Source organism: Kogia breviceps, chromosome 1, assembly GCF_026419965.1.
Source record: "Kogia breviceps isolate mKogBre1 chromosome 1, mKogBre1 haplotype 1, whole genome shotgun sequence".
In the NCBI taxonomy this organism is placed as follows: domain Eukaryota; kingdom Metazoa; phylum Chordata; class Mammalia; order Artiodactyla; family Physeteridae; genus Kogia; species Kogia breviceps.
The window spans coordinates 109,110,588-109,398,945 of record NC_081310.1 but is presented as its reverse complement, the minus strand read 5'-3'; the positions used below and the strand labels follow the sequence as shown (position 1 = coordinate 109,398,945).

At 35.2% G+C, this 288,358-nt stretch overlaps 2 protein-coding genes and 1 long non-coding RNA gene across 8 annotated transcripts; 1 reads left to right on the top strand and 2 right to left on the bottom strand.

Annotated features, from left to right (window-relative positions):
- Nucleotides 1-127,310: 127,310 nt before the first annotated feature.
- On the bottom strand, nt 127,311-161,705 carry LOC131750702 (pancreatic alpha-amylase). Of its 2 annotated transcripts, XM_067040980.1 has the most exons (12): nt 161,369-161,705; nt 161,071-161,156; nt 135,908-136,121; nt 135,398-135,544; nt 134,348-134,545; nt 133,734-133,964; nt 133,108-133,241; nt 132,200-132,322; nt 132,025-132,124; nt 130,243-130,361; nt 130,011-130,136; nt 127,311-128,368 (listed from the first exon to the last, which is right to left on the bottom strand). In XM_067040980.1, exons 3-12 carry the CDS (start codon nt 136,073-136,075, stop codon nt 128,179-128,181), a joined length of 1,536 nt encoding a protein of 511 aa, XP_066897081.1. In that variant the 5' UTR covers nt 136,076-136,121; nt 161,071-161,156; nt 161,369-161,705; the 3' UTR covers nt 127,311-128,178. The 2 variants fall into 2 exon arrangements, with proteins under 2 accessions (XP_066897081.1, XP_058909545.1); XM_059053562.2 differs by lacking the exons at nt 161,071-161,156; nt 161,369-161,705 and adding an exon at nt 141,371-141,645 and having other exon boundaries at nt 128,105-128,368.
- A 17-nt stretch (nt 161,706-161,722) lies between these two features.
- On the bottom strand, nt 161,723-211,117 carry RNPC3 (RNA binding region (RNP1, RRM) containing 3). Of its 5 annotated transcripts, none has more exons than XR_010841890.1 (16): nt 210,561-211,072; nt 209,337-209,384; nt 205,052-205,170; nt 204,099-204,182; nt 203,569-203,680; nt 202,407-202,475; nt 199,428-199,570; nt 196,273-196,398; nt 193,434-193,585; nt 191,210-191,371; nt 190,073-190,167; nt 189,923-189,981; nt 187,787-187,919; nt 187,009-187,080; nt 184,362-184,440; nt 161,723-161,808 (listed from the first exon to the last, which is right to left on the bottom strand). XR_010841890.1 is itself a non-coding variant. In XM_059053435.2 (15 exons), the coding sequence occupies exons 1-14, from the start codon at nt 210,750-210,752 to the stop codon at nt 187,021-187,023; spliced, it is 1,551 nt and encodes a 516-aa protein (XP_058909418.1). In that variant the 5' UTR covers nt 210,753-211,073; the 3' UTR covers nt 182,058-184,440; nt 187,009-187,020. The 5 variants fall into 5 exon arrangements, 3 of the variants coding, with proteins under 3 accessions (XP_058909418.1, XP_066897058.1, XP_066897055.1); XR_010841891.1 differs by lacking the exon at nt 161,723-161,808 and adding an exon at nt 172,957-173,468; XM_059053435.2 differs by lacking the exon at nt 161,723-161,808 and having other exon boundaries at nt 182,058-184,440; nt 193,434-193,582; nt 210,561-211,073.
- Nucleotides 210,892-236,757, top strand: LOC131750799 (uncharacterized). The gene is made up of 4 exons (XR_010841893.1): nt 210,892-211,222; nt 224,060-224,163; nt 225,524-226,849; nt 236,631-236,757. It is a non-coding gene; the product is annotated as an uncharacterized lncRNA (long non-coding RNA).
- Nucleotides 236,758-288,358: the final 51,601 nt, after the last annotated feature.

Here is a 288,358-nt window from a genome sequence, read left to right as displayed (position 1 = left end):
AAATTAAGGCTCTAGATGTTAAATTCTTCCAGAAAGGATTTAGGCTAGGTGCACACCTCCTTAACCAAATGTGGTTGAGCTAATTAGAAATTGACTTGAAGGTAGGTTAGGGTCTATTTCTGGTTGGTTTTTACTCTTAGAGAATAGACTTGTAGGGGTCTCAACTAAATGTCTGGGAAGCTTATCAGTCCTCTATTCCTTAGTGGACTCTAAACTCTAAATTTTGACCCTCTACTCCACACCCCAGACTGAAACACTAAGAAAAGCTCTGTTCAGTTTCTTAGTCCCTTGGCTTAAGAATTCCCAACTTCCTTAGTAGGAAGTTGGAGCCAAATGTCACAAACATCTCACTGTGCTCCCCTTCCTTCTAGAATCTTCAGTCTTCCAGTCCGCAGTGCCTTAGTAGTTCTTCAATATGTTCACACTGAATATTTATTTTTTGTTTTGTTATGTTTTATGTTGTATCTAGATTTTCTCTAGATGTTCTAATTGTGCTCAGCAGGAGGATTGAGCTAATGAAAGCTAAACTGCTATGGCCAAAAGCAGATGTCCCCTTTGTTCTGAAACTACATGATGACTTTCATATTTCATCCATTATGCTGGACACTCAGTGGCCATTTCAATATGGAAACTCATAGCATGCCATTCTGAAATTTTCCTTGAATAATTTTTATAATAAAATCCTCTTTATTTTCTATGTTTTATCTTTGAGTCTTCTATAACACAGATGTTGACATCTTCAGCAGATCTTATAGTTTCCCTATCATTTCTGTAGTTTCAATCTCCCTCTCATTCCAGAGACCATCTCTTGAACTTTTTTCAGTTACTAAATATTCAGTATTTTGCTGTGATTTATAAAGTGGAGAATGTAGAGATATAACTTCTTTCTTCTTATCTATTTTCTTGGAATGTCTTTAACTTTTTTTTGAATGCTCTTTTGCATTGTTTTATTTCCACATTTTTTATTAATTTCCAAGAGGTTTTTTATTATGCATTTTTCATAGTTTTGGGGTTTTTTTTTTTTGGTCCATGAATGTAATAGATTCTCTTGTCTCTATAAAATATTGCTAATAGGTGTGCTTTTTCAGTTTTCTTCTCCCTGAATTTTGGGGTGTGTGTGTGTGTGTGTGTGTGTGTTTTGATCTTCCATATAAGAAGATTTATTCAGAGATTTCATAATACTTGGAGGAGTGAGAGAATTAAAAGCTGATTGGTAGTTTTGAGCTTGCATTTGTAATGTCAATTTAGACCTTCAATAAAGTATAAAATAAACATGTAAGTCATTATCTAAACTTTTGAGATTAAGGAGGCACTGTTTATAATATACCAATATTTCAAACATGAATAAGACTGTGCCAGACAAACCAAAATGTGTGTTTATCCATTTAATTAGAGAACTCCATATCTATATCTTCTTTGAGACTGGTAAGATTCCTCAGACAATAATCTTTAAAACTCTGCCTGCACTCAATGATAAGGTAAGAAAAACCAGCTGAGTGCCCTCTATATTCACATTCAGTAAGCAAAAAAATAATAATAACTGATTTCCCTGTTTTTGATATGGTACCCACAACCTCAAGTCTTTATCACACCGCAACCCCTTCAGTTTATATACTACCTGTTGAACTTTAATTAGTAAAGTGTCAGATTTCTGTTAGGGTGTGTAAAGTGAGAGAAGGTAAGGATCTGACTTCTCCAATAGCATTCATCGTAGTCCTCATATCTTAGCCCATATCTCAATTCATTCCCAGTGCCACCGTATTGGTTATCTTGGTCTCTGAGGCTTTTGATTATTCTTCAGTGTAAATCAAAATGATTTCACTTTTCCTTATTGCCATCATAGGAGGTGGCTTTATGTGGATGCTAGATCAATTAACACTCTTCCATCTATACTTCCTAGATTTCAAACTGTTGTTCCTGTTTTCTTTGTCCCTATACTTCTATCATCATTAATCTATGTTTTTTTAAAAACAGTGCCTTTACTGTAGTTTTGGTGGAGTTTCAAGAGAGAGGAAAGTTTGATGTGCTCTCAATCTATGACCATAATTTGGAAATGTTCTTTCCATTTTCGCTGCTGACCCTTCTTCTCAGGATCTGGATATGGACTTGAGAGAAATGGAACAAAAAGCAGCCTGACTAAGAGATAGAATAGAGTTCTTTATTAAAATATTCACAATCCTCTGACCTTGAAGCACTTCCTTGGACCCAATTGCCCTCCTTTTAGAATGAGTCCTTTCTCAAGTACTAATCTGACTTCTTGTTCAAGTAGCCATTTTGTGGGTATACTCCACACATCCACCAGACTTGTAAGAGACTAGGATAAACACAGATTAGTTAGAGAAAAGAATGCTGTTTCTTTTAATGGTGTGCAGTTATACCCATAACCAGGTGATTTTCCCACAGAAAATCATTAATTCAGCAAATATTTACTTGAAGTTTTCTGTGTGGAAAGCATTGCATTGGTTTTCATAATTCCCAGTGTTTCTTCATATATTAGCAAGTGAACAAATTACCATAAAGCTAAGAATTAATTGGAGACAACTGCATCTAAGCATTAGAGCGAGAGAGACCTCAGGGACTTTGTAGTCTTCATTTTGCAGGTGAGAGAATGGAAACACTGAATGGTTTAATGATTCAGAGAGCTGCACCCTTATTGGGGATTAATGAAGTGTCCTGAGGGATTTCTCATCTAGTGAACCCAAATTGAGAGTCAATGGAGTAATTTGGGGAATTTCTACATTAAACTAGAAAATCAATTTCCTATGGTACATTAGTTAGCATCTTGAGTAAAATATAATCCTTATGTTCAAGTGAGTTATCAAATCAATTTTGAACCCACTCCAAATGCCTTGGTCTCCAAGCTGCTGCAGTCCGTACTGTAATAGTATAACTTCTGTATTAGCCAGAATGCAAATGACCATTTGAAAATTACTCATCCTTAGTGAAAATGGCGAAATGTTGAAAGTTACGCTGTACATTACACAGGCAGAGAATTTTATTGCAATTTTGTCTGATTGAAGATTTAGGTACGACTATTTCTTCTTTTCTCTTGCAATCTCTAAGTCAATAAGCTTCACACTAAATAGTAATCATATATCATTTTAAGATCACCTTCTGGTACATGGTACATGGTGCTTTGCTGGATGACCATGGGGTCAAAGGTAAGTCACCATTCAGAGAGGTGCTCAGCTTCACGAAGAATAGCTTCTTCATTAATATCCAGACAAATGCATATCATCAGGTGGGAGTGTTGTGCAGAATACACTGGCATTGAGTAGTGAATTTGAATTAGATAATTCCTAGCTCACTTGCAACTTTAAGTTATACGTTTCTCAGAGAATGCTAAAAGAATTTAAGGATGTACTCCTCATTGATGCTTCATTAAAATGTCTTTACAGATATATCATATTGCTCTAGCAGCTACATCTTTTGTTTTATGCCATCATAATAAATTTATCTTATACTATATAACCAACTATGTACTATATATCTATACAGCATAAGTATATTCAATAGCAATGTGACTTTAAAGTATGTTTTAACACACACATACATTCTATACATTGTATCCACACAGGGAAAAACAAGTTCTGATGATGTTGGGTCAATAAATAAATGTGACAATGTTTAGGGGAATAGAAGTGTCCCAGAGAATATTTTCTTCACTCTAGGCTACATTGACATAGAATGAAAAGGCCTCTATTTCTTTGTAAAACAGATCACTGGCTTTAAATAAAGACCATTCGACAGTAAGAAGTCAGTCCCTTGAGTGCACTCCACAAAGTCAAGCCCTTATGGCTGAGGGCTTGGTAGATTCCAAGTCAGCAGGATACAGGAGCTTAGTGACCTTTAATTCCACACACAGAAAGAATTTTCACCTGGTTCCCTATCTCCATCATTTTCAGCAATGAATTATTGAGTACTCTTCTTTGTGTCTCAGCTGCAACCAGAACCATTATCTGCCCCTAGAATACAGTTTTTAGGCTGATTGGAAAGATAGTAAGAAATACTCCAGATGTTTCCATTGTGATAGCTAAGAACCAGTTGGCAAGTGCCCTTTTAAACTGCTTTTTGCTGCACTGAAACTTTTGAGATTCTTTCTCTTATAAAACATCTGCAGAAAGAAAGTATCATATTTCAGTCTGTGAAGCACAAAACAATCAATCAATAAATGTTAGTGAATTAACTAATTGTCTTGCACAAATTGTCAAGCTAGGGTCTCAGCAGGATAGAGTGCCATTTAGGTGACATGGGCAAAAGAAAATAGAATTAATATCATAAAGCAATAAGTGCATCAAGTGGTGGTAGTTGCTCAGTGAAAGAAAATAGAAAAGAAGCAGTTTGAAAGATTGAACAGTGTGAAGTATCTGAGTTGTACTTTCCATAAAAGAGGAATATCACTAATGAAGGAGGCAAAGGTGAGAAAATATAAGGGCTTTTTGATGGTCAGAGAAGGGAGGAAAGGTAAGGTGAAAGGTCATGATGGAGAGGACCATAGTCTCCATGCGTGGAAACAATACAAGATAAGAGCAAAAAGGAACTGTGAAATTGGATTGACATACCTTGGCCACACAAAAGAAGCTGGACATCTTTAGGTAGATAATGTGACACTATTAAAAGATTTTCAAAGAAAATTCAAGATGTGATCAGAGCTTTGTTTTAGGAAGATCTTTTTTTTTTTTTTTTTTTTTTTTTTTTTTTTTTTTGTGGTACGCGGGCCTCTCACTGTTGTGGCCTCTCCCATTGCGGAGCGCAGGCTCCGGATGCGCAGGCTCAGCGGCCATGGCTCACGGGCCCAGCCACTCCGTGGCATGTGGGATCTTCCCAGACCGAGGCACGAACCCGTGTCCCCTGCATCGGCAGGAGGACTCTCAACCACTGCGCCACCAGGGAAGCCCAGGAAGGTCATTTTATTAGTGGTATGCAGAGAGGAGTTGACAGGGGAAAGAATAGAAATGCATCTTAGAAGACCTTGCAGCATTCCAGCTCTCTGGAAACTAAGACCTAAACCAGAGATAGTGTAAATGGGAATGGGGATGAGATGAGATATGTGTGAAGACACCCAAAGTTGTTGGTTAATGACATTGTGAGAAATCAGTGAAAATTGAAAATGACATTTTAAATCTGGCTAATTTAGAGAAAATAGAATTCAAAAAGAAACTGTTATGAAAAGCAATGTAAAGTAGTTATTACAGTTGCAAGCTCTAGAGTGTAAATGGTTTGAGTTTGAATTGCAGCTTCACTACTGATCAACTTTGTGATCTCAGTGAACTTGCATGACATCTGCCTCAATTGCCCCACCTGTAAAAGAGAGTTAATCAAGCACCTACCACAAAGGGATGGCATAAACACAAAATGAGACTACATATGCAAATAATATTGCTTTGCACATAATAAATATTAGACACTATTATTAGCAATGTTATAATATTTCAAACACATAGGATTAATTTTATGAATGTTGACTTTGGAATAACTTATTAATATCAAATAGGCAATTAGAATTGTGGCAAAGGAGCTCTGGAGGGAAGCAGACAAAAGATGTAGAATCAAGTTATTTAAGCCTATAAAAATTTGAAACTCTCAGAGTTAACTAGTGAAAAATTATAGGAGTCTCACTTTCTAGTCTCTGAGACCAAACTTGGACCCATTAGGTGAGTCCCTGGTGCCTTGCAATACCATATATATTGGGGTTTCACCAGGCCACAGTTGATTTGACATCTAACCCAAGCTTCATCAATCATAGTTTTAAAATAAAAATTCAAAATTTGTTTGAAATTGGAGAAATCTTTTAAAATTATAGTCAGCTGTATAGAAGTTCAACAACTAATGATAGACAAATGTATTAATTGTCAAAAGAGGAAGAATATTGTAATTTGAGAGCTATAAATCTGTAAGTCTGACGTTCATCCTCAGGAAATTTTATAAAAGATAATTAAATAGAGGATTTTTAAGCCTATAAAAAAAGTGATCATTAGGAGCCTGCATGGGTTTACTAAGAAAACAAATAACAGAAACATAATTTGAGATTTTTTTAACATCTTTATTGGAGTATAATTGCTTTACAATGATGTGTTAGTTTCTGCTTTATAACGAAGTGAATCAGCTATACATATACATATATCCCCATTTCTCCTCCCTCTTGCATCTCCCTCCCACCACCCCTAGACCACCCCTCTAGGTGGTCACAAAACACTGAGCTGATCTCTCTGTGCTATGCAGCTGCTTCCCATTAGCTATCTATTTTACATTTGGTAGAGTATATATGTCAATGCCACTCTCTCACTTCGTCCCAGCTTACTCTTCCTGTCCTCAAGTCCAATCTCTATGTCTATGTCTTTATTCCTGTCCTGCCCCTAGGTTATTCAGAATCTTTTTTTTATTCCATATATGTGTGTTAGCATATGGTATTTGTTTTTCTCTTTCTGACTTACTTCACTCTGTATGACAGATTCTAGGTCCATCCACCTCACTACAAATAACTCAATTTTGTTTCTTTTTTAATGAAGTTGTCCAGGGAGTTTGCAAAGATTTCATAAGTTTGAAGATTTGAAAGGATTCACTTGAATCCACAAGATATGTATTCATGTAAGGCTTTAATATAAAGGCAGAGGTTACAGTGCAGCAAGAAAAAGAGAGTGCAGATAAGCACTGGAGATTTAAGAGACATCCCATGTGCAAGCTCCAAACGGTTCTTATTAGCAAACATCTCAAGAGTGAACCTTCAAGATCGTGCAATGAATCTTGACCTCAGGAGATCTCAATTTATCAGAAGATAAATTCTCATTAGAACCTTTTACGCCTCTCTGGTCACACAGTCAAGTGAGGTTGGCTAACTGGTTGTACCAAGTGAAAACAATCAGTAAACAAACTGGTCCTAGAAGTTACCAAAGTAGTTTCGGACTTTAAATCCTACTGCCCCATTTCAATTAAGAATTAAAGCCAGACATCCAAGCATCTCCAAAGATAAGGCCAGAGTTTTCCATTCAGCAACAAATCAACTCTATCCTACACAGAGATCAAAGGAGTTCATATATGTGAACTACCAAATTTCAATGAGAAATTTGATCTTGCATTATATGAACTGTTATAAGCAAATTAGAGAAAAGTAGATGACTCTGTGATTAGGTTGATTTGTAGTTGGAAAAGGAACTTACCCAAATAATGTAATGTAATGGTAGTTTTAATTTATATTTTCTTTAATGTGAGGTACATGGATCATATTTTTTATATGTTTAAGTCACATTTGTGTCTCTCCTCTGTGAATTCTCTATATCTTTTGCAGGGTTGGATGAACTGTAAGAGGCAAGTGAATAAAGGGGATAAGCTGATCCATGCAGTGAGAAAAGCACAAATGAAGGCAATGTTTGTATAATGCAAAAAAATCACACATAGGTCTATATGTTTATAGCATTAAGTGGGTAAAAGAAGTAGTGGTGGGAAGTGAGGCTGGAGAGGATGATGGGCATCTTATCATGGAGTGTCTTTTGTTCCAAGTTATTAACTTGGACCTTAGATTTATTATAGATCTTTAATTATAAGAAACACCAGACATCTTTTTAAAGTAGTATTCAGGATTTTAATTTTACAGGATTAATGTAGGAACCATGGGCATAGGGCAAATAGTGATCTATCTGAAAGCAATCTGAAAATCAATTCAATGGGCCATAATACCAGTGTTTGAGGTTTTCTGTTTGTTTGCTTTTTATTAAATACAAAAATAGAAGAGAAAAGAACAGGGGCTGAGAAAAGAGGGGAAGAGACTGCAGGAGAGGAAAGCAGAAGAGAAGAGAGAAAACTGAAAAAGAGAGAATATCAAAATGCATTGCAGATTACAACTTTGATTTTCTAAGTATGTTTATACATAGAGTGAGTAGGTATTTGGACTGGTGTTCCAGGAGGTGATGTAAAAATGTAAAACATAATTTTTGCTCTAAGCCATGGTCAGAAAGTTTGAAAATCACTGCCTCAGGCTAGGTGGTACCATTGAAGGATTTTAATCAGATGAATGGCACGATCAGATTGAATTTTATATTCATCTGTTTAAAAGCCTACAGGGCAGAGAGCTTCCTTTTCAACGGACTGTATGCAGGCAAGATCTGGAAGCCTCACTTGAATATATCTAAAGCAAAATCCTTTTATTTGACATGCAAATGAATGTGCATATTTTTTAAATAGAAAAATAAGTTTTCATGAGGATATATATATTTTTCAACATTTCATCCATTAATTTACTTAAATATGTATCTAGTACCTACATTAATTCAGGCACTTTTGGAGGTGCTGAAAACATAGTAGTAAATGAAACAAAGTCCCTGCCTTTGTTGGGCTTAGAGTCTAGTTGGAAGTGCCACACAGTAGTAAACTGTCTGTGGAAGATTTTATTTTCCAGAGATGGGAGCAACAATTCCTTCCATTTCATATTCTCTTCCAACAATGTCACTTTGATATTTCTCCCATCAATTAATGACATCTATGTCCATTCTCCTTGAAAACAGGCAGGCTTTTTTAATTTGGGGGATCAATTAAGTGTGCTGGAAAATTCTTTCTTGAGGTTTTTTAGCACACTGGAAATGATCAGACTGCCCTGAGGCATCCATGCTGTGAGGAAGCCCAGACCAGCCATTCTGAGAGTTCATGTAAAGAGACCATGAGACAACATGGAAAAAAGAGAGGTACCTGACCAATCCCAAGATGCATCCCCACCCTTCCAGCTGCATCCACTCAGCTGCTGCAATTGCATGAGAGACCCACAGCCAGAATGACCCAACAGAGCCCTTTCTGAAATACTGATGCTTCAACACCATGAGTATTAATACATTCAAAATCCTTATCTTGAGCCACTAAGTTTTGGGGTGATTTGGGGTTTGGGGTTAGGCAGTTTTGGCGTTAGGCAGCAATCGATAAAGGGAACACTGACAAAGAAATAAATATACAGTTAGTCAAATGGGATTAATTGCTAAGAAAATAAATAAATGTATAAGTGTAGAGCTTAGGAGGATAGGAAGTAAATGGGAGAAAAGTAGCATGTAAGCTGGTCAGAGAAGACCTTACCCATAAAGTGATGTTCAAGCCATGAGAAGAAAGCAGAGGAACAGCTCTGCAGAAACGTGGGGAAGGATCATTGCAGAGACAGAAAACAGCAGGTATCAAGACTGAAGTCCAGAATGCTTGGTGGCAAGGAACCCTAGAGCAGAGTGACTGAGAAAGTGGGGAGATGAGGTCATAGATAAGGGAGAGGATGGGGAAGGGAGAAAAGAAGCCTAAATAATGGAGGGTGCTGTAGGTTGTTTATTTTCACTCTGGTGAGATGGGAAGGTTTAGAATGGTTTTGAAAAGAGGTGTGATTTTTCTTAAAGGGTTTTTCTTGCTTCTGTGTGGAGATTAAAAGGAGTGTAGGAGCACATACAAATGAAAAACAAGAGGCTTAATTCTCTCTGTTGAAAATAGAGTCCCCCATCCCTTTTCTTAGAGAAACTGTAATTGTAAATTCTTTCACTGTCTCCCTGAAATGTATGTAAATCTTTTTAAAATCTAAATAAGTCTCCTGCCCACTTTACAACCTAAGAATATCTTTCTCAAGGGCCTGGGAGCCATCTCTTTGAAATGTAATCATCATTGAGAATGATAGCACCCCTATCTCCCAGTTTCTGCAGTAGGGCAGGAACCTAACTTCCATAGGTTCCTTACTTCAAGTTGTTTTTTTAATCCCCTTTGGATAAAGCCAATTTGCTAACACAAATGGTCACACCAAGTACCCAGTGAATTTAGGATGAACTATGTGTGACAAATGATGCTGTCAAGTCCTCTTACTTGAAAACTAGTTGTTATTTTGGAAACAAGTATGTGATGGGGTGTGTCTTCTTGGCTATATAAAAGGGAGAGATTTCTTCTGTCTTTGCAATCTCCTAGTGGATTGCATGTGAGGTACATCAAACTCTGATTTAATGCTTATTCAATAATAAAATTATTTCCTTTCTCTTCTACCTCTGTGAAGAGATTTGTGGGCAGGTAGGATATTTTGTTAAGTATGTCTCCCAAACAAGGGCAAGGATAGAAACAAAGAAAATAGTTAAGAAATCAGTGTGGTGCTCCAGGAGATAAGTAATGGAGGCTGGCAGCATGTGCAGCAGTGGACTGAAACATGAGCTTCATGATGGCAGGGGCTTGGTATTTTTTGCAACTAACAATTGTCATATGTGGCCAAAGTTATTCTTTCTCTTATTCTTTCATTCATTCAACTCAGATGTATCTAGTTCTTTGTTATCTACCAGATATGAACATAGACCCTAACAGAAATTAAAATAAATAATACTGATACTATTTATCACATTTGCAAGTCTTTTAATTTTTTTCTGTTAATTCAAATCGCATGGTTTTTAATTCTTCTAGGCTCTCAATTAGTGTACATGATGCAGAGCTGATTTATTCAATTTTATATGGATTTTTTTAGTGTTTTCTTTTATAGGTTATCAAATCAAAGAATAAACTTCACCATTATGAATAGCATACTCAATACTAAAATATGTGAAACCATATATATGTGACAATAAAAATGACAATATTAAAATAATGAAACAATCCAAAAATTGGTTTATTAAAGTTTGTGTCCCCACTATTTATATAGTAATTTTGGTAACACTTCTTTTTGATGTAGAGAGAGAGATGAAAGAGAAAAGAGAAAAAAGTAAAACATCTGGCATGATTTTTCCCAAGGTAGGAAAAAACAGGAATACTTGGTGATTTCCAATTTTGGTCTCACACTTTCTGTTTAATCTCTCTGATATGAGTCAGAGGGAGGATATCTGTACTGAAGTTTTAAAGGGGTGAGGGGAATCTGTGCACATTATTTGGAATTCAGAAGCATCCAAGTTTTATCTAAAAATAAAATCCCATTAAAATGAATACTAATAAGAATATTAAGCGAGCCTCATTGAAACCAATTGCTATCCAAGAAATACTTGAGAATTTTTAGCATAATGATCATTCCGGACAGTTTCTGTGAGCACACTTTTGATTGGTGACAATCCAGTATTACTGAACTTCTTCAAAGAAGGCAATTTAATATTCTCAGAACAGGGAAATCAAAATCAAAGTTCTTTCACTGACTTCTGCACCAGCACTGGGACCAGCTTTTGGCAGGTTGAATTGTGCCAGACATAAGGGAGTGATTTTTATCTTCCTAACTAGTTTTATTTATTTTATTAGCATGGAACATATTAAGAAATAGGAATTCTAAAGAAAAGCGAAAGTAAACATCTACATAGCTAAACCCAAACCTGAAATAATTCAAAAATGCCATTTTGACCTAGGAAATTCGCCCACTGAGGAAATTAGTTTGAGTTCCTAAATTATGTAGAAGGGCTGTCTACACTAGCTGAATCCACTGAATGATTGTTCAACTTCTTCACACGTGTTGATAGAGCTAAAATAATTCCTTCAGTTAAGCACAATGCTAAAATAATTCCTTCAGTTAAGCGCAATCAGGATACCTAGGTCCTTGATTTCTAAACCTGTAAACTTAGGCAAGTGAGCTAACGTTAAACTGAGTCTCTTCTCCTCTTCAAACTGGAAATAATAATGTTTTCCCCTGTGTAACACTATTAGTATGAGTCAAATGAGAAGATGCAATCATAAGAACCTTGAAAACAGTAAACTATTTCTAAAAGTAAAGCATATTATTACTTCCATTACTGAAAATATTGATTTTAAAGTATCAAATAAAATTATAAATGTACAAAGATAATTTTTTTTACTTTTTTTATTTGGCCTTTAGGGATGTCGTGATAATCTATAAAATCATTTAAAATGTTGCAATAACCAAAGTAACAACACTTATTCCTTTTAGAAAAAATAACTTGGTGGACCAAGGTCAGTGTTTATAGGAACAAAGCATGAATTATTAACAACACACAGCTAATGCCTGAATCCTAGTTTATGATAAATTCATGTGGAAAATTTTATAACATATTATAAACAGCACTTTAGTGATCATTAATGTATTATCATCTTGTCATGCCCTTGCTTAAAGGGATTAACAAAGTAAATTCTCTTCCTGAAGAGGAGTACATTGAAGAAGGTAGAAGCCATATTCACACTCCTCACCTCATTCATTTGTTCAACAAAATATTTATTGAGTTCCTCTTTATGGCTAGGCATGAGGTAGCCGTGATAGAATGCTCCATGTCTGCATGTCTGAAAAGAATGAGAAACTGGGAAAATGTTGAAGACACATTTATATGTATTCATTCATTCATTCCTTCAGTAAAAATTAATTGAATCCAAGACTATTCTAGTCAAAAGAGACACAGCGATAAGTAAGATAAGCATTATACTTGCCATCTCAGAATTTACAAAGTGATCATTAAACAAAGGTTTACAATAAAGAAAGCTGATTGTTATGATTGGGAAATGCAGGATGACATGGGAACATAAACCTAAACTTAGAGTCAGTGAAGTCAAAGGCAATCACTGATCTGTAAATTGACATCTGAAGGGTGATTAGGTAAAGTGAGAGGTTAGTGTCCCAGGAAGAGAACACTTCTTGTGCAAATTATGGAGATAAGATGGAAGGTCTCTCCCTACTCCTCCCACCTGAGACTAAGAAAGTTTCTTCATTAAACATCACCATAGCACCTTGCACTTCTATAACACTCTTCATATTTGTAATTATTTATTTTAATGCCTATGTTATCAATCATTTTGTAATCTCCACAAGGAAAAGGAAACTGCCTCATTCATCACTGTATCCCACCTCTTAGTAAACGGATGGTTATTTAAAAGGAGATTAATAAATAAAGACTAAATAAAATTAAGTTAATGAAATAAATTTAGTGAAGCTAGATGTGAGAATGTTAAAAGTAGCTTGGAGAGAAATGAGATTGGAAGTATGGCCAAAGGCCAGATCTTCATTCTAATTTATGAGAAAACTATTGAATGATTTTATGGAGAGCACTAAGCTGATTACACTTGTGGGTTTTGCAAGATCGCTCTGGCTAGAGAATAAAGAAAAGTTTGAAGCAAATCTCACCAGCAGAAAAAGACACCAATTAGGAAACTTGTAATAATCCTAGTGATTGATAATCATGGCCTGGTCTAAGCTGTAGTGGTAAATATGAAGAGTAGTGAAAAGACTCTGGAAATATTTATAAAGGTTTTAAAAAAAAGACAAGAGAGGTGAATATCCCTACTTCAATTCTGCCTTTGTCAGTCTCTTTATACAATAAAAATAAACTGGATGTCTAATACAAAGTCAACAATGAAGATATAGAGAAACTCACAGACTAATAACAAACCATTATAATACCATACTATAAAAGTTATAACAGAATAACTACCCAAAACAAACAAACAAACAAATAAAAACAGAAGCATAAGGAAACTAACATTTGTTCAACAAATACTGATTGATATTCATTGGGTACCAAGTACCATGTCTGGACCTGCCTTCAAGAAATTTACAGTATCATGGGAAACTCAGATTGGAACAGTAGTTAAATGGTTAAAAACACCTAGCATTTACTGAGTTCTTACTAAAAATCACTCACAAGGTTAAATACATTTCTTGCTTTATCTTGTTTATCCCACCTGACAAACCTATGATGATAATGATTTTTCTCAGTATCATCTCCTTTGCTGATTTATCTTCTTCACTACTGTTTAAGGTTAAAATGTGCTAGGACTCAGTATTTGGTCCTCTTCTCTTCTCCATCTATGCTAATACCCAAGGTGACCTTATTCTTTTTAGTGATTTTAAATACTTCTATATGCTGTGACTCCCACATGCATATATTCAATCAGACCTCGCACCCAAATTCCAAACTTCTGTATCAGCTACCTAGTGGATGTCTTCTCACATGGCCACAATAAGTGACAATACTCTCCCAAAGGTGCTTCATTAACAATTTTTCCCATTTCAGTGGATGGTACTGTCCCCTTAAAGTGGTTTTGGGTCATCTTTGACTCCTCTGTTACTCTCATAATTCATATCCAATCTTGTCAGGGAATTCTGCTGGTTAAATCTTCAAAAGATATCCAGAATCTTACTGTTTCTCACCTCCTGCATGGCCACAACCTTGGTCTGAGCCACCATTATTTCTTACGTTAAAAACAACTAATAGCTTCCTAATTGGAATCTTAACCTCCATCTGTCATTGTTTCCTCCCTTATATTCCATTCACACCAGAAAAACCAGAGATAAGTTTTTTTTTTATATTTTGGTATTTGTATATATTGCAAAATGATCACCATATAAGTCTAGTTAATTTTTGTCACCACATAGTTATATAATTTTTTTCTAGTGTTGAGAACTTTTAAGATTACTCTCTCAGCAACTTTCCAGTATGCAATACAGTATTATTAACTATAGTTGCTGTACAGTATATTACATCCCCATGACTTCTTTATTTTATAACTAGAAGTTTGTACCTTTTGACTCCCTTCACCCATTTCATCTGCTCCTCACCTCTGGAAAACACCAATCTCTTCACTATATCTATGAGTTTGGGTTTTTCTTATTTTTTTGGAAGTTTTCTGTTTGTTTGTTTTTAGATTTCACATGGCATTTGTCTTTCTCCATCTGACATTTCAATTAGCATAATGCCTTCAAGTTCCATCCATGTTGTCACAAATAGAAAAATTTCATTTTTAAGGCTGAATAATATTCAATATACCATATATATATATATACACCATATTTTCTTCATTCATCTGTGGATAGACAATTAGGTTGTTTCCATACCTTGGTTACTGTAAATAATGCAATGAACATGAGAGTTTATATATGTTTTTGAGTTAGTGTTTTGTTTTCTTCAGATAAATACCCAGAGGTGGAATTATTGCATCATAGGGTAATTCTAATTTTAATTTTTGAGGAAGCTCCATTCTGTTTTCCATAATGACTGCACCAATTTAGATTCCCACTAACAGTGCAAAAGGGCTTCCTTTTCTCGTAACACTTGTTATTTCTTGTCTTTTTGATAATAGCCATTCTAATTTTCTAATGTGAGATGATATCTCATTGTGGTTTTGATTTGCATTTCCCTGGTGATTAGTGATGTTGAGCATATTTTCATGTATCTTTGGGCCTTCTGTATGTCTGCTTTGGAAAAACATCTATTCAGATCCTCTGCACATCTTTCAATTCGATTGTTTGTTTTGTTTTTTTTGCTATTGAGTTATATGTGTTCTCTATATATTTTGGATATTAACCCCTTATCAGATACATGATTGGAAAGTATTTTCTCTCATTCAGTAGGTTGCCTTTTCATTTTGTTGATGATTTCCTCTGATGTGCAGAAATATCTCTTGAAAATAAAAGTCAGATCATGTCACTTGTTTGCTCAAAATCCTACCGTAGCTTTACTTTCTTCAGAATGAAAACCAGAGTCCTCTGAATAGCTTATGTACTAGATCAAATAATGCCCTCCAAAAGTATATGTCTATTTAGAACCACAGAATATGACCTTATTTGGAAAATAACCTTGCAGATGAAATCAAGTTAAGGTAAAGTCATAGTGGATTAAAGTGGACTCTAATCCAATGATTTGTATCATAAGAAGAAGGAAATTTGGGCATCAAAACATACAAGGAGAACACCATGTCACTATGGAGGCAGAGACTGGAGTGATGTAGTAATAAGCCAAGGAATGTCAAGGATAAGGACTGCTAGCAACCACCAGAAGCTAAGAAGAGGCAGAGAAGCATTCTTCCTTACATTCTTGACAGAGAGCATGATGCTGTTGACACCTTGATTTTGCAATTCTAGCCTTCAGAACTGTGAGAGATTAAATTTTGTGTTGTTTTAAGCCACCCTGTCAGAGGTAATTTGTGACACATCCCTGGGAACTAATACAGCTTAGAAGGCCCTGCATGATCTGCACTCACCATCCTCCAACCTTATCTCTCACTGCTTTTCCTCTTGCATACTCTATTCTATTCACCAACCCTCCCTATATAACAGGCATGATAGCACCATAGGCTAATTGCACTGCCTGATACATCTTCCTGGAATGCTTCTCTATTAAGTGTCTGCACAGCTAACTCCCTTATCTCTGTGAAGCCATTGACTAACCAGAAGGGTTTTGATGAAGCTTATATTGTTCACCTTATTTTATTTAGTTTTAAAATTTATTTTATTGAAGCATAGCTGATTTACAATGTAACATTAATTTCTGCTGCACAACAAAGTGATTCAGTTATACATGTAAATACTTTTTCATATTCTTTTCCATTATGATTTATCACTGGATATTGAATATAGTTCCCTGTGCTATATGGTAGGATGTTGTTGTTTATTCATTCTAGATATAATGGTTTGAACCTGTTAATCCCAATCTCCCAATCCATTCCTCCCCCACCCCCAATTTGGCAACCACAAGTCTGTTCTCTATGTTTGTGAGTCTGTTTCTGTTTCTTGGATGTTTGTTTGTGTCATATTTTAGGTTCCACATATAAGTGATATCATTTGTATTTGTATGACTTACTTCACTTAGTATGATCATCTCTAGGTCCATCCATGTTGCTGCAAATGGCATTATTTCATTCTTTTTTATGGCTGAGTAGTATTTCATTGCATATATGTACCACATCTTCTTTATCCATTCATCTGTCAATGGACATTTAGGTTGTTTCCATATGTTGGCTATTGTAAATAGTGCCTCTATAAACATAGGGGTGCATGTATCTTTTTGAATTGTAGTTTCTATGGATATATGCCCAGGAGTGAGATTGCTGGATCATATGGCAATTCTATTTTTAGTTTTCTGAGGAATCTCCATACTGTTTTCCATAGCGGCTGCACCAATTTATTTTCCCACCAAGAGTGTAGGAAGGTTCCCATTTCTCTACACCCTCTCAAGCATTTGTTATTTGTAGACATTTTAATGATGGCCATTCCGACTGGTTGATCAACTAATTTTATATTTATTTATTTATTTATTTATTTTAAATTATTTATGGCTGTGTTGGGTCTTCGTTTCTGTGCGAGGGCTTTCTCCAGTTGTGGCAAGCGGGGGCCACCCTTCATCGCTGTGCATGAGTCTCTCACTATCGTGACCTCTCGTTGTGGAGCATGGTCTGCGTGGCACGCATGCTCAGTAGTTGTGGCTCGCGGGCTCCAGACACGCAGTCTCAGCAATTGTGGCTCACTGGCCCAGCCGTTTCGCGGCATGTGGGATCTTCCCAGGGCTCAAACCCGTGTCCCCTGCATTGGCAGGCAGATTCTCAACCACTGTGCCACCAGGGAAGCCCGATCAACTAATTTTTAATTGTAGTTATTCCCAAGTCAGAGAAGTCACAGAATGTATCAAATTTCACTGATACCTTTGGCTTACCATAATAGTCAGGAAATATAGACTGGAACGTCTTCCAAGAGATTAACATAAAAATATTAAGCCTTGTTTTTAAGGAATATCAGGACCTCTCTCTTGCTGACACCACAGAGTATACATACACATACAAAATATTCAGAGTTCAAGTACTAAAGCAATAATGTGTTTCCTTCAGATGAATAATTCATAGACATGAAGATCTCAGGTGGAGCAGGACAAAGCTAAAAGACTGTTGGAATTGTGGGACTTTGATGGGTTGCTTTACTTCTCTGGATATATGTTCCTTGTATTGAGCATAAAGAAGTAGGACCAGATGATCTGTAAAAAGTGTCCCACTCCTAACAATTTATTATCAACACTTTACCTGCTTAAATTTTTTTTTTTTTTGCATTTAGTACTTTCTCCTGTAGCTCACACTTTGTATTATAATAGTTAAATACCCATGCCATACATCCTTTCCAACTGCCTTAGCAGTTTAATTTCCTAATGAGTAGACATTGTTCTAAATGCTATCTTCACAGAACAACAATATGAAAACCACAAGCCCTTTACTTAAAAAAAGTCTTCCCCATTTTTGACAAGATTATGGAAGTTTATTGGCAAGCTTTTTGTTTTATCATCTCCAATCTAATTATAAAACCACCAAGAAAGAAACAGTGAAACATGGAGCAGTGAAGAATACAATATTCCACTGGAAAAATAAGGTATAGCTGTTCTGATAGAAGAGATAAGAGATTGAAGAAATGTTCAAATACTGAACTAAGAAACCACTAAAATATATCAAATACATATATTTGTTTAAGTGAGAAAACTAGAGAAAGCATATACAGCAGTCCCCCTTATCCATGATTTCACTTTCCTTGGTTTCAGTTACCTGCAGACACCGACAGTTAGAAAATATTAAATGAAAAATTCCATAAATAAACAGTGCATAAGCTTTAAATTGCACCATCTTTCTCCATCCAGACTGGGATGTGACTCATCCCTTTGTCCAGTGTTTCCCGCCCATTAGTCACTTAGCAGCCACCTCAGTTATCAGATCAACTGTCAAGTTACCACAGTGCTTGTGTCCAAGTAACTCTTATTTTACTTAATAATGGCTCCAAAGCACAAGTAGTGATGCTGGTGATTCGCATATGCCAAAGAGGAGCCATAAAGTTCTTCCTTTAAGGGTGAAGATGAAAGTTCTTAACTTAGTAGGGAAAGAAAATTATGTTATGTTTGTTAAGATCTACAATAAGAATGAATCTTCTATTTGTGAAATTTTGAAAAAGTAAAAAGAAATTTGCACTAGTTTTGCTGTGGTACCTTCAACTGCAAAATTTATGGTCACGGTGCTTAGTTAAGGTGGAAAAGGCATTAAATTTGTACAACAAGATATTTTGAGAGAGAGAGAGTGAGATCACATACATAACTTTTATTACAGTATATTGTTATAATTTTTCTATTTTATTGTTACTGTTAATCTCTTACAGTGCTTAATTTATAAATTAAACTTTGTCATAGGTATGTATGCTTAGAAAAAAAATGCAAACATGTATACATAGGGTTCCATACTATCTGCAATTTCAGGTATTCACTGTGGAAATATGCCCCATGGATAAGTATCCCCCATGGATAAGGAAGTATCCCCCATGGATAAAGGCACTACTGTAACATTAAAATTTACAAGTGGGAGTTGGAGTAACAGTCTTCAAACAATTTTTGGAAAACCTGGAATAGCATCAGGAATCACTACAGAGAAGCAATTTAAAATAAAAACTTATAGTTTGCTAACTCAGATCCACTTTATCCTTCAATTAATTACATGTTCTTCAAAACGATAAAATAATGATCTCAGAGTGCCCAAATAATTGAGTGCTGTCGAATTACATGGAATAAGAAGATTACATTTTTTTATTCTTTTACCTCTTCTGAAATTGGTGTAATGCTTATAAAAAGATATTCACTTGACAGTTCTAAACATGTAAGCCATCCATTAACCCAGAAAGCAAGCATGGAATGCAAAGGAGATTCCAACATTTTCACATTAGCTGTGCGTATGCTAAACGCTGCTCCTATTGGACCACTTGTAAAGTAAGAGGATCATTCAGTTCACAGACCATTCAGCCCTTTCTCTGTTGCTGGTGTATTCAGGGAGGAAGCTAATTAACCATAGATTTGTCAAATTATATCAGCTCAGAGAGAATCTCCAGAGATATGTTCCTTAGCATAATGGTGAATTTGCTTCAGGTGTGATGTTGGCTGAGGAATATTAACTTGCTTCACCCAAATTAATAAAATAATTTGACTATTTATCAATCTAATATTCCTATTCTACCTTAAATGACATACCTCTATTTCCATGATACATGACTTCATTATTTCTATAATATATGCATGACCTAAACATATTGTATGGGAAAAAGAGGAACTCTAGCCTGAAAGCTGTTGTTCAAATAACTGGCTTCTCTTTTTTTAAATACATTTTTAAAGGTTTTACACTTAACATCCATGAGCTACCATTGAGATCTGCAAAATGCAAGACATATTTGACAATTATATCAAATAATAAACCTCATTTTAAAAATAATAGTTAATGTGAAAAAAATACACAATTTAGAAAAGCTCAGCACCAAATGCATTACACATTAGTATTTCCCAGGTACAAGCAATGTTCCCAGATTCTAAAATGTGTCCTTGAAATATAATCCACACTGCTATTATAGTAAGCCACAGACTGTGGAGAATTTTATAAAACTTGGGGATGGAGGTTCACAGATAAGGAAAAGTCTCCATGATATCAGCCTCCATTTGTCATTTTAATCCATGCCAGTTTTCCAAAATTTATGACCCAAAGAATTTAAAATCAGGAAAAAAATTCCCATTGATGTATAATGGCATTAAGAAAATTTATACAAAATTTGGAAATCACAAGAGAGTACAGCATGCCCTTTCAATGTCATACTAGGGGATTCTTTAATTATTTAAAAAAGCTTATCTGTGTTGATGAGTTATTTTTAGACTCTTTATTTAGAACTTAGACATGCAGAAGTTACAGGTTAACTTGTGGACATATGTCTAATGGAAAAAATAATCCCAAGGATTATGCTTTACTGCCATATAGGAAATAAACTGTTTAACCTTGTAATCTTATTTTAACATTATTCTTCTTCAAAATGACTATAGATAGCTTCTCAATATGATTTTGTCCTACGTTTTGATCTTAGTTGTTACATCATGAATTAATACATTAAATAAGACTGTTGACATGTTCTTTTTTTAAGAATCATATTTTAACTACTTGAAAATTATATTTTGACAATAAAATAAAACTTTCAGAATAGAGAGACTTGAGTTCTACCTTTTCCAAATCACCTTCCTAGTTGCATGATCCTGGACAAGCTACTTAATTGTTGAATCTCACTTTCCTTGTCATCTTAAAGAGTAAAATAAAAACCAAAATAATGCATGAAACACAAGTTCTAATGGAATAGCAAGTAGAAAATAAGCTAGAGCAAATTATCAATATTTTGACATTCAGATTTTAAACCTTAAATCAGAGCTTCCAAACTTCTAAGAGTTGTATGTCATTTTCACAGTTTGTCACATTTATATTCCTTCTATAGATTTCTTTACAATTATTAATTTTAAGTATAATAATTATTTTCAGAAAATTAAACTTTATATTACCACAATAAATGGAAAGCTAATCTCAAAAAATCAAAATTAACAAGCAGACAGAAGATCAATAAGGCACAGAAGACTTAAACAGCACTGTAGAACAATTGGACCTAACACACATACAGAACACTCTACCCAATAATAACAGAATGCATATTTCTCTCAAGTGCACATAGAACATTCTCCAAAATAGAACATATGTTAAGCCACAAAACAAGTTTTAATAAATGTTAAAAGATTGAAATTGTACAAAGTATCTTTTCCAATCACAATAGAATTAAAATAGAAATCAACAACAGAAGAAAAAGTGGAAAATCCACACATGTGAAAGTTAAACAACACACTCTTAACAAAGAGATAAAAGAAGAAATCACAAACAAAATTAAAAATACCTTAAGACAGTTGAAAATGAAAACACAGCAGACCAAAACTTATGGGATGCAGAGAAAGCAGTGCTAAAAGGAAAATGTATAGCTGTTAATGCTTACATTATAAAGGAAGAACAATCAAAAATCAAAAACTTAACCCTACAATTTAAAGAAAAAGATAAAGAAAAACAAACTAAGCTGAAAACTAACTGAAAGAAGGAAATGATAAAGATTAGAGCAGAGGTAAACAGAACAGAGAATGGGAAAACAATAGATAGAATCAATAAAGCCAAGAGTTGATTCTTTGAAATGATCAACAAAATAGACAAATCTTTTGCCAGATTAAGGGAAAAAAAGAGAAAACTCAAATAACTAATATCAGAAATGAGCAAGAGTACTTTACTATTGATTTTAAAGAAATAAAAAGGAGTATATGAGAGTATTTATGAACAATTGTATGCCAATAAATTGCACAACCTAGATGAAATGGATATATTCCTAGAAACACAACCTACCAAGACTGAATCATGAAGAAAAAGAAAATCTGAGCAAAGCTATAAAGAAATTGAATGAGTAATCAAAACCTTCCAACAAAAGGAAGCCCAAGACCAGATGGCTTCCTTTTGAATTTATCACTGATGAATAGATAAATTGGGCTACATCAAAATTTAAATATTCTGTGCATAAAAGTACATAATCAGGCATAACCAGGAGGAGCTTCAAGATGGTGGAAGAGTAAGACATGGAGATCACCTTCTTCCTCAGAAATACATCAGAAATACCTCTATATGTGGAACAACTCCTACAGAACACCTACTGAACGCTGGCAGAAGACCTCAGACCTCCCAAAAGGCAAGAAACTCCCCACATACCTGGGTAGGGCAAAAGAAAAAAGAAAAAAACAGAGAAGAAAGAGTAGGGATGAGACCTGCACCAGTGGGAGGGAGCTGTGAAGGAGGAAAGGTTTCCACACACTAGGAGGCCCCTTCATGAGCAGAGACTGCAGGCGGTGGGGGGCGGGGGGGAGCTTCGGAGCTGCAGAGGAGAGCACAGCAACAGGTACGTGGAAGGCAAAGCAGAGAGATTCCTGCACAGAGGATCAGCACCGACCAGCACTCACCAGCCTGAGAGGCTTGTCTGCTCACCAGACAGGGCAGGAGGGAACTGAGAGCTGAGGCTCAGGCTTCTGTCAGATCTCAGGGAGAGGACTGGGGTTGGCGGTGTGAACACAGCCTGAAGGGGGCTGGTGTGCCACAGCTAGCAGGGAGGGAGTCCGGGAAAAAGTCTGGAGCTGCCAAAGAGGCCAGAGACTTTTTCTTCCCTCTTTGCTCCCTGGGCCATGAGGAGAGGGGATTAAGCGCACCACTTAAAGGAGCTCCAGAGATGGGCGTGAGCCACGGCTATCAGCGAGGACCGCAGAGACATGGGACGCTAAGGCTGCTTTTGCCACCACCAAGAAGCCTGTGTGCAAAGCACAGTTCATTATCCACACCTCCCCTCCCGGGAGCCTGTGCAGCCCACCACTGCCAGGGTCCTGTGATCCAGGGACAACTTCCCTGGTTGAACTCATGGCATGCCTCAGGCTGGTGCAACGTCACACCAGCCTCTGCCACCACAGGCTAGCCCTGCACTCTGAACCACTCCCCCTCACTGGCCAGAGTGAGCCAGAGACACTGAATCAGCTGCTCCTTTAACCCCGGCCTGTCTGAGTGAAGAACAGATGCCCTCAGGTGACCTACATGCAGAGGAGGGGCAAGATAAAAAGCTGAACCCCGGGAGCTGTGCCAACAAAGAGAAAGGGAAATTTCTCCCAGCAACCTCAGGAGAAGCAGATTAAATCTCCACAATCAACCTGATGTACCCTGCATCTGTGGAATACCTGAATAGAAAAAGAATCATCCCAAATTGAGGAGGTGGACTTTGGGAGCAATGATATATATATATTTTTTCCCCTTTTTCCTCTTTTTGTGAGTGTGTATGTGTATGCTTCTGTGTGTGATTTTGTCTGTACAGCTTTGCTTTTACCATTTGTTCTAGGGTTCTGTCTGTCCACTTTTTTGTTTTTGTTCTTTTATTACTTAAAAATTTTAATTCTTAATAATTATTTTTTATTTTAATAACTTTATTTTCTCTTTATTTTATTTTATCTTCTTCTTTCTTTCTTTCTTTTTTTCTCCCTTTTATTCTGAGCAGTGTGGAGGACAGGCTCTTCGTACTCCAGCCAGGGGTCAAGGCTGTGTCACTGAGGTGGGAGAGCCAAGTTCAGGACAATGGTCCACAAGAGACCTCCCAGCTCCATGTAATATCAAATGGCGAAAAGCTCCCAGAGACCTCCACCTCAATGCCAAGACCTAGCTCCGCTCAACGACCAACAAGCTATAGTGCAGGACACCCTATGCCAAACAACTAGCAAAACAGGAACACAACCCCACCCATTAGCAGAGAGGCGGCCTAAAATAATAATAAGGGCACAGACACCCCAAAACACAGCACCAGACGTGGAACTGCCCATCAGAAAGACAAGATCCAGTCTCATCCACCAGAACACAGGCAGTAGTCCCCTCCAACAGGAAGCTCACACAACCCACTGAAGCATTCTTAGTCACTGGGGACAGACACCAAAAACAACAGAAACTAGGAACCTGCAGCCTGCGAAAAGAAGACCCCAAACACAGAAAGGTAAGCAAAATGAGAACACAGAGAAACACACAACAGATGAAGGAGAAAGGCAAACACCTACCACACCTAACAAATGAAGAGGAAATAGACAGTCTACCTGAAAAAGAATTCAGAATAATAATAGTAAAGATGATTCAAAATCTTGAAAATAAAATGGAGAAAATATAAGAAACGTTTAACAAAGACCTAGAAGAACTAAAGAGCAAACAAACATTGATAAACAACACAATAAATGAAATTTAAAATTCTCTAGAATGGATCAATAGCAGAATAACTAGGAAGAAGAATGGGTAAGTGATATGGAAGATAAAGGAGTGGAAATAACTACTGCAGAGCAGAATAAAGAAAAAAGAATGAAAATAATTGAGGACAGCCTCAGAGACCTCTGGGACAACATTAAATGCACCAACATACAAATTATAGGGGTCCCAGAAGAAGAGAAAAAACAAAGGGACTGAGAAAATATTTGAAGAGATTATAGTTGAAGACTTCCTTAATATGAGAAAGGAAATAGTAAATCAAGTCCAGGAAGCACAGAGAGTTTCATACAGGATAAATCCAAGGAGAAACACGCCAAGGCACATATTAATCTAACTATCAAAAATTAAATACAAGAAAACATATTAAAATCAGCAAGGGAAAAACAACCAATAACACATAAGGGGATCCCCATAAGGTTAACAGCTGATCTTTCAGCAGAAACTCTGCAAGCCAGAAGGGAGTGGCAGGACATATTTAAAGTGATGAAGGAGAAAAAACTAAAACCAAGATTACTCTACCCAGCAAGGATTTCATTCAGATTTGATGGAGAAATTAAAATCTTTACAGACAAGCAAAAGCTGAAATAGCCCAGCACCACCAAACCACCTTTACAACAAATGCTAAAGGAACTTCTCTAGGCAGAAAACACAAGAGAAGGAAAAGACCTACAAGAATAAACCCCAAACAATTGAGAAAATGGTAATAGGAACATACATATCAATAATTACCTTAAATGTAAATGGATTAAAGGCTTCAACCAAAAGTCATAGACTGGCTGAATGGATGCAAAAACAAGACCCATATATATGTTGTCTACGAGAGACCCACTTCAAAGCTAGGGACACATACAGACTGAAAGTGAGTGGATGGAAAAAGACATTCCGTGCAAATGGAAATCAAAAGAAAGCTAGAGTAGCAATTCTCATATCAGACAAAATAGACTTTAAAACAAAGACTATTACAAAAGACAAAGAAGAACACTATATAATGATCAAGGGATAAATCCAATATGAAGATATAACAATTGTAAATATTTATGCACCCAACATAGGAGCACCTCAATACATAAGGCAAATACTAACAGCCATAAAAGGGGAAATTAACAGTAACACAGTCATAGTAGGGGACTTTAACATCCCACTTTCACCAATGCACAGATCATCCAAAATAAAAATAAATAAAGAAACACAAGCTTTAAATGATACATTAAACAAGGTGGACTTAATTGATATTTATTGGACATTCCATCCAAAAACAACAGAATACATATTTTTCTCAAGTGCTCATGGAACATTCTCCAGGATAGATCATATCTTGGGTCACAAATCAAGCCTTGGTAAATTTAAGAAAATTCAAATCATATCAAGTATCATTTCCAACAATAATGCTATGAGAGTAGATATCAATTACAGGAAAAAATCTGTAAAAAATACAAACACATGGAGGCTAAACAATACACTAATTAATAACCAAGAGATCACTGAAGAAATCAAAGAGGAAATCAAAAAATACCTAGAAACAAATGACAATGAAAATACAATGACCCAATACCTATGAGATGCAGCAGAATCAGTTCTAAGAAGGAAGTTTACAGCAATACAATCTTACCTTAAGAAACAAGAAACATCTAAAATAAACAATCTAACATTACATATAAAGTAATTAGAGAAAAAGGGAAAAAAAAAAAACCCAAAAGTTAGCAGAAGGAAAGAAATCATAAAGATCAGATCAGAAATAAATGAAAAAGAAATGAAGGAAACAATAGCAAAGATCAATAAAATTAAAAGCTGATTCTCTGAGAAGATAAACAAAATTGATAAACAATTAGCCAGACTTATCAAGAAAAAAAGGGAGAAGACTCAAATCAATAGAATTAGAAATGAAAAAGGAGAAGTAACAACTGACACTGCAGAAATACAGAGGATCATGAGAGATTACTACAAGCAACTATATGCCAAAAATGGACAACCTGGAAGAAATGGACAAATTCTTAGAAATGCACAACCTTCCAAGACTGAACCAGGAAGAAATAGAAAATATGAACTGACCAATCACAAGCACTGAAATTGAAACTGTGATTCAAAATCTTCCAACAAAAAAAAGCCGAGGACCAGACGGCTCCACAGGCGAATTCTATCAAACATTTAGAGGAGAGTTAACACCTATCCTTCTCAGACTCTTCCAAAATAGAGCAAAGGGAAGAACATTCCAAACTGATTCTGTGAGGTCACCATCACTTTTATACCGAAACCAGAAAAAGATGTCACAAAGAAAGAAAACTACAGGCCAATATCATTGATGAACATAGATGCAAAAAACCTCAACAAAATACTAGCCAACAGAATCCAACAGCACATTAAAAGGATCATACACCATGATCAGGTGGGTTTTATCCCAGGAATGCAAGGTTTCTTCAATACACGAAAATGAATCAATGTGATAAACCATATTAACAAATTGAAGGACAAAAACCATATGATCATCTCAATAGATGCAGAGAAAGCTTTTGACAAAATTCAACACCCATTTATGATAAAAACCCTCCAGAATGTAGGCATAAAGGGAACTTTCCTCAACATAATAAAGACTATATATGACAAACCCACAGCAAACATCATATTCAATGGTGAAAAATTGAAACTATTTCCACTAAGATCAGGAACAAGACAAGGTTGCCCACTCTCACCACTCTTATTCAACCTAGTTTTGGAAGTTTTAGCCACAGCAATGAGATAAGAATAAGAAACAAAAGGAATCCAAGTCGGAAAAGAAGAAGTAAAGCTGTCACTGTTTGCAGATGACATGATACTATACATAGAGAATCCTAAAGATGCTACCAGAAAACTACTAGAGCTAATCAATGAATTTGGTAAGGTAGCAGGATACAAAATTAATGCACAGAAATGTCTTGCATTCCTATACACTAATGATGAAAAATCTGAAAGTGAAATTAAGAATATACCCTCATTTACCATTGCAACAAAAAGAATAAAATATCTAGGAATAAACCTACCTAAGGAGATGAAAGACCTGTATGCAGAAAACTATAAGACACTGATGAAAGAAATTAAAGATGATACAAATAGGTGGAGAAATATATCATGTTCTTGGATTGGAAGAATCAACATTGTGAAAATGAGTCTACTGTCTACAGCAATTTACAGATTCAATGCAATCCCTATCAAACTACCACTGGCATTGTTCACAGAACTACAACAAAAAATTTCACAATTTGTATGGAAACACAAAAGACCTCGAATAGTCAAAGCAATCTTGAGAACAAAAAATGGAGCTGGAGGAATCAGGCTCCCTGACTTCAGACTATACTACAAAGCTACAGTAATCAAGACAGTATGGTAGTGGCCCTAAAACAGACATATAGATCAATGGACTGGGACAGAAAGACCAGAGATAAACCCACACATATATGGTCACCTTATCTTTGATAAAGGAGGCAAGAGTATACAGTGGAGAAAAGACAGCCTCTTCAATAATTAGTGCTGGGAAAACTGGACAGCTACATGTAAAAGTATGAAATTAGAACACTCCCTAACACCATACACAAAAATAAACTCAAAATGGATTAAAGACCTAAATGTAAGGCCAGACACCATCAAAGTCTTAGAGGAAAACACAGGCAGAAAACTCTATGACATAAATCACAGCAAGATCCTTTTTGAGCCACCTCCTAGAGAAATGGAAATAAAAAGAAAAACAAATGGGACCTAATGAAACTTAAAAGCTTTTGCACAGCAAAGGAAACCATAAACAAGATGAAAAGACAACCCTCAGAATGGGAGAAAGTATTTGCAAATGAAGCAACTGCAAAGGATTAATATCCAAAGCATACAAGCAACTCATGCAGCTCAATATCAAAAAAACAAACAACCCAATCCAAAAATGGGAGGAAAGCCTAAACAGATATTTCTCCAAAGAAGATATACAGATTGCCAATAAACACATGAAAGAATGATATACATCATTAATCATTAGAGAAATGCAAATCAAAACTACAATGTGGTATCATCTCACACTGGTCAGAATGGCCATCATCAAAACAATCTACAAACAATAAATGCTGGAGAGGGTGTGGAGAAAAGAGAACCCTCTTACACTGTTGGTGGGAATGTAAATTAATACAGCCACTATGGAGAACAGTATGGAGGTTCCTTAAAAAACTAAAAATCGAACTACCATATGACCCAGCAATCCCACTACTGGTCATATACCCTGAGAAAACCATAATTCTAAAAGAGTCATGTACCAAAATGTTCATTGCAGCTCTATTTACAATAGCCAGGACATGGAAGCAACCTAAGTGTCCATCAAGGGATGAATGGATAAAGAAGATGTGGCACATATATACAATGGAATATTACTCAGCCTTCAAAAGAAATGAAACTGAGTTATTTGTAATGAGGTGGATAGACCTGGAGTCTGTCATACAGAGTGAAGTAAGTCAGAAGGAGGAAAACAAATTCCCTATGCTAACATATATATATATAGAATATTTAAAAAGAAAAAGAAAAGAAATGGTCAGAAGAACCTAGGCTGACGATGGGAATAAAGATGCAGACATACTAGAGAATGGACTTGAGGATACAGGTAGGGGAATGTGTAAGCTGGGACAAAGTGAGAGAGTGGCATGTACATATATACACTACCAAACATAAAATAGATAGCTAGTGGGAAGCAGCCGCATAGCCCAGGGAGATCAGCTTGGTGGTTTGTGACCACCTAGAAGGGTGGGATAGGGAAGGTAAGAGGGAGGAAGATGTACGAGGGAAAAGATATGGGGACATATGTATATGTGTAACTGATTTACTTTGCTATAAAGCAGAAACTAATACACCATTGTAAAGCATTTATACTCCAATAAAGATGTTAAAAAAAAAAAACACATAGTCAATAGGGTGAAAAGCCAATCCAGAGAATGGGAAAAAAGATTTGCATCTCATGTATCTGATAAGGGATTAATATTGAGAATATATGAACCATAAATATATATATATATATATATATATATATGATATCTTTAAACTCAAGAACAAAAAAGAAACAACACAATTCAAAAATGAGCAAAGGTCTTGAATAGACATTTCTCCAAAGATAAACCAACGGTCAGCAAGCATACAAAAAGATGCTCAACATCACTAATCATTAGGGAAATGCAAATCATAACCACAATGAGATACCATTTCACATCCACTAGGATGGCCATTATCAAAACCCTGAAAATAATAAATGTTGGCAAAATTTGGATTTGGAGACATTGGAGCCCTTATACACTGTGGATTGGAATGTAAAATGATACAACTGCCATGGAAAACAATATGACAATTTCTCAAAAAATTAAAAATAGAATTACCATGTGACTTAACAATTTCAGTCTGGTTATATAACCTAGAGAATTGAAAGCAGGTACTTGAAGAGATATTTTTACACTCATGTTCATAGCAGCATTACTAACAACAGAAATAAGGTAGAAGAAGCAAATGTCCATGGACAAATGAATAAATAAACAAAATGTAGTTATAGATATACAATAGGAAGGAAACTCTGATACATGCAACAGCGTGGATGAATCTTGAGGATATTATAATAAGCCGAGTATAATAAGCCAGTGACAAATAGACAAATACTGTATTATTCCACTTATACGAGATGTACAGAGAAGTCAGTTTATAGAGATAGAAGGTAGAATGGTGGTTGCCAGGTGCTGGAGGGAGAGAGGAAAGCAGTTATTTTATAATTAGTACAGAGTTTTAGTTTTGCAAGATGAGAAGAGTTCTATGGATGGATGATGATGTGAGTACAATAATGTGAATGTACTTAAGGCCACTGAACTATACACTTAAAAATGGCTAAGGTGGTAATTTTGATGTTATTTGTGTTTTATCAACATTTTTAAAAATAAATGCTAAAAAAGGCAAAATTATAAAAATAGATAAAATAAAATATAAACTAAATAAATATATCCTAAAATATCATTTTCGATCTGGCTTTTGAGGAACATGGTTCTAGCGAGAACTCTAACAACTGTAAACATGGCTTCTGAAAAAATCCTACACAAGTTAAGTTTACAGATTTGCCCTGGTGATTCCTTCAGTTACACATCTTTTTTGAAGTATTTCTGTTTGTTTAGTGTGGCTTGAATTTTTCCTGTAAGTATGACCAAAATGTTCTCTACTCCACCTCCACCTCCTCCCCAGCACTTCCTGGCACAGAAGTTCAGGGACATAATATCCATGCTCTGTTTTTATGATGACCCCATAATTCTAACAAGAAACTCAGTGCATTTGGTCTGCAGTCCCAATCTTCCCAATCTCCTGCTCTTCTCTGTGAATTTCATCAGGTAAGAAAACTTTTTCTAGGGTGCTATGGACTGAATTGCATCCACCCACAATTCATATTTTGAAGTCTGAACACCAAATGTGACTGTGTTTGGAAATAGGGCCTATAAAGAGGTGAAAAATGTTAGATGACGTCAGGACATAAGGGTGGTATCCTAATCCAACAGGGTTGGTACCCTTATAAAAGAGCAAAAGACACCAAATCACTCTCTTTCTCTGTATACAAAGAAGTCATGCGAGCACACAGAAAGATGGTGGCTGCATACAAGCCAGGAACAGAGATCTCACCAGAAACCAAACCCTGCCAGACCTTGCTCTAGGAATTCCAGCCTCTAGAATGGTGAGAAAATAAATTTCTGTTGTTTAATCCTCCTAATCTATGATATTTTGTTATGACAGCCATAGCAGTCTAGTATACAATTTTTCTTAATCTGAAATCTTACCTCTCAGAGGAGAATGTTCCTCTTTTCCTCACATATACCACAGAGGAAAATCAGACTCAAAGATTTCTGAGTTGGAACTTCAGAAGAATGGTGCTAAGAATGGTGCTGTAAATGATCCCTAAGCCTGTGTTCATAGACCTCTTGTGAGAAACAAAGATCCTCTATTGTGTATTTCTACCTAAAGCTTGTGTGCTACACCCGAGCATCTTCCTAGGTTGTGTCTGATGCAATGTCAAAGACTCTTTTATAAAGTAATTACATATTTTTTTGAGGTTCTGATATTTTCCTCAGAAATACTGTTCTGCTCATTTAGCATACTCTATTATACACTGTGTTCCTTGATCTAACAAAGGTTCTTAAAATTTTATAAGTAAATCTATTTCCTAGATACAAGACATTTAAATCTGGTGATAGAGATAACCATTAAACAAATTAATAAATAACCATGTAATAAAATAATGTCACTTAGTGGAAAGAAACCTATAAAGAAAAATAGAGTAAGGGATAGAGAGAGAGAAGGTATGAGTGCTATTGATATTTTATAAAGGATAGAGGAGGGACAGTAGAGCAGACACTTAAGTTAGAGAAGGTATCATGGGCATATCTGGACAAGAGCATGACAGGCAGTCTTGAAATTCAGAGTAAATAAGCCTCATATATATATATATATAAACCTCCATACTGTTCCACATAGTGGCTGTATCAACTTTCATTCCCACCAACAGTGCAAGAGGGTTCTCTTTTCTCCACACCCTCTCCAGCATTTATTGTTTGTAGATTTTTTGATGATGGCCATTCTGACTGGTGTGAGGTGATACCTCATTGTAGTTTTGACTTGCATCTCTCTAATCATTAGTGATCTTGGGCATCGTTTCATGTGTTTGTTGGCATCCTGTATAACTTCTTTGGAGAAATGTCTATTTAGGGCTTCCCCCCATTTTTGGATTGGGTTGTTTGTTTTTTTGATATTGAACTGCATGTGTTGCTTGTAAATTTTGGAGATTAATCCTTTGTCAGCCGATTTTTTGCAAATATTTTCTCCCATTCTGAGGGTTGTCTTTTGGTCTTATTTATGGTTTCCTTTGCTGTGCAAAAGTTTTTAAGTTTCATTAGGTCCCATTTGTTTTTTTGTTTTTATTTCCATTTCTCTAGGAGGTGGGTCAAAAAGGATCTTGCTGTGAGTTATGTCATGGAGTGTTCTGCCTATGTCTTCCTCTAAGAGTTTTATAGTGTCTGGCTTTACATTTAGGTCTTTAATCTATTTTGACTTTATTTTTGTGTATGGTGTCAGGAAGTGTTCTAATTTCATTCTTTTACATGTAGCTGTCCAGTTTTCCCAGCACCATTTATTGAGGAGGCTGTATTTTCTCCATTGTATATTCTTGCCTCCTTTATCAAAGATAAGATGACCATATGTGTGTGGGTTTATCTCTGGGCTTTCTATCCTGTTCCATTGATCTATATTTCTGCCTATGTGCCAGTACCATACTATCTTGATTACTGTAGCTTTGTAGTATAGACTGAAGTCTGGGAGCCTGATTTCTCCATCTCCATTTTTTCTTTCTCAAGTTTTTGACTTTTGGCTGTTTGGGGTCTTCTGTGTTTCCATACAAATTGTGAAATTTTTTGTTCTACTTCTGTGAAAAATGCCATTGGTAGTTTGAGAGGGATTGCATTGAATCTGTAGATTGCTTTGGGTAGTAGAGTCATTTTCACAATGTTGATTCCTCCAATCCAAGGACATGGTATATTTCTCCATCTGTTTGTATCATTTTTAATTTCTTTCATCTGTGTCTTATAGTTTTCTGCATACAGGTCTTTTGTCTCCTTAGGTAGGTTTATTCCTAGATAGTTTATTCTTTTTGTTGCAGTGGTAAATGAGAGTATATTCTTAATTTCACCTTCAGAGTTTTCATCATTAGTGTATAGGAATGCAAGAGATTTCTGTGCATTAATTTTGTATCCTGCTATGTTACCAAATTCACTAATTAGCTCTAGTAGTTTTCTGGCAGCATCTTTAAGATTCACTATGTATAATATCATGTCATCTGTAAACAGTGATAATTTTACTTCTTCTCTTCCGATTTGGATTCTTTTTATTTCTTTTTCTTCTCTGATTGCTGTGGCTATAACTTCCAAAACTATGTTGAATAATAGTGGTGAGAGTAGGCAGCCTTGTCTTGTTCCTGATCTTAGAGGAAATGGTTTCAGTTTTTCACCATTGAGAATGATGTTGACTGTGGGTTTGTCATATATAGACTTTATTGTGTTGAGGTAGCTTCCCTGTATGCCCACATTCTGGAGAGTTTTTTATCATAAATGGATTTTGAATTTTTTTGAAAGCTTTTTCTGCATCAATTGAGTTGATCATATGTTTTTTATCCAACAATTTGTTAATATGATGTATCACATTGACTGATTTCCATATATTGAAGAATGCTTGCACTCCTGGGATAAACCCCACTTGATCATGGGGTATGATCCTTTTAATGTCCTGTTGAATTCTGTTGGCTAGTATTTTGTTGAGAATTTTTACATCTATGTTCATCAGTGATATTAGCCTGTAGTTTTCTTTCTTTGTGACATCTTTGTCTGGTTTTAGTATCAGGGTGATGGTGGCCTTATTGAATGAGTTTGGAAGTGTTCCCCCTTCTGCTATATTTTGGAAGAGTTTGAGAAGGGTAAGTGTTAGCTCTTCTCTAAATATTTGAGAGAATTTGCCTGTGAAGCCATCTGGTCCTGGGCTTTTGTTTGTTGGAAGATTTTAATCAATTTCAATTTCAGTGCTTGTGATTGGTCTGTTCATATTTTCTATTTCTTCCTGGTTCAGTCTCAGAAGGTTGTGATTTTCTAAGAATTTGTCCATTTCTTCCACATTGTCCATCTTATTGGCATATAGTTGTTTTTAGTAATCTCTCATGATCCTCTGTATATCTGCAGTGTCAGTTGTTACTTATCCTTTTTCATTTCTAATTCTGTTAATTTGAGTCTTCTCCCTTTTTTCTTGATGAATCTGGCTAACGGTTTATCAATTTTGTTTATCTTCTCAAAGAACCAGCATTTAGTTTTATTGATCTTTGCTTTCTCTCCCTTCATTTGTTTTTCATTTATTTCAGATCTGATCTTTATGATTTCTTTCCTTCTGTTAACCTTGGAATTTTGTTTTGTTTTGTTTTGTTTTTTCTTCTTTGTCTAATTGCTTTAGGTATAAGGTTAGGTTGTTTATTTGAGATTTTCTTTTTTCTTGAGGTAGGATTGTATTGCTATATACCTCACTCTTAAACTGCTTTTGCTGCATCAAATACATTTTGGGTCATTGTGTTTTCATTGTAATTTGTTTTTAGGTATTTTTTGATTTCCTCTTTGATTTCTTCAGTGATCTCTTGGTTATTTAGTAGTGTATGTTTAGCTTCCATGTGTCCGTATTTTTAGAGTTTTTTTTCCTGTAATTGATATCTAGTGTAATAATATTGTGGTCAGAAAAGATACTTGATACGATTTCAATTTTTTAAAATTTACCAAGGCTTGATTTGTGACCCACGATATGATCTATCCTGGTGAATGTTCCATGAGCACTTGAGAAGAAAGTGTATTCTGTTGTTTTTGGATGGAATGTCCTATAAATATCAAATAAGCCCATCTTGTGTAATGTATCATTTAAAGCTTGTGTTTCCTTATTTATTTTCATTGTGGATGATCTGTCCATTGGTGAAAGTGGGATGTTAAAGTCCTCAACTATTATTGTGTAAATGCCAGTTTCACCTTTTAAATCTGTTAGCATTTGCCTTATGTATTGAGATGCTCCTATGTTGGGAGCATATATATTTACAATTGTTATATCTTCTTGGATTGATCCCTTGATCATTATGTTGTGTCCTTCTTTGTCTTTGTAATAGTCTTTATTTTAAAGTCTATTTTGTCTGATATGAGAATTGTTACTCCAGCTTTCTTTTGATTTCTATTTGCATGGAATATCTTTTTCCATCCCCTCACTTTCTGTCTGTATGTGTCCCTAGGTCTGAAGTGGGTTTCTTGTAGACAGCATATATACTGGTCTTGTTTTTTCATCCATTCAGCCAGTCTTTGTCATTTGGTTGGAACATTTAATCCATTTACTTTTAAGGTAATTTTTGATATCTATGTTCCTATAACTATTTTCCATTGTTTTGGGTTTATTTTTTGTAGATCTTTTCCTTTTCGTGTGTTTCCTGCCTAAAGAAGTTCCTTTAGCATTTGTTGTAAAGCTGGTTTAGTGGTGCTGAATTTTCTTAACTTTTGATTGTCTGTAAAGATTTTAATTTCTCCATCAAATCTGAATGAAATCCTTGCTGAGTAGAGTAATCTTGGTTGTACGTTTTTCCCTTTCATCACTTTAAATATGTCCTGCCACTCCCTTCTGGCTTGCAGTTTTTGCTAAAGATCCACTGTTAACCTTATGGGGATTCCCTTGTATGTTATTTGTTGCTTTTCCCTTGCTGCTTTTAACATTTTTTCTTTATATTTAATATTTGATAGTTTGATTAATATGCATCTTGGCATGTTTCTCCTTGGATGTATCCTATATGGGACTCTGTGCTTCCTGGACTTGATTGACTATTTTCTTTCCCATATCAAGGAAGTTTTCAACTATAATCTTTCCAAATATTTTCTCAGACTCTTTCTTTTTCTCTTCTTTTTCTGAGACCCCTATAATTTGTATGTTGGTGCATCTAATGTTATCCCAGAGGTCTCTGAGACTGTCCTCAATTCTTTTCATTCTTCTTTCTTTATTCTGCTCTGCAGTAGTTATTGCCAGTATTGTATCTTCCAGGTCCCATATTTGCTCTTCTGCCTTGGTTATTCTGCTATTGATTCCTTCTAGAGAATTTTTAATTTATTTATTGTGTTTTCATCATTGTTTGTTTGCTCTTTAGTTCTTCTAGCTTCTTGTTAAATGCTTCTTGTATTTTCTCCATTCTATTTCCAAGATTTTGGATTCATTTTACTTTCATTACTCTGAATTCTATTTTATGTAGACTGCCTATTTCCTCTTCTCTGTTTGGTCTGGTGGGTTTTTACCTTGCTCCTTCATCTGCTGCATATTTCTCTGTGTTCTTATTTTATTTAACTTACTGTGTTTGGTGTCTCCTTTTTGCAGGCTGCAGGTTCGTAGTTCCCGTTGCTTTTGGTGTCTGCCCTCAGTGGGTGAGGTTGGTTCAGTGGCTTGTGTAGGCTTCCTGGTGGGGGGGACTGATGCCTGTGTTCTGGTGGGTGGGGCTGGATCTTGTCTTTCTGGTGGGCAGGGCCGCATCTGGTGTTGTGTTTTGGGGTATCTGTTAACATATTATGATTATATGCAGCCTCTCTGCTAATGGGTGGGGTTGTGTTCCTGTCTTACTAGTTGTTTGGAATGGGGCATCCAGCACTGGAGCCTGCTGGCTGTTGGGTGGAGAGATCTTAGCATTGAGATGGAGATCTCTGAGACAGTGCTTGCCAACTGATATTACATGGGGCCAGGAGGTCTCTGGTGGTCCAATGTCTTGAAATCAGCTGTCCCACCTGAGAGGCATAGGCCTGACACCAGGCCTGAGCACTAAGACCCTGTCAGTCACACAGCTCATAAGAAAAGGGAGAAAAAAAGAAAGAAAGAAAAATAAAAATGAAAAATATAATAAATTGAAAATTATTAACATAAAAATATTTTTTTTAAAAAAATAGAGCAACCAAAAAAATAAACAAACCCACCAATGATAACAAGCACTAAAGACTAAACTAAGATAAACATAAATATCAGAAACAAATCAGTCACAGACAGCAAACTCCAAGTCTACACTTGCTCCCAAAGTCCACCACCTCAATTTTGGGATGATTCTTTGTCTGTTCAGTGTTCCACAGTTGGAGTGTTCATCAAGTTAACTGTGGGCATTTAATCTGCTGCTCCTGAGGCTGCATGGAAAAATTTCCCTTTCTCTTCTTTGTTCACACAGCTCCTGTGGTTCAGCTTTTGTTTTGGCCCCAGCTATGCATGTAGGTTGCCCTCAGGCATCTGTTCCCTACCCAGAAAGGAGGGGGTTAAAGCAGTGGCTGATTGTGGGGCTCTGGCTCACTCAGGCCAGGAGGAGAGAGGGGTACGGTAGTCATAATTGGAATGTGGAGCAAGCCTGCAGTGGCAGAGGCTGGCTTGATGTTGCAATAATCTGAGGCGCTCCACGTTTTTCCCAGGGAAGTTGTCCTTGGATCATGAGACCCTGGCAGTGGCAGGCTGCACAGGCTCCCGGTGGGGATTGGGGGTGTGGGCAAGTGTCAATAGTGACCTGCGCTTTCACACAGGATTCTTGGTGTCAGAGGTAGCAGCCTTAGCATTTCATGCCCATCTCTGGGGTCTAAGCTGATAGCCGTGGCTCAAGCCAGCCTCTGAAGCTCGTTTAGGCTGTGCTCTGACATCTGTTGGCAGACAGGGAAGGAATCCCCTTCTCCTCATGTACCCCAAAACAATGGTCTCTTGCCTCTTTGGAAGATCCAGACTTTTTCCCAGACTCCCTCCCAGCCAGCTGTGGTGCACTATCCCACTCAGGCTGTCTTTATGCAGCCAAACCCAGTCCTCTCCCTGGGATTTGAACTTTGAATCCCGAGCCTCAGCTCCCAGTCCCCACATGCCTCAGTGGGTGAGCAGCCAAGCATCTCAGGCTGGTGAGTGCTGGTCGGCACCGATCCTGTCTGCGGGAATCTCTCTGTTTTGCTCTCTGCACCCCTATTGCTGCACTCTCCTCCATGGCTCTGAAGCTTCTCCCCTGCCCACCTCCCTTCTCCACCAGTGAAGGGACTTTCTAGTGTATGGAAACTTTTCCTCCTTCACAGCTCCCTTCCAGAGGTGCAGGTCCCGTCCCTATTCTTTTGTCTCTGTTTTTTTCTTTTTTCTTTTGCCCTATCCAGGTACATGGGGATTTTCTTGCCTATTTGGAAGTCTGAGGTCTTCTGCCAGCTTTCAGTAGGTATTCTGTAGGAGTTGTTCCACTTGTAGATATATTTTTAATGTATTTGTGGAGAGGAAGGTAATCTCTACATCTTACTCCTCCCCCATCTTGAAGGTTCCCCCAGAATTTTTTTCTTAATGTATTAAGGATCTCATGTGTTTTTCAGTGCGTTATAAATAAAGAAAGAGCTTCCCTGGTGGCGCAGTGTTTGAGAGTCTGCCTGCCAATGCAGGGAACACAGGTTCATGCTCCAGTCTGGGAAGATCCCACAAGCCGCAGAGCGGCTGGGTCCGGAGCCTGCGCTCCACTACAGGAGAGGCCACAACAGTGAGAGGCCCGCATACTGCAAAAAAATAAATAAATAAATAAAAGAATAAAGAAAAACTTTTCATCTGGAAAGGACCCCAGAAGGAGCAAATCCCTTCAGAAGAAAAAATGTATGAAACTGGTTAAAATCATTAAAAACAAATTTAAGAATGCTGGAAAATGACTAAAGGCAGACAGCAACTCGAGAAGTGTTTACTTGGAAAAAGATTCCTACTCCATTGGATTAAAAAAAATTAGTCCAGTGGCATTCTTGAATGGAGGTATTCCCACCTCATCAGTTTGGTTGGTGAAATCCCACAGTTTTACCTGATGCCAGTGGGGGACATATCAGGGTGGCTAGAAGAGCAAGTTGAAATTCAGAGGGAATTTCTCTTGGAAGCAAGAGAACCAAAGAAGAACTGAGATACTAAACTCTTCAAGTATTCTTGGCTGGCAGCTGAACTAAGAGTGGGCAAGAGATCCCAAAGAGCTCAGTGAAAACTGAAAGCCTGGAGAGACTGTGAACTTGCTGCACCTTTGCATATAATCCTCAATTACATAGAACTGGGGTGGTAGAGGTGAAAAACTTACTGGCTGGAGGTGTCCAAGCATAACCTCTGTTGGAATCACTGACTAATCTCTAAACTGTGCAGACACACTAAGACCACAAGGGAATCAAGCTTAAAAAAAAAAAAGAAAATTGAGAGGAGGCGTCAGTACTTGCATGCCATGATGAAGACATATTTCACAATGTGAGTGCAGATAACAAACAAACAAACAAAACGGTCTTCAGGAAAACAACAGAGAGTCCAGAATGGCTATAATGTATTATCTATCATGCATAATTATCAACCATGCTCTTTATGAACTACACAAAGAAATAGAAAATTGTGAGCAATAATCAGGGTTTAAAAATAGCCAATAGAAATTGACTTCAAGTGAGTTCAGATGTGAGATTTAGAGACTTTGAAGCAAGAATTCCTTTATTCAAAGAATTAAAGGAAAACATATCCAAATAATCAAATTACTAAATTATTTATTTCAAATAATTTAAGGGAAATATGCTGAGAATAATCAAAGTGATCAAATCAATAAATAGTCTCAATGGAGACCTGGAAAGTGTAAAAAAGAAATTAATGTGGGCTTCCCTGGGGGCACAGTGGTTAGGAGTCTGCCTGCCAATGCAGGGGACGTAGGTTTGAGCCCTGGTCTGGGAAGATCCCACATGCCATGGAGAAATTAAGCCCGTGCATCACAACTACTGAGCCTGCGCTCTAGAGCCTGCATGCCGCAACTGCTAAAGCCCGCGCGCCTAGAGCCCGTGATCTGCAATAGGAGAGGCCACTGCAATGAAAGACCTGCACACCGCAACAAAGAGTAGCCCCCGCTTGCCTCAACTAGAGAAAAACCCACACTTAGCAACAGGGACCCAATGCAGCCAAAAATAAATAAATAGACAAATAAATAAATAAAATAAACTAATGAAAATTCAAGGACAGAAATATTTAACAGTGAAAATTAAAATTTCTCTGTTCAACAGCAGACTTGAGATGTCAGAAGAATTAGTGAACTTGAAGATAAAGGTCTTCAAATACAAAGAAAGGAGAGAAAAAAATGTTTAAAAAATAAATGAATAGATATTTGGAGGTAGGTAGGACAATAGCAAGTATTACAAAATGTGTGTAACTGGCGTTCCAGAAAAGAGAAATATAAAGGATCAGAAAAGTATTTGAAGTAATAGTGGCCCCAAACTCAAAATTTGACCAGGAATATTAACTTACAGATCCAACAGCCTCAATGAACCTCCAATTAGTATATATGAAGAGAGAACCACATGTAGATACATCAGAGTCAAACAGCTGAAAACCAAAAACAGAGATGAGTCTTGAAAGTGTCTATCACATACCACAATGATACAATTAATGGCTGACTTCTCATCTGTTACAATGGAGGCAAAAGGACACTGAAATAACACATCCAAAATCTGAGGGAGAAAAACCTACCAATTAAGAATTTAATATATAGTGAAATTATCTTTTATAAATGAATGTTAAATAAAAGTATTTCTAATTAATAAAACTTGAAATAGCTCAATGCTAACACAAGTGCACTGTAAAAAATATTAACAGAAGTCCATCAGATTGAAAGAAAATGCTATCAACATGTAATTAAAATCAAAGGAAGGAATGAGAGCACTAGAAATATCATAAGGCAACACTACAAATATTATAAGGTAAATAAATATACAAATAAAATATTTTGTGTATAATACTCTTCTATAAATTTCTTTATAGGCATTTATTACTGAAGTCAAAAATTATAACACCCTATTACTGAGTTTATAACATAAAGTTGTAATGTATATGACAAAAATAGCACAAAGGAGTGGTATGTGGTACAAAATTTTTATATTTTATCAAAAGCAAGTTAGTACACATTTGAAGTGATATTGACAAACACTAAAATAATATTGCAAAGAAATTGAATGTGCTGCCCATTATGTGATTGTATACATTTGTCAAAACTCAATTAGCTGTACACTTTAAAGAAGTAGATTTTTTTATGTATATTATCTCAATGAAGCTGACTTTAAGAAAAGTAAAACAAGCTTTCCCTGATTTTTCTACAAACCAGGATGTCTTATTTGAATAAAAACAATCATAGGAACAACTCAAAATTGTCTAAAGTTGGGAAAATTTATAAATCTTTTAATGTTAAACATTTTCAGAATAGAAAAAAGAAAAGGTTTTCTTTCCATACTGAACTGCATACCGAAAAACAGGAAGTTGAAGAAAGAAAGAGCATTTAAAAAAAATAATGGGTGAAATTTGAGAATCCAATCTAGGCCAATAAAATATAGCTCTAATTTATCAAATATCAGAATGTCCTGAAACTTTTCTTTTTTACTGAAAACACAATTTATGTGAAATATGATGGCAAAAGATTGTCAAAATGCATCAAGGAGAGTGACAATGTTAACGCTTTGACCTCTACAATGGCACTTAACATTTTAATCTGAAACTACAGCTTTCACATATAAATCTGAATTTAGCAACAGTTCAAATTAAATAAATTAGTAAATGCAATGCTTTCTAAATCAGCATTTCCCCAAAGCAGCACCCATGACTTTGTTACAAGAAATCACCAAATGGTAAAATGTCAAGCTCTTTCCATGAGTGCATCTTTCCTCAACCCAGTAGGTATTCATAGCACAGATTTTTTTTTTAGAGATACTTTATTGTTTTCCTACTTTTCATCAGGGTTGGGTTGCCATGGCAATAAAGTAGGCTATCTTGCTGGATTTCACCTTTGCTGTCTTGCTTCATGTGGTTCTCTCTCCTCAGAGCAAACATGGAGGATGCTGCACACATACAGATGTCTGATTTCGTGTTTCCTTCTTGAGTGTGCTTGGCAGCTACTCTCCTGAGACAGCTGAAGCATCACTTCACAGACTGGCATTCATCCTCCTCTCTAATGGCCACCATCATATGTCTCACTTGTTTTGTGATCTCTATTTTAAAAAAGACACAGCTCCTCTTGAAAGATTTCTTTTTCCCATTGAAAACAGAGGACTTTTAACATTTCAGTTAACTTGGTTGTCAGATCAGTATGCCCTGTTTAATACATGCCCTGTTTAAAAGGTACCCTTCATTAAGATGTAAAAGAAAAAAAAATCAAAAGAGCATATAGGCTTATCACAAACACAGGTTACTGTTACTTACCGTATAAACACATTAACTTTCAGTCTCTTTCTATTTATATGTAGCAATTACCAATTCTTTCAACTGTCTAAATGTAAAAGGTGATTCCTGACAAAGGATGCATTAGTTTTTGAAGTAGACTTGCCTCATTGACAAAAAAATTTTTTTTTCCTTATTTCCTACCTATTTCTGATTTCCCAAGTTCAATTCTACAATATTTATTTGCATCTAATAGCCAGTGGCATCCAGTAGTATTTCTTCATCAGGTTATTTTGTCTTGGAATTCTAGTTAAATGAAATTTGTTAGTCCTATTACTTATAGTTCCAAATATGATTTTTATATATCATTTATAATAGAGATTCCTATACATTTAAGCAAAACTTGGCAGTATTTTTAAAGATCTCATAAAGCTATTTTCTTATTCTATTTAATTATATGACTATAGTCAGCATTGTCTAGATAATGATATCTACCACATCATTATTATGGCTCTCACACTTGAAATGTTTTACTGTCCTAAAATTGATGTTTTATCTTATTTTGGTAGCCATTTTCCCCCCATCCAGGTGCACAGAATATTTTTTCCATATTTTTAGATAATCAGTATTGTATATGTGGGACTTCAAGAATTTTTCCTGCTTGCCATGATTTCCTTTTCCTCCTTTGTCTATTTCCTTTGCAGAATCCCTCTAGTCACTTACATTTCCAAAGTGCCTCTCCATTATGGTACCCATTTCCAACTCCAGGAAAAGTCTATGACCCAAGTTGGTCAAAGATATCATCCACCAGGTCCCAGTGATTGCTTCATAGATGAGCATATTATCCCTTCAGAGCTAGGATATTCTTAGAGGAAAGATCTCTTTCTGCATGGGGAATGTAGATATGAAGTAGCTAGTAGCCGTCTTGCTCACAATATGAAATGCTTCTCTACAGAATAATGCCCAATAGAGATAAGCTGAGCCATAGGAGAAAGAGACAAAGACAGCTTCATGCATACCTTAAACCAGCTTCATACATAAGTATTTCATTTATATGTCCTATTATAAGCCATTTTTTTTTAAGTTTGGCTCAAACATCAGTTCTGCAGAGACCTTACTTGCCCACGGTAACAAAGTAATATCTTCTTTAAGAACCCATCAGTTACTCCTTCACTGCACACTTTCATAATAAGCATAACAATCTGAATTATCTTGTTTATTTATTTCATTGTTTATAGTGTCTTTCTCCCATAAGAATATAAGCTCCACTATGGCAAAATCTTTGTCTTGTTAACTACAATAGCTCTAGAGCCTAGCACCATGCTTGGTTTTCAATAAATGTTTCTTGAATAGATGAATTAATGAATGAATGAAGCTAGTTTGAGTTTCTGTCACTAGAAACTGAAAGAACCTGACTAATGCATACTTTATCTTTCCAGATTATGAAAATAGTATAAAAGTCTAAATATTAATGATTCTATTTTCTTAACTTATAATATCTTTTCTTCACATTATCATGGCATCTGTCTTATTTTAGGCACTCAAAAGGGTTTTCAAAATAGACTACTAACAGGATTTTTTGCTTCTTAGTCTAATCCTTTGTTTCACTTTTCACACTGTCACCAAAGTGAGCTTTAGGAGAAAATGATTATGTTAAGTGCATATTCTGAGTATCAGAGGAGATCCTCTAGTGTTGAGGTGTTTTAGACAAGACCACCTCTCCCCTAGCTTCCATAAATCCATAGGAAGAAATTAAAAGGTATACAAACGTTCCATGTACTCTAAATAAAACCTTCCCTCCTACAAATTCCACATGCCCATTGGCAAGAGTGAGCAAGAGACTATGGAACTTAATGATCCTTGCAAGACTCACCCCTTTTCATCCAATTCTCACAGACTCACCTTCACCTTGTTTGAGACCACCATTTCATTTTGTAATTTATCTGCTTCAAGATAGGCATCACAAGACATCCAGAACTTGTAATTCAGCCTTTATTCTCTGGATTCTAAACAACATGATGTCTATATATGGGCAGAGGGACGACTCTCATCTCATCTTTACCCCCAATATTCTTTAAATCAATTTCCTGCTTTATTTTTCTGCTTAACATCTGTGTATATTGTACATTCTCTTTCCCTTTTATGAGGACAAATATAAAGTTCCCTTTCATCTCTTCTCAATTTCTGTAATCCTGTCACTACCCTTCTATAACAGATATAGGCACCAGTCTGAGGCTTGGCTAATCATGGTAGCTCATTCTCTTTTCCATAAGAGATGGCCATGTGTGGTATCCAGTATAATGGCCTTCCAAATATGCCCATTTCCTAATTTCTGGAAACTGTGACAATGTTATGTTATGTGGCAGAGGGGAATTAAGGTAGCAAATGGAATTGAATTTGCTAATACACTGACCCAAAGATCAGGAGATTATCCCGGAACATCCAGGTGGGTCCAATGTAATCGCAAGGGTCCTTAAACATGGAAGGAGGAAACAGAAGTGTCAGTGTGATACAATATGAGAAAAACTCCACTGGTCATTGCTGGCTTTGAAGATGAATTAAGGAGTCAGGAGCCAAGGGATACAGGCAGTCTCTGGGGAAACTGAAAAAGTCAAGGAATATATTTTCCCTTACAGCCTCCAGAAAGGAATGCAGTCCCACTGACATCTTAATTCTAGGCCAAGGAGACACAGTTCAAACTTCTGGCCCCCCAAATTGTAAGTAATACATTTGTTCTGTTTTCATTCACTATGTTTATGATAATTTATTAAAGCAGCCATAGGAAATATTCACCAGAGTTTCTTTAAGATACTTGTTATATTGATATTGGGAGAGAGGAAAAACTCTCTTCACAAAGATCCTAAAATTCAAGAAACTTGTAAGCCTGGAGACAACAGGAGCCTTCTTTCTACCACATGAAGAGAATGAAGGTAGCAGATGGAATTTAAAATTCTAAGAATCCAATCCAAACAAGGTGGCACATCTAAGACAGCAAACTCTAATGACATTATTTGTATCCTGGACTTTGCATTTATGTGAATCAGTATATATTTTTTTATTTGAACTTGTTTTTGTTAAAGTTTTGTCACCTTTAGCAGAAAGAACCCTTTACAAAACACCATCTACAGTTCTTTGACTCTGCCTTTACCTCCTGTAAAATGTCTATGCATACTTAAAGATTTAGCTCCACTCCCCTCCCTTGTTAAGTGTTCTCTGACTCCCACAAGTTGAATTTTTGCCACTTCTGTGTCTACTATAAAGCTACATTGTTAAAGTTAGTATATCGTGAAATTATTTGAGTGACAAGGTAAATTAAGATTTTCCTTATGCTTTCCATGTCCTCACCCTTACTTGAAAATGATTCTTAATTACAAGAATCCTTTCTAATGTAACTCAGATAAAAGAGAGGTATGTGCTGCTTTAATGATTTAAGGCCAGAATACTAGTTCATAAGAAATAAAGCCAATGTCACTTTAATCAGAGGAATATGAATTTTTCCTGGAAACACAATGAGATATTTGGGAAGGAATTCCATCCATGCTTGATTAGATATTTTTGATTTTTGATGAACCAGCATAAAAGTAGCTTTCATAGTAAATCAAATAACTTGTCTTCCTTGTCTCTCCACAAATCTCTTCATCAATGACACCATAGCTTAGAACCTGTGCATTCATGGGTGCACATGTGTGTGCGTGCGCATGCATGCACGTGCACACACACACACACACACACACACACACACACACACACACACATCTTCCTGGATAAGCCAGTGGACTGAAATAATCCTCCTCTCCTTTCTGGGAAAATATGAAAAGACATTGAGGTATTTTTTTACCTAAGAGTTTTCAGTATATGAGAGAGGGGAAAGTGTTAAAAAGAAATAGTGTTGGGAGGGTAGTGATAGAATAGGGAAGGTTCAGTTTCCTGGGTGGTCTTCACAACAGACCCTCCATTGTCATGAGGCCTACTTGAGGTACACATTCATACCTTTTGCATTTTGATAAAATAGGAAGCTATCGGGGATATGATACCTAGTTTCCTACCACCTCTCATATCCACACTGTGTAGATTTTAAACAATCCTCCAAATCCCCAATTTTTTTAATAAATAAATCTTCAAAACTATCAGGAACATATTAATTTCAAAAACTGGTAAATCAATATTGTTAAGTATATTCACATGATTATGCAACAGATCTCCAGAACTTTTCATCTTTCAAAACTGAAACATGATACCCACTGAACAACTCCCATTTACCCCTCCCCAAGCCCCTGGTAAACAGCATTCTACTTTATGTTTCAATAAGCTTGACTACTTTAGATATCTCATACTTAAAAGTAAAAAACACATGATCTCACTTACACGTGGACTCCAAACTAGTCCAACTTATAGCAGCAGAGAGTAGAATGGTAGTTGCCCAGGGCTACAGGAGGGGCAAGGATTGCAGACAATGCTGGTCAGGAGGTACAAAGTTTCAGTTACACAAATTGAATAAGTTCTGGAAATCTAATGTGCAAAAGTATGCTTATCATTAATGATACTGTACTGTATAATTGAAATTTGCTAAGAGGGTAAATCTTACGTTTTCCCACCACATACACACAAAGAAGGAAATAGGTAATTACCTGAGGTAATGGATTTGTTAATTACTTGCTTGTGATGATTATTTCACAGTGAATACATATATCAAATCATCAAGTTGTACACTTTACATACATGCAATTTTGGTTTTGATTGTTGATTATGCCTTAATAAAACTGAAACAAAAAAAGAGAAAGAAGTGGAAGAGAGACCAGGGCTCTCCTCTCTGTCATGTGAGGATGCATCCATGGGCAAGCCAAAAAGAGAGACCACCAGGGAGCTGAATCAACTGGCACATTAATCTCAGACTTTTATCCTCAAGAATCATGAGAACTACATGTCTGCTATTTAATAAATAAATACAATACAGTATTCTAAAAATCTGGCAGTGTTAGAAGGAGAAGCCCTCTACTCCTTGCAAAGTAAGTATCAGTAACACCACTATCACTGTAGAGTAGAGGGCTTCAGGGAGTTTCCTGACATAGCTGACTAGACCACAAGGGATGACGTGTACCTAAACTACTCATCAAGGAACAGCTGGAGAGACCCTCATTTAAATGGGTTTTACAATTGTCTCCATTCTATCCACAAAGAATATTTATAGATAAATTCTAAGCTAAGAAAAGGAAGAGTCACTAACACCCAGGGACATTGTTTTACATGTCTAACTACCCTAAAGACTATAGGCTCCTGGAGAAAAAAAAAAAAAAAAAAAAAAGGCTGTACTTATGTAATACTGCTTTTAAGTAAATTTAAAATAAAAGCTTTGAATTAGTCTGCATGGGCTGCCATAACAAAATATCACAGACTGGGTGGTTTAAACAACAAAAATTTATTCTCACAGTTCTGGAGGCTGGAAGTGAAATATCAAGGTGATAGCAGTGTTGATTTTTGGTAAGATCTTACTTCCTTAGCTTGTTGCAAGCTTCCTTCTCACTGTGTCTTTACATGGCCTCTCTTCTGTGCACCCGTACTCCTAGTGTCTTTTATTCTTCTTACAAGGACACCAGTCCTATTGAATTAGAGCCCCGTCCTTATGACCTGATTTAATTCTGATTGCAACTTTAAAGGCCTTATTTCAAAATATACTCATATTGGGGGTTAGGGCCTCAACATATGAATTTGAGGAAGAACAATTTACTCCATAACAAGCTTCAATTAAAACATAGGTTGAAAGCTTAAAAACCACTTTTAATTATGAAACTAAAAAAACTCCCATGGATGTCAGCTTTAGATTGACATTTAACAGATGTCTTTAAATGCCAAATATTTTCTTGTTCACTAATTTTGGGCTGTTATGAGTAAAGCAATGGCTAACCACCTTTGGTTAAAGCTTGAAAACAAAATTAGAAAATTAAATTTATGAAGAAGATTTTCAAAAACTGAATTGTTTCACAAGAAAGTGCAGGTGATATGAAGTACCAAGTGTGAAGAAGAAACTAGTACCATTATGTATGAAAATGCCTGAAAGAAAAGGAAAGATTTTGAAGTTTAGGAAAAGGCAAGGTTAATACCTTTTTCTGATGAACAGGCAAGGACAACTTTGCTGTCTTTTTTAATACCAATTGAGAAATTATGATAGATTCTGATTTATACATATGTTATAGTGGGTGAGAATCAAAAAAGCCTTATGGAGAGTCATAAATAGTTGTGCTCCCATTCTACAAAAATGGTAAGCCATAATCCTGTGAGTAGTTGCACTGAAAAATTTTTACATATCACTTTCTACTAATTTGGAACTAAAGTATGTCGATTTGTGTTAATCAACAGATTCATATAATATTATTAATTCAAGATAATATTGATTACATAAATTTCATATTGATATCTGTAGACTGAACTTTGGCCACTAGAATGTAAAAGCTAACAGAACAAGAATATTTGTCTGTTTTAATTTTATTTGTTATTGCTGTATCCATAGCACCTAAATCAGCATCTGACACATTAAAAGTGCTTAGTGAATATTTGTTGAGTGGAATATTTATTTAATTTATGCATGAATACTATCAGTAATAAGATTTTATTATGTTGTAAACATCATCCCAAAGGAAATTAGTAGAACATCTAACAGTGATCTAACAGTGACTTGGCATGTGTCAATGAAAGAAAAAGACATGTCAGGAGAGAGGGAAAAGACAAATGATAAAATTGAGAAAAAAATAGGAAAAATTGGTAGCATCAAATAACACAATGGAGACTTCCATGTAAAAAGTAACATGCTGTGGGAGGTAAGGTAGAGGTGTTAGGAAAGCAACCTGATGTCTTGTGGCTTGTTTTAGTTATTAGTTTCCACATAGGAATATTTTTATGATTTTTCTCTGCTTTAAAACAAATAGAAAAATAAATGATTTACATACAGCCATTTTCCTGGAGCTTAATATATAGAAGGAAAGTAGTGAGAAGTGTCGTTGAAGAAGTGAGGGGAAAGCCACATTTCTTTTATAGGATTTAACTAAAAAACCCAATCAATGTAAATTGGCATTCACTCATCCATTCATTCATTTCATTAATAATTTCTAATTTAGTGTTACAGATACATGCTGCTCTTTTATATTTTATTACCTCAGGCAATAGACATATTTATCTTAGTTGATATTATAATTACTATTAACAATCAAAGTATGCCACACTGAAGATAAATTGCAAACTCACCAAGTGTCTGGTAAACCTGTTTTCTCCATGGTTTATCTTGCACCATGCACTATGTCCCATAATGCTGTTACCCTGCTCAGCTGCATGTCTGAACTACTAGACAATGCCATGATGCAGTAGTCGTGTCTATTTTGTCCCCACTGTAGAATTTGCTCATGGAAAAGTGATTGTCACAAATTATATGCTTAATAAGTATGTGATAAAGGAATTGACTGACCATTCTGAGAGTTCTGCTTAATGGGTGTGCTGTAGTTAGATTGTGAATGGTCAAACAAATCATACCTTTTCTTGCATTATCTGTGAGTCACAGACAATCAATTATGTGGTTGAAAGCATCAAAAGAAAATGTCAGAATATTAGAATATGAAACTAGATGCTATCTTCTCTACAGATGGACAAAAACCAGAGTTGCTCTCAGGTTATTAGGACTACCATAGCAATCATGAGTAGTGTTCTGCTCTTCTTGCTGTGCATCTGCTAAGGTGAAAGTTCATTTTACTTTCCTTTGTATTCTTAAATTCACCATTTACTGAGATTATATGAGTGTGCCTTGGGTCTCTATAACTTGTAAGACCTTAACTAGCAATTAAGTTTAACAAATATGCATCAAATGTTTTATTTAGTTTATTTTATTGTTACATATTTTATTTGATGCCATTTTAAGCTGTGTGTGTCTGCTCAAGACTTACATATTTATAGTCATATAAATATAATATTTACCTTGAGATTTCTTTGCACTGTAATAAAATAGTTCTTGTACTCTTACTGGCAAGCTAAGTGTTTGAAACCCTTGTAACTAATTATAGAACAGTGCTCCTGATAGGATATGGTAAGGTATGAGAAATGCTTTTATATAAATAACATGATAGGTTTCTATTGGTGGACTTTAGATATTGAAATTTATTAAAATGCCATTAAGCATAAGACTTATGTTTGGTGATTGCCCAATGGATGAACTACTTTATTACAAAATATTTTTGGTATTCTGGTAATTTACCCATCACCCACTCCTTGGAGCAGATGCTTCCTAAATTTCACAATATAATAAACAATGTAACAGAGAAGGTCTTGAGTAATTTCTGACTATGTTATTCTTTCAGGCTGACTTTTAATTGGCAGTAGCTAACATTTATTGATTAAATTTATAGATACCAAACAATAGATCCTTAAATATAATAATACATTTCAATATAAGGATAACAGCATATAGTTTTTACTAGTTACTATGTATAGTACTAATATATGCTCATCTCATTTAATCTTCACATGTCCTAGAACGAGTTGTTATACGCTCCATTTTAGAGTCATTTTAATAAATACTTAGAGAAAAAAGTCATACATTTAGTTAGTGATAAACTTGGAATTCAAATGCATGTGAATCTAGAGGATTGCTCTTAATCATTGTTGTATGCTACCTACCTTAAAACTTTAAAATACTTTGGGGTTTATGAAAAGGGGAGCTCTGTATTAAATCCCTTTTAAAAAGTATTACACATGGGATTATTCTTTCTTGAGGATTCTTCAAGCAGTGATTACCTGCATGATTGAAACTATTTAGATGTTGTTAGTTTCTAACTAACTTTTCCCTATTGTAGTAGATTCAGTTTTATATTCTTCAGAGCATTAGCTCTGAAGAATTTTCTCAAAAAAGTCCTGAAATCTAGAAATTTGAAAAATATATTGATAATATAACATTTCTTAAATATTCACCATGCACGTTTTTAAAAATCAAAGGATCCTATAGTAAGAAAACATTTAATTTTGTTTATCTCAGCACCTCCAATTTAATCTGTTTTTGTTTAATTTATTGAAACATTTAGGTAATATTTTCTTAGAGATACAATGACAAATGTATGTTAAATTTGTTTATTTAAGGTTAAAAAGGAAGGGGAAGAAAGCCCTGGGATAGTTTCCCATGTAAAATGTAATTCTCTAAAAATACACAGCTTTATTTCCAAATGGATACACTGTATTAAAAACAATAGACCAATAGATTGATAAATTGATAGATATCCTTTAAAATCTCTCTATTGAAAACTTCAAAAAATTAAAAATAGTGATAAAAGAAAAAAAACCCATTCATATTCTACATAAGAAAAAATTTCATTTGTAAGATCTGCTTTAAGTTTTTAAAAATAAGTACAGCTATTTATTTTCAAGTTGCAATATATGTAACTTTTCTATAAAGGCTTCATTTGATGAATGATGTATGGATATAAGATAGTCATTACTCCTCTTTTAAAATCATATTTTCTCCTCCTTATCTAAAATAACATGGATGTGAGGTGATCACATGAGTTAAATTACCAAAGGCACTATATACCATAAGTGGAATAGAGTGTTATTAAGCAAACCCCAAAGGATATTTCCTTCTGCAGTCTCTTGCCAGCTCCAATGTCTCTCTCTATTGCTTCTCCTTTTCTGCCCTTTCTCAAATCAATTCATTTCTATGCAAATGTTTGCATCTCTGTATGGAGGATATGTGATAAGAAACCAGACTTTTTCTATAGACAGGCTGCTTATTGAGTAATTCATCCATCATTTACTCAAACAGAAAATCTATGACTACCATCATTTATTCATTCCCAAGGGTGTTTTCCCACCTGATGCAAGGACACTATTTTAATTTTGCTTTAGAGCTAGTGGGCACATCTCTGCTCTATCATGGTCAGCAGCCCCACTTTGCATGTAATGTTCCAGGGGCAATCTTACTTGAGAGACTTCTAAATATTCTTTTGTTACAGAATGCCACTCATCTTCCATGTTCCCTGATTTACCCAATCTTAGCCATCGTTTTGAAGATGCAGCTTCCTTGGTTGCTGCAACGCATCTTTATTCTGTTAATCTACATCAGACCAACTGTCACTTAAAAGTTCACCTTTGTCTTATAGTTTTCCTGAAATAAATGATAAATACCTTGAGCACAGATACTACTTCTAACATGTATTCTGTTCTCAACACTACAGTATTCTCAGGCTGTAATAGATATCCACTAAAGATTTGCTGAATTGGAATTATTGAGGTTATTAAGAGAGATAAATTAGAGTGGGAGGAGGGTTACTTAGTGAAAGGGAAGACCCAAAGTAAAATAATGAAGACCTGTTAAATTCATGAAGTTACATTATCTCATAAATGTATGACTTCAAAGAATGTGAGAGTTTCTGGTTGTACATTCTATTAGGAGCCTAGAAAGTTTCTAATAGGAGGATCAGATGAGTTAGTAAAATATATTGTATTTCTATCACACAATTCTATGTCCTACAAAAAATAGCCCTGTTTTTGTTTTTGTTTTGTTTTGCATCTCAGATTCTACTATAGTTAATGCTCCTTTCAAATCAGTTATTTTTAAAATGCTCACAACCAAATTCTTTATATGTCTAAGAGAGCATATCAAGCAGTTTTACTATTTGGTTAAATAGTATATTTTAAAATCGCAATTTAAAAATCTTTTCTGTGTATCCTCAAGATATGTCTATAGAGGTAAATGAATTACTTACAACTCTAGTTAAGTGAACAGGCATTATTATTTATTCCTACTACACATATTAAGCTAGGCATTGGGTATGAAAAAGTAAGCACAGAGATTTAATCCCTTCCTTCTGGAGATTTTAATTCTGTAGAGAATATATATAATAAATGACCAATCAATAAAAAAAAGAATGAAATCAAAAAGGAATATATAAAAAGAAAAAAACAAGAAAAAATAATAACCAATCAACAATATAATTACAAACTATAATAAATCCAGTGAAAGGAGAGTGAGGTGCTACGAGATTAAACAGGGGGAACCTGTTTTGGATTATAGTGTTTTTTTAAGAGACTTATTTTAGGAGGTGATATTTAAGTTAAGACAAAAGATGAAAAAGAAACATTATATGAATGAAAGAACATTCCAAATTGAAGGGGAAAAAAATCTGTTAAAGAGAACTTAAACCAGGAAAGGATGTTTAATATATAAAGCAAAGGGGAATAAGGAATAGAATAAAGCTAGAGAAATTGGCAGAGGCCAAATTGTAAGAGGATAATAGGCTAGGATAAGTACAATGGAGAGCCATTAAAGACTCTCAAGCAGGGAAGGAACAATGTTAGTTTAAGTTCTAAAAAGATAAGAAACTGCTATGTGGAAAGTATTAGAAAGGAACAAGTATGGAACAGACTTCATGTTCTTAAAAGCTTTCTCCATATAATGGGGAGGGTTCTCAGTGACAGTCATGAGCCCGTATACTTCAGATTCAGCATCCATAAATCAAATGTCACAGAAGATCCAATTAACCCCTTCCAGTTCCACCTTTGCTCTAGCACCCAATTGATACCTCCATCAATGTCATGTAATTGGGGAAACAGTGGATAAGAACTCTTGATTTGTTTCCCTTAATTTTATTCTTTCTTGATTTTCATAATATCATTGTTTACTCAATTATCATCATTCTTCTTATATTTCTATTCTTTATACTCTGAGTACCCTATGCTGACACCTTAAATATTGATGTTTTTCCACCTCAACCCACTTTTGCCATGCTCATTTTAAGTGTTTTTCTCTGAGTACGCACATCTATTTTCACAACTTTAAATCTTCTCATATTTACTCAGTGAAATACTGTCAAGTACCAGGAACTATTCTAGGCACTATGGATACAATTAGCTAAACATTCATTTAAATTTATCTCTCCATCTACCTATCTACCATCTATCTACCTATCTACCTAATCTTTTCATCTACTGATGTCTCTCAAATCTAGATCTCTGGCCCACAACTCTCTCATAAGAGGTTCTGTCTACTGGGCTTCAGACATATATCCAGCTTCTTGCTATGTTGGCCTAAACATCACACAGACACTGCTTAACTCAAGATACCCAAACAAAAATCCTCTTTTTCCTTAAACTCGTTCTTCCTCATTTTCCATCTCAGCAGTTGGTACAGCCATCCATTCAGACCGCAGGGAGAAATTTTTCTTTCCTCCCTCTCTTTCACTTTTCACCCTTCGATTGGTCACCAATAGTTTCAATCACATTTAATTTTGAAGTTAATTCAATCCTCCATCATCTATTGCTGTTCTATTGCTGTAATTTCCAGACTTGTTTTCCTGACTCCAATTTCCTTTCCTTTAAATCAGACTTCTTCATCACTGCCAGAGGGCTCCATCTAAAAGGCCCTGGCGGTCCAGTGGTTAAGACTCCAGTCTTCCACACCAGGGGTCATGGGTTTGATCCCTGGTCAGGGAACTAAGATCCCACATGACACTCAGTGTGGCCAAAAAATATTTTTTTTAATCTTAAAATAAAAGGGGGGGGACCAGATCTGATTACCCTATTCCTCCTCTTAAATCTATTATTTCATCATAATAATTCAAGTAACTTAGTATGACATAGGTTATCTGACCACCACCTCTACCTCTTCTCCACATCTAGCCTCATTTCTTCCCAACTGCCCTCAAGCATTTTACGTTCAACATTTTCTCCTGACATTGCCTGGGCTTAGGATTTTTTACTTTCCATCATCCCTTCTTTATCTGAAGAACAATTTATCATTCTTTAAGACAGTTTCTCCCCAGAAGGCTTTTTTGATACTTAGAGTGTGGATTAGACGCTTCTCCTCTGTGCACCTATTTATGTGTTCATTAACTCATTCACTTATAGCATCCTTTACTTACTCTCTGTCTGCTAGTACTTGACACCTGCCCATGTGTTATTTTTCTTGATAGGACTTATGAGCCATGAGAGGGAAGGAACCACATCTTATTTATCTTCCTCTTTCTAGCACAAATTTAGTGCCTTACACAACATATGTTTATTTAGTGAGTGAATAATTTACATCTTCTCTTTCATGCTTAAATATTTCAAATAAATATCCATACACTCTATTATAATGATAGTGTGTGTTTGAATAGCACCTTTAAATTTATGAAATGCTTTTACATTTATCATGTTTGATCCAAGTCACTCTATAAAGAGCATTAATAGGTTTTGATATTCCCATTTTAGTAACAGGGAAAGTTGAAGTTTAGAGAGTTTTATTCAAGGCCAAACAGCTAGTGATGAACTATAACTCTGAAAATAATTTTTTTCCAACAGACCACACTGCCTACTCACTGTAGTGGGAACACAGCCTCCTTGATCCCCTCTTTCTGAAACATACTAAACACATTTCTTAACCCAGGAGAGCCTAACCTGGTGAATGTAGATACCTTTGTTCAAGTGAGCCTGACCTTTTTCCCTTGAGCTCCAGACCTGTATTTCTAGCTACCTGCTTAATATCTCTCTCCTTGGATGTGCCACACCACTTTAAAAGCAACATGTCTAAATTAAAATATATCTTTCCTCTGTTCCCACAGCCTCTGACTCCCACCCAAACTAGTTTGTCCTTCAAATTTTATGATTTCTGTCAATGCTATTTTGTCTTCACGATTTGGAAATTAATGTTACAGCTTTATTTAGCTATTCATCTCTTGAAAATAAGCCTCTTTACTGATAAATTGTCATTATTTATTGAAAACCTGCCAGACTATCATTCATCCCTTCAGGGCCTTACTGAACAGAGACATTTTAGAGAATTAAATATGGCTTACTAAAAATAGTGCTCTCCCCTTTGCATAATTAGATTTAGGCATAAAAACATTTCAGTCACAACCTAAACTGATAAAAGGTGAAAATCTCTAACAATGAAGAGATTACTTTCATTATTTCAATGACTTTTTAAGTGAAAAGTATGGTACTATTATCTTTCATCTTGTTTTTATTTCAGTTAATTTTCTTTATAATGAGGAGGGCAATGATGCTGTTATATTTCTATTTATTCCTATTTTTGCTCCATGTGTGTCAGTCATTTAGCTACACTAATGGAACCAGGGCAAAAGAGATTTCCTTCTGGATTTTCCAAGTTTTGTAGTGGTGAGTCAGCTCTTCCTCTATTCTAACAGCTTTCTTATTATTTTAACATCTGCTTAAAACCGTTCAATAGATTAAAATGTAATTATTAACCTAAAATTATCTTTAAAAAAAAAGAAAGTTTGAAATAAGTTCAAAATGTAAATCAAGTAACCAACTCAGTAAAGCATACCTAAAATATATTGCTGCTTAAGTAAGGCATAAGCTATATGAATCAAATTGTTCTTAAGTGGTCTTTGAGTTAGAATTTAGAAATAAAATCTGAAAATCACATCAGTGGCTAAAATTGAAGAGAGAAAGCTGAAGATTCTAGGGCAGGATTTCTCATAACCTGGGTCAGATAGATGTGATGTAGCACACAGATCCCATTCATGGAAGAACTTGTTGCCCCAGCTGTTAGGAGGGCTGTCATCAACAGGCTTTAGACATCAGTCCCTTCAGAGATTTCCTCGGCTGCATGGAGGCCTACAGCCACCGCTTCCTGGGAAACACGTTCAATTTGACTGATCAATAAGACGGGCCCAACTCCTGACAGGACTGAAGGGCCATTCTAGCTCCTGAGTGTGATCACTCCCATATGATTCTGATTGGCTGAAGCTTTGTTGGTTCTGCATCACAGCTCAGCTTCTCCCACTGCCCTATCTTGCATCCTTACCTTCCTTTTCATAGATACTGCTTCCTAGCAAATACCCTGCATACTAAACTGTTGGCTTCCCCCATCACAACCCAGCATGGAACACAGGGCTCCAAGGAATCTGTGAGCCCTCTCAGTTTACATGTACATTTTAAAATTTTGTATGTATATGTGAATTTTCCTGATAGAGTTTTTTCCTAGGTGGCCTTTATATTGAAAAATATAAGCACCATTGTTCTAGTGTGTTGAAGATCATATGATTACCAAGAAAAGACAAAATGTGCCAGTTTTAGCCTTTAAATTAATTCTAACAAATTCTGCATGACTATTGCACACATATCACTCATTCAATATCTTTTACATTATGAATGGGCAAAAATGAAAATAAATCAATGAATGCTTAAAAGGCAAATACCATCCTGCTAGGGTAAAAAGAGAAATGATACACCTTGAAAAAACAGAAGACTATTTTTTGTGACCCAGAGACTGTTTCAGGCCATCATTTTCATTTTTATAATTTTTTAAAAGGATAGATGAAAAAACACCAAAGTAATGATGCCCCCTGAAAAAAAAAATTTAAAGGATTGTGATACACTTTTGAAATTGTGTGCATGAGCTCTTGCCTAGAGCCTGCTGAATCTTTTTTCAAATTCATAAAGAAAGTCCCTCAGGATATTTCACAGTGTGAGGATACATAGTCTCCTTTCCTGACAGGTCATTATTGAATATCATGCTGGGTTTGAGTACAGGGCTGCTGAGAGGCTTCTCTCCGTGCTTCTTCTGTAAATGTATGTGGGATTCAAGCTTTGGAATCTTAAATGTCCACGAGAGCTCAAAAGGTACCTGGTGATTGATTTGCACTACAGGACAGAGCTGACACAAGAATTGCAGTTGAGTTCAGCAGGATTGCAATCAGAGTCCTTGGCAAAAGTCACATTGTATGAGGTAGACCATCATGTGGTTAAGACCACCTGCTGCAGTTTTTATGACTCAGTTTTTTCTATGCAGTTTTTTTTTTTTTTTTTCATGTACTGGGTAAGGTTTTTGTGTTTCCCTTTTTAAATTTTGTAATTAAAAGCAATGTCTTCAAAAGGAAAAGTTTAACAGCAAAAGAACATATCTGACTAAAGAATGGAAACCAATATAGTAAAACCATAGGGAGGCATATGCTGTGTGTCTAATTAGTCTACAGCCTTCTAAGTTGAGATACATCATAAGAGAGATTGTGCTTGGAGCAAAGCTCCTTCCTTTAATAACGGCATGCTTTTCAATCATTAAAATATTAAAGTCCTAGAAAATGTTACACCACACAATCCATGATTTCACTTTACATAGTTACGAAGTCTCTGGGGAAAAAAAGTATATTTTAAAATTCACATTGTTTTAATAAAGTTAATAACTTTTTTCCTCCTACTTTGCTCATTGTAAGAAAAATTTTAAATACAAAAAATATAAAGTGAATTAAAATCACTTAAAACCTCACTACACAAAAGGGCACAACCTAGACTACTGAAAATTCACTACTAGACCCCGAGGTAACCTAAATCCACTAAAGTTGTTATAAAATGTCAAAGAAATTTTAAATTATTGAAAGCCAACAAAAATTTAGGTTAACTAAATTTTGAAACAAATTAACCACACTTTTTCAGAGTTACCTCACATTATTTTTTGTTTGTTTAATATGCAGCAAGCACAGGTAAGCAAAGATAGTTGTCTCAGAGAACTGATTTAAACTGAAACAAAAGCTAATCAAAACCAGATAACAAAAATGATTCTAAGGGTTTTGGTGTAAATATTCAAAATCAAACTCTACTGACATTTCAGTCATATTTGACGTTTATTAAAATCTTCATGGAGCTTTTTTTTTTTTTTTTTTTTGTGGTACGCGGGCCTCTCACTGTTGTTGCCTCTCCCGTTGCGTAGCACAGGCTCCGGACGCGCAGGCTCAGCGGCCACGGCTCACGGGCCCAGCTGCTCCGCGGCATCTGGGATCTTCCCGGACCGGGGCACAAACCCCTATTCCTTGCATCAGCAGGCGGATTCTCAACCACTGTGCCACCAGGGAAGCCCTTCATGGAGCTTCTCTACATTTGCCAGTAATATTTCTTGCTAAGTTTTGATCCCTAATATTGGTCTGGACAGGGAAGAATATGAGGACTCTGTACCCGAAACTCTTAAGTCTTGAAAAATTATATCCAAACCTTCTATACCTGATGGCTATGTGCTTCATTCCTAATATTGAAGGGGGTTTTGTGTGACTTTTTGTTTCATTTTGGTTTTGCTTTTTACCCTCAGGGTTGGTTTTTATTTACAGAAATGAATATTCAGAAGTTTAATCTTTAAAAAGTCAACTAATTAAATTTATAATTATAAAAACTTAGTTCATTTTTAGGCTTTTAAGCTTAAAGTTTAAGTTTACTTTCAAGCTTAGTTTATTTACCTTATTCTACTTATAGGACTAGAAAATTCTCAAACTATTTTAAAAGCCTTTCAATAATTCCTAGTCCTATTTACAAGCTTAGTTATAAACATTTTAGCATTTTAAATCAAAGTTAAATTTTTAAAAATTTATTTTCTTATACTTTTGTTTTCTGACTACAATTTCCCAACTGCTAAATGCTTTTTATAAGCTAATAAAGTAAATTTATAAACAAGAATTCTCTTAAATACTATTTTTAGAAAACTAGTCAGGTCTCAACAACAACCAAAAACCCATAAGCCTAAAATGGTTTGTTAATTAGGCATCCTAATATGAAAATACAGGGCTTTAAAATGAAATAACATAGTTGACCCACAGTGACTGTAGTTTTCCAATTTTCTTCAACACTAAAGGGACCAATAATAAATGTGCACCTAATTTTTACTAAAGAATATTAATGCTATGAGTTTTTAATCTCTTACGTGTTTCCCTATTCAATTTTAAATCTTTCTGGTGTTGAAAAATGCTTTGCCCTCCATTCCTACTATTATTCCTCAAATTTGGAAGGTTAACTCTCCAAACCTACCATATTTATATATCAACTACATTTTAACCATGTCGTTGGATTCATCTACATCTACAGCTCCCACCTGGCTTGAGCTCTTGATTGGATTTTGCATTTCTTTTATCTCTGGAGGGCTGACATGTAGACCTCGGCCTGTGGGGTCACAGGAGGCTAAGCAATCCAAGCTGGGCAGCACAGTCAGGCCTATTCCTAGGCCCACCTCAAAAAGAAGAGATGAACTTGAGGGCCCATCAGAATCTTACCAAGTAGAGGGATGTGGAGCCTAGCCCTGAGTGGCAGAAGCCGGCTCTCAGCTTTCTTCTGCCCTCAGTCAACCACTCCAGGGGCAGCTTCCTGTTCGAGTCCGACCAAGGGGGGAAAATACAGCAACTTACTTCTGGAGATAAGTAAATATAGTTGCTCCCCAAAGCAAATCATGTTTCTATTTGAATGGAAGGAAACTGCATTATTTCATATACTTCCTAAGACTATACAACTCGGGATATTAAAATATTTGGCTCAATTTGGCTCAAATATTTCTTTGTACTCTATTAGGCCCAATGTATAATGTGTTTCCTCAGAAACAAGCATTTCCCATTTCTCTGATGTTGATGCTATAGGAAGAGAGATAACAAAATATGACTGTCAGGATAGCCTTGACTAGAACAGTCCATGCTGAGTTCCTTTCTTGTTTGAATAGACTACTAATTCAACACAGGTAGCTTCTAGGAGGGAGGTGGACTCAAAGAGGATAATAACATAGTTTTTACATTAGGATTTGAGATTCTCAGAGTTTGGGGTGGCTAATTGCTGGGAACTTTTTGACCCTGCATTGTGATAAATTATCCTGAGGATGAGACACAATATTGGTGGCAGCAGCACCAGCAGAAAACATAAAACTAGGGTTGCACAGCTTTCGGAAAGCCTCCTATTAATAGCTTCTTATTATCATCATCTTCTAAAATAGCATCTCACTTGAATATTAACCAGAGAAATAGTCCTTACAAATATGCTTCCTCCCATTTTTCTTGAAATGTGTCTCTTTTGGTATATCTTTCATTATCTTTCATTCATCAATTTTTGATAGAATACAGATAAATATTTCTCTTTTACCAGAAAAAGCAAATAGTCCATGCTTAATGATAAATGGCAACTGACAATCCATCTCTGGGAAAAGGAGACGATAATATTCTATGGAGTCGGAACTAACTTGGAACGTATATATCCCTCTTAACAAAGGACCCATCACGCAGCTCTAGACAACACTTCTCATGTTGAACTACAAACTCAACATTGTCAAAGATTTGCATCTTTATGCAAAATTGCCCTATTTCAAATCATTAGTTCAAATTTTCAAAGAACTGTATTCAGGTTAAACCAAACACACCTGTAAGATTTATTAGGTCCTAAGTAGCTAGTTTGCCTTTGATTGCTAGTTTGTCTGATTCAATGTGCTACAGCCTTTCTAACACGCATTATCTTACTACCAGGAGGGTCCACTTGCCTGAGTTTGTAAAATTCTGTAGTAGTCATTTCTCTAAGTTGGGATTTCAGCTTTCATGATTTTGCTAAAACTCAAACCTTCTTCTCTCAGATAGTAAAGTAAATCATTTTAAGCTAATATAAATCATTTTATACCTCATTATCAATAATTGGAAAGTTCTTCCCTCATTCTCTGATTGGCTAATTTTAATTTCCCATCCTTTAATACCCAGATCAAATGTCACCTCCTCTGTGAAGGGTTTTTAACATCAACATTAAGCATTTTTTTCTCCTTCTCCCCACAGAGACTCTATATATCACCTCAACTATGGCATATTGCCATGAAATTAACATGCCCCAATCAGCCTACTAGTCCAAGGAGGAATAAAAACACGTGGAGCAGACCTGAACTCAACCTCAGCTTGAAGCCAAATCAGGCTGAACTCAGGCAAAATGAGCCTACTCCAACCAATCTGCCGAAAGGTGACTGAGGAAAAAGTTATTTTACATTTCTGTGTAATTTGTTAGATAGCACTATTATGGCAATAACTAACTAGTACACTTTATCATAATGGTTAAGGGATCTTTTGAGAGCATTGAGATCATTGAGAGCATCCTGAATACGTGAACACTAAAAGAAAAGTCTAATTTTCAGAGAAGAGAAGAAAAGGAAACCAAGAATACTTTCCTCTTAATAATTTTACTTGAAGTTACTCTGAGAAGAAATAACTGCTCATTTTGAGCAGATATATAAGTAATCCTTGAAGTCCATGAGGTTACTACTTATTACTCTGAAAGGAGGTTTCGCAATTTAAAAAAAATCTGACAATCATTACTCACTTTCCAGATTGAACAAACACCTTTAAAAGTATGTAATTCCATCATGCAGTACACATTTTTGAGCCCCATATTAAACACTAAATATAAAATGAAATAAAGAGATGCAGAAATATGTTGTCGGGTACAGAGGAGATCATGAGTTCAGTAAAGTAATGTCCATGAATAGACTTTGAGTAAGCTTTGGCTATATGAATTTAGAGCACAGAATGTGACTGGGTGTCTTTAGTAGTCAAGTAGTAGCTGAAGGCAAGGGTTAGACATCATCTTCCAGGAAGAAACTATAGAGGAGAGGAAGATAAAGCTGAGGATAGAACTCTGGATAACACTAATATTTAGATGTAGGGTAAAAGAAGGTGAACACATAAATGTGAGCAAGGACTGCCACAAGATAAAAGGAAATTTGGAATAATTAGTGTCATGAAAACCAAAGAAGGAGAAAATTTCAATTAGGAGTAGTCAACAGTGTCAAATATTTAAGAGAGCATGGCTATAACAAGGGCAAATTTTCACTGGATTTGGAATTAAGAATTCATAGATGATTTCAATGACTGAAATTTCAGAAGAAAGAAAGGCAACAAGCCGTATTAGAGTGGGTTGAAGACTGAATGGACTGTTTAATAGCAAAGACTTCCAGTGGAGATAGCATTTCTGTAAGTTTGACTATGAATGGAACTGGGATTAAAATGCATCCGTTTAACTCCTACTTTGCCCTCACTTGTTCATGAATATTCTATTGAGTTATCTTTAGCGTCTTGATACACACTTAAAATTTTTATTTTGTTTCTATACTATTTTTAAAGTATTTTTTATATAGACACTAGCGGTTTTTTGGAGAAATTCCTATAATTATCAGAATCACTCTATATTGCATCATATCTAAAGAACCTCATTCAAATTCCCGGGTCTACACTTAGTAAAATGCATGGTCTTAGATAAGTTACCTAAATTTTCTAAGCCTCCATTTCCTCAGATGATAAAAAAGCTAATATTTTCCACCTCATTGATTATATGTAAGGATTAGATAAAATACAAAAATCTCATAGGACTAGCACTAAGTAGAAACAATAAATGGTGACTGTCATTATCATTGTTATTATTAATATTAACATAGTGCAAAGAACATTATGCAACATTTGCTTACATTTTAGACTCATAGAGTGAATGATTTTCTTTGGTAAGAGTAGCAGTGGAAGTCACAGTCACCTAGACAAAGGTACAGCTTATTATTTTTTAACAGACAAGAAAGTAAGAAGATATAATTTAATAAGTAAAATAATTTATCTTTTAGTTTGGATAAAAACAGAGCAAGTGAACGTTTAATTTTAATTATTTAATAGCAATACAAATTGACAGAGCATTTTTCCTATTAAAATTATTTGCTTTATTAACTGAAAACTCTTTTAAAATTTTATTTTATTGTGGTAAGAACATTTAGAAAGAGATCTGGCATCTTAACAAGTTTTTTAGTGACAATACAATACTGTTAATTGTAGGGACAATGTTGTACAGTAAATATCTAGAACTTATTTATCTTGCATAAGTGAGACTTTATGCCTGTTGATTAGCAACACTCTCATTTTCTCATCCCTCAGCCTCTGGAAAGCACCACTCTACTCTCTGATTCTCTGAGTTTAACTCTGTTAGATACTTCATATAAGTAGAATCAGGCAGTATTTATCATTCTTGCACTGGTTTATTTCAGTTAGTAAAATGTCCTCAAGATTCATCTATGTTGTTGCATATTGCAGGATTTCCTTCAGTTGTAAGACCAAATAATATTCCATTGCATGTATATACCTCACTTTCCTTATCTATTCATCCATTCATGAATATATATGTTGTTTTCACACCTTGGCTATTGTGAGTAGTGCTTCAGTGAACATTGGCATGCAAAACATTGGAAAGATTCTGATTTTTTTCTTTTTGGTGGGGACAGGGGTAAACACCCAGGAGTGAGATTTTAAATCATGTGGTAGTTCTATTTTTAACGTTTTGAAGAATCACTATACCGTCGTCCATAGTGGCTGCATCATTTCACATTCCCATCAAGAGTGTGCAAGGGTTTTCATGTCTCTGCATACTCACCAAAATTTAAAAAAAAAAAAATTTTTTTTTTAAACTTTTTTTAAAAAAGTATTTGCCATCCTAACAGATGTGAGGTGATACATCATTGTGGTTTTGATTTGCATTCCCCTGATGACTAGTGCATTTAATATTTTTTCATATACCTGTTGGCCATTTGGATGTTTTCTTTGGATAAATGTCTACTCAAGTCTTAGCCCATTTTTTAATTAGGTTATTTATTTATTACTATTGAATTATAGGAGTTCCTTATATATTTTGGAAGTTAGTCCCTTATTCAATATACTGTTTGTGAATATTTTCTCCCGTTCATTGCCTTTTCACTTTGGTGATTGTTTCTTTTGCTGTGCAGAGGTTTCTAGTTTGATGTAGTTCAACTGTTTTATTTTTGCATTTGTTACCGGTGGTTTTGGTGTCATCTCCATGAAATCACTGCCAAGACCAATGTCATGAAGGTTTTTCCTGTGTTTTCTTTTAGGAATTTTACAGTTTCAGGTTTTACATTTAGGTCTTTAATCTGTTTTGAGTTGACTTTTGTGTATGATGTAAGATGAGTCAAATTTCATTCTTTTGCCTATGAATATCCAGTTTTCCCAGTACCATTTGTTGAAGAGACAATCCTTTCCCTGTTGTGCATTTTTGCCTCTCTTGTCAAAGATCAATCAACCATGTATGTATGGATTCATTTCTGGGCTGTCTGTTCTGTTTTGTTGGTCTATATGTCTGTCTTTATGCAAGTGTCATACTGTTTCAGTTATTGTAGCTTTAAGATATAGCTTGAAATCAGGAATTGTGATGTCTCCAGCTTTGTTCTTCTTTCCCAATATTTTCTTTGCTATTCAGAATCTTTGTGGTTCCATATGAATTTTAGGATTTTTTTTCTATTTGTCAAAAAATTTTTTAAAAACCTGCCATTGGGATTTTGATAGGGATTGCATTAAATCTGGACCACTGAGTATTATAGATATTTCAACAATATTGGCTTATCCATGAACACAAGACATCTTTCCTTTTTTTTTTTTTTTGTATATTCTTTACTTTCTTTCATCAGTGTTTTGTAGTTTTCAATGTTCAAGGCTTTTACTTCCTTAATTAAGTTTATCCCTAAGCATTTTATTCTTTTTGGTGGTATTGTAAATGAAATTGTTTTCTTAGTTTCCTTTTCAGATAGTTCATTTTTAATGTATGATATACTACTGATTTTTGTATGTTGATTTTGTATCCCACAACTTGACTGAATTGGTTTATTAGTTCTAACATTTTTTTGTATAGTCTTTGGGTTTTTCTATGTACAAGAGCATGTCATCTGCAAACAGGGACAATTTTACTTCTTTTTCCCAACTTAGATGAATTTTGTTTCTTTTTCTTGCTAGTTGCTCTGAGTAGGACTTCTGGTACTATGTTGAATAGAAGTGTCAAGAGTGATCAACCTGATCTTAGAGAAAAAGTTTTCCCCCATTGTTTACAATATTAGCTGTAAGCTTTTCATATATGGCATTTATTAACAGGGCATTTTTAAGGCACATTTATATAATACTTAGAACAAAGAGAAAACTTGAAATTCTCCTAAATTATCCTCTGATTATTATTCATTAACAACTTGCATACATTTTTAATCTAAAGATAGAATCAGTCCTTGTATTGATTTCTTTTTCCCCAAAGGCTAAAGATTTTTGAAAAACAGATAAGAGTCACCAGTCCCAATTTAACTAGAGATGGAAATGAAAACTGTGCTCTGCAAAAGGGCTTAGACTATAAAGTTACTGACAGGTGCAAATATGAGGGCAAGCAGTTTTCTGGCATCATTCATTTCAATTCAATACTATATTAGTTAAATATTCTTTATACAATCTTTTAAGTAACATTTTCTTGTTTTAAGCATTGATGCCTGTGTTTATTTTCTATTGCTTACAAACAATCTTAGCCACTTAAAAAATATACATTTATTATCTCACAATTTCCATGGGTCAGGAGTTAGGGCACACACAGTTCAACTGTGTCCTCTGCTCAGGCTCTTAAAAACCTGCAATCCAAGTATTAGCAGGGGCTGCAGTGTCATCAGAGGCTCAACTGTAAGTCTTAGTTTTCAACATATCTACAAATATTAAATTGTATTCTTTTTGATTAGTTATGGTTTTTAGGAATTTATGAAAATTTTCATAAATTTTAAATATTAAAATTATTATTATTGTTAGTGAGAGAGAAACTTAACAAAACCATCATGTTCAAAATCACCTAACTCTTTGAATTTGTATTTCTTTGTTTCTTTATTTCATCATCTTATTTTTTAGTCATTAAAGTTTTGTCACCACTTTATATTCTCAGTCCAATTTCCTACTCTACTTTGAAATTATTCAAGGGACAGAGTTTCCACTATTTCTTGGGAAGCTATATGGCACTGTAAAATACCTCACACTTAGGAATTTTTCTCCTTATTCTGTCTAGTTTTCCCTTTGCTCTGTCTTGTCTCATTACATCTCCACACCTTCCTACAATATCACATTGCAGGCTTTAATCTAATTTTCAATGCACTGTCATCTGCTCATCTTTTTTTTAGTTCTGCTGTTTATCAAGCAATTCTTTCCCAAAGAATCACTTTGCTTTGGAACCTATGTGCCAGGTGTATGATACTAACTTGCAATGCTGCCAGATGAATCTTGTTTAATTTTTTTTAACCTTGCTTTAAACTTATAGAACAGCACATCAAAATGCATTGAACAGCAGGAGTAAAACACATTTTTTTGCAGAGAAAAATAGAAAAGCACACATATAACCTATTTTATTTACACTTAAATATAGATCTGCTCTTCTACAGGTGGTTGTCTGCAGATGATTACCAAGAGGAAGGTATTAGAAGATAATGGAAATTAATATACTTATCACAGCAGGAAACATTTAGCCTTTTAGATATACTTTAGGAAGAATCTCTTAATGGATGTGCTTGCAAAGTGTGATTCTGAACAGCAAAGCAAAAGCTAGCATCACCAGTATTGAGACAATGTCCCACTTCATGCATCCAAATGCTAAAATCTAACAGATATAACTCTAACTCTTAAATTCACAAAATTCCTTTTATAAATTTCCAAACATAGGGAAGAGTATTCTCTGGGAGAATGAGAAAATATTTTTCTGTTTGTTTTCATCTGAAACCTATTTTATATAATATTAGCCTTTGAAAGTACCTTTATGCATACACATTTGAATAGTTTAAAGTTTTTTTAACTTAATAAATAGCTATCTGATGTAATTCCCTTTTGTTTAAAACCTGAATATTTTTAAACTTGACAATAATAACAAGAACTAAATCATTTCTTATTTGTTATAAAGGCAACAGTTTAAGTATAATGCCTGGTGCCAAAAATCAGGTAAATAGGTCAAACAGAAAAATATATATATATATAGTGTGTATGTTTTCTCCAGTGCCTGATAATAATATTCAAGGACAATATGACCAATTTAATTAGGAATATGTTATAGTAAAACAGAATCTAATAAATTTTTATCCAAGAAAATAAATGTTCTCTGTCATGATTTTGGCAAGTTTATCCAGATCTGTTTAAATATTCCCAATGACTCAGATTCCCTTACTTCACAAGACCATTTCTTATAGTGTTGGGTTGTTCTATTTTTATATCTTATAAAATTTTATTTTTATAGAGAATGAAACTGCCTCTGTAGACAATCTATTTGTAGACCCTACTTTCACCTCAGAACTATTATTTATATACCTGTTTCTTACACATTACCTTCCTACAAATGTTTAAAAATTATTTTAACAAAAGAAATGTTCAAGTTAAATTCTAGAATTTTCTCCAGTAATTTCCAATATGCTCTTCTGCACACAATCTGGTTGGCCATTACCCTGATTATGAGTAGAGCTTAAAATCATGCACAGTTGCATAGGCTAAGATTACAATACATATTCTTTTATGTTTTTGTTCTGTCAACTAAAACCTTACTTTACTTTCTGATATAAAGCTCTTAAGATATGTCTTTTGATTGTGAAATTTATATTTGACATTTTTATAACCTTTGTGCTGAATTTATTTAATTATTAGTTGTATAACTACTAGTGCCAAGCACTACCCCAGGTTTTGGAGATGTATTGCTGAGCACAGACACTCTGATGACCATACAGTCTCTAGAAACTGTCAAATATTAATTTAAAAAATCACAACAATAAATGTACAATTACAAACTGAGATAAATGCTCAAAAGAGAAAACCCAGTTTTTTTCATGTGTTTATAGTTACTTTAATATGTTTTTCTTGTTAGATTTGTTCTATACATCCACTTTGGGGATGTTTTTGAATCTGTATTATTTTATCCAACATGTTAGTTATTCCTCTTAGCTTTTTTTATTAATAAGAATAAGCATTCCCATATGTCTTTAGGCAAATCATTTACCCATATTTAGTTAAATAATCACTTTATTAGAAAAATAAAATCAGTTGGAAAATCAGTTTCCATATCTAGTTAAAGAAAGATAATCACATTGTCCCAGCCTTCAGCACAAGGCTATGATAAGGGTTAAATGAGAGCTCACAAATGAGCTCTTTGTGAACTATAAAGTGCAATACAATGTCAGGAATTATTATTATTCATCTGAGTTAATATATCAAAAGCCAAAGAGCCCCTTTTATGTAATTAAAGCTTGCATTAATCCATTAATCAACAAGCATTAGGTATATTTGCTCAACCAGTTAAAATGTACCCAAATGTGTTTGTATTTGGTCCAAATTTCTCCCGTTTGGTCATAAAGATATTGTGGCAGAGAGTCAAATGCTTGTTGAAATCAAGGTATAAAATGTATATATTTCCCTGAATATTCCATTTCATTCCTTTATCATTCATTCAGTTAGATGGTTAGTCAAAACCAGTAAACATTATTTTGGACCTCTTCTTTCACATCCTTCTCAGCAGTTTCACAACTTCAAAGAATCAATGGGAAAAATTCCTGAAAGCTTTACTTACTCCACTTTCTCTTTTCAACTTTCTTTACTTTACTAATGTTTTTAAATTTTTTATGAAAATAGATAAGCACAGTATATGTTTATCCTTTTTAGACTCTTTAAATTTTGTTTCCAATTTCAAAGATAGCTCTTCTTTTTTCTTTCATTTAATAGTGACTGCAGGTGAATTCTTCTCAACGAGCAAAGAGGTATGGTATCACACTGAGAAGATATGAGGATTAAACATAGCTTTTAAATAAACTTTCATCTATCTAGTTTTTTCTCTTGGAAAAGGTGAGTTATAAAAGGTGATTTTATCAATTTTTAATAAAAATTTATTTCTGATATATCCTGTAGCACCTATCATAATGATTACTCTCAAAAAATTAACATTCTTTGCTAATAATCATCCTTTGGACAACAACAAATATATATAAAAAAAACTAACATGTACTTTGACAAATGTCAAAGTTCTACTTGTCATTGTCTCACTCAAAACTAAACTAAAACCATAGCATTAATTACAATGTTTGTGCTCTTTTAGCTGAAGAGTATCAAACTACTATAGATGGGTAAACAAAGCAATCAAAACTTTGTAAACTAACAACCAACTTCAAATTCCATATTTTATCTAAATTGACATTTGTTGAATTTTTATTGTAGTGTGACTTGTATACACACAATCATATTTAATGTTTCAAATGTAATTTTACCACTGGTTTAAAAATTCATTCACTCATTCTCCTCCCAAATATTTATTGATTGCCTGCAATGCTCCGTGTACTATTTTAGGCACTTGGAATATAGCATTAAATAAATTAGCTAGCAAATAAAACTCCCTGCCCTGATGGAGTTTCCATTCCATCAGAGAGACACAGACAATTATAAACTAGCAAAATAAATTAGAAAAACATATATTCAAAAGTGTAGGTTGAGGAGGTGGAGAGTGTCTGAAGTGGGAAGGGGCAGGTTGTAATTTTAATTGTGACAGGATAAAGTAAGGTCACCATTGATCTCATTAAGAAAATGACATTTGAGCAAAACCTTAAAGAAAGTGAGAGAGTTAGCTATATGGATGATAAGAAGAGGAAGCTGCTAGGGCAGAGGCCCTAGGGTGGGGGCATTTTTGTCTTGAGGAGGGAGACTAGTGTGACTGGAGCCCGGGGGAGAGAGAAGCAGTGGAGGCGGGGTTAGAGACTTAAGGAGAGCAAAGTCATGGAAAGTCTTTTAGAACATTGCAAGAACTTTGGCTTTTACTCTGAAGGGTATGGGGAGTCAAAGACTAGTTATAATCAAAGGTTGTATTCATTTTCATTTCTAATTCAAAGGATTTCTCTGCTTGAAAACAGATTTAAGTGGACATTGGTAGATACAGGAGCACAATATTACAGACCATTGCAAAAATGCCAATGAGAGATGGTGATGACTTATATTAGGATAAAATCAGTGGGGGGGGGGGGGTCAGAAGTAATCACAGTCTAAGTGTTTTAAAATAATTCAAATACAATAAAAAGTAAAAATAGTAGTATGATGAACCCCATATACCCATCACCAATAAAGAAGAATTATCAATATTTTGCCATATTTGCTTTATCCCTCTTTATTATTTTCTTCCTTCAAAAGTGTTTTAAAGCAATTCCTAAATATCTTGTAATTTTCCCCCTAAGTGATTTAATAGCATTTCCCAAAGCTACAGAGTTATCATGACCAGCAAAAGTAATGATATTCCTTAGTATCCTCTAATATCATAATCAGATTTCCATAATCAAACTTCATTCAGTTGTTTTAAAATGTATTTATACAGTTGCTTTCTTGAAATCAAGATCTAAACAAAATTTTTACATGGTTTTTTGTTTTATTGTGTCTCTTAGATCTCTTTATTGTAGAACAGATGCCAGTTAACTTATTTTAAGTGAGTCTCTAGTAGACAACATATAGTTGGATCAGACTATAAAAATTTTATTCTGCTAATTTTTGCCTTTTAATTGGACAGTTTAATCCATTTAAAATTAAATTAATTAGGGATAAGAAAGAATCTCTGCCATTTGCTATTTGTTTTGGATGAGTCTTTGTTGTTGTTTTCCATTTCCTCCATTAGTGCCTTATTTGTGCTTATTTGATTCTTGATAGTGTACAATTTTTATTCTGTTTTCATTTCCTTTTCTTTCTTTAAGTTATTTTCTTATTGGTTTCCCTGGGAACTACAATTAAACTTTTAAACTTATTACAATCTATTTTGTACTAATACCATCTTATCTTCAATAGTGTACCAAATCTCTCCTCCTATACAGCTCTGTCCCTCCCCATTTATATTGCTGTTGTCACAAATTACATCTATATGCATTGTTGCCCATTAACATAGATTTTTAAATTAATGTTTTATGCATTTGTCTTTTAAATCACATAGGGAAAGAAAAGGGGAGTTAAAAAATACAATAATACCAGCTTTGTATTTGTTACATAGTTACCTGTACCAGTGTTTTTATGCTTCATATGACTTCACATGGCTGTCCAATGTCATTTTATTTCATCCTGAAGTACTTTCTTTAGCATTTCTTATAGGGCAAGTCTACCAGGGACTAACACCCTCAGCTTCAATTTTTCTGGAAATATCTTAGTTTCTTCTTCATTTTTGAAAGATAGTTTTGCCACATATAGAATTCATTTTTTTCTTTCAGCACTTTAAATATGTTATTCCACTGCCTTCTGATCTTCATGGTTTTTGCTGATTAATTGGCTATTACTCTTACTGAGGATTCCTTGTACATGAAAAGTTGCTTCTCTCTTGCTTCTTTCAGGATTCTCTCTTTGTCTTTCAACAGTTTGATTATAAAATGCCTTGTTATAGATCTCTTTGTGTTTATCCTTCTTGGAATTTGTTGAGCTTCTTGGGTATAAAGGTTCATGTCTTTTAACAAATTTGGGAGGTTTTAGGCTAGTATATTTTCAAATATTCTTTCTGACATTTGCTCTCTATTCTCTCTTTCTGGGACTCCCATTACGTTTACGTTGGTACAGTTGGTGGTGTTGCACAGGTATCTTAAATTCTGTTCATTATTTTTCTTCATTCTTTTTTTTTTTCTACTCTTCAGAGTGGATAATTTCAGTCTTCAAGTTTGCCAATTCTATTCGGCCTGCTCAAATATGCTGTTGAAAAGCTCAAGTGATTTCTTCATTTTAGTTAATATACTTTTCAGCTCTAGAAACGTTTTCTTCTTTTTTATATTTTCTATTCCTTTATTGATATTCTCCATTTGTTAAGATCTTTCTCCTGGCTTCCTTTAGCTCATTTATCATAGTTAACACTTAGTAAGTCCAATGTGTCTGCTCCATTAGGGACAGTTTCTATTAAATTCTCCTGTGAATGGATCATATTTTCCTTTTTCTTTGTATACTCCATAATTTTTGGTGGAAAACTGCACAATTTGACATATTATAATGTAGTAACTCTGGAAATTATATTATTCTTGTCCTCATGGTTTGTTTTAATTGTTATGTGTGTTATAGCTCTTTGTTTAATGACTTCTAAAGTATTATTTGTAAAGGTTATATTCTTTGTCATCTCTGCTATCATCTCAGAGATCTTTGAGATCTCTGCTCCTTTAGCTTGTGGTTAGCTTAGATAGAGCTTTGGCAGAAATTTCCTTGAACACCTGGAGTTAAAGAAACAAGAAACAAATAAACAAAAAAACTCTTCTAGCCTGCAAATTGGCTCAATGTTGGTGTACTTGTTTAATGTTTAGCCAGCCTGTTTACAATTATGTTTTAGCCTTCACTTACAGCTTTTACTGAGCCAGAGGTGAAAACTTAAGGTCTTCTCAAGGTCTTTTCTGAACATGAGTCCTGCCCATGGACATGGAAATGGCTTTCTAAATACCCTAGTATTTAAATACCCAAGGAAATTTTCACTGCCCTAATTTTCCAAAGAATATCTCTTCCTAACTTTTATATTTTGCTCCAGATGGAAACAGGTTTTCTCTTTTCCTTTCAATGTTTTTGAGAAAGGTCCTCTGTGACCTGAGGGTGTTCTACTTAGGAAAAACAAAGACAGGTGCCTTGCATCAGTCCTTTAAGTAGCCCTCAGACAGATCAAACAGAGAAACACAATTCTTTGAGAAGAAGGTCTGCTATGCTGTCTCTGGAATTACGAAGCAGGATTCAACACTGGGAAGATTAACTGCCATCTTCAAGACCCCAGTAGACCCAAGGAAGGAGGTGGTGCAAGGACAAGTAAAATGACACAAAGGTCTTCTGCCATATCTTGGCTTCCTCTTTCTTCATTAAACCTTTGTTTGGTTGATGTGGACCTTTACCTATTTTTTCAGAATTTTAACAGTGTTGATTCTGACAGTTTTTGGAGATATCTACACCCGCATTTTTACTGACATTATTTCCTTCACTTAAAATTTAATTATATGTCTCTGATTATGAGTGAAATTGAACACCTCTATATATGTCTGAGGATCTTTTTATATCGTCTATAAACTGTCTGTTCATAATTTTTGCCCATTTATCTATCAGGCTGGATATATCTTGAAGAAACAGGAGAGTGTGGCAAAAAAAAAAAAAAAATGCCAATGGTCCTCAGCCACTGTCCAATCTTCTCTTCTCTGCCATAGTACAAGAATCCCTAATTTTTATTTATTTTTGTTTTTTCCCAGTTTTTAATTTTATTCTGTGGATGTACACCTACATTCAAAATGTATTTCTAATATTAGTATAATTTTTTTACTTCTCAATTAACCATGCCTTTTTTAGAAAACAAATATATTAATATAAACAAAAAGAAGAAAATAAAATCATCTACAGCCTCACAACTTAGAGGTAAAAAGTATAAGCATGTAGGTATAAAACACTTTATACTTTTTAACATGAAATATCAAAAAAGTGGCCATACTTATACAGATTTGTAATAGAGAATGATTTTTTAAGATTGATAAGCTTAATTGAGCAAAAATGAAAAATATTCTATTTATAAAAACAACACAAACATTTCAGCAAATGATGCTGGAAAAATTAGATACCCATAAACTGAAAAAGTGAACCTTGACCCATATATCTCATCATGTGAAAAAATTAACTCAAAATATATCATAGACCCAAGTGTAAAACCTAAAACTGTACAACTTCTAGAAGAAAATGCAAGATACAATCCTTGTGACTTTGTCTTAGGCAAAGATTTATTTTTTTATTGTGGTTAAATACATATAACATAAAATTTACTATCTTAATCATTTTTAAGTATACATTAATTAGACCAATGGCTGAATTGAATAAAGTCTAAATCTCCCAGCCTCTCTTGCAGCTAAGTTTAGAGTGATGATTAAATTCTGGACAATGTGATGTTTGCAAGTAATGTGAGCAATTCTGAATTTTACCCTTTAAAGGAAGGGGTATGAATTTCTTGTTCCATTCTTTCCTCCATTCCATTGCCTGGAATGTGAATGTGATGATGATACATTTGGGACCATACAAGATAAGGGCAGTTTTCTTTTTTTTCTTTTCTTTTTGTGGTTATAAACAAGAATATCTTTATTCTTAAGAAATCCCACTGAAGTTTTTAGGGGTGAAGGCCATGATGTATGCAATTTATTCTCAAACTGTTCACAAAAAGGATACACTAGTTATTTGTGCTATTCTTATTTTTGCAGGATAAGGGCAATTTTCTATCATGAAGCAATAGCATAGTAAATGCAAGGTCCTTAGAAAACTTTATGGAGCATACCTGCCAAACCAGACTTTAATCTCTATTTTCATTTCATTATATGAAAGGAAAAGATATTTCTATCTCATTTAAGCCACTGTTATGTGGGTTTCTTTCTCATACAACATATCCTATATCCTAACTACACAAGATCCACTGAGGATGGTTCTAGCTGTCAGCAGTTATTGACATTAGAACATCAAGTAGACCTGACATCTAAAGAATCCATTAAGGACAACACGCAAAATGAATATATAATTACTCGTACCTCTAACAGCATTTTAATTATTTATTAGAATGAAAGAAAAAAATAGAAAAGAAGGAAAAATCCTGGTGATAAGGACAATCTTGTTTTTATTTAAAATACACAGATTTTCAGGAAATGTGATTTTTTTTTTTTATTGCTGGCATGGTGTAGTGGGAATTAGGATATAAGAGTAAAGAAGCAAAGTTAAAGTTAAATTGTTTGCTACTTAACAAAATAAGAGAGAAAGTGTCAGTAGTATAAAAGGTTAGAGCCAGTGAGGTTTGGAGAGAGAGTAGGGAAAAGATTAAGAAAGAATCAATAACCAAGAAGTTACTCTGGGAAGAGAGAGATGATAAAGATGTTTAGAGAAAAATTAATATATATTATATGATGTAACTTCTACCTTCCCATTTAATCTTCAGTAAAATCTAAATAGTTCACTATCATTATAGAAATCACAATTGCCATTTAATAATACAAAGACATATTGAATTCTGATTTAACACTATATAGATTGCATGAAAACACATTCTCTCTAGAGAGGTTCAATCAGATCTGTATTACATAGTATGTAATTACATACTGAATTACACAGTATGTATACATAATTATAAATTCTAGGTATACAAATGTAAACAAGATAAAAATATACATCCTCCAATATTTCACAATCTAAAAAGTCATAAAATGAAGCAAAAAGTGACAAAACAATGTAAGGAATGTTGGATACTAGGGATATGTAAAGGGTGCTAAGACAGTGCAGGTGAGAGAAAGACTAAATCTAGTCATAGGGTAGGGAAAGAGGAAGTATCAAATTATTTCAGGAGGTAATACTTTTGTGGAGGCAGGTTGGAATTCTTCATGGAGTGAAGAAAAAAAACCCTAGGTAAAAGGAATAACAACTACTTACAAATGTATAGAAGCATGAGCCAGTCAGACAGAGAAAGACAAATAACATGATATCACTTATACGGGACATCTAAAGTAAAAAAGCGTATAATTGAACTTATTTACAAACCAGAAATAGACTCTCAGACATAGAAAACAAACATGGTTACCGAAGGGGAAAGGAGGGGGAGGGATAAATTAAGAGTTTAGGATTAACATATCATCTACAGGCTACTATATATAATATAGATAAACAACAAGGACCTACTTATAGCACAGGGAACTGTATTCAGTATCTTGTAAAAATCTATGATGTAGACGAATCTGAAAAAGATGTATATACATATTTGTATATATAGACCTGAATCACTTTGCTGTACACCTGAAACTGACACAGCATTGTAAATCAACCATACTTCAATACTTTTTTTCTTTTTTAATTTTTGGCCACGTTGAGCAGCATGCAGGATCTTAGTTCCCGAACCTGGGATCGACCCTGCACATCCCCTGCAGTGGAAGTGCAGAGTCCAACCACTGGACTGCCAGGAATGTCCCCCACAAAAATTTTTAAGGGGTATGAGCCAACATTTTACCTCAGTGGCCTACAAATGGTTTAGTAGTGTGAGAGTCCAGGATTTTTAAGGGGGACTGAAAAGAGATGCATTGAGAGAGTTGTACACTTTTTCAAGACATCGTAAGGACTTTTTGAATTGTCCTTTCATGTGGAAGAATTAAAACAATAGGTTCACTTACTTATAAAACAAAGCTTTTCCTAAGCATCTATTTGTTCCAGATATTGTTTAGATAAAAACATATGGAGGGAGTAACCTGATATCTTAATGGGAGGAGAAAAATTTTTTAATATGTAAAAAATATATGACAAATACATGAAGAAACATATATTAAGAAAATAAGATACTATGTTTCTGGGGGGGCAAATGAATTAATGTTATAGAGAATATGATGTGGGCAGGGAGGAGAGAGATTTGCTTTAGCTAGAATAGTCACGAAATGCTTCTCTGAGGAGGTGATATTTGTTGAGACCTGAATAAGGAAATAGAGAGCCATGTAAACATTTGCTGGAAGAAGTTTCAAAGCAGAATGAATAGCAAAGACACAGAAATGAGAGTAAGCTTGAATGTCTGAGGGGTGGAAAGAAAGCCAGTGTCATAGACTGAATGATTGTGTGTCTGCAAAATTCATATGTTGGAATCTAATCTCCAATATAATGAGATTTGGACGTGGAGCCTTTGAGAGATGATTAGGTCACAAGGGCAGAACCTCATGAACAGGATTAGTGTTTTTGTAAAAGAGACCCCAGAGAGCTCCCTTGCCCCTTCTGCCATATGAAGACACAGTGAGAAGACAGTCATCTATGGACTAGAAAGTGGTTCTTCATCAGACTTCAAATCTGTGGCACCTTGATCTTAGACTTCCCAGCCTCCAGAACTGTGAGAAATAAATTTCTGTTGTCAAGACAGACTGAGTAGATAAGCCACCCAGTCTATTATTATGTGATAGCATCCCAAATAGGTTAAGACAACTATTGGATGAACATAGTGAATATGAAGTAAAAATGAGCTTAGAGAGTCAGGTAGGGGCCAAATTATATAGAAATGTGTAAAGTAGGTAAATTAATATGGATATGTTTGATTTCGATAGAAATCCATTGGAAGCATCTATGCATGGAATGGCATGATCTTTTAGAAAGATACTTCCGGCTTTTATGTGGAGAATAGACTGTACTTAGGCAAGAATGAAGCAAAGTATTCTAGTTAGGGAGCGATTTCAGAATCCTAGACAAAAGTAGTATGGAACTTCAATGAGAAATGGAAACAGTGAGAAATATTTGAATCTGGAGTATACTTTGGCAGAAGAGATGTGACAGACTATCCAGAAAGAATAGGTGTGAGATGTGAGGAATCATGACTCATACTCCTGTCTGAGCAAAAAGTAGATAGATAACTATGCCAATACCTGGGATGGGGAAGGTTTGGGAAGAGTGAATTTCAACAGGAGAAGTTTGAGGAAAGATGAAAATTATTTTTTGTGTTTTGGCCTTGTTAGTTTTCACATATCTATTAAAGACAGTGGAACTATTGATTAAACACTGGAGCCTAGGAGAGGTCTCATCTAGAAATATAAACTTTAGTGTCATTATCATATTCTGATATTTAAGTCATGAGACTAGAAAGATCATATTAGGAGAAAAATTAGAAAGAGAAAAGAAAGAGGCTGAGAGCTAGAGTCCTTCAGCACCTAAAGAGCTGTCAAAAAAAGGAAGAGCCATCAATGGAGACATCAAAGGAGCCACTAGGGAAGTAGAGAGAGGAAAACAAAGCAAAAAACTGTCAAATGTTATGTCACTGTGGATTTCACAGAAACATTTCAAGAATGGATCCAGTGGTCAACTGTGTCAAATGTTAATGATAAGTCAAATAAGATGATTTGCAATGAAACATTGATTTTGGCAAGATTCAGGTCATAATTGGTTTTGACAAGAGCCAATTCAGTAGAGTACTGGAGACTAAAGATTGAAGTGGTTTGAGAAAAGAATAGGATAGGTGAAGTAAGAGTACTTATAGAAAACATTTAAGGTATATTGCCATAAAAAGGAGCAGAGAAAGGGTTGGTGAATGGAAAAGTTAAAGGTTAAGGGAGGATTTTAATTTTAGGTTTTATTTTAGTCCAAGTTATACATTCACATAATTCAAACAGTTAAATAATTCAAAAGCCTTCACACAAATGTAATTGTCCCCTGCATATATCACCCCACATTTTTCAACCTTCAGAAACCTTAGAATCAACTATTTTAGTTGATTCTTTTGGCTTCTTGACTTCTGTGTCTGCACTGGCCTCCTTTGTCTACATTAGACTATTCCTATCTACTATTTTCCTTTTTTTTTTTTTTTTCCTCTTTTCTTTCCTTTTATCTCTCCTCCCAAGTCTCTTTAATCTTATTCTTATTATTTTCCTTTTTTAAAAAACTAAACTCTACCTCTTTTCCTTTTCCTTCTCATTTCCTCTTTATCCTCTTCATCTTCCTTCTTTCTATGTCTATCTCTTCCCCCACCCCCACCTCAGATACGGCCAGCCAAAGTTTTAAAATGTCATATAGGTTACACTTCATGAATAAAGATTTTTAGGCCAAGTTCTTATATTTGAGTCAAGCTAGACAAACAATTGTAGTTCTCTTTCTAAGGAGGAAAAATGGGTTTTTTGAATGTCATATTAACCTTATTTTGTTTCCTTCAGCATCAGTATTATTCAATAGAAATAAATGATACATATAGAATATATTTCTAACTAGCTTAAAGACTTCTGAGAATAGGAAGTCTCCTTTACTCAATAGGTATTTCCTTAAGATCAACTACTCTGCCTTATTCATCTATTACCCTAGCACCTAATACTGTGCCTGGTAGGTAATAGCTGCTCAAAAACTTTTATATAATTGTATTCATAATCCTCCTAGCAAGTAGAGCACAGTGTTAACACATTGACAAACTCTGGAAGTGTCAACTTAAACAATTATAACATGGCTTTTCTTTGCATTTGACAATCTTCCATGTCAAACCTTGATCTTCAAAGTAAAATTACATTTTTAAGAAAATAATACCACCATTAAACTATATGGCATATGTTGTTCTTATGCGCCATTGAATATTTGATATGACATTCACATTTACCTAGTAAAATATATGCCAGATCCTTATGCTACACTCAAAGGCTAGAAGGACTGGTTATAAAATAGTGTGATAAGTGCTACAAGAAACAAAGAAGAAAGTCACATTTTCCTGGGGGAGTCTTCATAGGTTTCAGAGAAGTGGCGACTTTTAATCTGAGTCTGAAAGTGTGAGTGGTAAGAGCCATTTCAATGAGCCCTGATACTCAACACAATCTTTATAACAAACAGTTGCAAGATAAAGTCATAAGTTGTAGTGAGACAAGTAATATATTTTTAAAATACTTCCTACTTTATTTGAGTGTACTGTGTAAAGAAATATGGACAGCAGAAAACATGCCATCTAGAGACAAGAGCAATTTAAACTGAGCCCACTAAATGTGGGAGCATTTTATTCAGAATTTTCACTTAATTTCCTTTTGTTTAAACCATTATTAAGAAATATCCTCCAACTTATCACATGTGAATTTTAAGCCTCAGTGGTATTATGTTTGACACAGACAGATCACTTCTGGGATTATATTAATTTAGGTAGTAGTACCTGTCAGTGAGCATTTGATTGCCCACAATGCAGAAGGATTTACTCATATTATTGATTTGTTGGCAAATATATTGGATGAAAATCCCCTGATATTGCTAGAAGTTGTGAAATCCAATCCAACTCTTATTGGATTTGTGAGCCATTTTCCTCTGTGTTTAGACTTGTGATATATTTCTATAAATAGAAAAACTCAGGTGTTAACTGCAAAAGAACATTTACTGTTATGCAAGTGTACCCTAGGCTTGTGTCTCTGATGCTCAGTTACAACAAGTGCTTTGATTCCTTTTCAATTTTAATTTTCTTTTGTCTTTTTCAAATCAGTCAATAGAAGAGAAAGTATAAAATGATTATAAGTATCTAAGTACAGATAACCCTTTGACCTCTTGAAGACCAAAGGGTTACATATTATGCTTGGATATTTTTAGGTAAATTATAAAATTTTCTTTCCAAATACATTTCCCTAGATTGGTGTGTAAAAACAAGGCAATTGTATTAAAATTTATTGGACATTGAATTTCAAACAATTTCACATGCCATAGTATATTTAAGCAAATTCTACCTCCAGAACCAGCCAAATCCTTATAAAATCTGTTCTGGTAAACCCCATACTATAGATTTTTTTTTAGCCCACTACTAATGTGTAGCATCTGATATTTCACCGTGATGGTAGAATCTTTATTCAAAATTAAGGGCCCAAAGTTGTCAAAACCTAAAGCTGCTAACAAATTACAATTTAGTGATCATGGCATTAGAAATAGAATTTACTTAGCCTTTGAAGTGTCCTTGGACATATAACGTCTACAGAAATGTCAATCTTTGTACTTCATGAGAGACCACTGTACTTTTTTCAGGGTGAAAAAACTACTGCAAAAAGAAAAGAAAAGAAAACATACTACAGCATAATAACAATGGATGCCTCTTAGTCTTCTAAGAGGAAAATTATATATTTGTATATTTTACATTAGATTTCTAATGGCATGTCTTAATGGCTAATGGTGGTGGTAGTAATTTTTCCCCCAGCCTAGATTTATTTTTCTATTTCACTACTTTTTTCCCTTAGGCATTAGAAGACATAAACTTGGGAATAGGAGGAGTATCTAGCCTGAAAGTGACTTCAGAGATCATTGGGAAAGTATGAAATTGAATATTTGAGGCCATGGACTTAGAAAATAAGCACACAACAAGGGAAGACAAGAAATGAGATGTAACCATAACTGTACACCTGTGTATATTTTCAGGTACATTTCTAAACACACATAGCAAAATTTCTCATATTTCAAATGGCATATATGCAATCAAATTTTCCCTGGTTGTATTTAAGGTAAAAGAAAGCACTGGTTTAGATATTTGTCCGAGTTTACCACCAGATACCTGTGTAACTTTTGACAAGTAATTAAATCTGTCTGACCCTTAGGTTACTCAGGCTTAATTCAATTTGGTGAATATGAATTGTTCTCATATTAGGTGTCAGTGCTTGTGTTCAATTCTGAGAGCCCAAAGATGAAACTTACTTCTACTTGAGTTACTGCAATTTCCAATTCCAATCTCACCTGACTCAATAACTTCTAAACTGTCCACACTGCTCCAAAGTGATCTCTTTATAATAGAAATCTCAAAGGTTTTTAAATGCTTCAATAACACCATGTGGTCCTCACAAAAAAATCTTAAATTCCCTAGAAATGTACACCTGACTCTTTATGGTGGGTCCTTCTTTGCTTCTCCATATCAATTTTTTTAATTCCTCCTCACTAAATAATCCCCCTGCTGCCCAGAAATGTTTTCTGTTTTGCTCCTTTTGTAGTATGTGCATTTCTTTCCACCTATAACTGCATCCTTTATCACTTCTGCTTATTCCTAACTTCTGTTAATCCTTTGTACTTCAGTACTTAAGTCTCTCTTCCTTCAGACAGAAGCCTCCTCTGATCCTGTTGATGTATGGTGGAATTTATCAAGCAGTATTGTAAATCTCATTATGGATCTGTTCATCAACTATAGTAGAGATCCCAGAGTACCGATTAACAGTATGAATTATTGAATCAGATCGCCTAGTTTCAAATTCAACCTATCCCAATACTGTGTAACCATAGGCAAGTTATTGAGCCTCCTCCATGTTCAATTGTTTTGTGCGTGAGATGGGAATTGATTATTAGTACCTAGCTCTTGGGAATGTTATGAGGATTAGAAAACAAACATAAAACCAAAAACACAAAAAATGAAAATCAAATCTATGCATGTAAAATGTTATACTCAGAGCCTGAAACATAATAAGCACTTAATAAATGTAATTTATTATATTAAATAAAAATTAAATAAATGTAATTTATTTTATTATTGCTAAGATTGTCTCATCGCTGTATCTCTGATACCTTACACATTACCTGACATGACACATTTATCAATTCATTAATTAAGTGAATATCTATTATGCACCACTGTGTCAACTATTATGTAATTTCAGGACATAAAAATACAAAGAGTAAGTATGATAACTGAATGAAGGAATGAATGAAAGAATGAACAAAGACAAGTTCTATTTCTATTCATAAAAAGTGTTTGGTATCTAGTAAGGGAAAAGCCATGTAAGTGAGGAATATAACAAAGAGTATGTAACAGTTCTGATTCAGTGCAGGAAGTTAAATCTTTTCAAAGTATATCAAGCAGAAAGGAAATTTAATTCAGGGAATCTGTAGCTTAGACAATTGTTGAACAAGCTAGGAATGGAAGTCAGGGTCAACCACTGGATTCCTGAATTTAAGGGCACATCACCAAAGTTGTAATCCAGGGGAATATAGGCTGCTCCTATGGTCAAACTACTTCTCTTCCACATAATACTGGTGACTCATGGTTGGGAAGCTGAGTGTGGGGCTCCTCAACTGCTTTATTCACTCCAGTCGTCTTTCACTGCCCAAATCATCTGTTAGACCCTCTTGCACAAGTCTGTGAAATGTAATAGTTTTCACTTCCCAAACTCTCCAACTACATAGTGTCCATGTACTTTGTAGGAAAATGTTTTAGTTTTAAAAGTCTCTGCTTTAACATCCATTTTTTTTTTGGTATGCGGGCCTCACTGTTGGGGCCTCTCCCTTTGCGGAGCACAGGCTCCGGACGCGCAGGCTCAGCGGCCATGGCTCACGGGCCCAGCCGCTCCGCGGCATGTGGGATCTTCCCAGACCGGGGCACGAACCCGTGTCCCCTGCATCGGCAGGCGGATTCTCAACCACTGCGCCACCAGGGAAGCCCTAACATCCATTTTTGATATTACCATTAAAAAAAAAATCCTACCGGAGAAGATGGCGGAAGAGTAAGACGCGGGGATCACCTTCCTCCTCACAGATACATCAGAAATACATCTACACGTGGAACTTCTCCAACAGAACACCCACCGGACGCTGGCAGAAGACCTCAGACCTCCCAAAAGGCAAGAAACTCCCCACGTACCTGGGTAGGGCAAAAGAAAAAAGAATAAACAGAGACAAAGAATAGGGACGGGACCTGCACCAGTGGGAGGGAGCCGTGAAGGAGGAAAGGTTCCCACACACTAGAAGCCCCTTCACGGGCGGAGACTGCGGGTGGCGGGTGGCGGAGGGGGGAAGCTTCGGAGCCGCGGAGGAGAGCGCAGCAACAGGGTATGGAGGGCAAAGCGGAGAGATTCCGCAGAGGATCGGTGCCGACCAGCACTCACCAGCCTGAGAGGCTTGTCTGCTCACGCGTCAGGGCGGGCGGGGCTGGGAGCTGAGCCTCGGTTGTCAGTCGGATCCCAGGGAAAGGTCCGGAGATGGCAGAGTGAAAACAGCCTGAAGGGGTTAGTGCACCACGGCTCACCGGGAGGGAGTCCAGTTGAAGTCTGGAGCTGCCGAAGAGGCAAGAGACCTTTTCTTCCCTCTTTGCCTCCTGGTGTGCGAGGAGAGGGGTTTACGCGCGCCGCTTAAAGGAGTTCCAGAAATAGGCGCGGAACTACTGAAGAGACAAGACTTTTTCTTGCCTCTTCGCTTCCTGGGGCGCGAGGAGAGGGGATTAAGGGCACCGTGTAAAGAAGCTCCAGAAACGGGCGCGAGCCGCGGCTGTCGGCTCGGACAACAGAGACGGGTGTGGGACGCTAGGGTTGCTACTGCCGCCACCAAGAGGCCTGTGTGCGAGCACAGGTCACTCTCCACACCGCCCCTCCCGGGAGCCTGTGCAGACCGCCACTGCCGGGGTCCTGGGATCCAGGGACAGCTTCCCCGGGAAAACACACGGTGCGCCTCGGGCCGGTGCAGCGTCACGCCGGCCTCTGACGTCGCGGGCTCGCCCCGCCTCCGTGCCCCTCCCTCCCCCTGGCCTGAGTGAGCCAGAGCCCCCGAATCAGCTGCTCCTTTAACCCCGTCCTGTCTGAGCGAAGGGCAGACGCCCTCGGACGACCTACACGCAGAGGCGGGGCCAAGTCCAAAGCTGAACCCCAGGAGCTGTGTGAACAAAGAGGAGAGGGGGAGGTCTCTGCCAGCAGCCGCAGAAGCAGCGGATTAAAGCTCCACAGTCAACTTGAAGTGCCCTGCATATGTGGAAAACCTGAATAGACAGCGAAATATCCCAAGTTGAGGAGGTGGACTTTGGGAGCAAGATATACTATTATTTTCCCCTTTTTTCTTTTTGTGAGTGTGTATGTGTGTGCTGCTGTGTGAGATTTTGTCTGTATAGCTTTGTTTTCACCATTTGTCCTAGGATTAGACCGACCAGGTATTTTTTTTTTTCTTTAATAGAAACTTTTCTTCTTAATAATTATTTTTTATTTTAATAACTATATTTTATCCTACTTTATTTTGTCATCTCCCTTTCTTTCTTCCTTTCTTCCCTCCTTTCTTTCCTACTTCCCTCCTTCCTCCCTTCCTTCCTCCCTTCCTTCCTCCCTTCCTTCCTTTCTTCCTTCCTTCCTTTCCTCCATCCTCCCTTCCTTTCTTCCATCCTCCCTTCCTTTCTTCCTTCCTTCGTTTTCTTTCCTTTCTATTTTTGCTCCCTTTTATTTTGAGCCGTGTGGATTAAAGGCTCTTGGCGGTCCAGCCAGGCATCAGGGCTGTGTCTCTGAGGTGGGAGAACTAACCTCAGGACACTGGTCCACAAGAGAACTCCCAGCTCCATGCAATATCAAATGGCGAAAATCTCCCAGAGATCTCCATCTCAACACCAAGACCCAGCTTCACTCAAGGACCAGCAACGAACCGTGCTGGACACCCTATCCCCAACAAAGAGCAAGACAGGTCTACAGCCCCATCCATTAGCAGAGAGGCTGCCTAAAATCATAATAAGGCTACCAACATCCCCAAACACACCACAAGACGTGGGCCTGCCCACCAGAAAGACAAGATCCAGCCTCATCCACCAGAACAGAGTCACTAGTCCCCCCAACCAGGAAACCTACTCAACCCACTGAACGAACCTTAGCCACTGGGGACAGCCACCAAAAACAATGGGAACTACGACCCTGCAGCCTGCAAAAAGGAGACCCCAAACACAGTAAGATAAGCAAAATGAGAAGACAGAAAAACACACAGCAGATGAAGGAGCAAGATAAAAACACACCAGATCTAACAAATGATGAGGTAATAGGCAGCCTACCTGAAAAAGAATTCAAAATAATGATAGTAAAGATGATTCAAAATCTTGGAAATAGAAGAGACAAATTGCAAGAAACAGTTAACAAGGGCCTAGAAGAAATAAAGAGGAAGCAAGCAATGATGAGCAACACAACAAATGAAATGAAAAATACTCTAGATGGGATCAATAGAAGAATAACTGAGGCAGAAGGACGGATAAGTGACCTGGAAGATAAAATAGTGGAAATAACTACTGCAGAGCAGAAGAAAGAAAAAAGAATGAAAAGAACTGAGGACAGTCTCAGAGACCTCTGGGACAACATTAAACGCACCAGCATACGAATCATAGGGGTCCCAGAAGAAGAAGAGAAAAAGAAAGGGACTGAGACAATATTTGAAGAGATTATAGTTGAAAACTTCCCTAATATAGAAAAGGAAATAGTCAATCAAGTCCAGGAAGCACAGAGAGTCCCATACAGGATAAACCCAAGGATAAACACACCAAGACACATAATAATCAAACTGTCAAAAATTAAATACAAAGAAAACATATTAAAAGCAGCAAGGGAAAAACAACAAATAACACACAAGGGAATCCCCATAAGGTTAACATCTGATCTTTCAGCAGAAACTCTACAAGCCAGAAGGGAGTGGCAGGACATATTTAAAGTGACGAAGGAAACAAACCTACAAACAAGATTACTCTACCCAGCAAGGATCTCATTCAGATTTGATGGAGAAATTAAAACCTTTACAGACAAGCAAAAGCTGAGAGAGTTCAGCACCACCAAACCAGCTCTACAACAAATCCTAAAGGAACTTCTCTAGGAAAGAAACACAAGAGAAGGAAAAGACCTACAAGAACAACCCGAAACAATTAAGTAAATGGTAATAGGAACATACATATCCATAATTACCTTAAATGTAAATGGATTAAATGCTCCCACCAAAAGACACAGACTGGCTGAATGGATACAAAAACAGGACCCATATATATGCTGTCTACAAGAGACCTACTTCAGACCTAGGGACACATACAGACTGAAAGTAAGGGGATAGAAAAAGATATTCCATGCAAATGGAAATCAGAAGAAAGCTGGAGTAGCAATTCTCATATCAGACAAAATAGACTTTAAAATAAAAACTATTACAAGAGACAAAGAAGGACACTACATAATGATCAAGGGATCGATCCATGAAGAAGATAAAACAATTGTAAATATTTATGCACCCAACATAGGAGCACCTCAATACATAAGGCAAATACTAACAGCCATAAAAGGGGAAATCGACAGTAACACAATCATAGTAGGGGACTTTAACACCCCACTGTCACCAATGGACAGATCATCCAAAATGAAAATAAATAAGGAAACACAAGCTTTAAATGATACATTACACAAGATGGACTTAATTGATATTTATAGGACATTCCATCCAAAAACAACAGAACACACATTTTTCTCAAGTGCTCATGGAACATTCTCCAGGATAGATCATATCTTGGTTCACAAATCTAGCCTTGGCAAATTTAAGAAAATTGAAATCGTATCAAGTATCTTTTCTGACAACAATGCTATGAGACTAGATATCAATTACAGGAAAAGATCTGTAAAAAATACAAACACATGAAGGCTAAACAATACACTAATTAATAACGAAGTGATCACTGAAGAAATCAAAGAGGAAAACAAAAAATACTTAGAAACAAAAGACAATGGAGACACGATGACCCAAAACCTATGGGATACGGCAAAAGCAGTTCTAAGAGGGAAGTTTATAGCAATACAATCATACCTTAAGCAACAGGAAACATCTCGAATAAACAACCTAACTTTGCACCTAAAGTAATTAGAGAAGGAAGAACAAAAAAACCCCAAATTTAGCAGAAGGAAAGAAATCATAAAGATCAGATTAGAAATAAATGAAAAAGAAATGAAGGAAACAATAGCAAAGATCAATAAAACTAAAAGCTGGTTCTTTGAGAAGATAAATAAAATTGATAAACCATTAGTCAGACTCATCAAGAATAAAAGGGAGAAGACTCAAATCAATAGAATTAGAAATGAAAAAGGAGATGTAACAACTGACACTGCAGAAATACAAAAGATTATTAGAGATTACTACAAGCAACTCTATGCCAATAAAATGGACAACCTGGAAGAAATGGACAAATTCTTAGAAATGCACAAGCTGCTGAGACTGAACCAGGAAGAAATAGAAAATATGAACAGACAAATCACAAGCACTGAAATTGAAACTGTGATTCAAAATATTCCAACAAACAAAAGCCCAGGACCAGATGGCTTCACAGGCGAATTCTATCAAACATTTAGAGAAGAGCTAACACCTATCCTTCTCAAACTCTTCCAAAAGATAGCAGAGGGAGGAACATTCCCAAACTTATTCTATGAGGGCACCATCAACCTGATACCAAAACCAGACAAAGACATCACAAAGAAAGAAAACTACAGCCAATATCACTGGTGAACATAGATGCAAAAATCCTCAACAAAATATTAGCAAACAGAATCCAACAGCACATTAAAAGGATCATACACCATGATCAAGTGGGGTTTATTCCAGGAATGCAAGGATTCTTCAATATACGCAAATCAATCAACGTGATACACCATATCAACAAACTGAAGGAGAAAAACCATATGATCATCTCAATAGATGCAGAGAAAGCTTTTGACAATATTCAACACCCATTTATGATAAAAATCCTGCAGAAAGTAGGCATAGAGGGAACTTTCCTCAACATAATAAAGGCCATATATGACAAACCCACAGCCAGCATTGTTCTCAATGGTAAAAAACTGAAACCATTTCCACTAAGATCAGGAACAAGACAAGGTTGCCCACTCTCACCACTGTTATTCAACCTAGTTTTGGAAGTTCTAGCCACAGCAATCAGAGAACAAAAAGAAATAAAAGGAATCCAAGTCGGAAAAGAAGAAGTAAAGCTTCCACTGTTTGCAGATGACATGATACTTTACGTAGAGAATCCTAAGGATGCTACCAGAAAACTACTAGAACTAATCAATGAATTTGGTATAAAGTAGCAGGATACAAAATTAATGCACAGAAATCTCTGGCATTCTTATACACTAATGATGAAAAATCTGACAGTGAAATTTAGAAAACACTCCCATTTACCATTGCAACAAAAAGAATAAAATATCTAGGAATAAACCTAGCTAAGGAGACAAAAGACTTGTATGCAGAAAACTATAAGACACTGATGAAAGAAATTAAAGATGATACAAATAGGTGGAGAGATATACCATGTTCTTGGATTGGAAGAATCAACATTGTGAAAATGACTCCACTACCCAAAGCAATCTACAGATTCAATGTGATCCCTATCAAATTACCACTGGCATTTTTTAAAAAACTAGAACAAAAAAATTCACAATTTGTATGGAAACACAAAAGACCCCGAATAGCCAAAGCAATCTTGAGAACGAAAAATGGAGCTGGAGGAATCAGGCTCCCTGACTTCAGACTATACTACAAGGCTACAGTAATCAAGACAATATGGTACTGGCACAAAAACAGAAATATATATCAATGGACTGGGACAGAAAGCCCAGAGATAAACCCACACACATATGGTCACCTTATCTTTGATAAAGGAGGGAAGGATATACAGTGGAAAAAAGACAGCTTCTTCAATAAGTGGTGCTGGTAAAACTGGACAGCTACCTGTAAAAGTATGAAATTAGAACACTCCCTAACACCACACACAAAAATAAACTCAAAATGGGTTAAAGACCTAAATGTAAGGCCAGACACTATCAAACTCTTAGAGGAAAACATAGGCAGAACACTCTATGACATAAATCACAGCAAGATCCTTTTTGACCCATCTCCTAGAGAAATGGAAATAAAAACAAAAATAAACAAATGGGATCTAATGAAACTTAAAAGCTTTTGCACAGCAAACGATACCATAAACAAGACCAAAACACAAACCTCAGAATGGGAGAAAATATTTGCAAATGAAGCAACTGACAAAGGATCAATATCCAAAATTTATAAGCAACTCAATAACAAAAAACCAAACAAGCCAATCCAAAAATGGGCAGAAGAAGTAAATAGACATTTCTCCAAAGAAGATATACAGATTGCCAATAAACACATGAAAGAATGATATACATCATTAATCATTAGAGAAATGCAAATCAAAACTACAGTGAGATATCACCTCACACTGGTCAGAATGTCCATCATCAAAAAATGTACAAACAATAAATACTGGATAGGGTGTGGAGAAAAGGGAACCCTCTTGCACTGTTGGTGGGAATGTAAACTGATACAGGCACTATGGAGAACAGTATGGAGGTTCCTTAAAAAACTAAAAATAGAACTACTATACAACCCAGCAATCCCACTACTGGGCACATACCCTGAGAAAACCATAATTCAAAAAGAGTCATGTACCAAAATGTTCATTGCAGCTCTATTTACGATAGCCAGGACATGGAAGCAACCTAAGTGTCCATCAACAGATGAATGGATAAAGAAGACGTGGCACATATATACAATGGAATATTACTCAGCCATAAAAAGAAATGAAACTGAGTTATTTGTAATGAGGTGGATAGACCTGGAGTCTGTCATACAGAGTGAAGTAAGTCAGAAGGAGAAAAACAAATACCGTATGCTAACACATATATATGGACTCTAAGAAAAAAAAAAAATGTCATGAAGCAATTAGTGGTAGGACGGGAATAAAACACAGACCTACTAGAGCATGGACTTGAGGATATGGGGAGGGGGAAGGGTAAGCTGTGACGAAGTGAGAGAGTGGCAGGGACATATATACACTAACAAATGTAAATTACATAGCTGGTGGGAAGCTGCCGCATAGCACAGGGAGATCATCTCTGTGCTTTGTGACCACCTAGAGGGATGGGATAGGGAGGGTGGGAGAGAGAGTGACGCAAGAGGGAAGAGATATGGGAACATATGTATATGTATAACTGATTCACTTTGTTGTAAAGGAAAAACTAACACACTATTGTAAAACAGTTATACTCCAATAAAGATGTTAAAAAAAATGACACACTGTAGTCTTGAACTTTGGATAAACTCACATTATGGGACATTTTATTATTAATTTATAGTTTCTACTGCTCTTCCAAAGCAACAAAATTCCTTCAGGTGTATTTAGGGACTTTAAAAGAGTTATATTTTAGAAATTAGAAGGTACCTAAGCAATCATGCAATTCAAAAATCTCATTTTACAGATAAAATCATTTAGTCCCCCTAGAGGATGTGTATGTGATTGTTTGCACAACATCCTCTCCCCCAGATTTCCTGGGAACTGTATTTCACCCATTCCATCCACATGATTTCTACTCTTCATCTTAGTTTATTTCATTTTAACCCTGGCCACAGTTGATTGTTCCAGAAGTTGGTATCTTTACAAAGATTGTTAGATTTTGATAAGTTCTAAGTTATAAAATTGTTAGCAGCTGTGCTTTCTATCCTTTAGGAAAATAATCTTCTTGGCAACAAGATAGAAGGCTAAAACTGGTAAAGAGAAGCAGATATGAGAGACCCATCAGGACTCAAGTCTTCAAGTCTCTGACCCCTGCATCCCTGAGCCTCTGCCCAATGCTTGTTTATTCCATTAAATACCCCAACATCCTCCAAATAAATTTCTTCTTTTGCTTTGGCTAAACTTAGTAAATGTCATTGCAATAGAAAGAACCCTAATTAATAGTGCTATGAAGGTTAAGCAACTCATCCAATCCTTCAAAGCCATTTCAAAAGTTGCTTTGGAATCCAGATATTCTCCCAACCCAGTAATAGGCACTAATAATAGGCACTAATAGGCAATAATATGCATTTGTTGAAATCAAATAGACTGCAATATATCATGTTTTCTAGAAATTTGTGATACATTTCATATATGACTATTATGTTGCACTGTCTTTAGTAGAACTTTGTCTCAAGTAATGAAAAAACATGCTTCTTTTGTAACTTCTAACACAGTTGGGCACTTCTTACAGTGGAAATAACATGTCTGGGGTTTGCATTAAAATACTGTAGCACAAAAAATGGGGAGGGCAGCAATGTATAAAACAAGATTAGGAAAATAATGATTGCTAAAGCTATAAGCAAATGGAATTCATTATACTATTTGCTCTTTTTTGTGCATGTTGTAAAATTTTCATTGTACAAAATTATAAGAGAAGTATATTATAATATCTTGGAAATTACAGGTTCTCACTAAATACTGGCTATCTCTCTCTGCCATACTCCAATTTGGAGGAGAAATAGGAAGAAATGAGAGTAACCAAGAAAGGTGGGGGCCATACTTTCTAACCCTGGGTACATCTGCTTTCAGAATTATGAGTGATAGAAGGAATTTTAAAGTTCAGATCTCTTAATAGCTAGTTACAAATTCTATCCACTCTTCCCGTGTCTTTTACCATTTGATTATTTAATCATTTGACAGTTTCTATGATACATTTTATTGCAATTTCACTTTTTGACTCACTTTTATAGGTATAGGAAATGAAAACAGTTTATTTGTAAAAATGGGATCATCACTTGTACTTTGATACCTTTTAAGTTTATGGGTTTTTTGTCTCAGCTTCTTTGTTGTAGCTAAATTTAAATGAAACTAGGAAAAGTCTCATACTGTATTCATTGAGGGGAATATGCATAAATGAATATACAGTATATTTTCTTTGTTCCTTAGTGTTTTGTTTTGCTTTTTAAATAATGGAAGTAAAAGCACAAATGCCAACAGTAGGTATCAATATAGGATAACAAATTATACAATTTAGGAGCCACTATTCAGATAGTGTGACTGAATAGTAGACTATATTGATTTCTACATTCTTTATTATTCTGTATACATGTTAAGTAAACAGGATTTCTTTTGTAATTAGAAAAAAAATGTATAAAATTTTAAGTGAAGATTTCTGCAGTGTATTCCAGTCTGGGTAGCAAGATTATTTTGGTTTGAATAAAAAGTCATCCAAACAGAGCTGAGATGAGAGGGAAACATTACAGAGAGGACAGAAATCCATTCCTTTCCTCAAGGAGAGAGAAGGTAAAATTCAGTGGAAATCCATAAGAATGAGCACTTAAGGGCAGCTGAAGAATTCCTCAAATGCCCATGAGTGACAGCAGATAAAGGGCCTAGCCATGCCACCTGTGAGTTTACGCGTTTCCTATCTTGTGCTACTATTGCTGTAGCCTAAAAATCATACTGAACTCATGATCAAACTTGGCCTTTCTCAAGTAGTGGGAAAACAGGAAGAAAATGGCACCAACTCAGTAAATTGGAAACAACATCCATCTTTCTAGAAACTTAGGAAACATCTTTGACAACTTAGGAAACAATCGTTGACAAACATCATTGACAACTCTCTTTTTCTTATCAAATCCTCCACCGAAGCCTATAGATTTTATTTCTTACATATCTATTTGAATCTATTGACCTCTCACTAACACCATCTACTGCTATTCTAATCTAAACTGCTATCATTCCTTGCTTGGACCACCCAAATAGATGACTAACTAGTCTTCCTGCATCAACTCCAGCCTTCCTCTATTCTGCAACTAAGATAATTTTTCAAAACAAATCCAATCTTGTCACCTTCTCAGCTTAATACTCTTCATTGTTCTCATAATATAAGTCCTTAATATATTCCACAAGGCTCTGTGTGGCCATATATTGAAGTGATAAAGAAGAAAAACAAATAACTTTATATAGAATAACCTCATCTTTACAAAACTCTCTAAAAATTACACAAATATACAGACACACATGTATAAGTATATATATGTATATATACACATATATATACATATAAAATGAGGAAATTATGTTTTATGTATCTATGTAACACAAGCATATAGAAAGATGTGTAAAGCTATTTATTACTTAGGGTGGGGACAAGGTGAGAAGGTAAATAAAAGTAAAGAGTTGATTGAAAAGGAAAGGGAGGAAATAGAGAAAAGAAGAAACAAGAAAATAACCACTTTTTATATAAGAACATTTATATATGACTCCACTTATACAAATTTATACATTTGTGTATGTGTTGAGGGAATCTTGCTAAAGAATGATCACTAAATCATTAACAGTGGTAGTTGTTTGCTGATGGAATTTCACTATTTTTTTTAAATTTTACATTATTTTCATTTTCTAAAAACAAAGTGCATGGAGTCTGAAATCAGAATATCTGGATTCTTATCCCAACTAACTGTGTGTATTAGACAAATTGCCATATCAGGATGAGTACTGAATCTAATTCTTCCAGTTTCCTCTTCAGTAAATGGAAATAGTAAATAGTATCATCTATGTAGGGTCAGTGAGACAACCGAAGGATATAATTCATATATATCTCAGTACTGCATGTTGAAAGTAATCAATAAATATTAACTATTATTATTATTTTAAGATGGAAAAGAATTTTAGTTGAAAAAAGCCCGATAGAAGTGACTGCATGTGGGGAGATGCTGGTATGTGCCAGGCAGAAGGTAGAGGTTTGTTAGTTATTCAGACTGGTCTTCATGATTGTATTAGTTTTCTGTTGCTGCATAATAAATTACCACAAACAGTGGCTTAACACAATACCTATTTATTACTGTACAGTTAGGTAGGTGAGAAGTCCAAAAGAGTGAGGTTGGACTCTCTGCTCAGCATCTCAAATCAAAGCCACAATCAAGGTTTTAGCCAAGCTTCGTGCTCACCTGGAACTTAGAATTCTCTTCCAAGCTTGTGTGGCTGTGGCAGGATGCAGTCTCTTGCAGCAAGAGCACTAAAGTCCCTGTTTCCTTGTTGGATCAACAAATGACCCCGCTACACTTCAGAGGCTTCCCACATTCTTTGCACATGGTTCCCTCCATCTTCAAAGCCAGCAAAGCCTGAGAACCTCCCTCACATCAAAATCTTTCTTCAAAAACTCAGTCTCTTTCAAGGGCTCACCTGATAGATCAGGTCTATCTCAGATAATTTTGCTTTCTTTAAGTCAACTGTCTCATGTAAGATAACCTAATCATGAGAGTAACTACCCCATCATATCCAGAAGCCCCCGTGTGAGAGAATCTTGGGGGACCATGTTAGAATTTGACCTAACACAATGATGTTTCATTATCTTAGACTCTTTTATTTATTTGAGGGTCAGACATTCTGATTTTCTATTCCAGTAATTCTTTTGGTGGGATCTATACCATTTAGTAGTGTTTGGTTTGGGTTTTATTAAGCTAATCATAGTCTCTTGAGAGTACACTTGATCACACTGACTACATCAGTGTACTAGGAGAGGTGGGTGGGAGAAAATGTGGTTACTTCTATCTAAGCTTAATTGTATGCTTATATGTTGGGTTACATTATCTTCATCATTTAAGACTACATAATATGGTACCCAAAATACCTACAATAATCTCAAGAAACAGCAATTTTCCATATTTCAATGTTCTTCCTTCTCTTCCTCACTTCCTCCACAAAGAAAGATGCAGAGGTAGAGGGGAAAGCAAAAATTTATTAATATTAACAATGACAAATATAAGCCTAGTATACAAAAGTGACAGTAAAGTGCCACTCAGGGCTTGAACATAAAATAATTTTACTCTCTGAAATTTAAATACTGTATAATCAGAGTAGTGATACACTCTGGTAAAATAAACTAAGATAGGAACATCATTTTTTCCTTCATTATTTGATACTTCTTAAACAGTTTAACATCTCAAATCTGGATCACCTTACAACTGATGGATACATTTAAAGTGAGTTCTGTCTTTCAGGAAAAAAAGAGCAGTTAATATATTGATAGAAAGTCTTAGAATAAATAGAGAAAATACTAAATAACTCCTAGCCAGCAAGACTGAAGTATTAAATAACTAAAGAAAAAAGTACCATTTAACAAGGTCAGATTTTTAATTGAAATGGAAAAAAAAATGGGGGAGGTAGACTTCAGCAATGTTCATTTAAATGTTTTCTAGGAATACTCTGGTTCAAATTCTTGATATAGCCATCATGGTAATAGGCATACCTCTATGTAAAGATGGATTTTGCAAGTACACTTAATTTTTCTCTTCATGCCTCTTCTATTCTACTCTGTCTCTTCTGTTTGTTGAATCCTACTCATCTAGGAAGCTTGTCCTAATAAAATTTCCCTTAACTCTGGCTCAACTACTTACCACCCCCTCAATTCCCACAGCAACCTATGACCACCTCTATCACTGAAATTACCACATTGTACTTATTTGTTTGTTAGCTTGTTACTCAAACTTGTCTTGCGTATCTTTCCTTCCCAAGCACATGGCACAGTATTTGGCACATAATAGGTGGCTGAAATATATAAATGGATGAATGTTGGCTTAAATGGCTTAAACCACACTTACCAAGCTGAGTACTCTGTTTCACTGTGTGTCATTGGTATCTGAGTCCATACCCAAATGGCTTCACACACACTTGCTGGGAGAGAACAGCAGCCCAGAGCATCATCTTTTGATATTAAGAGGGTCAGAATATTATTTTTATTTAAAAAGAAACTTGGATATATTATGAAGTAAACTATAAAATATGTAAAGATATTTAAGTTATATTCTTAGAATTCAAGGTTAGCTTTTTCAAGCTATATCCCCAATCTCTGCCCATAGAAGCATGTAGAGAAAAATGTTTGGAAGCCCTGCTTAAGCTTAGGCCTAGACCAAAGCTCTCTGCCTCACTTTATCTGTACCTTTCAGCTCTCACTCCCATGGGAGTGGCTATGGTTCTCAGCCAGCTATTCCCAGAAGGCAAGCATGCCCCAATTTGAGAAGTTCAGGTTGACTAAAATATCATTCAGGAAATATTATTATCTCCAGTAAGAAGACTGAATAAGAAGATTGAATGTTTGTCTGTACTGAAGTCAGAACAAATATATGATGAATTTACCAAGTAAATGCCACTTGGCAAGTCCCCTTTGTGGCCACAGCCCAAATATGCTGATTCCTCAGACTTTGACATATTTCTTGTACGTTCTATGTTACATATTGATTAGAGAAAAATGATACAGGACATCCAAAAGTTTTAGTCAGTTAGGTAAAGCCAGGTTTCAGGCATTGTCTACTAATAGCACCCAAAATTCATGTTTAATAAATATCTACTACAGGTTGCTTACTATTATGAAAAAAGCAACTATATCTATATATCCATAATGTATGAAAATTAATTCATTTATTGAACAAATATTTATTGAGAGACCTATTATGTGTTAAGTGTCTGAAACACTGAGGATGCAATAGTGAACAAAACAGTAATCCTGCTTTCATGGAGTTTATAGTCTAGTGAGGGAGACATAACACACAAGTCTATATCTGCCATGTCTGCATACTGGGAGTAAAGAGGGAGGAGTAGTCAAGGAAGGGGCTCTCTGATAAAGTGACATTAGTGTAGGAATCTCTAACTGGAGGGACTAATGCTTTTGTTTAGTCTTATTTTCTTCTTTTTTTCCTCTTCCTTCTTCTTACTTCCAAGTAACTAATAATAAGAATATTCAGAGGACTGGCTTATTGCAGACTAACTGCAGAAGGTATACCTGCAAGACTGGCATCCTTCCATGCATGCTAGCATGACCAAATCATGTGTTAAATCCGGAGACAAACACAAGTTATTTACCTATGGCAAGCAGGTTCATTCAAGGTTTGAGCTGTAACTTAAATTATTCCTTAAGAACATACAATTTGTTGAGCTTAAAAGCTGTTATGCTATTCTTTCTAAAAATGTACGTTTAAACTATTTCTATCTCTCTTGGTAACTTCAGGCAGGAAGGTTGTTTTTAGCATTATTCTTTTCTCTTTAAACTTGTGAAGGTGACTGTTTGCCTTTAGCAAACGTTTATTCTTATTAGTCTTTCCAGCCTGCTTAATGAGCATCACCTCTCACCTTTTGGCTTCTATAGCTTAGATACTTTATTCTGAAAGTACTGCATTCATGTAAAAAAGTGATACTCTGTATTTGTAACTATAGCTAGAGAAATCATATGTACAGTGAAAATAAGCCTCAATGAATATTTCTCACAGAGAATGTACGAGCGTGTGATGGTATTTTACTCAGTTCTGATTTCAACTTTGTGCATATGAGATGTGCTTTGGTAGTAAGTTCTATGACACTGCTGCCTTTTCAAAATACCAATTCAGAATCTTAAATCTTTTCTCTTTCCTAGAAATAATAGTAATTACTAACTTAATGGACAAAAGTTGATTGTCACACCCTAATAATGACTTTTATGAAATTGATTATTTTCTTAACAAGTCAATAAAGAAGAGATGAAAGTCAAAAATAGAAGTATTATGGACTGAAATATGTCTGTCTGCTTATTTTTTTCCCTTAGATTAGTATGTCTAAATGCAATCAAAGTTGGATGTTTGAGACTGGGAATTTTACACGTCTTGATAAAAAAAAAAACCTGCAAAAATTATAGCCAATAGGCAACACTAATTGTGGATGCTACTCTAAAAGTTTATCTGAGATCTAAACTCCTTTCTCTTAAGGTAATACGTAGTATTTTCAAAGCATTTTAAAAGTTCACCCCGAAGAAAGGAAAGGGTAGGTATAGCCTCATATTTGAAACAGCAGTGCCACCTTGTGACAAGCTATTTCAACATAATTCTGCTCCTTGTTTTCTTTATTCTTAACCGACTCTGTTTGCTTACACCATATAATGATATGATGAGGAAAATAATGCACTTCGAGTTTTTCAGGGCAGTTTATAAAATCACTTATTAAAGAGAAAAAAGTCAATTTTCCTTTATTTATTAATCATCAGACTAACAATCATCAACAATTTTAAGAAGTCACTATATTAAAACATTTTCCTAGGCTTTATAAAAATTCATAAAAGAAATAGTCACTGGTTCTGACTGCTGCTCTTGAGAAACACATAATCAGATAGAAAGACTGACAAAACCAGGCTCAAGAAACAAACATTTGGCAAATAAATTAAATAGCAGAGAATGGCACTTTTCAGAGTACTTCAACAGGAAGGTACTCTGGAAAAGAGAAAATTTCTATTCTCTCACAATTATTACTAGACAATAAAAGGAATAACAAGTAACCAAAAAAGCAATCAGTAAGAGTAAAAGGATAGGAGAATTGGTCATAAAACTTTTCTTCTTTAAATTAAAAGATCCTTGAAAACTGAGCATCTTCTTGTTCTCTGTGATCCTGTGAAGGCTTAACAATAACAAGTATCCATTGAATTAAATTTTTTAATTCTTTCACCAATGCTCTTAATCCTAATATATTTCAAAATTCTTGGAGTCCTTTTATTACACTGGCAATATGCAATTTATCACTAACCCGAAAGATAACTGGGTTTTATCCTCTAAATAATTCTTTTATAGCAAATAGATATTTTTCAGACATTCAAGTTGTTTTGTAATTCATGTCTAGTTATAATCTTAAAATAATCTAAGAGGATATTTCCCCCCTAAAGATGGCTAAATATAACCTCTTCTCTAAATACACTGGTATTTTAACACAGAAAATTAAAATGTGTTTTTCCCCTAGGCTAATCTAGCGAAATGTGCAGACTTTTTGTCCATATTGAAAAATGCTGATTCGTGCATAGAAGTTCAATTTATTCTCTTCCTTTGGTTTGTCAGGCCTTCCTCCACATGTCGTTACTACTTTACAAAAGTATTTGTGTTACCAAGCCCAAGCTTGCTCTGCTTACCACACGACAGGCCAATGAATCGGAGATGAGATGTTGAGGCAAGGAATACGACTTTATTCAGAAAGCCGGCAGACCAAGAGGATGGCAGACTAGTGTCTTCGAAAAACCATCTTATGGGGGTTTGGATACCAGTTTCTTTTATAGCACAGAGATAGGGAGGAGATGAGGAAGTAAAGTAAAAAGGCCATAGTTTTGCAAATATTCCCTGGGATGGCCAGCCTCAGGGTGGGGATGTGTTCATTTCATCTTTCTTGCAGCCATCCACAGGTGGACAGGGTGCAGATATTTCCCTGAACAAAGGCACTTTGGTTTAACATTCAGGCAGAGGGGGAGGGTTCCCCGAGGCAGGCCATTATGTACAGACAGTATCATTTTAGTGAACAAAAGCAACGGGAAGCAAAGGTTAAAGTAAAAGAAATGGATCCAACATGGAGTCAGATTTGGCTTTTCCCTGTTATATTTTCTTTGAATAATTTACCCTCACCATCTCTCCCTGTAATTTGTATATATATTCATATAAATATATACACATATTCACATGCTTTCCTACCAAATTCTTACTTTTAAAGTTTCCTTACTAGTCATTATTTAACATATTTACTGTTACTTAGAAAGTTGCTTTCATTTTCTGACTGAAGATGTAGCAAGTTTATAAATGACTACTTTTAATTTAAAAGGTATTTAGTATGCTGCCATGAATCTAAAATATAATTTCATTAACATATCCTAGAGGTTAAGCTGGTAGTGAATATTTACTTTTTTTAGCTGGTTAAAGTTATGTTGACATGCAGAAATAACAAGGAACAGAAGATAAGATATCTTTGGATTCTGTTTCATAACGGGATCACTTTAGGTGACAGAGCAGATGGTCAGCAATGTGTAAACAGAGCACTGATTTAACAGGATAAATTCCGGCATAGGTATAATGGATGTATTTCAGACTCAGTTTCATCATTTACTCTGCAAATTTCATTTCATCTAATTCCCTGTTTCATAATAACATTTTTCATAGAAAAATAAGTATTTAATAACTAAATGCTTATTTATGCTATAATCATTACTATGTACTGTTTTATATACTGTCATTTAGCATTATAAATATGCCCAGAATTATGAATTTTAATTTCAGTTACTTTAATCCTACATTGTAAATATTTATATAACTCAACCATAGGTAATATATATGACACCATATTCTTTTATGTTAGTAAGTAGTCATACAAAAAAATATTCAAGATTAAAGAACACCATTGTATTGTTTTTGTCCAATTTTTTCTCTTACTTTCTGTTGCTATATTTGGTATGATTTTCACCCTCAAAAAATATATTAGGATTACATATGACACATCTGATTGCTCGTTGCTAAATTTTGAAATAAAAATCTAAAATCTTTGTTAATTTTAAACTGCTAAGTAAATATTTTTCCAATTCCTTCCTTAAAACACATTAAAAATAAGGTGTCATTTTACTTTAGCCTTAATTTTTAAAATTTTATTCATTGTCCTTTCACATTTGAATTTTTATATTGACAGAAATAGATCTAGATAGTAAATAAATATATTTTCTGGTATAAATGAAAACCAATTTTAAAAAACAGACACATAAATTATGGGGAAATCCAAATTGAAATGATTATGAACAGCCCTAATTCTTCACCTTTCATATTCATTCTTACTGTCTTCTCAGTTTGTATATATATTTTTTCTGCTTCTGGATCATAATTATCTTTTATTGTCAAAAGGGAATGTGGTTCATCCACATACAAATTTCCAGGGAAAAATTTTTCTATTTTCTCACAACCTATGTAATGAGGAATTTCTTCTTTAATCTCTCCCATTTCCACTAAATCTAGCTTAGGGAAAAAACACACTTCTCTTTAATTTTCTGTGTTAAAGTATCAGTGGATTTAGAGAAGGGGCTCTATTTAGCAGTCTTTAGGGGGGAAATATCCTCAGATTATTTTTAAATTACAATTATGAATTACAAAACAACTTAATGTCTGAAAAACATCTACTTGCTATAAAAGAATTATTTATAAGATAAGACTCAGTTATCTTTCAGGTTAATGCTAAATTTCATACTGTCAGTGTAATAAAAGGACTCCAAGAATTTTGAAATATATTAAGATTAAGAGCATTGATGATGGGGCTTCCCTGGTGGCGCAGTGGTTGAGAGTCGGCCTGCCGATGCAGGGAACATGGGTTCGTGCCCCAGTCCGGGAAGATGCCACATGCCGGAGAGCAGCAAGAGCATTGATGAAAGAATTTAAAAATTTAATTCAGTGGATTATTATTATTGTTCAGCCTTCATGGGATCATAGAGAAAAAGATGCTCAGTTTTCAAGGAGCTTAAAATTTAAAGAAAAACAGTTTTTTGACTGATTTTCCTATCATTTTACTCTTACTGATTGCTTTTTTTGGTTACCGAATTAGATATTGTAGGAAATGATTAAATTACAATACTATTGACTGGGGTGAGGAAGATAAGAACTAGCCATAGTTTTCATTGCATTGAAATCATCTGAAATTCAATAGCTAACAATGAGAACTCTAACTGCCACTTAATAAAAATATCTGGTTCGGAAATAGAAAATGCAACCCTGAAAACTCAATTCTTTCTTTTTAATTAAGTTCTATCTGTAAGAAACAGTTGCTGCCACTTTTCCTTTTTGTGTGTGTGCAGAGGATTTATGTGAATATATCAAATGTTCAAAACTGTATTAGTCTCCTACATCTAGGCAGCCACTTCCTTCTACACTAACCCTAACTTGTCCAGGTAATGGAAAAAAGTAATTTTGAAAGTCGTATTTCATATAACTGGATGTAGTCATAGCACAGCAGCAAATCTCTTAAAGTTGTTATAAATCGTGCAAAACTACTTCCTTGTGACAGTTTGTTGAGCATTTAAATGGAAATCAGAGAACCTAAGCTATCTATTTCAATTCAGTCAGCAATCCTGCAAAGCTAAAAAATTTGAATGCCACAGTACTGTGAAAACACAAACTATCAAAAATTTATACAATTAAATTAAAATCTATAAAACTACTTTGTTTTCAAACATTTACTAATCTCCTTGTAAACATACATTTATTTTACAAAATCACGTACACTCTATAATGCCCATATAATGCATATTGTCTTCAAATTACTTTTATGTTCTGATTCTATTTAAGCTTTAGATTTCTAAACAGGGTTATTTGAAATTGTTAATCCTCCCCCATATGATTCTCACAGAGGAGGTTTCCAGTTGCACCACTCTACTGATACTACCAAGGTCACCAATGGCAAGGTAACCAGTTGTCTATCCAGCACTTCTGTCCCTATATGTTTCCTATGACTCTTTTCTTTATTTTAGTTCTTTTGTTTTTGTTACAGTAAGTCCTAGTTCTGAGCTCCATAGCTATCTCTTATCCTCTTTAAAACTCCTTTTTCCAATCCTTCACTGTTTCCATTCCCATCTTTTCCATTCCTTTCTCTTCCCTTCCTACCCTTCCTTTCCTTTCTTTTCACTCTATAAATATAAGTAAAACTCCACATAAGGCCTTAACTACCACTTGTATATTGAATACTCCAAAATACATATACACAGCAAAGATTTTTCTTATAAAGCCTGAATCTATATGTTCAGCTGCCCACTGAACATCACTACCTAGAAACTCATGTGTACAAACCTGAATTATCATCTTTATTCCATTTCATTCACCTCCAATTCTTTATTCCTTTTCAATTCTTTTTTTTTTTTTTTTTTTTTTTTTTAACATCTTTATTTGAGTATAACTGTTTTACAATAGTGGGTTAGTTTCTCCTTTACAACAAAGTGAATCAGTTATACATATACATATGTTCCCATAACTCTTCCCTCTTTTGTCACCCTCCCTCCCACCCTCCCTATCCCACCCCTCTAGGTGGTCACTAAGTACAGAGGTGAACTCCCTCTGCTATGCTGTAGCTTCCCACTAGCTATCTAATTTACATTTGGTAGTGTGTATATGTCCCTGCCATTCTCTCACATCGTCACAGCTTACCCTTCCCCCTCCCCATATCCTCAAGTCCATGCTCTAGTAGGTCTGTGTTTTATTCCCTCCTACCACTAATCTCTTCATGACATTTTTTTTTTTTTTTTTTTTAGATTCCATATATATGTGTTAGCATACGGTATTTGTTTTTGTCCTTCTGACTTACTTCACTCTGTATGACAGATTCCAGGTCTATCCACCTCATTACAAATAACTCAGTTTCATTTCTTTTTATGGCTGAGTAATATTCCATTGTATATATGTGCCACATCTTCCTTATCCATTCATCTGTTGATGGACACTTAGGTTGCTTCCATGTCCTGGCTATCGTAAATAGAGCTGCAATAAACATTTTGGTACATGACTCTTTTTGAATTATGGTTTTCTCAGGGTATATGCCCAGTAGTGGGATTGCTGGGTCATATGGTAGTTCTATTTGTAGTTTTTTAAGGAACCTCCATACTGTTCTCCATAGTGGCTGTATCAATTTACATTCCCACCAGCAGTGCAAGAGTGTTCCCTTTTCTCCACACCCTCTCCAGCATTTATTGTTTCTAGAGTTTTTGATGATGGCCAATCTGGCCGGTGTGAGATGATATCTCATTGTAGTTTTGATTTGCATTTCTCTAATGATTAATGATGTTGAGCATTCTTTCATGTGTTTGTTGGCTATCTGTATATCTTCTTTGGAGAAATGTCTATTTAGTTCTTCTGCCCATTTTTGGATTGGGCTGTTTGGTTTTTTGTTATTGAGCTGCATGAGTTGCTTATAAATTTTGGATATTAATCCTTTGTCAGTTGCTTCATTTGCAAATATTTTCTCCCATTCTGAGGGTTGTCTTTTGGTCTTGTTTATGGTATCCTTTGCTGTGCAAAAGCTTTTAAGTTTCATTAGATCCCATTTGTTTATTTTTGTTTTTATTTTCATTTCTCTAGGAGATGGGTCAAAAAGGATCTTGCTGTGATTGATGTCATAGAGTGTTCTGCCTATGTTTTCCTCTAAGAGTTTGATAGTGTCTGGCCTTACATTTAGGTCTTTAACCCATTTTGAGTTTATTTTTGTGTATGGTGTTAGGGAATGTTCTAATTTCATACTTCTACAGGTAGCTGTCCAGTTTTCCCAGCACCACTTATTGAAGAGGCTGTCTTTTCTCCAATGTATATTCTTGCCTCCTTTATCAAAGATAAGGTGACCATATGTGTGTGGGTTTATCTCTGGGCTTTCTATCCTGTTCCATTGATCTATATTTCTGTTTTTGTGCCAGTACCATACTGTCTTGATTACTGTGGCCTTGTAGTATAGTCTGAAGTCAGGGAGCCTGATTCCTCCAGCTCCATTTTTCGTTCTCAAGATTGCTTTGGCTATTCGGGGTCTTTTGTGTTTCCATACAAATTGTGAAATTCTTTTTTCTAGTTCTGTAAAAAATGCCAGTGGCAATTTGATAGGGATTGCATTGAATCTGTATATTGCTTTGGGTAATACAGTCATTTTCACTATGTTGATTCTTCCAATCCAAGAACATGGTATATTTCTCCACCTATTTGTATCATCTTTAATTTCTTTCATCACTGTCTTATAGTTTTCTGCATACAAGTCTTTTGTCTCCTTAGGTAGGTTTATTCCTAGATATTTTATTCTTTTTGTTGCAATGGTAAATGGGAGTGTTTTCTTAATTTCATTCTCAGATTTTTCATCATTAGTGTATAAGAATGCCAGAGATTTCTGTGCATTAACTTTGTATCCTGCTACTTTACCAAATTCATTGATTAGTTCTAGTAGTTTTCTGGTAGCATCCTTAGTATTCTCTATATATAGTATCATGTCATCTGCAAACAGTGACAGCTTTACTTCTTCTTTTCCTATTTGGATTCCTTTTATTTCTTTATTTTCTCTAATTGCTGTGGCTAGAACTTCCAAAACTATGTTGAATAAGAGTGGTGAGAGTGGGCAACCTTGTCTTGTTCCTGATCTTAGTGGAAATGGTTTCAGTTTTTCACCATTGAGAACAATGCTGGCTGTGGGTTTGTCATATATTGCCTTTATTATATTGAGGAAAGTTCCCTCTATGCCTACTTTCTGCAGGGTTTTTATCATAAACGGGTGTTGAATTTTGTCAAAAGCTTTCTCTGCATCTATTGAGATGATCATATGGTTTTTCTCCTTCAGTTTGTTGATATGGTGTATCACGTTGATTGATTTGCGTATATTGAAGAATCCTTGCATTCCTGGAATAAACCCCACTTGATCATGGTGTATGATCCTTTTAATGTGCTGTTGGATTCTGTTTGCTAGTATTTTGTTGAGGATTTTTGCATCTATGTTCATCAGTGATATTGGCCTATAGTTTTCTTTCTTTGTGACGTCTTTGTCTGGTTTTGGTATCAAGGTGATGGTGGCCTCGTAGAATGAGTTTGGGAGTGTTCCTACCTCTGCTATCTTTTGGAAGAGTTTGAGAAGGATAGGTGTTAGCTCTTCTCTAAATGTTTGATAGAATTCGCCTGTGAAGCCATCTGGTCCTGGGCTTTTGTTTGTTGGAAGATTTTTAATCACAGTTTCAATTTCAGTGCTTGTGATTGGTCTGTTCATGTTTTCTATTTCTTCCTGGTTCAGTCTTGGCAGGTTGTGCATTTCTAAGAATTTGTCCATTTCTTCCAGGTTGTCCATTTTATTGCCATAGAGTTGCTTGTAGTAATCTCTAATAATCTTTTGTATTTCTGCAGAGTCAGTTGTTACATCTCCTTTTTCATTTCTAATTCTATTGATTTGAGTCTTCTCCCTTTTTTTCTTGATGAGTCTGGCTAATGGTTTATCAATTTTATTTATCTTCTCAAAGAACCAGCTTTTACTTTTATTGATCTTTGCTATTGTTTCCTTCATTTCTTTTTCATTAATTTCTGATCTGATCTTTATGATTTCTTTCCTTCTGCTAAATTTGGGGTTTTTTTGTTCTTCCTTCTCTAATTGCTTTAGGTGCAAAGTTAAGTTGTTTATTCGAGTTGCTTCCTGTTTCTTAAGGTATGATTGTATTGCTATAAACTTCCCTCTTAGAACTGCTTTTGCTGTATCCCATAGGTTTTGGGTCGTCGTGTCTCCATTGTCATTTGTTTCTAAGTACTTTTTGATTTCCTCTTTGATTTCTTCAGTGATCACTTCGTTATTAAGTAGTGTATTGTTTAGCCTCCATGTGCTTGTATTTTTTACAGATCTTTTCCTGTAATTGATATCTAGTCTCATAGCGTTGTGGTCAGAAAAGATACTTGATACGATTTCAATTTTCTTAAATTTGCCAAGGCTAGATTTGTGACCCAAGATATGATCTATCCTGGAGAATGTTCCATGGGCACTTGAGAAAAATGTGTATTCTGTTGTTTTTGGATGGAATGTCCTATAAATATCAAGTAAATCCATCTTGTATAATGTATCATTTAAAGCTTGTGTTTCTTTATTTATTTTCATTTTGGATGATCTGTCCATTGGTGAAAGTGGGGTGTTAAAGTCCCCTACTATGATTGTGTTACTGTCGATTTCCCCTTTTATGGCTGTTAGTATTTGCCTTATGTATTGAGGTGCTCCTATGTTGGGTGCATAAATATTTACAATTGTTATATCTTCTTCATGGATCGATCCCTTGATCATTATATAGTGTCCTTCTTTGTCTCTTGTAATAGTTTTTATTTTAAAGTCTATTTTGTCTGATATGAGAATTGCTACTCCAGCTTTCTTCTGATTTCCATTTGCATGGAATATCTTTTTCCATCCCCTCACTTTCAGCCTGTACGTGTCCCTAGGTCTGAAGTGGGTCTCTTGTAGACAGCATATATATGGGTCCTGTTTTTGTATCCATTCAGCCAGTCTGCGTCTTTTGGTGGGAGCATTTAATCCATTTACATTTAAGGTAATTATTGATATGTGCGTTCCTATTACCATTTACTTAATTGTTTCAGGTTGTTCTTGTAGGTCTTTTCCTTCTCTTATGTTTCTTGCTTAGAGAAGTTCCTTTAGCATTTGTTGTAAAGCTGGTTTGGTGGTGCTGTACTCTCTCAGCTTTTGCTTGTCTGTAAAGGTTTTAATTTCTCCATCAAATCTGAATGAGATCCTTGCTGGGTAGAGTAGTCTTGGTTGTAGGTTTTTTTCCTTCATCACTTTAAATATGTCCTGCCACTCCCTTCTGGCTTGTAGAGTTTCTGCTGAAAGATCAGATGTTAGCCTTATGGGGATTCCCTTGTGTGTTATTTGTTGTTTTTCCCTTGCTGCTTTTAATATGTTTTCTTTGTATTTAATTTTTGACAGTTTGATTATTATGTGTCTCGGCGTGTTTATCCTTGGGTTTATCCTGTATGGGACTCTCTGTGCTTCCTGGACTTGGTTGACTATTTCCTTTCCTATATTAGGGAAGTTTTCAACTATAATCTCTTCAAATATTTTCTCAGTCCCTTTCTTTTTCTCTTCTTCTTCTGGGACCCCTATGATTCGAATGTTGGTGCGTTTAATGTTGTCCCAGAGATCTCTGAGACTGTCCTCAGTTCTTTTCATTCTTTTTTCTTTCTTCTGCTCTGCAGTAGTTATTTCCACCATTTTATCTTCCAGGTCACTTATCCGTCCTTCTGCCTCAGTTATTCTGCTACTGATCCCGTCTAGAGTATTTTTCATTTCATTTATTGTGTTGCTCATCGTTACTTGCTTCCTCTTTATTTCTTCTAGGTCCTTGTTAACTGATTCTTGCAATTTGTCTATTCTATTTCCAAGATTTTGCATCATCTTCACCATCATTATTCTAAATTCTCTTTCAGGTAGATTGGCTATTACCTCTTCATCTGTTAGGTCTGGTGTGCTTTTATCTTGTTCCTTCATCTGCTGTGTGTTTTTCTGTCTTCTCATTTTGCTTATCTTACTATGTTTGGGATCTCCCTTTTGCAGGCTGCAGGTTCGAATTTCTATCTATTTTTGGTGGCTGTCCCCAGTGGCTGAGGTTGGTTCAGTGGGTTGAGCAGGTTTCCTGGTTGGGGGGACCAGTTCCCCTGTTCTGGTGGATGAGGCTGGATCCCGTCTCCCTGGTGGGTAGGTCCACGTCTGGGGGCGTGTATGGGGATGTCGGTAGCCTTACTGTGATTCTAGGCCGCCTCTCTGCTAATGGATGGGGCTGTAGACCTGTCTCGCTCTTTGTTGGGGATAGGGTGTCCAGCACTGTTTGTTGCTGGTCCTTGAGTGAATCTGGGTCTTGGTGTTGAGATGGAGATCTCTGGGAGATTTTCGCCGTTTGATATTACGTGGAGCTGAGAGGTCTCTTGTGGACCAGTGTCCTGAGGTTAGTTCTCCCACCTCAGAGACACAGCCTTGACACCTGGCTGGAGTGCCAAGAGCCTTTAATCCACACGGCTGAGGTCTGAGGTCTGAGGTCTTCTGCCAGCGTTCGGTGGGTGTTCTATAGGAGAAGTTCCACGTGTAGACGTATTTCTGATGTATCTGCCGCCAGCCGCGGTGGGTCCTCAAAGTGCAGCAACAATCGACGAGAGGGGGTAGGGAACTGAACGCACCAAGGTATGGGATCAGAAGGGCACAAGCAACTGATGGTTGCAAAGCCCCTTTTCAATTCTTTATCAACCCTTCTCCAATTCTTCTCCACTCATATTCACCATATTCTCCTTTTTAGTGATGGAACCATCTATCTTCTATACTAAATCACAAATTTTAGAGGTTATTCTTAAATCATTCTTCACCACCTATATTACATTAATCAGGAAACATTCTTAATTCTACTTCCTGAATACTGTAAGGATTATTTCCTTAATTTCTATCTTTACAACACTGCCTATATTCAGTTTCTCCCCATCTTTCAGTAGCAACATCCTGACTAGTTTCCCAACCTCATCAAAATCAACTTCCTCACTAAAAACACAATGCTTTCTTTCTCTTTTCTTTTTTTACAACAGTACCTAGTTATAGATAGAGTAAATATATAGAAAACAAGTTGTCTCTCCAGAACTAACACAAATAAAGTGGTCTTCTCTTCTTTCTGCTCATATATTGCCAAACATTTAATAGTGAGCCTTTATATTACCTAATCAGATATCATGTAATTGATGACAAAAACACCAACACTAGTTTCTCTGGGAGCATGTCTGATTTCTAATGGTGGGGCCTATAAATCTTCTATATTTATCCTTCACTTTTCATACTCCTAAGCATTCCACTCCTTCACCATTTTGGTGGCACTTTTACAAACGTTCCCTAATTACTAGCTGCATGTAGTCCCTCCTGGGATTTCAACTATATTATACAACACAATATAGATGCAGCATATTAGTGACTTTAACCCATCAAATAAATCTGTTATGGACCACCTTTGAGCAAATGTCCAACCTGTTAATAAACCATGTGTTACATATATATATTAGGATTGTTTTTCTCTTTCTGTGAAAATGCCATTGAAATTTTGATAGGGATCATGTTCAACCTGTAGATCCTTAAGTATTATGGACATTTTTAACAAAATTAATTCTTCTAATCCATGTACATGGGGTATCTTTTCATTTATCTGTGTTTTCATTTCTTTCATCAGCGTCTTATGGTTTTCAGTGTACAGGTCTTTCACCTACCTGGTTAAATTTATTCCTAAGTATTTTATTGTTTTTCATGCTGTTGTAAGTGAGATTGCTTTCCTAATTTATCTTTTAGAAAGTTTACTGTTAGTGTATAAAAATGCGAGTGATTTTTGTATACTGATTTTGTATCCTACAGCTTTACTGAAATAGTTTATTAGTTCTGAAAGTTTTATTGGTAGAGTCTCTAGGAATTTTTGTATGTAAAATCATGTTCTCTATAAAGAGACAATTTTACTATTTCTTTTCTGATTTGGATGCCTTGTATTTCTTTGTTTTGCCTAACTGTTCTGGTTAGTACTTTCAGTACTGTGTTAAATAAAAGTGGCAAAAGCAGGCATTCTTATCTCATTTCTAGTCTTAGAGGAAAAGCTCTCAGCTTTTCACCACTGAGTATGTTACCTGTGTGCTTATTATATATGGCTTTTATTATGTTGGGGCACATACTTTATATATCTAATTTGTTAAGATTTTTTACCATAAAAGTATATTGAAGTTTTTCAAATGTTTTTCTACATCTACTTATATAATAATATTTTTTTATCCTTCATTCTGTTAATGTGCTGTGTCACATTTATTAATTTGGTATATTGAACCATTGTTGCATCCCAAGTATAAATCCCACTTGACCATGGTGTATGATCTTTTTTAATGTGTGTTAAATTCAGTCTGGTAGTATTTTGTTGAAGATTTTCGCATCTATGTTCATCAGGGATATTATTCTGTAATTTTACTTTCTTGTAATGTCATCATCTGATTTTGGAATCAGAATAATTCTGGCCTCATAAAATGAGCTCAGAAGTGCTCCTTCCTCTTTGATTTTTTTTGGGGGGAAGAGTTTGAGAAGGACTCATAATAATTCTTCTTTTAATGTTTAGTAGAATTCAACAGTAGAGTCATCTGGCTCTGAGCTTAGATTTTCTATTTATTTTTTACCCAGTCTTGATACGTTGTATGTTTTCCAGTCTTGATAGGTTGTATGTTCTACAAATGGATTACTTTCTTCTAGGTTATCTAATTTCTTGACATATAATTGTTCATAGTAGTCTCTTACGATCCTTTATATTTTGTGTTATCAGTTGTAATGTCCCTTTCATTTCTGCTTTTATTTGTTTTCTTAATATAGGCAATTATTACTATACTTTTCCCTGAGAATTGCTTTTGCTGCATCCTGTAAGATTTCATATGCTGAGTATCCACTGTTATTTTAAAATTTTTTTTATTGAAGTAACATTGATTTATAACATTATATGTTTCATATGTATAACATTATATTTCTATTTCTGTATACCCTACAATATGCTCACTACCAAAAATTTATTTTCAATCCATCACCATACAGTTGATCCCACTTACCTATTTCACCCTCCACCCTGACTCTCCATCTGTTTGTTTGTTGTTGTTTGGTTTGGTTTGTTCATATATTTTGTTTTTGTGTATTTGTTTGTTTATTAGTTTTTTTTAATATTCCATATATGAGTGAAGTCATACAGTATTTTTCTTTCTCTGTCTGACTTATTTTACTTAGCATAATGCCTTCAAGGTCCATCCATACTGTTGCAAATAGTAATATTTCATTTTTTCCTATTTCTGGGAAAAATGTCCTTGGGATTTTTATAGGAACTGCATTAAATCTGTAGATTGCTTTGGGTAATATGGACATTTTGACAATGTTAATTCTTTCCATTCATGAGCACAGAATATCTTTCCATGTATTTGTGTCTTTTTTCATTTCTTTCAACAATGTCTATAGTTTTCAGTCTATAAGTCTTTCACCACCTTGGTTCCTAGGTATTTTTGTTGTGATTGTAAATGGGATTGTTTCTAAATTTCTCTTTCTGATGTCTCACTGTTATTATAAATAAATGCAACAGATTTTGTATATTGATTTTATATCCTGCTACTGTATTGTATTCATTTATTATTTCTAATAGTTTTTTGGTAGAGTCTTTAGGGTTTTCTATATATTAAATAATTTCATCTGCAAATAGTGACAGTTTTACTTCTTTCTTTTCAATTTGGATGTCTTCTATTTCTTTTTCTTGCCTAATTGCTCTCACTAGGATTTCCAAAACTATGTTGAATAAGAGTGATGAGAGTGGGCATCCCTATCTTGTTTCTGATCTTAGAGGGAAAGCTTTCCACCTTTCACCATTGACTATGATGTTGGCTGTGGTTTTCTCACATATGACCTTTGTTATTTTGAAGTACATCCCTTCTATACTCACATTATCGTTTTTATCATAAATGGGTGTTGAATCTTGTCAAATCCTTTTTCTGCATCTATTAAGAAGATCATACTATTTTCATCCTTCATTTTGTTAACGTGGTGTATCACACTGATTGATTTATGAATGTTAAACCATACTTGTATCCCTCGAATTAAACCCACTTGACCATGGTGTATAATCCTTTTAATGTATTGTTGAATTTGGTTTGCCAATATTTTGTTGAGGATTTTTGCATCCATTTTCATCAGAGATATTGCTCTGTAACTTTCCTTTTTTGTGTGATGCCTTTGTCTGGTTTTGGTATCAGGGTGATATTGGCCTTTTAAAATGAGTTAGGAAGTGTTCCCTTCTCTTCAATTTTTTGCAATAGTTTGAGAAGAATAGGGATTAGATTTTCTTTGAGTGTTTGGTAGAATTCCCTTCTGAAGTTGTCTGGCCCCAGACTTTTGTTTTATGGGAGATTTTGATTACTGTTTCAATCTCTGAACTAGTGATTGGTCTATTCAGATTCTCGATTTCTTCACAACTCAGTCTTGGAAGGTTGTATGGTTCTGAGAATATGTCCATTTCTTCTGAGTCGTCCAAATTGTTGGTGTACAGTTGTTCAAAACATTCTCTTACAGTTCTTTGTATTTCTATTGTATCCATTGTTATTTCTCCTCTTTTGTTTCTGATTTTATTTATCAAAGCCTTCTCTCTTTTTTTCTTAGTGAGTCTAGCTAAGAGTTTGTTGATTTATCTTTTCAAAGAACCAGCTCTTAGATTCTTTGATCTCTTCTATTGTTTTTTTAGTCTCCATTTCATTTATTTCTGCTCTGCTCTTTATTATTTCCTTCCTTCTACTAAATTTGGGCTTCATTTGTTCTCCTTTTTCTATTTCCTTTAGAGGTAAGTTTAGATTGTTTGAGATTTTTTTCATTTCTTGAAGGAGATCTGTATTGCTATTAAACTTCCCTCTTAGTACCGCTTTTTCTGTATTCCATTGATTTTGATATGTCTTATTTTCATTTTAATTTATCTTCAGGTAATTTTTAATTTCTCCTTTGATTTCTTTGTCGACCCAATACTTGTACAGTATCATGTTGTTCAGTATCTATGTATTTATGACTTTTCCAGTCTTCTTCCTATAGTTGAGCTCTAGTTTCGTTCCATTTATATCAGAAATAATGTTTGATATGATTTCAATTTTCTTAAATTTATTGAGACTTGTTTTGTGTCCCAACATATGGTCTATCCTTGAGAAAGTTCCATATGCACTCCAGAAGAACGTGTAGTCTGCTGCATTTGGATGGAATGTTCTGTACAAATCTATCAAGCCCATCTAGTCTAATGTTTCATTTAAGGCTGTTTCCTTCTTGTGTTCTGTCTGGATGATCTGTCCATTGATGTAAATATGGTGTTAAAGTCCTCTACTATTATTGTGTTGCTGTCAATTTCTCCCTTTAGATCTGTTAATAATTGTTTTATATATTTGTGTGCTCTTGTGTTAGATGCATATATTAATTACTGTATGTACTTCTTGATGAATCATCCTCTTTATTTTTGTATATTGTCTCTTATTACCTTTTTTTTTTGACTTGAGGTATATTTTGTCTGATATGAGCATAGCTACAGTAGCTTTCTTTTGGCTGCTATTTGTTTGGAACACTGTCTTCCATCATTTCACTTTTAGCCTATGTTTGTCTTTAGAGCTGACCTGAGTCTCCCGGTGGCAGCACATAGTTGGGTCTTGTTTTTAATCCATCCAGACTCTCTGTGCTTTTGACTGGAAAATTCAGTCCATTTACATCTAAGGTGATTATTGATGGGTGAGGATTTAATACTGCCATTTTATCTTTTTTCTTCTGGTTCCTCTAGATCACCATCATTTCTTTTTCCTTGTGTTTCTGTCTGCCATTTTGGCTTGGTGATTTTCTATGATATTTTTCTCCATTTCCTCCTTTTTATGCTTTGTGTTTCTGCTATATATTTGTTTTGTGTTTATTCTGAGTTTTGTGTTAAATGTCTCATAGATAAAATAGTCCCTTTTCTTCTGATAGCATCTTATCTTCATTTATATATATGAATTCCATCCTTTTCCTATTCCCCTTTTATGTTTCTGTTTTCAAATTATCCTTTATTTTATGTTGTGAGTTTGCTAACAAACTGAGACAGCTGTAGTTATTTTTTTTTTGCTTTCTTTTTTTCTCCCTTTAAACTTTATGCTATAATAAAGTATTTAAAAACCTAATCAGATAAAGAGTTGCAACTTTCTCGTTCTATTTATCACCTTGCTCAAAGTTTTGTGTATTTTTATAATTTTGTTTCTGGAAGAACAACTCCTTTCAATATCTTTCATAAGGCAGGTCTAGTATTGATGAACTCCCTCAGCTTTTATTTGTTTGTGAAAGTCTTTTATTCTTCCTTCATATCTGAATGATGTTTATTGGATAGAATATTCTTAGGTGACAGTTATTATCTTTCAGTATTTTGAGAATGCCATTGCATTCCCTCCTGGCCTGTAGGGTTTCTGTTGAGAAATCTGATGATAGTCTAATGGAGGCTCCTCTGTAGGTTACCATTCTTTTCCCTAGCTGCCTTTAAAATTCTTCCTTTGTCATTGACTTTTGATAATTTAATATTATGAGTCTTGGAGAAGGTTTCTTTACATTAAGATAATTAGGTGTTCTCTTAGATTTATGGGCTTGTATATCCAGGTCCTTCCCAAAGTTTGGGAAGTTCTCAGCTATTATTTCTTTAAATTATCTCTCTGCTTCCTTTATCCCCTCTTATCCTTCTGAGATAACCATTTTCCTAATGTTGTCCTTCGTGAAAGGGTTGAATAGATCTTGTTGAATTTTCTCATTTTTCATATCTGTTTCTCTTTCCTCTCCTACTTGTATCATTTCTAAACTTCTATCTTTGAGCTCACTAATTCTCTCTTCCCATGTGGTCTGCTTTATTTTCAATGCTTTCTAATGAATTATTCATCTCATTTATTGAGTTATTCAGCTCCAGAATTTGTTTCGTTCTTTTTTAGAACTTCAATCTATTTGGTAAAATATTCCTCGTGTCCATTAATTTTAGTCCTGAGCTCATTAAACTGCCTTTCTGAGTTTTCTTGTACCTTGTTGAGTTTCTTCATGAAAGTTATTTTGAATTCGCTATTAGTTAGACAGCAATATTCCATGAGTTTAAGTTTGATTTCTGAAGAACTGTCATTTTTTTGTGTGTGATTGTTCATTTTACTTGACGAATTGCTCCTCTTTCGATGCATTTAAAGTTGTGACGTTAGAAATTAGAGTCCTTTCGTTTTCCAGTAGGTGGCGCTGTGACACAAGTTTTTGATTTCTTTACCGTGAGCTGTCTCTGGTTACAAATATTTGAAAGTTCACACTTTTCAGCCTCCATCTTCTGTGTAAGTGGTATGGCTCTGTGCCTTTGTTGTTGCTTCTTGCAGCCTTGCTTCTGCCAGAGCCCCTGTCGTCACTGGGATGATGGGCTCCTTCCTCCTGTCCCTAATCCCTTGAGACACAAGCTCTGCCCTGGGGTGGGAGGGGGTGAGAGTTGGGGGGGAACCAGGGTCGCACAGGCACCTCAACTGTGTCCAGTGTTGTAAGGTTTGTGGCCTCTGCCACAGCCAGTAGGGGGGTGTGGAGGTGTAGAATTTGTGGGCCCCTCAACAGCTGGAGGAATGGGGTTTCAGGCCCCACTGCCATGCCTGCCCAGTTACCTGTGGCCACAGGCACTGGAGTGGTCTGGAGGCTGGAGTCCTCTGCACCATTTCCCCTGCTGTTGCTAAGGTTTCTGAAGCTGTGGGCTCAGTTACCATGGTCAGAGGGCTGGGATGGCAGGTACCAACTCCTCTGTTCCTTTAGTTCTGCCTCTTCTATGTGTTCAGTCCACTCACGTTTAAATGTACAGATGTTTAGAATCCTCCTGCATCCTTTTGTCTTGGGTGGAGGTACCTTTGTTGAGTTGTGGGTATTTTATTGGTTGTAGATTGAAGAGGAGAGAAAAAGGTAGCTTTTCTCCCCACCATGCTTCTGATAACACTCCATTTGTGTTTGTTTCAAATTATTTATTTAGTTATTTATATTTTTTATTTATTTATCTTTTGCTGCATTGGGTCTTGGGTGCTGCATGTGGGCTTTCTCTAGCTGTGGTGAGCAGGGGCCACTCTTCGTTGTAGTGCACAGGCTTCTCATTGCGGTGGCTTCTCTTGTTGTGGAGCATGGGCTCTAGGCTCACAGGCCTCAGTAGTTGTGACATGCCAGCTCAGCAGTTGTGATTCGTGGGCTCCAGAGTGCGAGCTCAGTAGTTGTGGAGCACAGGCTTGGTTGCTCTGTGGCATGTGTGATCTTCCCGGAACAGGGATCGAACCCCATGTCCCCTGCATTGGCAGGTGGATTTATTTTTTTATTTTTTATTTTTTTGCAGTAGGAGGGCCTCTCACTGTTGTGGCCTCTCCCTGTTGCGGAGCATAGGCTCTGGACACACAGGCTCAGCGGCCATGGCTCATGGGCCTAGCCGCTCTGCAGCATGTGGGATCTTCCTGGACCGGGGCATGAACCCATGTCCCCTGCATTGGCAGGTGGATTCTCAACCACTGCGCCACCAGGGAAGCCCTGGCCGGTGGATTTTTAACCACTGTGCCACCAGGGAGTCCCCCTCAAGTTATTTTTGATAACCCTTTTGATTTCTTCTTTGATCCAGTGTTATGGTATGGAACCACAACACACCAAATAGTCAAACCAATCTTGAGAAAAGAGAACAAAGATGGAGGCACCACACTTCTTGATTTCAAACTACATTACAAAGTTATGGTAACTAAAACAGTATGGTACTGGCATTTTAAAAAGGCACATAGACCAAAGTAACTGAATAGAAAACCGGGAAATAAACCCACACATATATGGTCAAATGATTTTTGACAAGGACACCAAGAACACCCAATGGGAAAGGCATAGTCCTTTCAAGAGATGATGGTAGGAAAACTGGATGTCCACACGCAAAAGAATGAAACTGGACCCCTGCCTTACAGCACTCACAAAAATTAACTCAAAATAAATTAAAGATTTGAACGTAGAACTCAAAACCATAAAATTCCTAGAAGAAAACAGGGAAAAAGTTTCGTGACATTGGTCTTGTCAATGATTTCATGGACATGACACCAAAAGCACAGGCAAAAAAAAGCAAAAGTAAACAAATGGGACTGTATCAAGCTAAAAGGCTTCTGCATAACAAAGGAAACATTAAAAAAAGAAAAAGAAAAGGCAACCTACAGAATGGGAGAAAATATTTGCAAACTATGTATCTGGTAAGAGTTTAATATCCAAAAATATATAAAGAACACTTACAACTCAATAGCCATATATATCTCACAATTTTAAAATGGGCAAAGGACAGGAATAGACATTTTTTCAAAAAGACATACAAACGATCCATAGATACATGAGAAGGTGCTCAACACCACTTGTCATTAGAAAAATGCAAATCAAAACCATAATGAGATATCACTTAACACCTGTTAGTGTCTACTATCAAAAAGACAAGAGATAACAAATATTCACAAGGATGTGGAGAAAAGGAAACCCTGTACACTGCTGTTAAGAATGTAAATTGGTACAGCCATTATGGAAAACAATAGTTCCTCAAAAAATTAAGAATAGAACTACCATATGATCCAGCAATCTTTCTGTGTATATATCTGAAAGAAATAGAGACAGTATCTTGAATTGATACCTGCACTCTTATGTTCATTGCTGCATTACTTACTATTGCCAAGATATAAAATAACCTAAGTGTTCCTCAGTGGGAGAATGGATAAAGAAAATGTGGTATATCTATATATAATGAAATACTATTCAGCCATTAAAAAAAGAAATACTGCAATTTGTGATGACATGAATGAAACTGGAGGACATTATACTAATTGAAATAAGCCATACAAACACAGACAAAACTGTATGATCCCACTTATATGTGGAATCTTAAAAAAAAAAATGGAGCTCGTAGAAACAGATGGTAGAATGATGGTTGTCAGGGGCTGGGGGTGCTGGGGGAAACGAGAAGGTATAACACTTTCAGTTATAAGATGAATAAATTCTAGGGCTGTAATGTATTGCATAGTGGCTATAGTTAATAATACTGTACTGTATACTTGAAATTTGCTGAGAGTCTTTTTTTTTCTTAAGAGAGTAAGTCTTAATCATTTTACCACACTCACAAAAGAAAATAGTTAATATTAGGTAACAGATATGTTAATTAACTTAATTGTGGTAATTATTCCATTGTTTAAGGATCAACACAATTCTACTCTGTTCCATGTACCCAACACTTTGTTACTACTGCTGGCTCAGTTTGAGAGTGGTGATTTAATTCAAGATGCAGTGGGGTCCAAAGCCTTAGTTCACATGAACCTGTATAGGCCCTCAAAATGTGGGCCAGATGTCATCTAGGGATTGCCTGCCCCTTGAGAGCTAGAAAGACTTGATAATATTCCTATCCCCACTTACTTTGGAAACCCAAAGCCGTCAAGATTTCTGTTGATGGATGGTAGGGAGGGAATGAGTTTATGTCCCCATGGTCATCTCACAATGTTTTACTGGCTTCTTTAACTCTTTTCCCTCTTCAGTTCCTAATTTTATGTCCTTTCCTAGAAAAAAAAAAATCCCCTTCTTTCTAGTACAGACCTAGAAAACCACATTTATACTCTTGGGGTCTTGTCTCAGAATCTCACTCTGTCAGTGGTTTTTCAAGACATCTTCTTAAAGAGGAAGATTTTATTTATGAGATAATTCAGATGCCAGATACTAAAATATTTTCACCTTCTAATAACTGTCTTATTACTCAACTTCTATGATTTGGGAATTTATTTCTTAGCTGTAAAGTGGCTCCATGGAAGGCAGGCCTGTTCAAGTACCTTAAATATCATCTTTTTCAGTATCCTGAGAAATGTAGAGGAAAATGTCTTTCCCAAGATCACACTGCTATTTAGTATCAGAGCCATACTGCAGCTAAGAGCCTCTGAATTCTCATTCTAGTGTCCTTCTTATCACTCCACATTGCACTGATATTCCAAATAAATGCAATCACCATATAGGTAATCTATTGAAAGAATTTTCTCATTTAATCAAATGAGAAACGTTCAAATTACTTAATGCAAAGATTTTAAATTTATATTTTCCTTTGAATATTGAAATAGATAGTAACCACTCCTGGACCAGATATTCTTTGTGACTTTACATTAGAAAAGCAATTACGTATTCTTACAATTTATTGCTCTTTCAAATATACCATATAGTTCAAAATGCCATGTAGTAATACAATTATTAATCACTGCTGAGAAGTCAATTTTTATTTATTTACATTTTTAACTCAGACTATAGGCAAATTTAATTTTATAAAATTTAAAAATTAGAGATGTTTAAGTAGAGAGAATTGAAGTAATTAAATGAAATTGACTTGTATCTACTCAATTTATACAAATGCCTTATTTATTTATTTTTTCTAGTCAATATAAGGTTTTATTGGGATCATAAGTAAAACTTGTTGCACATTCATTGTGGCAGGCACTATGCCCTATATATTATGCTGTTTCTGTAACTTCTCTATGAGTTAGCTGTTATTTACAATTATTAGCTAGGAACATGAAGGTGCACATGGAAATGTTAAGTAAATTGCCCACAGACACACAACAAAGTAGTAGAAATTGAATTCAGATGCAAATCTATCTCACACTAACACCCACATTTTTACAGATGTGAAAATTGATTCTTTATTCACAATTATCAATATTATTTTACTATCTATATCTATTTGTATGTAGGTTATTTTTCAAAGGTTGCATGCTAGTATCTAATGAAGAACTATATTTTTTCAATTATTCATTCATCAGTTAATTCATTTAAACCCTATTTTATGTCAGACAGCACGTTTGGTGCTAAAGGTTTAATGTATGCTTAGATGTAAATAAGTATTTGAATAATTATGAAGATTTTTCCTCCTAACATTCTATTAGTTTTTCTCAAATTACATATTTATTAAAATAGATAAAATACTATTAATGCAATAATAAATTTTGAAAGTATTTTTCTAAGCTGTTTGAGATATTTTCCCCCTTGGAATCCTTGCCAGTTCCTCATTTAAATTTTTTCCTCCAAAATCTCTGGAATAATGAGAATGCAGCTTTGCCTGACCTGTAAATGGACTCACTTCCCCAATTATATTGAACATATTTTCTTAGCTTTTTTGACTGTCCATAACATAATGGTTCATACTCATACAGTATTCATCTTTAAGTAACAAAATCTAGGACAGGATTTTGATAAGAAGGCTATCAAAAGCCTTTTGGAAGGCTTAGGAAGGATATCAAAAAGGATAAGAAGGCTTTTGATAGGAAGGCTCACCCTAATTGGAAATATGTCAGCATTTTTCTAGGTTACATGTAATGATGGACTTGATTGCATAAGAGTAGGGACATACCTGACCTAGCAGCATGTAAAGCATTCGCATAACACAGATGATTTAACTCTATGAATATACAATACTCCCAACAAAAATCTTTTTTCTTCTCAAACTAAACCTGCCATTTTAAAAGTTTAAAATATGTATTAAAATCCAGATTTGACTTTAATAATCTAACAAGGATGAACTAAATGATATAAACCTGTTCTAAAATCTAATATGACTTCAATCTAATTTGGTGGAAGATAGAAGATCAAGAGCAACAGACACCTTCTTGGACATACTTTAATTTGTACCTAAACTAGGAGATTTCAGAGAAATCCTTGGTTTTGGGAATGGTCTAGGACCTATACAAGGGAATCCATATTGGCCTGTACACCTACTTCTATTTCAAAGACAAAATCCTTACAAGGATAATTCTAACATACCTTGAAACATTAGTGTCACCACTTTTTGGTATGTATGGAAAAAGAAGAGTTGTCTCACCTCTATCCCTGGGTGGCCCACTATATACTCATCCTCAGTGCCTCTAACTCTGTGGTAAGCCACTACTCATGTTCTTGTTGTCATCTTCCAGAATTCTTTCAAAGAATGCTGCTCCTTCCTCTTAAGTGGCAAGAAAGGGGACTGGCTATACTAGCATTTTGCTGCCCTGAACCTTTATCCTCCTGTGTATATGTCAGTCATTACTGAAGGTTGGGAGAGATTAGAGTCAAACATAGCCTGGACACAGGTCATTGCCAAATATTAAGCCCATCTTCAAGTCTACCCTTCTCTAGGAGTGCCTATTTCTTCATGGTGCAGATTCTGTAACACTCATTATCCAACTCTGCCTGCCATGTTGGTCAAGCTGTACAATATATGTGTTCCCATATCTCCAATGTGAAGTGGGACACAGATTCCCCAGGATTTTCCAAAATCTGTTTAACACTGTGGGGAGACTACATCAGGACTGCCTAGGTTTTAACCTGAGATGGATCAGGAAAATTAGTTTATGCTTGTGGCTTCAGAAATAGGAAATAGGGAAAAAAAAGAAATATTCAGAAAAAACTTGTATTTATATCTTTAAAAAGAAAAACATTGAAATATCCTAATTCAAAACTCAGAACCTTGTTAGAATTTCTTTCATTTATAGAAAATTTAGAATTTTGTTTCTTTTTAAATATTATTATTACAAAAGAGTGTGGATTCCAAATGGTTTCAGTAGTTAGTGACTCTAAAAGGTTGAAACTAGCACTGGCTTTGGCATTCTAATTCGAGTGACCATCGATATTTAGTAATGAATGTGAAATGAAAAGTAAAGTTTCTTTTATTTTTTTCTAGGAGATATCTATTATGAAAGTCTGTCTCTCTCCCTCTCTATGTTATAGACATTATGTCTTGATTTCCAAATTTATAAGATTATATAGTACTATAATGCATCCCTCATATATGCACATTTTCTGTTTCCCAACTGCCCCATATGGTTTTATTAATTAAATCCAAATTTACTGTTTTTAATATTATGTCTATGTAAACATTTTTCATTCTGAGCCAAGCATTATGACATTTTATTTCCTTTGTTAGACAAGAGTTTTTATTTTTCTAAAAGTTATTTTTTTTTATTTGCTTGGCATTCTTCAAATATCTACTTATGTCTTCCCAAACTTCCAACAACTCTCTAAAATGCTTTTCAATAAAATTATTCACGAGGTCAAACCCTTCAACTTTATTTTATTTTTCTAAAAAGACCTTTCTCACAAAATCCACCAATGAACTAACCTCATATTTACTGGTTTATCCATAGCCTGCTGGAGCCCTAATCTCCTGGGATGTTTTTTGTTATTATATTGAGAATTCCCTTAGCCTCTCTTCTGTATAGGATTCTATTTCAGAAATCTTAATTTCCTCTTTCTGGGTTTAATTCCTCCTTTCTGTGAAAAAAGGTATATGGGAGTTAGATGTTTTTAGGTTTTTGCATGTGATAAATATCTATTCTCCCCCACAAATCATGGCTGATGGTATAGCTGGCTACAAAATTCTAAGTTGGAAATCATTTTCCTCAGGATTTTAAAGAATTGTTCTACTGTGCTCAAGCTTTCAGGGTTAATGTTAATAAGTGTTCTAAAATAGCTAACATTAATTTAGGAATTCCTATATACCATGTTCTATATTAGCCTATTTATTCCTCATAATAACGTTATGAAAAAGTAATATTATCCATAATGATAGTTGAGGAAATTGAGGTCCAAAGAAATTGAAAAGCTTGTCTCAGGTTACTTAGCAAATAAATTTTACAGTCAAAATCTGAATCTACACTCTATTAACTCTCTTGTACTGGCACTCGTGATAATCTAATTTTGATCCACCATATGTAAACTAGTAATTCTCTTTCTCTGGAAGTTTTTAGCATCACTTTTTCCCCTTTGATTTTCTGAAATATTACTATATCCATTGCTTTTAACATTTCCAATTTTAATCTGTATACTCATATCCTTGAGCTCATAATTGCCTCTTTCCTGTTTTCCATATAGTCTCTTCAAAAAATCTTTAGTGCTTCTCTGGTGGCACAGTGGTTGAGAGTCCGCCTACCGATGCAGGGGTTACAGGTTCATGCCCCAGTCCGGGAGGATCCCACATGTCGCAGAATGGCTGGGCCCGTGAGCCCGCTGAGACTGTGTGTCCGGAGCCTGTGCTCCACAATGGAAGAGGCCACAACAGTGAGAGGCCCGCATACAGAAAAAAAAAAAAAAAAAAAAAACTTTATAATTTGATGTTTAAATTCCTGGAATAATCCTCTATTTTTTTAACCTATTCTATTTTATTTTCTGTCTCTTGCCATTTTCCTCTATTTTCTGGAAGGTTTCCTCAATTTTACATTTCAACTTTTCTATTGAATATTTATTGCAGTTAGCACATTTTATTTTCAGGAATCCAATTCATGTGTATATTTCCATTTCTTTTTTATGTGTCCTAAAACATTCTAGAATTTTGATAGTATCAATTTCCACCTTTGTTAGGTTTATTCTTAGGTACCTTATAGTTTTGTTGTGGTGGTGCTTTTTTTTTGTTTGTTTGTTTGTGGTACGCAGGCCTCTCACTGTTGTGGCCTCTCCCGTTGCGGAGCACAGGCTCCGGATGCACAGGCTCAGTGGCCATGGCTCACGGGCCCAGCCGCTCCTCGGCATGTGTGATCTTCCCCGACCGGGGCACGAACCCGTGTCCCCTGCATCAGCAGGTGGATTCTCAACCACTGCGCCACCAGGGAAGCTCGTAAATTATGTTTTTTAAATTACTTTTTCTAGTTATGTTTGGTGGTTTTCAAGAATGCCATTGATTTTGTACTGCAGTTTTTTATTTATCTTAATTTTCTTCTTTTATAATTACTTAACATGGGCCATATATAGTTTCCTTCTTGATTATTAATCATTTTATTATTAATAAGTCTCTTAATCCAACAAAAGCTTTGTATGTGTATGCTGGGATTTGGTGGCTGTGTGAACTGGGACAGCTTCATTTTGTGTATATTGTCTCAGAACACTTTTTCATCAATCCATCTGCTCTAAGATCATTTATTTTCTTTGTAGTACCTTTGCCTGTTTCTCAACATCTTTTCAGAATGAGCAGGAAATCTATATGGCTCCTTATTAAACTTATTATGTTATAGATTTCCTTTATGGTATTAGAGAGTGTATTTTATTCCCCCAAGCTAACACGTAGAATTGGATTATCAAATCAGACAAAAGTGAATCAGAGACCCTATTCCGGCATCAAACGTTTATAATAATTTCAAGGATACAGTCAATCAAGATGTTCAGACAAAACAGAGAAAGGCCTGAGATATCAAAAGCAGCTCCTCAGGTCCCATTTTCCTGCACTGGATGTTAGTATCTGGCTCAGAACAATAAATCAGGTTTCTAAATAAGGTTCATGGGGTTACCTCAGACAACAAGAGCAGTTAAGGCATAAAACATTTCCATTTATGTCTCAGAGAATTGTATAACTTACAAGATATACACCATACTGCATAGATTTTAGGTTATATTTATTATAGGTAACCCTGAGCCAGGAATACTCTATAAAGGGCATTTCACAGATAAAGTTTCTTCCCCCAGCAAATATCAGTAGTCCCTTTTCCCAGAAGTCCAGCTGACAAGGAGCTTAGACCAGGTCACCTACCTTCTATTCTTTCTATCAGGGCATCTGACGTTAAACAGAGTGAATAGATTGCAGGTTAACTGCTTTAGTTACTTCTTTACACTCCCCAAAGGATTCTGTCCAACTATCAAGCTGATCATCAAATATGTTCCTTGCTAATACTTGAAACTCTTACTAACTTCTTCCGGAAAATATTTATTTTCGTTGTGACTTTTAGAGTTTGTGTATAGTTCCAAGGTTCACCACATCCTGGTAGCTCACTGTTCAAATAAACAAGTCTTTGATTAGATCTTTAAGGTCAGAGACCTCCATATTTGTAAGAGGTTTGGCCATGCTCAAAGTCTGTTGGTACTATTTCCTCTCTAGAAGAGTCCAAATTCCACTCTGCTGAATTTTCATCTGGTCCCTATTATTTATTATTTGGGCTGACAATCTCATAGTTTTATTAGAGATAAAGGGGATTATTCCCTAGAATTTTTGTTCTTGTTATTTTCTCTTTTCATTAAGGAGGAGGTTGGAATGGAGATAACTTTACTCTGTAATCTTCAAACATAAGAATGAAACTTTTTTTGAAGACCTTTTACTGCTATTACTAAAATGTCTGTGATTTGGAGAAATTTCCTAAAACAATATTTACTTCAAACTCATGTGTTTGATTTTTTTGTGAATCAGTTTTATAAATTCTAGAATTAATGAGGATCCTATATAAACTTTGAAAATATGCAAAAAGTTTTTGAAAAGCAAATGGTTAAATTTTGTGATAATTGCTTTTGGATTCTGAAAGTATATAATTGATACTGGTGAATATAAAATAAAGGAAAAACAGAACTAAAATTTAGACTTACTTTCAACTACTTTAAATCAGTACCTAGAGTGTCAAATTTTATCTGCAGCAATAAAGAATTTAATTAATTTAAAGAATACACTGAAATTATACTCTATGGTGCTTCTTTTTTCTATATTTTGGATTAGCCTTTTATATTTTGAATTAATAAGAGAATCAGATGCAAAATTCTCCGACGGTATAGGGAATTATTGACCAGTTTCCACTAAATGATAGGTCAAAAGAGTAAAGGCCGCACCTTACCTTTTTACCTCTCATACTTTAGCATTTTATCTTGCTTGCGATAGTTAGTTTTCAAGTGGGTGTGCCCTGTACTTCTATCAATAATGTGATGAAAATATTTAAACAATATTCTTTTGTTGCCACTTTTCCAATTAATTAGTATATGTCAATAAATATGTTGGCACTTTTTTCATAAGAACCATCTCATTTATTTCTAAGGTCTCTAAAGATTCTTTTCAATGAGTTAAAAGAGAACAAAATAGTCTCTACTGGAAGGGGAATAGCAAATCATCAGCAAAATAACACTTGTCAAAAAAATAGATATATCTCTCATCAAAAAATCTACAAACAATAAATGGTGGAGAGGGTGTGGAGAAAAGGGAACCCTCTTGCACTGTGGGTGGGAATGTAAATTGATACAGCCACTATGGAGAACAGTATGGAGGTTCCTTAAAAAACTAAAATTAGAATGAACATATGACCCAGCAATCCCATTACTGGGCATATACCCTAAGAAAACCATAATTCAAAAAGGGACATGTACCACAATGTTCACTGCAGCACTATTTACAATAGCCAGGACAAGGAAGCAATTTAAATGTCCATCGACAGATGAATGGATAAAGATGTGGCACATATATACAATGGAATATTACTCAGCCATAAAAAGAAATGAAACTGAACTATTTGCAGTGAGGTGGATGGACCTAGAGTCTGTCATATAGAGTGAAGTAAGTCAGAAAGAGAAAAACAAATACCGTATGCTAACACATATATATGGAATCTAAAAAAAAAAAAAGGTTCTGATGAACCTAGGGGCAGGACAGGAATAAAGATGCAGATGTAGAGACTGGACTTGAGGACACGTGGAGGAGGAAGGGTAAGCTGGGACGAAGTGAGAGAGTAGCCTTAACATATATACCCTACCAAATGTAAAATAGATAACTAGTGGGAAGCAGCTGCATAGCACAGGGAGATCAGCTCGGTGCTTTGTGACCACCTAGAGGGGCAGGATAGGGAGGGTGGGAGGGAGACACAAGAGGGAGGGGATTGGGGATATATGTATACATGTAGCTGATTCACTTTGTTGTTCAGCGGAGACTGGAACAGCATTGTGGGGCAATTATACTCCAATAAAGATGTTTTTTTAAAAAGATATATCTCAGTCAAATTAAATTACAGAGAGTATTGACATTGATAGAATAAAAATTCCTAAGATAGAACTGGGCCGAATTCCTAAAGTAACACCCAATTCTTACAAAATCTACCACTAGGAAACAGAGGTTTCATTTTATATCTCATTGTACCTGCACCAAGGAATCTTCTTTAGCAAAGTCCCAACATCCCTCTTCAATTTCAATATGACATTTTATTCTGAAGTTAATAGATAATAATACGTACAACCATAGAATATCAGCTAAATCAAGACACTAAATATAGAGAAGGTAATACTGTAGCTTCTGTTCTATTAGGACATGAGAACAGGACCCAAATCTGACCAGGTATAAGATCTTTAGACTCATTCAGTACAGTACTGCATGGCAGAGCATAGAGCAAGCCTCTCAGAGACAGTGTTGTATCAGAACAACCTTCCTGACTTAGTTTTCCTCCCTCACAGAATCAATTTGGTTAAAAGAGGAAACCAAAGCCATACAACGTCATTACGTGAAAGCCATTGGAAAGAGAATGAAAAAAAGAATATAGAGAATGTAGGAGAAGATGCCTGTGAGCTCCAGATAATTAATTATTATAGACTGCATAATTTGTTTCTTTTAGTTTTTAACTCATTAAACATGAAAGGGCCTTTATATTATGAAAAGCACCCAAGTGTTATGACTTTGTATGGGAATCATCATTAAATCCACTACCCCTAACTAACTGTTAGAAACACCCTATGTAAGAAATACAGACATATATTAGAGATACATAGCTGGGCAAATGGTGTTAATGGCAACAAACATGTTTTTCAACATGCTTTTCTGAGTTCTTAGAAATCCCTTTGACAAAAAGGTTAATGAGAATCTTCTAAAACATAACAAAATGTTGATTGTAATGATATTATAATTATTTAAGTATACGTGGTTTTTTATGCCTTTCTGAGTTTTTCAAGTTGGTTACTTATTAGAGCTTTAACCAAAAATTAATGAATTATGAGAAGTTATAGATTACATATATATAAGAACAGAAACACCTTTTATTTCTCTGTGTGTATTTAATTCAAACTTTATAATTTAGATTCAGCATGAATCACAATAAATGGATCTTCAGCAGAGTTACTAATAGAAAAATTAGCATTGCCATCGCTGGAAACATAGATTTTAATTCCTGTACAATCGTTACCAATTTTATCTCCAGAAATGACATCACAATATGTACCAGCAGGAAGACCAGTTTGCAAAGTTGAAGATAATGCCCTGTAAAATAAAATTTAAGATTTCACTACAATTAAAAGCAAGAATACAGACTATCTCTAATACAAAGAGTTTAACTTTGTGCTGTAGAACTCTAAGCAGTCAAGGTCTCAATGAAAATAAAATCCAAATACAAAGGCCTCCCCAGTGGCTGTAAGTAGTTTTCTTAGGGCCAACAATATTCGTATAGAAAAGAAGACTTCGGCGTAACCTAGTCAAGAGTAAATATTATTTTAAAAAAATAATAGGGCTTCCCTGGTGGCGCAGTGGTTAAGAGTCCTTCTGCCAGTGCAGGGGACACGCGTTCGTACCCCGGTCCGGGAATATCCCACATGCCGCGGAGTGGCTAGGCCCGTGAGCCCCAGCTACTGAGGTTGCGCGTCTGGAGCCTGTGCTCCGTAACGGGAGAGGCCGCGACAGTGAGAGGCCCGCGCACCGCGATGAAGAGTGGCCCCCCGCTCGCTGCAACTGGAGAAAACCCACGCACAGAAACGAAGACCCAACGCAGCCAAAAATAAATAAATAAAATTTTAAAGTAAGATATGTTTAAAATAATAATAATAATAATAAGGTTGAAGAGTATCAGTGAAGATTTGGTTGAATTGGCTCTCTTAGACAAAATTGATTCCTGTGGTAAACAAACACATTTTAAATTTGTCTTCATCTGAACTTAAGAAAATACTGATTACTGTCAATAATTTAAATATGATTATTTCTTTAAAAACCTCTTTTTTTCAAGAGGGTCAAATAAATTTGGGCTGGAGATAAAAATAATCTCGCATTTATATGAAGAAGTATATGGTTTTAAAATACAAAGCTGTCCCATAAATTTATTTTGATCCTCCCATCTACAAAAGATAGAAATTAAAGGACTGGCAATGGAGTCTTAGGGAAGAAAGAGATACACTTGATTTATTTTTTGTCAGTAAAATATAATTTGGGCTAGAGTGAGCGAAGCATGAGTGGAAGTTAGCCTAGGACAAAGGCATTTCAACTGCTTGCAAAGAGGTCTTCTCAGCTATAGTTCTCTGTGTGATGGAATCAGTATAATTGAGACAGAGAATGTAAGTGTCACAAATGAAAAGCCAGTAATAAGATGTTTCAGAACTAAAACTAAAAAATCTCCTGAGGTCAATCAATGACCATAACATACATATTCTATATATATATGCTTTAAAAAGTATTATTTGTCACAGAAAGACAAGACTGTGAAAAACGAAGACCAAAGAACTAGATACCAGGGTAGGTGAAAAAAAAAGAGACAGAAAAAAAGATATTTCCGTCCTGAGGCAGTATTTTTCCATTATTTATTTTAAAAGTTCTAGAAGACAGTCTTCTAGGGATTTCACAACCTTTATATTATGTGAATTTTATGTGAGGTATATATGTTAGCATATATATGTGCATCATATCTGCCCATGATATGCACAAGTGTACAAAAAATAACTCTACTTAGAAGAGAAAGCTCTTATAAAGAGAGAAGATCAAAAGAATAAGAGTCATCATCATTTTTCTGCTGATCACTAAGTTTTCTTAATCTGCTGACTAAAGGATTTTTCAGATATTAAAGAAGTAAATGAACAGGAAAAGAATAAACCAAGAACATGTTGGTACAAAATATTATTTCTAATTGATGCCTACTTACCAGTCATCATTGTTGAAGACAATGAATCCTCTGTTTCCTCTTCCAAAAGCTACTTGGTTGCTACCATTATCCCACCAGTTTGTAAAAGGTTGGCCATCAACTACATTACGGAACACAACCATGTTCCTAAACACAAAATAGCATAGGAAATGCTGATGAATATGTCAACAGTTTAAAACAAAATGTTAAGAAACTGTATTATTAGAGGATATCTCTAAATAAGTATTCCTACCTTATTTGACGCCATCGATGTTCACAGACCCAGTCATTGCCACAAGTAGTATCTGGATTAATAGTAACTCCTTTAATGACTCCATTATTATTTGGTGGCCCAATCCAATCATTAACATCCTCAATTTAAAAAAAATATATTAATACATTTTAAAAGCTCACATTATTAACATTACATGTGTCCTTATTCAGTCCGCCAAACCCAATCTGTCCCTTATGTGTCTCTGTAGTGTCTTCATTGAGAATCCAACTTGTTCTGTATTTTTACTGAATTTATATTCCCCCTAACTTCCCATTCTCTAGTGCCATATTTCAAACAAGGTTATGATTCTTTACCCTCTCATTTTCTTTGCAAGGAATTGCAATGACTTCTTAATATCACTCTAGGTAGTGCAATGTCACTGAAATGGCAAGGCCTTTAGTGTCAGAAACAGCAGGACTAAAAGATGGGTTCTATTAATACTAGCTACAAAAACTTAGTTAATATACAAAACTTCGGTGCCTGATTTTCCTCTTCAGTAAAGTGAAGATATTACTTAATGGCTATAAAAATTAAATGAGGTATGTAAAAATGCTTTCCACATGATAATTGCTAAATAAATATTAGTTTCTTTCATTCTTCTTTGTTAAATAAATGTACTAATCAAAGCATCACAATATCCCTTAATAAATTGACCAAATTTTTAATATTGTGGTTTCTGATTGATACTTTCAAAAATAATTATAGGAAAAAAAAGATTATGTCTAGGAAGGTTATCAAGGTCTGTCTTAAATCCTGCTGTATGATGAATAGTGGACAAAACTAAGAGTTCTTAGCATGCACAGGTCCTGGAGAAGTCTTGGAAATGTTATGGGAAAAGGGGAAATGTACATACGCCATGACTCCGGCCATCAGAAATAAGACCAGTTAGTGGGAATTACAAGAAGTTGACTCAATATAAAGGGACATCTTCTAAATATTACGGCTATCTAACAATAGAATGAGTTGCTGTACAAAGTAGTGGACTTCTCAATTTGAAAATAATCTACTAGAAACTAGATAAATATCTATCTGGTTTGCAGTGAAGAGAATTTTCTATTTCAGGTATGAAGTTGCTGTATATGATGCTGCATTTGAAATCTTCAGTTTGAAAACTGTCCACTAACTTTCCAAGTATATTCTTTAATAATCTTATTTCTCAGTTTTTTAAAAAAGTTATTACTCAGACTATTGTCTTTACCATACCGCCCAAATTTTTTTCATTTTTAACATTCCCAGCAGAGTCAGCAAATGTCTCTTCTTTAACACATATACTTTCCTTCCTGTTATACCATACCTTCCCCATTGAACCTAGGTCCAATTGGATCATCTCTTTGCTTTCCAAAAAACTTCTTTTAAAAGTATTTAACAAATATTTATATTGCTCGTACTGTAGTGCATGTACTGTTTTAATTTTTTTTTGAAGTGTTAATTTGTAATCATCATATCAACTCTATGAAGTAGGTACTTATGAGAAGTACATATTTCACTCACTGTATCCTATTTTTAAGTGTGTTTTGTTTTCTTTGGTGAGGGGCTACCTTTGTCATATTTTGAAATAGCTTACATACTCTTTGTCCATAGAGATCATTAATTTTTATTTTTTTAATATCCACTGCATTGTTAAAAGAGTCCTAAATCAGGTCTACACTTAATAAATATTTGATACAAAAAATACCGAATGTAATAGCATCATGTGAAATTAAAACAAAATTAACCTCTTTTTCTTGAGGAAAAGACATTTTGGACAATACCAAAACTTACTTGTCCATTTTCAAAATGTCTTGGCCAACGGTAGCTTGACATTACTCGTGTAAATCCGTAGGGATGAGCGAGCATAAATCCAACTCCCATTTTGTACAGTCTATAACATTATAGAAGAAAATATTTTTAATATCATTAAAATGTAGGTTTAAAAATGGGGAACTTTGTTTCTTACCTAGGGTCCCAGAATGTAAGAATAGATGCTCCCCCAGCTCCATGCCCTCGCTGATTGTCATGGTTATCAACAAAGACAAGTGCTCTGTCAGAAGGCATGAAACCCCAGCCTTCTCCCCAGTTCCTATTTAAAAAGAAGAAAAAAATCTTAAAAGCACCTATATGTATTCTTTTACAATAGCTTTAGAGTAACCTACATGTGTATTTTGTTCAGAATTGCACCCTCTAATGAAATTCTCTCTCTAATTAAATGATTATTCTGTAGGGTGTTCAAAATATAAACTATATAGATATATTATCTACAAATTCATTTCATGCATGTATATATGTAGGAATTACTTGACTTAACATTCATGTTACAGGTATAAGATTTTTGTTAAAAAAGTTATTTTAGAAGTTTCACTGAATTATAATTTAGATGAACTGCAGAAGGTTCAACATTCTTATCATTCTTATCATGTACACAATGGCAAACTGTTTTTAAATAAGGCTTCAATATTATATTGTTATAATATAAATATTTTAATATTTGAAATTAATTAATTGATAAATATATGTAAATTCTACAGGACGGCCACAGTGTAGGGACTTCATAAAGTACAGAATCATTTTAACAATAACCTGGCCTGCACAAATTATGTGCAAACATTAGTCAAATCTAGTAGAGATGTATAATACCAGGATTAAAATCTCTATATGATGTTTTGGGTCTCTAAAATTACTTCCTCGTGATTGATGTTCTAAATAATGATGATCAATTGGCATTTGGGGAACTCTGACACTTGCTATTAGTAAATGAATCCTTTGATGTTGTCTAAATAAGAAGGCTTAAAGAGGAAAATTCATGTTGGGGTAATATCACAAATAAATCTGTGAAATACTTCAAAGGATCAATTGTATTTCACTTACTTTAAGTAAGACATCTTCTCTCCATTCCACTTGCGCAGAACTGTGCCTAGTTTTGCACCATATTTAAATTCCGTCACACGGCCATTTCCAAAGTACTCACTGCTTTTAATTGTCTCACCACCCAGATCAATTACCTAGTAGAAATCAAGAAGAAAATATCATTTTAAATAAGCTCTGAAAAGAATTTTAACTAACGAGTTACTATTATATAGAAAATAACTTTATACTATTTATGTTATGTGAAATGCCCCAAATGCTTTTGCTTATGTTAAGATTCTTATTTTCCTTTGTAAAAATATATGCTACAATCTTAAAAGTAACATGACAAAGTCACATAGCCTGGCTCAAGACAGCAACTATATTCTTATCTGTCTTCTATAATGGTCTCTGGGGAGATTATACATGACACAGAGACTTTTAGCAGCCTAAAACAATTCTCGGCACTTGCATAAAAAAGCTCCTGTGATAGAGTCACATGTGCTGTCTCTGAATCAAAGGAGTTTAAGGAACACTCCGCCGTATACATGAGTCAGCCTCTAACCTACAGAAATTGCACTTTTAATGAAATCTGCCATTTATTTTATGATGAATCTTTGTTTTATCTGCACATATATGTATTGATGTACCTCCTGGTAAATGAAAGGTTTACTTCCTGCAGGGAACCATCTTGTGTTTAGATTATGCAGTTTATCCAAAATTGCCTTCATGTCTCCAGGCCACATGTGCTTAGAAGCATCAATTCTGAAACCTGCTACACCAATGTCAATGAGACGGTTCAGATATTCAGCAATCATGGAGCGCACATAATCTTTCTCCAGTGCAAGATCAAGAAGACCAACCAGACGACAATCTCGGACCTACTGAGGTAAAAAATGTTGTGACTGGTACATAAAGCATCACCTTTGCCTGAGAATTCATCTAGTTTTTCATTCATTTATTCATTAATGGATATTTCTAGGGTGGCTTCTTTGCATTGGTCTCTGGGGATACTGACATTCTAGTATGGACATACCTTTGAAACATTTTCTAGTATAAAAATGGAGAATGTAGGAAATACAGTGGGTGAGCTTTTTCATTGTGAAAAATTTAATTGGGAAAAATGTTTTAAATATCGATTTGAGATTGTTTGAACAGTCAGGCTTGGAATCCTGTTCTAAGGAATCTCAGCTAATATTTAAAATGAGATCAATAAGCTACATGTGGATAATAAAAGGCATAGACAGCTCTTTTTGCTAATTACCTGAGAAGCATCACTATAGCTCTCAATTTCTCCACTTCCAGTTTTACATTTACCATCATTAAAATCCCAACCAGAGTATGGGACTGCTGGAAAATCCTCAGTTCCAGGGTTGAAGTAACTCCCACAAGTACTGTTCGTTCCTGCAGCCACACCATTTCCACACATATGATTAATTATAGCATCCACATAAATACGGACCTGAAAGGCAAATTTTCTATTTCAATGAGACTTAGAGAAAGGTAGAAATTTATAATAGTATTAATTTGAGTTTACAGCACATTAATAACACTCCAAAATATTTCTTTGTTATTTTATAACTTACCTTCCTAGAAGAGCAACAGTCAAATGTGAAAGGAAATCATTGTGAACTAAAGCCCTACATACATTCTAGCTACTTGGTCGAATATTTACATATATGACAAATTAAGAGAACCCAAAACTACCATAACTGTGAAAAAACGCAAAGACCCTTTTTTTTTTTTTTTTTTTTTGGCGGGGAGGGGCAGGAGAAAAGAATCAGATGAGGCAGGAGTGATGATTGGTTTTTGCAATTTCCATGGGTCATCCTAAGAAATAAAAAGCCAGTCTCTACTATCTATTTAGGATCAGTAGGTATTGTCTCTTGTTTTGCTCCTCATCAAAGAGAAAATAATTATTTACCATCAAAGAACCTATGGGAAGAAAGACCCAGGACTTACGGGTGGAGACACAAGTCACATAAAAGTAATAGCCAATACTATTACTGGAATTTCCGATTCCTCACTGGAAAAGTGTTTCTCAGAAATGCATGCAGCCAGGAGGGTTAAAAGTTGATATTTTGCTGTATGAGTAAGTTCGTGGCCTTAAACTTTTACTTGCATCTTCTTTAGTGCATAAATAAATATTTACAAAAGCTGAACATAAGGCAACAATTACATTTTAATTTATGGCTAAAGCATGAAGTAAAATTTTCAAATACATGAAAATCATTCTGCTTGAAAGGAACAGGAGGCAAGAGGGAGAAATCCTTTTTCTGTATAATACTTTTAAAGGGAACTTTAATTCACTTACACCAACGTTGTTACATCTAGTCACCATGTCTTTGAATTCACTCTCATTTCCTGATCTTGTACATAACTTGTAGCTAACTGGTTGGTATCTTTCCCACCAAGGTCTTGGAGGGTTATTAATTACCACATTTTCATTGGGTGGGGAAACCTACAAATAAAACAACAGTAGTAAGTATCAAATAACGGCTTACTTTGTATCACTGAATATTCTAGAAACGACTCGAGTCTAAAATTTTTGTTTCTGAATCTTTGTATTTGCCGCCACATTCCTTAAGAACCATTAGAAAATATTAACTTCACATTGGAAATGTCCTGCTAAAAAAAATATTGTATTAGAAATAAAACATGAAGTTGCCAACAATTTCAAAATTTTTTCTTCCTCAGAAAACTGTTTTACTTAGAATACTTATTTGTGAAGTAAAATGTTGTCCCAGCTTCACAGACACAGAGCATAATACCATTTATTCTAAGCACAGCGAAGTCTGCAATTTATACTGTGAACAATACCCACCTGAACCCCTCCAAATCCTTTGGGAGCTAAGTATCGCTCACATTCAAGAGCAATATCAACCCAGCGCCACTCAAACAGATGGACAATAGATGTCCGTCCAGATTCGGTATTTGGGGCATACTGAGCCCAGCAGAATCCAATGGCTGAAAGCAATAGAAAGAACTTCATTTTGCTTTCAAGCTGTCAGTGTTCTTTCCAGCAACTATTTATATTCCTGTAAGAAGCATATTTTACAATGTAAATGTTAACATGAATAAACACTTAGAGCACAAGCCATTTATTCATAATCTGAAAAGAACTGTCAATAGTAATGTTAAACAGGTGAAGAACAGCCATAAAATCTCCCAGGAATAACATCTAAATGACCTTTTAGAACAATGTTTTCCTTTTTGAGGGAATATTAACCATTTTTAAACATCTGGCATTTTATATATCTATATGTATGTAAAACGTCCGTAATCATGTATTATTTAACTAGGATTCGATCATATTTCTGAAGTCCTTCACTAAGAGAAGGAGATTAACAATTAATTAGGGCCAACTGAATTCACAGTGAAAATTTTGCCTGAACTATCTATTGCAAACATTTGTAATGTTTCAATTTCAAAAAGAAACAGAATATTCAATTCAATTCTGGTTTCACCTTCAAAGAAAATTTGTAGTTATTTCAATTTCTGGATTAAGATTTAAGAAACTATTTGGAAGATGGATGACCATGCATTGAGGCAACAGACCTTTCCCCTCCCCCCACCCCCCTCCATCAAATCCTGTGCTTAATGCATTGGCTATAGCAGTCGAGTGTGGCTTTTTTTTTTTCTCTCTCTCTCTCTCTTTTTTCTTATAACCAAATATCTCTTCTACCTGATCAAACACTACATTAATAAATTTGCATCCATTTTCCTTCTTAATGTACATGAAATCCTGCTAGAGAGAATATAGTACAGGTGGGAAGAAGTCCATTCATTCAACAAGCATTAACTAAGTGCCTGCTTTTTGCTAAGCACATGGATGACACTCAGGATACAATGATGAAGAAGATAGACAAGATTTTATTCTTGAGCGGCTTACATTCTAGTGGAAAAACAGAAAATACATGAGTTAATAATAATGATAATAAAACACTTCAAGATGGCAATAAGAACTAATATGAAATAACAGTGTAATGAAATAGAAAATGACTTCACCATCATGGTATTTTAGACGGAATAGTCTGGGAAGGTATCTTCAAGGAAGTGATTTTCAACTAGAGTTTGGAGGTTTAGAAGGAGCTAGTTATTTGAAGATCAGAAAAAGAGAAATCTAGATAGAACAAAGTGCAATAGTAAAAGCCCAAGGTAGGAAAAAGCTTAGAATACTCAAGTCTCTCTTTCACTCTCTCTCTCTCTCTCTCTCTTTCTCTCTCTCTCTCTCTCTCTCTCTCTCTCTCACACACACACACACACACACACACACACACACACACAGTCAGCACAGCTAAACAGTGTGTGATAAAAGGGAGAGTAAAGTAAAAATGTATTCCCGTAAGAAGCATATTTTACAATGTAAATGTTAACATGAATACATACTTAGAGCACAAACTGTTTATTTGTAATCTGAAAAGAACTATCAATAAAAATGTTAAACAGGTGAAAAACATCCATAAAATCTCCCAGCAATACCATCTAAGTGACCTTTTATAACAATGTTTTCCTTATTGAGGGAATATTAACCTTTTTAAACATCTGGCATTATATATATCTACAAAGTCTGTAATCATGTGTTGTTTAACTAGGATTAGATCTTTTTTTAAAGTCCTTCACTAATAGAAGGAAAATAACAATTAGGGCCAACTGATTTCACAGTCAAAATATTGTCTTAACTATCTAGTGCAAGCATTTGTAATGTTTCTATTTCAAACAGAAACGGAATATTCAATTCAGTTCTGGTTTCAGTCCCAACCAAAGTTTTTAGTTACTTAAGTTTCTGCCTTAAGAAATTAAGAAATTTCAATATGAGGACTTCCCTGCTGGCACAGTGGTTAAGAATCCACCTGCCAATGTAGAGGACACGGGTTTGAGCCCTGGTCTGGGCAGATCCCACATGCCGCGGAGCAACTAAGCCTGTGAGCCACAACTACTGTGTCTGTACTCTAGAGCCCGTGAGCTACAACTACTGAGTCCACATGCCACAACTGCTGAAGCCCATGTGCCTAGACCCCGTGCTCTACAACCAGAGAAGCCAGTGCAATGAGAAGTCCGTGCACATCAAGGAAGAGTAGCCCCCGCTCTCAACAACTAGAGAAAGCTCACGCACAGCAACAAAGACCCAATGCAGCCAAACATGAATAAATAAATAAATAAATAAATAGATAGATAGATAAATAAAGAGTAGCTCCCATTCGCCGTAACTAGAGAAAGCCCAGGTGAAGCAACGAAGACTCAATGCAGCCAAAAATGAATAAATAAATAAGTAAACAAACAAACAAATAAATAAAATTTTAAAATGAAAAAATAAAAAAAAGAAATTTCAGTATGACATTTTATTCTGAGGTGGGTAGATATTAATAAAATGTACAACCATAGAAAATTAGCTACATCAAGACATTAAGTTTAGAGAAGGTAATTCTGTGGCTTCTATTCCATTAGGACATAATCACAGGACCCAAATCTGACCAGACATAAGATCTTTAGACTTATTCAGTCCACCACTGCACCACAGAACATCTGAGCAAACCCCTCGGTGATGGTGTTGTACCAGAACATCTTTCCTGATGTCCTGGATGTTTTGGAAATTGTGGGTTTTACCATTAAAAGCAGTGTCGCTGTGAAAGACTTTGAGTTCAGATATGATACGGTAAGGTCTTAAGTGCTAATGATCACAGTACTGAGATAAGGCATATTTCAAAATATAAGCACTGATGCATTTAAGTTGTATTGCTAATCTTGTAAATACATTAGGGTAACTAAGCGAAGCAACAAGTCTATTCTCAGTAGAATGATTTATAGGTAGGTTGGGCAGGAGGTTTGCAGCAGGGTTAGGTGCCAAAGTGAGTCCGGAGTGATAATTCCAGATAATCAAAAAAGGAAACAAAGAATACATCCAATGATTGAAATAATTCTAATAGCACTCTAATTTCTAACAGTGAATGATGGAACCATTGAGAACTCTAAAGTGTTTCTGCTTTTCTGCCTGGCTACAGGGTATGCTCCATTCTATTTAAGTGTTGAGGTTCTGTGATCTTAATTTAAAGTGATATATTTGTCTGTTGTTTTTCTAAGAATAAGAGGAGATAATGGAGTGGTATCATAGAATTCAGACGGTAAATTTAATGTCCATAAAAATCCATGAGCACAGTGTATCCAGTCAGAAATGTTTTGTGGAGGGATTCTCAACATGATCAGAAGTTGTAATGATGATACAATTCAACCAATAAAAAAGGACTGAGAGAGACAAGACCTCTCTCTTTCTCAAGAAATCAGGAAACCTTGAAGAAAGAACTCATAAAGAAATAAAGGCAAAACCTGATCAAATGGTTAAGGGAAAGGAGGGAGGAGTCTGAGTCCTCTAATGCCTCTGTCTCTCAGATGGATTGTGGTCAAATTCCCACAGACTGATTGCTAAAGTCTGGAGAAGGAACAAATGCATATACTCTGAAATTCTTTGTGATACATTTGAATTAAAAGGCAATACTGATCTGAGACTTATGCAACATAGTGTTGCAGGAAAGAGATTCTTCCCAAACAGGAAAAGACTTTGTCACTAAAGAGCTCTAACAGCAGCTTTGGCGTGGAAGTGTGGCCTCAACAGCATGGTCTCTGCACAAGGAGAATCTGCATCTGCAGGGAAGGGGCTGGTGGTCTATATTAGTCAAAAGACAGTTTCACATAGTAGCTTAGCAGGCATCAAGGAAGCCACAATATAAAGGAGGAAGATGGCTGGTGCCACACGGTTCAGGAGAATACAATCATGTCTGAGATATGGCATCACATCTTCCAGACAGAGAATCTATAAGACTTTGAGGGCAAGCTTTCAATGCCACAGGAAATGGGTGGAGTCAGAGTTTGAGACATACAATGAAACATGTGAATCTTCAGACGCATCTTCACTGAGACCAGAGCGTTGATATGAAACCTAACTGAGGAAACAAAGTTATTGGCTAAAGAACCCCTTTTATTCAGCAAATCTGCACTTTCAGGAGAAATAACAAATGAATTAAGTATGAGTCCAGGATATAGTGAAACATTAAGATGACATGGAGTACATGACCCTTGAAATGAGGGGTCATGTGTGTGCTAGCAAAGTGATATGACAAGTGAGTCCAGAAAAAGAGAATTTTGGAGAGAGACTGCAGAGCAAAAAGAAGCATAGGTTTTAGTATGAATGCTTTGGATTTCAAGTGACAAAAACAATCAAGAACAATTTGTTAGCTTTGTCACTGGGAAGTTAAGGGATATAGATGGCTTTGGACTGGAATTAAAAGCTCAAAGAAACCTCAAGACATTTTCTGTCTCCATCTCTTGGCTCTGCTTTCCAGTGTCTTGGCTTCATTCTCAGGCAGGCTTTTCCCACACAGTGGCAAAACTGGTCAAATGCAGTGTCAAGCTTACTTCCCAGCAGACTGGCAAACTCAGAGAAAAAGTAAGCACCTCGTTCCCAACAGTGTAAGCCAAAGACTCAAGACTGACTCTTAATTGGTCTGGCTCGGCATATAAACCCACCCCTGAACCAAACATTGCGACAAGGGAATGGAATGTCCTGATTGTTCCAGCATAGATCACATGCCTACCCCTGCAGGTGAGAAATAAGGCTAACTGTGCCTTAACACAATGGGTGAAACATGGTCTCTGTGTGGTTTCTTACCAGGAAACTTATGTACTGTTACCTCTAAAGGAGGAGGGGATGCTTGACAGAGATGAGCAATAAATACTCATCACACGCACATGTTGGAATCTTCTGGCTCATGTGGATAATATCCTGGAAGGAATTATCACTAAAAGTTATTGCTAACTATAATAATTAATTATAAAAAGAAATGACATAATCTTAGAATTATGGTAGCGGAAAGTGTGCATGTACTTGTAAGTATGTTGCCTAATAAGTACATTGTGGATTTAGTATACCCTATTTGTCTTGAAGTGTCCATGATAAATGTTGAATTTGGCTTTTGTCTGTACTTGCCTTTGATAATTTTGGTCTGGATTATTATTCTAAATTCTGTAGTTTGTCAATGCTAAAGAAATATACATGCATGTCTTTTGCCATATGGCTTTGCAATTCTTCCTATTAAAGTATACAGAGTATATCTGCTTACTCAAATGGCATTACTTCTTACTCAAAGCCACTAATAGAGCTCTTAGGCTTGTCCATGTGTCTTGCTTTAATCAATGGAATACTTTCACACTGGGGCAAGCAAAGGCTTTAAATGTTCTTTCATGACAAGACTTGGTCCCTGTATTTCTGCTTTGCGTCATGAAAAGAACATACCTTGAGCGGCCACTGACTGAAGAAAATGGATCGGACATGACTTTAACTCACAGCCTGAAGTCAAACCCAGGTAAACAACATCATGAAGCCAAGCTGTCTCCAACAACCTGCAGACCTCGGAGCAGGAAAATCCAGCATTTGTTGTTTTAAGCTCCCAAGATTTTGAGTTTCTTGATTATGTAGCATTACTGCAGCTGAAAACTATTCAGCTTTTCACACTCCCTGTGAGTTACATTCCACTTATTTTCAACATAATATATTGTATAAAAATGCAGCTGTTAAAAATAGTAAGAACATTTTGACATATAACAGATTTCATAATATTCTTTCGAACACTGTAACTTTTAAAGGTCTCAAAAACATTTTCCACAGAAGGTACTGAATTTAAAAATCAAAATATAGCATTTACAAAATTTCTTCCTGTACTTAAGTTTAAAAGCAATATATCATGCCCCTATAGATGCTTTCAAGTGGTCCTGGACAAGGAGGGAGGAGGTGAGGGTGGGGAATCCAGCCCCCAAACATCCCACTGCAATTCCAAAGAGAGGAGCCTCATTATTAGAGTTTTATACATTGATTTTCCACAGGAGGTTTTGATTTTAAAAGGGGCAGGGGGAGGGGATTGTCCTGATAAGTTAAAAAACACGTTTGTAACCTATGTGATTACACAGTCATCCTACCTAGAAAATTACAAATTTTCTCCATACTCTTAAAAGTAATTTGTTTCTGTATACCCAAATTACATCCACATATAAATAGCTAAAAAGTAATCAATAATTATGCTAAATGATGCATCATAGAGGAAATATCCCTTTCCTCCACAACCTAAATAATCACATTATAAAAAGTAAGTGTTCTTATCACTCCTTTAGCCATGCCTTTACCAGAATATGTCCCATGTTAAACGTCGCCAATTGAAAAGATCTTAGCTCCTTGTTAAGTGTACCCTTGAGAGAGGAAATGAAACATTCTCTCATTTGCACTCATAAGAGTACATCTGTGGAATATATATGTTACTGCTAAATAGAAAACAAACATACTTCCACGCAGCTTTTCAGCTGGTGTGTAAGTAGATTATGGAAGATTCTGACACTCAGAGCATTCTTTACCCACTAGTGGAAAGTGACGTGGTAGTCAGCGACTGACATTTGGCGGTTGGAAGATTGCTCAGAATCTACCTACATATCCTCCCTGTCAGATATTCCTACCACTGCAATCACACCTCTGAGTTAAGACACTATCTCCAGGAGGTTTTTTAAAATAATCATTAAAATTTAATTCAGTTATTATAAGCTATCAATATATTAAGCCATTGACACCTACTAAGTTGTTTTTTTTTTTCATTTTTTTTTGCTGTACGTGGGCCTCTCACTGTTGTGGCCTCTCCCGTTGCGGAGCACAGGCTCCGGACGCGCAGCTTCAGCGGCCATGGCTCACGGGCCTAGCCGCTCCACGGCATGCGGGATCCTCCCGTACTGGGGCACAAACCCGTATCCCCTGCATCGGCAGGCGGACTCTCAACCACTGCGCCACCAGGGAAGCCCTCCCTACTAAGTTTTTGAGGCAGTAAGAAGGGACAAATTTTATTTTCTTTGAGGACTCATTTCCTCTTTTCTTTTGATAGCTTACTAAGAAGTTTGACTCCACAGGTCTGAGTGAGCTCAATGGAAGAACGGGGAATACCAGAGGCTGGACTCAGAAGCCATATTTTCTAACAAAGCCACTTATTGGCTGCTCCCTCCCATATTTATATTGCATTGGAGAAGTGGGGGTCTATGTCTGCTGAGCACTTTGTGGTCACCCAGTCCAGATGTGCCAGCCAAAGCATCACTTTGTGGATTAATGAAACTGTGAAGCATTATATGTGTTGTGTTTGTAACATTCCCCAGTAAACCCTCTTTTATGTTTACTGTAATGAAGTTAGTATGTCCTTCGAGAGACAAACATGTTACTGGTTGAGATGAGTTAACAAAAAGAAAAAAAGTTTTAATGGAAGAACTTGTGAGAGTAAAATTGTAAAATTGTGGGATGCTATTCTTGTGAGTTTTCCATGACCAAATGTTGCATAAGGGTAGGAAGGCTCCAAAAGAGGGATAAAAATCAAGGACAATCATAGGGCATGGATAGGAATTCCAGAGCAAATGAACTGTTATCGAGAGAGCTCTGAATATTTATTACTGTGTCACTAGCAAGGAACAGTGAAAATATATAGAAATAAACTATAATTGAGGTTCTTTATTTTTTCATATTCTTTTTCTTCTTTAAAACTCTTGACTTTAACACAACATACTTATTGTCCTTTCAAAACACCAAAAAGTATGAAGGAGATTATTTTTCTCTATTCATCTTCTTTTTCTATTTTGAGGAATAGCTACATCCAAACACTCTAGCATCTCTCTGCCACTTCACTCACTAGAGGAAGTGGGTAAAGTCTTTTTGATGAGTTTGTAAGGAAATATTGCACACATGTAGCCCGGCTCCTTCTCTTTCTCTTGTCGGTTGATAAAGGTATTCTGCTTTTTTCTTCTAGAGAGGCTCTGCCCCGTCCAGGGGAGCCCTGCTCCAGTTCAGGCTCTTGAATGTCAATGTCGATCTAATTCTTAGGTTCACTATTAAGAATGCCGCGCGCCCACTGATAAAAACTAGTCTCTTAGGGCTTCCCTGGTGGCGCAGTGGTTGTGAGCCCGCCTGCTGATGCAGGGGATGCGGGTTTGTGCCGCGGAGCGGCTGGGCCCGTGAGCCATGGCCGCTGGGCCTGCGCGTCTGGAGCCTGTGCTCCGCGAGGGGAGAGGCCGCAGCGGTGAGAGGCCCGCGTACTGCAAAAAAAAAAAAAAAAAAAAACTAGTCTCTTAACATTATTCGCTTTTAAATACAGGTAATCGTTTTGATGTGTATCTTCCTTACACTTTTGTTTGCTTTTTCAGTAAGTTTCAACCCAGGACCTGGGAAGATGGACTCTTATGTAGCGACGCCTCTAAGCCTGCACACTGAAAATGTTTCCATATAGTACCTCTAAAATTAAACCTCTATAACAGGAAACTGTATTTACACAAAATATTTTCTTTTACTCAGAAAAATTTCTGTATAGATATTAGTCCTTTTAATTTTTCTTCCCTTTGTTTTTTTCTAACAACAAAAAATGTATACCAATTTCTTCTTTAATTTGGTATCTTTAGACTATAAAGCAGAAAATGCTTCATACCAAATAATGCCTTTCCTTCTCAAATGAAAAAATTTTAAGTTTATTCTCATTGGAGGAGCGTTTTGCTGGATGTAAGTTTCTATTCTAATTTTTTAAAATGTATTAATACTCATTTTGGTAAAGGAAAACATTTCGTAGATAAACTTTCATCTTCTACAAAGCCAGCAATATTACTAAAACCATCCATTTCTGGCAGATTGAAGGGCTTTGTAAAATGTTATAGTATGCTTGAGGTGTCACTGGACTGACAGTTAAATCAAGGGATAGTTCTGTTATTTCCATCCCCAGTGATATAAAAATAGTAAGCAGGAAGTAGGTTGTAATTCAAAATCAGTGATTTCAACACATGACAATAGTAGCCTGGAGTGAGGATTGACAGATGTAGGTTTACACAAATCTGAAAAGATTCAAAGATTGGCAGACCTATGTGCAAGTGGACTACAAGTGTTGAATTCAGTTTCATTTAAACTACACAGCTCGGGGCTAGTAGGAGTGAAGCAGACCACAAAATTAATGTAACCTAAAACTTAATTAATTCTGTATTACTATCAGTTTAAGGAATGATAGTTCCTAGAATTTCCCCATGGAAACATATAAAGGTCTTGCATAGAAAGTGATCTTCTGGGCTTCCCTGGTGGTGCAGTGGTTGAGAGTCCGCCTGCCGATGCAGGGAACGCGGGTTCGTGCCCCGGTCCGGGAAGATCCCATATGCCGCGGAGCGGCTGGGCCCGTGAGCCATGGCCGCTGAGCTTGTGCGTCCGGAGCCTCTGCTCCACAACGGGAGAGGCCACAACAGTGAGAGGACCACGTACCGTAAAAAAAAAAAAAAAAAAAAAAGAAGGTGATCTCCTACATAGTCAGTGCTGGTATCGATATATCAAACCTATTAGGAAAGCCTTGACAGGAAATGTGTTTTTCTGATATTAGTCTCTTTCTACCTATCAAACCTATTTTCCCCTCATATCCCACAAATCTCCCTCTCCAGCCTCACTAATCAACTAATCTATTTAGTACCACCACACAGTCTCTTTCATTCCTCTGTGTCTCTGTTACTACTTTTCTTCTTGGAATACTCCTCTCTCTTTTCTCCTCCTTACAAATCATCATCTATATATCAAGCCCTTCCTTTTCCACAAAGCTTTCTCAACCATTCCAGAACAGGCATCATTTTCCTCCTTTGAAGTCAAACAATCTACCACCCATACTTCATTATGCACACTGTTACAATATTTTCCTCTATTTTTATTAATGTATCACATAGTTCTCCTTTGCACTCACAACTAGACTCCTACTTAAACATGGGTAACGTTTCAAAGTACCTAAAAGAGTCCTATGCACTTAATAAACATATGTTGGATTGACTGATATGCGCTTTCATTGTAAGCTACAGAATTTACTTAATCTTTACTTGCGGCCCTATAGCACATGGAAGATAGTATACAAAGCTAAGGCTGACGTTTCTGATAGAGGCATTCCTACAGATCCTATGACCTAGAACTGAATTAGAAGTACTAAACTCAAGACAGAGAGGTTTTCTGTCAACTGACTTTTACAGCTAAGCACACACAGACTGACCCTGGCAAGAGTTCAAATTAGAGTTGAATGTTACTTTCTGCTCCAGTTCCAATGCTCTGTGATTTTCTTTCTTCCTTGAGTTCGATTTTAGGAGAGTATTAGGCTGACAGACCTCAGTACTAAGAATAAGAAACACATCTTTATTGAGAACATGAAGAAATATGCGTTTAGGCAGAAATAATGATTAGTATATTATATACAATTTCTCATTTAATACATCAGACTAAAACAGTAGATATTCCTTTCATTTTACAGGTGAGGAAACTGAGCTTCAAAGAAGTGTTTCCAAAATGTCCATTCATTGAATTGATGCACATATAATCATTTTATAACAAATAAGATCTTGAAAAGTTTCCCAAAATATCAGTTGGATTTTGCAGATTTGCTATTATAGGGAAATAATACATATTTTACCTTTTATTCTAGTGTAAATGGTGCTCTTTGTACCTAAACCCTTTCAAGACACCCATTTCTACCTAAAAACAAATTATGTGAGTGGCTCTTACCCACACTTTTTTTTCCCCCAGAGTCTATGTTCAAGGACAAAAAGAGCAAACAGACTGCACATCTGCCCATCTGATATGTTCAATTGCGTGTGAAAGACCTTTAAAGGTCTTTTAATCTATCACTTTCCATTCTGTTTTTTTTTTGAAGTATTGCTTTTATTGGAGCCCTTGAATGATTTGTTTTAAAACTTTATAATTTTCTGCAACAAATTCTAGGCTACATCTGATGGATCTAGATGTTTTTCCCTTTATCTCTAGACTTATTTTTTTAAGAGGTTTGCAGTGGGAAACAAAAGAGAAGAAAAATTAAGTCAATTGAACTAGCCCTGAATAAAGACCCTGAAATTTTTTCCATACACTTCCATATTGGAAGGAAGGAAACTGCTTTGATACAGCCATAAGAACAAAATGCAAATGTTCTAAAAACTTTGGTTTAAATACATAAAGACTTTTCTATCCTTTGCGAAAACCATCTGACTTATCTCTACATACCACAGAAAGTAATCTCTTTACAGATTTGGTTTATTGAACATAAGTGTCTTTTTGGAAGCTTTTATCATATATTGGTTCAGCATCTAGGGGCACTCTATTTGGAAGCTGAATGATAATAAAAAATGATCCTGATCATCATAATATTGAGATTACTCTGCAAAGGCATGAGCTAATGTCCCAATCATTCTGTTATCCATCATACTCTATGATGGTGTTTGTTGGCTCAGTTTTGAGTTACAAATGAAAGTCTAATCACAAATAATAATTCTTCAACACAAATAGTTACTTTCCCTTCCATAAGAAGAGAAATAACTCAGTATTCATAAGCAGAATTACTTCTGTAGATAAAATGAAACATCTAAAGGAAGAAAGTGTTAACAAGTTATTACACATGAGAAAAGGATTAGAAAATACTGTGAACAAAGAAAAAATAGATTTCAAATGTATTATACCTAGACCATGTGGCATCATTTTGCCTGTTTAGGAGTACTTGGTTGACATAATAAGGGTATAGCGTACCAAAGAGTTGACAGCTCTTATGGTTTGAAAATCCTAGAAATGTGATGGGGTTTTGTCAAGGTACTTGACTTCCTCATGATTTTTTTCTAGCTTTATTGAAGAATAATTGACAAATAAAACTTTATATATTTAAAATGTACAATGTGATGATTAGATATAACATTAGCACTATGAAGTGATTGTCAAGAGCAATTTAGTTCACACATCCATCACCTCACACAGTTAACTCTTTTTTTAAAATTATTTTTTGGTAAGCACTATTAAAATCTATTCTAAACGAATTTCAAGTGTACAATCCCATATTATTAACTATAGTGACCTCACTGTACAGTAGATCCTCAGGACTTATTCACCTTATAACTGAAGGCTTGTACCCTGTGGACTACATCTCTCCATTTGCCCACCCCCCACCCACCCCAGGCCCTGACAGCTACCATTTCTACTCTCCTTCTATGAGTTCAGCTCTAACTTTTTAACGCACCACACATAAATAATACCATACAAAATTTGTCTTTCTCTGCCCGGCTTATTTCACTCAGCACAGTGCCCTTCAAGTTGACAAATAACATTATCTTTATCCATTCACTGCTGATAGACATTTAGGTTGTTCCCACGTTTTGGTTATTGTAATACTGCACTGAACATGACGGTGCATATATCAATTCGAGTAATTGATTTCATTTCTTTCGAATCTATACGCAGGAGTATAGATATACGCAGTATATGCTTGGTCGTATGGTAGTACTACATTTAATTTTTTGAGGAACTTCATACTGTTTTCCATAATAGTTGTATCAATTTACATTTCTATCAACAATATACCTGGGTTACCTTTTTCCACATCTTTGCCAACACTTGTTATCTCTTGTCTTTTTGATAATAGACATCCTAACACGTGTGAGGTGATATCTTGTGATCTTGATTTGCCAGTTCCCTGATGATGAGTGATGTTGAGCACCTTTTCACGTACTTCTGGCCAGTTGTATGTCTTCTTTGAAAAATGTTCACTCAGTCCTTAGCCCATTTTAAAATTGGGTTATTTGGGTTTTTTGCTACTGAGTTGTAAGAGTTCCTTATCTATTGTGAATATTAACTTCTTAACAGATACACTGTTTGCAAATATTTTTCTCCCATTCCATAGATTGCCTTGTTTATTTTACTGATTGTTTTCTTTGCTATGCAGACGCTTTTTAGTTTGATCTTGTTTTCCTTGTTTATTTTGGGGGTTCTTTTGTCTGTGATTTTTGGTGTCATATACATGGAATCATTGCTGAGACCAATATCCTGAAGCATTTTCCTGTTCTCTCCTAGGAGTTTTATGGTGTCAGGTTCTACATTTAAGTCTTTCATTTCAAATAAAATTTTTTCAGTGATGTAAGACAGGGGACCAGTTTCATTATTTTGTATGTGGATATCCAGATTTTCCAACACCATTTATTGAAGAGACTATCTTTTCCCCATTGATGGGTGTTGGCACCCCTGTCAAACATCTTTTGGCCACATATGTGAGGGTTTGTTTCTGGGCTCTGTCGCCTAGTTTTGGGTCAATACCATACTATTTTGATTACTGTAGTTTTGAAATTTTGTTTGAAATAAGGAAGTGGGATGCCTCCAGCTTTCTTTGTCGTTCTCAAGATGACTTTGGATATTCAAGGTCTCTGGTGATTCCATATGGTAATTTTAAGATTGAATTTTATTTCTGTGAAAAATGCTATTGGAATATTGACAGGGATTACACTGTCAATAATATCTCACTTTGGGTGGTATGGACATTTTAACAATATTAATTCTTCCAATCCAAGAACATAGGGCATCTTTCCACTGGTTTACGTCTTCTTCAATTTCTTTTCTCAATGTCTTACAGTTTTCAGCATACAGATCTTTCACTCCCTTGGTTAAATTATTCCTAAGCATTTTATTATTTTTGGTGCAGTTGTAAATGGGATTGCTTTCTTACATTCTCTGATAGCTTGTTGTTATTGTATTGATTTTTTCATGTTGATCTTGTCCTCTGTAAATTTACTGAATTTGTTGATTTTTGCTGGAGCCTTTAAGAGTTTCCATATATAAAATCATGTCATTTGCAAACAGAGACAAGTTTATTCTTCCTTTCTCATTTGTATGTCTTTTATGTCTTTGTCTTGCCTAATTGTTCTGGCTAGAAGTTCCCATACTATTTTGAATAGAAATGAGGAGAGGTGAGGTTCCTGATACTAAAGGAAAATTTTTCAGCTTTTCACCTTTCAGTATGATGTTGTCCGTGGGCTTGTCCTGTACGACTTTTATTATGTTCGGGTACATTCCTTCTACACTTCATTTGTTGAGAGAAGAATGTTGAATTTTGTCAAATACAGGCATATCTCTTTCCTTGTTTTGTTGTGCTTTGCAGATATTGCACTTTTTACAAATTGAAGGTCTGTGACAACCATGCACAGAGCAACTTTAAAGCCATCATTTTCCAACAGCATCTGCTCAATTTGTTACTTTGTCATACATTTGGCAATTCTCGCAATATTTCAAACTTTCTCATTATGATTATATTTATTACAGTGATCTGCGATCAGTGATATTAGATGCTATTACTGTAAAACTATTATGCCTCACTGAAGCCTCAGATGAGAGCCTCTTTTAGCAATAAAGTATTTTTTCAAACAGGCATGTACATTTTGAAAGATATAATGCTATTGTACACTTAACAGATTACACTATAAATATAAATTTCACATGCACTGGTGAAGCCAAAAAATTTCTGTGAATGGTTTTATTAAGATACTCGCATTATTATGGTGATCTGGAACTGAACCCACGATATCTCTGAGGTATGTCTATACTTCTTCTGCTTCTCTTGAGATCCCGGGACATTTATGACCTGAGAAATCAAGGTAATCAGGAATTGGTGAAATGTGGGAAGAATTAGACTGAGGATGAGAGGAATAACTCTATTCCAAGGCCTTATCTTTACTAAGTTTCTACTTCTCAAAAATTGACATATTTTTCTTTTCTTCGTCTCTTTCATTATGTCACTTTATTTTACAAATAATTATTGAGTTCTTAAATAATATCTGCCAGACCCTGTGCTGCGACTGAGGATTCAATAAAGACCACAATAGACACTGTCCTATAGATTTAGGGTGAGTGGTAAGAAGGAAAGTACAGAAACTCATGACAATAGTAGGGGAATTTGATCTAATCCTGGATAAATGACTTTATAGGAGTGGCCTTTGAACTAAGAATTGAATGATGAATAGCAGTTAATTAGAGAAAGAGGTGAGAAAAGATCCTTCCAAGCAGAAGAGGCAGAATTTCCCAGAGTTGAACTTGAGGAGATAAAAGGAGCTCAGTGAATCTGAGTAACTAAAAGATTAGTATGGCTATAGGGGAAAAAAAAAAAAGTTGAAGAGGAGAGTTTGGGAGATGAGGCTTCAGAGGCAGAAAGGTCTAATAGCCCTGCTAAGAATTTTGGCCTTTTATTCTGAGGTAAGTGGTAATCCATTGACAGGATTTTGGAAAGGTGGTGGTGCTGGTGGTGGTTTTCTGATTTGAGAAAACCATTCTGGATGCACAGTAGACAACGGAATGATTAGAGGAAAGGCTAAGGTAGATGCTGATGCTGAAACGAGCCCCTCCACAATCAACAGAATGTGAAATTCTATCAGTTTGATATGTTAATAGTAATAATTTCAATAGATGTCCTTGATGTTTCATTCTCCTGGACAAGCTCTTTAACCTCTATACACATATGCTCCCTGTACAAATACTGCTATCCCATCATAGAATCCCTTTCAAATTTCCTTTTTGAAGTTTGCAGCCTTAAGTCTATAATGTTCATTTTCCCTTCCCGGACGTACATACCTGATTATCATGGTTACCCTACTCTCCTGCTAATGACCAGGAAATTCTTAAAAGGGTTCTCTGTGTACAATCTTACCTAAAAGAAAGCATGTAATTCTTATGTGTTACAAAACTGCTGTGAGGTGTTCCCAGGCCGTGGCTTGTGTTTGGACTCCCTGCGTCCATCCGGCAATGCATTTGTTACAATAAAATCTGGTTTTAAATTGTGAGTCTGTGGTGTTTTCTTCGTAATAATGTTGGTAAAATAAGAGATTTTAGTCATTTAACAAAAGCATGACTAGATAGTGGCAGTGGAGAGAGAAAAGTACTCGGTCATGAAATATTTAGAAAGTAAATTAGGAATGTGATGCTGAATGCATGATGGTCTGAGTGACATATCAGAAGAGGGTTTCAACGATGAGACCAGATTTCTTGCTTGCAGAACTGAATGACTGGTGATGCCAGTCACTGAGTTATGGGACCACTTATAAAGAACAGGAGCCAGCCATACTAAAACCTGGGTTAGGAGCATTCCAAAATAAGTGGGGGTAAACACCCCCAAAAATCTCCAAGGTGAAAAATAACATGGCCCATTCAAGTAAATGAAGAAAGGCCATCATGACTGAGGGTATGGGATTGCCAAGGGAAAGGGCAAAGCTGAAGTTCGAGGGCTAGGTTCATGCCAGATAATGTGTAGTATTGTAGGTTATCATGAGGAGTTGAGATTTTAGTCTAAATGCAATAAAAATATAATAGGGTTAGGCATGTGAGTTTGTAATTTGACTTAAATACTATGAATATTACTTTGTGGTTTGTAGTTAAATCAATTGAGGAAGTAAAACAGTACAAACAGGAGAAAAGTTGTTTTGGAACATAGGCAAGACATAATGATGACCTGGATGAAGAGGTGGAAGAGGATACAAGAAAAGAAGTACAAGGAATTAAGAGATAGTTTGAAGATAAAAATTCATAGATCATGCTAAGATTTATATGAAGAAGTAGGGCAAGTTGTTAAGAGAAGGGGGAAAAAATCAAGGAAATACCTCAGGTATCTTAGTAAGTGGTGAAACAGAGCAGTGGGGAATACCAAAAGGCTTCTTGAAGAAACAAATTGAAGGTCACATTTTGGATATGTTAAGTAGGAGATGTCTGTGAAATAGTGAAGTAGAGATGTGAAGCATCTCTTGTAAATGTGAGGTTGAAGTCCAAGAAAAGATCTGCTTTCAAGATGCAGGCCTCCATGCCAAAGCATGTGTTTTAAATTCATGGAAATGATGGCAAACACTTCGAAGAGAGGATTGAAAGGAAAGAGAATTAGATCCAAATGAGTTCTTAGGTCAAAGAGAAACTAAGACAATTTTAAAAATCTGAAAAAGAGCGATTAGTGAGAGAGAAGGAAAACAAGGAGTACAATCACAGAGGCCAAAGGAAGAGAGGAGGTGAGAGTGTCTTTCCATATTGAATACTATTGTGAAGAAGAGCAGATGAGGATTAAAAGGTACATTGTGGTCTTCCCTGGTGGCGCAGTGGTTGAGAGTCCACCTGCCGATGCAGGGGACACGGGTTCGTGCCCCAGGTCGGGAGGAGCCCACATGCCGCGCAGCGGCTGGGCCCGTGAGCCATGGCCGCTGAGCCTGCGTGTCCGGAGCCTGTGCTCCACAACGGGAGAGGCCACAACAGTGAGAGGCCTGAATACCGCCAAAAAAAAAAAAAAAAAAAGGTACACTGTATGAGTAACAAATATTTTGATGTGGACAAGAGCAGATTAAATAAAGTGATGATGGAAACTGAACAGTAAGGAGATGAAAAATGACTAGTGTTGAGGATGTTGAGACTGTGTGATGAAAACTCAGCAGTTTGACTAAGTAGGGAAAAACTGAGGGTCACGGATATTTTAGTTGAAAGATTCTAATGTGAGATATGTAATCTGAGCGTACTAATCTGTCAGAAAAAGAAAGAATGTTAAATCCGAAAAGAAAGGATAATTTAAGAAATAAAGTCCTCACAAAGGTAAAAACGGAGGGAATGGACTTTGGTAAAATGAAGTGCACTTTGTTCATCTTAACAGGAGGATAGAAGAAAATGACGGGGGCAAGTATAGATAGATTTGTGGGTGAAAAGAAGAGAGAGCTTCCAAGTTATGGCTTCTATTTTCTTATTCAATCATTAAAATAAAACAACTGAGAGTTATAAGAAGACCTAGATGAAAGCGTTAATAAATTCCACATTTACAGTCAAGGTGAAGAAGAATAGCTAGAGGATCAGAAAGAAACCTCAGAGTAAATGGTGTCATGAGAGCCCTACATAAACATCCATTCGTATTAGGGGTTAAGAGAGGAAACCAAAGCCATACAATAACATGTGAAAGCCATTGGAAAGAGAATGAGAAAAAGAATATAGAGAATGTAGGAGAATATTTCCTGTGAGCTCCAGATAATTAATTATTATAGAGTGCATAATTTATTTCTTTTAGTTTTTAACTTATTAAACATGAAAGGGCCTTTATATTGTGAAAAGCACCCAAGTGTTATGACTTTGTATGGGAATCATCATTAAATCAGCTACCCCTAACTAATTGTTAGAAACAACCTATGTAAGAAATACAGACATACATTAGAGATACATAGCTGGGCAAATGGTGTTAATGGCAACAAACATGTTTTTCAACATGCTTTTCTGAGTTCTTAGAAATGCCTTTGACAAAAAGGTTAATGAGAATCTTCTAAAACGTAACAAAATGTTGATTGTAATGATATTATAATTATTTAAGTATACTTTTTTTTAATGCCTTTCTGAGTTTTTCAAGTTGGTTACTTATTAGAGCTGATCTAAATGACATTTTATAACAATGTTTTCCTTACTGAGGGAATATTAACCTTTTTAAACATCTTCCATTTTATATATATATACACATATAAAAAGTCTGTAAGCAATTATTATTTAACAGGATTAGATCGTATTTCTAAAGTCCTACACTAATAGAAGGAAAATAACAATTAGAGCCAACTGAATTCACAGTCAAAATACTGCCTTAACTACCTACTGCAAACATTTGCAATATTTCGATTTCAAAAAGAAACAATCTTCAATTCAGTTCTGGTACCACAACCAATATTTTTAGTTACTGAAGTTTCTGCATTAGGATTTAAGAAACTATTTGGAAGATGAATGACCGTGAGTTGAGGAAACAGACCTTTCCCCCTGCCCCCTCTATCAAATCCTTTGCTTAATTCATTGGCTATAGCAGTAGAGTGTGGCTTTTTAAAATATCTTATCTCTTATAACCAAATATCTCTTATACCTGATAAAACACTAGATTAATACATTCACATCCATTTTCCTTCGTAATACATGAAATACTACTAGAAAGAATATAGTACATGTGGGGGAAAAGATCCATTCATTCAACAAGCATTAACTGAGTGTCTGCCTTTTGCTAAAGCACAAGGATGATATTCAGGATACAATGATGAACAAGACAGACAAGATTTTGTTCTCAAGCAGCTTATATTTTAATGGAAAGGAAAGAAAATACATGAGTAAATAATGATAATAATAATAATAAAACATTTAAGATGGCAGTAAGAACTAGTATGAAATAACAGTGTAATAAAATAGAAAATGACTTCACCATCAGGGTATTTTAGCCTGAATAGTCAGGGAAGGTATCTCAGAGAAAGTGATTTTTAGGTAGAATTTGAAGGATTAGAAGGAGCCCGTTACTGAAGATAGAAGTAAGAGCAACCTACATAGAAGAAAGTACAATAGTAAAAGCCCAGGTAGAAAAAAGCTTAGAATACTCAGTGACACTAAAAAAATAAAATAAAATAAAGGCAGTGCATCTGAATAATGTGTGATCAAGGGGAGAGTAAAACGAGATTAGGTCAAAGAGGTAGGCCAGATCGTGTAGGACCCTTTGGAACATAATAAAAGAGAAAGCCATTGGGGCTCAAAGAAGGGGAGCTAAGAGATTCTGATTTACTTAAAAAAAATTATTCTTCCTCTTCTGTGAAGAAATTGGATTACAGGAAGACAACAGTGGAGGCAAGGAGATCAGTTAGGCTTTTTCAGTGGTCTAGGAAAGTAGTAAGTGGCTTCAAGTGCTACACTGACAGAATACATTTCAGAGGTAGAAAGGCAATAGGTTTATACATAGATTCAAGCTGAAGAATGAGGGAAAGAGAAATATTAAAGAAATAGGTATTTGGTGATACCATTTATTAAGATGAGGAAAAATGAGGAAGTACTAGCTTTTTGGAGGGGGTACCAAGAGCACTCTATGAATCCTAATGCTCTCCTTTGGTCCTTTCTAGGACCCAAAGTGGGTCCATATTCACCCACTTTATGAATATACTCTGTGTCCTGTTTTCTTATTCAGTTGAAGCTGCTATAACAAGAATACCATAGACTGGATGGCTTATAATTAAATATTTATTTCTCACATTTCTGGAGTCTGGATAACCCAAGACCAAAATATCAGAAGATCCAATGTCTGGTGAGAACCTCCTTCCATGTTCACAGATGGCCATCTTCTTCTTGGATCCTCATAAGGTGTAGAGTAAAGAAAATCTCAGTCTCTTTCCCTTCTTACAAGGACACTAATCCCATCAGGGGGGCTTTACTCTCATGACTTCACCTTAATGTATTTACTTCTCAAAGTCCCCATAGCCTAATACCATTCCATTAGGAGTTGGGGTATCAACATTTGAATTTTTGGTGGGGTGGAACACAAACATGAATTCCCTAACACCTATCCATTGCAAAACTAAAATTTCTTCATATTTTACAAGGAATTTTATTCCTCCATGACTTTCATGCACTTTATTTAACTTTCTATGGTTCCCTTCCATCACCCCTGAATATCTAGTAACTTCTCTTCCTTTCAGATACAGTTGAAAAAGCATCTGTATGAAGCTTACCTTGATATTCCCAGGAGTAGTTAATGACTCCTCTGTAAGACAGCTTTTTAACTTATATGATATTATTAAGTGATATTTGATTTATATTATAAAAACTAAGTATTTATATGGCCATCATTCTGGGACCAATCTTTTTTTTTCTGCGGTACGCGGGCCTCTCACTGTTGTGGCCTCTCCCGCTGCGGAGCACAGGCTCCGGACACGCAGGCTCAGCGGCCATGGCTCACAGGCCTAGTCACTCCGCGGCATGTGGGATCTTCCCAGACCGGGGCACGAACCCGTGTCCCCTGCATTGGCAGGCGGACTCTCAACCACTGTGCCACCAGGGAAGCCCTGGGACCAACCTTCTTAAAGGTAGACTTCATATTTAATATCCCTTGCAAAACAAATAGCATAATGACTTATGTGATCAATAAATGGTTACAATATACAGACTCTAAACTCCAGGTATTGTGCAAGACATTGGTGTAGCTTGGGTCATGTCCACATTGATTTTTTTTAAAGTAAATGAACACCATGTCAGAAACTGTGTAATACAGTCAACTCTAATCCTTGCAAAAACTTTGTATACATAAAGGAACTAAGGCTAAGAGAGACTGAATAAATTGTTCAGGCTCATATAATAAGTAACAAAGCCAAAATCTGATAATCATCCTACCACGAGTCAACATTCTCTGTACTACACCAATGTTTCTCATAGAATTCTCAGGTTGTAATGTCCAATATGGTAGCCAAAAGCAACACTTTGCTATTGAACCTTTGAAATATGATTTATCTGGACAGAAATATGATATGTATGTAAAATATACTCCAGATTTTGAAGTTAGCATGAAAAACAATGTAAAAAATTAATTAGTATATTGTTTACATGCTGAGATAATATTTTGTGATACATTAGCCTAGATAAAGTTTATTATTAACATTAAATTTCCTAGTTTCTTTTTACCTCTTTTAATATGGCTACTAATTTTTTAAAAATTACATATGTGGTTTTCATTATATTTCTATTGGACAGCACTGTTGTAGCACCTTTCTCATACTATGTCTGAGAAAGGACACGTCCATGCACAAATACCAATAACAATAATAAAATGAAGGATATGATCACTATCTTAAGAGAGAGATGAGTAAAGTGCTTTAGGATTTTAATAGGAAAATCCTTCATGACTGATGGGAATACGGGAAGGTAAAATTGACTTGAAGAATGGGTTTGATTTTAATGAAGAGATAAGGTGAAATGGCTTTTAAGTAAGAAAAAAAATAGCAATTGTAGGAATTGGGCAAGGAAAATAGCATGAAAATGTGGCGAGCATTGCCCTCTGAGGAGGCGCCATTAAGACCCTCATAAGCCTCAGGGGCCGATTGTACTCTCCTTGGTATGCATCCTAGACTTTATGGTATGAACGTAAAAAAGGAGATGGCCTTTGGCCAAATCGCTCCGGGGACCTGCTCAGTTACTGGGAGTCCCTGGTTGTTCCCTAAAGCTAGGAAAAGCAACCTTGGAGGGGAAATTGGTGCCTTTGAGGGAGAAGCCGAGAAGCCAATCAACCAGCTGATGCCGATAAGCCGTGACTAAGCACATTCCCTGCTTTAGGGGTATATATATGGCTATGCTTTGTTATTAAACTTGCCTTGCAACCATGAGTTGCTTGTGCCCTTCTGATCCCATACCTTGGTGCGTTCAGTTCCCTACCCCCTCTTGTCGATTGTTGCTACACTTTGAGGACCCGCCGCGGCTGGCGGCAAGAAATTAATATAGTTTTGTAAAACACTGAGTTAGAAGCAGGGTAGCCATAGGACTTAGGAAAGTTATATTGGGGGTCTCTCAAAGTCAGGGAGAAGAAAGCAGACTTTCTTCTGATAGCTATGAGAAGTTATAGAAGGTTTTTATTCATTTGTTTGTTTTTAAAAAGGAAAGTAACATGATTAGAGCTTTTGGAGTATAGCAGATGAATTGGCAGGCAAAGAGAACTGAGATAGAAACAATCGAAAACTTGTGCAGTAGTAAAACAGTAGTGATGAAAATCTGAACTATGATTTCAGCAGTAAAAATGAAAATTAGGAGACTGGTAAACTTTAACAGTAAGTGCCACCCAATGAATGACACTTGGCAGTATCCATATTTTTGTGGAATCTTCCTACATAGATTATGGAAGTGGTTTATAACTTTTGTCCAGAGGGATGTCAGCAAATAAGCCACAAACGCCAATAGAAGTTTGATTAGCATCTGCACATCTCTTGAAAATCTGAGACCACTGTGTTGTGATGATAACTGGGAAGACCACATGGAGAGATCTAATTGACCCTAGCCATTCTAACCATGTGAGTTGACCTACTAGCTAACTGTTAGTTGAATGATTGTTCCAGAGCTAAATCAGCAGAAGAACTACTTAGTCAACCATAGACATATGAGACATAATAAATTATTGTTATTCAGCAATGAATTGATATAGAGAGGAGAGATGCAATAGATTTGGTGTAGATAATTCTGCAGAAATGGTAGCTAATCAGATGTAGGGGAATAGAGAAAAGGAAGAATCAAAGAGGACCCTATGATTTAAAGTTTAGTGAGTGGAACAATGACAATGGCATTATCACGCATAGTGCAACCTAGAGGCAGATTGATTTAAGGAAACTGAAGAGCTAATATGGAATATACTGAGTTTGGACTATAAAAAAAATTAGATATGAAGAAAGAAGAAGAGAGACTTGGCAGCTTTCAACAAAGAAATGATAGCTTCAGAAATGGCACACAAAATATTTAACAACTAATTTAGCACAGACACCAACCAGTGGGAACAGATACCATTCATAAGCAACTAGTATGTAAAGGCCAGTTCACTCTGGTGGGATTATCAGGCCTGGAGAGCTGGACCCTTGAAAGTTGACAAGGTACCAATAGAAATGTTGAATACAATGTTATACCTCTGCAGTCTATATGATAGGGCAGGTAGTAGGGAACATATAAAGAGTTACCTTTAATGTAGGGAGAGGAGTTTAATTACCAAAGAAAGGTATTCAAAAGCAAATAGGAAGGAAAATTTGCAAGGAGGACAACAGACTATCTGAATGTACATGAATATTAGAAAGAGAATAGGAGAGAAGACTGACTAAATAGTGGATGACATAGGGCTGATGGTGATAAAGAGTTGAGAGTTAGAGAAGAGAACATTTGAACTTCACACTTGACCCAAGGTTCCAAATGTTAAAATGTAATGGTTAAGACTATGACCTTAGGAGTTAGACAATGCATAGTTTAAATCCTGACCTTACCATTTATCTGCTATGTGATCCTGGAAAGTAACCTCTCTAAATCTATCTGTAAACTAGAAAAAGTAGTATGTACCTCATAGAGTTGTTATGATGATTAAATGGATTAACACATATAAAGCTGTTATCCCAGTGCATGGATACAGTAAAAGCTCAATGTATTTGGTTGCTGTAATATTGTTATTATTTTATTGCTATTTTTACTCTGGTACTATTCAAACTGCTAGAAACTCATGTTCTCTTCCCACTTTCACTTATCATTACTTGGACATTCTGTCTTTCCCTTCCACTATTCCCAAATTCTAATAATACTTTCTACAACTCAGACTTTTTTTTTTTTTTTCTTGTGGTACGTGGGCCTCTCACTGTCGTAGCCTCTCCCGTTGTGGAGCACAGGCTCCGGAAGCTCAGGCTCAGCGGCCATGGCTCAGGGGCCCAGCCGCTCCACGGCATGTGGGATCCTCTTGGACCGGGGCATGAACCCGTGTCCCCTACATCGGCAGACGGACTCAACCACTGCGCCACCAGGGAAGCCCTCAGATGTATTTTTATCCCCAAGAGGAACAGATGGTGATAAGAAGGAACCAGCAATGTTTTCTACCTGCAATTTTTCCCCATTCTCTTCTCTTTTTTAAAAACTCTTTAGAGCTTCTGGCAGTCTACCTGTTAGTTTTGAAACAACTTCTCCTCATTGCCTCATCAGTTATCTCTGAACTGTTCTTTAAGTAACAAATAAGTGTTTTTCACAAAGCATTTAAAAATATTATTAAAATAAAGGATAACCTGCAAACACAATTTGGGGGATTTTATTAGCATCCTAGCATAGGTGGAGATATGCAAACATATAATAAGCTTCTACCAAGGATCAGCCATTGTCATATGTTTTCTCATTTAATCTTAATTTTCATCTCAGTCAATCTAAAGAGCTATAAACTTCACAGCAGAGGCATTAAAACAACTAAAGTATATTTATATCATGGGAAGTAAACAATGCAAACAAATTCTTGATATCTTTGGCATCAACAACAAAACAAAAAAATAAGAACTTGAAATAGTTGTTATGTCTACTTCCCATTATAGTTTTCCTAAAATGGTTCTCCTCAGATTAGCTGTACAGAGTTAGTGATACTAATATCAATGCTCTGTTGCCCACACCTCATTTTTTCTGGATTGCTCTAAATAGAGGAAATTTCTTTTTATTTTAAAGCTCTTATGGTTACTATAATGTGCTAAATGAGATGTCTTGGGAATGCCTAAATAATATTAAATAAGATATTTAGTAATAGTTTAACAACAAAGCAATACTTTTTAGGGAGTATTTATATTTGAAGTTTTAATAAAACATATCCAATGTTAAGAAGAAAAAAATTGTTAGCTCAGACTTACCCATAAGGTTTATTCTCAGGATAATAAGTCACATGTGAAGATTAGAGAAATGAAGGCAAAGATAATCAAGTTTGCATACCATGTTTCTGAAATGAGAGAAACATTTTGAGCCAAGCCTCAGATGCATTTCAAACACAAATAGTCTATGCTGCTGGAAACTGAAACTTGAGTTGTCAACAAACCTAAAACAGATTGTGAGACTCTGAACTATATCAAAGCACATGACAGAAACCATCTATTTCAAAAAAAAAGGGAGAGGGGAACTATATGATACACAAAAACCATTAAAATAACTTACCACATCGACTTCCCTAAAGTCAGCAGTCTCTCAAATCCACAGTTCAGTCATTTCAATTATAAAACAACAAAGTCACACAGTTCTGGTTTTGTTTTCTCTTCAGTTAGGAAAAAAATGCTGAATTTAGGACTTTATAGATTTCCTATAATACTCTTCCTTTCAGTAGGTGGTCTTACAATCCTGCTCTAATTCTCCAAATCCAATTTGTACAAAAAGTCTAATCTGAGCTCCACCACAGCACCAGATTGGTCACTATCACTCCTGTTTCCTGAGCAAATCACTGACTTCCCTCCGCCAGCTCAGTTGGCTCCCCTGCCACCTACTCTAATTACACTGTACCTTTTCAGTTGCTTGCTTTCTCTTTGTCTTCCTTTCTCATTCTCAATATCCTCTCCCAATTTCAGCCAAGTCTTTTTTTTTCCTGAACCATTTATATCAATCTATAGGAAAAAAAAAAAAAAAAACACAACAACCTTTTGCTAAAATAACTTTAAAGACACAGATTAGAATATGATTGTGTCAAATTAGTTAAATAAGTGTGACTAGAATGTAAACAAAATCTCTAAACCAAAAATTTAATTTTGAATCCAAGCTTTGCCATCTACTATGTGAAACTCAGAGAAACATTAAAATCTACAGATTGCATTTAGGTTTTCATTTAGAAAATGGGAATAATAGTACTGTTGATAAATGATAAAAATACAAAAAATAATTAACAACTAGCAATATGCATTGAGTGTTACTATGTGCCATTTCCATGTATTATCACTTTGACTCCTCACAGATATATAAATTCAGGACAGAATTACGATTATATTCAGTCCTAAGAGAAGGAAACTGAGGCACTGAGAAATTAAGTAATGCAATTTGTCCATGAACATATTTTAGTAAATGTTGAGACTGAAATTCAAAACCAAACGATCTAACTCTGTAGTGAGCCTTTAGCCACAATTCAGTCTTTTTAATCTCCCTCACTGGGTTGTTCTAAAAAAAAAAAAAAAAAAAAAAAAATTGTATATGAAGATATTCTGATATCTGGAAATTTCTGTTTAGCTAATATTAATATGTTCAGAAGATTGGAGTAGTAAGAGTTATTCTCAAATTTCCTGTTTTTCTAATTTTCATTTTAAATAAAATTCATTTTTCTGTTAGTTTTTATTCCTAATATCATACTCACCTACAGAATATATTGTTGTTTATAAATATTCAGTGCTTCTCCCTGCAGGTGAAATATATATCCCTGTCCTATTGAATTCAGGAGTGCTCACGTGATTTGCTTTGGCAATGAGATGCAAACAGAAGTAATGTTTTACTTTGGGGCTTCTATATGGTAAAACATGTGTCAATATGTTTCTGTGACAGAATGTAAAGTGACTGATACAAAGAATCCCTTGTTGATCTGAGATGAACAAGAGAAATAAACTTTGCTATTGTAAGGCACTGAGAATTTTTAGTTCTTTGTTACTACAGCATAACTTATTCTATCCTGATTGATACAACCATTAAGTTCCCTTAAGATATTTGATTCATAAAATATTCTTATATGACATTTTCTTTCTCTTGGGATGTAGGAAGTCAAGGGAAGAATAAACCATAAGATCAGAGAATGTTAACCTTGAGACTATTTGAATAAACTAGTCCAGTGGTTTCCAGACTTTAAGTAATAACTAAAATTTCAAAACATTGTATAAAAACATATTTTAATATAAAGTCATGAAATTGTAGCTTTATAAAAAATCTGCCATTAATTGTAATGTCCGTTTTTTTTTTGGTAATTTGAAAACACATATCTAAATATAATAATCTTGTTTTATTGATATAGAAAATAAGACCAAAGAATAAGACAATTACCATTTGCATTACAGAAATAACCACGCTAAAAAGTAACAAAACTAACATGACATCAGCATCATGGTAGTATTTATTGTTCCTTTTTTCTCTCCCCTTAGATTTACAACTAATTGGACATCCATAACCACACAAAAGTCCTCTGCATTTTATACCAGGATACCTAGGAGATTTCTACCCACCTGTGCATTCAAAGTAGGTAGATAGGACCTCAGATGGGGCTGCAGATCCAAGGGAGTGGATGAGTCTGCTTTACTCTCACTTGCTCCAATTGGGAGAAATGGAACCTGGAGAACACACAACTGGGTGGACCCTCACAGGAGACAGAGAATTTGTGGAGGTCCAGCCAGCCTGATGGGGGAGCCCAGCATGCCACTAGAGCAGGACTGAGACAAGTTTGGAGCCAAAGGAGAGGCAGGAACCTGCTGAGGCAGCCCCCCTCTCCAAGTGACCCTAAACAACACTGGACTTTTAGCAATGGAAGCAGCTACCTCTGTGTTAGAGGAGGAGGAAAGCAAAAGTGGTGAGTGACAAAACTGCCCAGATGCAGGTGGGTCGCAGTTGGAGGGTCCCAATTCTCTCCAGCAGACCTGTAGTTCTGAGGAGGGACCTCTATGACTAGGGGTGGTGGGGAGGAAGAGGAAAGGAAAGGGGGCAGATAAGACTATCAAAGGGCATTGAAGGAACATGTTTCCTGCCATCTGCTTCAGGACTTTGGGAGACCCCACTCTAGGATACCCCTACCAAGCCATGGCACCCCCAAAGTCTCAGTTCCTAAGCCCAAGTCTCCCCCAATTCTGATGCCAGCTCTTTTTACAACTCCCAAGCATAGCCCCAAGAGCCAGCCTCTACAGGAGAAACCTAAAACTTGAGCTACAGCGCCACCTTCTGGAAAACAAAAGAAAGTTTTCTAATTGCCAGCCTGATGAGCTGTAACAGCCAAAGCAAACAAATCCTTAACTAAGAAAAGTGCTTGCTACTTCAACTGCAAAAGCAGAGGCACATATCGTCAAACACTATGAAAAATCAAGGGTATGGTATCACAAAAAGAAAATGATAATTCTCCAGGAACTGAACTCAAAGGCACAGTATACTGAGATCTGATAAAGAATTCAAAGTAGCTGTTATGAAGAAATTCAATAAACTATAAGAAAATTCAGAAAGGCAAGTCAATGAACTCAGGAACAAAATTAATGACCATAAAGGATTCTTTACAAAAGAAACTGAATTTTTTAGGAACCAAACAGAAATTCTGAAGCTGAATAAATCAATGAATGAAATAAAGAACTCATCAGAGAGCAAAGGTAACAGAACAGATCATTTGGAAGAAAGAATAAGTGACTGGGAGGATAAGAATTTAGAAATGATTCAGTTAGAAGAGAACTAAGATTTTTTTAAAAATGAAGAAGCCCTATGAAACCTAAGGATTTGATCAGAAAAGCAAATATAAAAATAACTGGTGTACCAGATGGAAAAAAGAGGGAAAAGGGGAGTTTATTTTAAAAATAATAGCTGAGAACTTTCCAAACCTGGGGAAGGAATTAGACATAAAAGTCCATGAAGCTAATAGAACACCATGCTATCTCGATACAAAAAGTCTGTTTACAAGACACATTATAATGGAACTGTCAAAAAAATCAATGATAAAGAAAGAATCCAAAAGGCAGCCAGTGAAAAGAATGAAAGTAATCTACAAGGGAATCCCCATTAGGCTATCAGTGGATTTCTCAGAAGAAACTCTACAGGTCAGGAGAGAGTGACATGACATATTCAAAGTGTTGAATGATTGAAAATTACCAGCTAAGAATACTTTACCTAGCAAAGTTATCCTTCAGACATAAAGGAGATACAAACAAAAGGTGAAGGAGTTCACCACCACTAGACCTGACTTACAAGAAATGTTAAAAAAAACTCTTCAAGCTGATATGGAAGGATGCTAATTAGTGACACAAAAACATATATGAAAATACACAACAGTTTAGTAAAGTTTAGTAAACAACAGTTTAGTAAAGGTGAAAAATAGACAATCACAATTAGAAAACTGCAACTCTATATTAGAATTGTGTTAACCATTTAATTATAGTACAAATGTTAAAGGAAAGAAGAATTAAAAATAACTATAACTACTACAATTTAGTAATGAATTCACAGTACAACAATAGGGAAATTTTGACATCAAAAATATAAAAGAAGTAAAAGGATGGAAACTTTATAGATGAAAAAAGAGAAGTTGTTATCAGGATAAAGAGGACTATTTTGTTCCTGTGAGTTGTTTTATGTAAGCCTCATGGTAACCAAAAAGCAAAAATCTACCATAGGGACACAAAACATAAAAAGGGGGAACTGAAAAAATCACTAGTGAAAACCACCAATTTACAAAGGTAGGCAGAAACAGAAGGAAAAAGAAACAATTGATATGAAAAACAAGCAGAAGGCAAATAATAAGATGACAGTAGTTTAGTCCTTACATACCAATAATCATTGTAAATGTAAACATACTGAATTCACCAATCAAAAGGCACAGAGAGGGTTGGAAAAACCAAGACCCAACTATATGCTGCCTACAGGAGACTTATTTCAGGTCAAAGTGACATACATAGGCTCAAAGGATAGAAGAAAATGTTCCAAATAGGTGAAAAACAAAAGAAAGTGGGGTTAGCTATACTTATATCAGACAAAATAGACTTAAAGCCCAAAACAGTAACAAGAGACAAAGAAGGTTATTAGATAATGACAAAGGGGTCAATACTTCAAGAAGATATAACAATTGTAAATATACGTGCACCCAACATGAGAGCACTAAAATATATTAAGCAAATACTAAAAGATCTAAAGTGAGAAACAGACAACACTACAATAATAGGAGACTTCAATATGTTACTGTCAGCAATGGATAGGTCATCCAGACAGAAAACCAACAAGAAAACATTCGATTGCACCACACTTTAGAACAAATGGACCTAACAGACATTTATAAAACATTCTACCCAACAGCAGCAGAATACACATTCTTCTCAAGTGTACATGAACAGTCTCCAGGACAGATCATATAATAGGACATAAAACAAATCTTAGCAAATTTTAAAACACTGAAATCATACCAACTATCTTTTTTGACCATGATGGTACGAAACTAGAAATCAACAAGAGGAAAGCTGTAAAGTCTACAAATATGTGGAAACTAAACAACACATTTCTGAACAACCCGTGAGCTGAGGAAGAAATCAAAAGGGAAATTAAAAATTATCTTGAAACAAATGAAAATACAACATATCCAAATGTATGGTATGCAGCAAAAGCTGTTCTGAGAGCAAAGTGCATTGTGATAAATGCAGATATTAAGAAATTAGAAAAATCACAAATAAAAAAATCTAACTTTAATATCTCAAGGAACTAGGAAAAAAGAACAAAGTAAGCCCAAGGTTAGCATAAGGAAGGAAATAACAAAGATCAGACAGAAAATAAATGAAACAGATAGAGATCAGAAAAACAGTAGACAGGATCAGTGAAACTATGAGATGGGTCTTCAAAAAGATTTTTTTTAATGACAAATCATTAGCTGGACTAACTAAGATGGAAATAAACTCAAATAAATAAAATTAGAAAGTAAAAAGGAGATGTTAAATATAATACTACAGAAATACATAGGCTCATAAGAGACTATTTTTTTTTTTTTTTTTTTTTTTTTTTTGCCGTACGCAGGCCTATCACTACTGTGGCCTCTCCCATTGCGGAGCACGGGCTCCGGACGCGCAGGCTCAGCGGCCATGGCTCACGGGCCCAGCCGCTCCGCGGCATGCGGGATCCTCCCGGACCGGGGCACGAACCCGTGTCCCCTGCATCGGCAGGCGGACTCTCAACCACTGCGCCACCAGGGAAGCCCAAGAGACTATTAAGAACAATCATGTGCCAACAAATTAGATAACCTAGAAGGAATGGAAATATTTCTAGAAACCCACAACCTATCAACACTGAATCAGGAAGAAATAGAAAATCTGAACAGACCAATAACAAGTAAAGAGATTGAATCAGGAATCAAAGCCTTCCAACACAGAAAACCCCAGGACCAGACAGTTTCACTGGCAAACTCTACTGAACATTTTCAGAAGAATTAACACCAATCCTTCTCAAACTCTTCCAGAAAATTAAGCAGAAGGGAATACTTCCAAACTCATTCCATAAGGCCAGCATTATCCTGATATCAAAGCCAGGTAAGGACACACAATAAAAGAAAACTGTAGGCCAATATCCCTGGTGAATATAGACATAAAAATTCTCAACAAAATATTAGCAAACTGAGTTCAAGAACACATTAAAATGATTATAGATCATGATCAAGTGGGATTTATCCCTGGGATGCAAGAATGGTTCAACATATACAAATCAATAAATGTAACATATTACACTAAAGAAATGAAAGATAAATATCACAGTCATCTCAATAGATGCAGAAAAAGCATTTGACAAAATACAACATCCTTTCACGATAAAAATACTCTACAGATTGGGCATAGAAGGAACATAACTCAACATAATAAAGGTCAGACAGAAGAAGCACACAACTAGCATTATAATCAATGGAGAAAAATTGAAAGCTTTTCCTTTAAGATCAAGAACAAGGGCTTCCCTGGTGGCGCAGTGGTTGGGAGTCCGCCTGCCAATGCAGGGGACATGGGTTCGTGCCCCGGTCTGGGAAGATCCCACATGCCGCGGAGTGGCTGGGTCCGTGAGCCATGGCCGCTGAGCCTGCACGTCCAGAGCCTGTGCTCTGCAATAAATAGGAAGAGGCCACGACAGTGAGAGGCCCGCGTAACACACACACACACACACAAATTTTAAAAAAATAAAGGTTAACAGGGTAAATTTAAAAAAAAAAAAAAATCAAGAACAAGACAAAGATGTCCACTCTTTTATTTTTCTTGCGGTACGCGGGCCTCTCACTGTTGTGGCCTCTCCCGTTGCGGAGCATAGGCTCTGGACATGCAGGCTCAGCGGCCATGGCTCACAGGCCTAGTTGCTCCATGGCATGTGGGATCTTCCCGGACAGGGGCACAAACCCATGTCCCCTGCATCAGCAGGCAGACTCCCAACCACTGTGCCACCAGGGAAGGCCCGATGTCCACTCTTATCACTCTTATTCAAAGCAGTAGAAGTTCTAACTAGAGCAATTAGATAAGACAAAGAAATAAAAGACATTAAAATCTGAAAAGAAAAAGCAAAACTATAGCAATTAGCAAGTGATGTGAGCTTGTATATTGAAAATCTCAGAGACTCAGCCAAAAAAAAATTGGAACTAGTCAATTTCAGTAAAGTTGCAGGATACAAAATTAACATACAGAAATCAGCTGTATTTCTATACACTAATGATGAACCATCTAAGAAAGAAATCTATCTCATTGAAAATAGCATGAAAAACAACAAAATATTTAAGAGTAATTTTAACCAAGAAAGTGAAAGATCTGTACAACAAAAACTGTAAGAATTTGCTGAAAGAAACTGAAGAAGACACAAACAAATGGAAAAATATCCTGTGTTCATGGATCAGAAGAATTAATATTGTTAAAATATCCATACTACCCAAAGCCATCTATAGATTCAACACAATTCCCATCAAATACCAATGGCATTCTTTACAGAAATAGAAAAAAAAAAAATCCTAAAATTTGTGTGGAACCACAAAAGACCCTAAATAGCAAAAACAATACTGAGGAAAAAACAAAGCTAGAGATATCACACTTCCTGATTTTAAACTATACTATAAAGCTATAGTAATAAAAACAGTATGGGACTGGAACAAAAATAAGACACTTGGACCAATGGAACAGAACAGAAAGCCCAGAATTAACATCCCTGAATATACAGTCAACTAATATTCCAGAGGAAAGCAAAGAACACCCAGGGGGAAAGGATAGTCTCTTCAACAACTGGTGTTGGGAAAACTGGATAAACACATTCAGAACAATAAAATTATACCCCTATGTTACACCCCGTGGGAGTTCAATAAAGATTTATTGAATTTTTTAAAAGATTACAATATGCAATATTTCTATCACATCTCAGAATCCATTTGTAGTCAATTCATCTACCCAGACCTGGTCCATTGGGGCTCATTCATCAGGTAGTTGTCTTATAGTTTTGTTTTTATATTATTTTATAAAAATGTAGTCACAAAGTATGTAACTTTCTGAGTCTGGCTTCTTTTACTGAACATGATACATTTGAGATAAAGCCATACTGTTCCATGTATCAGTCATCACTATTTTGTATACAGGTACTACAATAGTTGAAGAACATTTGAGTTGTTTCCATTTTGGAGGATGATGAATAAAGCCACTGTAAATGTTTACATGCAGGTTTTTTGTTCAAATTTTTGTATTGTTACACATACCTCAAAATTTACTGGAGGATATGGGGAGGGGGAAGGGGAAGCTGTGACAAAGTTGAGAGAGTGGCATGGACATATATACACTACCAAACGTAAAATAGCTAGCTAGTGGGGGGCGGCCACATAGCACAGGAGATCAGCTCGGTGCTTTGTGACCACCTAGAGGGCTGGGATAGGGAAGGTGGGAGGCAAGAGGTAAGAGATATGGGAACATATGTATATGTATAACTGATTCACTTTGTTATAAAGCAGAAACTAACACACCATTGTAAAGCAATTATACTCCAATAAAGATGTTAAAAAAATTTACCATCTTAATTTTCTAAGCACACAGTTCAGTGGTATTAAATACAAACATAATATTGTACAACCATCACCACCATTGATCTCCATAGCTCTTTTTGTCTTGCAAAAGTGAAATTCTGTACCAGTTAAACTCCCCATTCCTTCCTCCACTCAGCCCCTGGCAATCACTGTTCTATTTTATGTCTCTATGATTTTTATTACTACAGGTACCTCATGTAAATGGAATCATATGGCACTTGCCTTTTTGTGACTGGCTTGTTTCATTTAGCATAATGTTTACCCTGCAAGGTTTATCCCTGTTGTAGTATATCACAGAATTTCCTCCCTTTTTAAGGCTGAATAATATTCCATTGTAGGTATATACCATATGATTCTTATTCATTCATCTATCAATTGACACTTGTGTTTCTTCCACCTTTTGGCTGTTGTTAATATTGATGCTATGAACATGGGTGTACAAATATCACTTTGAGATCCTAATTTCAATTCTTTTGGATATTCACCCACAAGTGGAATTGCTGGATGGTATGATAGTTATACTTAAAATTTTTTTTAGGAACTGCCATACTGTTTTCCACAACGGCTATACCATTTTAGATTCTGATCAGCAGAGCACAAGGTTCAATTTCTCCACATCCTTATTGACACTTGCTCTTTTCTGTTTTTTTGATAGTAGCCATCTTAGTGTGAGGTGGTATCTCATTCTTGTTTTGATTTGCATTTTCCTAATGATTAGTGATGTTAAGCATCATCTCACATGCATAAATTATGGGCTGTCTTCTTTGGAGAAAAGTCTATTTAATCCTTTGCCCATCTTTCAATTGGGTTGCTGTTTGTTGTTGAGTTTTAGTAGTTCTCTATGTACTTTGGATATTAATCCTTTATTAGATACATGACTTGCAAATATTTGCTCCCATTTTGTGGATGTATTTTTCCTCTATGATAGTATCTTTTGATGTACAAATTTCAAACATTTTCATGAAGTCCAATTAGCCTGTTTTTTGTTACCTGTGCCTTTGGTGTCACATCTAAGAAATCATTGCCAAATAAAACATTGTGAAGTTTTTGTCCTATATTTTCTTCTAAGGTTTCATTGTTTTAGGTCTTAAATTTAGGTCTTTGATACATTTTGAGATAATTTTTGTATATAGTGTTAGGTAAGTGTCCAAATTCATTCTTTTATGTGTGGCTATACAGTTTTTCCAGCACCATTTGTTAAAAAGAATTTTTGCCCATTGAATGGTCTTGGCAACCTTGTCAAAAACCATATGACCATATATGTAACATGTTCATTTCTGGGCTCTCTATTCTATTTCATTGGTTTATATGTCTGTTTGTATGACATTACCACACTGTTTTGATTACTGTAGATTTGTAGTAGGTTTTGAAATCAGGAAGTGTGGGTATTCCAGGTTTGTTCTTCTTTCAAAAGATTGTTTTGGCTATTTGAGGCCGCTTAAGATTCCATATGAATTTTAGGATGGGTTTTTCTATTTCTCAAAAAAAGTCATTGGGATTTTGATAGGAATTGCATTGAGTCTGTAGATCACTTTCCATAGAATTTACATTTCAACACCATTAAATCTTCCAATCCATGAACATGGGATGTGTTTCAATTTATTTATGTCTTCTTTAATTTCTTTCAGCAATGTTTTGTAGTTATCATTGTACAAGTCTCTCATCTCCTTTGTTAATTCCTAAGTATTTTATTCTTTTTCATGCTACTGTAAATTAAATTGTTTGCATAATTTCCTTTTCAGATTATTCATTATTAGTGTATAGAAATGCAACTGAGCTGGTTCACGTTGTTGTACAGCAGAAACTAACACAACATTGTAAAGTAATTATACTCCAATAAAGATGTTAAAAAAAATGCAACTGATTTTTGTATCCTGCTACCTTGCTAAATTTATTACTTCTGACAGTTTTGTGTGTGTGTGTGTGTGAAATCTTTAGGGTTTTCTAAGTAGGAGCATATCTACAACTTAATAGAAAAAACCCAAATAACCCAATTTCAAAATAGGCAAAGGACCTGAAGAGACATTTTTTTCAAAGAAGACATACAAATGGGCAACAGGTACATGAAAAGGCGTTCAATATCACTAATCACCAGAAAAATGCAAATCAAAACCACAAGGAGATCACCCACTTCACATCTGTTAGAATGGCTATCATTAAAAAGACAAGAGATAACAAATGCTAGCAAGAATGTGAAGAAGAGAGAAGGCTCATACACTGTAGGTAGAAATGTAAACTGGTAGTCACTATGAAGAACAGTATGAAAGTTCCTCAAAAAATTAAATACATCTACTATATGGTCTACTAATCCCACTTCTGGCTATGTATTCAAAGTAAACAAAACCATTATCTAGAAGAGGTATCTGTAGTCCTACGTTCATTGCAGTAGAACCAAAATGGCCATTAACAAATCAATGGATCAAAAAATGTGATATATGTATATATGTGCATAAACACACACACACATATATACACATACATAATATTGCATGGTGTGTGAATGAGCTTGGCAGTATTAAAGAAACCAGACAGAAAAAGACCAAATACTGCATGGTATGACTGTATCATTTCTATATCAAAAAAAAAAAAATGTTGAACTCCTATGCAGAAAGTAGGAAAAGTGGTTGCAGGGGCTGGATGGTGGGGGAAATAGAGAAAGGTTGGTAAAAGAAAGTACAGACTTTCAGTTATAAAATGAATAAGGACTGAGGACATAATGTATAACATGATGACTATAGTTCTTAACACTGTATTGTATAATTGAAATTTACTAAGAGAGTAGTAGGTAAATGTTCTCACCAAAACAAGATAAAACAAACAAATGTGATATGATGGATGTTAATTAAATCAATGTTGAAATTCCCTTCACAGTGTATACATATATCAAATCACCATGTTGTATATATTATCTTAGAATTTTGTCAATTATATCTCAATAAAACTGAAAAAAAATCATATTATCTGTGAACAGAGATACTTTTACTTCTTTTCAATTTGAACATTTTTTTTCTTGCCTGATTGCTATGGTTAGAACTTCCAGCACTGTGTTGAACAGAAGTGGCAAAAGTGGACATCCTTGAGTTGTTTCTGATCTTAGAGGAAATGCTTTCAGCCTTTCAGTATGGAATATGATGTTCACTGTGAGTTTTTCATGTAAGAATATTATTATATTGAGGTAGTTTCCTTCTGTTCCCACTTTGTTGAATGTTTTTATCATGAAAGGATGTTGAATTATGTCAAATGCTTTTCTGTGTCAATTAAGATGATTGTGTAGTCTTTGTCCTTCATTTAGATTTGATAGATTTTCATATGTTGAACCATCGTTGCATTCCAATATAGATCCCTCATGGTCGTGATGTATAATCCTTTTAATATGCTCCTGAATTTATTTTGCTAGTGTTTTGTTGAGTTTTGCATCAGTGTTGAACATAAGGGATATTGGCTTGTAGTCTTCTTTTCTTGCAGTGTCTTTGTCTGGATTTGATATCAGGGTAATATTGGCCCCAAGGAAACAGTCAGGAAGTTTTCCCTCCTCTTCAACTTCTGTGAAAAGTTTAAGAAAAATTGGTTTTAATTCTTCCTTAAATGTTTGCTAGAAATCAATAATGAAGCTATCGGGTACAGGACTTGTCTTTATTCTGATCACTGATTCAATCTCCCTCCTAGTTATAGGTCTATTCAGAATTTCTATTTCTTTGTAGTTTAGTCTTTAGTAGGCTTGTGTTTCTAGGAATTTGTCCATTTTATCTCTTTATACAATGTTAGTGGAGAACTGTTATAGTACTCTTATAATCCTTTTTATTTCTGTAGAATCTGTAGTTTGTCCCCAACTTCATTTCTGATTTTAGTAATTTAAGTCTTTTTCTTAGTCCCTGTAGCTATAGGTTTGTCAATTTTGTTGGTCTTTCTGAGCAATCAGCTTTTGATTTTATTGATTTTCTCTACTATTTTTTATTCTCTATTTCATTTATCTCTAATCTTTATTATGTTCTTCCTCTGCTAGCTTTGGGTTTAGTCTGCTCTTCTTTTTCAAGTTCTTTAAAAGTTGTAAAGCTAGCTTGCTGATTTGAAATCTTTGTCAATGTTAGTGACTGTAACTATAAATTCTCCTCTTAGCACCACATTTGATGCATCCCATAGTTTTGGTATGTTGTGTTTTTGTTTTTTTAAGTATTTTTTTTTCTAATTTCCCATGTAACTTCTTTGACCCACCAGTTGTTCAAGCATGTGTCATTTAATTTCAACAATAGTGTGAATTTTCCACTTTCCCTTGTTATTCATTTCTAACTTAATCCCATTGTGGTTGGAGAAGACACTTTGTATATCTCTTTTCACTGAAACTTAATTTGTGGCCTGACATATGGTCCATTCTGGAAAATGTTCCATGTGCACTTGAAATAAATATGTATGCTATTGTTGGCTAGTGTTCTGTATATGTCTGTTAGACACAGTTATTAAGTCCTCTATTTCCTTACTTCTGTTTGACTGAACTATCCATTATCATTATTAGAGTCCTGAAGTTTCCAACTATTATTGTAGAATTGTCTATTTCTCCCTTCAACTCTGTCAGTTTTTGCTTCATATATTTTGATGATCTGTCATTAGGTTTGTAAATGTTTATAACTTTTATATCATTTTGCTCTATTGAAACTTTCATTAATATGTTTTTCTTTGTCTCTTTTAACCTTTTTTGATTTAGTCTATTATTTTATCTGATATTAGTATAGCCACCCTTGCTCTCTTTTGGTTATTATTTGCACTGAATATCTTTTTCAACACTTTCACTTTCAATCTATTTGGTCTTTGGATCCAAAGTGACTCTTGCAGATAGCATACAGTTGGATCAAGTGTTTTAATCCATTTTCTCAATCTTGGTGTTTTGCCTGGAGAGTTTAATTCATTAATACTTAATTATTGAAAAGGAGGGACTTAACTTCTGTCATTTTGCTTGTTTTTTATATGCCTTATAGGTTTTTGTTTTTGTTTTTGTTTGGTCCCTCATTTCCACCTTAACTGTCTTTTATGTTTAGTTGATTTGGTAGTAAAATGTTTAAAATACTTTCTCACTTCCTTTTGTGTACATTCTGTAGCTCTTTTCCTTGTGGTTACCATAGGGTTTACATTTAACATCTTAAAGTTATAACATTCTAATTTGAATTCATACTAGCTTAACTTCAGTAACATACAAGAAGTGCCTTTACAGTTCTGTCTCCAGTTCTTTCTCCCCCAAATTATATCTTTATACATTGTGTGCCCCTCAACATAACTATTTTTAAATGCATTAGTCCCTTAAATTATGTTGAAAACAACATGTAGAATTAAACCAGTTACAATACTAGCTTATAGACTAACAATTGTCTATTCAATGTATTAGTCTGTTAAACCATGTAGATAACAAGTGTAGTAACAAACCACTGTTACAATAAAACTGCCTTTTATAATTGTTCATGTATTTCCCTTTGTTAAGATCCATATTTCTCCATATGGCTTTGAGTTATGGTCTAGTGTCCTTTCATTTGACTCTTGCAAGAGTCCCTTGAGCATTTCTCACAGACATGTCTAGTGGTAACAAACTCTACTGCTTTATTTAGGAATATCAATTTCTCCCTCACTTTTGAAAAATGGTTTTGTCAGATATAGGATTCCTGGTTGAATTTTTCTCCCTTTAGCACTTTGTATATGTCAGTCCACTCCTTCTGGTCTCCAAAGATTCTAATGAAAAATCTGCTGATAATCTTATTGAGAATCCCTTGTATGTGAAAATTCACTTCTCTGTCTGTTTTTGTAATAAGTTCTATTATGTCTTGATGTGGATCTTTGAGTCAATCTTACTTGCAATTCGTTGAACTTCTTGGATATTTATATTCACGACTTTCATCAGACATGGGAAGTTGTCAGCTATTATTTCTTCAAATGTTGTCTCTTTCCTACTGTCTTCTGGTACTCCCACAGTGTGCATGTTGGTCTGCTTGATGGTTTCCCATAGGACTCTTATGCTATGTTCATTTTTGTTCAATCTTTTGTCTGTTCCTCAAACTTGATAATTTCCATTGTCTTATTTTCATTGTCCTATGTTCACTGATTCCTTCTTCTGCATACTCAAATCTTCCTTGGAATTCCTCTAGTGTATTTCTCATTTCAGTTATTGTACTTTCCCAGCTCCAGAAATTTTTGGTTTTAGATTTCCTATCAATTGATATTTCCATTTTATTCATAAGTTGTTTTGTATTTACTTCCTCCACATCTTCTGTTAGTCCCTCGAGCATCTTTAGAACAGTTATTTTAGTCTTTGTCTAGTATAGCTGCCATCCCATCTTCTTCAGGGATAGTTTCTGTCCATTTAGTTATTTCTCTTTGAATCACCCATATTTTCCTGTTCCTTTGTATGTCTTGTAAATATTTTTGTTGAAAACTAGACATTTGAATTTAACATTACGGTAACTGAAATCCATATTCTCCCCCTTCCACATGGTTTGCTCTTTATTGTTTTTGGTTTTTTGATTATTGTATGCTGTATCTGTGCTAAGGACCAGGCTGAGGTGTAAAACCCAAGGTCTTCTCAGACTTTTGAGCCTTTCCCTGAGATTAGTGGGCAATTTCTAATTTTCCACGTATGTACAGTTGTTTTTGAATATCCTAGTCTTTAAGCATGTCTGGCTCCCCAAAGAGGAAAAGGAAAAATAAAGAGGGAGGGGGAAAGGGGGTTCCTGCCTTATTATTCCCCTGTAAGTCACTTCACTGGGGCAACGGATAGAAGGGATAGCTTACAAAAATGGGAGGAGGTACAACAACCATGGCTGCCAAACTCGTTGTATCTCTGTGATGATCAAAAGCAGCAATTAACAATTAGAGCATAGATTCCCCAATATTTAGAGTTCAGGGTCCTTTTGCCCACCCTGACTCCTCCCAGCTGCATGCAAGGTGTTCCAGGATACATGGCTGCCTGCCACATGGTTGGGGTTGGGGGATTGGTAGCTGCTACTATGGGCTGAAATTAACCTAAATTAACTACAGTTTATTGTCCAAGGCTTCCCCTGGAAGTTGCAAGCTTTTAATAGACTCCAGAGTTCCAAAATAGTGACATCAGGCAGATTCTGCTGGTGCAACTGTCTAGGTGGGGAGATGGAATCCTGGTACTTCCTACTCCACTATCTTCCCAGAAACCTCTTAGGTATAGATTTTCATGTGAACATATTTTTTGTTGTTGTTCTTCTTGGATAAATACTTAGAAGTGTGGTGGATAGGTCACATTTAGTGTATGTTAACTTTATTACAAACTTCCCTAAACTGTTTTGCAAAGCAGGTGTATCATTTTGTACTTCCACCAGCAATGTATGAGCTGTAGTTGCTCCACATTCTTGACTGCTCTTAGTACTATCAGAATTTATCTTAAGCCTAATAGGTGTGTGGTCCCATCTTATTATGGTTGTATTTTGCATTTGTCTAATGGCTAATGATGTTTAGCATCATTTCATGCGCTTTCCATCTGCAAATCTTTGGTGAAGTGTCTTCAGATTTATTGTTCATTTTTGTTTTTGTTTTGTTCTTATTGAGCTTTTAAAGTTCTTTATATATTCTGGATACATTCCTTTGTCAAATATATGTTTCCCAAAGACTTTTCCTAGTCTGTGGCTGCCTTTTCCTTCTTCATAGTGTCTTCTGAACAAACAAGATTTTTATTGGACAAAGTCCTATTTAGTTTTTTAATGGATCAAACTTTTGGTGCTGTATATAAGAACTCCTTGTGTAAGCAAAGTCACACAGATGATTTTGCTAGAAGTTTTATAGGTTTACATTTTACATTTTGGTCTATGATTTATTTTGAATAAATTTTTGTGTGAAAGAAATGTATTAAGGTTCAATTTTTTGGGGGGTGGGGGCAGATACAGGTGTCCAATTATTCTAGCATCTTATATTTAAATGACTACCTTTCTCCATTGAATTGTCTTCTCATTTTTGTCTAAAATTAATTTACTATACATGTGGGTCTATTTCTGGACTTTTCTGTTCCAGTGATCTATGTGTCTACCCTTCCGCCAAATACTATGTTACTTATTCTAGATTTATAATAAGTCTTAGAAGTATGTAATCTAAGTCACACAACTGTTTTTCAAAATTGTGCTGACTATTCTACTTGTTGCTTTTCCAAAGAAATTTGAAAGTCAGCTTAGCAATATCAACACAAATATCCTGCTAGAATTTTCAATCTGAAATGAATCTATGTATCCGAGGTGACAAAATAATTGTGTCTTATGAAACATGTACACAGTGTATCTCTCCGTTTACTTAGATCTTCTTTATTATTTTATCAAAATTCGGTAGAGGGTCTTCAGCATACAGGTCTAGTACACATTTTGGTAGATTTATACCTAATTATTTCATTCTGGAACTACTGCAAATGGTAATTGTAGAAAAAAATTTCAATGTCTAACTGCTCATTGCTAGTGTACAGAAGTATAACTGATTTCTACATATTTACTTTTAATCTTACAATCTTAACTCGACTGCAGGAGCTTTTTAATTCTCTGGGATTTTCTACATAAACAATCATATCACCTCTGTATAGGAATAGTTTATTTTCCAATCTGCATAGCTCTTCTTTCTCATTTTAAGCACTGGCTATAAGATTTTGAATAGTAGTGAGGGTGCCCTTCCTTGCCTTGTTTCCCCTTTCCTTAGGGAAAAAACATTTAGCCTTTAACCATGGAGTATCTGGATAGCTGGAGGCTGTGCAAACACTTTTCAGCTTAAGGAAGCTCTTTTCCTAGTTTACTGAGTTTTTATTAAGAATGGATATTTAATTTTGTCAAATGCTTTTCTTTCACTTATTAAGATGATCATATGCTTTTTCTTCTTTAGTCTATTGATAGGATAAATTACATTTACTGATTTCCAAAGGTTCAATAGCCTGCATTTTCTAAAATAAACTTCTCTTGGTCATGATTTAAATCCTTTTTATGTATATCTTGATTCAACTTGCTCATATTTTGTTGAGGATTTGTGCATCTATATGAGAAATAGGAATATGTTGTTTTCCTGTAACTTTTTTTTGCCACCAAGGTAATGCAGGCCCCTTAATATGAATTTGGAAGTGTTCTGTTGTATAGTATTGTTGGTTTTTTCATTTAATGTTTGGCAGAATCCACCAGTGAAGCTATTCAGCCCTCCAGGGAGATTTTTAACTACAAAGTAAATTTATTAGATATAGAATTGTTCAGGTTACCTACTTAAAAAAGCTTTGGTAGTTTAACACTTTCATTGGCCCATTTCATCAAAGTTGTCAAATTTATGGAAATAAATTTGCTAAAAATATTCCAGTATCATCTTCTTACAATTTGAGGGGGATGAGGGCTTGTTTTCCTTGGCAATATGGCTAGAACTTTTTCCACTTTATTATCAGGAACTAGTTCTGTTTCCAATGATATTTTCAACTGTTTTCTGTCTATAAGTTCATTAATTTATGATTTTTATTATTTCCTTGTTCTGCATGCTATGTGCTTAATTTAATCTTCTTTTTCTAGTTCCTTAAGGTAGAAGGTTAAACCTATTATTTTCTTCTTTTCTAATATAGCCAAATTCTCTTTAAACCCTCCTCTTAGCTGTATCCCCCCAATTCTGATGTTGTATTTTCATTTACATTCAAATATTTCCTAATTTCTCTTACAAAAAAGTCTGCTTTGATCCATATATAATTTAGAAATGTTATTTAATATCTAGGAACTTGAACATTTTTTCAGATATTTCTTTTACCAATATCTGGTTTTAATCAGCTAAAATCAGAGAATGTACACTGTATGATTTAAAGTTCTGAACTTATTAATGTTTAACGTTTTGTGATACTGAATCATTTGTCTTCTAAATGATTCACTGTTGTTTAGTTCTTGGGGTTGGGTAGGGAGAAAAATCTTCCTCTTTTTAAACAAAAGGATGGATACACAGAGTTGAAAAAGAGACATAACATCATATTGTGGTATTAAAATTTCATAAAGGATGATTAGGAAAAAAAAAAGTCTAAAAATCCTCCTGGATGGGGGGAGGGAAAAAAATGGCTAAGAAACACTAGATTAGAGGTGTTTGACTATTTTATTTTTCATTTAAGATGTATTTGTCATACAGAAAAGTGTAAAAAATATAACAGACCCCATATCCCAAGCCCCAGATTTAACAGATGTTAACATTTAGACAAAATAGTCTTCAGATATTTTTTAAAGAAAAATCCAATATATACAGAACTACCCAAACTTCAATTTCTTTCCCTTCCACCTTTTTCTTCCATAGCAAGATAGTCAATGTCTTCATAAATAATATATAATATTTTGTGTATCTTATTAAGCTCTGAAAAGGTTTATACAATAAAGAAATTAATCAGTTGCTCAGATTTTCTTCTGGAATTCTTAGATTTTCAAAGATCCTGGTATATAAGTACTATAGAAGTGGTATACTGATGCTACACCATAATTTAAAAAAATAAAATTTCCTGTGTAGTCAAATACCTTTTACTTGTTTCTGATATGTATAAATATACACATATATTTTTAAAAGAATACAATCCCATTAAATCTTTGTATATTAAATCATAGATACCTCATTTGATCTCCCAGTTTTTCCCCATGGCATTAAAGCTTACGCTTAGTAGGTAAAGGATCTCTCTTTCCTGGTACTTTTTCCGTATTCGGTGAGTCTTTGCTGTTTGTTTTAGATTCCCTATACTGGCCTTTGTGTGACTGCTGTATCTCTACTACAGTTTGCCTTCAGGAAATGCCATAGTAGAATATACAGTAGTTTAAGTTCTTGGGTTGGGAATTCTATTTCTATTTCTGCGAATCATCAGTTCTATCTTTTATGTGCCTAACACATGTAGTTAGCTCTCATCTCTACTGAACAGTCCTACTGAAGTCTCTGTTTTTCGTTTTACATGCATTAGTAAAGGAAATTAATGTAACAAAGTATCTTACTAATTTTATTAAACTTCTCCATTGCTCACAAAGGCAAGTGTTCTCTTCTTATAGGGTGGTAAAGATCAAATTACTATACCTAAGCACTCAGTACTATGCTTTTTGAATTTTAGGTACTTAATAGGTATTGATTCCTTTCCCTTACTTCCTTTCAGAAACTTAATCTCTCTTGACATTGATTTTTGAAGGAGTCTCATTTGCACAGCAAATACCTTCCAAATCATCTAAAAAAACAGCAACTTGTATGCTATTACTTTTTATTTGGTGATTTACCTAATCAGGATTATGCTGATTCTGTCCATGACTAGGGTGAAGTTACTCTGAGAGCATATGCCTCCTTAAATTTTACACCCTAGGAGCCTCCCTCCCTATACACTAATCCCTGCCCTTGTAAAAGGCATAAATGGGAAACAACCACATGGCAATAAGAGTTTTATATACTGTATATTGTAGTAAAACATTTGCTTTTGCCTGCCTAATATCTAAGTTTCTCTTTTGATTTCACAGTGTTATGCTTTTCCTTTAGAGAACAAGTCCATTCCCAACTCTCCTTTCATGTGCTTTATATGAAACTTCACTTCTCACCTCAGAGGTGACATATTTGACCCACACTTGGCCAGTGTGCCAAATCCCTCCAGCAAAAAGAAAAAGGTACTTACTGTTTAAAGTAACTGAAAAATTCAATGACAGACTAGCTATTAGGGCGTTTGCTGTGGGATCAAATTATAAGTAGTTCTCCATTTCCATGACGACTTTTAAAAAAACTCATGGGTTGGGGGCAGTTTCTGTACAAGTCCTAGAAATCTTTCTAATTTTACTTACTTGAGGCACATGCTCAGTTTATGAAGTAGTCATTGGGTTGGAATGTGCGTTATCCATAAAAAGGTTAATTCCTAGGCACCAAAGATCCTAAACTTATCAAAATAGTCTCATGCTCCCTAAATGCGGCAAGGAAGAATCTGGGCATCTCAGTGATAATCATGGTGGAAAGATGATTGAAGTTTTATCTAAGACCTCGGAATTTTTACATCACCTTCAGGACCAGGTGAGTTGAGAACCACCACAACCACCACCATGACAGCTAATGTTTATTGAAAACTTGATTATATATATAAAATATAAATACCAGATTATATATATATTATATGAAATATAAATGCCAGGTTTTATATATATATATTATATATATATATATCAATATCAGGTTTGTTTTAAGTATTTTATATTCATCTGATCATCTTTACAACAACCCTGAGGTAAGTATTTTTACTATCTCCATGGAAACTGAAAAAAAGGTACAGAACTTGCCCAATGCCATAAAGCAATTAAGCTATATACACAAGATTTGAATTTAGAACCTATACCTGTAAAACCACTTTAATATACTATTTCTCAGTAAACTAGTTAGGCTGAAATTCCTGTCACTGTGGAAGGATAGAGACTCCAGAGTTTTATTTAGGTTGATTTTTAAAAATATTCTGTTTTGGCATACCTGACAGATGTAAATGTTCTAAGGAATAATTTTTTAAGCTTTTGATTCACAACTCCTGTTGTAATTTTTGATAATTTCAAAATCCACTTAGATGATCCTTTCAATACCTGAGTTTCTTAATTTCTTCAATTCATCTCTTTCCATGACCCCACTTTCATTCAACCGCCATGTTCACATTCTAGAATGTGAACTTAGTCACTAATTACTGTACTCTGTCAATTTCAGTCCCTTATTTCAACCTCCCAAATTTCCTACCTCTAGAAATTAACTACAACACATCTTTAACCACACTGCAATCTCAATGGATCATACCATTTCTCCACTGTGCCTCAAAGTCCTTCATTTTATTAATTTGCTCGTTACCAGATTACTTTCCATGTCCCTCCTTTATCATCATTCTCTTGATTATATCAGCACCTTTCCCTTTCTCCCTTTTTGTTGTATTCACCTGGGAAAATTCAACTTTAATCATTTGACTCTGTGTCTACTCAATGATAGGACCAAGGCTAAACTTAATTGGAGAAAAACACAAAACCATGTTGACTGATCTCACTTAAATTAATAACCATGGACTTCAAGTATGCATTTTAAGTAACGTCTAGCAATTCTTCTAAGAGTCTATTCATTCTCTCACTTTCCTAAACATCTATTTTACATCTTATTTTCTTTCCACAATCCAACACATTTTTCCCCAACACTTCTTCCCTCTACTTCATGACCTTGCTTCCTATTTCACTGACAAAATGTAACAAAACTTTTATATGCTCCCACTATATGTACTAAACTGCAAATACCTAGACCTACATAATCTGTCCTTCCTTCCACTGCTATTAATGAGCTATTTACACACCCATCTTTAAAACTAACCCTTCTATTTGTACACCATATCTATGGCTCCAGCAATATTCCTCCTTCCTCCATCATGTTCTCTACTAGCTTAGTCCTATTAACACATCAATCTGTTATATCTTCAATCTTTATAAAATATAATAAAAACAAAATCCTTCTTGATACCATACCCCCTATATTAATAGTCCATTTCTCTACTTCCCTAGAGAGCAAGACTTAATAGAGTTGTCTTCAGAACTAATCTTTTTTGCATCATTAACAGCCCTGACATATTTAATCACTCCTTCCTAGTTGAGATTTTTTCTTCATTTGGCTCTACCTATTCCTAGTCATTCTTCTTTGATGTTTTCTTACCACTTGGCATCTAAACCTTAACATGTTCCAGGGTTCACATTCTCATTCTTCTAATTCCTATCTTTAAGTTTCTCATTTACCTTATTTCACAAAGCTATGAGTAAAAGGGAAGAAGCTGTGATTCACAACATCATTCCAACAAAGATGTGATTCTAAGATAAAACTGTTATTACATACTCACAGGAGAGTATCAATCAGAGTAAATTAAATAAAACATACCAAGTTTCATACTTAACAGAGAGCTGAAATTAATTTCACTAAGGGAACAGAGTAATTTTAAATGAGAAACATTTACACCACTGAGTGACATTCTGATAGATTGGGGGACACAAAACTGGAAGACTAGGTTAGGGCAACGATACAAATTCCCTAAACTGCGAAAAATCCTCCACTACTAAAAAATAAAGATAAAAACAAAATCAACAACAAAAAAATCATCAAAACTCACACAATCAAAACCACTCCTAGAATAATTACATGGAATAAGATTACTATAAAAAAAATAAGTGCATCAGTATCCAGGTAAGAATGAAAAAAGGGCAATATCTGTAATCATAAAAGAAAATTTATATTTAATATAAAACTAATAAAAAATTTATGTAATTATCAAATTACATTTTCCTTGATGTATAAAAAAAGAAAAATTAAGATCATTATTTTATTGGAAAGAAAATAATTTATTATATATGAGGAAGATGATTAAAATACATGTGATATATCTCTAATAAACTGATTTAAATGCATATAGTTTTAGTTTTTAAATACATTTTAAAAGCTATTACGCACAGTTCCATAGTCCAGGTGGTCAATTTTGTCTCCACAAAGTTGGAAAGCACTTGAGAGATATGAAAAATTCAAATGGAACCTAAAATACCATAGAAATTGATTAAAAGTAATCACGATTATAAAACAGTTCACTAGTTTTAAAATAACTAAAAGCTAAAACATTTATATTTAGAAAATTAGTGAATCATGTCAGTACAACAAAATTTTAATTGTCTAAATAAACAGTTTACACAGAAACTGATTTATAACATTAAAAAATAAAACATTTTAACTGTGCCAATAGAAAAAAGTAACAGCAATTTCAATAACTCTAACTTTTTGTACTCAGAGTGACAATGATTAACAGAATTTTTCATTGGTTGCATAGTACTATTTATAGCAGGATTTGCAAGAAATAAATGTAAAGGCTCCAATGCTTTATTTTCCTACTTATAAAAGTTTAGATGGTTAGGTTGGTGTCTCGGATCCACCTTACCATTTTAATCTAACAAGTAGAATCCAAACTGGTCAGTCCTTAGAACTACTAAGGGACCTTTTAAAATTAGATTCTTGGTCCCAATTCCAGAGATTCTGATTTATTAACTCTAGGGCAGAGTCCAGGAATCTTTATGTGTAAAAATCCTTCCTCAGTGGTTCTCAACCTTGGTTGCACATTAGAACCAATACTTTGGGAAATCTGAAAATCCTAATATGTATGCTGCAGTCCAGACCATTCAATCAAAACTCTGGGGGAGAAACCCAGGCATCAGTATATTTTTTAGTTTATTATTATTGTTTTCTTTAGTCAGTATTTTTTTTTTAAAGTTCCACAAGTCATCCCAATATGCAGCCAAAACTGAGAACCACTGTTCAGGTGGTTCTGGTTATCAACTAGTCTGGAAACCACCACTCTTACATACCTACCAGAATTTTCCTTTCGACTTACTGAGCTACCCTGAGTCAACATTATGTCTTCTCCTCTCTGTTACTCTTTTCTTATTCCTTTTGTTTTATTTTGCTTAGAAAAAGAAAGAGGAAAAAAGATACTTCTACTTGCTATCTCAATAATAAAACCTCAGATGTAAGGTCTGCTACTCTTATTTGGAATTTATATTGAAATCCAGTTATTTAAATTTTCAACAAATGTACTTTCTAATAGGAAAAAAAAAAAGCCCAATCAAATTTTACAACACATTATATATACAGAACACCTAAACCAGATACATCATGAAAAAGAAAACATATATGTTACTGAATTAGGTTTAGAAAATACATAAATAGAAACAAGAATAAAATTTGTGTTAAAGCAAATGTATACATTGTCCAAGTAAAAAGCTGACCTGATTCACTAACTTTCCCTGGAAAAACTACATAACCTAAAGGACAACACAGAAAATTCAGCAACAAATCTAAAAACCACATAAAAGATTTGTTCAATCAACACAGATAATTTTTAAAATACTTCATTTCAATACATTGTAAAAAAAATTATTGCTTAAACTGGATCAATGGGTTGGGGAGAGACAAAACACTTGCAGGAAAATCAAAAAATCACTGCCCCAAAAAGGATACGACAAGAAAGGATACACTTTGTATGACAGTATTACAGCAGTATTTACGCAGGAATGCTTCTAAAGAAGAACAGCAGAATGCATTTTAATTTTTTTCTTAGTTTTCATGTTAGATTTACAAATAAAATGATTTTTTTAAACATACACTTGAAAATGGTTTATTTTTATGTTCTTCTAACGTAGTTGTAAGACTTCTGACTATACTACTATAGACACTTCACAACAAAATTCAAATATTCAAGGTGCCTCCCCAAAGGAATAAACATTAGGCAAAATTTTCTTTATATAATTTTTCCAACTTAACCATCAGAAATTCTGGCTCACTTACTTCATGTTCTTCCAGTATACTAAGGCAGAAAGATTTAAAATAATAAAAGGGAATATATTTCTACTCATCTTTCTTAAATCAATGTGACATAAAATGCCTAATTCTACCAGTTTTTAATCATTAAATTACTTAAGTATGAATTAAAATTACTTATTTGAAAGATGAAATACTTCATTCCAAAAAAATATGTACATATTTCTGTGAGGTGTACAATTGGTAATTAGCAATGCAAATTCTCAGGTCCCACCAAGGGTAACCAACTTGTCCTGGCATGGCAGACATTTTCCCAGTGTTAGCATTAAAAAGTCCAGTATCCTGGAAAACCCCTTAATCACAGGAAAACTAGGGATGATTGACTACCCAAGGCCCAACTCCCTTGCAGACCGACTGAATGAGAAACTCTGGGTGGGGGTGAGGGGAAACCCAGTAATCTGTGTTTTATCAGGCCCTCTAGGTGATTATAATACATATTAAAATTTAAGAACTACTGCTTTACTCCATGAAGAAAAAGTAAATAAAGACTAATAAAGATACACTGCCTTTATAAAATTCATTCCCCAAATTTAATTTTTACATACAAATAGGTTTTATTCCATAGTTTTAATTGTGAAGTTTAATGGAAATTAACTGCATAGACAGAAAGAGACAGAGGGAAGATCCTTTAAAAACGTTAGAAGGTACACAAATTACTATTCTCTCAGGCTTTTATCCTTCCTTAATTTTATCTCAAGAAAGTCTTGTCCTTTTATTACGTTATCTCCACACTTACCTTTACTAATTTTTAACACTTTCTTTTTCCTTCTTTAGAATCTTGTTTTGGTCTAGCAGATCGAGCAAACTGCTAATATTTAAAAATTAAGGTTTTCTTCACAAACATAAAAGTAACCTTTTCTAAAGAATTGTCAAGAACTTCCTAATGTAGGATAGGAGTACAGTTTTTATTTATCTCTATATTTGTCTTCCTACTCAGTCATTCATCAAATATTTGTTGACTGCCTCCTAGCCGTCCATGATCTGGGGAAGAAGTAAAAATTTACCTTTTCTTTCAGTCATTGTTTACACCTAGACCTTTGCTCCTTCATTTATCCCACTGATTTCTAGTTTGAAACTGCATTAACTACTGAAAGCAGGATGGTAAATCAATGATATATTTTGTTATTAAACTTCTCAAACATAAATATGAATTATAATACAATAAAATATACGATAATAAAACTACAATGAATCATATCTTTTTTTAATGATTCCAAATGTATTTCTGGATACGATAGTATCTTAGGCTTAGCATGAGTATGTATATTTTAAACTGTATTAAGCAAAATGTTTAGACTTGGCTGGATTTTAATAACCTCATGATGCTTATTTTCCAATAAAAATTTAAATAACATTGTCATTTGACTCAACTAAATATATTTATAACTGAGTATTCTCAAGCTAGAATGCCAGCTGTTGAGATGAAGGATAATATAAAAATTGGTTTCAATTATACCCTTACTCCTAAAAACTACTGATCCATAAGTCTTAGAACAGACAGATTTGAAGGATACAACCACCATAGGTTTTCCAAAAAGAATGTATCCATTAGCTTCCTTTAATGCTTTTGCTGCTGCTTTTTCATTTGGAAGTCCAATGAAAGCTTGTCCTTTCATGCGACCTTCTTTCATCAAGCGTATATCAAACCTAGAAGTCATGGAAGAAAAAATGGTTTTGACTCAAAGAATTCTGATGAAGTCAATGGGAATGCACTGAACAATTTTAAAATTTACTATTTCAGAATAAAAATGACTATACTATCTGATTAGCACATTGCTTAGGCTTTCTAAAATTATATTTTATATTCTATTCTAAAATTGATTCTGTAAGTAGGTAATACTTATAGAATTATTTTGATGTGCTTATCTTTTTTTAGCTGTTATATGTGATTTAAAACTCATATTACTAGCAACTATAAAAGCAAACTTCATAGGTTTTTCTTTCATATCTCTTATTTTTAAAGTTTTATTCAGCCAATTTAATACTACTGATATTTACTCAAAAGTAACAAGGAATTTCAGAGTAGGAAGGGACTTCACTGATCATCTAGTCAAAAACCACCATTTTACAGATGATGTGTACAGAGACGGAGTGACTTCTTCAAGGTCACACCAATTGCTAAAGTTGAAGCCAAAAACACAAACCAGAATTTGTATTCCAAGTGTAGTCTTCTATTATTCCCTAGTGTATTCATTTTTCAACATCTTGGGGGAGGAAACTATACTCAAAACTACTTAGAAAAACAGACTAATTTATAACTAAAGTACTGCCTAGCATTTAGTCTATGAGACTAGCAAAAGCATATAAAGAGTGTTTAAAGTATCAAAAAATGCAGCTAAATTATTTTCTAACAAAGTCACATGACTAGTCCCACAGGAGACAATTATTAATTTATCATTTTGATGTGTACAGCTTTCTCAATATAGAATTTTCCCTTCAAATTCTAATGGCAGGCAATACTGGAAGTAGAAAGAATGTATATACATGATATATATATGTGTGCGCGTATATATATACACAAACAATACATATACTTATATATATCCATGTGACACATACATATATTTATATATATATACACACACACACACATTATCTATTTTTAAATGTTTTCCCCTTATAATCATAATTCAAAGGCGGCAACAAGAAAAAGGGCCAGTATTTTGCATGGCCAGAAACATAAACTTTTGGTATCCTGATAAGATATAACTGTCACTAATGAATATAAAATGGACATGGTTTTTAAGACATGGTGCTCACTGTGCATGCCTACATAAAAAGGTACATAGCCCAGAAAAGACTTTAAAAATATTAGTTTCACATGAAGATTAAAGCAAAATTAACTAGTCATTTCTCTAATTTACCTCCATTCAAAAGTCTCTCTCCTTATCTTTTCTAATTTTCTTTACTTCTAATTTATATGGCCAAGGTCTTACATACTTTAGAGTTAACCAATTATAAAATTTTAAAGAATGAAATTCTAACTCCAAACATTAGCTTTTATATCATTTACAAATCATATCCTTCTCTTTTGCACTCATAAAACTGGACGCCTTCCCAACTGAACAAAGAGAAGTTACTGCCATGGTAAGAATCTAAAAAACTCTGCCTGACTGCTATATATTTCTGGATGAGTCATTAAAATGCTAGTTTTCAAAATGTAATCTTTGGACCAGCAGCCTAGTCATCATCCATACACATTTTAGAAACATAAATTCATGGGCCCTATCTCAACCTAGACTATCAGACTGTCTAGGGATAGACCAAAGAAATGGTTTTAATAAGCTCTTACACAGGGTAAAGTTTGAGAACCACTATTTTAGAGCTAGGGATTGAAGCCTGTTTCTATAAATAGTGCTTTACTGGAACTCAGCCATTAATTTTCATTTATGCATTGTTTACAGCTGCTTTAATGCCACAAAGACAAAAGTGTGTAGTTGCAACGGACACCATAATATTTTAGTATAAAAATATTAAATTTTTACTATCTGTCAATTTAAAAAGAAGTTTGCTGACTCTTGCTCTAGATGTCTAAAAGAGCAATTTCCTCATATAATTTTAATCTCTAAAGGGGAAATGATGTTTTAAAAAGGGCTAATTTCTAACAGATTAAAAACAAAACACAATTTGAGACTATACATGCCACTTACATTATGCGTTGTGTTTCCGACGAAAAGTCAACGTATCTTCCAAAAATAAATTTAAGGTCCTAGAATTGCAACAAGGAAAAGATTAATAAGGAGGAAAGCCAGGGGAAAAACATATAAAATAATAAAACCAATTTATAAATTTCAACTTACCTTTTCTTGAACTTGTTTAGCTAAATTCTTTACATAAATTCTACAGTTTGGTTCACCAGGTTCATAACTTCTAAAAACTGAAAGTGTTTCCATTTCTTATATAAAAACAAAACAAGGATATAAAATTAAGACAGTTTCATCAATTTTTCAAAGAAAAACTATAATGGCATTCAAATATATCTGTTAAATAGACAAAATAAGCATTAAGAAAATGTTAAAACCATACAAATTAATGGCAATGTTACTAATGGGATAAAAATACCCATTAAAAATCTAAAGTGGTGATATGAAAAAAAGTTTAAAAATTTCAGGCATCTAGAATAACTAAAATTTATCAAATAAAATATTTCTGTTAAAACTCTGTAATGCTTAACTTTAAGATGAGTTACTTTATTAAAAAAACTAAAGCAAATAAAAATGCTACCAAATATTTGTGTAATTATTTTGCTTAAAGTCAATCTTCCAAACTACTAGCACCAATATATTCAAATGTAAAAATAAAGTACTCAAATATAATAATCAAGTATTTCAGGCAAACTGTGGCTTCTGAATCTCTATACGGCTACTCCTATTTAGTGACAATAACCATCTTTCCTGACAACTAGATGTTCTAGGCAAAAATATGTCAGTTGGAAGTCTCTTTCCATTATGGGAAAACTTATAATGTGTTACATGTCAATCTAAAACCCCTAAATATCCATTAAGAAGCAAAAAACTATCACATTAGGATATAAAATTCATAAACACAGGCTTTTAATCACCAAATAGCTAAAACTATTTTTTTAGACAAATAATTGCTCTGCATACATCTCAGAGACAGTACTGTGACAGTCTATAAACTGTATCCAGAATACAGAATTCCAGACTGTGGGCCACACTGATTTAACATGTCATATATGTTTCAGGAATGAAAACATTCTTCCAAATAGACTGGAAACATTATACTGAGAGATACTTTTCCTCCCTATAAAGTATGAGTACTAAAAACCAAAAGTGGTGATTAAAAACATTAACTGGAGAGATGTTTTGAAGCATGTGCTTTGAATAAAGTAAACAACATGAAGAGATCTGTTTTGCTTCTGAAGGGCCAAAGAAATGTAAAATGGAATAAATGCTGGTTTATTTCATGAAAATTACCTTCTCTAGAAATTCTGCCCTTTTCCAGCTCCCTTCTAGAAATACATTCTGATGGCATTTCATCAGAGTCTTCTTTAATCTCCTCTGCGATGTTCAAATTTGGTTTTGGGAAGATTTTTCCAAATCCTATACTGGATGCATCAACTTCAGAAGCAGGTAAGTCTAAGAGTTAACATTGACAGCCATTAAAAATCCCTCCCTTCAAAACAGTTTTTCTTTTCCATTTTTAATTTTTAAGATACATTCTAGCACTAAAACTCTGGTGTTTTTCTCAATACTCTGAAACAGGGATAAGCGAACTTTTTCTATAAAGATTCAAACAGTAAATACTTTAGGCTTTGCAGGCCATATGGTTTCTATCATGACTACTCAACTCTGCCACTGGAACATGAAAATCATAAAATAAGACACTTCCATCTGAGGGTAAAAAAAAAATCCATTATACTTCTCACCAAAACAAAAAGAGCCAATCCTAATCAAAGTCAGGAAAAAGAAGTATTTGTGCACTTACTTATTCAATTAGGAAAATTAAAAACCATTATAAATTTTAAATTTACAACATAGCAACATAATGGATTGCATTCAGAAAACATGAATCTTAACTTCAGCAAAAATTGAACTGACTTGGGGGAAAGGGTTGGGAAGGACAGCATTAAAAATATTCAGTAGAAAAATTCTAGTTATACTGCCTAAAAAAACAAACAAAACCCTAAAAAAGCTGTGAAAATGATGCAAATAACATGCCATATTTAGGATTATAAAAGTCTCCTCATAACATAGAAAAGCCATCGTACCAACAGACTTCCTGTGGCCTGAAGGCATCAGTAATAAAAAACTTTTAAAACTGTTTTTACTGTTACTTCAGCATTACTCTACATTGATGCAGAATGGGATGATTGTCCCCCCTCACAAAGGTCTAAGTCCTTGAGTAAATTAAACTTAAAAAAATAAAAATTTGAGTCAAGGGGTGACTAGCCATGAGAAAAGAAAGAAAACCGTACAAAAATACAAATATAAATACTGAAACAAACAAAAAAGGAGCTATCTGAAAAGGCAATGCATTCTCACTAACCATCAGGGAGACAGGAATTAAAACCAGTTACAGTTTATCACTCAGTACATTTGCAATACTTACTAGAACTCTATCCTATATATTCACACAAGTGCTCAAAGATATATGTACAAAAATGTATATTCCAGGGCTTCCCCGGTGGCACAGTGGTTGAGAGTCTGCCTGCCGATGCAGGGGACACAGGTTCGTGCCCCAGTCCAGGAAGATCCCACATGCCGCGGGGTGGCTGGGCCCGTGAGCCATGGCCACTGAGCCTGTGCGTCCGGAGCCTGTGCTCCACAGTGGGAGAGGCCACAACAGTGAGAGGCCCGCATACCGCCAAAAAAAAAAAAAAAAAAAAGTATATTCCAGAATTTTCTGTAATAATAAAGAAAGTGGAAACAACCTCAACTTCTATCAATAGAGTATAATTAAATAAAGATTGTTGTAACTATACTATGGAGTGCTATGCAGCCATAAAAAAGTAACCCATGATTGCTCTTTAAAAAAAGAAGTAAGGGAAAACAAAATGTTTATACACAAGTATAGGATAAGATCTGGAAGGACTATTTTCATACTGAATTATTAACAATGGTTATCTCTAAGTATTGGGATAGGGAACAGTGGGGTTTGAGGTGTTAACCCTTTTAAACTTTATATGCTCCTGTTTTGATTATATTTTCTATAAGCTGGTATTATTTCTGAAATTTAAAAATTAAAAAACAAAGAAATGCCACTGTAGTATAACATCAAATTAATGTTTAAAATAAGCAGAAAAAAATCTGTAATTTCAATACGTTATCTTCAAACTTACAAATAGTATCTTGTAAACAATCTTCCATGTCTTTTGGATTAAAAAAAATTTTTTTTACATGAAATCTACAACTCAAAAAATAATCACACTGCCTGTTTTCCTAACCAATAATACAGCTGTACTAATAAAACCAGAGCATCACATATAACAAGCAATGAAAAAACAGATCAATACAAGAAACTCATCATATTTTTAGTGTAAACATCAGCAAAATTCTAAAACACTAACAAAGACCTAATTGCCTATTTTAAATATATTCACAAATACTAAAAAACAAAAACATATAAAATTTAATTCTAATACAAAAAAAACTGAGAAGAATTTTTACATAGCATGTTAAAGAACTAGAACACGCTTACCACAATTTTGTTCTTCACAATTTTGTTCTTTTTCTAAATCTTTCTTAAATGCAGCTGACATGTCAGTAGATATATGGAATTCAATTTTTTTATTACCTACAGGTTGTGGTTGGTCAAATACATCCGACGGTAACAACACTGGATGTAAACTGCTGTTTACAAAGAATCACAGCATTACGTTGTAATTGCAAAGAAAATTTTGAGTAAAACATTATTTCATATTTACTTTAAATTTAAAAAGCTAACACTGATAAAACACACTATAGGCATTGAACAAAATAACTTACATTTAACTTCAATAAATCCTAGCAAATGTTCTCATATAGGTATTATTAAATTCCCAGTTTAGACAGATAAGGAGTTTGAGGCTAAAGGATGTTAAGAAATTACATAAAGTCACTCAGTAAATGACAGACAGGACTTTAGGACTATTGATTCTAAACTTCAGGATATTTACCAATAAGCAAAAAAGTTCATTCTATGTCTAATGTAAGCATTTGATGTGCTGCATTCTATATACTATATATAATAAACCTATGCAGGTCAATGCAGTAGCCACAAGCCACATGTGGCTAATAAGCATTTGAAATGTTGCTGTACTTATGCTCTAAGTACAAAATATACACCAGAGTTTAACAACTTTGTGTGAAAAAAGAAATATAAAACGTTTTAATAACGTTTTATATTAATTATATGTTAAAATAACATTTCAGATATAATCAGTTGGAAAAAAAAATTATTAAAATTAATTTTACCTTTTAATGTGGCTATTGGAAAATTTAATTGGTTCACATTACAGCTGACCCTTGAACAACTTAGGGGTTAAGGGCCCCAACCCTGCAGCAGTTGAAAAGCTGTATATAACCTCATCAGCCTTCCATATCCATGGTTCCTCTATATCTATGGATCCATATCTAGGGATTCAACCCACCTCAAATCATGTAGTACTGTAGTATTTGTTGAGAAAAAGTCTGCATATAAGTGGACCCACACAGTTCAAACCCATGCGTTGAAGGGTCAACTGTATTAATTTTTAATTGTTTGGTGCTGCTACAGATCAAAAGCATGGGACTGTGGTGTGAAAACATACCTAGGTGGGAAATATGCATCATATTATGTATACTTAACATGAAATAATAATTTAAAAAAACCCAAAGACCCATTCCTTTAAAAATGTAAAAAGATCATTTTAAAAAACTTCTTCCTCAATTTATAAAGTTACTTACAAGTTCAAGGGAAATCTACCTTGTAGAAAAGCTGAATAAAATTAAAATTGCAATTAATGGCAATTTTTATCTGATTAAGATATTAAAATACATAGAATTCCATGGCAAAAAGGCAAGTAAAATTTCTGCCATAATTTCAAAGAAAATTTGTTAAGCATAATGTCAGATGATCGGTGAAAAAGGGAAAAAAAGGACAATATATTTTAAACAAAATACACAGTAATAAGTACTATTTCACTGGCAATTTCTCTACTCTAACAGAAAGTTTAAGACATAGTCGGAAGTTAATTTATACCTAATAAAATTCTTTCATACCCATAGCCCTGACCATCACCCAACATCTACATAATTTTCCTGGAAAGTTTATTACAAGGTGATAAAGTCTGAAAGAAATTCTTAATTGTCTTTAATATCAATGGCATTACAATGGCTCCCTCAATGTATTCAAACACCATAACTTAAAATTTAAAGCAGATATCTCCACATCCTTTTAGCTTTCCCTTTCATCATTTCTATTCCTATGCACCAAACTTTCCTACCTCTGGAAACTCACTTTTTCATTCACACTGGATATATCTCTTCCCTGCCTAAGTTTTGCCTCTCATCCTTCAAGCCCAGCTCAAATGTCTCCTCTCTCTTAAAGTCTTTCCAGATTTCTTGACTGGCTGTGACTTCTCCTTCCTCACAACCCTTCATTCTTAGTTACATCTTCTTCTTATGTCATTTATTATAACTGCTAATGTGACAGTCAACTGTGCATACGGCTTACTTACCCATAAGACTATTAACTCACTGTTTGAAAAGATAGCATTGAGCTTTGGAAGAATGTTCCAAACCACATAATATTTAGCAGAGAACTTATCACATATTTGATAAATATTTAAAGGTGGGTCCTGTGTGCTAAGCCATGTGAACTTTTACCAGGTAGGGTACTTTGAAGTAAAAAAATGTTTGATATCAGGTAGTGGAGTTAGGAGAAATTAACAAAATTTCATATAAACACACTGGTGATGGATGCCATTATCAAAGCTGTGAATGCAGGAGGAGAAAGAGATAATGAAAGGAAAGTAAATGAATTTTGTTTTGGATAATATCTTAAGTGCCTACAAGACACTCTTGAGTATGCAAATAGGAAGCTGGAAATGAAGACTTCAGATCTCAGGAGGTTAAATCTAGAGATGGAGATTTGGAATCTATTAGCTGCAACAGGTGAACCATAAAAAAATTAATGATATTAACAAGGAGTATAAATATATGAACAGAAAATGACAATGGACAGGAGTATATGGAATCCAGTATTTTTAAAAAAAGCAAGTGAGTGAGTAAGAGAAAGTCACAAAAGAAAAAAGTAGGAAGGAAAAGAAGAGAGGAAGTAAGATGAGAAATAAAAAAAGAGAATGTAAAATTAAGGGTGGACAATTTTGAAACCTGGGGTAGTCAATAATATCAAATGCTGGTCAACCTTGAGAATTAAGGATACTTGTGAATTTGGCAAATAAGCAGCCAATGGTAAACAAGTGGACTGATGAAATAAAAGTCAGAGTGAGGAATGATTTAATCAATCAGACAAAGTACATACAGAACCCTTATCTTATAATCCAAAACAAAATTACCTGTGTGAAGCAGATGATGGTATACTCAACATATCCTTTATTTTTCTCTTTTTCCTCACATGGCGCTGCTTTATTGTTTTTGGTCTTTTGGGCTGAAGATTTGCTAGTTCCATTAGTTTGGTCATTCTACATTGGAGGAAAGAAAAGTAGAAAAGATTTCTTTTGTGTAGAAGCATAGCTATTTATAACTGCTTTTGTTAAACAAATTTGTATTGAGCTTATAAATTATAAAATGATTTGTATGGCATAAGTATAATTTCTAAGCCATCAAATAAGATATAATCAATCTGACAAAAGCTCAAGTTACAAATCTTCTTGCTCAACTTTCATCTTAGTTTGAAGGAATTGGGAATTTACTTAATTGCAATTTGTCATTTTTAAAGATATGTTTTACTAAAAAAATTATCAGTTGCCCAAATGACTGAACTTTGATGCCAAAAAGTTAAACAAAATACACTAAATATAATCTATGTAACTTTATTGCTCTTTTCTTGACTAATATTCAAAAGACCTTACAAACACAGTAAAATTATTTTGATTCATATTCTAATTATTAAAGAGAACATGGACTTAAGTACTTTTACTTAAAAATATTTTGTGCATAATTGCTGGAAAGCATCATGATATAAACAAGATACTTGAGAACAGAGTTTTCCAATACTATACTCTGAAGTAGCTTAATCAATCAAGGGGTGACAATTGATACCTTATACATAGCTTATCTCCATTATGATTATGAATAATATTTAGAATAGATCTTGTCTAAGCTTTCTTGGATCTTCCACAGGATCAGATAAAGTGCTTCCACAGAGCAAGTTCAAAAACCGCTAGTCACAGCTCTACTTCTCCAGAGTTAAGTTTGTGAAATTTGAAAGCAAAACAAGCACAGTAAAATGCAGTGAAGTTTTAAACCTTTTTTCCTTAAGCGAGGAAAAATGAAAAAATATGTTATAAATTTTTAAAGCCTCTTAACAATCACGGTTTACCAAAAATTTTATGAATAAATCCAGTTATACAAAATATATGTCTATATTCATAGATTGCTCACCCAAAGTATACTAAGGCTCTACAAAGTGCAAGGCATATGTTAAGTAAGTAATCAATAGATATTTGCTGACAAATACATAGTGGCATATTTTATAATATTTCCAGAAGATAACAGAGAAGCATGAAACCAGAGGTTAGTTCATGCAAAGGCTTTGTTCTCATGACTCAAGATGAATTAGCAGAATTCCTCACTACATCCCTAAATGGAAACCTAAATAAACAAAAACAAAAATGGTTTTAGCTAGCCTATTAAAGCATTTCTCATACTATCATTATTTTTGTAAAGAAAATAAGATTTACAGGTTAAGTAATTAGCCCATTGCAATGTTCTACATTCTTTATTTAGCAACAAGTTAGTCTATTAAGAAGTGCCAGCCTTCCTTATTGTCTCTATTCAAGACAGATACTCTATTCACTCCCATTTTAGTAGTTCCAACATAACTCCTTCCTTAGAAAGAGAAAATATATGGAGCCACCACTCAAGTGGATGTTGCCTCAGTAATAGTCAAATTGCTGCTGATTACTTGTATATGTTGATTAGATTCTCTGCTTGGATTTTGACTCCCGTCAACCACTCCTTCTGTATCTGGTTGCCTCTGTGTATATCTGCCTAAGATTCCCATCACTGGCCTACACAGGTATTTTAGGCTAGGGGTTGACAAATTACAGCCAAAGGACCAAATGTAGTCAGTGTCTGGTTTTTTTTTTTAGATAAAAAGTTTTGTTGGGGGCTTCCCTGGTGGCGCAGTGGTTGAGAGTTCGCCTGCCAATTCGTGCCCCAGTCCGGGAGGATCCCACATGCCGCGGAGCGGCTGGGCCCGTGAGCTATGGCTGCTGGGCCTGCATGTCCGGAGCCTGTGCTCCGCAACGGGAGAGGCCACAACAGTGAGAGGCCCGCGTACCACAAAAAAAATAAATAAATAAAAAAATAAAGTTTTGTTGGAAGATAGCAACATCCACTTATTTAGGTATCATCTATGGCTGCTTTCCACTACAACAGAACTCTTTGGCCCTATATAGAAAATGTTTAGCAATTCCTGTTTTAGGCTATGCTGTGGATTATATATCTGAACATTATTAACAATTTACTGCTCTTTGCCAGAATCTTTAAACAAAATATATGTAGATCATCAAGAACAACCAATAAAAGAATAATTCATTTGCAGTAATTTTTGTGAATGTTTCTCTATAAAATCCTATAGAATTGCTCTAGAAATTATTCTGAGGTGAATAAAGTCCAGGGGAATAAGCTGACAAAAACAGAAATACAACTTAATTTTGTTCTGTAAAGTCTCCACAAACACTGAATTAGTGAATAATGGATGTACCTGCAAGCATGTGCTCACATTTCATCAGTTGATCAATACGTACCTAGTTTTATGTGTGTTTCTGTTTAAGAACACCTTATTTAATATATACTGTTGATTCATTAACATTGTACTCACAGTCAGTAGTGCTATAACTCAGGCCTGAACACAGTTTATCTAACACACAGCATTTTCTCCATAAAGCACATCACAACCTTCTTGATGTTGGAAACACTAGACAGCACTTCAACACTATGCTTGGAGACCATTTTAAACAGCAAAATCAACAACAAACAGCACAAAAATGTGCAAAACATGGTACAACTAGACAGTGAAAAAGACACTTGTTTACGGTATGACAGCTGAAACAAGAAGGCAGAATGTCACCTTGTTCTACCTCATCTAGGAATGTGCATGTCAAGAGACTCACATTTTTCACCAGTCTGCACATGCCCATGTCTTCAGAAGAGCATAAAAGCATAGTATTATTGACGCTGAAGTCATAAATAAATTGTAACAAGTAGGCAAATTTGCAAATACAGAATCAAGAAATAATGAGGGTCAACTGTATACCATAATCATCAAACCAAAAACTTACTTATAATACAAAAATGTTCCCTTAAGTCTTGATATCTAGTTTCAGGTCTTAATCTATAGCACGATGGGGAGCTGGGGATGGACAAATTCTAAAGACCCCAAATTATGAAGAAGTATATGCAAAACTTAAGAAGAGCAAGAGACTCTCTCTCCCATATTCTATGTTTCTTAGAATCTAAACAAATATTATTTGACATTGCAAACCTTTGACGGTCTTCATCATCACTGCTTTCATATTCTGATTCTTTACTAGATAATTCCTCATCCTCATCTGGCAAAGGAGGTTCCTCCGGTGGCTGAGGAGATGCAGGTGGAAGAGGAGCATGTAGTGGCATATAGTCTTCATACTAATTAAAAGAACAAAGCAAAAATACTATGGTAATCTATGATGTTTAGAAAACCATTTCCATTCAGATACATGATTCTCACATCTCTCTACCTCATGATTTTCTTCTACACATTCAACATATATTGATGAAACACTTGTCTTAGCAGCCTTTAGCTGATCACAAAACTTGTTTCTTCTTCCTTGGCACTTAGCTGGACTAAATTTCCCAACCTCCTTTGCAGTTAGATTTCCCCTGAATTTTCGTCAATGAAATGTTAGCATAAAAAACTCCCACACATATAATTCTCTCTTCTTGATCTGCAGGCTGCATGGTGATGTCCTCACCAACTTGGGAATGCAAATAATGAAGATAACTTATCTTTTAAGTGACTCAGTAAAGGAGAACACCATTCTGCCTTACTTTTGGAATGAACTTGGCATGAGCAAGAAGTAACTTGTATTGTGTTAAATTACTAAGATTTGAGTTTTATTTGTTAATAACAGCTAGCATAATCTTTGCAATGTGCCAGGAATTGAGGTGTTGGGGTTATAAAGAAAAATTATGCAGCTAATAGTATACACATTAGGAAAGCAACCAATACACAATACAAAAGCAAATTTTCTATTTAAGTGTTAGTTCTCAAAATAATTTCTCATTGCTGTTATCTAAAAAAGTACTAAGGGTACATATATAATGGAATACTCAGTGATAAAAAAGAACAATGTAATGCCATTTGCAGCAACATGGATGGACCCAGAGACTGTCATACTGAGTGAAAGTAAGTCAGAGAAAGATAAATATCATGATATCACTTATAAGTGGAATCTAAAAAAATGGTAGAAATGATTTATAAAACAGAGAGTCACAGATGTAGAAAACAAATTTATGATCACCAATGGGGGGGAAGTGATAAATTGGGAGATTGGGATTGACATATACACACTACTATATATATAATAGATAACTAATAAGAACCTACTGTATAGCACAGGAAACTCAATACTCTGTAATGGCCTATATGGGAAAAGAATCTAAAGAAGAGTGGATATATGCATATGTATAACTGATTCACTTTGTTGTATACACCTGAAACTAACATTGTAAATCAACTATACTCCAATTAATAAAAAATAAATAAATAAAAATTAAAAAGTACTAAGAGTACTATAGCAAAATATTGGGTTGGCCAAAAGGTTTGTTCGTTTTTTTCCATAAGATGGCTCTATTAGTGGTTAGTTGTCTTTAACTTCATTCAAAACAATTTTGTTAGACTGCATTGTGACAGCTTGCCATATCAACGTGCATTGAAAAAAAACATCAAAACTGGTGAATTTTTGTGTGGCCATTTTAATATCGATGGAAGAAAAAAGCAACATTTTCAGCATATTATGTTTTATTATTTCAAGAAAGGTAAAAACGCAACTGAAATGCAAAAAAAGATTTGTGCAATGTACGGAGAAGGTGCTGTGACTGATCAAACGTGTCAAAAGTGGTTTGCAAAGTTTCGCTGGACAATGCTCCAGTCGGATAGACCAGTTGAAGTTGATAGCAATCAAATCGAGACATTAATTGAGATCAATGTCATAGCATGCGGGAAATAGCCGACATACCCCAAATATCCAAATCGAGCACTGAAAATCATTTGCACCAACTTGGTTATGTTAATCGCATTGATGTTTGGGTTCCACATAAGTTCAGTGAAAAAAATCCTTGATCATATCTCCGCATGCGATTCTCTACTTAAACGTAATGAAAATGTTCCATTTTTAAAACAAATTGTGATGGGCAATGAAAAGTGGATACTGTACAATAATGTGGAATGAAAGAGATCATGGGGCAAGCAAATGAACCACCACCAACCATACTAAAGGCCGGTCTTCATCCAAAGAAAGTGATGTTGTGTATATGGTGGGATTGGAAGGGAGTCCTCTATTATGAGCTCCTTCCAGAAAACCAAATGATTAATTCCAACAAGTACTGCTCCCAGTTAGACCAACTGAATCCAGCACTTGACGAAAAGCACCCGAAATTAGTCAACAGAAAATGCATAACCTTCTATCAGGATGATGCAAGACCACATGTTTCTTTGATGATCAGGCAAAAACTATTACAGCTTGGCTGGGAAGTTCTGATTCATCTGCCATATTCACCAGACATTGCACCTTCGGATTTCCATTTATTTTGGCCTTTACAAATTATTTTAATGGAAAAAATTTCAATTCCCTGGAAGACTGTAAAAGGCATCTGGAACAAACAGTTCTTTGCTCAAAAAGATAAAAAGTTTTGGGAAGATGGAATTATGAAGTTGCCTGAAATATGGCAGAAGGTAGTGGAACAAAAGGGTAAATATACTGTTCAATAAAGTTCTTGGTGAAAAAGAAAAATGTGTCTTTTATTTTACTTAAAAATTGAAGGCACTTTCTGGCCCACCCAATAATAACTAAAATTATTCAAGAGCAGACATAGCCTACCATTGAAATTATTGATAGATCTGCACAGTAAATTCTAATAAAAAATCATCAACCTTTTAAATAAAACCAGAAAAATGGAAATTTTAGACAATTCAGTATGTTAAATGTAACTATCCTATAGGATAGCACAACGTCCTAGGTCAAAGGGCTGAACAACAACACTGGCAGAAATGATGGCCTCTATTACCAAAGCATCTCTTTAATGTTCTGGTTTTCTCCCATTTTCAATTCTCCACTGGTCAATTATTATATTAACTTTACACTTGTTCTTCACTTTCAATACACATTCAATACACTGGAACAACATCTGTAAAATTTAGCCTCAATAATTTCACCTCAGGAAGAGAAATTTTGAATCTTGAAAATTCTAAGAGCTTTCTTACCATGGGAGGCCTTGCAGTAATTGGTCCAAAAGGTGTGGGCAAATTCATTTTATTCATAAGATGAAGCACCTTAATGAAAGTGGTAAAACATTTAAAATAAAATAGAAAAATGATGATTCAACTCATATCTGATATTTTATGTACTTAAAAACCTTGCAATAACACTATTCATTACTTTAGTGCAAAGGAAGGACCACCTCTTGCCTTTATAATCCCAGGACAGGGCTAAACTAGTATATCTCAGACACTGGTGTATCTCAGAAGATTAGCCTTCCTAAAATATTTGTCAATTCTACAAATACAATTATTCTCATTATTAAAAATGTCATGTTCTTACAACATAAAAATTTACTGAACTGTTTTTTCCCCTTGATTATTGTGAAATTACAAAACACAGAGAAGTACAACTAAGAAGATAGGTATCATCTATATTTTGTACTTAAAAGTACATTTTATTGTCAGTACTTTGAAGCATTTGCTGAGGGGTCCTCTATGTCCTTTCCTTTAAGAAAGGAAAAGGTGTATGCTAAAGGAACAAAGAATTACCAGAAATTATATTTCCCAAATTAGCTTATGTTTATTAGTATTATTAATACTAAACATGTATTTTTAAGCTATAGTTTGCCTTTACTTGAATGTAGTAATTTTTTATTACCTTTTGCAATGGAATGAATGTTTGTGTCCCCCCTCCAAAATTCTTATGTTGAATCCTAACCCACAATGGGATGGTATTAGGACATAAGGCCTTTGGGAAGTAATTAGGTCATAAGGGTAGAACCCCCATAAATGGGATTAGCGTCCCTTATAAAAAGCACGAGAGAGCTCTCTCACCCTCTTTCAGCTACATGAGGATACAAAGAGAAAACGGCCATCTGCAACCCAGAAGAGGGCCCTCACCAGAACCTAACTATGCTGGCACACTTATCTCTAACTTCTAGCCTCCGGACTGTGAAAAATAATTTTTTATTATTTAAAAGCCACCCAGGCTATGGTACTTAGTTATAGCAGCACAAGCTAAAACACCTTTAAAATACTGAAACATCACTGTTCCTATAGGAATTAGGCCTAATACTATTATAAAAAAAAGTTTGAGAATTAGCACGAAAAGTAACATATAAGGTTGTACAAGTACTTACTTTGAGGAACATTTTATTCTACTTACCTGTACGTAGAACTTAGGCACACTTGCCAAAGCATTTACTATGTTTGCTAGAATTGTGCTTGAAGGTGGTGGGTACATATACTTGAGGCATGAATTTAGAGGAAAGGTCAGCCTAAAAAGAATATTTAAAAATGCTTACTGTGTTTTAATAAGTTTCATTATCAATAACTCATTTTAGGTAACCTAATAACATACAAATTGCTCAAATGATTCAGTAAGAGTACTCTGTTCCTAACAGATCCAATTGATTACATTTAAAAAGAAACTTGCCTTCTGACTGCATTATAGAAGAATACAGCATTCCTTATCAGAGAACATCTTACAACTTTGAACACTTTAATGGAACCAAATTCAGTGACAAACTCTTAGAGCTCAGTATGTTTAATCAACACATTAAAAATATGTACGATATATAATAAAATGTTCTTTAAAAAATTATCTTATTTGCAATACACACACATCCCACACACACACCACCTATCCAAAACAAAACAAAAAGAACAATGAAATACAAAACAAAAAATGCTAACCCATGGTTTGGTGCAATTCCATTTTCTATGGTTAAACAATCAAGTTCTTTCTTTTCTTTATCATCTTCCACAGTATCATCAGACCTAAGAAATACAGAATCAAAGTTGATCTTACCTTTAGAAATAGAATGAAAAATTGCATACAAAAATGACATATTATCCTTTCAAACAGGGCATTATGAAAACAGTTCCTTAAGTAAAGCTTTCAACTATTTTTTAAGTAAACACCAATGAAAAAGAGCATCTATTGCAGATATTATAGAAGGCATGGCACATTTTCATTTACTCTTCACAGCAACCCTATAAAGATGGTATGATAAATCTCACTGACACCCCCGCCCCATCAAAACTGAAGTTCACATGGTATAAATCAGTGGCACACAAATTTCCTCAATGTACATCAATGAGGGTCTGTTAAAACTCAGACTGCTGGGGCCTACCCTCCTCCCCACCCCCAACACCCCAAATTTCTGATTCAGTAGGACTAGATTAAGGCCTAAGAATCTTTCTTTCAGTCAAGATCCTAGACGATACAGCCGGTACAGGGATTATACTTTGAGAACCACTGGTGTAAAGCAAATTATAAAAGTTATATAACTACAAAGAATTACAGCTGGGACCCAAATATCAGGCCACAGCTATTCATGACACCTTGCTATATCTAACACAAGGACTTTATACTAGTTACCTTCCCTCCACTTAAAGTTGAATGCTTTTCACCCTACTCTTTTCCCACTTCACATTGATTAATTCCTAATATTAAATCAATACTCAGGTTCCTAATGCACAATTAGGAATGAACAAATATATTGCTTTAATGTACTAGATTCAGTAGAGAGATATAACCATTTACTGTTTCAAATTATTTACCTGCTAGTCTGAAAACAATCCAAGAGCAATACAATGGATTAAAAAAAAACACTTTTAAAATGTACAAAAACCTATCTACATACCTTTTCTTTTTTTCAGTGCTTGCAGAAGGACATGGTGAATGAACCTGATCTTGCTCTTTTGCAAATTCAACAACTAAAGTATGACCTAAAAGCTTCAGTTGATGAAGTCTTGTCAATGCCTTCAGTTGGAAGAGTAAAAAAAAATTAATAATTATACCAAAATTATTTGTTAGAGACCATATATGAAATAATTTATACATGTTTTTTGTTAATGCTCTTAACATTTCCTTGGCTATTTCTTACCCATTTCTTATCTCAGGCTGCCAAGGCTTCATTACTTATTAAGCAACTACTTCCAATGACTTAGGAAAACTAAGATCTGGTTAAATGCAATGCTGCCTATACCCAGGCAGCTAAAAATGTTTAGAAAAACAAGTATAATGAATTGCGCTAGTCTCACTTTAAATTCACAACCACAAATCTGAGTGTGACCCTTAAGAAAACCACAGTCACATATTATATTAGTTCATACAACCACAAATCTGAGGGTGACCCTTAAGGAAACCACAGTCACATATTATATTAGTTCATTTTTTCTACCAATCTCTAAGACAACATTTTGTACTATTTCCTTCTTCCTCAACCTCACAATACTCCTGTCCCATTCTTTTAGCCTAGGATACTGCTTCCTACTTTGAGAACACTGAAGCAACAAGATGAGAATTTCAGATTCCCCACCATAACTTCCCATCTACCAGCTTCTGCATCCACATATTCTATCTTCTATCTGTTATCACATGTTAACAATCCATGCTTTTATTTAAATCCAGTTGTTTTACTTGTATACTAAATCCCAGCCTCTTTTCTGCTCTCTGGAACTGTACACGGTTTCTTCCTACCTACATTGCTAATCTTCTGTCCTCTACTGGATCATCGACATCAGCATACAATCATAGTCTGATTTCTCCCATCCTAAAAAATATTTTTTCTTCATCTGTTGATCCAACTTATCACTCTTCTCCACCTGCCCCCACCCCCCACTCTGCTTTAAATTACTCTTGCAGTAAAACTCAAGAATTATCTATGCCCTCTATCTAAAATTCCTCTCTGCCCATCCAGTCTCAAACTCACTCCAATCAGGTTCATGCCTTAATCAGTCCACTGACACTGCCCTTCATAAACAACAAATTCTGTACTGCCACACCAATGGTCAATTCTCAATCTTCATTTTACTGCATTTAACACAATCACTCCACTCCCTCCTTCATACATGTTCTTCACTTGGTGTCTAGACACTATAATTTCCTACAGGTTTCTTCCCAGCCCATTGGTTTCTACTCCTCACTGTGGCTTATGCCGTCTCAAACTCTTAATGTTGTCATACTCCAGAGGTCTATTATTGGTCCTCTCTATCTAATCCAGCACCCTAATTTTAAAAACCATCTCTATGCTGATGATTTCCCAACTTATAATTTCAGCCTAAACCTCTGTCCTTAAATCCAGGAACATACATCCAAACTACTGGAAAGCTTCTCTTAATTTTAAACATTTTAAAATTAAGACTTCAGGAATTGAATCTTCTCTCCCCATCCCCCTTCAAATGTTCTCTGTCTAGAACCTTCCGATGGTAACCCCCTTCTTTCATTTACTCATGTCAAAAATCTTGGAACCGTCCTTAACACCTCTTTCCCACATTGCATATCCAAGCCACTGAGAAATCCTGTTTGCTTCTACCTACAAAATATATCCAGAATCTGACTATTTCCTACCATCTCTACTGCTACCATCACGGTCCAAGCAACCATCATCTCTGGACCGAATTAACAGTATAACCTTTTAACAGATTTCCCTGTTTCTACTCTTCCCTGCCTTCCATCTACTCTCAACACAAAGTAATACTTTTAAATATAAGGTGAATTATGTTACTGCTTTGCTCACAATACTACAATGGCTCCCAATTTTACTCAGAGTAACATCTATGGTCCTTACAGTACCTACATGATATGGCCCTCTTACTTCTCTGACCTCAAATTCAATATCTCCCCTCATTTTTTTTTGCTTTAGCCACAAGCTAGCACATGCCAGCTATTCCTCTTACTGGAATGCACTTCCCCAAAATTCCCTTAGCTAACTTCCTTCACTTCCTTTAAAATGTTGCTCAAATATGACCAAAACTACCTTAACTGTAGCTTAATCTTCCCAACCTAGCACTCCTGATCCTATTGTTCTTTTTTTATAGCATTTATCATTTTCAAAAATATTAAACTCATTAAGTGTATTATTTATGGTCTGTCTCCCCTTTGAGAATGTGAGCTCTGATAAGGGCATCAATCTGTGTTTTATTCATTGATATATCCCAAGACCTAGAGCAGCATCTAGCACATAGCAGGCACTCAATATTTTTTGAACAAATGGAACTTTAGGCCTTAACAGGGACTATAATTTTATTCTACCATCGTTATGCATCCTTATTCGACTCCATTATACAAAGCAAGTTTCTATATGTTTCAATAATTTTCAAGTCCTTAAATCATCCTAGACCTCTTACTATCAGTGAGCCTTTGATTATTTGAAATACGGCTCAATTGCTTTAAGTTTCTTCCTCTCAAAAATGTATGTCACACATTCTTTTCAAAGTTATGGCTTTTGATTTTTACTGTTAGACAATGACTGGTTCCATGCCCTCTCCTCCAAGTTAATCTTGACTCTAAAACAAGGTGGTTTTCATTACCATATTTTACTAAAAACTTTTTATGCTATATTCCAAAAGGTCTTTTCTGAAAAAAAAATTTTCCTATACTTTAATGCATATAATGTGAAAGTCCTCTGTAATCCCATCCTTGGAGAAAGACATTTATTATTCAATTTGGTGTACAGCTCTGCTACATTTTGTTCTATGCATAAACTAACATACAGAGTATTGATACTAGTTTTCCAAAATTCCAAGGTTACATATTATATGTTTTGCAACTTTATTCATGTACTCTATCTGGGCTACATTCCTTATTAATACATATTCATTTGAGCTCATTCTCTGAGGGTTGTAGTCCAGTGTATGGATATACTACAATTTAAAGTATCCTTTCCTCTTATTGGTAAGAATTTGGGTCATTTCTATAGTTTCACAATAAAAATACTTTACTAATAGACTGTGTTCATTCTTCACCTGTGTCATCACAGGTTAAAACTCTCTTCTCCTTGCATCCATGAGAATTTATTTTCTAGTTCTACTTCCTTTTTAACTTCTCACTCCCAGTCTTCTTTGCTGGCTCTTCTCCCTTTGGGCAACCATATCCATTTACCTTGTTGAGGAAACTCCATTTTTAACCCTGCCTCAGCTCTAGGCCCATCTTTTTAATTGTTTTTAAAATATTTCCACAGAAGTAGCTCACAGACTCCAAAAAATTAATAGATAATATGTGAATTCATTACCTACCTTTGCAAACATCCTCTGAATCCTGCCCCTCATGTCAACTAATGTAATAACCCAATAACTCAGTCCAAAAATTTCCAAGTATTCCCTCTCTCTCAACCACTACATCTACAGGGATCACAGGACCAACAAACACAATCTCTACCAAATGTATATCTACTTCTTCCTTTGCCTTCTTACTGCCTTATTCAGATGCTTTCTCTTGCCTTAGCCATTATAACATTTCTCTTGTCTTCGCTTTCCATTTGGTCTTCCTAACTCTAATCTTTTTCCATATCCAATCCATTACATGAACTCTACCAGATATCTTTCACAGACCTGACCATATTACTGGTCAGCTCAAATATATCAAGTGCCTTAAGAATAACTACTAAACAAAATTCAATCCCTCCCTCCTTCCACCCAAATTTAGACTCAACCTATCTTCCACTTAGAACTTTCCATGCCCCACAGCTTTATTTAGTGTTCTCTAAACCTGGAAGGTCCACCTCCCTTTGTTTTCTTCTCAAAATCTAACTAATCATTAAAGGTCTACCTCAAAGGTCACCTCCTTTGCAAATGATCACCTAGGATTTTTTTTAATATACATATTTTCCATTTAATGCTTAAAACATCTTGTCTTGCATCAGTTACAGAGATAGTTATCAATGTTTGCATCCTTTAGAACTTATCGTTTTTAATTACATATGAGATTACAATTCAATTTTAATTCATGTTCCAGTTACTCTACCAGTCTTATGTCCAAACACTGGGCAAAATCTGCCAAATGACAAACCAAACGTAGCCTATGGGGCAAACTCAGAAAATACAAACCCTTCTGCTTTTAAAAAGCATAGTTTAACGTTATGCTCCATTTTTGAACTAAAACTGGATAACAGAAAATTGTTAATAATAGAAAAGAAAAAGTCATACCTTTATAGCTGCTTTTTCATTAGGGAAAGTAGCAAAAGCTGTATGTTTCTGAAAAACAAGGTACAAATTATTTCAAATATAACTTCTCATAAGGAAGTCTGATATTTTACCAGTTGACAGTGATTTGATACATTAATAAAATCACAGGAAATCCAGATCATTTAATTGATTACTAAATTCAGTACACTGCTTTTGAATCAGTTTAGGATCAAACTTCTTTGAGATGAAACACTTTCTCATATAAAGGGGCGCACACACACACACACACACACACACACACACACACACACACACACACACGGCATGTTTTGCATATATTTTCAAGTAGTTCGACAGTCCATAAGTTTAAAAACCCCTACTATACACACAGGACCGCCCTTAAACCATCCAAAAATATAAAATACCTTCCATGTATAACGCATCTAAGATCTAAACTTTCCTCTATATAGCCAAATGCAAAGTTTAAATTGGTCTTTCTAACTCAGTAATTCTCAACCCTGGCTGCATTATTAGAGACACCTGGGGAAACTTTAACCACTGATGTTTTGCCCCATCACAGGCCATCTGGCAGAAACTTAACATCACCACTGCTATTTTAATGGAGAGAACTCATCTAAAACATCTTCATGTATAAAGCAAAATAAAGTAATTGTGTACATCCCAGTGATGGACTTTGAACAGTCTTAAAATATTGCTCCCTGAAGGATTCCGTTGGAAATTTTTTATGAAGAACATCTTCGTCAAAAACTTAGTAGAAATCCTGTAACTAGTTTACTCAAGTTACCGACTACAGTAGTTTCTCCTCTATTTTGATGAATGTCTTAACGCTGGCTTATAAGTAAGCCAAGATTTTTAAACAGTCCTTCGTTACATACTTCTGAGAGTACTCTTGAGCCTAAGAGAAATACCTCCAAATTCAGAGGAGTTTCGAGATTCCCAGGATGGGAAAATGGAACATAACTAAGCTTCTCTTTTCATTTTTTCTTCTTTGCCTTTCTCACTTGCACTTTTCCGCAGCGTGGCGACTAACCTAGGCTCGAGCCAATTAAAACTTGACTTGGGACGCAAGATATTTTGATATGAAAGAGGAAAGACTGGGAAGCCCCCACTACACAAGCGCATCTCCCTCACTCTTTTCTGTCTTCTTCCTTCTGTCAGAACTCCCCCTCCCCAGGTCAACAGCCAAGGGCCTTCCCCGGTGGCTCGGGACCGGCGCGCCCTTACCAGTCGCCCCTTATCGGACAGGACGCGCACGGACTGCGCCCCGAAATACTTCAGTAAGTCCTCTTTCTCCTCAGCGGTCAGCTCGGCTGGCAGGTGCCTCACTAGAAGGGTTCGGTCGCCCCGCGGCGGAGAAAGCGAAGCAGAGCTCTGGCATCCTCTCGACATCGGCAGCGGCTGTTCTGGAGCCGCCATTTCTCACGGAGAACCAGCAACAGGGAAGCCACTGAAGAAACGGCAGTGATCATAAAAAGCTGAGCTAAATGAATGTTTTCCCACTTCGCGCTAAGGATTCTGGAAACAAGGAAGTATCGCGAGAGATGTCGCCTTCTCGCGAGACCTGCAGCACGGACGGGGGCCAGCTCTTCGGAGACACGTTCCTCAGACTGAAGGGCAAGGTTCCACGGTAATGGGAAAGCAAAATGATTCAAATTCCAGGTAGTTGATGACGGCATTAAAAACAAAAATTCCCCCGAGAAAGGTTTAAGGATTTAAAAAAACTGTCAACGCGTGAGCGACTTCAGCCGCGTTTACGAAAGAGGAAGTAACCCCAAGGCCAGAAGGAGTCACTGCTGCGCATGTGCTAGCTGGGAGCGGGTCTGGGCGTGGCGCCAGGGAAGTCTGGAGTTGCGCTAGCCCGGTTTCTAATCCTGGCAGATTGCAAGGTGCGTCTGATTGGCTGGCTGGCTGGGACTTGGTGTGGGAATACCGGGTCTGTGTCTACACTCGGGATGATAATGCCTAAAGATTGCACATTGTTTCTTTGGCTCAGTAGCCTTCACGTAGCCAGGCGAACTCAGTTTTAAGGATCAAAAAGTTGAGACAGACACTTGTTTTCTTGAATCATCGGACACGTAGCAGCAGCCTGATACGGGCTGGCCGTGGTTCCCTTTCATGGAATTTGCGGCCTCTAGGGAGAGATGCCCTAATATAAATCCCATCAACAACTCTAAGGTGTAGGTACTCTTCCCCATTTTACAATTGAGCACTGTGATGTACAATACAGGGAGGTGTAAGTCACACAGCTATTAAATGACCGAACTGGGATTTGACCCTGCTAGTGTGACTGGCCTTTACACTATTCTGCCCCGTTTCTGAATGGAGCGAGGCAGAGAAGTCTTCCTAATTCCATACAAAGAGGGCATTGAGGATTCTGGATAGAGGTATTATTTTAGGTGCAGCTACTACAGTCTGGAGGCCTAAGGTGCCTCTTAACTGCTCTTTTTATTTGCTACTTGATTAGATGGTAACTGTATAGCAGTAAACAAAGTTTGGCTCCCATGGAAAACGGGTTGGGGAACAAGGGAGGGACAGACATAAATAAAAACTAAGAAAATTATGGAGAACCCCTCCATAAAATGTCATGTATATAGAGCCAGACCATGAGGGCCCTGTGGGTTAGTTTGAAGTCTTGATTAACCGAAGAGCAATTGGAAACTGACAGAATTTTTAGTAGAGGTCTGTGTGTATGTGTATATGTATGTAATGATTAAATTTTAGATATGAAAATTTCTCTGGTTGCAGTGTGAAAAATGGAGTAGAAGCAGGAAGACCAGTTGGGCTACTGCAGTAGCCCAGGCAAAAGACACTGCTAGAAATAGTTACCTAACAGTAGACATGAAGAAAAGGAACAGGGATTGAGATGTATTTTGGAAGTAGAATTGATAGACTTGCAGATGAAGAAGAGTAATTAAGGATAAATTTTGAGGTTTTGGCTTGAGCCCCAACTGTCCACCATCTAGGTGGATGAGGATGCCATTTACTGAGCATGAGACGAGTTAACTAAAGTGTAGCTAGATTAGAGACTGTAGGGGAGGAGGGAACACATTAAATTTAAAGTATCTATTCGGTATCCAGTGTTTCAAGTAAGCAGTTGGATGTGTAATTATGGCATTCTGGAGAAACATCAACACTAGATACATATGTAACATCAACACATAGGATATTTATATCCAAGGTATAAGAGTGTAGGTAGAGAGAAAGGGGACCATTATTGATCCATGGGGCATGCCAGTGTTGAGAAATTGAGAGGAGGAAGACCAAGGCAATATATTTTCTCTTGGCACTTACACTCTAGTAATAAAGACAGACTAAAACATGTAGATAAGTAAGTAAATGACTTCCTTTTGGAGAGTAAATAAGTGCTTTGAGGGGAAAAAAAAAACAAAAATAGACCCAGGGTAGAGGGATAAACTGATTGGAGAGGGCATGCTACTTTAAACACTCCTTTACAGGCTTTTCCCTACATCTCTTATAGTTATTATGTATGATTAGCATATATTAGACATATATAGATATTTGTTCAATGAATGAATGCATGAATGGATTAACTTTAATATTACCACTGCCACCTATGGTCAAGAATTACTACATGGGTCATCAAGATAAGTTTAGTGGTCTTTACTATAATTGAGATATCACAGCTCAGTGAAATAGGAACATGACAGAATTTTATTTTCTCTTAATTACTTTTAGTTGTACTCAGTTAAATCCGCCTTATCCTTCCCTTGACAGTAGCTCAGGCACATTTCATAATGTCTTGGTCATTTTCAGTTACTAACAGTCCAAGTCGATTTGAAATGTCAACTTCAAACTCTTAATAAGGTCACGCTTTTTACCCTCCTCTCATATAACGCTTGACCTGAGGGATAGGAAGAAGATGTAATTTGCTTTCATCTCTGCCATGTTTAAGTGGAAGTGGGTGTGGTATGCTTTGAGTTGCATTTTTCTCATTTCCTTTTCTTGGTATAGCCCAGAGGTTCCGAAACTTTCTCAGCTCCGGGTGCCCTTATTGTCTCAGTAATTTTTTTCACATCATCCCTAGGTGCCACCTTGTTTCCTGTTACCCCTTGATTTTTAAGAGGCACTGCCACCTGGGCTGACTCAGTAAGGTTCAGCAATTATTCCATATATTCCTCTACTTTTTCCAACTCCCATGTTAGGTGCAGCCATGCGATTCATTCTGGTCAGTGGGCTGTTATGAAAGCAACATGTGTCAATTCCAGACTATGGTACAGAGAAGGGGTGTGAAAGCAGCGATCCTGGAGGCCACATATTGAGGTCAAAGAGCTGTGAGGTAAACACTGCATAGAATACCTGGTCACCACATCAATGACAACTTCCCTACAAAAGTGCTTGACCCCCTCCAAACCTTGCATAAGTAAGAAATAACTTTTATTAACTTTTATTATGTAAATACACTGATAGTTTAGGGTTAATTCTTTTTATTTTTTTAATCTTATTTTTTTACCATAGCAAAGCCTATTCTTTCACCAGTAAAAATACACTCTGATGGTTCATTTTATGTCAATTTGACTGGCCACAAGGTACCCAGATTAAACATTTTTTATGAGAGTGTTTCTGGATGAGATAAACATTTGAACTGTTGAACTTAGTAAAGTAAATTGCCCTTTCCTATGTGGGTGGGCTTCATATATCCATTGAGGGCCAGAATACTACAAAAGGTGGAGAAAGGAAAGATCACCCTTCCTTTCCTGCCTCACTGATCAGGCTGAGACATCTCATCTCATCTTCCACAATCAGACTGGGTTCTACACCATGAATTCCCCTTGGTTCTCAGGCTTTCAAACTTAGGCTGAATTATACAACCAGCTTTCTTGGATCTCCAGCTTGCATATAGCAGATCATGGGACTTTTCAGGCTCCATAATCACATGAGCCAATTCCTCATGATAAATATCCTTTTATTTATATATATATATTTATACTTTAAAAGTATATAGGGCTTCCCTGGTGGCGCAGTGGTTGAGAATCCGCCTGCCGATGCAGGGGTCACGGGTTCGTGCCCTGGTCCGGGAAGATCCCACATGCCGCGGAGCAACTAAGCCCGTGAGCCATGGCCGCTGGGCCTGCGCGTCCGGAGCCTGTGCTCCGCAACGGGAGAGGCCACAGCAGTGAGAGGCCCGCATACCACAAAAAAAAAAAAAAAAAAAAAAAAAAAAAAGTATATAAATAAATACAATATATACATGTATAAATAAATATGATATTTTAATATATAAGTATATAATATTTTATATTTTTGTTTTTATAAAATATAAATACTAAATATACTTATTTGTTCATGTATAAAAATTATATACATAAATTAAAATGTAATTGTTATTTATTTTTATTTATAAGTTTGTAGTTTATTATACATGTGTAATACTATATATAATATATTCTTCAATATGTTTTTATTATCACAGCCAAAGTGAGTCTATTATGCCCTCAGAACTCTCCAGTGGCTTTTCCTCTCACTTAGACTAAAAGCTAAAATTCTTCCTTTGATTTCTAAGAGCTTATATGATCTGGCTCCACCAATGTATTACTTTTTTGGCTTCATCTATTCTTTCCCCCTCCTTCACATTTCACTATAGACATACTAATCTAGCTGTTCTTGAACTCTTCAGACACATGACTCAGATCTTTGTAGTACTTGCTAAAACTTTGAAAAAATGCTTTTCCCACAGATATCTGCATTTTGGCTCCCTTTCTTCAGGTGCTCAAATGTTACCTTTTAACTAAATTGTTCGTTGTCAGTCAACACCATCTCTGCCTCTTCTGTTCTCTGTGTTGCAGTGGCTGAAACACAGGAAACTAGATTTTTCATTATTTTTTTGGTCTATTGCTGTGTAATAAATCACCCCAAAACTTTGTAGTTTAATACAACCACTATCAAAGACTTTTCCTTTTCTCAAGGCAGAATTTATGTCTTCATTACATTTATTTTTATACTAGAAATCATCATATATAAATTTGAGTGTGTATATAGTTTCCTTATTACTGGTAAGCTCCTTGAAGGTAGGAATTGCTGTATTCATCTCTGTATCCTCCAAGTATTAACATAGTGCCTTAGAAGTAGATTAGTAGTCACTGAATGTTAAAACATGTAAATTAATATTACTCACAAAAAACTAAAATATATCCTGCAGGCAACTAGTGATTGCATACTCATTGATTTGCATGATGACTTTAAAAAACCAGGCTAAAGAGTTCACTGAAAAATTATCACACTGGTCAAAGACAAAATGTCAGTATTATTCTGTGTTACTTATTGAGTGATGATTATGGGTGGATCTCACGGATAGTCATTTGTAGATTTACTCCCTGTGTAAAATAAACAATTTACATAGCCATGAAATCTTATGTTGGCCTGCGTATGAGGGCAAATTTTTGTCATCAGCTTTCAGAAAAATAATCCTTAATATTTGTTTAAATAACACGTAAACATGCCTTTTAACCCAGCAATTCTGTTTTCAGAATCTATGTGAGACAGCCGGTGCTGCCATAACAAATACCATAAACTGAGTGGGTTACACAATAGAAATTTATTTTCTCATAGTTCTAGAGGCTGAAAGTCCAAGATCAGAGTGTCAGCATTGTCAAGTTCTTGTGATAGCTCTCTTCCCGGCTTGCCTTGCTGCTATGTCCTCACATGGTAGAGAGAAGAGAGGGAGAGGGAGGGAGGGAGGGAGAGAGGGAGAGGGAGGGAGAGGGAGAGGGAGAGGGAAGGGGAGAGGGGGAGAGGGAGAGAGGAGGAGAGAGAGAGAGGGGGAGGGAGAGAGAGAGAGAGGGAGAGAATGTTCTGGAGTAACTCTTATAAGGGCATTAATTCCATCATGAGGGCCCCACCCACATTATCTCATGTAAACCTAATTACCTCCCAAAGGCCCCATCTACAAATACCATCACGTTGGGTGTTAGATCTTTAACATCTGAAATTTGAGGGAACATAATTTAGTCCATAGCAGAATCTACCATATAGAAATAAAAACATTTGTATGTAACCATCTGGCTCATTGATTTAACTTACTCAAATCTCATGGAGCTACCAAATATATATTTTTTCTTTTTTTTTGATTTTTAATTAATTTGATTTTTTTTTTCCTAAGACACAAATCAAGCTTTCCTTTGAGACCTAACAACTTATACCTGTCACTCTACATCTGAGTTGACTCGGTGGTAAGTAAGCCAGCTTTCTTCACGTGAACCTTATGTACATAATTCTACCAGTCCCTTTATGGATTTAATATTTCTCTTTTAGGATAAATGAGTTCAAGTCTCTGGAAGTAATGTGGAATAAAACTGTCACTTAAAAATATATTCATCAGTTTTTGCAAAACCTTTGGCTGATATAATCATCTACCTTTGTATTATGAATATGTGGGTACTGACATCTGCTTATAACATGTAAATCTACCGTAATCCCAGTTCAGTGATATAACACGGTTCTAAATAAATTTTACTTTCAATTTCTTCAAAATATAAATCACAGCAACAAGTATATGTATATTTTACAGCTTCAAACATGTTTTATTGCATCTCCCTTCCCTGACATGTTCCTTAACTTTCCTACTCATTTTGATTTTAAAAACAAACCATTATTTATCATCATTCAGTCCAATTAAAATACTAATCTCACTCCTAAGCTTATACCCTTCTCTAAGGAAATCTGTAGTGCACTCACTACAGATTTCCTCAGAGAGGACTTTGCCACTGCTCTGGAAATAGCCTGCCTCTTCACCTACCCATCACTAATCACTTACTTGCCTTATTAATTTATTGGCATATAACAGCCTAGAAATTATATATTCTTATGTGTGTTTGTGTGTGCATGCCTGTATGTGTTTATAATATAAGCTCCATGACATTAGAGTGTCTATCTTGTCTTTGTTTTATTTGCTTCAAACATAGTATCTGGTACAGACATAGTATCTGGTACATTGTAGGAGTTCGGTAAATATTTGTTGAATGAATGAATGTTGTCCAGTCCTAATATTATATTGCTTGCATATTTCACAGTTTCAGTTTTACATTCAGGGGCAATTAAAAGCACAGATTTGGGAGTGAAACAGTCTGAATTTTATAATCCTGCTCTACTCTCACACCTAGGGGAAGTTACTTAACCTCTCTTCTTCACTTTTCTGATACGTAAAATGAAGATAATGTCTTTATCATAGAATTTTTATAAATATTAAATGAATTATTCTGCACAGAGTCGGTGCTATAGAAGTGGTTATATTTGTTATTTTTATATTTAATTGGTGATTATTTGAATAATTTCTATCTTTCCCACTAAAGTTTTAGGAACCACATTAATTTTTTCCAATCATTGTATCTCCACATCCCAGCTCATAATAGGAACTCTATAAATATTTGTTGGGGGAAAAAAGAATGGTTGAAGTTTTGAGGCAATGCGTGCATGTTTGTGTGCAGTAAGTGCGTTCCCGTATTCTGTAGTTACAAGTCATTGTCACTAGATGGCAAGTTTGTCCTAGGCAAGGCAAATGTTTGCATTAAACCATCAAACTGAAGAATGAGGGTGCAAGGTAGGGGGAAATGTCACATATGTGTTTCTTAGGTTGGTGAGATGATAGGAAGATGAAAGTTTAAGCATAAAATAAAAATTGCCTGTTTTTATTCTGCTTCATTTCTACCCTTCTGATTGGCTCACCTTTTGCATAGTAATGAATTTTAGCATTTCTGTCATTCCACTGACCTCTTATTATATTCATAATTTCTGTTAAAAACAGTATTTTAAAAGGTTTCTTATACTATTCATTATTAACAAGAGTTTCCTAATTTTTTCAACCTCAAACCCTTTACCTACTGTTTTCAAAATTTTATGATTTTGGCCGGGACATAAGTTTCTCTATATCTTATATCCTCTATTCCTCATTCTTGAACAAGTCTTTCATTTATTTTTTTTTTTTCTGATTCTTGGTCACTCAACATTCATGGGAAGCACGTGTCTTTTTTAAGTATATAAATTTATTATTTTTCTCCTAGTTTTATTGAGATATAATTGACATACAGTTCTGTATAAGTTTAAGGTATACGACATAGTGAATTGAATTACATACGTCATGAAATCATTACCACAATAAGTTTAGTGACCATCCATCATCTCATATAGATACAAAATAAAAGAAAAAAACACCTTTTTTTCTTGTGATAAAAACTCTTAGAATTTACTCTCTTAGCAACTTTCATATATAACATACATCAGTGTTAATTATATTCATCATGTTGAACATTACATCCCTAGTACACTTATTTATCTTATAACTGGAAGTTTGTATCTTTTGACCGCCTTCATTCAGTTCCCCCTTCCTCAACCCCCTGCTGCTGGTAACCAAAAATCTGATCATTTTTCTATGAGTTTGTTCTTTTGTTGAAGTATAACTGACATCCGACAGCATGTTAGTTCCTGGTGCACAGCATAGTGATTCGATATTTCTATACATTATGAAATGATCACCATAATAAGTCTAGTTGCCATCTGTCACCATACAAAGATGTTATAGTATTATGACTATATTCCCCACAATATTACCTTTCATCCCTGTGACTCATTTATTTTGTAACTGGAATTTTATACCTCTTAATTTTCCTCACCTACTTCATTCATCTCACCACCCCTCTCCTCTCTGGCACCCACCTATTTGTTCTCTGTATCTATGACTCTGTTTGTTTTGTTATGTTTTTTCATTTCTTTTGCCTTTTAGAATCCACAATAAGTAAAATTATACAGTGTTTGTCTTTCTCTGTCTGGCTTATTTCACTTAGCATAATGCCCTCTAGGTACATCCATGTGTTGCAAATGGCAATATTTCATTCTTTTGTGGCTCAGTAATATTCCTGTGTGTGTGTGTGTGTGTATCACAGCTTCTTTATTCCTTCATCTGTTGATGGGCCTTAGGTTGCTTCCATATATTGGCTATTGTGAATAAATTATGCAGTAAACATAGGGTTGCATATATCTTTTTGCATTAGTGTTTTCTTTTTCTTTGGGTAAATACCGAGAAGTAGAATTGCTGGATCGTATAATGGTTCTATTTTTAATTTTTTGAGGAAGCTTCATACTGTTTTCCATAGTGCCTGCACCACTTTGCATTCCCACCATCAATTTCAAGGATTCCTTTTTCTCCACATTCTGGCCAACACTTGTTATTTATTGTATTTTTGGATAATAGCCATTTTGACACGTGTGAGGTGATATGGTATCTCATTGTGGTTTTGATTTGCATTTCCCTGATGATTAGTGATGTTGAACATTTTTTCATATGTCTTTTGGTCATCTGCATGTCTTATCAGGTCCTCTGCCCATTTTTAAATTGGGTTGTTTGTTTTTTTTGATGTTAAGTTTTTTTATGTCTTATATATTAACCTCTTATCAGATATATTGTTTGCAAATATCTTCTCCCATTCAGTAGGTTACCTTTTCATTTTGTTGATAGTTTCCTTCGCTGTGCAAAAGCTTTTTAGTTTGAGGTAGTTCCATTGTTTATTTTTGCTTGTGTTGCCCTTGCCTGAGAAGACATATCCAAAAAATATTGATAAAACATGTCAAAGAACATACTGCCTATGTTTTCTTCTAAGAGTTTTATGATTTCGGGTCTTACGTTTAAGTCTTTAATCTATTTTGAGATTCTTTTTATATGTGGTGCAAGAAAGTAGTCCAGTTTGTTTCTTTTTCATGTAGCTGTCCAGTTTTCCCAATACCATTTTTGATCTCTTCCAGTTAGTAGTGTACCACCTTGGGGAAAGAACAAGTTAGGTTCAATGCTATTATGCTTGTCTAACTTTACCTTTGTTTAGCAAAATTATCAATAAGGACCTGGTAGAAAAGAAAGTGTTGAAAGCCTACAAATTAGACAGTCAACTTCTGAACAATCAATTCTGGGGGAATTGTGGAAATTAATTTTATAAATATCAATTAATTAAATTGATTAAATGTATGCATATTCTTTGGTAAATTAAATTTACCAAAATAAATGAAAAATTGGACGTGTAAAAATGAATAATAGTACTTTGAGACAGTAGAAAAAGTTTTCATTGTAGTAATAGACAGTATAATTATTTTCTTATTTTTTGAAAAAATTAACTACTGAAAAAAGTCGACTTTTGTAAAAAATTATAAATAATAATTATAAATAATTTATTTCTTTATAATATTTTCCCTTTGTGCCTTTATGTGACATATTATTGGCCAAAAGACAGAAAATTTGTTAATTTTCTTTCAACTGCTAAAGGAAAGATTTTTTCCTTCCTTCTCTCTTTCTTTCTACTTAGTAAGAAAGGTAATTATTGCTTAATTCTCTACTTGATTAGAATGACTTAAAATGAAAGGAATATAAATTATTTAATTGTTAACATTTTTTTTCAAGTTAACCCTGAGCTTGGTACAATTAGCAATGTTGGTAGAGATTCAGATATACTGATAGTCTTTCTCGGGTTAAATGGTTCAAAGTGGAAAAAAACAGTCAGTGATGGTGATTTCCTATACCTTGGGAAGACTTAACAGTATAAATTCCAAGTCTTGCATTGACTTAGACCTCCTCTCTATTCCCTCTACCCCATTCCCAACTTCTCTTGCAAACCAGCCTCATAAAAGTGCTTTACATTCAACTTAAGAGAGGATTTATAAGTTGACCTATTTTAGTGAGAAGGCATCCTCCAAGTAAATTTTCCAAATATATTACTGTCTCATAAATATCTTAGATTTAGTCAATCTAAGAACTTACATTTTTAAAAACAACTATAACTTAGTTCAGATTAATATATTGCTATTTTCCAAAAGTAGTATATATTTATTGTTGGAACTCTATACTGATTAGCAAATGAAAGAAAGAAAAAGTGTAACCCCACCAACTATTAATAATTTCTATTAGCATTTTTGTATAATTCCCTCTACTCCTTTATCTACCTATATTATACACATGTATTTATAAAAATTGAATATTATGATTCATATGAGTTTGTAATTTTTAGTAATGTGTTGTAGACTTATTTTTGTGTGATTATACATTGTTCTTCAAATCATGTTTTATAGGATCCCAATGCATTGATTTTACCAATTTCTTTATTATTTGCCTTTATTGTATCTTAAAATACAGCATTAGATGTAATACAGTATTAGAAAGAATATATGTGACATAAATGTTTTACAGCCTAATAATAAAATGAACACCCATGAACCTACCGCCTCACTCCCAAACTAAAACATTGTCTGACAATGATCATTCTACATTGTTAAGTTTCCCAGTGTGGAATAATAACATGTGAGGAAGTTACAGGTGAACTATCCAGGTTGGACTCCAGAACTCTTGGTCCTGCGCCATGTGCTTGAGGTCGATTTTTTCCTTCTTCCCTTTATCTAGTGTCTTGGTTTTATCTATCCCTTGTGAGTAACTGTTTGAGTAAGGATAGGCAGACACATGGATATCACATCTTCCCCAAATAGTTTTCAGAGAAACATTGTCTTAATCCAAGTTTACCAAAGATCCATTTTCATGAAGGAAACAATAAACATTAATACAGCACCCCTTTGTAAACTTTTCATTCCAGAATAAAACCTTTGCTTTACATTTTTATAATCAAAAGTCCAGGTAATTTTTCTCCACTTCTAGAAAAAAGGAAAGGCTAACTTAAAGATTTCTTCTGCTTCTATCCTATCAAGTTTTAAAAAGATTTATCTATTTTTATCAATAGATACTTCTAGATAGTTTAATCTAGATTGTTTATTACAGTATATTAAGTCAGAGAAAATATATATTTTTTAAGATCAAAACCAGTATCTTATTCTCTTCTGGGTAATTTTATGGTATACCTAACTAATAGAAGTCTGGCATTTAGTCAACATTTGCTAAATGAATGATTGTGGTCAGTAGAATTATTCAATAATACCTCAACTAAATCAAATTGGCAACCTATTCTATGTAAAATAAAGCTTAGCCACCCCTCAAAAAATATTTGCAAAAGTCTCTTAACACTCTATGGGGAACTTGCATTTCTCAGCTATGAGGTTTCAGTTGAGTTACCCCTCTCTGTTTCAGGGCTAAACTCATTGGCTTGAAGCAATCCTGATCTAGTGACTGAGCTTATTTCAGGGGTGAGCAGAAGTACTGGTCCAATTAATGTACACTTCAAGACTTTTGCTGTGAATGCCAGAGCAGATCCTCTCTTCAACACTGGTTATGATTATGAGTGGCTTGGAAATAGCGAAGCATTTTTGTTAATTGGAGGGGCATGGCATAAAATCAGGGCCTCCAAAGGGAGTAGAGCCTGAGAATTGATCCTGGTGCATTTCTGTTTCTGACCTGAAGATAGATCTAACACTATATGTTTTTTCTGTATGTTAGCCAGTATCCCCTCCTTTTTTGCGACATCCAACTTTATTGCATTTCCTGTCACAATCAAAGAATTCTAACTGATTGATTTAGTTTATTTATAGGTGATTTATTTAGTTCTTATTTCAGATACATATCTTTAGTTTATGAACAATTGGAAAAATCTCCATTTTGTGGTTTTCAGGCAAATAGTAGAGAAACCAAAATTTGAAGGGGAAAGATGGGCAGGCCTACTGTCATTAGTCAGCCATTCAGTCAGTGCATGTTTGTTAAACCTTTTAGACTAAAAGATTCATGAGGGTAATGGACTATATCATCCTTTTAATGTCTTTGTCCCCAATTCCTATGGTAATTTCTTGCACATTGTAACTGTTCAATTAACATCTAATGAATAAATGAATAAAATAATTAAGGGCATTATAATTAGTAGGAAAAATGTCTGGATTATTGTTGCCAGAAATATTTGATAATTAAAGAAAAGCAGATTTATGTTTAAGATAGTAAGCTACAGATAGGCATAAATGGGTAAGGAAAAACTTTTATTATTAGTTTTGTGATCATGAGGAATTACTTCACTTCTCTGAACCTCATCTGTAAAATAATTGTAATATCAAGCTCAAAAATTTCTGTGAACATTTAATTAATTAATGTATAGAAAGTGCCTGTAAGAGCTCAATGAATGCTAGCTGTTTATGGTCGCTGTACTTCACTTTAATAAAGCCAATTTACAAAATTGAGTATGTTTAACAAAATTTTAAAAAAACACTACGAAAATTTGTCCTGAGAATTTAATAAAAGTTTTAATTGATTATATATTTATCTTACAAATTAATTCTGTGAAAATATAGAAAAATGATATAAAAATTATAACTAAATATTAAATCAATGTTATCATTGTTATCATTATGGACCATGGAATCAATGAGCATTCCCAGTGCTGTAGGAATTAGTGTGGTACGTATTAATAATAAATATTTATTAATGTCCAAACATATATCATAGTGCCTATCACATTATATGGACTAAATCACATGATATGGACTAAATACCTATTTTTATGTATTTATGTCTTTTATATATTTATTTTTTTAATTATTGTAAGATAGCTAGCTAGGTAGGTCAGTATTTGTAGGAAATTGGGTTTGGGGTGATTTTTTTACTTGTCTGGTAGGTTGAATTATTTGCTTCAATTCTTTCCCCCCTCCCTGTAATCATTTGCCTTGCAACCTTTCAATTTCTACCAGCACACACAAAAAAGGAGTACACTTCCTTCCCTACCCCTCGATGTTGAGCTCACTCATGCGACTTGCTTTCGACAATGGAATTTTAGAAGGTAGAACACCATGTGTTTATGCTGTTTGTCTAGATCTTTGCCATCACCATGAGAAGAATATACGCTGGCTAGCTACTGGCTCCAAAAGGAGAATGGAGAATACGTAAAGCCAGAACCACCCCAGCAAACCCAAAGATGTGAGTAAAATTCCTCTGAGAGTTTTCTGGGAAGTTTTAATACATCAAAAGATAACTGATAGAATTTAATTCCCTTGTTTTCCACAGGGCTTTTTAAAACATCTCTTCCAGGAAATTTTCTCAATACTCTTCCCTTTTCTCTAGGCTCCTCATGTTTGTGTATTATCCTCTCCATATCTTTATCACTGAACTTACCACATTATGCTATAATTCTGTTGATATAATATTTCACCAGACTGATTTTCTATAAAGCAGGAGATGTATCTTCAATTTTTTTTGAAAAACGTCTGTGCCTCATATATAATAGCAGTCAAGTAAGGATTTAATAAACAAATTAGCTTATAGAAATAAGTCTAATACACAAAGTGAAATTACATTCACTTTGGAATGGTACAAAAATAACATCTTATGGTAGATTGACTGAGTGGTCCCAATTTTTGCCTCCTTATAATGTTAATATATATCCACACCCTTGCCATGTCTCAAGGTGGGCAGAATGTATTTCATCAGCCCTTAATTTTCGGCATGACCATTTGACTAGCAATGCCAATGTTAGCATACATGTCACAGTGAGGCCTAAAAAAATAATGCAGCAGTTGAGTTTGCCCTCTTGTGCTTCTGTTATTGTCATGTGAAGAACATGTCCCAGGTAGCCCACTAGTCCCACTGATCCAAGAAAGACATATGGAGCAGACTTGGACCTAACTTATAGCTTGGAGCCAAATTCAGTTTAAGTCAGCCAACTTCCAGCCAGCACACAGATGTGTGAGCAAGAATAAATGATTGTTATTTTGTAGATCAGGGTTGTGGGATGGTTTGTTACAAACCCAGTTGTGGCAATGGTTGGTACTTATTTAAGAAGAGATTTTTTTCATGTGAATAGTTAATGAATAAACCTCACAGTTTATTTTATATCCACAGAGAAATTTTCTAGTGCTTACAAATTTCCAAAATCAATCAAAATGAATCTAGTACGCCTCATGACATAAAGCAAATTCTTATTGACAGAGTTATATTATATCACCATAATAGCAGATGAGTATTTATAACTTTAATTTCAAGATATGAATCATACTGTTTTTTCCTCTAGATACATATATATGTATACATGCACAAATACACACATGCATATATATATATATATTTATTGTATCTTTTGACCACTGTGAAAAGGATAATTAGGCTAAAGCAAAGCTCCTAATTATATATAAATAATATAAATACATATCAATAATAGAAATAACATATATATAATTATATACATGTATATAATTAAGCTAATGTTTAGATGTGTGGTCAACACTGCTGTTTATTTATGCCCTATTATCCATTTTCCTTCTTCTTCTTATAATACCATAAGGTCATCTAGACTAAAGATTCCCATTCTCCCTTCAAGCAAGGTATGTTTGTGTACTGGACAGTGGCATGTAAACAGACATAATCTCTGCCTCCTGTAAGTAATACCCTTAAAGAAAAGGGAAATATCTTTCCTTCCCTCTTTCCTCTTTACTTTTGTATAAGTGGTACTGAGTCATCTAGGAACCTATATGTGGACAAACCACAAGACAGAAGGAAGCTGACCCTGTGATTAATTTGTATAGCACAACTGCCATACCATCGTGGGCCTTTAACTTGTGTGAGAATAAATTTATGTCTTGTTTGTGACATTGGTAATACTGTATTTGACATGTGTATCATAAATATGCATATCCTGTTCATCTGAGTTATTCCAATTAGATGGCCTACATTTTTACATATTTTTTTAAATTACAAAATATATGTGTGTTAATGCGCTTGTGCATTGAGTAAGAAATCAGAAATTTTACCATCTGCACTCTCCTGTCTAGGAATGATCATCTTAAGAGTTTGGTGCTGTTATTGCCCTTGCCTGACTGGGCCAGTTGTCATGTCTGCATTCCTTCCTGTGTAAGGTATGAGATGTCAAATGCATCTCTCCAGAGCCAGTGATCCCAAGTCCCTGGGCTTAGAGACTGCCAAAGAGAAGAGGGGAGAGGAGGGAAGTAGAGGAGAGGAGAGGGGGAGTGAGAGGAGGGGAGAAACAGGACAGGCTACTTACTGCCTCCTTGCGTTTTGAATAAGCCTGATGTAAGACTAACATTTGTGGCTCTTCCAGTAGGTGTAGGGGTTGGGAAGCACAGGTGGAGATCAAAGACAGTCAGGGTGGTGTGCCTTGCAGACAATTTATTTATCTGGAATAGCAGAAGTGATTGAGGTGAGTATGGGCATCTGACAGCTTTCTCCCTGGTAGTGATTTATTACACTCAACTCTATTTCTGACAGGTATGTATCCTTCTAGCTCAATTTTAAAAGTTGCATTAAACTTGACTACAATTAAGAATGGGCAAGGTGACTAATTTTATGTGTCAATTTGGCTGGGCTATGGTGCCCAAATATGTGGTCAAATTTTATTTTAGATGTTTCTGTGAGGGTGTTTTTAGATGAGATTAATATTTAAATTGGTGAACTTTGAGTAAAACAGATTACCCTTCATAATATGGATGGACCTCATCCAGTCAGCTGAAGACTTGAATAGAACAAAAGACAGACCTCCCCCAAGTAAGAGGGAATTCTGCCTTCGACTTGAACTGCAGCATTGACTCTTCCCTGAGTCTCCAGCCTCCTGGCCCACCCTGCAGATTTTGGACTTGTTAACCTCCATAATTAGGTAAGCTGATTTCTTAAAACAAATCTCATCATATATTTAGGGAAAACCCTGGCCAATACAAAGGCATAACCAAAATAGCTACTAAATATGAATTATGTTCATATTCATTGTCTAGGAGAAACTTCAGCTCCACATGAAAGTAAAATGATGGTGATGATAATTGCAATATAGCTATACAAATTATATTATCATTCACTTTATTTAAAACCTCACAGTGTTATATTGTCCTTAACATATTACCAGCTATCTATCTTGGCCACTATATTTTATTTATTAATTTATCAAACAAAACTATTGTGTATAGCAAACTAGTTCAACCATAAATCAAATAATTTACCATGACAAGTAAACAGGAATATTTACCCAGTAAGCTTTACCTTAGGTTTGGTCTGTAACTAGTGGAAAATGCTCCCTTGTACTAATGAATAGATTCAGTGAAGCTAGCGAAAGCACCTACCAAAAATACCTTAAAAACATTCCTTTTACAGAACCCCCAAAAGTAAGTGTTCAAAATGTTAATTCAGGGTTCTAAAGGAACAAGCACATACCTTGTGTTAACTAGTGTATATGAAGTGGGAATTCAAAATACTGAGGCTTAATTGTATAAAGATATCTGGGACCTAGCAATAATTTTTGGGTAAGGTGTTTATATAAGGCACCACTCAAGTAAGTAAATATATTTCTCTCAGTTTTTGTTTTTTTTTTTTTTCTCTCAGTTTTTTTATTCAATAAAATACCTTTCTAAATTTCCTTTTTTTGTGGGGGAAGGGATGCTTTTATAATACACCAAGGAAAACAAGGAAATTATTATTTTTGTTATTATTTTCAAACGTGGGGTCAAAAATGAATATTCTCCAAGCTTCAGGTGGAAGCCCACTCAAGCTGGGACACACCAAAAAAATATTTTCCTAGATTTGGGTTCTCCATATTGGTACCTATCCTTACCTTTTGTGTCACAGGAAAGATCACTAAGATGAATGCCTTTCCCATGCTTTAGAGCCCATCCAGTCCCATTTCTTCAAAAATATTGTTTTACAAATTAATCAGTTCTTTTTTCATAGCTTCATCTTACCACTCTTCACTGTTTCCTTCTCTTCTGAAAATAAATGTATATACTTAATTTCTCCTATCTTGAAACACTCCCCCTTAGTTCTGTGTACCTTGATCACAATCACTCCTTTATTTCACAGCCAGACTTCCTGCAGGGGTTGTTACAGGCTTGCTCTCTCCACCTCTTTATTCAGTTATTCAGAAATATTTCTAAGCCAAAGCTTAGAGCTTGAGCTTTGCACATGTTATCAAATTCTTAACTGTTTGAGGAAATATATGCAGATATCCCTATTCTCAATTTATAGATGAGGAAACTGATATTAAAAGAGGCCAAAGGATTTACTGAAGGTAACCTATATCCAAAACACGTCCACCATGATATAGGTATTGTCATCCTTCCCTAAAATTGTTAACTGGTGTTCACTGATGGAGTGTTTACTCTGTTAATATGTTTAAGGCACTGGTCAAGCTCTTTACCCACTTTTTCTTGTTTATTGCTTATGACATCTCTGGGAAGTGGATGCTCCCATTCATTCCTCAACCTCCATTCATCTTCCAAATTCAAATGAAATGGATTTTTTACTTAATAAATTTTTTTTACTTCCTGTTTTTATTTTTTAATTTTTATTGAAGTATAGTTGATTTACAATGTTGTATTAGTTTCAGGTATACAGCAAAGTGAATCAGTTATACATATACATATACAACCAATCTTTTTTAGATTCTTTTCCCATATAGGCCATTACAAAGTATTGAGTAGAGTTCCCTGTGCTATACAGGAGGTCCTTATTAGTTATCTATTTTATATATAGTAGTGTGTATATGTCAATCCCAATCTCGCAATTTGTCCTTCCTCTCCCTTACGCCCTGGTAACCATAAGATTGTTTTTTACATCTGTAGCTCTATTTCTCTTTTGTAGATAAGTTCATTTGTACCCGTTTTTTAGATTCCACATAAAAGCAATAGCATATGATATTTATCGTTCTCTGACTTACTTCACTCAGTGTGACAATCTCTAGGTCCATCCTTGTTGCTGCAAATGGCATTATTTCATTCTTTTTATGGCTAATGTTCCATTGTATATATGTACCACATCTTCTTTATGCATTTCTCTGTTGATAAATGAAATGGTTTTTAAATTGTAAAAAATCTATGGAATGCCAGATCAAGTAAACACTTCTTTTTCCTTTTTATTTATTTCTCTGTGGTATTTTAGTATTTCTGAGCACTCTTTGTAGAGGAAGATACCTTCATTAATGTTAAAGTGAAAAAAAAACAACCCTTGGCTTACACATATTTTTAATAGGAAAATTAGAAAATGTTAATAAAGAGAAAAAAATCAATAGTAATTATATTATTCAAAGATGATTACCATTATCATTTCACTGTATATACTTATAGATTTTTTTTCTGATATACACACATACATTAACATACACAAACAATTTTCTGACCCCTCCATCCTTATCAATTTCCTTGAATCACTCTTTCCTGGTCCTCTGCCTATTTCCTCAAACATTACTTGTCAATCTCCTTTAGTGATAGCCTCTTTCTCTCTGAATCCCTTAAGTGTTTCTGTTTCCCAGGGATCTAACTATGCTCTTCTCACTGTCCATACTCTTACTGTAATATATTATCAGACACCTGGTTTCTACTTCTAGCTTCCTATTGCAGTTTCATCACCATAGTTTCAGCCTCCACTAACAATTTACTCTCTACTTTTCAAGGCTCCACCCTTCACCCAGTCTCCAAGTCAATGCCATTTGCTTTGACTTTTAGTACAGCAGTACTTATTTCTATATCAATTATTTACTACCTAACAAATCATCCGAAAATTTGGTGGGTTAAAACATCAAACACTTGTGTGGATCAGCAGTTGAGCTAGGCTTAGCTGTGATTCTTCTGTGTCTGTAGTCATCTGAATGCTCAACTGGGTACAGATGATCTAAGATAGTATATTAGTTTTCTATTGCTACCATAATAAATTACTACAGACTTAGAGGCTTAAAACACACAAATTTATTATTGCACAATTCCGTAGGTCAGGAGTCTAAATTTACTTAGCTGGTTTCTCTGCTCTGGATTTCATAAGGAACAAAATCAATGTGTTGGGTAGCTGAGTTCTTATGAGAAGGCTCTAGGGAGAATCCACTTCCAAGCTCATTCAGGCTGTTGGCAGAGTCTAATTCCTTATGGTTGCAGGGCAGAGGTCCTCATTTCCTGTCAGCTGGGGATTGACATTAGCTATTAGGTAGAGGAATTTTTTCTTCGACATATCAGAACCAGCATCAGTGTTTTGAATACTTCTCATGCTTTGAATCTCTTGGACTTCCCCTTCTGTCAGTCTCTCTGACTCATTTTTCTGCTTTTAAATGAAACTTCAACTAGTCATATAAAAGGAAACATGTTAACTCTGGAACGCAAAATACAATTGAATTTTGTATTCACAGGGACACAATTGAAACTTGTAGTTTTCCTGTTGATATTCCCATTCCATTTTTTCATAAGAAGGGAAATATATTAAGATGTTCTGCTACATTTTCTTTCATTTATTCTGTCAAATTCTTTTGGTTTCAAGGTACAGAAACCAACTTAAACTAGGTCAAGTAAAAAGTTGTTTATTATAAAGCCACAGATGTCTCAGGATTCCAAAGAAGGAAAATAATTAATGTTGGGCTTCATGGAATTTGGATTTGGGATGTCAGGAACTGAGACCACTCTGTTATTTTCAGAAGCCCTACGAACTCTAAAATCTGCTTTCTACCTTTCTATCTGCTGCTGTGCTACTCGGTTTCTCTTTATCTCTTACCACCTTCTTACTCTTATTGTTCAATGCCCTTTAGAACCACCAGCGACAACTCTAAATTATGACTGCTCAGCATCTATTCTCATTAGTAATTGATTATGATCTCTCTGTCTCCATTCATTTCTTGAAATATTTAGCGTTGGGCTGACAGTGTGCCTTGACTGGCTTTGGGATAGATGATTATCCATGATTGGACATGAGGAGGTGAGTGAAAAGGTCGTAAGGTCTGCCTTTCAAGGGTCTTTGATTACAGTAGATTCTAGAAAATGAGTGTCTAGGAAAGTAAGTGACAGACATGTCTACTGTACTTGTCAAAAATTTGGAAAGTTAAGAAGAGTTTTAAGGAATATTTAATTAATATTTCATTACTATTCCTAAATATTCATGAAGAAGATTACACTATATTTCTTTCCAGTCTCTGTATATGCATGTATATAGTTGTGATCTTAGGTATGTGTATAGACTTTTTATTTTGTTTTTTTGTTTTGTTATTCTGGATATAGCATAAAGATTTCCTTACATCATTAAAAACATTAAAACATAAATTATAAATAGCTACATTTTATTAAATTATTTGGGTATGTGATTCACTTAGCTATTCCTCTGATATTGCAAATGTAGTATGTTTCCAACATTATAAATATTTTGATGAAATTCTTTGTTCATAATTTTTTTTCTACATTTTAGATTTTAATCTTTTTTTTTCTTTTCCTTTTTTTGGTAGATTTTTGGTATGTAGTAAGGAAGCTGGGTATGAAAACTTTTAATGCTTTTGAATTTTGCCAAGTTATTTTCAAGTTTCTGAAAGGATTATATCATTTTACAACACTGCTTCTGTTAATCCTTTATGCTCATGATCTAGTGATGCACTAAAGAAATATAATAGTCCTGAGAATATGAGTCTTGTTAAAATTTAATTCCAAAATTTAAATCCAACAAACTTCTAGGTTTGTACTTTATCCAACTAAAAAACATACGTTCTATGAAATAGTGGCAGAGTCATGAAAAGTACTAGCTATCTTTTTTGTGTGAAATATCTGTTATAATTACATTTGTTTGCATCAGTTATCTTTACATCATTGCCTCAACATAGCTTGAGCATAATGTGATGAATTGTTTCAGGTTGGTCACTCTGTAGATAATGTTCATGTGCTTTTTATAGCAGAAAACTATTTATGACCTTTCTCAATCTTTATACTAATACTAAATTGTATTATCTAGCCTAAAATAATGACCTCATCAGTGATTGGCATCATATTCTCTGTGTCCTCATACTGGATGGCCATTCTGATGTCTCATAATCTTAAACACTATGACTGATGATCTTTCTAGAGGAAACTCCTCAGAAAATAAAGGGACAGCATAAAGATTGAGGGCTGGCTCTGAAGTCAGGCAGTCATGGTTTCATACCACATATCTGTTTCTGTTACATATTAGCCTGGATGATCTAAGGTAAATTATGCACCTTGTCTAATTCTTTTTCCTCATCCGTAAAATAGGAATAATGCTAGAACTCATCTCATGTCGTTGTTTCAAGGAGTAAATGAATTAATGCATGTGTGTTACTTGGCCTATAGTAAGCACTCAAAATGTTAGTTAATATTATCTATTTAATAAGCTAATAAATGTTAGCCATTAACTATTTCTATCCTATTTGCTCTTTATTATTTTCACTTTATGTAAACCTTGATTCTCTGAAGTAAACAAAAACAATCCAGTTCCTACTTTAGCTTTTTCTCCATATTTACTTTTAAATCTTTTTGGATTATTAGTTTTAATGATAAAATTTCCCCTACATAAATCCATAATGTAAATTGGAAGTCCATCCAATATTATTTAAATGGATTTTTTAAAAGATCACATCATTTGTTATAATAAAACTTAAACTTAGTAAAATTAATATTGAGTCACTCCACCCATATTGCTTATTCAGCAGCATATTTGTGTCCACACATGACAAGTGGCCAAAAGTTGCAATCTTCTAGTTATAAGATAAATAAGTACTAGGAATGTAATGTACAATATGATTAATATAATTAACACAACTGTATATTATATATAAAACTTGTTAAGAGAGTAAATCCTGAGTTCTTATCACAAGGAAAACTTTTTTTCTTTTATTTTATATTTCTGAGATGATGGATATTCACTAAACTTCATGGGAATCATTTCATGATGTATGGAAGTCAAATCATCATGCTGTACACCTTAAACTTACACAGTGCTGAATGTCAATTATATCTCAGTAAAACTGGAAGAAAATCATTTAAAAAAATACACATGATGTTATAGTACAGAACTGAGTAAAAACAAAGCCACCACGTACATTTTTACTGAGTTGAAATCAACTAATTGTCGAAGAACAGAGGAAAAAAATCAACTAATTGTCTTTATGAATGAATGATGACAAAGAGAAAAGCCTCCCATGACATTTGGGAGTTGGCCTGACACTATCAACCAGGTTTTAGTGTTCCTATTAACTGCCCTGACATTCCTATCTAAATGATGGTGTTCTCTTTTTGCACATAGAATAATTTCATAGAATGCCAACATCAGAGAAGGCCACTCTGTGACCGTGATAGAGCAAGACAAAAACAAGCCCACTTAATAATCATGTCTGAATACAAACAAAACATCAATAATTGTGCAAGTGGGCTTCCCTGGTGGCGCAGTGGTTGCGAGTCCTCCTGCCGATGCAGGGGACCACGGGTTCGTGCCCCGGTCCGGGAGGATCCCACGTGCCGCGAAGCGGCTGGGCCCGTGAGCCATGGCCGCTGAGCCTGTGCGTCCCGAGCCTGTGCTCCGCAACGGGAGAGACCACAACAGTGAGAGGCCTGCGTACGGCAAAAATAAATAAATAAATAAATAAAAAATAATTGTGCAAGCCACAGATAGCAAACACTTCCCTCTTCTAGCTAATATGAGTGACTGTTTCTTCTTTACCAATTATAGCTTTAGCCTCACTCTAGTGTACCTTTCTTATAAATAAGATTTATTGAGATACCCAATTGTAAAATTGTCCCATTTTCTGACAGAACCAAATTCAGGGCATCACCCCTTGTACCCTCCCCCAACTCATCCAACCATAGCCCAGGTCTTATAACTGTTTTCTAACATCCCCTTACTGAAAATGTCCACAGTTCTCCATAGTATACATTCTCTCTCATAGCACCAAGCAGTAAACCTAACTTGTTCAACTATAGGTATGTTTCTTGTGGTCTTTGTCTAGAGGGTATGACAGAACATAAAAGTTGACAACGTACCCAGATTATCTTTACTTTTACCCAACATTAATTGTTATCCATTTTGTTGAATAGTAAGGCCACTTTTAAAGTGTCATAGTTGGTTCTTTAACATTAAAGTTTGAAAAATTTGGTACAGTTTTAATAGCTTCAAAAAATTCAGTTCTGCCAATTGGTGGTTGCCAGAGGCAAGGGGTGAGAGTGGGAGAAATGGGAAGGTGGTCAAAAGGTACAAACCTTCAGCTGTAAAACATAAGTCTTGGGGATATAATGTAGAGCGTGGTCACTACAGATAAAAATACTATATTGTATATTTGAAAGTTACTAAGAGAGTAGATCTTTAAAGTTCTCATCACACACACAAAAACAACTTTGTAAGGTGATAGATGTTAAATTAGTCTTATCGTGGTGACCATTTTACAACATATACATATATCGCATCATTATCTGGTACACCTGAAAATGTTATATATCACATGTCTCAATACAAATTTTTTTTAAAATTCCATTCTGTTTCTTCATTTAGTGATTACCATGTATGTTCTCTTATATTTAATGATATCCCTCAAATGCTGTGCTTACCAAACAAATACTCTTGGATAGCATTCAGTTTGTTTAAAGTAAGTTCATTTAAGAGCTATTTAGAGCCACATTCTGAATTAGAATACACCATTTAGTAGCATGCTGAGACAGTGGTTTTGATTGCAGAGTACAGTGTGAAAACTTTATAATCCTGTATTTTTAGTAGAATAAAATAAGATATAGTTAGTTACACAAATTTTTATATTGAACTACTGCCTAGAAGAATTGTTTAATCACTAGTTCCAAGGACAATAATATTTAACAAGATAAACATTTAAGTAAATGGAGATTTTTAATACTCTGCTATCAATTGCAAATTCAATTTAATAGGGAAAACTTTCTCATGAATTCTTTTTTCACTATCTCATCTAACCCACTTAAAATAGTTTGGGCATTTTTTCCCCCTAATTCTTATAAAATGTCAGGGAGTGGAAAAAGAAATAATATTTCTATTTGTGCTCCTTACAAATGCAATGTTTTATCTATCAAAGATTATGTTTAACTCCTACTTTGTCATAAAATGTGTATGTTATAGCAATATGAGATAATCTTTTTTTGTATTTATAGTAATTAACCATCTAGATGGACAATAATATGTTCAATGGAATTGCAGAAATTTCAAACAAAGCTAAATTTGGATTTAGGTCAACTAGATCTTTTAAATTAACCACTATAGATCAGCAGTACTAGACCCTATTCAGGGGAGGCATAAGCAAATAGGATAAATACTCTTTTCTTCAAGAGTCTTTTAGTATGACTTAGTTATTCTGAGTTAAAGGACAAGAATTTGTATGTGGGAAAAGAATAGAAAATAATAATAATAGACATTTATTGAGGAGTTACCATGAATCTCTGATATGTAAAATACTCAGAAGAGTATTATTCTGGAGATAAAATCACTAAAAAAAATTGTACTTAAAAATGTAATTAGAGACCATATTCCTGGAGAATATTTTTCCCCTTTGTTAAGAACAGAGATGACTTAGTTTGTTAAGGAAGATTGTTAAAGATTTCAATTTGAGATTCAAGTATTAATCAGAATGTTCTTTTTGTTCTTTAATCTCTAGCCTCTATTATCTGTAAGTTGTTTAGCTATTTTAAAAAATTGTATTGACTTTTGGTTCTTTCTCTGTGGTTTATTCAGAGAATAAATAGTATTAAAGTAGAACTTTAAAAATTGGAGCAAAAAAATTAAAGGTACAGATTTTAAAAGGTTAAATGTCAAGATCTTAATGGTCTCTACCCCCAAAAGTATAATTAATTACTTTTACACTGGAGATACAAGGGTCCAGATGAGATCTAATTCTAAACTTTGCCCAAGTCTTTTCAGCAGCTTTTATAGAAAAGAGCAAAGCGTTGATGATGAAATGATCACAGCTTTTGAAATTTGTAAAATATTCCTGAGCCTCTACTTTGAGTCTTAACTTGCCATACAGATCTGGACAGAACTGGGTGCATTCTTGTAGTACATTATAGTTCTTCAAAATATAGGATAATTAACTTTGGTGTGGGATGTAGGTTGGTTTTTACAGACTAGTTATTAGACTCTATTTCTGTTGGTAAGCCTGTGCCTGGAGGATTTCTATCTCTATTCTAAATTATGAAGTTTAGGGGAAGTTAAAAATGTTCCTGTTGGGTAAGTAAAGAAAGGAAGGATGAGAAAGCTATGGATAGTGAAGTTAGTGACAGTGAGAGTGTGACAGATGTTTATGTGATCAGATGAGCAATGTATAAATTAAGTTATCACATTTCATCCAATTGAAGATGCATTTTTTTTCAAATACTAGCATGTCTAAAATTAGAACACATCTTACAATGGCTAAGTGTCAGTTGTGGTATACTAGTTAATGCCTGCACATGTGCAAACTAGGCATAGCTATTTATATTTTATTCACCTAACTGAATTATGTGTTTTTGGAAATACATCTATTGTTACTACATTTTAAACTATGCAACCGAAGCAGGAGAGATTACCAAGTCTGTTGAAATAGATAAAACAAATTGTAAAGACAGGCTAGAATGACCAAATTCATGCATCAAACAAGATATAAAGAATTGAAACATCAATTTATTTAAAAACTTCCTGTTTTTTTTTATCAGAAGCTGCTTAATTTCCAGCAAAATGTTATTCAACTGAGAAAAAACTAAAACTATGAGCTTTCAAATAGAAAAGCACCAGCATCACAACTTTCAGAATGGATATCAGAAATTTGAAAGACAAATCTTGGAGACAACAAAACAGAAGTCTTTTAAGAAATGCTGCATCACCAACAAAATTTGATGAAACAGAATAATATTGTGTTGAAAGTCATGGAAAACAATGACTCCAAATTAAAAACAAAATATAGTAGAGTTAGATTTTATGAAGAAATTTTTAGGAATAAACAAGCCAATTTCCTTAACTAACATTTTCCTCATGTGATATGTTAAAAATCTATACCTAAATAGATACGTTTTCAATAAAAATTAGAAGTGAAAGAGCATTTGTCTACATATAATTAGTGTTAGTGCAAGTTCATGTGCCCGAAGCACAGTGAGGCCAAACAAATTGGAACGTCAGGAGTTTGGAGTAGAGAAAGGTTTATTGCAGGGCCATGCAAGGAGATGGGTGGCTCATATCCTAAAAAGCCCTGAGCTCCCCAAAGGGTTTTGGCAAAGCATTTTTAAAAGCTAGGTTGCGGGGTTGGGGTGGGGGAGGGGGTGTCACAGGGTACTTGATCTGCTCGTGCATGTCCTGTCTGGCTGATGGTGAGGGAACAGGGTGGTGTCACAAGGTTAACATTATCAGTCCTTAGGCTCCAGGAGGCTCATGGTCATCAAGTAGTTAACATCTGCCATTCGGTCAGGGGTTTTCACATCTGTAAAACAATTCAGAAAATGTGCATCAAAAACTGTTACCCAGATACTTCAGAGAGGAGCTAAAGCAGAGGATACAGGGGAAGGCCTCATAGGGTCCTGCTTGGTTACATTAGGAGCATTTGCTAATATTGTATCATAAAAGATAGTGGGACATCTTCTGATATCATAATTTATTATAACTTCCATGATCTAATAGTATAGTATTTTAAAGCACTTTTTAAAAATGTCTTAAGCCCAAATTTAAGGATATGTAATATTTAAATGTTAAAATGCCCATATATTGGTTGATCCCTTTTGCCTATCTGGTATTACAGAAGTATTAGGCTATCCCTTGTTGAATCTTCCTCACCTGTTTGTCTAATAACAGAGGAAAAGGAAGAGTGACTACATTATCATAATCATGGCTTACAGTGATTGAATACCACCAGTTATTGAGCTGAGTGTTCTTTGTGAGCTACCTCATATAATCCTGATAAAGATCTGAATAAGACATAATTCTATACAACATTCTAGTATGCAAATGAGGAAACTGAAGCTGAGAGAAATTATGGTCAATGTCACATACTTAGTATGCAGTGGAGTCTGTATTTAAATTCAGGCAATCTGGCTCCAGAGTCTGTTCTCTTCACCTCTGTTCTATGCAGGGAGATTATATTGCATAGTGATTAAAGCATAGACACAGAAGACTGATTGGTTGGGTTAAAATTCCATTCTGTCACTAACCAGTTGTGTGACTTTAGAAAAATGACTTGACCGCTCTGTCTCAGTTGTCTCTTCTACAAAATGGTTATGAAAATAGTAATAATAGTATCTTCCTCATTAGGGTGTTTTAAGGATAAATAAATTAATATATGTAAAGCATTTAGAACAATGTCTGATATATGACTTGCATTATCTAAATGTTAACTAATATTATACAATCTCCTTTATATTATGATTGGCCAGAAGGGGGATTATCTGCCCTGAAAGAAACAACCTGATGATCTCAGAAAAATCTATCAGTCATTTTTTTATATTTATCTGCTGTCCACATTTATTGTCAGCAGAATACCAAGTGAGATGGCTCTTTTCCAATTGTTCTATTTAATTGAAAATTAGGATTAAATGTCAGCATTTTCTTTAATGAGTTTTCCTATAGCCACATTAACCCTAAATTGGTGCTCAGTGGACCTTTGTATTTTCTCATTGATGTTAGCAAATACAAATTTAAAGTCATTGTTATATTCTCCTCTTTTGGAACTAGATATGAGTACTCTAAAGTTTGCTTCATATTGTTAAATGCTTTTTTTTCCCAAATGTGAGAATGCCAAGAAAGTTTAAAAGGACACCTGAAAAATCACAAGAACATGTCATATAGGTATAGAGATTATTATTGAAATGTACTTAATGTTGTGTTCTTTTTCCAAGAATTGTGTTGTCATAAATCCTTCTTGATAGAACCAAGTATTTGTTTTGGCCCTGAAAGTTGCCCATGCCCTGAAAGTTGCCCATGCTTTAAGAGTACTAGGGAGTCATATTATAACATAGAGGGTAGATTACACAGTGACACAGATCTGGATTTTAATCCTTGTTCTGTTAATTACTAGTTTTATGACTTTGAGGAAATTGTTTAACTTTTATGAGTTTCTGTTTCTTAGTAAGCATTGAATACATATATATTTTATAGGTCAGTTGTGAGGATTAAAAGAGTAAATTAATATAAAATATCTAATACAGAGACTCAAAAACAATTGTTTACTATTCTCCCGTTCCCTTACACCCATTCTCTGCCCCAGGCTTTTTCAAAAAGTAGGGCCACTGCTAGGATGTATGGGACACCAAGAAAATATTTCTGATATGTCTCACTGTAGAAATAAGTAAATTGACTTTAAAAACTACAAAATTCATGGGCCCTTAGGACGCATAGTGATATATTAATGAAGATTTAGAATAGCAGCTAGAGAAGAGGCACATACATATTTATTTATTGCCAATCAGTGCAAATAAAGATTCTTCATAGTATTCAGACACTATCCCCTCCTGTTTAAGTTTAGGAACCATTTCTTTTCGTTCTTTATTGTCAAAGGTGTGATTCCTGTCTAAAGTCATAGCTCCCACCACAAGAATAAGAGAGCAATGCTTATTTTTCACAAGGCCATGGCTCTTTAAAACACTTTTTTGTTGGAACAATACTGGTCTTTTTGCCTCTGCATTTCCAATACTATTTATTTAATGCTGGTGTTAAAAAAAAAACCCAAAATTCAACTGAGTAAAGATCTAATTGGCTTTATTCAGCAATTCAAGTATCAGGCAGCATCCCATCTAGAAAACAGAGAGGAGCTCTGAAGAGCTGTACAAAATGAAAGTCTTTATAGGCATAAGTGGTAGGAAAAGGAAGCTCTAGCAAAGAGTGGATTGTTTCAGGCAAGGTCACCAGCAGTATGTGCAGTTAGGTCCCCATTTCATTTCTAATCCTTTTTATTTGGGCCTTCCCTCTTTTCACGTGATCAATTTTATACATTTTATTGACTTAATTTTTTTGAAAAATGATTTTTTCTGTATTTGTCCTCTATTTTGTTGTTCCATAGTTTTTGTTTTTATCTTTATTACTTCTTTCCTTCTGCTGTATCTAATTTGCCTTTTTATTTTTCTAAATTATTATGATTATTGATTTCTCATTTTTACTATATGCATTTAAGGCTGTAACTATTCTTCTATATATGACCTTGACTATAGCATCCAAGTTTTAATATAGTAATTTTAATCAGTTCAAAAATATTTTCTGATTATAATTAGTATTTCTACCTTGGCCCATGAAGCAATGTGAAGTTTTTCTTGATTTGCAAACGTATAATGATTTTTTAGTTATTTGTGGGTTATTTATTTATTCAGCTTAATTTCACTGTGATCAGATAGTGTGGTATGTATGTTATTAATATTTCAGAACTTTTAAGACTAGCTTTAAGGCTCATTATATGGTTGTATTTCATCAATGTGTGATAAAATCTCTCACTATGATGATAAATTTGATATTTTATGTAGTTCTATTAAAAGTACTTTTATATATAATTGGACCTATAAAAGTTTACAAGTGTTGTGTAATCTTTATAAATTAAAACATCATTTATTGACCTTCTTTAGCTCTAGGGAGATATCTATATCTGTATCTATATTCTTAAATGCAATTTTTGGTTTATAATTACTATAGTTATGTGAGCATTACTTTGTTTAGCATTTGTCTGATTTTTTTCCAAATTGGTTTTCAACCTTTCAGCATCTCCTGCTGATTTTCATCATATTTAGTATAATTAACAAACTAAATATTTTGACTCTGTGCTTTACCATTTTTTCTTTAATGGGCAAAAGAAAATGAAAGGTATCTCTAAAGGGAAAAATAGAATTTCTGTGATAATTAAATGTATTTTAATTATTTTAATTTTAGTATTTTAAAATTATTTTAATTTTATTTTGTTGAATTTTTAGTATTTAATTTTAGTATTTTCAAAACTATTACATAATAGATATATATGAAGTATGTATGTGAAGATATATGAAATAGATATATGTGAAGATATATATTATTAGTAAATTAGTCATTCATAATTCAAAGTATGCAAATTTAACTTAGCTAAAAAATAAAAGGTTATGCTCATTGAAGGCCCTGTTGTACCTACCCCACCAAAGACTATCCAATGAAATTATTGTATCCGATGAAATTATTGAAGGAATTTCCGTAGTATTAAACACATAACAGTTTGTGAGAACAATTCAATATCAAAAAAATTTAACTGTGCTAGCTGTTGGAAGATTTTTAGTAATCTACCATCTTAGAAATGACTTATAAAAACACTACACACAGCATATGCAATTTTTTTTCTGGCCCTGGATAAAGAGTTTGAGAATTTCCATCCCGTGATTCCTTTTCCACACCACATGAAATAGAAGAAAAACTGAGGTTTGAGACCATTATCACAGTGATAGGAAAGATATGCTTAATTTGTCTATAGTCCATATAACTGCTTTCCCACATTCATTCCTGACCTCCACGCCACACATCTATGTCCTTAACTTTGTTCTACAGAGAAAGAAAACCAGTGTCAACTCTGGGATATTTTAAAGGTTATCATTATACATCTTCCCCCAATATCTGGAAGTGTACGTATGGATACAAGAAGGAAATGTTGTATTTCCAGGAGCACAATAACTGACACTGAATGCAGCCAATATCAACAAGTAGGGGATGGATAAAGATTTACAGATATTTTTTATGATGGCATTCTTCTGGCCTTTTTTGAAATTGTATTGTTCAGTTGATAGTTTGATCCTATAATATTCCTAAGCAGATTGTATGGTTGTTAATATTGTAAAATAGCATATTTAAATAAATATCCTGGGACTTCCCTGGTGGTCCAGTGGTAAAGAATCCACGTTCCAATGCAGGGGATGCAGGTTTGATCCCTGGTCGGGGAACTAAGATCCCACATGCTGCGGGGCAACTGAGCCTGCATGCCACAATTACTGAGCTGGCGCGCCTCAACAAGAGAGCCCATGTGCCGCAAACTACAGAGCCCACGTGCTCTGGAACCTGCATGCCACAACTAGAGAGAAGCCAGCAGGCCACAACAAAGAACCGCACTGCAATGAAAGATCCCACATGCCTCAACTAAGACCCAATGCAGCCAAAAAAATAAATAAAATAAAGAAATATTAAATAAATAATTAAATAAATATCCTGAGAATTTTAGAAGGCCCCTTAAAATGAGGGGGACCCTTTACAAACGTGATTTTAAGACTAATTTTCCTGACCCTTAGTTTTGAATAGTATTGTTATTTTTTTTAATGGGAAAACCATTTATTTTATAAATCAGGTGCTGGAGTTTAACCTTCGATTTCAATACCCTCGTAACCTTGAATACATTACTTAAATTTGATGAACATCATTTCTCTTTCCCACATAATGTGGCTAATAATACATACATGTGTTCTCTATACCTGTTTGCTTTTGAAGTAATATCTTCAAGTCTTTACTGTTTTTTTATTTGTCTTTGTTGACAGAAGGTGAAGATAAGGCTAGTGCATCGTGCTTTTTTTTTTTAAACATCTTTGAGTATAACTGTTTTACAATAGTGTGTTCATTTCTCCTTTACAACAAAGTGAATCAGTTATACATATACATATGTTCCCATATCTCTTCCCTCTTGCGTCACCCTCCCTCCCATCCTCCCTATCCCACCCCTCTAGGTGGTCCCAAAGCACAGAGGTGAACTCCCTGTGCTATGCGGCAGCTTCCAACCAGCTATCTAACTTACATTTGGTAGTGTGTATATGTCCCTGCCACTCTCTCACATCGTCACAGCTTACCCTTCCTCCTCTCCATATCCTCAAGTCCATGCTCTAGTAGGTCTGTGTTTTATTCCCGTCCTACCACTAATCTCTTCATAACATTTTTTTTTCTTAGATTCCATATATATGTGTTAGCATACGGTATTTGTTTTTCTCCTTCTGACTTACTTCACTCTGTGTGACAGACTCCAGGTCAATCCACCTCATTACAAATAACTCAGTTTCATTTCTTTTTATGGCTGAGTAATATTCCATTGTATATATGTGCCACATCTTCTTTATTCATTCATCTGTTGATGGACACTTAGGTTGCTTCCATGTCCTGACTATTGTAAATAGATCTGCAATAAACATTTTGGTACATGACTCTTTTTGAATTATGGTTTTCTCAGGGTATATGCCTAGTAGTGGGATTGCAGGGTCATATGGTAGTTCTATTTGTAGTTTTTTAAGGAACCTCCATACTGTTCTCCATAGTGGCTGTATCAATTTACATTCCCACCAGCAGTGCAAGAGTGTTCCCTTTTCTCCACACCCTCTCCAGCATTTATTGTTTCTAGAATTTTTGATGATGGCCAATCTGACTGGTGTGAGATGATATCTCATTGTAGTTTTGATTTGCATTTCCCTAATGATTAATGATGTTGAGCATTCTTTCATGTGTTTGTTGGCAATCTGTATATCTTCTTTGGAGAAATGTCTATTTAGTTCTTCTGCCCATTTTTGGATTGGGTTGTTTGTTTTTTTGTTATTGAACTGCATGAGTTGTTTATAAATTTTGGATATTAATCCTTTGTCAGTTGCTTCATTTGCAACTATTTTCTCCCATTCTGAGGGTTGTCTTTTGGTCTTGTTTATGGTATCCTTTGCTGTGCAAAAGTTTTTAAGTTTCATTAGGTCCCATTTGTTCATTTTTGTTTTTATTTCCATTTCTCTAGGAGTTGGGTCAAAAAGGACCTTGCTGTGATTGATGTCATAGAGTGTTCTGCCTATGTTTTCCTCTAAGAGTTTGATAGTGTCTGGCCTTACATTTAGGTCTTTAACCCATTTTGAGTTTATTTTTGTGTGTGGTGTTAGGGAGTGTTCTAATTTCATACTTTTACATGTACCTGTCCAGTTTTCCCAGCACCACTTATTGAAGAAGCTGTCTTTTCTCCATTGTATATCCTTCCCTCCTTTATCAAAGATAAGGTGACCATATGTGTGTGGGTTTATCTCTGGGCTTTCTATCCTGTTCCATTGATCTATATTTCTATTTTTGTGCCAGTACCATGCTGTCTTGATTACTGTAGCTTTGTAGTATAGTCTGAAGTCAGGGAGCCTGATTCCTCCAGCTCCATTTTTCGTTCTCAAGATTGCTTTGGCTATTCGGGGTCTTTTGTGTTACCATACAAATTGTGAATTTTTTTGTTCTAGTTTTTTTAAAAATGCCAGTAGTAATTTGATAGGGATCACATTGAATCTGTAGATTGCTTTGGGTAGTAGAGTCATTTTCACAATGTTGATTCTTCCAATCCAAGAACATGGTATATCTCTCCACCTATTTGTATCATCTTTAATTTCTTTCATCAGTGTCTTATAGTTTTCTGCATACAAGTCTTTTGTCTCCTTAGGTAGGTTTATTCCTAGATATTTTATTCTTTTTGTTGCAATGGTAAATGGGAGTGTTTTCTTAATTTCACTGTCAGATTTTTCATCATTCGTGTATAAGAATGCCAGAGATTTCTGTGCATTAATTTTGTATCCTGCTACTTTACCAAATTCATTGATTAGCTCTAGTAGTTTTCTGGTAGTATCCTTAGGATTCTCTATGTATAGTATCATGTCATCTGCAAACAGTGGAAGCTTTACTTCTTTTCCGACTTGGATTCCTTTTATTTCTTTTTTTTCTCTGATTGCTGTGGCTAGAACTTCCAAAACTAGGTTGAATAAGAGTGGTGAGAGTGGGCAACCTTGTCTTGTTCCTGATCTTAGTGGAAATGGTTTCAGTTTTTCACCACTGAGAACAATGCTGGCTGTGGGTTTGTCATATATGGCCTTTATTATGTTGAGGAAAGTTCCCTCTATGCCTACTTTCTGCAGGATTTTTATCATAAATGGGTGTTGAATTTTGTCAAAAGCTTTCTCTGCATCTATTGAGATGATCATATAGTTTTTCTCCTTCAGTTTGTTGATATGGTGTATCACGTTGATTGATTTGCGTATATTGAAGAATCCTTGCATTCCTGGAATAAACCCCACTTGATCATGGTGTATGATCCTTTTAATGTGCTGTTGGATTCTGTTTGCTAATATTTTGTTGAGGATTTTTGCATCTATGTTCATCAGTGATATTGGCCTATAGTTTTCTTTCTTTGTGACGTCTTTGTCTGGTTTTGGTATCAGGGTGATGGTGGCCTCATAGAATGAGTTTGGGAGTGTTCCTCCCTCTGCTATATTTTGGAAGAGTTTGAGAAGGATAGGTGTTAGCTCTTCTTTAAATGTTTGATAGAATTCGCCTGTGAAGCCATCTGGTCCTGGGCTTTTGTTTGTTGGAAGATTTTTAATCACAGTTTCAATTTCAGTGCTTGTGATTGGTCTATTTATATTTTCTGTTTCTTCCTGGTTCAGTCTTGGCAGGTTGTGCATTTCTAAGAATTTGTCCATTTCTTCCAGGTTGTCCATTTTATTGGCATAGAGTTGCTTGTAGTAATCTCTAATAATCTTTTGTACTTCTGCAGTGTCAGTTGTTACATCTCCTTTTTCATTTCTAATTCTATTGATTTGAGTCTTCTCCCTTTTATTCTTGATGAGTCTGGCTAATGGTTTATCAATTTTATTTATCTTCTCAAAGAACCAGCTTTTACTTTTATTGATCTTTGCTATCGTTTCCGTCATTTCTTTTTCATTTATTTCTGATCTGATCTTTATTTCTTTCCTTCTGCTAAATTTGGGATGTTTTTGTTCTTCCTTCTCTAATTGCTTTAGGTGTAAAGTTAGGTTGTTTATTCGAGTTGCTTCCTGTTGCTTAAGGTATGATTGTATTGCTATAAACTTCCCTCTTAGAACTGCTTTTGCTGTATCCCATAGGTTTTGGGTCATCGTGTCTCCATTGTCATTTGTTTCTAAGTATTTTTTGATTTCCTCTTTGATTTCTTCAGTGATCACTTCGTTATTAAGTAGTGTATTGTTTAGCCTCCATGTGTTTGTATTTTTTACAGATCTTTTCCTGTAATTGATATCTAGTCTCATAGCATTGTGGTCAGAAAAGATACTTGATACAATTTCAATTTTCTTAAATTTGCCAAGGCTAGATTTGTGACCCAAGATATGATCTATCCTGGAGAATGTTCCATGAGCACTTGAGAAAAATGTGTATTATGTTGTTTTTGGATGGAATGTCCTATAAATATCAATTAAGTCCATCTTGTATAATGTATCATTTAAAGCTTGTGTTTCCTTATTTATTTTCATTTTGGATGATCTGTCCATTGGTGACAGTGGGGTGTTAAAGTCCCCTACTATGATTGTGTTACTGTCGATTTCCCCTTTTATGGCTGTTAGTATTTGCCTTATGTATTGAGGTGCGCCTATGTTGGGTGCATAAATATTTACAATTGTTATATCTTCTTCATGGATCGATCCCTTGATCATTATGTAGTGTACTTCTTTGTCTCTTGTAATAGTTTTTATTTTAAAGTCTATTTTGTCTGATATGAGAATTGCTACTCCAGCTTTCTTCTGATTTCCATTTGCATGGAATATCTTTTTCCATCCCCTCACTTTCAGTCTGTAAGGGTCCCTAGGTCTGAAGTGGGTCTCTTGTAGACAGCATATATATGGGTCCTGTTTTTGTATCCATTCAGCCAGTCTGTGTCTTTTGGTGGGAGCATTTAATCCACTTACATTTAAGGTAATTATTGATATATGTGTTCCTATTACCATTTACTTAATTGTTTCGGGTTGTTCTTGTAGGTCTTTTCCTTCTCTTGTGTTTCTTGGTTAGAGAAGTTCCTGTAGCATCTGTTGTAAGGCTGGTTTGGTGGTGCTCAACTCTCTCAGCTTTTGCTTGTCTGTAAAGGTTTTAATTTCTCCATCAAATCTGAATGAGATCCTTGCTGGGTAGAGTAATCTTGGTTGTAGGTGTTTTTCCTTCATCACTTTAAATATGTCCTGCCACTCCCTTCTGGCTTGTAGAGTTTCTGCTGAAAGATCAGATGTTAACCTTATGGTGATTCCCTTGTGTGTTACTTGTTGTTTTTCCCTTGCTGCTTTTAATATGTTTTCTTTGTATTTAATTTTTGACAGTTTGATTATTATGTGTCTTGGTGTGTTTATCCTTGGGTTTATCCTGTATGGGACTCTCTGTGCTTCCTGGACTTGATTGACTATTTCCTTTTCTATATTAGGGAAGTTTTCAACTATAATCTCTTCAAGTATTGTCTCAGTCCCTTTCTTTTTCTCTTCTTCTTCTGGGACCCCTATGATTCGAATGTTGGTGCATTTAATGTTGTCCCAGAGGTCTCTGAGACTGTCCTCAGTTCTTTTCATTCTTTTTTCTTTCTTCTGCTCTGCAGTAGTTATTTCCACTATTTTATCTTCCAGGTCACTTATCCTTCCTTCTGCCTCAGTTATTCTGCTCTTGATCCCATCTAGAGTATTTTTCATTTCATTTATTGTGTTGCTCATTGTTACTTGCTTTTTCTTTATTTCTTCTAGGTCCTTGTTAACTGTTTCTTGCAATTTGTCTCTTCTATTTCCAAGATTTTGAATCATCTTTACTATCATTATTCTGAATTCTTTTTCAGGTAGACTGGCTATTACCTCTTCATTTGTTAGGTCTGTTGTGTTTTTATCTTGCTCCTTCATCTGCTGTGTGTTTTTCTGTCTTCTCATTTTGCTTATCTTACTGTGTTTGGGGTCTCCTTTTTGCAGGCTGCAGGTTCATAGTTCCCTCTGTTTTTGGTGGCTGTCTACTTCTTTCCACTTCTTTGTATCATCTTCAATTTCCTTCATCAGTGTTTTATAGTTTTCATAGTATAGGTTTTTTACCTTCTTAGATAAGTTTATTCCTAGGTGTTTTATTATTTTTAATGCAATTTTAAACAGGATTTTTTTTACTTTCTCTTTCTGATAGTTCATTATTAGTGTGTAGAAAAGCAACAGATTTCTGTATATTAAACTTGTATCCTGCAACTTTGCTGAATTCATTTACTGGTTCTAAAAGTTTTTGGGTGGAGACTTTAGGGTTTTCTATATAAAGTATCATATCATCTGCCAATAGTGACAGTTTTACTTTTTCACTTCCAATTTGAATACCTTTTATTTCTTTTTCTTGTAGGATTGCTGTAGCTAGGACTTCCAATACTGTGTTAAATAGAAGTGGGAAGAGTGGGCATTCTTGTCTTGTTCCTGAAGTTAGAGGAAAGGCTTTTCACCAATGAGTATGTTAGTGTGGGTTTGTCATACATGGCCTTTATTATGTGGAGATATGCTCCCTCTGTACCCACTTTCATGAGAGTTTTTATCATGAATGGGTGTTGAATTCTGACAAATGTTTTTTCAGTGTCAAGATGATCATGTGATTTTTATTACTCCCTTTTAAATTTAATTTTTATTTTATATTGCAGTATAGTTGATGTACAATGTTATGTTTGTTTTAGGTGTACAGAAAACATATACATATATCCATTATTTTTCAGATTCTTTTCCCATATAGGTTATTACAGAATATTGAGTTCCCTGTGCTATACAGTAGGTCCTTGCTGATCATCTGTTTTATATATAGTAGTATGTAAATATTAATCCCAATCTTCTAATTTATCCCTCCATATCCCTCCTCCACACATTTCCCCTTTGGTAACCATAAGTTTGTTTTCAGGGTCTATGAATCTGTTTCTGTTTTGTAAATAAGTTCATTTGTACATTTTTTAAAGATTCCACATGTAAGTGATATCATATGATATTTGTCTTTCTCTGTCTGACTTACTTCACTTCATATGATAAACTCTAAGTCCATCTGTGTTGTTGCAAATGACATTATTTCATTATTTTTTATGGCTAAGTAATATTCCATTGTATATATGTACCACATCTTTTTTATCCATTTCTCTGTTGATGGACATTTAGGTTGCTTCCATGTCGTGGTTATTGTAAATGAAATGAACATTGGGAGTGCATGTATCTTTTCAAATTATGGTTTTCTCCAGATATATGCCCAGGAGTGGATTTCTGGCTCATATGGTAGTTCCATTTTCAGGGGGGGGTCAGATCCAAAAAAAATCATTGCCAAGACCCATGTCAAGGAACTTATCTCTTATGTTTTATTCCAGTAGTTTTATGGTTTCAGGTCTTGCATTTAAGTCTTTAATCCATTTTGAGTTAATTTTTGTGCATGGTGTAGACAGTGGTGTAGTTTCATTATTTTTTTCATGTGACCATCCAGTTTTCTCAACACAATTTATTGAAGAGACTGTCCTTTTCCACTGTATATTCTTGGCTCCTTTGTCATAAATTAATTGACCATATATGCATGGGTTTATTTCTGGGCTTTCTATTTGGTTCCATTGAGCTATGTGTCTGATTTTTTGCCAATACCATACTATTTTGATTACTATAGCTCTGTAATATAGTTTGAAATCAGGACCTGTGATACCTCCAGTTTTGTTCTTCTTTCTCCATATTGCTTTGGCTCTTTGGGGTCTATTTTAGTTTCATACAAATTTTAGGGGGGTTTTTTGTTCTATTTCTGTGAATAATACCACTGGAATTTTGATAGGGATTGCACTGAATCTGTGGATTGCTTTGGGTACTATGGGCATTTTAACAATATTAATTCTTCTAATCCATGAGGAATGGAATGTCTTTCCATTTATTTGTATCTTCTTCAATTTCTTTCATCAATGTCTTATAGTTTTTTATATCCTTGGTTAAATTCAATCCTAGGTATTTATTCTTTTTGATGACATTGTACCTGGAATTGTGTTCTTAATTTCTCTTTCTGATAGTACATTATTAGGGTATATAAATGTAGCTGATTTTTGTATATTGATTTTGTATTCTGCAGCTTTACTGAACTTGTTTATTAGTTCTAATAGTTTTTTTTGGTGGAGTCTTTAGGGTTTCCTGCATATGATATCATGTCATCTGCAAATAGTGACAGTTTTACTTCTTCCTTTCCAATTTGGAAGCCTTGCCTTTACCTTATTGCCTAATATCTCCAGCTAGGACAAAAAGTCTACTTTATTATTATTATTATTATTATTATTATTATTATTTTTTTTTTTTTCTGTACACAGGCCTCTCACTGTTGTGGCCTCTCCCATTGCAGAGCACAGGCTCCAGACGCGCAGGCTCAGCAGTCATGGCTCACAGGCCCAGCTGCTCCGCAGCATGTGGGATCTTCCTGGACCGGGGCACGAACCCGTGTCCCCTGCATCGGCAGGCGGACCTTCAACCACTGCGCCACCAGGGAAGCCCCTATAGTTCTTTTTTATTCTAGATTTTAGAAGCTTATTTTTCAAAGGACTAGTTCTTTGTCAACAAACCATATCTTATTATTTTCAAGAGATTCTACCTAGTTTTATTGGGGACTATTTTTAGATCATAAACATATTCTTAAATTGCTAAGCTGCTTGAGAGAAGGCCTACAGAAGGCAGACATGTAGGTGTCATTCATACACAGGGTTAATGTATGTTAGGTTTGAAATGGCATAGAGCCAATGAGTGTAGGATGTTGGTAAGAGAGTGTTTGAAGTGTTGGGATGTAGATAGAGAAAGTAAACAAATGTCTTTAAATTTGAGGGCCCAGCGAAGTAAAAGATAGTGGGATAGTGGAAGTAGATGGAAGGATAAGAGGTTGGAGTCAGAAAGTTGCAATATATTAATTTATAGTTTTCAGGTGTTCACTAGAACATCTAATTCTTATTATTATTATTTTTTTTTTCGTGGCTTGTGGGATTTTAGTTCCCTGACCAGGGATCAAACCTGTGCCCCCTACAGTGGAAGCACAGAGCACAGAGTCCTAACCACTGAACTGCCAGGGAATTCCTTAGAACAACTAGTTTAACTAGAGAAAAATATCTAAAACTAAGAAGTCTGTTTATTGGATTGATTACAGTTTGGACTGACTTGAGTCAGAGAGTTTTTCCTTGAAAATTCAAAATGGTAAATGTAAATTAAGCAATATTAAAATACTTCCCTGTTTATTTGTATAGAATTCCCAAATTTGAAACTGCAAACAGGGATATTCTCTCTTTTATGGACTTAGAGTATATTGTCATGTAAAAACCAGTAAATTAATAACATGTTAATAAAATAAAAATATACAATCTATTCCTGAAAATAAGAAAGTTTCAAAAGTGCTCATTTACACTATTGGTTAAAGTCCATGGTGAATGAGGAAAAACATAATGTCAATGTTCTGAGGTAAGATAGCTTTATTCTTTTATAACACCTTTCATGTTCACACACTTTTAGAAAAAAGAGCCATAATGTAATGCTTTCTTCTTAATTTTTCATAAGGAGAAGATTTATATTAACATACATTTTAAGTTTTTCTGCGTCTAAGCAAAGTTTATTTTTTGAATAATCAGCTAAGACTTTGTCAGGTATTACTTTGTTTTTAATTAGAGTCCACAGATATTTACGAGACCAGTTGATTTTTGTGGGGTTGAAAGATTTAAAATATAAATTGGCATTGAGGGTCTAATATGTATTAAATTTATTATTGCAATTATACCACTGCTCTTCATTGAATAAACCTTGGATTCCAGAGCAGCTAACTTGGGATGTTATGTTGTTGCTATAGTTGACCAGTAGAGGTCACTATTAACAGACAAATGAAAAGCCTTTTAGAATTACAGGTTAATATAGTTAAAACTTAAAATCTATTTGTCCCAATCACTAGAAAGACCATGGTACTACCTCATATTAAGACATTATATAAATACAACACAACTTTAAAATCAGAATATTTTTACATAATTGTATAGTAAAAATAGATACTACTACTTGGATGGGTTATCCAAATCTCATGATTTAAAATTTCCCACCCCTGCAATTACTTACATAAATTGAAAACAAAAAGGGACACCACTAAACTGAGTCCTAATGAGTTCCTATTATTTAATTATTTTCTATAATATTTAATGTAAGAATATGTGGCAAAGACACAGATGGAAACTGGATTTTGTTTGGATTCACTAAACATGAGCCGTATCTTAGAAAGTGTAAATTTTACCCCATTAAAAAAAAAAAAAAGGTCTGGGCTTCCCTGGTGGCGCAGTGGTTGAGAGTCCGCCTGCTGATTTGGGGGACACGGGTTCGTGCCCCAGTCCGGGAAGATCCCACATGCCGCGGAGCGGCTAGGCCCGTGAGCCATGGCTGCTGAGCCTGCACATCCGGAGCCTGTGCTCCGCAACAGGAGAGATCACAACAGTGAGAGGCCCGCGTACCGCAAAAAAAAAAAGATCTGAGGAGATAATTCTAATAAAAAGTTATATAAAGTAACCATTTTTAATGTTTATTTAGTTGGATGGTAATCAAGTGGATATATGTAAGGAAAGATAGCAGGACTAGTCAATAGAGAAACCACCCTTACCATGTGAATGCCAAAAACCCCCTTAAAATGAAGGGAATCTGTCATTTTGTGTAAATTCTCTTCTGCTTCCATAAACACAGCCGTAATCAATTAAAGACCCACTTGTGAAGGAGCCATTGTTTGCAGTTCCATTCAGACATTGCTGAGTTGTCTTTTAGACTGTCCATGCGGAAACACTGGTAAGGTGATGAGAAAGTTCAAAGTACCTAACTTTTCAATGTGGATTTTGTTATTGTATCTTTTTTATTCATTTTAAACATTGGAGTGTAATATGTGTTGATTGTTGATTCTAGGAAAGGGAAGGGGCTTAAGAATGTAGCATAGAATGAAAATGATCTAATGACGCAATTCCGTATGACTTTCAGATTGCAGTGCCTCATAGATTAGTTCAAGAGGAATCAGTGTCGAAAATGTTTGCTAAGATAAATAGTATTACTTTATCATAAATCTTTTAGTAGAAAGTAAGAGTGCTTTCTCCAACACTAATAAATCATTCATTAATTTTTGTCATGGTCAGCATTTTATTTTTGTTCTCGACTTCTCTCTTACTTACACTTTTAGTTTAAGCTAGATAGTATTATTGACACTAAATCAATATCCAATTTTGGTTGCTGGATTTAGGAGACTGGTGGAACTTCACTAAAGAGGCAGATGTAAACATATTTCAGAGAGAATTTGGCATAAATGATTTAAAAAATAAAGAAGATAAAAGTGACTCAATATTAATTATTTCATGCTATCAATATGTACTAAACTGAAGGAAGTGAACAAATTATCCTTCTCAGATTTAGGAGTACAAGTTACTTAGTACATGAAAGTAAATCCTCATACAGCAAGCCTAGGGGCTAAGAAAGAAATGCCATAAAGTTAGTATCAGGACCTCACCTTGTCAGAGTAGGAATCTAACCTCTGGGTCACCTTTGATTCTTTGCTCTCTGGGCAGAAATGGGCCAACTTTCTTATCTGACTGCCTAAAGAATATGCTGGCATAGGTCTAGAGAAAGTCACGTTCAACCACAGTTAGCTGGATATTTAAGCCAAATGTAAAAGATTTTGGAATGGATATTAAGGAGTGGAGAGATCTAACAAGAATATGTTTCCTTTCCTAAGACCCCTTTGCTTTTCTAGATCAGATAGAGGGAAAAACTTTCCTTGGGACTACAATTTAGTAAAACTACCAAGTCTGTCACTGTTATGCAAGCACATAGCCTCTCTTCCTTGAGTGATATATCTGGGGAGGTTACAAGGAAGAGCCTCAGTGTCCAGACCAGCCACTCTACAGATGACTCAGGACACCATCACTAAATCCATTCATTACCATGGCCCTAGTGGAGTTACAAGTGAAGCCTGCAAATTAGACGTTGGTAATGTGGACTCTAGGGATTTGGGCAAGACTGCCAGAATTCATTCCTGAACTTTAGCAGCCACAAAAGAGTATTTTTCTGTCGTCTGTAACTGATTCAAAACCAGATCTCAAAAGGACAAGCTTCCTTTTGTGCACCATCTTTCCTAAAGTCCAGCAACTAATAATGTTACAACATCAGGTTTTTCACAAGATCACAGGAAACATCTGATGAAGGAGAAGCAAAGAAAAAAAATGTCACCTTTTGACTTGATTAGCCTCTGTTTCACTGTTTTCTAATTTTAGAACATGCTCTTTGGAAAATTATTACGTGTTTATTCACCACAAATTAATGGTACTTTATTGTTAGATGAAAGATTAAATCTGTGATGTATCAAAAATCATAAAAGTTTCCAAAGTTTTTAGATGTTGAGTAAAGCAATTGATGTCAGTGTCAGCTCATATTCAAAACTGTTTGCACTTGCCTTGAAAACATATTTCCAAAATCCTATCCTGAAGCTGTATTGGCATCACTATTTCCTTCTCTGCTAATAATCACACATAAAGGTGAATGCTTTGCTTTCAAGTTCATTGACGTTATTATTATTTATTTATTTTTCACGTTTTAGTCAATTTGAATGCTTGGAGGATCTTTTGAAATTTTTTGAGGAGCAAAGGTAGATTTTCTTAATAAAGATTCTGTGAACTTAAATATCTTATTAGTAGAATAACCAAATCTTAGAAAATTTCCAGGTCATTTTGTAGAAAATATCAAAGAGCTCTAAACAGTAGGAACATTAGATAGTAAAGCTCATATAGTCAGTGCCTGTAGACTCTAACAAGAAAGATTTGAGTCTGTACCTTTGTATCAAGTTTTTTTTTTTTTCTTTAAATGTACTCTTTTGGCTTCTAGTCCTAATTTTTACTTCAGAAATTATTTTTAATGTGCTTCAGACAGGGGCCTTCTGTCTAGGTCTTGAATGCAAGTACTGTATCTTTGTTTTGTATTCTTGTACCAAATATATTTTATTGGGAACCTATTTCAAAATGCTTGTTAAACATATGAGCTTATTCACATGAATGCACTCAAGTGCTGTAAATGTAGGTGCAGAAGTTGAAACAGAGGAACCTATGTCTCAGGCTGCAGCTCACTGTTTGAAGCAAGGGGTTTCCTTCATCAGATCACTGACAGTGTACATGCTGTACTATGTACATACTTCTTTCTGCTGTGACTCACACACACACATGTGTCCCTATGATTTAAGGAAAAAAACACATCAGTCATAAAGCTCAGGAGTTGAAAGTAAGAGAGTAAGGCTGGGAGAGTAACCGTTCAGAACTTGAATGAATTGCCAGTTTTCACCAAGTAACTGGCTGGCCTTCTCAGGCAGGCTCCAAATTCCTGTTGAAATGAAGACTTTCTTTCCTGGACTAGGCCTGGCATTCCTGGGAAACAATGGCCCTTTTCAAATAGGCTCTGAAATTTCACAGGTGAAGGGAGAGGGGCAGTCATTTGATCCCACCCACAAGAAGCCTGTTAGTATTTTAAAAAGTGAAGACAGAGCCTATCATGGAAATGCAGGCAAAGCTGGCTAGTGGCTAAGAGCTGCAATCTAGACCCATGGTTCTGCAGATCTCTGTGAAATATGAATCAATTTCAACTTTCTGTCTTTGTCTCCAATTACAACTCTTTTTCTAGATTTTCTTGAGAGCACACTACAGAACCACGAAAACAGGATTTTATTTTGTGTCTTGTGTTATGGAAGGGCAGTATTCAAGCTTTTCTTTAATTAGAAATTGACATTAGAACTATAAAATAAAGGATTCAGTTGCTGATGTGTGTGTATGTGTGTGTGCGTGATTTTGGAATAGATACAAAGTAAAAATATCCCACGGGTATATAAACATACACATATATAATTACATATATATGTATATTACGTATATACACATACATATATATGTAATAATTTTACCTTGCATTATTTCCAAAATGATTTTAAATTGAATATAGTTATATTATAATTCAATAATTTAAAAATTCAAAAATGTTCAGATAAGTTATTTATGAAGGTATAGACTATATTCAATTAGAAAGAATTTAAGCATGTTGATCATACTTACATGTACAATTAATGTCAGGTCTATTTCATAGATTTTATAAAAATTTTTATTTGAGCGGATCTTTCAATAATTGAATGAGATAAAGTGAGGGTTTTAGAGAAACAAAAGAGTAGAGATGGATGAGGTGTTCAAGATATAGCACTAAGGTGGCCTCATAGAATCTCTTGCTCCATTAATATAGTAGCCTAGAGAGCAGCAGAATGTTTTTCCAATGAGCACAGATATGGTGCAGAAAACCAACAGACTGGAGGAGGGGCTATGTTGAGGAGGAGGAGGCTGCAACTGACATGTGCATAAGCCAATGATGGAGACAAGGAGAAAATACATACATCACAATGGAAGTTAGTGTGAAGTGACCGTTAAGAACCATATAATTGCTAATTGGGTGATACCCTCTAAATTCCTTAGAGCTTAGAAACAACTTCAGTGAAGGGTTTGTAGGGAGAAGGGTGAGTAACTGAAATGATCAAGATTACTCTAAATTGACCAAGATTATTTTTACTGCCTAGCAATATGGACGCAGGGAGAGCACAGAATAGAAATTAAGTTTATTTACAGAAAAATAAAGTTAGTAATTTTGCACACTTGAATTTTGGGAACTAGACGTCAGACCCTTTACACCTATTATAAAGAAAAGGATTCAAAGGAAAAGATCTAAGTTCCCTACCACTTTACCTAAGCTAGTTTTATTGTGTCATTTATCCCTGCTGTCCTACAACCTCATTTGAACTCACACTGAAACGTCCAGTCATCTAGTGGTGCCCAAGCCTTAGCAGTTTTTTGGTTTCCTGCAAGCTGCTAACTTGATTCTGCTTGCTCTAGTTGCTTAAAACAGCACATATCAGAGTTTGTAGTGAATTTAGCCACTTTAGACACTTGTCTTTGAGTCATCTTCTATAATTAGAGTCTTATCTATCCATACCTGAATCCTAGGTATTCTTAGCAGTGGTGTTGTTAGGGTATATATCCTTCAGTTCTGACCCAGCATGAATCAGTAGAAAAGAAAAAAAAAAAAAGAAAGAAAAAGAAACAGATATTCTAAGTACTTTGCAGGTACTTCTTATCAGTAAAACCATACCTTAGAATAAGCCCATTATACTTCTACTTCTACTCATCCCTTTTGTACTTCTTATCCCTCCATTGCTATGAATATAATTAATTTTGATTCTTAACTTTCTCTTCTGATCAGTAAGCCATCTATAATTTAATGAGCTCTACTAACTTCAAATATCAATTTCAAGGCTATTTCTCAAAGTGGATTCCCTTTCAAGAAGAGGGAATCTCTAGCTTTATTATTATTATCTTTTGCAACTTCTACTATATATTTATATGCAATTTTCTGATGCAAACTAACCTAACCCAATCTGTTAATACACAAGTATTAGGTTATTTATGGTGAATATATATGCCTACCAATTGTTAGAGGCAGGGAAAGGATATAGTCCATCTACAATCTTGCTAACAGGTCACCAAAAAAATACATATTTTGCTCTATATAGATGTCTATGCACAAACAGATACAAAACAATGTCAATCCTGTTCTATGGGTCATGAAGTCCCAACTCTCTGTCCCATGTGCCTTTATGCAAGAGCATAAAGGTTTACTGGAAGCAAATGAGCAGTATTTTTAACTCTTTAGTCAGTCAGATGATCCACAATCTTCCAGAATCACTGGCTAAATACAGGTGCATTTAAGAACAAAGCCTAGAACATCATTTACAAGGGCTAAATGGTGCAAGACTTGCAGATTGTTATAACTGGGTCATACAATGGTGGGAAGGGAATGTTTACATATTTTAGTTAATCCACTTATCTAATGTCATCAGTGGAAATTCAATTTAAATTAAACTCATTAACAAATATCTGATGTTGATTAGAAGTAAATATAAATGAATCCTATCTATAGAGTGGCTTTTGAATTAAGTGATCAGAAATCACCCTGGAGGACATAAGCCAACTAACTGTCCTGAAGTATACCATATTAAAAGCAACACACATGTTATCACATTTTCCATGATTAATAATGTTAAAAGAAAGTATAAGCCACATAACTTTTTCCTTCATACAGGTAGTTTACTGTTATTTTCAACCTGAAGGAATATAATGAAATCATTTAAAAATATATTGATCCTTAGTATTCTTCATGCAATTCCTTCTTTTCTTTCTTTCTCTTTCATTTCTTTCCTTTTTCCCTTCCTTTCTTCCTTCCTCCCTCCCTTATGCCCCCTCCCTCCCTCTCTTCCTTCCTTCCATCTTTCCTTCTTTCTTTCCTTATCACTCATATATAAAGAATGGCTATAAAGTAACTAGCCTCATAATTCAGATAATGAAAGTAAAATTGCTTTTTAATAACTAAGTTGCCCAGGTAGTTGCTGAGTATTTGTTTTATTTAATCATGAACTTATTTATGAAACAAATATTAGCCTATTTCTATTTTGGGTCAGATTCATTATATCTCTAGAAATATGGGTAATAATGAATTTAATATTAATAACCAAAATATCTAAGTTTTTTTGTAGTTTTTCACTTATTTCTCAAGTGAAACCTTGTGAGGGAAGCTTTGTTATCTACACTTCGCACATAAAGAATCCAACACTTAGAAAATATAATCCACAGGTCCAAGGTTATGCAACTAGCTGGCAAATGGTAGAGTATGGATTTAATTCCATGTCTGATTCTTTTTTCATGTTTTTATTTTTTTAATTTCTTTCAGCTTTACTTAGGTGTGATTGACAAAAATTATATATTTTTAAGCTGTATAACATGATATCTGATTTTTAATTGCTTAACTCTTACACTGCATATTTTATCAGACCCCAAGCATTAGCCCTTGGCCAGCTTTCCCTGTTGATCTGTATGAATATTCAACTCAACAGTTAATTACTGGACAGATCTATATGTCTTGAATATTATGTCAATAAGTAAATCACAGTATCTGCTTTTAAGAAGAATACAACTTAGATTTAGTAGGGGACATAAGACTATAATATTTATACAAATATGTATAATACAAAGCAGGATATAATACATGCAGAACAGATTGTTGAAATGAGAATATTTTTACCTAATTTTGACTGAAGTAATAATACAAGAGCTATGAAATGAATAGAGACAGACCTTACACTTTGCCCATTTGTTGAACATAAAAAAGAAAATCCAGAAACTCAGTTTTCTGATTTTTGAAACCCTCAGGTGGTTCAAGGACATAAAAAACTGTCAGAGTATATATAGAGAAGCATCAATGCTTTGAAGTGTATTTCTTTGAAGAAAATGATGCAGTAAACCTCACCTTCTCTTTTCAGAAGTGTAATGTGGCTCTTCACGTTGGAAAGAGTATGCTTCAACAAGACCATTCAGAGAGCTTTATATGTGTTTCCTGACAATAGGGGGCCTTGCAACCTGGAGACAGATGATCACCTAGTCTCTCTAGAGGATGACAAAAAGACTGATGAGCTGCTTGGTGTAGAGCCAGGAGAGTATTGCTGTTGACTTGAGACTAGCCTGTTCTCCTCAAACTTGTGGCAAAGGATGTGGGCCATGGTGGGCAACAAAGCTTTGTGGAAGCCATTTAAGAACTGCCCAAGAGGATTAATGGAGATTGTGGAAAGTACTTCAGTAGTTTGAGATTATGTGAGGGAAACCTCCAGGGAAGTTAGAGACTGAATGGGTCCAGCTAGGAAAATGAAACACCACAGCTATGAAAACCTCCAAAATCCACAAAATCATCCTGTAAAAGAGTAAGCTTTGGCCATATATCAGGCACAGAGAATATGGCACAATCAGTCAAGGAAAAATAATTTTATTCTCTTACTTTTCCTGCTTACTTTGACCCTGGAGGAATATGAGAAAGCTGCTAAGCAGTTAGTGAGGAGGGGGGACATGTGAGGAAAAGAGCAATGGCCAACCAATTGTTCTCATAGGCCTTGGGAAGAATAGAAGTCTTAATTTGAATGCCTATTGAAACATTAATCAATAACCTGGAATCTATATATTATAGTTATTGAACTGACACCATGTTCTGGGACTTAAGCGGTTATAGAACTGCTTATTACCTAAGAGTAAGCTGGAAAGTAATGTGACCCAGCCAATTTCCTATCCAAGGGCAGGAAAGATTACCCATATTGAAGAAATTTTAAAAGGGCATTGAAGATAAAACAGAATTGTGATTTTTATTTATTTATTTTTTTGTGTGGTACACGGGCCTCTCACTGTTGTGGCCTCTCCCATTGCGGAGCACAAGCTCCGGACGCACAGGCTCCGGACGCACAGGCTCAGCGGCCATGGCTCACGGGCCCAGCCGCTCCACGGAATGTGGGATCTTCCCGGACCGGGGCACGAACCCGTGTCCCCTGCATCAGCAGGCGGATTCTCAACCACTGCGCCACCAGGGAAGCCCCAGAATTGTGATTTTTAAATTATCCTACAAGTCTTGTATTCGATATGCTAACTGTATATCTTATAAAATATGCACAAAATTCTGTACAGTCACATATAGTGGATAGACTATTTCTTTATCTGGGTTAGGGAGCAATGTCCTGTAGTATAAAGATCAATGCATAAAGACTCGCTGAAGAATTGTTTTATTCTTAGCTATATCTCCTTTTTTCTCAGTCACCTTATGTAAGTTTCACAATGTTTCTTAATTTCAACTTCTTCCCATGTAAGAATGAGTAAAAATGTAATAATGCCATATGAAATACCTTTTCCTTTTTCCTCAAATGAGACAATTTAGATCAATGTGATAACATAATGAATACATTTGTTAAGTGCAATACATATGTAGTATTGTACCGTTAAAAATAATAATAGTCACTCGATTAGGGAAAATTATGAATTCAAACTACTTTGTTAAAGAAAAAGCTTCAGTCGTTTTAGGGTTTTTTTGAGTTTGAAAGTTTGTGTTCATATGCATTTCAGACATTTTTTGAAACACACAGCACATATATTCTTTAGTTATGATTTGTCGTATTTTATTTATTCATGCTTTTTGATGGCATCTTAAAATGAGATTTTTGTCTCGAGTTTGTACAATGAGAACAAAATAGTAGGTTACAAGTACATATAGTATTTATTAGTGAATATGAATACATATATAAACATACAAACACTGGTATATATATGTATATAAATATATACACAAGTGTATACTGATATATATCATATACTGATATATAATATATATAATATACAGCATATATACATTTAGCTGTGTGTGTATTTGTGTTTGTATGTGTATATGCTGCTGGCTATAAACATAGCCAGTTGTGTATAAGCATGTGTATATAGTTAATTTAATTCTCATAATAACCCTATGAAATTTTTGCTGTTATTATCTGTATTTTACAGATCAAGGAACTGACACACAGAAAGTTTAAATAACTTGGCCAAGGTCATACTTACAGGAGTTATACCCCAGCAAAATAGCACCAGAATTTTTTCTCTTAAGTATGCATTCTATTCCCACCATGTAAAGAGAGGTACAATACAACTAATGTAGGAATTACAAGGCAAGTGATTAAAAATAAGCTTTTGAAAGGTCAGTGTTTATTTAAGTGAAGATTAATAATTCAGCTAGAAAGTAGGAAATTGAAAAGAATTGTCAGGGTTCTATTAGTCCCCATAAATGGGAATAGATGGCTTCCCACTTACCTCATGTCAAGTGAGAGGAACATCAAGAAGAATACAAATAGAACTCAATAAGTGCCCTTTGCAGCTTGGAATAGAGACATTCACAAGTGTCTAATTCACATCTAAGAAATCTAAACAACAAAGTCTGGCTGAAGCTGCTTATGGCAGTATATTAGAGGATGCAGGTAGGAATTAACTCCATTCCTACCAAGAGTAAATTAAAGTTGCATATTTCCTCTGCTTCAGATGTGGCCCATATAATAAAGAGCCTGTTGGAGATGCCTTAGACCCACTCCAAGAGTCCTATCTAAATGGCAGTGACTTCAAGAGAAAGAGATAAATTATAAGGAAAGGTATCACAATTAACCACTGAGTGGAGATGTATTTGCCCTTATCAAGGAAACTGTTGGTATAAGACCTAAGAGTTTAGGCACATACCTGGCCCTGGCCATCCAGTGGTTAAAATTCCACGCTTCCACTGCAGGGGGCACGGGTTCAACCCCTGGTCGGGGGAACTAAGATCCCACATGCCACAGTGAGGAAAAAAAAAAAAAAAAAAAGGTAAAAACAACCTCAGAGTTCAGAGATTTCCAAAGAATCCACAAAGCACCCCCATTCAACTAAAAACTTAAACATAGACAGAGAAACCATTGCTGAATTACATTGGTACCAGTCATGTAATAACTTTCTTGACACTTATTTTTCCTGGAGGAGTCAGAAACTATGGTTAGCACACCCCTTCCCCACTACAAATGGTCTCAGTCATACTATTTTCTTTCAGTTTCTCAAACATACCAGGTTTTTTCTCTGTCTCAGGATTTGTGCATTAGCCATCTTTGCCTGGCATATTCTTTCCTGTGATGGTCACAAGGCTTTCTCTCTCTAGTCAGTCTTTTAAATATTAAATTGTATCCCTTCAGAGAGGCCTTCACATAGGGCCTTGTGGGTCCTGTTTAGGAATCTGGCTTTTAATCAAAGTGGGGAATGAAGCCAAAGGAGGGTAAAATGATTTTATTTAAAAAATTCTTTTTCTTCACTGTGTGTACAATTTATACACAGAGACAGGGACCCAGCCAGAGCCTCTGCATTCCCCTATGAAAGTAGAGGAATATTTTTTTTTTTTTACTTACAAAATGTAGGCAGTTTAGTCCCCCATTACAGGGAGGTAAAGGGGAGGGAGAGTGCTAGAGGAAGGTTAATATTAATATCTACCCCTCTGGGGAAGCAGAGGGCAGGAGCAGGGCTGGAAGAGGGCATGAAGGCACTGTTAGCACTGAGAGGGGAGGAGCATGGGAGTGACTACGGGAAGGTGGCCAGAAGCTGGGGCACCAGAGTGGGGCCTCTCAGGTCAGTGTTAGTGAGGGGATGAGGGGGTGTTTGCCAGTGTCTCTGGTAGAGACCGAAGGCTTCACCGGTTAGGGGATGAGGATTGCATAGGAGCCATAAATAAAAATAAGTAAGGGATGAGTGACTTTATTTTTAAAGTCATTCTGCTTTGCATGAAGAAAGCACTGTAGAGAGAATTAATGGAGAGAAAGAGACATAAACAGATTCAGGTTATGTTTTGGAGGTAGAGCTCACAGAATTTCATGATAGCTTGATTATAGGTTGTGAGAAAAAGAGGTTTTCGGCTTGAACAATTTAGTGATGCAAAGACTCACAGAAAGAAGTTTGGGGGTAAGTAGGGGTGGTGAGTAGAAGACTAAGATGACCACCAAGATTCCTGCCCCATCGTGTGCATGCCTTGTATAAACTCTTCTCCTTGAGTGTGAACAGAGACCATAAGTAGGATGAGATATCACTCCCATGATCAGGTTACAAATCAGTTCACTTTGCATTAATAAAAAGGGAAATTAACTTGTATGGGCCTAATCTAACCAGGTAAAGTGTTACTCTCTTGCTGGCCTCAAACAAGGAGCAAACTGAGATGCTGAGAGAGGAAGGGGGTCACAAAGCAAAGACCTGAGGGCAACCTCTAGGAGCTGATAATTGTCCCTGGATGATAGTCACCAAGAAAATGGGAGCCTCAGTAATACATCCACAATAAACTGAATTCTGTCAACAATCTGAATGAGTTTGGATGAGTATACCAAACTCCAGATGAGACCATAACCCCAGCCAGCACCTTGATCTTGGCCTTATGTGATCCTGAGCAGAGAACTCAGCTACTGCATACTTAGGTTTCTGACCTATAGAAACTGTGAGTTAATAAATGGGTATTGTTTTAAGCTACTAAGTTTGTTGTGATTTGTTACACAGCAATAGAAAACTAATGAAGTTGTCAAGCAAGGGCTGCAATTGGGCATATTAGATTTAAAATGCCTGCTAGACATTCAATAGATGTCAAGCAAGGAGTTTGTCACACCAATCTGGATTTTAGGGGAGAATCACATGGTGGCTTCTTGCTTGTGCCAATATTTCAGAGTAGATGGAGAGAAACAGACAATGGCCTTATTTCACGAAGTTGACTTGGATGATGAAAGAGAAAAGAAGAGAAAGCATATCTAGCCTCTAGGAACTTACAGTTTAGACTAAAGAAACAAGAATTTTTTTAACTAAATATAATATAGGACACTGTCCTAGAAAAATGCTTTAATAATAAAAATTTCACATAGGAGAAAAATAATTGCAAATCTCACTTTAATTCAGTAAATTCTATTTTTTCAATATTTATCTTATTATGAAAACAAAATGCTGCTTTATTCTTTTCTGTTTATTGATTTTTCTCTTTTATTTTAAATATAGGTAAGTTGAGGAAATCAGAGATTTAGTGATTTGCAAATGCCCATAAAAAAAGTCATGGCTGGAGTAAAAATCTCCCACTATTGAGACCATTGTCCTTTCATGTACTATGCAATAGCACGTTGCTTCTTTGCAAATATGACAAACTCATTTCTTTGGGAAGAAGGACTGATGTAGATCTATGTAACATTAAACACAAAATTAGATTTGCATTGTTTCAATGTCTTCATCAAATAAGTGACAATAAAGATATCTTTTAGTGTTATGCAAACAAGGTACAGGTGTTCTAAAATGGGTTTGTGCCCGTTAAAAATATTTGGAGGGAACAGCCCAGGTAAAAATATTCACGTGGAATTTGTACTTATATGTGCCTTAGAAGGGCCCTGAGCAATCCCCCCATCCCACCGACCCACACCGTGTGGACCACTCCTGCTGGTTATTTGTACTGGCTCCTCCTACTATCCTGTTAGACCTGATAATTAATATCTGTAAAACACTTTTGAAATTTTGGTGCACTTATAAATTATTATCTTGTTCTTTTTGGATATAGCAGTCAGTCTAGAGAGATAGAGATTAGTACTATTGATAACTGGAAGAGAAATGACTCCAACATCTCTCTGTGGGTGACAGAATAGTCTTGATATTGTGACTTTTCCCATCCCATTATTGAGTAGCCTTGGTCAAATTGTGTTTTGGAAGGAAATAGGCAGTAGTTGGTCCCTAGTCATTTGATTAGGTTATCTTGATTACCACTGGGGCCTTTTAGAGAATGACCACAGAAGTTCAGGAAGGGATTTTTCACTGTAGTTTCTGGTTATTACATAAACGCAGATTGTGAGTCCCAGCAAGTTTGAGGTCTTTGCCTTCAAGTGAGTTATAATCTAAGAAGAGAGATTAGATCCTACTAGTATTTTAACATGATACCATAAAGTGAGCTGGGGGAATTTGATATTTACAACTATATTTATGAAGTGGGTCGGTTTGGAGATCAGATTTTTCATGCTAGTTAAGAACCAAATAAGGTATTTCTAGCATATATATTCCAAGAAGAATAGAGCTGAAATCTTAATTAGGTTTCTCCATTGCATAGATTTAGGTTTTGTTTTACAGCCGCTGTTCCTAATTAGTAGTTATGAAAAGAGAAAAATAAGACTTAGAATCTACCAGACTCCTTTCATTTGTACATGTGGAAAGGGTTCTTGTTCTTCTGTTGGAATTCAGCTTCACCAAACTGGAATTTTACTTGGCTTGGTAGCATTTTTATTTACATAAATGCAGAAGTTTAAGAAACATAAGATCCAACGTTCACTCTATCCTGTACAATTCAAGAAAAAAAGAACGTAAATATCTAGCCATATCTATTCCAAATATTAGCTGAAAGCTAAATAGCTCTTTATATAGTCAAGTAAGTAAAATAATACTGACAAATTACACTCTTGAGCTTTTATATGACCTGTTTTTTTAAGTGAAAAAATATAAAAATTACAAGATTTTAGAGAAATACTTTGCTAGTCTAATCTCTAGTAATCCATTCACTATAAATATATTTAAAAAGCTAATAGTTTCATAAAGTTATTAAAGCCATTCAAATGTAATAAATATAAATTATTTCTTGGAAAAAAGAGAACACATACTTTATTTGTTAATCTTAAAAAGAGTAAGTAAAGTCTATTGGACTTCATAAAAATTATGCCCAAGTGTGGTACAATTAGCATAATAGATACTAACAATATTTGACATGTAAAATATTGTGCATTTACTCATCAAAGAAAAATTACTGTCTCTGAGTACATATCTTTGATAGTTTTTTTTCTTTTTCTTTTTAAAAATAATTTATTTATTTTTACCACATGTGTATGGTTTGGGGAAGAGGTCTGACAGAATACTTTAAACCACACCGTATGGAGTTAGAGGTACGTGGATTTGAGTCTCACATACACTACTTACCAACTGTGTGGCTAACAGTAAAAGGGGGATAATAATGCTACTTTTTCATGGCGCTATTGTGGATAGTTTATTTTAATTCAAAATATTGTAAAAATCCCTTTTTCTCTTCCATTTTATGGAACAATGATGATAGATAGGCTGAAGTGATAATAAATATCAACCACAACATGCTTACACATATAAGCTAACCCTCTTAAAATATTATTTTAAAATTTAATAATATAAATACATATTTAATAACTTTTTAAATTTTAGAAAAATTTTAGATTTACAAAATTATTGCAAAGATAGTACAGTATTCTGGCATACTCTACACTGTCTCCCCTATCATTAACATCTTATATTAGTATCAAACATTTATCATAATTAATTAATCAATATTGATACATTTTTATTAACTTTTATACTTCATTCAGATTCCTCAGTTTTCCCCTAATGTTCTTTTTCTGATCCAAGATCCTATCTAGGATATCACATTACATTTAATTGTCATGTCTCCTTAGTCTCCTCTTGGCTGTGACAGTTTCTCAGACTTTATTTTTGATGGCCTTGACAGTTTGAGGAATTTTGGTATTTTATAGAATGTCCCTCAGTTGGAATTGTTCTGATGTTTTTCTCATGTTTACACTGGGATAATGTTTTTTGGAGAAATCCACAGAGGTAAAGGGTCATTCTCATTACATCATATTAGGGCTACATACTATCAACATGATTTATCACTGTTGATGTTAACCTTGATCACCTGGCTTGAGCTAATGTTTTTCAGGTTTCTCCACTGTAAAGTTATTCTTTTTTTCCCCCCTCTTTTTCCATGCTAGACACTTTGGAAGTAGTTACTATTCACAGCCCATACTTAAGGAGTGAGGAGTTACATATGCCTGCTCCTTGAGGGTAGAGTATCTAAAAACAATTTTTCTTTTTTTGTTTGTTTGTTTTGTTTTTGTTTTTGTTTTCTGTTTTTTGCGGTATGCAGGCCTCTCACTGTTGTGGCCTCTCCCGTTGCAGAGTACAGGCTCCGGACACACAGGCCCAGCGGCCATGGCTCACGGGCCCAGCCGCTCTGCGGCATGTGGGATCCTCCCAGACCGGGGCACGAACCCCTGTCCCCTGCATCAGCAGGCGGACTCTCAACCACTGCGCCACCAGGGAAGCCCCAATTTTTAATTTTAGTAATATGCATATATACACACAGGTATACATATATATAAATAGGTGAGTCAACATTTTTATATTTCTATATATTTATATAAATTACTATGTATGTTAATATATCATATATTGAAATATATAGTAATTATTTTGTATGGCAGATTTGTTTCTTCTCTATTTATTTATTTTTAAATCATTTGTTTATATCAGCATGGACTTATGGATTCTATTTTTACTTTGGATTTCTATATTTACTTTGGATTATAATCCAATACTGTTTAATTTTATTGTTCAGATTGTTCTAGCATTTGGCCATTAGGACCTCTTCATGTGGCTCCTGTATTATTTTTAGCATGCCAACCACATTGTGAGGTTTTGTTTTTTAAATACTTTCTTACTTTCTACACTACAAAGATGATGTACACTACAAGATACTACAGGCTCATCTTATATATTTCCTGTCCCAGTTCTAGAATCAGCCATTTCTCTAAGGATTCCAGGTTCCTTTTATTGGAAATAAAAGTGTTAGAACCCAGTATCCTGGCACTAAGGGTGCTCATTGCTATTGGGGTGTCTAGACCCTCTCAGCTGACAGACTGAGATATACAGACTGAGATATAAGTTTGTATACAATATATATGTTTGTGTGTGTGTATGTGTATATATATGTATCCATATGTATCTATATTAAGCAAAACCTGAGTTTATACTGTCTTCAACTCTAATCCATTATCACATGGATCACTGTAGTCTCCTCTCCTTGCCTATCTATAATCTCACTCTTCAACAGTGAGAAACTAGACTCCCATAATCTGCCATGTACTTAGTTAATTGTTCAGTTGTGATTTCAGAATTGTTAACTTGTACCCTTATCAGGAACAGCTTCATCAAGTAAAATACAGTGCCTAGGTACAGTTCATTTTGCCTTTAAGACTACGTCTCCACTCTTTCTAAAGTCTTAAGTCAATACTTCTTTCTCTCACCCCCTTCAGTGAGGTTGGTTCATACATCTGGTAAGTATGTGTGCATGTTTCATAATACATTAGATTCTTTTATAACATTCTGTTTTCCATACTGAGATTCTCAGATCCTCTAAACCATTTTTTAAAATTTGCATACATTAAGATTTATTCTTTGTGCTGCAAAATTCACCCAATTTATGTGTATAAGTCTATGGTGTTTAGTATATTTATAGAGTTTTTCAACCATCAGGACTTGTACCTCTTAATATGGCAGCAGTGGGAAAAATGGCAAAGTTTCCCTGTGTTGTGAGAACATCTGATGCTTTATTAGCCTGATCTATATATACTTGATTTCTACTTAATGAATAAGGGCATTTAGACATGCTGAACTTTATGTTTCGGTGCCTAACAGGTTACCCAATTTTGATGAACAGCTCAAATCACATAGTTATTGTTCCACGGTCAATCTGTTCCAATAATAAACCAAGAACTGTTTCTTAACGGGAGAATAGTTACTTACTAAAGAAGAAGGTTGCTTCAAAGTCTGTGAGACTGAGCTATGATTTTCTTAATGTGAATTTCCAAAGGCTCCAATCAGCCGGAGACATTCTGATATCACTTAATTTGCTTTACTATAAGGATCTTGTGGTACAGCAATTTTCTCTGCATCTTGAACAGCTGGAGAGAGCACATTTGATTTGCTATATAATACCTCCCCAAAAAACAAAACCAAAAATAACCTGCCATGTATTTCACCTGTTTAATAATGTTAGGATGTCCATGGTGCACAACCTGTCACTCAAAGAGGAGCACTGGATTACTGGGTCAGTTTTGGAAATGATGGTAGGCTTTGAGTTATGGAAAGAAGTGATAAATGCTCAGCAACATTAGCCAAGGTCACAGTGAAGTTAGAATGCAGCTTTTGATGAGGTCAAAAAGTACAGGAAGCAGTCCCTGGGAAGAGGCTATTAGACATATATCTTCAGTGGAGGGGAAATATCTTTATTTTTTAAATTGGACGAAGGTGATTTTTTTCCAGGGAGTTTCAGAGACTAATATTTAGGATGAGGTTCAAGAGCTAAAGATGGATAGAAACCTTGTCCTTAATTTCCAGGACTGCATGAAATATTTTTTTAAAAAGAAATAATTTTTAAAAATATTCCTATAACATCATAGAAATATTTGTCAAAAAATATCTCCTTCACTTTAGAGCTTTAATTGCAGATATTATTGTATACCAATTGATTTGGTGGCTCTCTATTTGCAATTTGTATCCTTTTTTTAGGTTAAAATCTGAACTTTATGCTTTTCTAACTGATAAAAAAACAAGGATACACCAAACTCCACCAATGTTTACTAAGAAAATGAGGAAATCTCTCTAAAGCTTATTATTGGTTCTATTGTGGAAAACCAAATGTGGCCATTTAGAAATATATAAAGAAGGTAGTAAGGAAACAGGTAATAAAGTCATAATAGCCAATAGTATAAGATCTGTCAGATTTCAGGTAAAGAAGTAGACTAATTTAGCCAGACTGAATTTGCCTGGTAAAGAAAAACATGTTTGCTAGAGCAAAGATGAGAGAGTAACCATTTTTTCCACCTTGAAAAGATATTTTTATTCAAGTTCTAGTCAACCTGTTAATCCAATCCATGATACGCTAACACTTCAGTGCATTTTAAAAGGTTCTTTCTGTTTTGTCTTTAACCATGAGAATTCCAGGAATGTCCCTAAGGGAAGATATATTTGGCAGGTGGGGTCTCTTGGTATTTCTCAGATCATACCACCTACTCATATGGCCAGTCTTGTGTGCCACTGGAATCTAACAGGTATTTTTTCTGAGGTGTAACTACGGAGTTAAGTGGGGGAAAAATCACTTATAGTTGAAGCCTTGACTTTTCCCTGATGATTTGAGCGAGGCTCTGTTTGTTGTCTTTCAAATCACAATATATGTCAACATATTTGGAGCAAAGCTGAGGTGAAGATAAAGGCCAAGAATGCAACTCGGTAGTTGTAATCCTACATATTTAATTGGTCTAGTACTTCTACTTTTTAGATAGCTTGTTAAAAATGGTAATAATAATACCGTGATGATTCATTTTGTGTGTCAACTTGGCTGGGCTATGGGATGCCCAGATATTGGGTCAACATTATTCTGGGTGTTATATAGAGTGTTATATCTGTGAGGGTTATATTAGATGAGATTAACATTTAAATTGGTGGACTTTAAGTAAGGTGATTGACCTCCATAATGTGAGTGGGTGTCATCCAATCAGTTGAAGGCCTAATGAAATAAGAATTCTTTCTTACTCTTGAGAAGAAAGAATTCTATAGCAGATGGGCTTTGGACCTGAATTAAAACATCAGCTCTCCTGGATCTCTATAACCTGCCTGCCTACCCTACAGATGTTAGATTTGCCAGCCTCTGTAATCTTGTAAGCCAATTCATTATAATAAATATCTTTACATATCATATATAATATAACAAATTTCCTTATGTATAATATATTTTATACATAATAAATTTCTATATATAAATATATATATAAAACTCATGTTTATGTATCACTTTACATTTAACTTGGCAATAGTTTCTAAAGTGACTTCCTGTATAGCATCTTATTTAATCTCCATGAAATCCCTATAAAAGAGAGAGAAAATATATTATCAATATCCTGTTTTTACAGTTAAGAAAGAAAGACTTGGAGAGGTCATCTGAGTTGCTCAAAACTCTACAGTCCATAGGAAAAAAGACTGGATTTGAACTCAGGACATCAGTGTAGTTTTGATTCCACTAGACTAGCTATTTAGCTAGAGAGCTGTTAATAAGCCTGATGCTCAGGTTGCACTTCATATGAATTAAATAAGAATGTGAGAGTGTGAGTCAGACATCAGTACTTTTTTTTTTTTTTTTTTTTTTTTTTGCGGTACGCGGACCCCTCACTGCTGTGGCCTCTCCCATTCAGCGGCCATGGCTCACGGGCCCAGCCTCTCTGCTGTATGTGGGATCCTCCCGGACCGGGGCACGAACCCCTATCCCCTGCATCGGCAGGTGGACTCTCAACCACTGCGCCACCAGGGAAGCCCGAGTACTTTTCAATGTACTAATGTCACCTGGATTCCCAGGTGATTCCAATATTGTGCAAAGTTTAGAAACTACTAGTCTTTTAAATCACTATTTTGCCTGACAATTATTTATTCCTTTTCAGGATATGTTTCTAAGGCATCATTAATACATATTCTCACTGGTTTCTTACCATGAATTTTATTCACAGAAATGGTGAATATGATCCCTAAAAATAGACACATAAAATTAAATGTAACTAATAGGTTTTTATCAGTGAAATCTCATATGCTAGAAATATGTGAAAAATAAATTGGCATTTATAAGTCCTACGAGAACAGTGATTAAATTCTTAGTTTCCTCATTTTGTCAACCTAGTTATCAAGAAAAATAAAAACGAAAACAAAAATACAATTCCTGAAAAAATTTTATCTTTCTAAGTCAAAATTCCTGTTTATTTCTTTTGGGAACTACTTTCAAAGTTAGCTGCTTATCTCATTCTCTTATTATCATCTCTGCTCCTTTCCTGTTTTTTTTCAAGGGATTTTTGCTAATAAGATCAGAGGAAAACAAGCAACTTTTGCTATCAGTGGATATGAAAGAAGGTCATGGATATCAAATATGCTACTCTGTGCTTTTTGTAAATCAGGAGTCCAGGAATCCAAGCCTAATTTGGCAGGATTTTCTGTGCCCAGTAGGCCAAGAGAATCCAATTCAGAATACTCCAGGAAGTCTGTCCTCATTGGAACCAGAGACTGGTATGATAATGCTTTTGAGGTAGTCCAAGTGGAAAATTCAGTCAAATGTCCAGGTTGCCCATCAGGTACAGGTTTGTTATCAACAACAAACTTCAAAGCTTCTGGCTCTAGTCAAAGGAGTAAGTGTTTTTAAAAAACAATAATAAAAATAAAAAAAACCTTTTTAGTGGTTTTGGACAGGTGGGCCCTCTGAAAGAGACAGAAGTTGGTAGCAAGGAGGATAGAATTCTGTGAGTGCAAATAGAGCAAGTTAGTATCTTACAAAAAACCAACCAGAGGGTAATCTTAGAGCAAGAATTCTTAGAGCAAGGTAATTCTTAGAGCAAGAATACAATTGACTCCTTACTCATTTCTGGTGGGTTCTTTGAGTATTTGGCAACTGAAGTTCTAAAAATTAAGAAAATAGCAGTGATAACTTTCAGATGATTTATAGAAAATGTTTCTCTGACATATTGACTATTTTCAGTGAGATTGGGGGGGCATTTTTTCTTTTTCTTTTTTTGCTCAAGTGAATTTGGGCAGGTCAGTTTCATTCTTTTAAGTATAATCAGTAACATTTCAGCATTAAGAAAAACATCTGTTTCTGTAGCAGATATCACCTAGCAAATTTGATATGCAAAAACTTACTACACTAGAAAACCTCAGAGAATATGTTAGGATGACCTATAAGGGTAAATCTATCTTTTTACTATAGGTACAACAAAATTCTCTTGAATGTGATCCAAGATAAATTAGTTTTATAGTATATTCTGCTCTAGGGTGACTAGGGATTATAGAATTGGCATTGGATTCAGAGTCACAAAACATTCTCTTCTTGGCTCTTCTGCTAATTAACTGTGCACTTTCAATTCTCTATGTCTCAATTTCCTAATCTATTTATAAATGGACATGAATATACTTTCTCTGCCATACTGCCATAGGTTAATGTAAGGGTCAAATATGAAAGTTCTTTGCCAAAAATAAAGTCTGAGGCATTATTTTTCATGCATACTTTCTAAGTATGCACTTTCACCTCTGTGTAAGAATGTAAAAGAATCCACCTATTGCCTATGCCACCCTTTTGAAACAATGGTGTGCATACTTCAGGAGATACATTGTGGCATGCTTTAATGCCACAAGATAAGCCCAGCATACTTTACAGAGTGTCAATATCATAAGAATATTTGAGAAGAAGGTTGATACTTTGATAAGTAATAAATATGTCCTGTATTGATTATTAACATACAAATTTCTCCTAAATTTTATTTTATTATTATTTTTTATTATTATTATTTTTTTTGGCGGTACACGGGCCTCTCCCATTGCAGACCACAGGCTCCGGATGCGCAGGCTCAGTGGCCATGGCTCACGGGCCCAGCCGCTCCGCGGCATGTGGGATCTTCCCAGACCGGGGCACGAACCCGTGTCCCCTGCATCGGCAGGCGGACGCTCAACCACTGTGCCACCAGGGAAGCCCCTAAATTTTAAATATAACAAATGAAACTTCAAAGTAATTTTAACTAGTGGCATGTAGCTTTAAGCATCCTTCTAGAACCCTGAGGCACATATATTTATGTTTCTCTTTGCTATTAGGGACAATTAGGCAGAACAATTTGAGGAGCCCTAGTACTGCATCAAATTTAAACTCTTCTATTTGGTATATGAGGCCTTCTCTAATATTGGGTCTTATTATCTCTTGATTTTCATTTGTATTACATCCTGTTACTCATATATGTTCTGACTGGTATGTCTCCTCCTACCTGTTACAGAATGACTTCTGAGATAGATTCAGTATTTCATAAACAGTTTGTTCCATAATATACTTGCACACTTCCCTTGCACTAAACTTGCTTTATCCTAGGTACCTAGAAAAGGGAACTAGACCCATTTATTTATTGTGGTGTGTGTGTGTGTGTGTGTGTGAAAACTAAAAGACTTAAATGGCACGAATTGCTCAGGTCCTCCATTATTCTTCCCCTGGCTTTATGGTCTGGGCATTCTTCCCCTCATGGTGAAATTTTTCTGTATCAGACAATTATAACATAAGCTTTCTCATACCATAGATTATCTGTCAGCATCCTCACCTTCCTTATATGTTAAGAAAAAAGAGTACGGGAGTACAGATGATTCTCAGGAAAACTTTCTAACAGGATAGATGTTCATCTATGTTGTTGCATATATCAATATTTCCTTTTCATTGCTGAATAGTAATTCCATTGTAGATATATACATTAATTTGTTATTCACCAGTTGATGGGCATTTGGGTTGATTCCATTGCTGGGCTATTATGAATGAAGCTGCAATGAATAGTCATGAAAACAATCTGTGTAGGATATATGGTTTAGCTTCTCTTGAGTAAAGAACTTGGAGTAGAATTGGTCGTCAAACTGTAAATTTGTTTTATCAGATTTCCAAAATTTGTTTTATCATTTTATACTCCCAACCAACGATGTATGAGAGTTCCAGTTGTTCCACATACTTCCCAATACTTGATGATATCAGTATTTTTAATTTCAGTCCTTTTGGTTGATACGTAGTAGTACTTTTTGTGATTTTAATTTGCATTTCTCTGATGATGCATTGAGCATCTTTTCTTATGTTTATTAGTAATTTGCATATGTCCTTTTGTGAGGTGTCCATCACATATTATACCTACATCTAATTGACTTGTTTGCCCTATTAATAATTTGCTTTATATATACAGATCTTCTTTGACTTATGATGGGGTGACACCCTAATAAACCCATCTAAAGTTGCCTAAGTGGAAAGTGCATTTAATGCACCTAACCTACCAAACATCATAGCTTAGCCTACCCTACCTTGAATGTGCTCAGAACACTTACATTAGCCTACAGCTGACAAAATAATCAACACAAAGCCTATTTTATAATAAAATGTTGAACATACCATGTAATTTACAGTAAGTCCCCTACATACGAATGAGTTCATTTGGAGAGCACCTTAAGTCCAGTTGGTTTGTAAGTCCAACAAAGTTAGCCGAGGTCCCTCACTAACACAATCGACTATATAGTACTGTACTGTGGTAGGTTTATAATACTTTTCACACAAATAATACATTTAAAAAAACACAAAAAATAAAACATTTTTAATCTTACAGTACAGTACCTTGAAAAGTACAGTAGCACTGAAACCGCTAGGTGGTGTTTTGGGGGCTCTGAGGAGCTCAGTCCTATATGTCTCAGCACAGAAAGAATTCAGCGAGAGGCAGAGTGATAGATAATAAGTGATTTATTAGAATAGGACACTTGTGAGGCTTATAAGTAGGTGGGCGAGAGTGTGCCATGCCCTGAGAACTTAGTGGGTTACAATTTTACAGTCAAAGGAAAAGTGGGGAGGGGAAAAGACCACCTTCTTCCTCATTCTTGAGTAGACGTCACGATTCCAACATCAGCTCCTCCTCCAGGTTGGGTGGGGGAGTTTTCTTGTCCCTACATGGTCAAGCCAGGACTGTCATGGCACTATGGAAAAATTATTTCAGGTCTCAGTACAATGAGGGTCTTTCACTTTGAAATGTCACCTTTCCATAAATTGCTGTTTTTTTGTGTGTGCAGAGAGCATGTCCTTGGGGTTATTCGCTCACTGGGCAGGATGTGGATCTCATGCCACCATTGTTTTATTGTTAGGGGGCATACCTTGTGCTTCTGTTGCATGGTTTTGTTGCTAAGCAAGCCTGCTTGGATTTGTGGTTAAGCAAATGAGCTTTCTTGAGTGATTGTTAAATTACAGGGGTCTCCCATACTTCTTTCTTTACTTATAATCCTCTAGTGGGATTAACTATTTAATTACCTACTTTGTCCCTTTACTCTGTCCCTATCAGTACAGTACAACAGCTGGTACTTCTTAGCAGTACCAGCTACATCACCGCTGCTTTTATGCTTGCTTCCGGACATCCTGGGCTTGAAATAAAGATACTTAACTACTGTACTCTATACAGTACTGTATAGTAAAGCACAACCACTTGTAGAGGATGCACGCACATGACAATGTACGCCAGACATGTGAACTAACTTACGTGATTGGACGTGCAAATGCACATTAGTATCTTTGAAAGTTTTCAACCTGAAGGTTCATGTGTAGGGGACTTACTGTATTGACTATTGTACTGAAAGTGTACAGAATGGTTGCATGGGAACAGAATGGTTATATGGGTACAGAAAGGTTGTAAGTGTATTGGTTGTTTACCCTCTTGACCTTGCAGCTGACTGGGAGCTGAGGCTCACTGACTCTGTGAAGCATTGCAGAGGGTATCATTCCTACTGCATATGGCTAGCCTAGGAAAAGATCAAAATTCAAAATTTGAAGTATGGTTTCTACTGAATGTGTATTACTTTCACACCATCGTAAAGTCTAAAAATCTTAAGTGGAGGGCTTCCCTGGTGGCGCAGTGGTTGAGGGTCCTCCTGCCGATGCAGGGAACACGGGTTCGTGCCCCGGTCCGGGAGGATCTCGCGTGCCGCGGAGCAGCTGGAACCATGAGCCATGGCCGCTAGGCCTGCGTGTCCGGAGCTTGTGCTCCGCAATGGGAGAGGCCGTAACAGTGAGAGGCCTGCGTACCACAAAAAAAAAAAAAAAAAAAAAAAAAAATCTTAAGTGGAACCAAATTTTAAGTTGAAACATTGTGAAGTTGGGGACTGTCTGTATATAAATCTGAAGAAGTAGAGTGAAATTTGTTCAGTTTCCTTCCCCTCTCCCCACAACCAAAATGGTTCTTCATCTAGTCACTTCGACAGGCAATTTGCTGCTCTTCTCACAGTGGCTTAAGCTTTTATTCTGTAGAGAAGAAGGATCCAGATAGGACTTTCTATTGTTCTGCAACTAGACTGTTCCCCTCCCCCAGATCTTCACCACAAATTAGACTTTCTCTGGACTCCAGCCCTGCCCATATGATGAGGTGCTTCTGGCTCTAAGAGCCTCTATTCTCTCACACTATCCTACACTCAAATTTAAGCAATTTGTTACGAATTTGGCTAAATTGTTCTTATCCATTTTTGAATGCCAGCTCCTTCTCCTTCCTGTGTTCTGCCCTGGGTAAGCAATGCTTGTATCCTGTCTTTCTTTGGAAGTGCGTGTCTTTCCTCAGATTTCAGGCTATTTGATTGCCCTGCAACTTTAATTCTCTGATAATTTCAAGAAAAGTTATGATTTAATAGGTCGTCTGGCTTTATCTAGATATTAGGTTGGGTACAACACTCTTTTCCACTTAGTACATACTAAGCAGAGACTGCAAGTTCCAATTATAGCATTTAAATTATCCAATATATTAAACTTGAGAAATTAACAAATGGAAGGAGAATTTTATTAAACTCATTTATATCAGTGTTTAAATGTTTGAGAAATTTTAATTTGTTAAATTTTACATTTTTAAACTTTCAATTGGAAAGAATTATAGACTCATAGGAAGTTGAAAAAATAAAGAGAGCCCTGTGTACCTTTTACCCAACTTCCCCAATGCTTATATTTCACCTAACTATAGTATAATCTCAAAGCCAGTAAATTGAAATTGGTATAATACTCTTAACTAGGTTACAGGACTTATTCAGATTTACCAGCTTTTATATATATTCATGCATGTGTGTGTGTATTCCTATACAATTTTAATTTATGTATAGTTTCACGTAACTACAACAATACAGTAATTTTTCATTACCATAAAGGAACTCCCTTGTGCTGACCATTATGCCATCACTATCTTCTGGCAAACACTAATCTGTTTTCTTCTTGAAAAGTTTGTCATTTTCAAGACATTACATTTTGCCATTTCAAGAATGTTACATAAATGGGATAATATAGTATATAATCTTTTGATACTGGCTTCTTATTTAGTGCCCTTAAGATTCATTCAAGTTGTTGGATGTGTAAGTAGGTTTCTTTGTATTTCTGAATAGTATTCCATTGTATGAATGCACCATTCATACAATGAATGTTTACCCATTCACCCATTTGAAGGATTCTTTTCCCCCAGTTTTTGGTTATTTTCAGTAAAACTGCTATAGGCATTTATATATAGGACTTTATGTAAAAATAAGTTTTAATTTCCCTGGGATAAATGTGCAGGAGTACAATTGCTGGGTCATGTGATGAGTTTACATAGTTTTATCAGAAACTACCAAACAGGTTTCCAGAGTAGCTGTACCATTTTGCATCCCACCAGCAAAGTATTACAAATCTAGTTTCTTTGCATCCTTATCAGCATTTGATATTTATCACTATTTTAAAATTGTAACCATTTTAGAAGGCTTATAGTGATATTCCTCTGTGGTTTTTGTCTGCCTAATGGCTAGTGACTTTGAACATCTTTTTACGTGCTTTCTGCCATCTATATATTTTCTTTGATGAAAGGTCTCTTTGTGTCTTTTGCCCATTTTCTAATTGCATCCTTTGGATCTTTTTGACTGTTTTTCTAAAGAGTACTTTATATATTCTAGATACATGGTTTGCAGATATTTTCTTTCAGTTTTTAATTGCCTCTCATACAATTGACAGAGTCTTTTGCAGAGAAAAATCTTTAATTTTAGTGAAGTCCAATTTATTGATTACATTCTTTTAGTGAATTGTATTTTTGCTGTCATGTCCAAGAATTCCTTGCCTAGTCTAAGTTCTCAAAGATTTTTTTTCTTCATCTTCTTCCAAAAATTTTATAATTTTACATCTTTCAATTAAATCTGTGATCATTTTGAATTAATTTCCATATAAGGTGTTAGGTTTTATACAAAGTTTATTTTGGCTATGATGTCTAACTGCAGCAGCATAATTGGTTGAAATAAACACATTTTAGCTGTAAGAATATTAATTATTTACTAATTAAAAGAATGTTATTTGTTTATAAAATTCAAAAAAGTAAAAAAAGCTACTAAGTGACTATCATTGTTTTAATTTGGAAAAAGAACACTTTTTAATAGTATTCAAAGGAATACAGATTAAAACTATAATAAGATACAGTCTTTCTCTTTCACTTATTGATGCTTTTCCTTTCTTTATATAGATATGCGTTTCTTGTCTGTATCATTTTCCTTCTCTCTAAAGAACTCAACATTTCTTTCAAGGCAGACCTACTGGTAACAAATTGCTTCAGGTTTTGTTTGTCTGAGAAAGTCTTTTTTCTCAGGATAAAAAGTCTTTATTTTGCAAGATACAGAATTCTAAGATTTTTTTTTTTTCTCTCAACACTAAAAATTTCACTCCATACTCTTCTTTCTTGGTGTTTCAGTTCATTCAGACTGCTGTAACAAAATGCCATAAGCCGGTGGCTTAAAAAACAACATGGATTTTTTTTCTCACAGTTTTGGAGGCTGGGAAGTCCAATATCAAGGCACCTGCAGATTAGGTATCTGGTGAGGACCTGCCTCCTGGTTCACAGATAGTCATCTTTTTGCTATGTGCTACTTTTTTGGATCACTTTTATCAGGACACTAACCCATTTATCAGGGCTCCATCCTCATGACTTAATTACTCCAAAGCCTCACATCCAAATACCATCACAGTGGGGGATTAGGATTTCAACATATGAAGTTTTTTGAGTGGGGGGTGGGGTGGGCAGGGCACAACCATTCAGTCTGTGGCACATAGTTTCTGAGGTGAAGGTGGATGTAATTCTTATCTTTATTCTTCTATGGGTAAGGCATTTTTTCTCTCTGGCTTCTTTCAGGATTTTTTCTTTGTTTTTGATTTTCTGTAGGTTGAAAATGATATGCCTATCTGTAGGTTGTCTTTGGTATATATCCTGCTTATATGCTCTGAGCTTCCTGAATCTGTGGTTTGGTGTCTGACATTAATTTGGGGGAAATTCTCAATCATTTTTGTTTCAAATATTCTGTTCTTTTTCTCTCCTCCTTCTGGTATTCCCATTACCTATATGTCACACTTTTTGTAATGTGTACCACAGTTCTTCAATATTTTGTTCTGGTTTTTTGCTTTTTGGTTTTTGGTTTGTTTTAGTCATTTTTTTCTTTGCTTTTTCAGTTTGGGAGCTTTATATTGAGGTATCTTAAAATTTAGGAATTCTTTCCTCAGCTGTGTGCAGTCTACTAATATGACCTTCAAAGGCACTCTTCATTTCTGTTACAGTGTTTTTGATCCTTAGCATTTCTTTTTGTTTTTTTCTTAGAATTTCAATTTCTCTACTTATATTGCTCATCTGTTCTTGCATACTATATACTTTATCTGTTAGAGTGCTTAGCATATTAATCATAGTTGTTTGAAATTCCTGGTTTGGTAATTTCAACATTGCTGTCATATCTGAGTCTGATTTTAATGGTCTGTTTCTTCCAGCTGTGTCTTTTGCCTTTGAGTGTGTCTTGTAATTTTTTCTTGATAGCTGTGCTTAATGTACTGGGTAAAAGGAACTGCTGTAAATAGACATTTAGTAATTTGGTGGTAAGGTGTGAGGAAAAGGGAAGCATTTTATAGTCCTGTGATTAAGTCTTATTCGTTTAGTGAGTCTGTGCCTCTAGACTGTACTTTTGCACATGCTTTTCAATCCTTTAGATGGGACAAGAAGGCTAAAGGTGATAGAGTTGGATATTTCTTTTCCTCCATGTAGAAGACTAAAGCTGACTAAAGTGGTGTGTATCTCTTCTCCCAGCGTTGCGTGCTTCCAACATTGCTCTTCCTTCTCTGTCATAAAAACAAGATAGGGCTATTCTTTCAGCTTGGGTCCTGCAATGAAGACAATATGAAGCAAAGTACAAATGAATTCTGAAGGACAAATAACATGAGGAAGAAATCAACCTTTATTGTTATAGGCTACTAATATTTGGGTGTTATTACTGCATAATAACTTTGCAAAAGTTATTAGTGAAATTAATATAAATTCAAAATGAACTAAAGCACTAATATGAACAATTGGGCCTTTCCACACCCATTCAAACTCTAAGATAAACTTTTTCTTTTCTTCTTTTCTCCTTTACTTTCATTCTTTCTATATTCATACTGTGTGTGTGTTTGTGCCACTCACACACATAAAAATTTGGTCATCCATAGTAAAAGCAAATATGTTTTTAATAATTTTAGAACTGATCATTTAAAACACTGCACACTCTTAAGCTGGAACAGAAACTTGGAAAAAACACTGTAAAGTTAACCTTGAAAAATGAAATAAACCAACTGAAAAAATATAGATGGAGTCAATTAAATCATTGGAATGGCTATGGCAAGCAAAAGAAAAGTTTTAATTTCCTTAGTTTTATAAGTGTTCAATTTTATTTATTCTCTCTCTCTTTCTCTCTCAGTCCTTTTGGTTGCTTAGGATGAGTGTGCATTTCATGGACATACTGAGAACACAGGACTGATTGCTATCCTATTTACTGTTGTGGTTGTCTTAATCTAGACTAGGTCCACTTTTGAAGTCTCACAAATGCAAAGTCAATTAAATATCAAATGCTATGCTTATTCAAAAAATATAAACAGCATTTTCTTTATGAAGTAATATAAAGCAAAATTTTATAATTCTTTTGGTATTAATTTATATACTCTAGTACATTGTTTTCAATCTCATATGTATTCAATGGGGCATGCAATTTTAGAAATTAAATTAATTTTAGAAATTAATTAGAAATCTAATCTCTAATCTCATTTATTCTAGTGAAACAAAGAGAAAGTAAAATGTTTGTAAAAAGTTTCTGTAGCTTTTTTCTATGCTGCCTTATTAAACTTCTACTATTCAAAAAATGGCAGTCTTAAGTGCTTAAAATGAATTTGTAACAAGAACTTCCTTTCTCCCCATCCCTCTTTCTCTCTCCCTCTCTTTCTCTTTATCACCGCACTGTCTGTCATATTCTCTTTCTCTCTCTCTCTCTCACACACACACACCTCTCTCTCTCTCTCTCTCTCTCTCACACACACACACACACACACACACACACACACACACAACTGGTATCCTAGGTTTCCTTGCTGTTGTGGAAACCTAGGAGGAAAAAATAAAGCATCTTCTTTCTCTATGTTCACCCCATTCCTTAAAAGTCAGAAGTCCTCATTATATTTTTAAAGGTCTGAGTTTCCACAAGTAACACATTCAAGAGGGAAATGAACAATATTGTTTTTAGGCTGAATTTTCCCAGAGAAGGAGGCTATGAAAGTGAGTTTTCAGTGGGAGTGAAAGATGTGGCTAGTCCAAGGGTATGAAGTTATATGAGGTTTGCAAAGGGGGCTTTGGCGTTTTGCTTGCTATGGAAACCTGTGTCCTGATGGCATTTATTACCTCACATTGGGAATGCGATTGAAGATTGCTGTGTGCTGCCACAGGGGCCAGTGGAGAGGACTGGGGTGACAGGAGTCTCTGAGTTTGTTTAAACTCAGAGAGAACCATTTCCTAAGGGGCAGTCAACCTCATTGCTCAATTACAGCAATGTGAAGCTAAAGGAGTGATGATAAGGTGGAAATAATGATGGACTGTTTTTCAGACATCATATAAAGTCAGGGTTTTTAAAAATATTTCATGGGGAAGAATTCCAATATTGACTGAATTAAATTTACTTTCCAGCAAGCTATGTAGAGCTGTGGAGGATAGTTGATTTAGAAAGATGAATCAACATGAAATTTCTTAGACTTGAATATTATGGAGTAAAATTAATACCAGTTGTTTATGGGACAAATTGGGGATTTTCAAAAAGTTTTGTGCAACATGTATTTATAAGGAAGACTAATTATAATACTTAGAATTGGGGACAGCTAATTTTGAGATAGTAAATATTGCCATTTTGGACAGTTAATGGATAGTGGGCACTCTCATAAAGCCCTGTGGATTTTGAGATGAGATTGAATGTGAAGGGAGTTTACAGAATATTTTAAGAACTGTGAACAGATATGTAAAGATTGGCAGAATGGTCGGTAAGGGAAGATAAGTTAGCCTTTTGGAATTAATTTCTCCTTGATTTCCAAGAGACTACAGAGAAGTAGGGGGCATAAAAGTGATTATTTAGGTTCCCTATCTCAGACTCTAAATTTCAAAACTAACCATTTCCTTCTGGGAGAGGAACACACACAAGTCAATGTCCTCGGTGTCCTAGAGAAGTGTTTTTCAAATTGCCTTTTGGGACCCATTAGTGAATTATGAAGTCAGTTTGGAGAATCACAACAATCATTGTTTAAGACATCAAATGAAGTACAATAAAATGGAAATATCTGATCATATCACATATAGTAAGAGTCTATTGCTTTATTTTTATTATATGTATTTTATATACCTATAAATACATATAAATTTGTATAATGGATCACAATGAAAGCTGTATTTCTGACTAAAGTTCAGATCAAATGAGTTGGAGACCTCTGTCGTATTTTGTGGAAACTTCCATATTCTCCAAACTTGAATATCATTTACACATAGGCTGAAATGTTATGACTAGAAGTAGAGAAGACTGCTTTTCTAATGAAGAAAATAATAAACTCTCCCAAACTAAGGATTTTTGAAGAAGATAAAACTTCTGGGTTGATTGAGAAGACATTGGAAAGAATGTAGTGCTAGGGGAATGGAAATTATCTGAGGTCATGGAACACTAACAATGATGAAATGGGATGAGTGTCTCAGAGTTTGAGGCTATTTGATTCTCAGAAGTGTTCAGTGCTGTGGCTAACTGTGAGTAGTTTAGAACAAGCTTCTGATCAGGTCAGCTTTTTAAATGCCAACAAGAGGGCTGGTTAAAAGATTTCTACATGTTGATTCTGAGGCTAGACAGTTTGGAGACTTGGCCTTGGTCAGAGTAGACATAGACCCAGGGAATGTGGCTCAGGCCCAGCATGAAAAGGCACAGGGAGGGCCTGCTCTGAGTAAACTCTCCACTCTGAGCTCCACCTGGTAGAACTGAACCCCTCCCTCCAACTGTTTTCAATGTCAAAAGCTAATTAAAGGGACTTCCCTGGCAGTCCAGTGGTTAAAACTTCACCCTCCAATGCACAGAGCACGGGTTTAATCCCTGGTCAGGGAGCTAAGATCCCACATGCCTTGCGGCACAAAACCCAAAAAGCATAAAACAGAAGCAATGTTGTGACAAATTCAATAAAGACTTTAAAAATAGTCCACATAAAAAAAAAATCTTTGAAAAAGAAGCTAATTAAATAAGAGAAGGAGTGGGAAGTGGTGGTTCACTCCAGGAGAGAGGGGAATCATGCATGAGAGATGATTTTAGTGACCCAACTTTGTACTCTACCATCTAGGACAGATAGGGACTTAATATCTCAATTGAAGACTTGATGCTTTGTCTTCCTTTAAGCCACCTGTGAGTGTGCTTCTGCAGGCCTCTTGATATCCCAATACTTTGGTATCTGGACAATCCCTTTGTCCACCATTTTGGGGTGGCCTGAGCTATAGCACAAAATTGAAGACTGAAGAGTAGCATGAATCTGAGTCAAGACTCTACTGCTCAACTACAGAGAAAAAGAACATTTCTGATAGTGGTCCAAGATTTCAAGGAAACATAATAGGCTTTTGCTTTGCTGGTAAGGAAGTTGGACATTTCATGCAGACTGCTCTTGCAGCTGTGGATATAAAACCTTAACAGATGTAGGAAAAACTTCTAGGGCTGAGCTTGAGATGAGTGGAGAGGCATTTAAGACCCACAACTGAGTCAATATGAAGCCTCAGGGCATACCAGATAGATGGTAGTTTTAGAATTCTAAACTAGCATCAGTGTGGCTGAAAGAGCAATAGTAAAGATGATAACAATCATAGAGTATGGACTGGGCATTTTTCCTGGTTTTCTGTCACCACAGAAGCCTGGAAGTTTTGTACTATTCTACTGAACTATTGTAGTGGACAATATGACCGATATTGAATTTCTTGCCACCTAGGTGGGTGGAAGCACAAAGCAGATTAGATTTGATTTTAAACAATAATAGAACATGAAAGTTTCTAAGCCCTAGTGCTGTGGTGTGAGATCACACACACACACACACACACACACACACACACACACAAAAGTACATATGCAAGAAACATATAAGTTTAAAATAATTTTTAAAATTCATTTAGTTCTCACTTCAAGTATGTTCATACACCTTAGGTTCAGTGTAAAGTTTAATGTGTGTGAGTTCTTGAGCCAGAGAGCTAGGGCTTCAGTCACAGCTCCACCATTTGTTACCTATGTGATCTTGGACAACTTGCTTACCTTTCTGAGATTCAGTTTCTCACATAAAGTGGGAATGATAACATTGCCAATCTAACAGTGTTGTTGATTGCTAAATTTCTTAGCAAGTTCACTTAATAAATGCTAGGTCTTTAAAAAACTTCTAGTTATTAAAACTAGAGCTATTTTCTTGATTGATATCATGCATTTGACTTTTTAAAAGTTATTTTTATAAGTGTTTTTTATTTGCTTTTATAAATGTGATTTTCTCTCCAAATTGTACTTTGCTCCTGCCACTTCATAAATTTAGTTTTAATATAATTTCCTACATAAATTTTTCAACCTGTGCATCTGTAGCCTTGCTTCTTCCACCCATCTCCCCCCACCCCACCACCACCAATTCTATGTCCCAAACCTGACCAAGGGCATGTCTAGTATTTTTTCCTTTTCTGATACCAGTTTTGTGTTTCTTTTGAGGCATGGACATTTTTGGACACAATTTTACTTCTTGTCTCATGATTGAGACTGAGAATCAAGTTTATACCTACCTACCACTGCGTACCCCATCCCCATTCTTGTCACTGAATCCAGGCTGCTTAATTTATGCACTCAGTAAACAGATAAGTAATTACCTGTGTTCCCTGTGCCAGGCTCTGTGACAATTACTAGGGATCTTCACAGAAAGAAGACTCCTTGATTTCCATTGACCCAGCTACAAATCTTGCATTTTCATGGTATGGTTCTATTAGCCAAAAAAGTCCCCCTTTTATCTGAACCAGTTTGAGTTGTGTCTTTCACTTGTAACTCTAAATGTTCTAATATGGGCCAACTTCATCGTGTACAAAATCCCCATATACACTAAAGTCCTGTCCTTTACCAATATATTCTACTCCATTGATTTTTCCATACATACCAGTGCTTGAACAACATTGTTTTAATTACTGTAGTTTCATAGTATATTTCAATATGTTACTGGAAGAGTTTTCCCCATCACACATTAAAATTAAATTATTTGGGGATGTTTTATATGTTGATTTTTCCAAATGAATTTAGATTTATTTTAAGTTAAAAAAAAGGAACAAGGGCTTCCCTGGTGGCGCAGTGGTTGAGAATCCGCCTGCCGATGCAGGGGACGCGGGTTCGTGCCCCGGTCTGGGAAGATCCCACATGCCGCGGAGCGGCTGGGCCCGTGAGCCATGGCCGCTGAGCCTGTGCGTCCGGAGCCTGTGCTCCGCAACGGGAGAGGCCACAACAGTGAGGCCCGCATACCACAAAAAAAAAAAAAAAAAAAAAAAAAAAGATTCACTCTTTCAAAATTAACACATAAATTAATATCATCTCAATAAAAGACTAACATATATTTCACTGTTCTTGTTCCTTTTTTTTTTTTTTTTTTTTTTTTTTTTGTGGTACGCGGGCCTCTCACTGTTGTGGCCTCTCCCGTTGCGGAGCACAGGCTCCGGACGCACAGGCTCAGCGGCCATGGCTCACGGGCCCAGCCGCTCCGCGGCATGTGGGATCTTCCCAGACCGGGGCACGAACCCGCGTCCCCTGCATCGGCAGGCGGATTCTCAACCACTGCGCCACCAGGGAAGCCCAAGAGTGAATCTTTACAATACTGAATTGACAATATAAGAGAAAGGTATTTCTTTTCACTTATCCAAATTTTTATTTATAATACTTAAGTGCATTTTAGTGTTTCTTCCATGCAGTTATATTTATTTCTAGATTAGTTTATAATTAAATATTAATGTTATTTTCTGCTGTTATACATAAAATCTTTTCTTTCGTTATACTTCTTAACTGGTTATTATTTGTCTAAGTGAAGGGTTTTGATTTTTGTACTATTCCATATTAAAGAATTCTCATTTAAATTTCTGTTGTTTTCGGTTTCTAAGTTTAGAAACTACCACTGCAAATAATAAAGTTTGCCTCCCACTTTATTTTCTTGTCTCATAACACTGATTGAACTTTTAAAATAATTTAAAACAGTAATGGTGATGATTGCCTTACTCTTGACTTTAGTATAAGTGCTTGTAATATTATACCATTAAGCATATAATGTTTCTGCTTTTAAAAAAAATAGAGAGAGATGTATAATTTTTTAAATGCCTTTTTGTATTATATGGTGAAGATCTTTATTTATCTGACTTCTTACTACATGAATTGTAATTGATGCAGTTTTTCTATATTTCCTTTTAATGCTCTTTTAATCTTTATTTATGATCTTTGCATTAAAAGTAATAAGGAAGAATGGCCTACAGTTTTATGCTGGATAATAAATAATTTGGAAATATTTTTATTTCTCTATGCTATGAAATAACTTAATTGCAGAAAATTAACTTTCTTTAAATAAATATACTTCATGAAGATAGTAACAAGAGCTTTTCCTCCATTATTTTAGAAACAAAATATTATTCTATATTACATATAAACCCGAAGACTCAAAACAAATTTCCCAAAATATAACTAAAATATGAACTTATATTAGAGTAACCAACTATGTGGTTAGGATTTAGTATGTCTAAAACACTGATTTCTGATCTCCAAGCATTTATATGGTTGTTAAAATTAGTTGCTTTTTATGGAGAAAAATATTTTCTTCCATTTTAATCACTTTTCTCACTTAAATTGCTAAATTTTCTTCAATGTTTTCTCAAAAATTTGTGTCCTAATTGCACAACATTAGACAAAAACATGTACATGTTTAAAACATCATGGAAGACAAGACACAATGACAGAGAAAGGGTAACACTGCTTATGACACTGTTTTGCTGCTCTCAGCACCACCCATATCTACGTATGATTCTGAGAGTATACCAATTGTATTTGCATTGCAACTTGGGTCTTTTCCTGCACATCATTTTCATAAAAGTATTTTATAGAGTTTTGGGGATGAAAATATAAATATTTTGCATATAGCCATCAAACAGAGTTTTTCTATTGAGAGATAAACATATTCTCTGAAATTTGTATTAAAAACCGAGAGGCTGGGCTTCCCTTGTGGCGCAGTGGTTGAGAGTCCGCCTGCCGATGCAGGGGACACGGGTTCGTGCCCCGGTCCGAGAAGATCCCACATGCTGCGGAGTGGCTGGGCCCGTGAGCCATGGCCACTGAGCCTGCGCATCCGGAGTCTGTGCTCCGCAACGGGAAAGGCCACAACAGTGAGAGGCCCGCGTACCACAAAAAAAAAAAAAAAAAAAAAACCCGAGAGGCTTTATATTAGGAAAACATTAAATAGAAAGTTTTTGGAATATTTATTGTTTATTTATTTGTTTACTTATTGATTAA

Coding starts and splice junctions, on each gene's coding strand:
- LOC131750702 (XM_067040980.1), bottom strand. CDS start 136,075: ATGAAGTTCTTTCTATTGCTTTCAGCCATTGGATTCTGCTGGGCTCAG. Junction 135,545..135,907: donor AAGGATTTGGAGGGGTTCAG/GTGGGTATTGTT, acceptor TTTTATTTGTAG/GTTTCCCCACCCAATGAAAA. Junction 134,546..135,397: donor CTAGATGTAACAACGTTGGT/GTAAGTGAATTA, acceptor TTTGCCTTTCAG/GTCCGTATTTATGTGGATGC.
- RNPC3 (XM_067040954.1), bottom strand. CDS start 210,752: ATGGCGGCTCCAGAACAGCCGCTGCCGATGTCGAGAGGATGCCAGAGC. Junction 209,385..210,560: donor TGTCCGATAAGGGGCGACTG/GTAAGGGCGCGC, acceptor CTTGTTTTTCAG/AAACATACAGCTTTTGCTAC. Junction 199,571..202,406: donor TTACTGCAAGGCCTCCCATG/GTAAGAAAGCTC, acceptor TCTTTTAATTAG/TATGAAGACTATATGCCACT.